Source organism: Cyanistes caeruleus, chromosome Z (genome assembly GCF_971803275.1).
Source record: "Cyanistes caeruleus chromosome Z, bCyaCae1.hap1.1, whole genome shotgun sequence".
Taxonomy (NCBI): Eukaryota; Metazoa; Chordata; class Aves; order Passeriformes; family Paridae; genus Cyanistes; species Cyanistes caeruleus.
This window is the reverse complement of record NC_141732.1, coordinates 3,724,938-3,983,476: the sequence shown is the minus strand read 5'-3', so window position 1 is coordinate 3,983,476 and position 258,539 is coordinate 3,724,938. Positions and strand designations below refer to the sequence as shown.

The window sequence follows — 258,539 nt, the reverse complement described above, 5'->3', positions numbered from 1 at the left end:
ATTTTTTATTTTTTATTATATAATTAATTATAATTATATATATAATATATATTTTTATATATTTTATATATAAAATAATATAATTATATTTTATTATATTATATATATTATATATATTATATATATAATTAAAATATATAATATATTATATTATATTTATTATTTTTTTTCCCTTTGCTTTACAGGAATTCCTGTAAATTAGCAGAGGGAAGTTTTGGGAAGCACAACTGTGAAACATCCTGCCACAAGGTGGAGGTCTTGTTTTGCTTGTCATTTTTTTTAACACTTGCTCCTTAACAACCCAGCACTTCCTGCAAGTTCCATAACTTGATTATCGTTGCTACTGGAATTAGGTACAAATTTCATCCTCCTGCAGGTGAAAACTCTTTAGCAATTTAGTGCTTGTAGCTGGATAAACACTTTACCAGAAACGTTTCTGCTCCAGTGCACTCATTCCTCTGAAAAACAGATTAGGAATTTAGGAAATAAGTGGTTTAACCTGTGCAGCAAACCTCTGAGCTGCATTCTTTGCTTGCAGTGCTCATTATAAAAACACCAGTGTAGTCAAAACTGGTGTAAATTAGTTTGTGGTGTTGTTGAGAGCAGTTTTGGGCTAAAGTTTGTTTTTTGCTTTGGATTTCCTTGTCCATGATTTACATCACATTTGTCCAAGCAGACAGCACAACATGGGCAGAGAAATTAATATGTAGATTCTGTTCAACAGATTCTAATTACTAATTTTCTCCTATAAATGATTCAATTTTAAAGGCTGATCTTAGTTTAAAGTTTTTTTCCATGAAAATTTGTCTTATCTGTATAATTTTGATACTAATTTGGGGGTTTCTGGATTGAAAAGGATGTTTTTTATCTGTGAAATACTGTGTTTCATATTCATAATGCACTGCAAGCAGTATCTGTACTTCAGGTTAAAAAAAAAAAAATGCTTTTACAGGAATGGCCATGTTATAACTATGAAGGATTTTTCTCCAGGCAAAGGAATTAAGTAGTTGATGGAGAATAAAAGCTTTTAAAGCCCCTGTCCCAAAGAGGACAACTGGTAATAATTGGTGATTTTTAGAAAGGGAGTGGAGACTGTATGGGATGGATTTAAACACTTATTTAGCCTTTCCTGGTCTGTGATGGTTGACATCAAGGAAATGCTCAGACACTTAATTATTTATAATACTCAACTAGCTCCAGCACAGGATTTATGGCAGAAGTTAGCTATTTTATCTCAGGTTTTTGCTTGGTGTGCATTTACTGCTCAGAGCCTTTGGCAGATCTGGTTTCTTTTTGGTGGGTTTCCATAAGTTCAGGATTTCTGTGTGATAAAAACACTGTGATTAACCCCGAAGAAAAGCTGCATTTGGGGCATCAATAAAGGAAGGCACATTTCAGCTTAAGCTGATTGGGTGATAGAATATTCCTGCAATTAAAAGCTAACCCTTGGATGTGAGTTTTCATAGCTGTTCTGCACTTTCAGAACAAAAAATATTATTATTGGCAAGCAAGTCTTATTACTTATTATTTATTTTTTATTTATTACTTATTATTACTTATTAATAAGTAGTATACTTATTACTTATTATTATCAATTTCTGCATAGTAATTTAAGCTGTGGAATGCAACTGTGACATTGGTTTCCCCTGCAACTGCAGCATCTTGTTTTTGAGGGTGGTGTGTTTTGTTGTTGTTCCTCAGGGCATGTTGCACATAGAATATCAACATTTTGACAACTTTTGCTGGGAAAGTGTTTAGTACACTTAGAATAAAGAACATTCCCGCTGGTTCTGTAACCTTTCAACACCAAAGGGAGGAGGAAGAGTGTTTTGCAGCCTTGGCTCAAGCAGGTGGGGAGAGGCTGCCAGCAAAAGATGCAGGACTTAAGGATTGCAAGATGTAACCCTTGGTTTTGTGAAATTGATTTTTGACAGAGCAGCCTCGCGTGGAAATGCATGTGAAACCAAGTTTGGAACGTGGGAATTGCAGGGTGGATTAGTGAGGGGTCATCACCATCATCAGTGCTGTGCTGGGATGAGCTCTGGTTATTATTTCTCTCCATTGGCCTGGAGTGTTCCCCCAGTAAATTTGGAGATTACACTGAATTTGAGTGAGGATCTTCTGGAGGGCTCTGCAGAGGGGTCTGGACAGGCTGGATCCAAGGGGTGAGGCACAACCAGGGCAGGTGCTGGCTCACAACAACCCCCTGCAGCTCCAGGCAAGGTTTAAACTGGTTATTAGGGGAAGTTTCTTCACTGGAGGGGTGGAATGGTCTGCCTAGCAAAGTGGTGGAAAGTTAACAATTAGTTAACTGATGTTTATGTTTTGCATCAGTTTTGTTAACACTTTGTCCAGAGAAGCACATATTAGTAATATGTATTAAATATTAAAATCCCCATAATATTTATGGTTTTTTTGAAGCACAGAATGGCAAGCAGGCTTCCTAGAAAACAAAATACTGCTGTTAGTATTCTTGAAATATTTTTACATGTGCACACCTGCCACCACATACTCCCTATATTATTTTTTTCCCTATTAATTACTTGAAAAGCATTAACAAATCATATACAAAGTCATCTTTATAGAATGACTGCTTCAAAACAAGAGTAGGTATTTTTAAAATTCAAAACAAGAGTAAGAATATTTTAAACTCTCCCACCAACACAACTTCTGATCACTCAGAAGCACCTTGGGAGTGGTCAAAAAAACCTGAGCATGTGGCACCTGGGGCTGTGGTTTGTGGTTGGACTTCATCATCTTTTCCAGCCTTAAAAATGGTGTGAGCCTGTGAGTGTGCATGGTATTTTTTAAAGATGCTTTTGGACACCCAGTAACTGGCAGTAAAGAGGCAGGGCTCAGTTCTGCTTGCAAGGAAAAGCTTCTTTAATTAACCAGTGTTAAATGAGGCGCCGTCTCACAAAAAGTAACAAGTAAAGATATTTAATTGTTAACAGGCTTGGTTTGGTGGGTTTTTTTTTTCCTTTTTATTTTTTTTCAGAGGGAGAGCTTCTTTAGCTCTCTTAGTGCATGAGTCTGTCCCAGTATCTGTTCCCACACCTCTTTCTGATGGTACCCATTGCATCAGTGGCCAGATATTGGCTCTGGGTCCCCTTTTTTGCAGAGTTTTCACTTTGCCCTGTGTGACTTTGTGTTGGTGCAAAGCTGGTTTAAATAAATGAAATGTAAATGACATTTTGAGGTCTCATGTCTGGCAGAGCTGTTCAGTTGAGTAACGAAAGAAAAAAATGCCCCAAACGTTGCCAAAAACTGAAGTATCTTTAATAATGGCTTTTGTTGTGGCTTCCAGCTGAACAGAAAGCTGGGGTATTTCTAAATCTTTATGTAATGTGATAGGCAAGTCCTGCAGGCAAAAGACTATGTAAAAAAAAAAGCAAAACTTCCTCATTTTGCATTATGCTCATCACACTGAATCAGAACAGGCTGCTCTTATCATTTGCAACTTGAAATTCTGGCTCAAATACTGTTGAATACTGTTCCTTCTATGTAACTTATCTGGAAAAGGAACATAAATTCCAAGGTCAGCTTCATGAGAAGAAAGCATGAAGTTTCTGAGAGAGAAATTGAGTGACATTCTTTAAAAAAATAAAAAGCTGGTCACTCATCCTTTCATTAATTATGTTCTTTAATTAATTTTGCTTTTTAAGGAGAGCATAGCAAAGGTGTCATTGTACTGCCAGGAGCTTTGCTGGCTCTGCCTTCTGCTGTGGTTAATTTTGACTTTTACTTCTATTCAGGCAGAAGTAGGTGTTGCTGCTGCATTGTAGAATGTTTGCTGTAATGATCCAGTTTTTTAATGGAAATTTGGGCTTGGTGTGGCATCTACAGCATCAACTCGTGGAAGAAAAATCAGCTCCCATCTGGCAGATCCTTCTGTCTGTGAATCTTTAGAGCAGAACTGGGATTAAGAAGTAATATCTCTCACCTCCCAGTTCTTGTGTTTTAGAAAAACAGGAATACAAGTATGTTTTTTGGTTGATTTTTTTTTGTTGTTGCTGTTGTTTTGTTTTGTGTTTTTGTTTTTTGTTTCCATGGGTTTAATGCAATGGTAAGTGTCTGGCTGGATCTTTCCTGCCACTTTTTTTTTTTCCTTAAGAAAATCCATGGGACACTACTGCTGGTGGCTTCACCAGGCAGTTCTGCATCAAGTGTTGCTGCACCAAGCACAGGAACTGGGTTAGTCATGTATGTGCCAAACTGGACCATACTTTTTCTCTCTGCTTCAATGTGCCTTCTTCAGGTAAATAAAAATGTCTCCACACACAAAAAAAACAAGACAAAAAAAGACCAAAAAACCAAAACTGAAATAACACAGATGAGCTGAGCCAAGCCACTGTGCTGATCTCCGTGCATGGACCTCGCAGCTTCACTTCAATAAATGTTTCCCTGAATGTTTTGCCACTTAATTCCGAATCACTCCAATTTTTGGTTTCATGAGGCAAAGTGGCAACAATACCAGTCACTAGGAATAAAAATTCTTTCAAGGAATTCAAGAGCAGTAATAAAGTTCTGAAGAAAGCTTACCTAATGTATGTGTGTGGGCATTAAAACACTGACAGCATCCTGACCCAGCTCGATTTGCTTTATTTCTTTGCTCCGGCCAACAGATATTTTTATTTATTTATTTTTGATCTGGAATTCTGCTTAAATGCACATTCAGTCTTCATTCCAAACAGTTCTTGACTTTTGGGAAGAGGTATTAAAAGAAAAATAAAGCACTACAGGTTTTTAGGCTCTCACAGAGATTGTGACATCCTTGTCTTCAGAGCCTTGTATCGTTTTCTCCGGAAGAGAAGCAGATATTCACAGCCAAACATGAGCAACCCCAGCCTTGTCAGACGAGTCTGCAGGTTCATGATTTAACTACACACCTTGGCTGGTTGTGTGAGTTCCTTTCTGTTGGAATGAGGCTGTTATTGCTGTATATCCCCATGGTTCTCCGATCCCCATGACTGACACGGAACATTGTTAAATAACATGCTCACAGCTAGACTGGTCCACAGACAGAATAAATAAATTTAACAGATTTGGCTTTGTCTACTAAGCTTTCTTCCCACCCCTGCCACAGAGCACGCACAAGACATCAAATAACTTCTTGTCTGATGGCAAATACCCATAATACCTTGAACATTATGAATAACAAATTATTATCCTTCCTGCTATGACTTCCTTTTGATTTTCAATTCCTGCAGTGTCTGGAAAACAGAGCACGTGGTGGTATTGCCATCCATACACAATTCTAAGAAATTCATCTGTTCAGAGAGGCTCTGTATCGATTTTTAATTCTAGCAGCATTTGGTAATGAGATCTTGTATAGTTATTTAAAATAAATCTGTCCACATAAGTGTGTCTCTTTTGGGAGTGAAGAATTGCTGAATGAAGTGGGCATAAAACCAAGGGGAAGCAGATAAAGCCACCCCGGAATAAGGTCTGATCTTTACACTCCAAATTCAATTTGGCCACCACAGAAGACTGTGTATTAAATGTTTTTAATTTTTTTTTTTGGTCTCAGTGCTACCATGAGAGGTCAGGGTTTGCACACACTCTGCTAAATCCTACCTGTCAAGCTGGAGTTTCTGCTGCTTTAAAGTAATGCTGTTCTTCATGCAAGATGAGTCCCTGCTTCCTAAAACTTATCTGATGATCTCATTCATTATGTATGCAGAGCTTTCCCTATACAAAAGTAAGCTGTTGAGTTAAATTCAGCCTGGTGTAAATGCAGGATAAATTGGCCAAGTTTGAATTCACACCAGCAGAATGTGCACCTCACTGAAGAATGTGGTGCTTCTTCATGGAAAAGTACATTTTTTTTCTTTTTTTGTCCTGAGTGCTGTGTACTATAATACTTTTGATAGGAAGATTGCTGCAATTTGTCTAATTTTTTAATTTTTCTTGTGCCTGCTAGATTCATAACTGAAGAATCTTCCTGTCAGGCCTTCTCTGCCAAATAGGAAATGGGTAATAGGATTTTCTAATCACTTTGTAGCATTTAAATAATGTGTCAATTTCTAGAGCTCATTACACACAAATTTTAATAATCAAAACATTTGTATCATGGATCTGCAGATAAAATCAAATGAGGAAATGCCATTGCTGTGCTTTAGGAAGCAGAAAGAAACATTGGTTACTGTCCAGCTGCCTAAAGAAACAGTACCGTAGGAGCAAGAAATCATAAAAACAAAGCACTTTTTAAACCTGTTTTGCATTGTTAATTACCATAGTTTAATACTTTAAACAATAAAAAAAGTTTGCATCACTCTATGACGCAAGAATTAACACATTTGCAGAATCCATAGGGTCCCTGCTAAACTAAACACATTTGGCAGCTTAGCAAATGCCACAAATGACTTCAGCATCCATGACTTGGATTCTGGCTGTGACTTTTCCCTCTGCAGTCGGTCCATAAATCCAAATTGCACATTCCTGGGTGCCGGACGCTGCCCCGACCCCGGCCAGTCTGAGAAAGAAACACCTCCAGTGCACAGCCCCACCCCAAATCACACGATTGTCTCCTTGGAGCTCCTTTTGAGGGGCTGCAGGCCCAGCAGGGACTGCTGGGTGGAGGGGACGTTGGCAGATTTTGGGATGAGGAGCATCACCCGCTGATTGTTCCGACGCCACTCGTGGTACAGCCGGCAGTGGTACCTGAAGGACACCTGGGGACAGAAGGGACACCTTCCTGAAGCTGCCTTCACCCTCTGCAAGGAGCCATCTGGGGCTCCAAACACCTCCCAGTGGGACAAAAATGGGTGAAAACTGCTGAAGAGAGAGACCCACCAAGCCCCAAGGTGCCACAGCAGAGGAGAAAAGCAGCCTGTGCCTATTTTATCTCTCATTCCCCTTTTCCACAGCCTGAAAAATCAGACATCCTGCCTCTGCCTTTCTCAAGAGCGGCTGGCACACATGGGAAAAAAAAAAATAAAAATTGGGATATCCTGCCTTGCTTCAGGTTGCTAAATTGACAGTGTAATTGTTTGCAGGCAGATGAACACAGGGTTGTGTGTTCTACATTGTAATATTTTACTGCTGAGTGCATCAAAGTTGGGCTTGCACAGAGGCAATGAGCTGGCAACATGGGTGTCTCAGTTTAGATTGTCTCTGAAAGTTTCATGTTGTTGTTGTTGTTGTTGTTGTTATCAGGTAATTTCAGCCTTATTGTGGAAGAGAAATGAGTGACTGCTGTGGAGATGCAAGATAGCTCTGCCTCCTGTTTTTCAAAAATAGTTTACACCAAGTTTTAGTGGCAGCCAAGCTTTTGTGGGAGTTGTAGCTGTGTAAGAGGATGCATATGTGCAGCTTAAAAAAACAACAACAACAACAAAAAATCTAAAACCAAAATGTAAATTTTGAGAGAAATGTGCCAAGTGATGATTGTTTTGTCCTTGGGCTGTGGGCAGGAGCTGACCCATGCACTGTATCCTTACTGCATAAAGGGTGTTTTAAGTAAAGAAACATAACTTTCAATGATCTCCTACAAGGAGAATGCTTTTTTTTTTCTTTTTTTCTTTTATTATTAGATCTTTTTACAGTTGTCTGAGGAAAACCTATATTTCTTTGATTTACTAAGCAGTTTAGAAGTAAAGTTTAAAAGCAAAGGCAGCTCCTCAGATTGATTCCCCCAACTTTCAACCTCCCCTCCACCCCATGGAGGAAAGCATCCTGCATCTTCTGTGGAGCAGTGTGTATGAAGGAATATGAGAAATCTTTCCTCAAAAGACACTGCAGGAGCAGCAGAAATTGCTTGGAGTACTGAGGAGGGTAAAAACACCCCAACACCTGCAAAGGTGGACACCCTGTGAAATGCAGTGACAGCTTCAGGAGAGTTCAGGTTGGGTTTTCAAGCAGCAGAACGTGAGGTTTTTGGAGTAAGAGCTGCATTTTTAAACCAGGTGTGCATGTTATACAAGAGAAAATGAAGTGTGGCCCTGAATTCTTTGAGTATCAACCTCCTTTTTCTGTCCAGGTCTTCCTTCTTGTGAGAACCTCTTTTGGTGTGTGTTAAAACAACAGAGTAAAAAGCAGCAGTGTTTTATGGATAACTTGTCTGCTTTAGAGGGAGGGATAAAACAGCTTCTGGGGTGCTAAAAAATAGCATCCCTCCTGTTCACTGCTCACTGGGATAACTGTGGTGTGTAAATAATCTGTATGCCAGCTTCTGCCTCCAGAGCTGGAAAGCCAATTTACTGGAAGTAAAACCAAGTTTTAGTTCTCCTAATTTCCCCAGGACCTAAAGGGATATTGTATCATCTTGTCTGTAATTTACCCCGCAGCACTGAACCTTTTCCCTGCACAGCCACAGCTGTGTGGCAGGGTTCTCCCACTTCCAAAAGTGACAAGGCATGTGCTGCTGAAGAATTGGATGAAATTAACATTTCTGTGTCTAGGACCATTCCTTCCTGCAAGGAGAGCTGGGGCTTTCCTCCATAACTGCAGGGAGGGTTATTTTGCCTCGAATTATTTGGTGATTCAGCCCCCTAAAGGCTTTCCTGCCTCCCCCTTCCCAGGTGAACACGGTGCTTCCTTAGCCCATCCATCTCCTACTGCCCTAAATAACAATTCAGACTGGAATTACAACTGTCCACAACCCAGGGAGAATCAAAGATACTGAATTTTGATTCAATCAACCAAGGCATGCATTTACATCAGGCTCACTATCACTGCCATGCTCTCCAAGAGCCAGCAGCACATTTCTCTGTGTGCTTTGGAAGGGGTAAATTTTATAAAGTGGACAGAAGGGATTTTTGCTTCTTACTCTGCAGATGAAATACCCAGAGACAGGCACCAAAGCTGAGATGCTGCAGTAGTCTTAATAGGCAAGGTTGGACAAGTCCATGTGTCACAGCTAATTAAGTCCACCTAAAAAAATTCCTTTTACCCCTCCCAACAATTTTGGTGACGGTGAGTTAAGTCTCTTAGGTAAATCGTTCAGCATTTTGGTTTCTAAGGCAGCTGTACCCAAAGGAAATTTGAACAATATTTGCCTGCAGACCTTCCAGGCACATCTACACCCAGCACTGCAGGAAAAACAAGTGTGGCCTCTCTGCTGGAGTACCTGGCCTGTCTCAGGAGAGTGCTGCTGCTTGACAGAAAAGCAGAAACAACAAAGAGGTGAACTGCACAGGGCTGGAAAGGCAAAACTCTGAGCTTTCCCTCCTCTGTGGGCGAGACAGGGCTCACAAATGTGTAAATGCAATGTTCCCTTTCATGGCTTTTTTGGAGACACCCATGAGGAAGTGTGGTGTTTCTGTGTCTCCCCTCACATCCATCCCCTTTTCCTCAGCACAGGGGGCTTCTTGCTCCACCAATGCAGTTTTTTAGAAATGCCACCTTCCTCAGCAGCTTACACTGGTCCAAATCTGCTGGAAGGGGAGGCAGGCTGGGCTTTTTCTGCCCCAGCAGAACCAGCCTGGCACCATCTGAGTGCACTGCTGCCCCTTTGCACCCACCCTGCCCTTGCCACTGCACAGGAAGAGGTGTGAGATGTCAAACACAGCATCAACCTGGCCTTTGGCAGCTGTCCCCTGTGTTCCTCAGGTCTCTGCTGGGCCCTGTCAGTGCCCTGGGGACAGTAAATTATCTCAGCTCAACAACCTGGCACAGAACAAGTGGCTCTCAGGATGGATTGGCGTGCAAGTGACTCGTGCCGGGGTGCAGGATGCGATTTAACCTGCACTGCAAAGGCAGCTCTGTTTCTACAGACCTGGGCTTCCCCCACATCCAGTACTCCTGAATTGCAAAACTGGCAAGATGTTGCATTAGAATAAAATGTGGCAGCCAAGTTGTTTGCCTAAATCTTTTTTTTTTGTGTGTGTGTGTGTGCTGTGCCTTCACCCTTTGCACATCACATTTGATGAAACTCCCTCCTGTAGCATCTGTCCCAGACTCCTCCCTGCGACTTCCCTGCCTCCCTCCCGCTGTCCCCAGTGGTGTTTGGGATCTGAGAATCCTCACCCTGAAGCAAACTGTCTTTCTGGTGTTCCAGGGAGCTTGAATGCTGTGGAAACAAGAGGTTTCCTGCAGGCTGCATCTACCAGCACAGGAGGCAAGCAGGAGCAATGCCATTCATTTTCCAGTTTTCTCTCCCCCACTTTTTTATTCTCCTGTGGGTTAAATAAAAGCCCTGATACTTACCAGGGTCCAAAAGAGGTAAATAGTGAAGAGTGCCACAGTGAGTGCAATGAGGCCAACAGCTTCCAGCCTACTGCTAAAGTGCAGGTGGTCCACGGCTCCTCGCAGGCACAGCCAGCCGGAGACGGTGGCCAGCGGGGTGATGAAGAGGAAGCACACCATGTCCCCAAAGAGCGTCCTCTTCTCGTGCTGGGGGCCAGGGTTCCTCAGCCACTGCAGGCAGAACACAGACAAGGCAAGGGAGGGTGTTTTGCCCTCAGCTCAAAGCACAAACCCACCCCTTTGAGGAGTGAACTCGCAGCACGCACAGGACGCGGCTTTCGGTGTCCCCAGGGATGCCTCGCGTGTACCTGGGGAATTTTATAACATGTAGCTGTATAGCTCCTAGCACTCTTCCTGGCCTCTCTCACATTTCAGAATCATAAGCCAACCCTTTCTAACACCTTCTTTAAATTCTGTTTAGTCTCATTCTCGAGAAGAGAACTTCTAACCAGGATACTTCGTTTTTCACATGAATTTTAGAGCTGTAGCAAAATATAAGACAAGAAACCCCCTGGACCAACTCCAGGGGACAGACCCAAAGGCAACTGGTCTCTTACTGGATCTACCTGCTAGATTTACTAATTAATTAACCCTATTAAATATTTACTAATTAATTAACCCTATTAAAATTGTATCCTGTGATTAAAATTGAAATCCTCTATCACTCACATGCATACCTAAACTTTGTGTACCTGCAAGCTTTCACTGAAGAACTCCTTTTTACCTTACCACTCTCAACACTGAAAAGTTTTCCTTTGTTTTTAGGCAACACTAGAGACCTGAATTTCTCCCCCTTCCTTCCTACTGGCATCCACCTCTATCTGTACCCACCATATATCATTTATTCAGCTGTGGTAAAGGCTGTCTTGAGAAGAGATTTATGTAGCACAGCCCCTAGCATTTGCCCACTGGCTTCTTTGAACATATCCCTTCTTAATGTGTAAACAAAGGTGCAGAAAATGTTTTAACGTTTTCCATGCTATTTTAGGATTTATTTCTATTTTTTGTTTTTATACATTCCGCTCATAACATTCACAAAGCCATTTTCAACTTGTTTTCAGATACCCACATTTAAGCAGAGTTCAATGCAGACAAGGTTATTTTTATTAAGAGGGTATTAATCTTGAGAAACAGAGTGCCTGAAAGTCAGCTGCTGAAGCAAAGGTTAGGATTGAACAGCTATCAAGCCCACACACCAACATTTCTATAAACAGGAATAGCAGAGGTTAAAGAAGTTCCTACAACAGCACTTTAAGACCTTTTAATTAAAAAAAAAAAACAAACAAAAACCCCCCAAAACCCCAAAACTTGTCACACTAGGTTTTGAACAGGAAAACTACACAGCCCTGTAATTTTTGCTAATGTGAGCTGTAGGGTTTGGTCAAACCTGCTCTGCAGCATCCTTTCATGGGTTTTTTGGGGCCAGCAGCGTCAGGTGAGGCTCATGCATCCCTAAACACTTTGGTCCTCTTACTTCTCCAAGTGTGTTACACATGGCAGCAGAAGTCCTGCCTCATGTACAGCTCAGGAATTTAGAACACAAAAAAATACCTTCATAACCCTTTTTTTTTTTTTTTTTCAGGATGTAAGCTTTTAACTTAGTTGAATACTCCTGAGACGCTAAGGAAGTACAAAGTGCTTTAAACCAGCCAGGTATTACTTGTGAGCAAGAAGGAAAGACACCAAGAGGGAAGTTCAGTACTGTTTTTTTTCCCTCTCCTTAACCAGGAAAGATAGTAACCAGCTGTGGTGAGCAGCTAAGCCCCCACACAGCCATTTCCTCACCCCTCCACCCCATCAGTATCAGGGGAAGAAGAGCAAGAGGCTGCAAGTAGAGTTTTCTTCAGCAGAGCTTGTGCAAAATAATGGGACGGAGGTTTACATTTGAAAATCTTTTAATTTTACTAAAGGTACTTTAGCTTTAAAGAGAATGCTAAAAAATGAAAGTCACACTACTTTCCTTGGAGCTTTCAATCCATTTACTTAAAAACAACCCCAAGGGTTTATGTGCAACAGCTCCAGGTTATATCTGTCTGCTTCTGAAGTGGACTGATTGCAACCTTCCCCTTGTTCCATTTCTGGGAGTCCCTGCAATGTGAAACCACCAAGAAAACAAGAGGAACTGAAAGCACCTGACAGTAGAGATTGTGCTTTCAAAGGTTCTAAAGACTGCAAAAAGGGTTTAGTGGAAAGCACTTGTTTGAAAGGTGACCTGGAAGAGAAATGCCAGGCGTTTGTTCGCTTCTTGTCCTCAACAGGAATTGCAGGTGTTCACCGCTTTCCCAGGACAGACTTCAAAATTTTGGCACTAAAGCAGCTCAGGTAGTGCAAGAACAGTTCCCAGTTCTGGGGGAAAGGAGGAAGAACATCAGGGATGCAGGGGAGGGAGCACACACGCCAGGGCATGTGCTGTTATCCCCACCCTGTGACTGTCACCAGGCACAGTGCAGTGCACCTGAATTAAGACAGGATTTTTTCACTGTGCCATCAAACCTGACTGAAAGTTTGAGCAGATTAAAATGGTGTGGAGCTGGTGGCCCCCTGCTCCTTGTGCCCTGTGGCACACAGAGTCAAACCCAAGCAATTCAAATATTTGATGAGGCTGTGGCAGGCAAGAGTAGTATTAAATAATAAATAAAGCCATCACAATTCTGCAGTCAAACCTCAAAAAGCCGGAAGGATTTCATTAGCTAGCTCTGAAGTATAAGTCAAAAGCAAAGATTAAGCCATTTCAGTGGTTGTACAGATTTCAGCCACAGCACTTATTTTTCTCCTGAAGTAGTGCACACCTGCTTCTAAATCTGCTTCTGTTTCTGGGTTTCAGTCATTTGTTTTGGGAATGGAATGGGCACTGTCAAGTTACTTTATAGCTAGAAAGCTAAGTCAGCAAATCCTTTTGTGCAGCTCATACCCACACAGGGACCCTAACAAAGCCCTGAGCTGATTAATTACTATGGCAGTGTGGTATGGACTGCCCTGCTGGCCCAGAACGAGATGTAAGGCCAGATGAAGCTGTCAGATCTGCACTGTGACACTGAAATCTGTCCTATTAAAATGTGTCAACGTGCCCAATTATTTCTGCAATAAGTCGAGACTCTCAGAGTGGTAATTTCCATTTAGGAGAGCGGGAGGGGGAAAAAAAGAAGGGAAATAAAAAGTTATAAAAAGGGTCATGTTTGAAGTAAAATGCTGGCCTGCCTGGCTTTTTGTGAAGTGCAATCTTAAAGTGATTAGTGTTCCCTGTTCCTGATCCACAGGTAACTGGAGCAGGAATAACAAGACGTGAAATGACTTCAGCAGTGGCAGCAAAAATTATTTCAAGAACTTTAAGCACAGCACCTGGTGCAAAACCCAACCTTGGCTCATGACTGAGACAAGCCAGGAGTTCCTCTGAGAATCCAGCACCTCAGAGAGATGGGGGCTAACATTTATCTCAGCAAAGGCACTCTCTAAATGCACCTTGAGGAAAGTCACAGGGGAGAACTGAAGGGGACCATGGGTGAAGGAAAAGTGCTACTTGAGGTAAGGGACAAGGCTGGCTTAAGAAGAGATGGATAATAGTTGTCCCCAAACAAATTTAGGATAAGAATCAGGAAAAAAAATCCCCATCCTTCAGAGGATCCAGCTCTGGGGCAGCCTCCCAAGAAGAGCAGCTCAGGCTAAAACCCTTAAAGGCTGACACAGTTTTGAGAAGGAGCTTTCTTACATCCTGAGAGAGATTTGTGATGTACTGCATTGGACTTGACAAAGCTCTGTGAACACACCTGGGGCTCCTCCACCCCACACACACAACACACACAGAAAGATTTGCTGCAGCCACTTCACAAAGCAGGGCTGAAACTGGAGAAGGAAATCATTGGACCAAGCAGCAGCCAAGGACCAGAACACCCTGGAGAGGCTCAGACTCTCTGGATTTATCTACCCTCACCAAAATGAGCTGCCAGCAGAGCGCTGCTGTAAAACACCTCCACTCAGACTCTGAGCTGCCTCACCACCGCCAAAGGCCAAATCCTGGAAGCACTCATCTCTGCAGGTCTAACTTCAATTAGATGACTCACAAATGTAAAAGCAAAGTGTGTGCACAGTGTTTTTCCTGATCAGATCCTAAGGCTACAATCTGTTTCTGCTGGAGAGCCCCTTCTGGTTCAGTACATTCCCCTTGGAGAGATTATTTTAAACACTACTGGAGTTGCACCACGAAGCTGGGGGGAGAGGACAGGAAGGAATTATCTCCCCTAAATGCATTGTCCTCTGAGCAAAAAATAGCTCATTGCACATCAAAACTTGTCAGTTCATTTTGCCATTTTCACGCTGATGGCTCAGCAGTGAGTCCTGGTGGAAGCAGGCTGTGCACAAGCTGAAGTGCTGGAAATTACTGTGGTTTCTGGTTTCCTGCCAGCAGCCACCAGTGGGAGCATTTTCCCTTGGGCTTTAAGCACAGGAGGGATGATATCCTCTCTTTTTTTTAAAGAATATTTCTCTGGAATGAAGAATATTTTTAAAGACCAGAATGACCACTTATTGCTCCTCCTCCTCCTCCCATTTATTGCCCATCGCCAAAAAATTTGCATCTGAGCAATTCCTTTTTGTTTTTTACTCTATTTTTACTTGAAACATTAACATTTTTCAGTGAAATGCTCTGAAAGCTGGCTTAACTAAATGTAACTCAAAAATAAAACCTCCCAGACTGGAATGGTGCATATGCTTGCTTTCAGTGTCATGAAATATTCTGGGTGACTTGAAACTTTTTTAGGTTAATGTTTTGCCAAGGAAAACAAACATTTGACTGTTAATTTTTGCCTTAAAAAATATTTATGCTTCAGTTTTTGGGTCCTTATATCAAATATTCTCTTACTGGCACAGTGGTATTTTCTTTAGTAGGTGCCTTTAGAAAGGCCATGGTGACAGCTCACAGAGATGTTTCTTTGGTCTCAGAGGCAGAGGCCTGTGTATTTGAGAGCTGGAATCACAATTATTTGACCTCTGTGATGTTATTGTGTCGATATCGTGGCCTCTTTGTAAATGAGTCTGCTCTTACTTAAATTTAACCCCTATTTTAACTCAAATTGCAGGGAATATTTTAAATGTGGGTGTCTCAATGACCCAAGGCTTCTTTTTGAAACAGAAAATAAATTTTGCTATGTCTGCATGTTCCTGAAAAGAACATGCAGAAATCACATTTCCCGTTGTAAGGATGGTGTATGGTAAAACTTTAAGTTTTGTTTTGCTTTCTGGAAAGGGTAAATCACAGCTACCACCTAGGGCTGGTTCCTTAGTGTGAGGAGATCACCACAGGCTGTTGCTGTCACACCACAACTCAGTTTTCAATTTTGGCCTTGGGTCATTTGCCAGCTGAAAAACAGGAGGAAGAAATTGGGCAGGGAAGGCAAGAGACCAGCGTGGGCCAGTAGGAACCTGCTGGCCAAAGGAAAGGGAAAAAAACCAAATGCACAGGCGGTGAAAGCAAGGACAGGTGACCTGGGATGAGTCTAGAGATTAAATTCTCTAAGAGGTTGTGGAGGGTTGAGGCCAGGAAGGCCAAGGGGAAGCTGGAAATGAACCTGGAAAGGGGGAAGGGGTAACAGGACACTCCACAGCTTCACTAAAGAGAAAAGAAAGGTCACAGAAGGTGTTTTCCCCCACCCTAAACGACTCTGGCAAGCTGGAGACAGGGGATGGGGAGCAGCCTGAGGCACCCAACAGCTCCTGTGCCCCGGTCTCCCATGGGAACCTCTCCTCCCAGCCCTCCCCAGGGGAGGGAGAGCAGGATGGGCACTGGGGAGCAAAGGCTCTGCCACTGGAAGGGGAGATCCTGCTCAGGGCCAGCCGAGGAACCTGGGTGTGCTCAGCTCCGTGGGACCCGGTGGGATGGAGCCCAGGGTCCCGAGGGAATTGGGGCTGGAGCTGCCAAGACACTGCCCATGACACTGGAGAAATCCTGGCAGTCAGGTGAGACCCCAGGTGACTGAGAGAAGGGAAACTTTGCACCTGTCTTCAAAAAGGGTGGAAAGGAAGACCCTGGGAACACCCTCAGTGCCTGGGGAGATGATGGGACAGACCCTCTGGAAGCTCTGCTGAGGCTCCTGGAGCACAGGGAGGAGATTTGGGGCAGCCAGCACGGCCTCAGCAGGAGCAAGCCCTGCCTGACCCTCTCTAGTGACCACACCAATGGAAAAGGGAAGAGCTATCGATGCCATTTCCCTGGAATTCTGCAAAATTCCTGCAAAGCCTTCAACAGGGTCTCCCAGGACAGCCTCCTGCCTAAACTGGGGAGAGGTGGATTTGATGGATGGACTGCTGGAAGTGTTCCAGGGCAGGCTGGAGAGGGCTTGGAGCAGCCTGGGACAGTGGGAGGTGTCTCTGTGAGCTTTAAGGTCCCTTCCAGCCCAAAGCATCCTCTGATTCTGACACACAAAGCTCCACCAAGCAACAACAACGTGGTGGCCCATGGATGTGGTGTCCAGTTCCTGGATTGCACATACTCAGCTTCTGAAAAGGATTAGTAATTCTCCAATAGAAATATAGAGTAATAGTAATTAGTAACAGTAATTAGTAATAGTAATTAGTAATTCCCTAATAAATAGCAGAGCTTGCTAAATCACACTATAGAAATCTATTAAATGCCTTGCAGGTCCAATTACATGATAGTATAATTTTTTAATATTAGTCTGGCTCACTGCTCTCCTGTTTTCCTACTAGCCACTTTTAATTTACATCTGGAGATGCTTGTATCAGTTAAAAGATTCCAGGATGTGTCAAGAAAGAAAAGATTTTGTGGCACTGCAGGAAAAGCTGCAGGTTTTTTTCTCTATCTGTGTATATTTGCAATGCTCCCATTCTGTTTTGGATGACTGTATTCCCAGTCAGGCAGACGAATACAGGCATTCGAGAAAATCAACAAAAATCACATTTTAAAAGAAAAGCAAAGCAGATTTGCTACTGGCAACACTTATTTCGAGACATTGCAAATGTCCTGATCTACAAGCTCTAAAGCATGGGAATCCAAAAGACAGGACAGATAATAAACGCTTGTCAGGTATGCAAAAAGACATGCAATAAATCTTAACAGCTCTATTTTCCTAGAAAATGTAAACTTTAACTGGCTCCTAGAAGTGGTAGGAAATGCTACCAGCAGGAAGGACCAGAGACAGATGACAGCTGGGCAGTGTAGAACTATTTTACAGGACCATGATGTCCAAAGAAGAGCCACCAAACCCATTTTCTAAAACAGGAGAAGCTGTGCCTTTGAAAACTCCAGCATCTCTCCCCCATCTTGCTCATTCTTGAAGCAGATTGATTGTTCACTTACTTTCTCCTGGGAGCTTTCCTCGAGGTTTTTTTTGTCCTTGATTGTTATAAATTTAGGAATGAGCAGTTACAGATGTGATGGTTTGAGCTAGTCTGTTCACTGACAAGTAATTTAAATTTTTCTTCTCTTTTTATGGGGAGTGGGTTGCTTTTGTTTGCACTCCTCCTGCCTGTACTATAAGAAAGATTTGTGCATCATAGCAAATCCTTGCTGCAAGGAACATAAAACAGCTACTTAATTTCTCTTTAAAGGAGAAACACTCTGGTTTGGCCTCTGGTTTTCACTCCATTAGGAATATATGGATCCAAAAAAATATGCATCCTGGAGAGTTCATGGTTTTAAATCCATGCTGGGGAGTTTATTTACTTATTTATTTATTTTAAAATCCTTTTTAAAACTCAGACATACGTCTACTGGAAATCTACATGGCTGCTTCAAATTCTCCCTGTGTGAGTTGGTCTTAGGGGGATTTTTTTTTTTACAGCCAAAGACAGCTAGGTACAAAAATGTCTCTATCACCTTGCCCTTTTAATCTGCCCTTTTTGGGTCAAGAAAGGAGGGAGGATGGACACACCTTAGTTATCTGCTCCCAGCCCTAATATGATGTATGGACAGCTGCAGTTCCTCCAAACTTTGATTTATGGAAGTTTTCCTGGTTGGTGACTATGCTGAGGAACCATTTATTTTCCTTCTGGCTTGAGGTGTGTCCCCTTTTGTAAACTACCTGCAGCAAATCTGGAGTCTGTTCATTGCAGTAATTTAATGCTAATGACTTGCTTCACTGAACAGCAGAGAGGAAAAATAAGTTAAAATAATCCCAACAGATAAAAACATCATGACTCAAAGCCCTGCACAGGAAATAAATTAATATTTCAGTGTAAGGCCTCGGGAGGTTTTAATTTATAATGTGAGCTCATCTTAAATACTTCATGCATAGGTGTACATTTTAGAGGATTTTTATATTTATTTTACTTTACTGATACAAGCTCTACAGCCAGCAACACTGTGGGGAAAAACTGAAGTTAATTTCTGCCCAATATTGCTGTGCTTATCCAGACTTTATTTTTTCTCCTAGTTATGTTGTTTTGCTTATGAGCTTTGTATTGTTAATTAAGTGCTTTCTGTTGTTTGGATAAAAAAGAAAGAATCAACAGATACCAAATCCTGGTTGGCTTAAAACTTGTAAGTAACTTAAAAGAAATACAAGCCTGACTTATATGGTCACATAATACCCTTATACCACTTTTATTCTGTGGCTGGCTGTTGCCTAACATTTTATTACTGCACATAAATATATTTGTACTGCCACATTTCGTGCCTGCTCCTGCACTGAGCCAAGTGGAAGCAGCACAGATGCAATGTGGAAATTGAAATGAAGATGATACATAATACTTACAAGAAGCTTGACTAATCTTTATGCTGAAACACAGCAAAAGCAGCTACGTGAATAATAACACACATTCCTAATGCAGATTTTTATTTATTTTTTTTTTCCAGTGGATGCACTGCATTGAAAAAGGCAGCTTATATAAAGCTGGAAGGTCCATAGAAGTCAGTAATGGAATTACTGCAGTTTGAAATCTCACTGTGCTGGTTTTGAGGTCCTTGTCACAAGGTACACCAGCTCTGTGCATATCAAACACCCTGCTGTAGATTCCCCTTCCCTCTGTCATGGGGTGGAAGGGCTGGGCTCAGACCCTGACTCCTCTAAGTGAATTTTGCACCACTGTGAAGGCTGAAGGAGGGTTTTAATCACCACCACAGTGCCTGATTCACATTCCCAGCGTGGAAACACAATTCTTTTGGGGAGAATAACATGAGTTCAAAAAAAAAATAAAAATAAATGAACCCAGAGGCACCACAAGTTTGTTGTTGGGAGGATGGATCTGCGCTGCCTGCCAGTCTGGTTGGGGTTTTGGGCATCAAACAGCCATCCCACGGTGCATTTCCAGGGAGAAAATCCTCCCTCAGCCAAAAAACACACGTCCACTGGCAGAGACAAAGGAGAGGCACAAGAGCTGTCTCTGGTCCTCTGCTGCTGCCAAAAGGATGGACACAGGGAGGCAGGAATAACGCTGGACCATCAGCCGTGCCCCTTATTCCAGTTCAACCTCACTGTTGCTGCAGCCTCTCCTGCTAACAGCAGGAATAAATTCACATATGACATTCCTAGATAAAACCAGGAAAGTGCCTCATTTGTTTTTTTTCCCACTGAAAGAGATTTCTTCCACGCCCATTTCTAAGCCACTAGGAAGCCATGATCAATCCAGTGAAGGGACAAGGAGAAAATACAATAGCATGTTGTTTCCTTTTTTTCCCTTTGAAAAACAGTATGATATGTCTTGGAATAGTCAGAAACACCTTTTTATTTTTATTTTTTTCCCAACCCTGGTGGGAAGATCTCTTGGAGAAAAGATCAATATGATGACTGATTGCTTTGAGAATTTCTTCACTACCTGTCACTGACCCCTGAATGGGATGTATTCACTCTGAGACAAGGAATGTTGAGGAGTTACTGGATAGGTTTTTAGAGTCTGTGCTCTATACATCACTTTATGAGTACAATAGCCTCTCTTGACCTACTAAAACACATTGGTAAAACTCATCATTCACCTCCAGTGAGAGGAGGACCATTTACTCTTTCCATTATCTAGGTCAGGGGAATCTTTGGAGAACTAATTACCTCCCTAAATGAAGAGAACTTTGACACCCCACCCCAAACCTACACACACTGAGGTGTTAAAAGCAGGTGGCCACTTTGGCTTGTCACTCATCCAGATGTTACCAGAGGGTTTTTGTGAGAAATGGTCCTATTACACCTGATAAACCTCCTTCCATGTCCTCACACTCCAGGTCACACAGAGAGACAGGCATGAAAGTGCTTTCAGGACACAGAAGATGAGGGAATCTGGAAACTTGCTTCTGCTTTGGTCCTGCTTTGGAAACTTTCAGATTTTTGCTGCAATTACTTGCATGAGGAGGTCTTTGCATTTAAAACCGCTGTGTATCAAATAATTAGAAACTTCCAGGACAAATTTAAATTACTCTGACAGAAATCAAGAGGTTTGATTGTCTTTCTGCTTAATTTGCCCCTTGCAAAATTAAGTATATAAAATATACAATATAATAAAATATACAAATACAGCTCATTTTGGTTACTCTTTCTCTCTGCTGCTCTCAGCTTTGAAAGTACATCTTTATTTTCCTTCAAAACATATTTCCTTTAAAAGATCACAAATGATTGGGGGTTTTTATGACCATTCCTGCAACTGCAACCAACTGTTGATTTCTGCACTTAAAATACTGTGGGTTTAAGTACCTGAGAAGTCAGAAAATAATGAGCAGTAAAGATAAAAACACTTGGCTAGGTTTCAGAAATGTTCTTGCTCAGGGTTTTCATTTGTCCTCAGCTGAGGAACAACTGGCAGGTTTGCCATTATTACTCTACATATCATTGTTGTTGTTTCTACTACTTACAACTGCTTTTGCCCAAAAAGCAATCTCATTTCACCAGGGAGAAATAAAGCAGGCCTGGGCAGGGTCAGCTTTGCTTTCATCTCCTTCCATCATCATCAGCTCTGCCCAGCACCACATCCAATTTGTGCAGCACAAGCCTCACCAGGAACCATCACAAGGGAACAATTTCGAGAGGCTGGGCTCTGAAATCAAACTGTGATGCCTCAGCATCTCTTATCTTTCTTCTCAGAGGGCAGACTCAGAGTGGCATCATTCTTGCACCAAGGATTGAGAGGAGAACCAGACAGCAACCAGAGGCAAGCAAGCACAGCTGGCCAAGCCTTGCTCTGGGTGCAGGACTTGTGCTAAATCCCACATCAAGTACCTTTTGTGGGGGTATCATGAGGAAGAAAGAAGAAATCCTTAGGCTTAGAAACAAAATGTGCATGCCTATCTTAATTAATTTTGGTGCTCCAGGACTGCTCATCCCCTGACCCCCTTCCCAGCACTCAGTTCTGTCCTGTGTCCTCTTTTCTGTGAACAGGAGAAAAAAAAAAAAATAAAAATGCTGCTTTCCCCTACCCATTTTTAGTAATGTACTTCTTTCCACCAGTTTTGACACAGTTTAAAGGAATAATTAAGATGCACTGGAAAGATATTTTGTCCTGAACCCAAGCTCTGCATGTGTCACCAGCAGGTATAAAAAATGCTGCTTCTCATTAGTTTTGTCAAATGTTATTTGTATTTCACTTTTGATTCCAAAAGAAGCGTTAACTTTGCTTTTCTAAATTTAATGTTTTTCCAAAATAAAATAAGGGAGGAAAAAGGTCATTAACAGTGTCAAGAGATTTAACCTGTTTGGGTTCCTCTTCCTGACGACCACAAATACCCTAAAACCTGGAAAACCTCATGGAGCTGCTATCTATGGTTGGCAAAAACTGCATTTTCATTGATAAGGGAGAAACAAGTGTCCAATTCACAGCTGAGTCTGGCACATAGGCAAGAAGAAGCCAAAAAGTCACTCACAAATGGCTAAACATGCCAGACACTGAACAAGAGCAATTCCTTCTTGTGGGCTTGACATGCAAACTGGGTTTCTAAGGCTCCTAAGTTTGTTGCCTCTCAAAAGCAAGAAGGAAAAAAAATGAATTAATAAATTTCTGACCTACATTCAGTACGCTGGGTCCAGACACTTCCACAGGAGCTGCTCCTTACCTCTCCCCCACCCTCTGCCAAGCTGGCTTGGCCATTCCAGGAATCTGCTGCACACTTGTTTCCCCAAACCTCCACTCAGGTTGGCAGGGGGGCAAACCCACCCACCCCATTCTGACCATTTTCTCCAATTTACTCCAAAATGAAGCATTTTATTCTTTCCCACCCTCTCCCCTGAGCTCCCACCCTGGTATTGCCAAACCCCAGTGGGGCTGCAGAGGCTTTGTGGTGCTGGCAGAAAAAGCAGGCATGGTTCTGCCAGGAAAAAAATAAGTTTTGAGGGCCGTGCCCCAGGTACTGACCTCCAGGAGTGGCCTGGGCTTACGCTCCACGGCGAACCTGAAGTGGCAGAGCTCGCAGTAGCTGGTGTTGGAGGACGACAGCCAGTGCTCCAGGCAGCTGCGGTGGATGGTCCCCAGCGTCCCCGTGCACTCGCAGGGGGACAGCAGCTCCTCGTGGCTGCTGCCCTCGTGGCAGATCCTGCAGATGGGGCGGTCATTGAAGGGGCTGCTGAGGGAGAGGGAGAGAAAACCGCTGGTCAGAGCGCCAGGCTGCGGTAATGGCCTTTGGCTCGGTCGTCAAATAGAAATATTTGTATTTAAGGGTGTTTTGCCCTGTGGTTGGTAATCCAAGCTGCTGGGCTAATGGTTTTGGTATTCCTGCTTAAAATATCTCCTCTTTTTGCGGGGGGGGGAAACGTGTAGAATGAAAAACATCAGAGTGGCGGATGAGAGGCAGAAGATACGTCCGTCTGTATTTTGTATTTCCCAGCTCTTCACAAAGCAGCGGTGCAGGCGCCTCAGGAAATCCCAAAGTGCATCAGGGAGGCTGTAATTCTGCCTCAGCTGGGCACTTCTTGATGTAGTGGTGATCCCCTGACCTAAACATTATTTCCACTGGCCAACAGTAAAGGGCTGCTGAGAGGGTACCCCGAAGGCAGGGCCACAGCTTCAGAAAAGCACGTGAAGGCAGGAACCTCCTCTCCCTGGAAAAGGTTTCCCTCCCTTTGGGACACCCCACAGACAGGTCAAGGAGTGATACCAAGAGAACTGTGCCAGGCACATCCCTGCTGTGTGGCTGCAGGTGGGTATTTCTTCTGCACTGCTTTAGGATCCATGAAGTCTTTCCAGCTCGCCACCAGCAAAGACAAATTTAATTTTGATCCAAGCATCAAGTTTGGATAAGGCCAAACACATCAGAATACTCTTTCTTGCTTCTAATGAGAACAAAGCCAGCCTGAGGCATGCTTCAAAGGCATAGATTAACAATATATTTCACCACTGATCTGCCTCTCTAAACCAGCAGCAGGAAGAGCTGGTCGATCACTTGGGCAACAGCAGAAGCTGCAAAGCTGGTGCTAGGAACAGCTTGTCTGGCTGCTCAGCACGCCAGCTGTGGGGTGTTTAGGAAGCCTGATGCATTCTGCAGGGTGACCATCACCATGCTGGCACCGGGGTTTAACCACACCAGGTGGGAAGGGGCCTGTCCCTCCTTCTGTCCCCCCACATACCTCTGCACGGCGAGGGTCCGCACGACGGACGAGAGCAGCTGCCCATCCTTGGAGGACACCTGCATGACATACTGGGGACAGCTGGTGGCCAGGCCCCCGCTGCTGCTGCTGCTGGGCAGGCTCTTGCCATCGGGGGCCGTGGGGCGCGGGCACTCCGGAGGGACTCCAGGCAGGTGGCTGCAGCGGTTCGTCCTCATGGCGCTGGGCAGGGGGTCCCCATCTAGGCAGGAACCAGGACAGGGAGGTGCTGTGGGGCACATCTCTCCCTGTCTGACCAACACCTGGCGTGAGAAGGAGCATCCCTCACTCCCCAACCCAAAATTCCCAAGCCCGCTCGGCAGGGAGAGGGGGTTTACGGCGTTAGGCGTCACAAAAATAAACACCGGCCTCAAGCAGCAAGCCAGCAACTCTGCTTTCTTCTCTCTGCAGACTCCTGAAGTCATGAGTGATAAATGGAGAGGCTGAACCCTTTGTCACTCCCCCCCACAAATGTTTCAAATGAATATACAGTCTTCACCCTTGTGCACTTTCAAATTTAAAGGCCGCCTGCCACTTGTCCGCCAACAGGGAAAGTGATGTACTAGAGGAGAAAGTGGCTGATCAGCTTCAAATCCCCTTTGAAAAAACTTCACTGCTGCTTAGTGTCTTCTATCACCAACCCACAGCAGAGCACAGACCTGGCAATTAATCCTGTACAGGGCTTTAGTCACACGAACCCACTTAATCACAGCCTGGGCGCAGCGGTAATTTATGCCACAAGGTGAGGCAGAAATCACAGCCTGCCCGAGCCTCTCTCCTCTGCTTTGCTCTTTCTCACATGGCTGTGAGTGTGTTCTGCAAGGTGCTTCCGACCACAGCAACGGGGAAGGAAGGGCTGTGCTGGGAGCAAGGGGTCTGGGCGTGTAAATTCCCTGATGCCTTGGTGGGATGGATGCTCCTGGTGGTGGAGGGCTCCAGCAGGCTGTGACCCTGCCGCCTTCCCCTTGGGGCCAGGCAGCAAAATCACACACACAGGGTGGGTGAACCCCGCTGAAAAAGCAGGGAAAGTTTCCCTAGCACGCCTTAGGACACCTGGCTGCAGTCCCATGTAAACCTTGCAGGTTGCAGTGGTGATATTCCCCTGTCAAAATCAGGAGCTTCCCCCTCAAAAACAAAATATTCTGCATCACCCACCACAGCTGCAGGGTGCCAGCGCTGCTGCTGAGAAGAATCTTTAAAAACCAACCAGGAATAAAACCCTGTAAACAGGGGTGTTTCTTCAGGGGTACAGGCACAAACCTTGTGACTTTGCTGGGTTTGAGCAATAGCAGCACAAACCTTTGGAAGCCCCCTGGAGGGATGTCCTTGGCAGCAAGATTTCGCAGAGCCCTGCTGAGGATGCTGGACCACTTGCACCACACAAGTTCTCCACACAGGGACTCGTGTTCTTAGAAAGGCATCTAAAATAGGAAAATGCTTTGGCAAAGCGTTTGCTTTGCAGGATTACTTCAGCTATTTCCAGACCACACACACCCCAGGGAGCGGGCTGGAGGCTGATGAGACAGCTTACAGGGGAGAGAGTGCTCAGGGAATGGGGAAGGGAATCGGACTCTGGGCCTCATTTACAATGAAAATGAAGCAAATGGCTGATTGTCAAAACCATTAACATATAAAAGATGCAGACATTTCAAGAGAATAACAGCCACAGACTCTCCAAGGAGACCGTGGCGTTCAGCAACGTTTTAGTTTTAAAATCCGTGCTGAGACTGTTTAACAAGAAGGTTCAGCTGCTGAGTAGCTGCTTCATTAAACTTAAAAAAGCCTAAGAAGTATCATGCTTACAGACCCACTCTACAGAATTATATATTTCTTCCCTGATTGCTTCACTGACCCCATTAAGAACAACAGTGGGTTTATCATTTCATGTGAAATGACCATCCAGGCCTTTACAAACACATCCATCACTCACTTGATGAGTTTGGAGCATTTGCTGGAGCATCAGAAGATGCAACTAAATGCAAAAAAAAAGCCCACGGGAAATAATCTGACTATATCTCAGCAATGTTAATTCAAATTTCTGCCTACAGCACTGCATTGATACCTCACTTTGGCAGAGCAGACACAGGTAATCCCTTTCTACTTCTTTAAAAGGAAGTTGAAAGTTACAACATATTTTTCTGAATTCAGAAGAACCCTTTCCACACAAAATCAGTGCATGTGCCTGAAAAGAGATACAATTACAGAATTAAGTGATATGTGCTTTAATACTGAACACCATGGTAAAGAATGGAGATTAGTTGTCCTGAGAAGCACAGAGATCCAAAGCAAATCCTAAATTAAAGCTGGCATTAAGGAATAGCAAATCCTAACAGCCACAAACTCCCAAAGTCAATATTTACCCATATGTATGTGTCATGTCATAAAGTTTTTCACCTGAAACAAGAGGAAATCAGTCAAAAAATGCCTCAATAAAAGAGAAAATAAAGATCAAAACCAGGAATTATATATATATATATATATAAAATAATATATAATATATAATGTATAATGTATAATGTATAATGTATAATAGATAATAGATAATAGATAATAGATAATAGATAATAGATATAAAATATATTATATTATATTATATTATATTATATTATATTATATTATATTATATTAATTATCTTTTATATCTTATATTATAGATAATGTTTATGAAGACAAGCAATATTAAATTGGGGAAGACAGAATATCAATATTTATTCCAGACACCAGAAAATTCTGAGAAAAGTGGCAAAATTTGGTATGATGAATGTGTGGTAGTATTTAGCTCTTTGTTTTTTCCTTCCTGTGTTGTCATTAGTCCTAGTTTTTCATATACCCTGATTATATATATATATACTTTTATATATCTATCTATCTATCTATATATATATATATATATGCTTTTACTATTATATATATATATATATACACTTTTACTCTGATGCCTATATATATATAGGCATCAGAGTAAAAGTAGAGGTGTTGGAGATATTTTCTTCATGGAGTAGTTGTAAAAGCTATGACAAACCAACCAATAAACTCCAGCAATATTATCTGAAGGCATGTTGAAGCCAGGCAGAAGGTTCAAGTGCAGAAAACACCCTTTGCCCCATAATAATTTATAGGATGCTATATTCCTATTTAAGAGATTGATATGTACCAAAAAAAAACCCCACAAGGCTCAACAAGAGCCAGTGAGCAAGGCACTGCCACTCCAGTTGAGTTGCACTCAAATAAAATGCTAAGAACCAGCATCAATGCCCTGAAATGGAATTTAAAGATGAAGCCATCTGCAGAGCTGGAATACAGCTGGAATCCCTGTTCCTCTCTCCCTGGCTGTGCATGAGTTCACCCCAGTTCTCAGACCCAGAAAGCATCATCAGGGTGACAAATTATCATAGCAGAGCCTTTTTAAAGCAGTGCTGTTCTCCTGCTGAAGCTGTGAGTGGCTGAGATTTGCACAGGACAAAATGATCTTTTCACTTCGAGCAGGGGGCTGCAAATGTTGAACGTGGAGCAACTTGGGGAGCTGCTCCCTTTTCCTTTCTTTTTCCAGCATCTCTGCTAAGAATAGCACTTATTCCACCTCTCTCAGTCATGGTTTCAAACTTGGAAACCCTTTCACCTTTCTGATTCCACGTTCCCACGAGTTCACCCCATTAGTTTCAAGAAATGGGACACGAGCTTGCACCAATCAGCTTAAAAATGCGTATGGAAAACCACTAGCATCCCATCTGGAGACATTTTCCCAACAAATGCTGCATTATTTTAAAAAGACAGCCAAAATAACTATTACTGGTATTAATAATAACAGCAACAAACCAAACCAAAACCAGAAAAAACTCCACACCAACAGAAAAATCCCAAACATGTAGTGACACAGAAAAAAAAAAAAATAAAAGACAAACAAGAAAAAAATCCCAAAGAAACAAAAACAACAACAGAAAAAACCCTAAATAAACAGAACACCCCCCCCCCCTAGTTTTCAGAAGCTTTCACAGATATTGTTTCCTATTTATGTATTTTCACATAATTTTGCACATTTTACTCCAGAATTTTGGACCTCAGCGATGTGTGGACAGTTTTTTCACTTGGGATTTCGGCAGATCTGGAGCACAGATAGAATAATCTGTCTTCCTGCAAGCTGGAAGAATGGTGCAAGTTATGGAGGGGCACCTCCCACCTTCTTTTCTGCTATCAATTCTGGCTGGATACTCAGAATGCAAATTGCTGCATTCTCAGTAATAAATTCTGAGTAATAAATTCAGGTTTTCAGAAGGTGCCAGCAAAGAGGTTGTGTGAAAAAGGTATTCTCCACTGGCACAAGTGTCACAAGCTCATGCATTGCCTTTGTTTCTAGAAATGGGGAACAGGAACTCACCTCTCACTCACCAAGGTTTAGACAATAATTTTATGCCACACTTTAGGATGCTCCAGAGACCAAAGCAGACATTGCACTCACTGGGTCACACAGTTTCCCCTTCCCACCAAAAAATGCAGGAGAAGAACCAAAATTCTCAACTCCAGAGCACTCTGAAACCTCCTAGATTTTTACCTACTAAGAAACAAAGCAGGGTACTCTGAAGGTGGAATAGCCAGAACACTTTATGCAAAGTAAGAACCCCTGGAGCACCTGAAAATCCTGTTTTAGTGGACAAACATCAAGTTTTATGTGCTTCCTTTCTCAGACACTCATATCTGGAATAGTTTGAAATGTTTCTTGACTCTCCCCTCCACAATCCACCACAAAGAGCTTCAGGGGATGCCCTCCTGGTTTCAAATACACAAATATTGAGTAAAGAGCTGGTGGAGTAACTGGCAGTTCCAGCTGAAACCATGGATGCTGCAGCTCCACAAGACCCCCCCCCATAGCAAAAAAAAAAAATCATTTATATAAAAACTAATTTCTTTAAAAATTAGTTTTCTCTAAAAATGGCTTTCTCTAAATTGAGAAGACAAATCCCTACACTTGATAATGGCATGTGACCCAGCATGAGGAGACAAAAAAATACTGCCTGACCTGCTCATTTTGGAGCTCTAAAGCCATCAGAGAGAGAGGCAGCTCCAGGACACGGCAGTTCTGGTGAGGAAGGAGAAGAAAGCTGGAGAAAATTGTTTTTGGCCAATAGCATCCAACTTGCTATATTACACCACCACCTTGTGAGGAGCTGTGAGGGACCACTGAAAGGTGCAAGAGGAAGATGTGGTAATTGTTCACCAGCTGAGGAGGACAGATTTCACATACAGAAGTGTTTCCACATACAGAAAGCAGCACAATATCAAACCCAGATGACATTGGGCAATTTTACTCTGTTCCAGCCCACATTTTATTAATTTTTCAGGTTGTAAATAGCATTTTCCATTCATCTGGCCTGACTGCAGAGAGCTCCAGGGGCTTTTAAAAACTGCCACGCAGTAGGCTGCATTCAAAGTGCAATTTTATAAACAAGTACATCAAAAAAAAACCTGAGTGCTGGTCTGAGGCAGCACCACGAAGCAGTCCAGCACAAATAGTCCTCAAGAGTCTGACCATGCATTTAAAACTTCGCTGCCCACATAAATCATTGTTATTTTGTTATGTACTGAACCTTGAACCACTTTCCATGAGAGCAATAGACTGCCTTTTTGGCACTGTGAACTCTAATAAATTGCTTTATATGCCTGCACAGCCACTAACTTGAGTAATTTGCTTAGATTTGTATCCTTTTGTTGGTTGTTGAAATGAAAGTTTTTCAGGTGATAATAAATACCTTAAGTATTTCTGGTGGTGGCATTTTAGCCTTGCATTAATAAGGAAAAAACCCAGAAGATACAAATTCAGTTTTCAACTGGACTGGAAATAGAATTTCTTTTTTGTTTTTCCCCATGGTATGAGGAAATATGTATATTTTCTTCCCTTGTATTAGTTTTTGTTCTAGCAGAAATGTCTTTCTTCATAGGCTACAAAGGCACCTATTCTGACATGTTCCTAAATTCCCTTTTTTTCATTGCCACATCAGCTTCAGACCCCCACTCCCCTATTTCCCCATTCCTGCCCACAAACTTCCTGCTTATTCTGGCCCCAGAACATGGCTTAAACCACAATTGTTTTCACACTTAGGCTCCAAAACACAGTGAGAGGATTAGGATCTGCTTATGGACTCAAAGCTGGCATGTTAAAAGGCCCAGAAGTCTGGGGTTTTTGCACTAGAAAGTTCTGGATTCTCTTTCCTCTTCTAAATTTGGTGACTTTATACAAATGAGCCAAGCACTTCTTGGCCTGAAATGTGCAAGATGAGAATTTAATTTGCTCTCAGCAGTTGTCAAAGGACCAAGAGCTCCATGTCAGCCCTTAAAGCCAGGGATCACCTCTAAAAAATCACCAAGTCCTGGAGAGTGACAGTGTTTTTGGTTTTTTTTGCACTCTGTGTTTCACTGATGAGGCACCTCCTTCATGATGGGAACTGAAAAACTTTCAGCAGCCCCATTCTCTGCTGAAATTACCCAATTACCTGGGATTTCATCAGAAAACCTCTGCCTTTGGCAATTTCCAGCAGCAGCAATTTTAACTGCACCAGCCAGCACCTCTGCTCCTTTGAGGTGCTTCATACCTGCTTGCTTTGTCAGGAAAAAATTAAAAAAAAAGCAAAATCTGTGAGTGCAGGGTGCTCATTTCACCCTCTGAGAGTGCTCCAAAGGAACGGAACAGGAGTTGCACCTAAACACCCCCTGGTGTTTTCAAATATTCTGTCAGCAGTTGGGGAGAATAGAGACAGTGTGAGGACCAATGCTGCTGTGAAATACAAAGTCTTTAGTGAAATACCTATAGGTCCTAGGAGGGAAAATTCAGTCAGATCTGATCCCAGTGCGCTGCACTTGATGGAGCTGTTGACCTGCCCCACATTTAGGCTGGGCTCAGAGCTACTGTCCCACAGCTGTAGGATGGAGCTCAGGGGAAAACACTCGGAGTTAAACATTTATGTACTCCCAAGGCCAGGTTTTCACATTCAAAAATAGCCCTCCCCATTCCCTCTGCCAGGCTGACAGGAGAGCTGCCAGCACCACAAAGATCATTGCCCTGCCCACTTAATAAACCCCTAATTTGACTTTTTTATTTTATTTTTTTCCTCACACAGGTAAACATCAGCTGAATCCAAACTGATTCCTCCCAGCCAGGTAAGGCCAAGCTGAAAATTACGTACTTAAACTGCAAATGGTGTAAATAGTTAATAACTGAGGCTTTGCTTCGAGCCTGAGGTTTGCTCATGAGCTCTTTTTCATGTAAATCTTGTGTAAATTAACTCTCTGACAAATGGGATCTGCTCTTAAATTGTGGTTTTACCAGGCTCAGGGTGGCCAAATCCACCCAGATTTTGAGGCTGTGAGCAAGCCATGTGTCTGCACAAGAGTTTGAGCAGCAGAGAGCACAGAGAGTGCTGGCAGGTGATGGAGGCAAGAGCACTGCAGGGCAAGAAGGGACAGCAAAAAGCAAAATGTCTTTAACTACTAATGGGGGATGCTTGGAGAAACGTGGTCAGGGTATTTCTACAGACAGCTTAACAAAAATGCTAATTCTTCTGCCCATCATTGCTAAGTTAATTATTTGCCTGTTTTTAGTACATTTGATTCTTCCAGCTCCTGCAGTCGATACTGCACACGAATATGATCCTGTTACAATTATTGCATTCATACTCCTCACTATTGACGGGAAAACAGCTCAATGCATGAAACTTAGAAAAGATACTAAGCCCACTTTCAAATTAAACTAAGTAGAAAATTGAAAACATTTCTCTTTTTAATAGCTTTATATTTTAATTCCAGAGTTTGGCAATATTGGCTGCATCAGTTCTTGCATCTGAGAAAAGCTTCATTAGAAGCTCAATGAGCACAAGCTGTCTTTAAGACTCCAGTTTGGAAACAAAGACTGCTATCATACCCTGCATACCTCTGTTTTGATGCATTGTAATTTAACCTGAAATCGTTCTGGTACCTCCATATTAATTTTTATTTTTTTTTTCTTCCTTAGTCTTTGTCTGCATAAAAATTTAATATTAGCATTTAGCTCCTGCACAGAGGACTTCTCTCCTTTCCATGTGATTCACCCCAAATATCTCACTGTCTGCAAGGTACCTGCATTACTAAAAATGTAGTCAGGTGCTCTGCATTGAAGCCTACGTGCACCAAGCACAATCAGAAGCCCTTTTTCCTTCTTCCCTGGGTATTGTGTTTATCAGTTCCCCAGCAAGGCTGAAAACCCCACGGGGTGGATTCAATTCTCATGTTTTATTCAGCAGTGAATCACCTGGGCCTGCAAGCACATGGAACTTGCCTTCTGTGTGTGATGCTTTGCAAAGCATGCCCCAAACTAATATATTTACATGGGGAATATGTGCTTTCACTTCTTCTAAGCCGGTGGGATCACCCCAGGTGTTTCTGGAGGTGCCATCTAACAAGCCACTTCCCTGAAGAGAATTTACTTTGCATGACTTTGTCTTGTTGTGTTTCACTTGGCAGCAGCTGAGTGATTGATGTTTGACGATGGGGGAATTAGTCTTCCAAATACCTCGTTTGAAAAAGAGGAGAACACTTCAGAAAGCACAATTCCTCCAAATGCAGGTCTGCTCCTCTCCATTTTCCCTTTTTACCCTTTTTCAGTCAGAAGCAGCTAAAAATATTCTTGCTGCATCTCCCTTCACATGAGAAGATAAACCCTTCCTGTTCCCATATCAGTCTAGTTCTCCCAGCAGGAGCAAAACGTGGGCTCCATGGGTTTCTGTAATATTTACATAAAGATTTCCCTCTGAACTTGAATTTGGGGGGAGGGAAGAGTTTTTCATCAAACTCCAAGACTTTCCACTCCAGTCCAGAATGAGACAAACACATGGGGATATTGTGAGTTAATTAAAATCAGCGATAATTCCCTACACTAACTAGGTTTACATGGGTATGTGATGTGTTATATAAAACTAAATGCTGTGGGGACTGCACAGCTCCATTTCTTTTCCAGTAATGAGGATACCAAGAATGCTTTTAGTCATTGTCACATGAAGTTGGCAATGGTCAAACAAATCAGATCTGACGTGCAGACCTGGAAAGGAAAAGTTATGGCTGCAAAATAAAGCACAAATAATTCAATTTCTCTTCAGTAATCCTCAAGCAAATTACTGAAATGCTGCACTAGTGAATCAAAACTACAAGACAGAATTAAATCAAAATGGCAGAGGTAAAATTTGACAGCATTATTGTCCTTATCAAATCCAAGAGAAATACCGACAAGAAAAATAACAAAAAGTTAGTTAATTCTAACGAAAGCTAGGAAAAAAAAAATAATATGAAGGTACCAGAACGATTTCAGGTTAAATTACAATGTATCAAAACAGAGGTGTGCAGGGTATGAGAGTAGTCTTTGTTTCCAAACTGGAGTTTTAAAGAGAGGTTGTGCTCATTGAGCTTCTAATGAAGCTTTTCTCAGATGTGAGAACTAGGTATCAGCTTTATTCCGATGAGAAATAAAGGCAGTGGAAGTCTGGAGTGGGTTTGAGCTGATCTCAGCTGGGATTCCACTCTGTGTGTTACTGTGACTTCTGCACTGAAATTAACCATGACATGCAGATTTTCTTGCATGCCCATGACCAGCGTGGTACAGGAGTATTAGAACTTTGCAGAACAGCAGTGAGACAGACTGATGCTAAAAAAAATGATACTGTTATGTAATTGGACCTGCAGGACATTTCATAGATTCCTATAGCATGATTTAGCAGGCTCTGCCATTTGTTTTCACTGCCAGAGAATTAGTAATCCTTTTTTAGAAGCTGAGTATGTGTAATCCAGAAACTGGACACCGCATCCATGAGCCACAGTATTATTGCAGCTTGGTGGAGCTTTGTGTGTCAGAATCAGAGGATGGAAGGGACCCCAAAGCCCCTCCATTCCCACCCCAGGCACAGCAGGGCCAGCTCGCAGTGTCCCAGGAGCTGCCAGCCCCAATGTCCAGCCTGGCCTTGGGCACTGCCAGGGATCCAGGGGCAGCCCCAGCTGCTCTGGGCACCCTGTGCCAGGGCCTGCCCACCCTGCCAGGGAACAATTTCCCCCAATACCTGATCCAAATTTACTCTCTGTTAGTTTGAAGCCATTAACCCTTGTCCTGTCACTCCAGACCCTTATAAACAGTCTCTCTCCATCCTCCCTCTAGCCTCTCTTCTGCATCAAAAAGGTGACAATTAGGTCACCCTGAAACCTTCACCTTCCCCAGGCTGACACCTGGAGCAGCCCCAAACACCAGGACCAAGTCCCACTAAGGGCATGATGATTGTGATATTCCTTCAACCACACCTTTAAAGCAGATTATTATTATTATTATTATTATTATTATTATTATTATTATTATTATTATTATTATTATTATTATTATTACTACTACTACTATTACTACTACTACTATTAAAGATTCATTTATGCCTCATCAAAACTTTTGCACATCTTTGTACCACTTTGCACATCGTCAGACATCACCGATGGCACAGAAATCATCCAGAAGCCTGGAAATGCTAAAACTTGGCTGAGCCCTTCTGGCTCTGCTGCAGAAGAATCTGTGTGAAGTTAGTTGTTGCCAAAGGGCAAAGGAACCAAAGAGCTCCAGGTTTTGTCCTGGGGGCTGCAAAATTCTGGGTTTTCTGGAGGTGCTGTGAACAGGCAGAAGTAAAAAGAAAGATAAAATACTTACTTGCTCTCAGCAATGTGTTTTACCAGTCTACTTCATCCTCCAAATATTTTTTTTTTTTTAACTAAACAAGCAATTAAAAGATTCTCCTCCAAGACTTGCCCTCCTGCCATTGCCAGCTGCTGAGGCAGGTAAAAAGGAAAACCCTGCTGGAAGTTTAGGATGTAGGTTTTCCACAAACTCTTGATTGATTCCCATCTTTCACAATGCAGGATTTTGTGGGTCTCTGTCCCCTCCACCACTCTAAACACCAGAGTTTAGCCTCAGGCAGCTGTAGGGCTGTGGAAATTTCTGGGATCTGCTCCCTCGCCATCCTGACACAATGCAATGGCTGCAGCAGCAATTGGGGTGAGTTCAGGTAGAAACAATTACCAATGAAACCTAAAAATGGAAACCTTAGCAGTCCTAAAAACCAGCCCTAGCTACGTACTCCAGCTCCATCTCTTAACCAAGAGCAATCTATATTTACACAGCCCATGAAATGTAAAGTTTGACAGCTTCAAAGGCACATTTTCCACGAGGAGCACTTTCCTTGGCTCAGGACCGAGCTCTCAAGGCACGCTTCACGCTGATCCAAAACCTGGTGAGCAAATACACAGCATCAAGTCCCCAGGTCCCCAATTCTGTCTGCCTGTCTAGCACCTGATGAGCAGGGGAACTCTGCTCTGTGGGACAGAGAAAAGATGACACTCCTCCTCCCTGGGGGCCTCCACGCAGAGGTGTCTCGCACACAGTGGTAAATTGAGATGGTATACAGATGATTCTGCTGGTTCTGGCAACCAGAAAGAAAGCTGTAAGACTATTTTTAGCGTGGCACTTCATTACCAGTTTAATGGCATCCCTAGGTTTAGCAGCCTGTCAGGTCAGAAAGAAATTACACCTTGTTAGGGAAGAGCACTGAAACAAATCTCCTCATTAAGTGCCGTGTCTCCTAGCTTTTGCCCATTGCTGGAAACATCATTTTTCACCCTGTAAATTGGATAAGTAAGATTCAATCATTTTTTGTTTCATGTTAGGCTATCTCCGTCACTTTTACCTTCCTTGACATTGACTAGCGAGATTTTTAGTGGGTGTTTCTGGGTCTTTAAATTAAGAAGAATTAAAATACTTCCACAAGTATTTTACGATAACAGTGACGCTGAAGTTGGAAAACTGACCCCTTTATGTACAAACATCTTAATAAACTGGTGAATCGTAGTGAATTTCTGCATTTAATTTCAAATGGATAGTCATTTTGATCCTGCTGCATTTGCCAAAGGTTAATTGCATTTCCCATGCCATCTGGGCATTGTTCTCAGCTAGTCATACTAGTCCTTAAATTTGTTCATTTTTCCCATCAAATGAATCCCCTGTGTTTTTATAAGGAAGCTGACATCCTCCAACAGCTGTTCTTCCTTTCTAACTCCTGGTTTATCTCCTACCACAGCTGTGGATGCAGAATGAATCCCTGATATCCCATCATTCTATAAAATGTATCTTAATACTCCTGGCATACTTGTCTGTGCAACATCCTCCAGGCATACAACGTATTTGTCGCCCTAATGAAGAACACTGAGTTTAAATAGTGACAAAAATTAGTTTAAGCTAAGCCAAAGCCTTGTTCAAGCCCCTCCTCAGTGCAGCTCATCTCCAAAGCTGAACAGTCCCACACAATAACTGCAATAATTAAACACATATTTGCTTCCAATATTTGTCAGATCTGTCCTTTCTGACAGTCAGTATCTGTTTCGAGCAAATTGCATCCCTGGCTGCTGATACAGACAGAGGATGAATTAATTATGGATAGGAATTTGTGACCAAGCCTTCCCAGAAACTCAGAATATCTGTCTCATTGCACAGAGCCATCAGCTCTCAGCTGCCAAGCAGGTCTGAAATAAGCAAAACAGAGACAGGAGATTCACTGTCTGAGCCCAAAATACTAAACAACCTCAGCCCAGGCCAGAGCACACTTGTCTTTTGTCACAGGCAAAACAACAGAAGCCTAATGATCAACAAAAGTTGTTAATTGCAATAGGCCAGCACTGGAGGAGGTGAGGGAGTCCAGGTGGTAGAAAACTTCCACTTGGATTTTGGGGGTGTTTTTTTGTGTGTGCAAATGGGAGGTGGCAACTGATTCATTGCCTTTTCAGTCTTCAGGGAGGAGACAAAAAAAAGGAAGCACTTGCACACCCCTGAGCAGGTTGTGCTCCTAGAGAAGTGTGAACAGGCACAGCCCAGGTGGGCTGGAAGTGCCCTTGTGTCACCTGCCTTTAACACAGATTCATGGGGAAAACTGAGCCACAGCCGCCCTCAGCTTTTCATTTTTCCACTTGATATTTCATTATTTAATTTGATTTGGTTGGCAGAAGCTTTTTAAAATCAAACTCTGTCCGGGATCTGTTCGAGTGGGCTGAGGGCCAGTAGGCACAAGCAACCTGTACATGTATGAAATATTTGAAAGAGCTGAGGGAGCTGTCTCTAATTTCTAAACCTTAGTGGCAGCAGAGCCTGATTACAGCAGCAATGTCCAGTGAAGTACTTCCAGTTCTTCTCTTCCACTGCAGTTTTTTCAGCCTTTATAAACCCCTGGCTGCTCAAACTGGCAGTCAAACAGCACACAGCCGAATAGCAGGCAGTCAAACAGCAACTAGAAATTAGCTCTGTGCTGTGTGCCATAGCTGAAAGCCCACTCCAGCCTCACAGCTGCCAATTACTCCCAGCCCAAGATGCAGGATAGTCACAGAACCCTGTAGTCACAAAAAGTGAGCCACCAACCCGTTCTGCACAATGAAATCAGCTTACAGGCAAGGAGCTGGCTTTAAAGGCTTTATTATGGATGAGTTCCCCTTGTGCTGTTGAAAATACTTTGATCTCCTGGGTTTCAGAACATGTCTAAATTTAAAATAAGTTGCTGCAAGGGAAATGATCCTTTTATGCTGCAATTGAGCTGCATGGCTTGGGAGGTCATGGGCACGAGTAGAAGGAGGGCAGGAATGGGGGGATTAACTCCCACATTCATCTTGGCACAGGTGCATGCACTAAGTCAGAGAAACCACAGCTTCAGCAGCTGTGAAAGACTGGATCTGCAATTTGCCAGGAGGAGAAAAGAGAGATGGGACTCAGTTTCCAGCTTCTGATTGTCCTTGGGGACTGGTCCTCGAAAACTAAGCTTATTCTTGCTGGAGTCTGGAATACAGAGTTTATGCCCTTGTTTCTGATACTTAGTTATAAGATCCAGAAAAACACTGAATTTCATACAACATGAAATTCATGAGCATGTTTTCATGGTGATACATGAAAACAAATGCTAAAGTTAGGTAGAAAAAGCTAAAAGTGTGTGTAGATTAGAAAGTTTTTGTAAATCACTGGGTGGAAAAGTTAGTTTAGAGAACAGGAGACAAGAGGGAGGATTTAGGGTGCTGTCTCTTGTCCCTTCCTCTTTCTTCTTCATCTTCTTCTCCTAGGGGTTTTTGGGTAATAGTCAGTGATTGGACAGAAAATGCCGCAGTGCAGCACAGAGGTGATGGGTCATTGGGTCATTAAGAAAAATAATATACATGTCTATTGTTAATTGGGTGAAAATAGGTATAAAGATAAAAGAACTGCATAGTTTGGGGCCATTGTGTGCATCAGACACGAAGTGTGCCACAAGGCCTTGTGTGTACCATCAGAAGAAAGAAATGTACCAGATTGCAAAGATTAACCTTGTATAGCCAGGAGAGACCTGCTAAGTTTTGTGATGACCTTTTAATAAACACGAGAAACAAGATTCTAACCAGCTGGAGAGTTTTCTTCTAATCACAAGAACTGAGGTAAGAAGGGCTCCCCACGAGGGAGGATCCTAAAAGTATTCAGCCCAAAGGAGGCTGAGAAATCCAAGAATAAAAAGAAAAATACAGAAGAGATGCAGCAGAAACAGAGAAACAGAAAAAGGATTTTTTAGAGAGAATTTACAATCCTGTGTGTTATTGGTACTTCCATCAACACTGAATTAATAACTCCTCCCTCTGCTGCACCTGCCCCCTCAGACATGATCTGGCACATTTCACCTCAGGAAGGAGCAGCCTGAGGATCTCTGTAACATAAAGTTCATAAGGCATCCACAGTAGGTATTTTATTGTGTTTCACAGAGACCTTAAAGACCAAATTGGGGGTTTAAACAGCCCAGCAGATGAAGGTGTAAACCTGTCCTCATGTGAGGATACCAAAGGTTTAAACAAGGCCTTTATATTCCAGCTACAGCCACAAAATGCTACACGGTTTTATTTCCAAGCATTTTCGAGATAAATGCATTTGATACTTCTCATAAACAGCCTAGAGCAGATAAGCAAAGAACCAACACTGACCTTGCGTCAGATTTACAATTTTTATTTTTTAAGCCCTCAGAAAACCAATTACCTAGACCATAAGCTAGTTTGGAGAAAACTAATCTCCCCAGTGCTCAGCCCAGCGAGGCTTGTAAAGCACCCAGCTCACACAGAGGTAGGAGCAACCACATGGATAAGAAAGGATTTCAGGCTATTGTAGCTCTGACCCTGCCTCATGCTTCTCATGCTCTCTCTCTTTGAGGTAAAGCACTGATTACAATGAGAACTGGGACAGCAGACACTTGATGACAAAGAATTGGGGAAAAAAAAAAAAAAAAAAAAAGAGGAGAAGTCTACTGAGCTTCACCTGCAATCTAAGCATCTTGGATTATTTCTTCTTCCATTGTGTCACTGATGGTGGCTGGATGTTAAGCACCAGTGAATTAAGAACACCAGGCTATGGGTCAGCACCTCACACTGAGCACCCCAAAGCAGCAGCCACCATCCTCAGCGTGCAGCTTTGACCCTCTCTGAATTACACACCAACCTGCAGGAGTCCCAGGTCTGCTGAAATGATGGAATGCACTCAGAGCTGAACACCTGGAGCTCTGCAGAGGCATCAGCCTCCTGAGCTCATCCCCAGAAGTGAACAGGGTGATCCTGAGCTCTTCACTCGACAGGTGAAGAGGTGAAACATGAGGCTAATCTGGAACAGGAGCTTGAGAGAAGAGCAAAAGGAATGATGGGGATGGTCCCAGTGGAGGCTGGCAGCCACTGCATGGTGCCATGACCTGATCATTGGATAAAAGTTAAAATGTTGGATGAAATCCCATTGCAGGAGTGAAATATGGCAAATTTCTTTCAGCACTGGCTTTTTATAAAAACACGAATTCCAAAAAGCTTCAGACTGCCTGGGTTGTGACAGCTTCACAACAGTGTTTATTCACTTGTGTTTACTGTCACATCCTAATAAATATCAGAGTCAATAAAAGCTTTATGCCAGTTGCCTGTATCCTTTGGTTAACCTTCAAAATTTGCCTATTCATCACGAGTATCACCATCAAGCCAGAGAGAAAATCAGTTTTCTTTTCTTAGTGGTTTTCCTTTTCTTCCCCTGTGTGTTTTAATGCAGAGACGCATTTGCAAATTTCATGTGTTAATATTTTAATACTTGCTGCAACAACACTTGCTGCAAAGTTTAGGCAGCCTAATACAAAGGTGACAGAATAAAAAATCCACCAAGCACTGGTCATCTCTCTCTAGCAGAGTTCTGCTCTAAAATTCCAGTGTCCACCTCCACTGCTGCCTCATACCAGGAGGAAAAGTGTGGCTTCTACCTTTTAAAATTACTCCTTTTAAAAAGACACCCAACACTGGAGCAGCAGTTTATCAAGGTCCTCTGGCAAGCTTCACAAACCACAGATTTATTTCATGGCTTTGACTATTTCCTCACATTCTAGCAGTCCCCAGCCTCCCAGAGACTGCCCTGAGGGCATGGTCTGTCCCCACATCCCCCACAGAACAGTCAGCATTGTAAAAAAAAAAAATAAAAAAATCAGTAAAACTGAATGGAAGCAAAGAGTTTGTCAGAGTCAGGGTGCTCTGTCCAAGCCAATCTGCTTCCCTACACAAAGCCGTAACAGCTAGAGGAGGGAATTCTGTCCCCAAAATTCAGCAGCTTCTTGTTACATGTAGGGAAAGGTAGGAAAAGGGAAGGAAAGGAAAAGGAAAGGGTAGGAAAAGGGAAGGAAAAGGGAAGGAAAGGAAAAGGGAAGGGAAGGGGAAAGGGAAAGGGAAAGGGAAAGGGAAAGGGAAAGGGAAAGGGAAAGGGAAAGGAAAAGGAAAAGGAAAAGGAAAAGGAAAAGGAAAAGGAAAAGGAAAAGGAAAAGGAAAAGGAAAAGGAAAAGGAAAAGGAAAAGGAAAAAAAATTAAATAAATCTGCTCAAAGTGGTGGAATCAGTTTTCCTGGAGGTGTTTAAGGAAAGGCTGGATGTGGCACTGGGTGCTCTGCTCTGGCTGAGAGGTTGGACTCAGAGCTCTTTTCCAACCTAATTGTTTCTGTGGTTCTGTGTGTTTCCACAAAATAAAACTCAGTAAAGATCCACAGGAATCAGAGAAAAAGCATTCAAGATCTGCCTGGAGCATTTAGAGGTTTTTGGGTTTTTTTTACAGAGTGTTAGACTAAATATTTTGTCTCTGCTTTAGCAGTGCCAGCAATGATTCATCCCTACAAAATACTGTTGAATAATTAAAAATAGATGATATCTCTGTTCTCTCTTAATAACATTTTTTTTCCTACTCCTAATTTTTTTGCCTTTGAAACAAATGTCTGCCAGTCAGTTAATTAACATTATTTTTTCTAGGATCTGCTCAGCACAGGAATACACTAACTCTTCAGGTGAAAGTAATTTATAGACTACATTATCCAAAGTTATTTTCCGTTCCTTTGTCCTTGGCAGAGCAGCCTTGCAATGACAACCAACATCTCAAAGCAGAACACATTAACAAGATTGTTAATTTCCTGATTCTGCTAACCAAAAAAAAAAAAAAAAAAGCCTCACCACTCCATGAAATAAAAATAAATGGCAACTATTACCAATTTTATTATTTTTCCACAAAGAACAGAGGATTAAATCCTCAGTTCACTGAGCTGTTAATTACTCCAAGGAATAAATCCCAGATCCATGGAACTTCTTATTCTCTGTATTGTGGGGCTTTTTTAGATAATGCTGCTGTAAAAAAACCTCTATTCTGAGTAAGACTGAGTGGGCACCTCAGCCATTCATCATTATTATCAAGGAGCTCCCTGGCCATGTAATCACAGAGAAACATTCACAGGGGAAAAAAAGGTTGGGTCCCTCCCATAAAATTTAACATTGGCTCATCAGCTGACACAATTTTTCACTCATTTCAGGAGTCTGGGGATCAGCACACATTGTCCAAGCTGTCCCTGCTGATTACCCCACTGTTTTTAAGGCTGCTGAGTGCAGTGACCTGCAGCTGGGACTTCACCACAGCCAAGGGGGATTTTCTCACTGACCCCCCTGGCCCTCCCTTTACAGCACAGCCACCTCCACTGCCTTGCATCTCACTTGGTTGAAAATTCACATTGTGCCTCAGCTGGAGGAGTGGCAGAGGCAGAAAGGCAGTTTTCTCAAGCCAGGCTGAGTCTCATGCTTCGCTTTCAGTGCTTCTTAAAAACACTTACAGTCTAAATTGTGAGGAGAAACGTGATGCAGAGCTGTAAGGTTTGGTCACCTTAAGGTGTTAGTGCAACTTTATTTCAGAAAGCTGGCTTTTCTGGAAAACTTGGGGTGATCTGGAGAGCTGGAGATGTGACTGGTGCACCAAGGTTCTAATAATTTCATTTTTAGAAGGCTTTCATGGAATCACTTCATGCTAAGGTCCGATGAAAACATAAAGCATTTTCATGCCTGTCTGCATGCTTAAAAAACAGACAGAGCAGTTAACCTGTTAACTGACCACATATTTTCCTTTTATATCTGATAAAGAGTAATAGGATTCATTCCAAGAATTGCATCTTAGTGGTTATCTTATTAAGAAGAATTGTATGTTTTCAAGGAGTTTACTTCCTCCTGTTTTGGGAGGCTTTCAATGTGCACAAGGAGTTTAGTGGATTTTAGGGTTTGCTGAGAGTAATATGTACATTGGCTGTGGGTAAAGCCTGGGTATTGTACACACAATCTTAATATTAGTACTCTAACACTAAATTTAATATTTTTACAGTGTCCACCAGCATTTTATTCTTAAACATGTATGTGGTGTAATCCAACGTTTCTTTCCTTTTGCCATGCACAAATTCATAATGTATTTTGCTTTATTTTATTCTCTTGAAAAAACAAAAATAAAAAATTAAAATCTATGCATTCTCTGGAACATCTGTCCCAATTGCATAGGCTAGTATTTACTAATTTTCTGCAAGGGCTGAAGTTAACAAAAATAACTCTACTTTTAATTTTGGGCTTTAAATTTTTAAGTAATTGCAACCCTAGGCACAGGTTATTATAGAGCCCTAGGTTCTATAATGGAACAGCATACAGAACAACAGAGTTGCTTCCTTCCAAAATTTATTTGGCACCTAATGGGGCCCAGCAGCTTGGTGGGACTGACCCAAGAGCAGCATCAGGCTCATGACACTGGAAAAACAAGGACAGCTGCTTTTTTAAAACTCCACACCAAGGGAAAAAAACCAGATTTTTGTGAAGTTTGTGGCAGGAACAAAGCCCAGCTGCAGACAGCGAGGCAAAGCTCATCATGAGCCAGATGTAAATCCAATAATGCAACATAAGCAGGGGGAAGAAGAAAAGGAGCCCCTCCTGCCCTGCTGACTTTCTCAGCACAGATTCCACCAGGAACCTTCCACCTAATTCCAGCAACTTTCCAGAGCTCTGATCCAGCACTTAAGATGACCTGAATCCACTGATTTTTAGGATAAGTTTTTCACTGAATTCAGTAGGGTCAAAATTTCCTTGCTGTTGCATTGGCCATCATCATCCTACTGCTTAAAAAAAGGTCCATCTCCGTAGGTTCTTGGCAAGATCAAATACTCTGCATGTTTGCAGAACAGGCCTGGGAATCCAGTTTGCAAAATTGTTAATTAGACATGCTAATCGTTCCAAGAAACAGAATTTACAGCAATTAAACTCAGCTCCTTTGTGCCAGCTGACAAAATTATTATTATTAAGTTATTTCTCTCTGACTCTTCGCTTGGTATTCAGCTATTTTCTGTCAAATATTGGGTGGCTAATTTTACTTTCAGCATCTCATAACCCAAGCCAGCCAGAAATGCCTCATACCTGCCCTGAGCAGCCTTTCCAATGGTTCAGCCGAGGTCACAGGGCGTGAAAATTAAATTTATGCCGTACCTACACCACAGGTCAATTGCCACAGCACTACAGCAGGACAGAGACTTTAAGCAAAGAACACTCAGCTCATCATTCAGTATAACCATCCCAATATGTGGCTGTTTGCTGCTCCAGAATTCACCCAGTCAATCAGGATGCCACAGGCACAAAGGACGATATTCCAAGGCACCGGGAATTAATGTTGTGTTATAGCTTAATGTATCATTAGACCAGCAGATGGAAAACAGATGCATTAACCCTGGCAGGCTCAAAGTGACTTAACCATAAGGCTGTGGGGGCAGATCTCTGGCTCAGCTGGCCACCCTTTTTCTATCAAAGCTTTAATGCAAGAAAAGCTGGCGTGCAGTTTCATTATTTGGTTGGGAATTACCATGCAGTCCCAGAATAGCATCAGCATCTATGGGCAGCTTGTTTATTTTGAACCACAGCCTAGGTAAAAGGCAGAGATGACCTCAAGCTCTCTCTGTGGATGTCTTGCTTTAGCAGAATTCGGTTCTGCAGGGGCAGGAGGGCATCCAGTTGTGTGATGCAAAAGAAAGCACCAGGTACTCACAGCAGGTTTGATTGTTCCTAGCCCTGATATGCAGCTTCTCTAAACTCATGGCAGCAAAATCAAAAGGTTATTTGTTCAGCACTCCTGACAAAACAGGAGGGAGATCTTGTTGGCTAAACACAGCCAAGCTGCTTGAGAAATCCCTGTGGACAATGGCTCTCTTCCAAGGGCTGCTTCTCCCACCAGCTGAATTCCAAGCACTCACACAGAGCTCTTAGTGCTTCAGTCCCACAACATGTGTTTAATTATTTAACAAAACCGAGCACAGTGCATTTGTGAGGCTTTTGTGACCATCCCAAACATACTCAGAAGCACTGAGTTTGTATCTTTAGCCATTCATTCACACTGACACTGCACAAACACTAACACTTTTGGTTTTCTTGGAACTTTGAAGACACCCCACACGCCCCCAGTCTTGTTTCCTTTAGATTACAGGGCCAAATAAAGATGTCTAGCTCTGTCATGAACACATATGTAACTTTTCATGGTATAACATTCAGACCCATCTTCTCCTACCTTTTCTCCCATTTCCTTCTGGGAGAGAAGCTTCAGGAACCTTTAATACACGATAATTAGATGACATACCCAAATGTACTTCAGATTATCCATCCCTATGATTTGATGAGTCTCTGGTCTTCAACTTTCAGTTTCAAAATTACATTTCAAATGCTGCACAGTTATCATTAGCTGTGGTTTCTGCCTTTGAAAACTACTATATTTACTTCCACGTTCTTTTGTCACATCTAGCAGGAAAACTTCACAAGAAGATTTCAAAGCTTAGCATGCCTAAGAAAGGAGCATTTTCCACTCCCAGAAACATATTCCTCTCCCACATATCTTAGTAGACTGTGTGAAAGTATTTTTCTTTTTAAAGAAAAATTATTGTGTTGTTCTTTTTAAAAGAACAAAAATACAAATCCTGTGTACAAATCCTTTCCTTTCCAAACCCCAGTCACAAACATCAACATCTGAAAACCATCACGTGCAAAGCAAATTGAAGAAGCAGGCATGGCCCTGGACATATTTTCCTTCCTTTCCTCTAAAACCAGAATGACAATTCCTATGCTCTAGCTCCCTGTGCACCTTTGGATGGCAGCTCAAAAGAAAACAGATATTTCCCTGATAACTTATTTTTTTTTTATATTATTAAATTTCTCCATGCTGCTTGGTAAATAAAGTACTTTAAGAAGTTGGGGGAATGTACCCATGAAACCCCTGCAATGTCTAGTTTTGCATGTGAACTGTGCATCATCCAGACTTATTCCCACAGGGGTATTCAGCTGGACTAAAACCAATCCACTGTGAAATGCATCACTTTTCTAAACAACTCAGGATTTTGCAAGACCTGACTGCTCTGTAACCTTTCTCTACCACTTCTAGCTCACAGATGTGTTAACAGCTCAGTGGTTAAAAGGTGATCATGGAAGGATAGAACTGATACAGCTGAGCACTTCCACCCTCTTTTTTCCATGCCTATTTTGTGCTTGCCTTTAAAAAAAAATTTAAAAAACATCAAATGAGAACCCACACATATGGCAAAAGGAGCACGAGTTAGCTGCAAACTTGTTGTATTTCATTAAAATTCTGTTTTCCTTTTCCATCCTCACAGACTTCTCATCCTTTCAGCAGAGCCACAACCACCTGGGCATTTACATCTGCCTCCCACAGAGTTCCTGATGTCCTCTCTTGCACACACAGAGCCCTGGCTCCTTCTTAGTCATTAATGCTGAAATGTTTCTTTGGGCTAAAAGGATCAGACACGTGGCTCCATTAGGAAAACTGAAAGAGAGCTATAAAAAGGCCAAAGGCAAATGCAGCATTCTCTGTCCTAGAGAGTAAGTGCACCTCTGGCAGCGCTGTCTGCAGAAGATGGGTTATTTTCCCTCCTATCAAGAAAGAGAATAATGAAGGGAAAAAAGAAATAAATAAAAAAAATAAAGCCCTTCTATCACCTTCTACCCCACAGCCAAAATATGACCCCAGAACTGTGCATGTCACACCACCCCACAGCAGAACAAGCCATGCTGGACAAACCAAGAGCAAATTAAAACTGGTCTTCCCTGCTTTCTCTCAGCCTCTTCACAGTGGTTTGGTGTGGTTTTTTTTTCACCTGTCCATAATTCACCCCCAAAGCCTCACAACCTGTGATACCCTCCTGTTCACCCAGCAGCCACCAAGGGGGTCTCTCATGCCATCTGCATGCCACACAAAGGGCTGCATGCCCCCTCCAAGATACAAAATCAAAAGATGTGTGAAGTTATTCAGCTATTTTTTAATTATTGTTGCTTTAACTGGGGCCACAGAAGATGCATCCCAGCAAAGAGAGAGAGTTCCTGGTGCGTGGAGCTCAGCTGTACCTGCATGACAGCATAACATCCAACAGCAGAGAATTATGTTTTCAAACACACAGGATATGGTGAATGGGGAGAGGAATTATGGCAATTTTACCAGAAAAACTCACTTTTCCAGGCCACTTAACAGAACAAACCCAAGCAAACCACACGAAACAGTGAGTGGTTACTGCTGTGGGACACAGGCTTTCTCCTAACAGTTTTTAATTTTCATGTTATTTTTAATTTGTAATTTAGACAGAAATTTTTACATGCCATGGTCTGTCTTGAGGACTACAGCAGGTATAGCACACTTATCCACTCCCTACACATTGCAGATGATAATCATCAGCAAGCAGCAATGACTTCCTCTGAGATGGCTATTTAATTTTAAAAAAACACTCAGAAGATAAATGAACTGGATGTTATACCTACCTATGAGAAGACTATACCATAAAACAAGCTGTAATCCTCATCTGTGTCACTCTGTTCTTTCCCCCTCTTTAAAAGAGAAAAAAAACCCAAACACCTAGCTATTAAAAAAAAAAAGTTTGTTGCTTTATTTGTGCTAAGCAGGCATAGCTTTACCTTCCCTGATTTTAACAGACCAGCATCTGGTAAGGGGAAAGGACTTAAAACCAACCAAAAGTGTTGTCAGAAATAAAACAGGACTAACCCTGGGGCTGGTGAAGGACCTGTGGACTCCTGACCCCTCTTCCAATGAGCCTGTAAAATCAGCTCAGAGGCAGCTGGAATAGTCCCTGCTTGCCATTCCCACCAGCACCTTCCCTGCTCCTCATCCCACAGCCAAAAATGTGAAAGGATTTCGGGTTTAAAGGCTTCTTTGGAAGGGTGAGGACCAGCACCGTGTAAACCACTTCTCCCTTGAAATCAGAACCAGATAAGTCATTTATACTGTGACCTTAGCATTTCTTACTCCTTCTGCTGGATTTCATTTTTCTGTTTGTTTGGGGCTTTTTTGTTTGTTTGTTTGTTTGTTTGTTTGTTGGTTGGTTTTTTGTTGGTTTTGTTGTTGGTTTTGTTTGGTTTTTTGATGATTTTTTTGGGTTTTGTGGTTTTCTTGTGGTTTTTTTTGTTGGTTTTTGTTTGTTTGTTTGTTTTTGGGGGTTTTTGTTGCTTTTGTGTTTTTTTGGTTTTTTTATTGGGGTTTTCTTTTTTTTTGCTTTTGTTTTGACTTTGCAGTGCCCCTTCCTCAGTGGATTTCAGTGTGTTTAATATTTTCCTTTCAGATATACACAGTTTTTGTACTCTCTTCTCCCTTCAACCCCTGCACCTCAGGCTTAAGCTTTGTTTCCCTGTGCTAAAACTCTCTTTTCCTGGGTAACTTCTCTTCCTCTCTTCACCCAGCTGCTCTCTCCTCCCATACAAGATGTACACAGAAGGCCTGCAATTAGTGTACTTAGCAATTAATATAAAAATTAGGGAGGCCAACAGACAAGACTAATGAGAAAACAGAGATTTGCAAATTTTTGTAAAGATAAATCTCTTTCCCACCCTCTGGCAAAAGAGCAAGACACTGGATTTTCACTGCATGCATGATCTTTAATTTATTTTTATTTTCTCCATTCTGTAGAAATCTCTTCCACACAAGCCTCCAGCTAGGAGGAAACATTTCCTAGGGAAAAAAAATAAATTAAACCCCTTCATTCATTCTTGGTGAATTAATGTCTTACAGGGGTTTTGGGGAGTTTGGAGCTGGGCTCAGAGGCTGCCTGGCCTCATCCAACAAGAAAAGCAGCCCCTGCAAACACAGAAAGCAAATATTCTGGCAAATCTGTGTATGCTGAAAAGCTAAATTGCACACACATACACACACACAAGCTCTGATTTCCTGCTTCAAAAGCTGCCTGGGAGACTTTTAACAGCACTGAAAGATTCTGTCCCTTTTCACAGCCATGAGAAATGGTAATTCTTACAAGGAAAACAGAGTTTAGGCAAGATTGAAATTACACAGGCTTAGGGCTGACACACAAGGCTGCCAATATGGATTTTTGCCCATTAGAAAGATCCACAAATGACAGGAAAATGTGTTGGTGCACTCAGTATCACTTTTCACATAAAGACACAGCTTTATCACCCTGAAAGTATTTCTCTCTGCTTTCAGCAATATGAGAGATTTGACTTCTCTGCTTCTGAGGCAGGAAACCTCATCAGACTAAAAAAAAAAAACACACCTCTATTTTGTCTCTAATATTTTAAAGTAAGAGATGAAACAAGTAAGAGATGAAATATTTAAAACAGTGGGTGTGGGTTTGTTAAATCTAACTAGCTTCTAATAAAAAATAAAGGGCACAGAGAGCTCTATGAAAGAGAATTCTTTGCTCCTGCAAGCAGAGCCTGGCCATACTCTTACTCCAATTTATTTCAATGAACCCTGAAGGGAGAAGGAAAAGCACAAGAGGAGATTGAAAGGAAATACCACATTTACACCCCAAAGGTTTAGTCAAAATATTTTCAGGCAGAGAACTTGAGGAGACACAAAATGCATGGGTTTATTTATCTTTTAAGCACTGTGTCTCCATGTAAAGAAAATCCTATTTTTGGTAGCATGCACTAAAAAGCTGCTGCTTCCCCCACCCTCCACCCCTACCCCCAGAGAAGGCTGAATAAGAACCATGTCATTGCTGGAAATCAAGATCATTCCCATGGGTTGGTTTTTGGTTTTTTTTCTTTTCAGTACTCTGAAGACATCCTGTAAATCAGCTTCAAGTGTTTTAATGTCTGGCTTAAATATAAATATAAATATCAGTGTGTGTGTGTGTCCATATGTGCACACACACAGTTTGTGGTGAGATCCTGGAGTACCAGGAGGAAATTTGGCTGCTGATTCTTCCTGAACACAAGAAACACAAGATCTTTTAAAAGGAGACTAGTAAATAAAAATCATTTTTTGAAAAAAAATCAAAGTTCTCTCTTCCCTTAGAAAAGCAGAAAAAAACCCAAATTCACATAGTAGATTCCAGCTCAGATCATATCTAGGTTACGTGTAGAACAAAGTTCCAAGACCTTGCTTTAGGCTTTTCATGACTTTTTGTGACTAATACTATTATTTCTGTTTAATAATCAGACACTGAGGAACTCAGCCCCTGCTGCAAATGTCAGGGAATGACTGCTTGCTAAATACTATAATTTGTGCCTGTAATAAAAATGAACAAATCAACAGCACAGTAGCTGTGGCTTGGCACAGCTTTGCTTTGGCTGCTTCCTCTGGATGGAGCCCAGAGTTTAAGGACCTGCCAAGAGCCCTTAAAAAGTGAACCAAGCTATAAAATGTAACACACTGGGGAAGAAAAAAATTACTCTGGCCAGGAAAATGTCGCTGGCAACAGCACAACACCCCCCTGCACACTTTTAAACACCCCCATATTGTTGCACAGCACTCTGAAATTCTTTAAGGCTGTGTAAAAATGTCTTTCAAAAAGAATAGGGCTAAACTTCCAGCCAGAGATCCACAGTCAGGTGTAATCAGCCACCATGCTGCTCCAGGTTGTCCTAAAGCCCAGGATTTTTGGATGCTATTCTTGTTCCTGCAATTAACTTGCAGCAGTTCAAGAGTATTCTTACCTCCCTTCTGGTAACCAGCAGAATACTTCAATAATTTGTGCTGAACGACCATAAATCAAGCTGCACCAGAGGAAAGCAGGAGCCAAAAGGCTTCTGGTCACACCTGCTTGGGCAGGAAACTGAGAGCAGAGGATTCTGTCCTTGTGCCCTCTGTACTGGAGCTGGCACCAGGGCAGTGACACAAGACAAGGGGCACAGAAAGGCTGAAATCCAGGGCTCTTTGGTTCATCACCTAAAAACTCTTCTTTTCCCTGATCTGTGTCCAAAATGCAGTGAGGAAGCACTGCCCCCCTGAAAAGGTGCTAAATAATAAAACAGTGCTTCCATTTTTCTGTTTGCAGTGGGGTTGTGAATCTGTTGTAGATATATTTTATATTGTTGGCTTTTCACAAATATTAAAATGAATGTGATGTGTATAAGAATGAGAAATTTTGTTGTATTAATATAGTTTTCTTTCCTTCTGTTATTGATGAAATTTAGAAATAGTGGTATAATATATATATTAAGCTATGGCATAGTATTAAAATAAAAACTGCTTTTGTTTGTATAACCCAAAGACTGAGAAAAACAAATAGCTAGAGAACTCCTGCATTTGTAAACTCTCTTACCCAGATGAAGACAGCAGTGACCAGAACGCTGGGGGGGAGGAATTTATTGCATTTCTGGCATCAGGGAATGTAAATCTCGATGGTGCCAAGAAGATTGATCCATTGGGAAGGGGGCAAGAGAAAACTAAACAGAAGAACACCAAAGATCCTGAGAAGAATGTATGAATATGTATGGGAATTTATGGATATGTAGTAGGGTTCTGTTTTTAAGGGACAATCCTTTGTTAGTAAGGTGTGCTCTCTTGGCTGAATGCAGAGACACCCAGCCCTATCTGTATACTTTATTTTTTTCTCCTAATTGTTTTTTTTTATTAAACTTTTAAATTCCATAGAAATTGTGTGAACCTCGTTTTTCACGAATCCGACAGGAGCAACCTGCAGCAGGTGGCTGGAGTTTCACATGCAGAGCAGTGAGCTCTCTGTGGAGGGCAGCCCAAAACCACGTCAAATGAAGCAGACATCGTGTTCCATCCCCACACTGCTCCATCTGGAGAGGTTCCACACCACCCACAAGTGGAGTTTATCACGGGGCAGGCATCTGCAGGGGACAGTAATTTTCCCCAGTGGTTAATGAGATAGGTCCTGCTGTGTCTGACACACTGTGAAAAAAAAAAGGGGTTTGGTCACCAGCTCTGAAATGTCCCAGTGGGTGAGTGATGTGTTCACCTGGAAAAGATCGTTGTCAGCATGAAAAATGCAGTGCAGAGGGCCTTTTGTCCCAGAACTGGTGCAGCCAACATGAATTACAGGAGTTAGAGGTTGCTGGTGGCTCCTGCTGCTGGGGAGCCCTTGAGGGGTGTGGGTGGGGAGACTACCAAGGGTAAGAGAGAGGAAGGAGATAAGGGGAAGCAGAAGAGAAAGGTAATAAATTAAAGCAGGGGGAAAAGGAAGACAGAGAAAAAAAACCAACAAAAAACCAAAACAAAACCACACAAAACAAACAAACAAAAAACACACACAACCGAAAAACAAAATTCAGAGATTTTTCTGGAATGGGGGATATATTTGCAAAACTACAAAAAAAATTAGGAGGGCTGGCAAGGTTTAAAAGCCAAGAAAATGCTACTCTGTCCTTTTTAAATTACCTCTTCCAACTCCTTTCTGAAGTGAAGCTTTGATCACGATGATTTTATGCAGAAGGCCGAGCCAACCTTGGAGCAGAATGAGCTGTGTAACTTCTTCAGCACAGGGAAGCCACATGCAAAGCCAAGGAAAGACAAATCACTCTTGCCTTTGGCTATCCTTCATTCCCTACCATTAAGGAAAGCCCAGTGACTGATGATCAGTGCTGAAAGGGGTGATAATCTACAAACAGGAGTAAGACAGCAAACCTGGTTCTGCTTTAGAAGATGTCCTGAAGGGCTTGACCATCACAGATAAAGAAATCCTGCTGTTGTCACTCCACTCAAGTGATGGGTAGCATGAAAAGCTACTACAACCTTTCTAGCAAAGAAGATCAGTACTAAAATATGAAACCATCACTTTCAGGCAGTCATATTCATTCTACAAATAAAAAAAAAAAGAAGTGGGAGGAAGTACTGCCTGGCTTTCTCCCTCTTGCAGTGTCAGGAATAGGCTGGCAAATTTCCCTTTTTAACTGCTAGGCTGAATTTGCTCTCTCCAGAGGCAATACTCAGTGCAAATGAAGTGTGAAAGTTGGTTAGTTTATAGAATAGCAGGGTTCTGTAGGACAATTTCCCATCACTTTTTCAGAGCACGATGTGCCCTGAGCAGCACGACCAAAAGTGAGCACATCAAGGCGAGTTGTGAAACAAATGTTACACAAATCCAAAGCACCTGCAGGGCCTTGTTTTCCACCTGAACTTGCGCTGGGCACAGCTCATCTTCACTGCTGCTAGGCCTCAAGCTCCACTTCCCATTCCAGTCTGCCCACACTTGCTGCCTCAGGTTCCTTTTTTGGGATGAAACTATTGGTTTCACCTGAAAACTGCCAAATTTTCATCCTGAGAAGGCCTGAGTGATCACACAGAGATTCACTCAGACATTAAAAACGTCAGGAAATACCAGAAACTACCCAAAGCTCTTGTCTACAGGGAAGCTGCAGTTTCAGAGCTAGAGAGGAATAGAAAATGTGTACCAGAAGGAGATCTGCAATATTCAGTCCTGCTAAATTCATTTGTCACCGAGAGAGGGAGAGAGGTTGAGAATATTTATATTTACCACAAGTTAGTGGAGGAACACCAGCCTTCTGCTGATTCCCACAAAAAAAAAATTATACAGCCAAAACAAATGGTGGGGACAACCAGAGTGAGCCAGAATTTAACTTCTCCTTAAAGAAGAGAGCAGTTTGTTGACAGCATCTCTTTCTGTACTAATTTACAGTTTCCTGAAAGACTGTTTCTGTTCAAGATTTTGTCTCCTGCTTTAAACCCCCAGAGTGGTAGACTCCCTGCTGGCTGCTCCAGCACGATGCAGAGAAACTAAAAGACATGGAAATAAAGGAGTTTCAGCTCTTGCCTAATAGACCAACTGGATCACACAACACACAAAACTGCTTTTTTTAATGAGGTGGGGCACGCAGGTCTGCCTGCATTGCAATTTGTGGCTGCTGTGTCTGTAAATCCAATTTATCTATAACTCTGGTCCTTCCACAGATGCAAGGGTGCTGCTGAAAGGGTTTGTTTTGCTGAAATTCTTACATATGTCTCCACTGCAAGCTGCCAAGGTGAGATGAAAGAGCACTCTCCTCTGCCCTATTCACAAATGCCCCAGAAAACCCTTGAACTCTCCTTGGCAACACTGATTGCACTCTGGTAAAAGGTGAAGCTCTAGAAGTTGTCTGGGATTCACTGCTCAAGCAAGAGCCAAAGAATAATTCAAGTTTTCTTTAGAATTATGCCTGCAACTAAGAAATGTGTTAAATCCTAGCACCACTACTTGCATTTTATTCATAAGGATTCCTTTAAAAATTTCACTCACAAGCAGCACCAAGACTGAATTGTCTTTTTATATTTTTTATATTTAATATTTTAACATTAAATTTAAATATTAATTTTTAATGTTAAATAATTAATATTTAATTATTTTAATTAAACATTTTAATTTTAATATTCCTTGTTAAGTTCAGAAAGTAAGGAAAATTGATTTTAAAAAAGAGTTGTGTTCGCATATTTAGAGTTGCTATTCTACAGAATATCTGTCTATATATATTATATATATAATAATATATTATATATATATTATATATATAATAATATAATAATTATATATATATATATATTATATATATATAATATCTACAGGATAGACAATGTTCACATTACATCTGATCACCTACAGACACCAGGAGTCTATAGAGTGAACAAACTTAAAGTATCCTCATCCTTTTGAAGTACAGTTACTGAAATCAGGCTGCTGGGAAGATCAACAGGACAACCTGTTCAAACCTGTATTTCTTAGCACTTTTTAAGAAAATTCTAAGAAACTTTGTAAGCACTGTTTAAGAAATAAGTTATTTAACAATTAATAATAAATTATTTAAATAAAAAAAATTTAAAAAATTTAAAGAAATTTTTAAGAAACTTTCTAAGCACTATATAAGAAATAAGTTATTTAACAATTAATAATAAATTATTTAAATAAAAAAAAATTTAAGAAATTTAAAGAAATTTTTAAGAAACTTTCTAAGCACTATTTAAGAAATAAGTTATTTCTCTCCAGAAGCTCTCAGCACATGAAAACACAGACACCACGTGCAAACCTGCAGCAGCACTCCCCTGGAAGGACACAGCTGCCAAGGGACAGTGCCTCTGCACCCAAAAATGATTTTCTGCTGATTTCTTAATGGTTGTGTTAATAGATGAAATATTTTCCTAATAGGAATAATAAGTAAACTCCTCAGCCTAGGGCATTTGTAATCCAAATACAATAAAGCAACAGGGTGTAAATTAGAGGGAAATGTGACAGCTTATTTAGGCAAATGGTGCTCACATCTAGATAATTCCCCTTTTACAGTGCTACAGGAATTAATGGCGAGATAGGACTGGTGCTTAACTAAAATGGACAGTCAGCTCTAATTACACACAGCTAATGCTGAAAACTACAGGAAGAGGGGTGGAGGATAGCTCTTCCAAGTGGAATCACAGGAAGGCTGAGGCTGGAAGGGATGTCCATCCTTGTCCATCCTCACTGCACCAGCAAGAACCTTGGGAGGAAAACGTCGTGAGCAGATTCCCACCTATGGCAGCACAAGCAGAAACACAGAGATGATTACAGGAGACCTGGTCAGAGGATGGAGTGAGACAGGCCAGAGTGGCCAGAGAGATGATAAAAGTGGATATTAGACTCTGCAGAAGAGAGGTGTTGAGCAGGCAAAGCCATGTGGGACTTGGAGGAAGATTTTAATTCAGTTTCATGAAGGCACAGAAGGAGAGAAGGTGACAAATCAGTGTCAAGAATTGCTGTGGCCAGTGGGAAAAACAAGGTTAGGGCAATCTACAGTTATTTGCCTGTAGGGCACCTTCAAATTCACTGCTGGTTATCCATTACCTCACTTAACAGAACAGAAACAGGTTTCAGCTTTAGTGGTGGCACTCACAGCAAAGAGAAACAAAGATTTGTTTTGCCACCACATTCCCAGGGTGAACCTCAGCTGTGTGGACAGGACTCAACAGTTTAATAGGTGAAACATGAGGCTAATCTGGAACAGGAGCTTGAGAGAAAAGCAAAAGGAATGATGGGGATGGTCCCAGTGGAGGCTGGCAGCGAATGCTTGGTGCCATGACCTGATTGCTGGATGAAAGGTAAAATGTTGGATGAAATCCCATTGCAGGGGTGAAATATGGTACAACTCTTTTTCTAGCTTTTTTACAAATTACCAATTCTAAAACTCTTCAGACTGCCTGGGCTGTCACAGCTTCGCAACAGTATTTATTTATTCATTTGAGTTTACTGATCCTAATAAATATCAGTTAATGAAAGCTTTATGCCAGCTGCAGAACAAGACCCCCAACCCACCTTCCCCTACCCAAGGTTTTATTGCTGGGCATGACAACATGTGCTATGGAAAACCCTTTGGCCAGCTCAGGTCATCCCCCAAAAACCTACAACCTCCTTGCTGTGGGGAGCAGGAGGCAGGGGAGGCACAGAGAGCAAAAACCCTGACAACACCGGTGCAGCCACAACCCAAAACCTCAGCAATTTATGGGCTTCCACTAAATTAATGAATTACTGAATTAATGAATTACTGAATTACTGAATCAATTACTGAATTACCTCCACCCCAGCCAGACCCAGCACAAACAGGGAAAGCTGGCCACAGATGTGCTTGCAGCAGCCTCTTTTAGGATGATTTTGAGCACTGCATGGCCAGAACTCAAATTCCTCCCAACAGTCAGAGCACAAATCTGTAGCTTGAAAAGGGAGGGAATTCCAGGTCATGCCTACAGACCTCATGGTCAGATCCACAGCGTGATGAAGATGATGGATTTGAAACTTTACTGAAACCCTCCATGGCACTGGAAGTCCCCCTGACCAGAAACCAGTCCCCCTGAACACTCCTTTCGAAAGGGTTTGAGAGACTGATTTAAAGCTTATTTCCTGAAGTTAAAAGTGCTCAATCCAGGGAATTACACGTGAAAATGTGAGCCCAGAAGTTTCCACAGGTCACTGCAGCAATCACCTGTGTGGTGTACCCTGTGTTTGGGTTATTTCTGCTCAGGACTTCCAGCAAGTGAATGATGAGTCTCTCTCATAACAAATTCAAACTCAGTCATCGCTGCATAACCCTACCTACTTTTATCTAAATAATCCCAGGCTTTTGGGCATCTATTCAACTGCCTAAATTAGCATGAGGAGATGGCTCCTATCAGTAACCAGAGGCAGTATCAGCCTGGCACTAGTAAATATATTGCTATAAGAAGCTGGGATGCAGAAAAGATTCCTGTTTTGCTCCAAAATTCTGCTTAAATAAACGCCAAGTTTATTTCCTCCCCCCCCCCCCCCCGCCTTTTTATTTAATAACTGCAATTTTCAGAGACAAACTGAGTCAGTTTCTTTTTCCACTTCCTATAAAGACTTGAAGGTTCTCCTAGAGAATGCTGAGGATCTCATGGATCTGAGGAAGCAGCTCTGCCTTTCCCCTTCTGGCTCACGGGTCAGTTTGTAATGCTTTACTGATACTAAATATACAAATACCTTTTAGAAAGGATTTCCATTTTAAATATTCATGCATCTTAGAGGAAAAAAATCTAGATAGCCACCGGGCTCTCTGACTAAACTGAGAGCCAACAAAACACTGGCAAATTACTTGAAGTAATCACGTTCAATTTAAACAGGAGCCAAATATCTGGACTGGGCAACAGGCACCTAACAGCTACAATTAACTGAGTAAAACATTGTAAGGGAACCTGGGAATTTAAGTGAAAGTGGCTACCTAAATTTTACCTGATGGCATGTAAGTATTTTTCCCCTTGACACTGTATTTTTCACTTTTCACTATGAGTAGATTAAATTAAAAACTGTTCCTAACAGGGGCACTGAATTATTTCAGATTATAATGCTATGCATTTCAGAAGTGTCTTGGCTCCCATGCCTCAGCTAATCCCTTCTAAATGTATTTTCAGAGAAGAATACCAAGACTCAGATACTCCACAAGGAAACAGAGGCGGAGATGAGAAGATTAAAAAATCAGAGGAGGTTCAGTGAGGATCCTGCTGCAAAGATTTGGTCAGCAGCAGAAAAACCTACAGCACCCCTAATTTTCCTCACTATGGAAATAACCTCTCTGCAGACAATGGGGAATGAGTAAAGAGAAAGTTCTTCCTAGGGTTGCTCCTAAGCAGAGAAATTCAGCCCATGCTGGATTTCAGATGAGCACCAAAGCAAAGGTCACAAAATGCACTGGTTTGGCTTCTAAAAGCTGTGACATTTCCTGTCCCATCTTGCAGCACTGAATCACCTCCTCATTCCATTTTTATTGTGGGGTTTTCAAAGCTTAAATATCAGATCTTAAATATGAAAACTGCATTTTTCATCTTTCTAGCTAGAAACTCACCATGACTAATATCAGCAGAATATAATAAATGAGATAGTGGAAGTGCTCCTGTAATTGGCTTTTGCATCACTGAAACTTTGGGGATATAAATTATGCTCAATAATCACATTGATTCTTATTTCTTTTTGTTTATAGTTTTCTTTTAAGACATATAATGAATGATTCTTTGGCATTAGCAGAAGTTTTATAGGATGGGAGAGGAAAATAACTCTTTTGTGATAAAACTTTTCAATGGCAGAAAAAAAACCAACCCTTTCAAGAAGACAATTTCCTCAACTTATTATTCAATTTTTTACAGTGGCTTACATAGAAACCAATTAGTTTTAATCTCCATTTAGTTTTATGGAATGCCTCCAGAAGAGCTCCTAACACAAAGCTAAGACTCCAGTAAGGACAGAGCAAAGATGATGAGAACTCTGCTAATATTATCCTCACAGAGATAGCAGAATTACAATTCTTATGTGCCTCTGATAAAAAGTATTATGGGAATAATGTTCAAAACTCTCTAGAAATTTCTCTTTGAGTTTACACTGGCAGTGTCTTCACAAGAACAAATTTCCTCACACAGACACTGAGGTGCAGACAGCAGAATTCAATCCAAAAAAAGGGGCAGAAGTACAAGTAAAGTCACTTACAATGCTGGAAAGAAAAAGGAAAATATAAAACCTCATTTCAAATAATCACTAGGACTAAAATACTGTGTTAAATGTTAATACTTTTAAATCACAGGTATTCAAATTTAGAAATAGCTCTTTACTTCTTTTAAATACCTGGTTGGGTGAAATTTACCTTTCTGAAGACTAGCTGGAGTTATACTGATTATTTACCTGTCAAAGCCCACTCAAAATCTCTGGTGTTTTTTTGTTAGCTTTGACCTGTAAGTGGCCTGAGAAAGGATTATTTCTCTGTGAATTAGTAACAACTCTTCACCTCTCCTGCCCCTGCTGCCCAAAACCCTGCTCTTCCAAACCCCCAAAATGAGGTGAAAGCTGCTTGCAATGCTCCTGCATCAGAAACTCTCAGGAAATTACATTTTAAAACTGTTTACGTAATACATTTAATAAGTGGAGATGGTTAAAAATTGATGGAGGTAATCTTTAAAATTTAATACAGATACCTTACAGTGGTAGTTTCAGTGCTGGGGACCAAATACTAATTTACAAAAATAAAACAGAAGAGCATTTCAAATGAGACAAAAGACTAACAGATATTCATGCATATTACCACAGGGTAATATCAAGGACAGATTTGTTCATAACTTCAATTTAATGCTGAATTTAAAGACAGGTAAACTGTAGGCTCTTTTTCTACCCCTTCTTTCCAGTCTGCCTTGTTTTCCTCATCACTTCATACTGGCTATAAGTTTTTTGTCCACAATCTGTTTTATAAATAGCCCCCTCATCCTTTCTGTGTATTTTGAGACTCCAGGGTGTCAAGCACTGGGTTTCACCAGCAGGAATAAGTCTGATATTGCTAATCTGTGCTATAAGCAAATCAAACTGAGTGACAGCTCCAAGAGGAAGCTGGTTGTTAGGAAAGAAGCGTGCTAGTAATCATCATTTCTGAGAACAGAGCACAACAAATGCACTGCTGTTAGATGGGAATTCATTACAACACCCATATACAAGAAGAAAAAAAGAAATAAAAGGATGGGAAGATGTAGCTTTCAGTTCAAGAGCCAGGGAGGGTCCAAAGGTCAGGATTTTATGAGGTGATGTTCAGCAAACCAAACAGCCCACAGCTGCCCCATATTATCCAAATTTCATTGGTGCCAGGACTACATTCCCTTTAACCCTGGTGCTGATCCTTGTTCCCTCCTTTCCACTGGTGGCTCACACTGGTCCAGATTTGGGTGCTGAATGACCCCCCAGACTGGTCCTGCTGGAAACCCAAGCAGAGGGGTGGCTGAAATCCTTGTCCTGAGCTGCCCAGGGCCTTCAGGCTGACCCTGGACAGAGGAGAGGGAAAACACAAAAGCAGAGTGATGATGCTGGCCTGGTTCTGCCAGCTGCCTTTTAGCTGAGGGAGGCTCTCAGGGAAAGAAAAACTGGGAGGTAATTACTGGAAAATTGGGAAAGAAAAACCTGGGAAGTGCAAGAGCTTAAGGCAGAAAAAGGGTGAAGACAAGGAAGTGTGGAAGGATGCTAAAGCGCCAAGGCATGGACACACTCCAGGTAATGAACAAATAGCCACTTCTGAGGCAGATCTAATGGTGGTTTTGTTATAATTAAGTGTTGTGGGAATGAGCAAGGCCTTCTAAACCTCTCTGGAATTAATAAGTATCACATAAAAGCCAGAGTTTCTTCAGGGTGAAAGCAAATACCGAGACACCAGGATTTTTAACATACAATAATCCCCATTTTGAAGGTTTACCCAGAAGAGCTTGGCCAAGTCGTGTTAGGCTTCAGGAATAAACAATTTCTTCCCTTCTGCCCTCCCTCCTCTTCCCTCCAAACCCTGAAAAAAACACAACTTTGGCTGCCATCAGGACAGAGAGAATTTTATATTAAACAATTGCCCTGGGCCACCCTGGGCCACTCAGCTGAATTAAGTCAAAGGGACTGCTGGCAGGCTTAAAATAGGCATGTGTTTAAGAGCTTTGCTGGCTTTGCTGCTGCAGTGATAAAAAAAAAAAAGGAAAAGGAAAAAGGAAAAAAAAAAAAGAAGCTGCACTTGCATAAATTAGAAATTGAAAATATCATCAATATTGCCAAGACACAAAATATAATTAGAATTAGTAATTAATTCTGGTCTGCATTGCCTTGCACGAAGCTTAAGTGAGAGCAAAGTGAGAGAGATACCAGATACTCTTTTCCCCTTCCTGTTGCTTTTTATTGCTGTGAAAACAAGTTCAATAATCACAAGAAGGAAAGATATGAGATTCCTTGGTGTGTGGAGGGGTGTCCCATGGCAGGGACACACAAAAAAAAATCTCTCTAGCACATCACCAAGGGGGCTGAAACAGCGGGGATGAGCAATGCAAGAATCCCTTGAAAAGCTTTCTCATTATGACTTTGTTGGTTTTCAGGACTCTGATTTTCTGACAAGCCTTCCTGCACTGTGCCACAAACAATTTCCCTCCCTTTCAGACCTGTGGGTCTAAGCAGCAGCAGCAGCATTTCCTCCTGCCAGCCTCCATAAGGAAAGCAGGAAATCCCCCTGGCAGCAGGAATCAGCCGTGACCACTTTTTTGATGCTCTCAGATGCTTTTCACTGGTCTATAATCTGTTTTATTTTGAGGGAAGGATGCCCACAATGGCTCTTCTGGGCCTGCTCCAACTAGCTGGAGTCATCTTTAGGGTAATATTGTCATCTGATCAATGGTGGTCTGAGGATGAATCCCTTCAGGACATCATTCAGAAACAATTTGAAACTCTTTGCAGTTTTAAATTGAAACTCTTTTAAAATAAAACTCTGCAAAGAACATGCTAGGTAGATGAGTTTGCAAACAGAGGTGAAGTTTCTGCTAGTACAGAAGCCACACACACCTCTTTGTGTCTGCTGCAGAGAAGAAGAGTCCGTAGAAATTCAGAGAGTGCCACAAAAGCCTTACCCTGGTGCGTTTTAATTGGCATTATTTGCAAAGCCCTATTTTGACAGATGACAACAGCTCTCAGCCTAATTGCAGTCGTTTTAAATGGGAGATATTACTCACCCTTTCAGAGCTCAAGCCTCTGAGCCACCAGGCAGTGGCTCAAGCACGCTCGGAGCCCTGCCATGGATGGAGCCTGTCCATAAGGGCAAGTGGAGACCTCACTGGAGTGGTGGGCTTGGTGCAGGGTTTGTTTGTGAAATCCTGTGGCCTGTGATAAGCAAGAGATCAGAAAAGGTGTTAGAAAAAGTCCCTTCTGACAGGGAAATCGGGCAGCCAGCCGATCTGTGAGCCCCCAGGCGAGTCTGATGCCTGCAGACTCCCAGACACCAGCACCCCACGACCGGGAAGTTTCAGAGCAGACCCTGCACACCCCAAGATGCCATCACAGCAATAATTACTGCAGAAAGACGGGCTGCAATTTGTCTCATCAGCCTCGCAAACAGCAGCAGAGTAAGGCATTAGCAATTAATTAAAGATCAATGGCATGTAAAACCCTAAGGAACGCACATGCAATTAGCAAATGTATTTACAGCAAGGCACAAACCCACAGGTTATTGTCTGGCACCACTCTCCACCTCATCCCACTCCCTTCACAAGCCAGGGGGGCTGTGGGAGGGTTACCTACAGAGTTCCACTGGGCAAAGCACTTTTCCAACGCCGTGCGCTGGTCCAAAGCCCACGGACGTGAGTCATCCTCAGTGAGAGTTTTTCCTGTTTATTCCAATGGACCTTGGACAGGCTGTAAACAGCCTTGCCAAAACAAGTAATCTCTAATGGGGAAATATGCTCTGCTTTCACCGTTTTGATGGCTTGGGAATGGCTGGGTTGCCCTGTAGAGTCAAGTTGAGACTCTGCCTGGCAAAGATCCTGCGTGCAGCATCAGCAGCCCCAAAGGCTGCAACACGGGGTTAAATTTAAGTTTAAACAATTGAAGTTAAACTCCTCTGGCATGTGCGGGTACATGACCGAGTAGTTTCATAACCCCTCATATCTGCAAAGAGCCCCATGATCCCCGGCAATTAAAAGGAAAAAGAATTAAAAAAAAAAAAAATAAAAATATTAAATAATAAAAAAATATACAAAGGCAAAAAGGACCTGGAATTCCTGGGCTGAATCCCAGAAATGGCTACAGTTTGTCACATCCTCTGGGATACAAAGCATCCGTATTTCCTGCCTCCCCGGCTCCAAAGTCCCGAAGGGGATTCTGCCCGAAAAGAGCTCCCAGCCCAGATCTCTTCCCGCTGGACATTTCTACTCCTCACACGCCTTTGCTTCTTTCTCTTTAATCAAAGAGTTAAGCCAAACCTCACTTCAACTACTGCAAATGACAACGACAATGATGATGATGATGATGGCAATAATAGCAGGAAGAAGAAGAAGAAGAAGAGGAGAGCAGCAGCAATTTACTCCCGCACAGAAAACGCAAACCCCCTTTGCCCACCCAGAATTGTCATTGCCCAGTCACACTCACTTATTCCTCCAGCCGGACCCTCAGCTGTCCTTCCAAAAACACGGACCAAGCAGCCAAAATGTGCCTCGGGCTCGGCTGTGGCCACTGGACCTCGCTGCCATCAACTCCTCCTCCTCCTCCTCCTCCTCCTCCTCCTCCTCCTCCTCCTCCTCCTCCCCCGGCGGTACCCGCGGAGCAGCAGCGACACAAAGGAGCGGCCGGGTAGCGACAGCTCCCTGCGAGCCCGGAGCAGTGCGGGGAACGAAGGAATCCATCGTTTCCCCGTGGCACGGGAGTTAAAGCCCTCCCAAGAGCCGCGTCCCCGCGGTCCGAGAGGGAAGGAGCCTGCCCGGAGCTCCGGGGATGCTCCGGATGATGCTGATGTCAGTGGGAGCGTCCGAGCCGCTGAGACACAGCTGAAGCTGCATCGAAAACGACAGCTCCGAGTTCCAAAGACAGCGGTGGATAACCCCCAAGGCTAATGTTTTTCCTTGCCTAACCACAGTCCAGCATTTCGCTGCCGTGCTCGCTTTGTTCCGAGATAAAGGACTATTGCAGGGCTGAGATGGTATTTTGTAAAATTGCCGTGTGCCCTGAATGCATCTGCCCATTAAAGCAGCAAGAGGTGATAAAATTTTACTAGAAGGCACATCACAAGGACAGGAAGGAGTTGCCCTTGGTTTGCTCTCCTGCCAGTGAAGCCAAAAAAAAAATTCCCACCTCTGCTTGCACCTGCTGCACTTCCAGGTGGGAGTGGGGACAGCACACAGGTGCTGCCTGTGCATCAGAATAAAAAGGGAGAGCCCGGCATGGGCTGGCCAAGTCACCCAGCAGACCTTAGCAGGAGGCAGGTAAGGTCAATTAAGCAGAAATGCAGGTGCTCGATGCAGCAGGGACATCAGGGAAGTCACTGGGATCTCAGCCTTGCAAACAGATCTGCAGCTTCAGCTCCTGGCACCTTGGGGATCTCGTTGAAATGTCTCACCTCCTGGAGAAGGAGTCTGAATTAGTGCCCAGTGTCGAAATCAAACCTGTGTGTATCAATGTGGCTTGATTCACCATGCCTTTCTCCCTTGGATGGAGAGATTTGTGCCACCCTTCTGGGAGCAGATCTCCAGGGAATGTCGTACTAAGGAAAAAAAAACCAGCCCAAATCAAAGCAAAACCAAACCCAAAAAAACCCCACAAAAACCATCCAAAACACAACAAAAACCAAACAAATAAAAAATATACCCAAACCAAAACAAAAAAAAACCCAAAAACCCACAAAAACCTTCAAGGAAAAAAACCCCTCAGCTGTATCACCTTGTTGAACTGGTCCCTAGGTTAAATATTCCTGGGAGGGACTCAGGAAGGGGAGAAAGGAAGGGAAAGGATTGGACTGAACAAGATTACGTGGCCCAAGTCTCATTTCTTTAGGTGGCAGGCTGAAACTACCTGGTCTGTGGCAAGACCCTGAATTTTGCCCACCCTGACCTGGTGTCTAGGTACATTGCAGCAATCCACTTTCTTTCTCACTTTTCTCATTTCTCACCATTGTTCTTTTGCCTTCTCCCCAGGAGAAGCAGGTGGATGCAGTTGTGCCTCGTTTCAGTGAGATTTGCATACAACTGGGAGGTATTTAGTTTTTATCCTTCCAATCAACCATATGTGCCCCAGAAGGCAGCACTGAAGGAAAATGAAGGAGGTCTGGAGTGCCCTCAGTCCCTGCAGTCCATCCCATGGACAGGACAGAGAGATGAGAGTACTTGTCTCCTGCAGGAACTCTTTTTGGATGGCCTGGTCATATGTCATCTCCCTCTGGAAGATCCAGACCAAGAACCAGGATTTGATCTGAAGTGCTACAAGAGGTGAGGATAGAGGACAGAGAATGGTTTTGTGGTTCTTACCATGATTTTTTTGCCAAAAAGCAGCTCAAGCCTTTATTCAGCTGGAGTTCCCTAACCAGAAACTGTTCATGACTCTCAAAAACTCAGGGTCTGCAAGGTAGAGCAGCTTCACAAGAATGGGATGGAGGCTTCTTGCCAGCAGGGCATGATGGAAAAGGAGAGAGATGTTACTGGTAGATCACAAAGCAAAACTGCCCAGAGAGTGATGCTGACACTGAAATTTAAAAAGTGAAAAAACCAAAAATTATATTAGAAAAAAGAAAGAGATATGATCTTGTAAACACTTGCACATGGGGCTTTGTTTATTTCCACGTGTGGTTAATCCAGATGGCCATGTGATTACAGCTGAATCTGAGATTATGTATCACAGTTGGACAGGAAGACAGGGAGCCTGGAGTGCTGTGCCTAGAAGAAATGAGACATTTTCTTCCACGTCTTGTGTACATTTTAAAGACACAAAGGAAGAGTCAGAGAAGCAGAACATAAAAGAAAGTGAGCCCAGTGGGTATTTATTTTTTTTTATAGTTACTGGAAGAAGATGGGACATTGTCTATGTGCTTTTTAATTGGCCAGAAATGGGAAATAAATCCATCTTGTGTTCAAGCTTCCTTTTACTACAGAGATAGTGCATGACAAGGTTTTGTACTCCTGCCAATACTCACAGTCAAAAGAGTAAATTGCCAGTTTTCACAGAGTTGCATATTGCTCCATAAATATATATTCAGCAGGGGCATATACCTTCTCATTTTAATATCTGTATTATACTTAAACACATTTGATTAGAGAGATGCACGTGCTGGGAGACTGCTGCACTTCCTACATTCAAAAATAATTTTAAAAAAACCCCTCAAATTTATATATGATGCATCCTTCCTTGCTTTTGGAAAATGAAGGTGAGGCTGTGCCACCAACACTCCCTATTGACACATTCCCACCTCCCTGTCCCTGTGTCCAAACTGATGAAAAGAGGGTTTCCATTCTCTTAAAAGGGTAGAACAGTAAAACCACTGGAAGGTTTCTGGCAGCACAGCCCTAATGGAAAAGCTCCATCTCACTCATAAGAGCTATGCAATGGACAAAAGCTATTATGGAAATCCTGTTATCATTCACTTTACAAAATAAATGGGGAAAAAGTATCTGGCACTGGCTACAGAAGAAAATCTCCAGTCTGACAGAAAAAGGAGCAAGGGATTCATCAACTCTAAAATGATTAAGTTTGGTTTTAACTTTTTTTTTTCTTTTTTTTTTTTCCCCCAAAACAGACCTTACTAAAATAAAACAAAGGCAAAATTCTCTCTGAGAGCTCTGCCAGTCTGTTATATATTTTGGGAAATGGGGTGAATCCACATGACCTCTGTTGTCCCTATCTTTGAGATAATGCTGTTATATTTTAGAAGAGCACTTGAGCTATGGTTGACAAGTGCTCTATGCAGCTCTCTTATCACAAAACTTCAGTAAGGGAAAAACCTGGGCCCTCTGAAACCATAGAAATCATAGAAGAAAAGCAAGTGGAACTTGCTGATACAGAGGTAATTCAGATCTTTTATTTTAAAGTAACCCCGTGGAACAGTTAGAAGTTTGACTGTAGCATTATGAACTGCAGAAAGTATGGAAGTTTTTGTCTCCAGAGCCCTGTTCTTCTGCTAATGGTGATGAAAAATACTGTGGATCCATGATCTGGCTGAACTTACCTCAAGTTCTCTGCTATAAAAATGGCACAAGTCTCCCTCCTGGGAAATCTTGGACAGTTTCAGACCCCAACCTGAGTGGACTGAAGCTGCCAAGCTGGAAGAAAGTTTTAATTTCTTACTCCCCAGTCCCCACAACTTTCTCATCTTGGGGAATACACCAAATTGCAAATTATCTGTCAAATGCTAAAGACACTGAAGGGTGAGGCTATGAAGGAACATCCCATTTTCCCCACAGCAGATCAGCTGACTTCTTATTAAACCAAATAAGAAAGTCTCCAAAACTTCAGAGTCTGCCATGAATCCTGCTGTATATCAGTCTGCTGTTCCAGCCAGGCACTGCATCTGGATTCTTCCCTCAGTGAAGACACATCTGTCAAGTGAACCTGCTTAAATTCCTAGTGAGAAGAAAAGACTGAATATCATCACAATAAGAAGAACAGAAATGCAGCAGGTAGGGATTAGCTTCTTCTATTAAGTACATGAAAAATACCAGCAACTTTCTCCAGTCTATTCCAGACTATTTAACCTAAAATGGTTGACTTTTCCTGAATATGGCATTCCTTTCTTCCTGCAAATATGTTTAACTTGGGCTTTCTGTCTCCTTCCCAGACCTGCATTGCCTATGGGGCCCTGAAGTAACTGCAGCAATCCTTGATAAAATGGCATTCTTGCCACATGAAAAATGGATTTGCAGCTGTGCAGCAGACAGAAATGTGACAAATAAACTATTCAGTGTGAGGTTTTAGCAGTTGTATCCACTTGTGATGATCATTCTGTAGATACAATTCCAGTGAGAGTGTGTGGTCTTTAATCAAGTGTCCTTTTAACTTTACAGCAAATTCCCCCTTTTGCATTTCAAATTATCATTTAGGATAGGCTCACAGACTTCTTTAAAAAAGTCTCCTACACATCTACAGTCTACACCTGCTAATCATCTTTTAAACACTGATCCTGGCAGGGTGCCACACACCCACAAAAGTCACCCTACCAGTCCCTTCACCAGCTGGGCAGGGGAGAGAAAATACAATAAAAGGCTCGTGGGTTGAGAGGAGAACACAGAGAGAGATCAGTCACTGATCACTGTCACAGGCAAAACAGACCTGACTTAGGGAAATTAGTTTATTACCAATCAAATCACAGTAGGATAAAGACAAGGAAAAACAAAATCTTAAAAACTCCTTTGTCCCACCCTTCCCTTCTTCCCAGGCTCATCTTTACTCAATCTTCTCCTCCCGTTTGGAGATGGAGAATGAGATTTGTGATCATTTTATTAAAGATTGTCTCTTTCTCCCTGATCAGGGGGTCCACCCTGGAGCTGGCTGGTGTTGGCTCAGCTGGACACAGGGGAAGCTTCCAGCAGCTTCTGGGAGAAACCACCCCTCTACCACCCCCCACTACCCAGAGGTGGCCATGCCAGCCCCAAACAAACAGAGTTTACTTCATCTGCTGTTACAGAGCAGCTTTTATTCTGTCAGTGAAAAAACAGCCCAAAACAGAGCAGCAAATGAAATGGCACAGAAGAGGTGGTGCAGCTGGGCTGGGTGATTGATACAAAATAGAACACAAGTCACTCAAGTCTTTCCTGCTCATATGTCCTAAGACATTTAAGGCCAGGTAATGAAGATGTTTTTTGGGTTTTTTTCTCACAGATCTTTTCACCTTTGAGATCTGCATCAGAGCAGCAGCATTTTCTTCACTGGCTTCCCTCACTTTGCAACTCCAGCTTCCTCAGTCGGTCCTCAAACTTCTGGATGTCGACCCGATGCTTCATTAGGAACTTCCCATTGAAGTGAAAAACAGGTATGTCATATTTGTATTTATCATACCACCCTGAGTTCTCTGGAAGGGTAATATCCACCTCCTGCAGAATAAACTGTGGCAGAAAAGAAGTATGTCAGTTCCTCCTGGACACTGAAAAACAGTATCTGCTTGTCTTCTGATCAGTGTTTTCCCCAGAAATGCAAGGCTGTTTTCTTGAAGACTGTGAATTTATTCTCTGTGTTGTAGAGAAGGGCCTGGTTTTTGGAGTACAAAATATATGTAGCCACAACCCTTGGCTGCCTCTCTATTATTCCCTACCCCAGAATATTCTTGTTCCACTTGTTCTACTGCAGAACCCCTCTCCTGTGGGCAGCAACCTCAACAAACACACAGCTGGGAACAAAACAGGCAGCAGAGTGCAACAGCTCTTAATGCTTCCATTAAAGGTTTCATCCTTCAACACAGAGATCAAAACCTGGCTGAAGAGCAGCAAAAACTGCAGTCACACATAGTTCAAATGTTCAAAGCCCCACTTAGTCACATCCTTCCTAAATTATAGCATTACCTGCCTCGTGAAAGTTGCAAACTCCTCCTTCAGAAAAGGCAACAGTATTTACAAAAGGGGTGTTTTCAGGAACTACTGCAGCACGGTGTATATTGGTTTAGTTTGCCAATAGTTGTAGCATTGTCACAAAATGCTTTTGGATAATGAGTTTTATGTAAATCAGTGCTGAAATAGCCTTGAAGAGGTCATCCATGAAAGAGTAACAGATGCAAATAAACCCCAGCAATTTTCTTTTTACAAAGAAAGAATCCTGATTAACTGTTCTTTCCATATAGAAAACATACACAATATTTCCATACATTACCCTTTTCTTGTATGGCTCAAGAACTTCTTTTGCTTCATCACACAGAGGGCATGGTTTCTAAATGAAAACATTCAGAGTAGCTTAAAGCATGCAGTAAAACACAAAAGTTGTTTGTGCTGTAAAATAACACACCCAGACAGGAGCATTCATTACTGTGAATGCACATTCCCTTCCCTGCACCCTGCCCCTGTCGTAGGGCTTTCTAAAACTTTATTTATCAGTGCAGTATGGATGAAAAAAAGCCCAACAAACTATCCAGACACTGAATTTAATTATTTTACATTTGCTATTCCATTTCTCATGGAGGAAATTAACAGTCCTCTAAAAGCTGATCCAAGGGAATGGTCTGAAAGGTCCTGCAGAGATCCCTCATTTTGGTCAGCAATGAATACTCAAAGCACTGTCACCACCAAATGAAGACAGCTGCAGGTCCCCATTCCTGATAAAAGAGGAATGAGGAGGCCACAGAAGTAACTTCCAACCTGTCTTAGATCGAGACACATGGCTCAGCTCAAATGGGAAAAGAAGGCAATTTAAGATAACCTGCTTGGCTTTGCCTGGGAGAAATTGAGCAGAGCTGGAGGGACAGCACCTCCAGCAGGGAGAACTGGCAAACAACTGCAGTGTTTTGACCTGTGGTGGGGTCAAAAGAATCCTCCCATTTTTGAAAACTCCCTCATCTTCCACTAGGGTTGAGTATCTGAAGAAGTAACTCAAATCAAGGCATGCTGCTCCAATGTTTGCAACAGCAGGATTTGGCCTGTAATTCACATGATAAAGTATTTGGAGGTGAACGTGATCATTCTGTCCTTCTGCCCCAAAACAACTTCCACAGCTGGAAAAGACCTTCTTCTCCTTCTTCCACTGAAAAGTCTTCCTAGGGTTTGTTCAAATATGAAGTTAATCTGAAACAGCTACTTTTTATTTCCTGAATGTGAATTACTTCGGATTAAACACTCTACTTTTATTTAGATCTCATTTGAATTGCCTTTCCCACATGGATGAGCCCAGGACACTAAAGTGCTGTGTTCTTCATAGTCCTGAAAAGTTACTTTTGGAGGGCCTGGTTTAGCAGATACTGGTGACTGAAAGGAATGACCCTGGATCCTGCACATCAGTTTTGTGATACACCAGGCTCCTTCCAGTTAAAACAGGACACACCTGGCTCCTCTGAGCCAATGGAGAGCTTCCTGAAGTACCAGGTACATCAATGAATTTGGCAAAGGAAGCTAACTTTTAGGAGAAAAATATGGTGTCACCCACATGGCAAGCTTAGGCAGTGGGTGGTACTGGTTTAAAATAAAAATGGAATTATTTTAACAGTGAAATCTTGTTTAAAAGTAGATTTATGTAAGCAATTGTTGCACAAATCCTGGGGTGGTCAGAAAAGGGGACTGAAATGTGAAACCCATTTGGTTGTTTCCATCAGCTTGATCCAGAAGTCATAGCTCCCTTCTGCTTTCTTCTCCTCTTTTCTCCTCAGTAAAAATAAGGAGGAGGCAAACAAGGGGTCAATCAGCATAAGCTAACAGCATAGATTAATTTTGTTTATAGTCTGCAGTTTTCTTTGTGGCTGCCAGTGAACATTCAAAGTTAACAGTCAACGTTTAGAGTTAAAAACACCTTCTACAAAAGGCCATTTCAGAGAACTGCTGGAAATCTGCTACTAGAAAATATAATTTCACACAGTGCCTTAGTAGTTAGGAATTTTGAGACACAAAGAGCTTTTTTTCCCAATTATTAACCCAAAGGTAAGAGCATTATTCCCTACCTTACTCCATTTGAATGATGAAAGAGTTCTGAATTGGGCAGGGGGAGAGAAAGCTGCGAGTTTATAGTTCTTATTATTAAATGGATGCTGACCTATTATTTTTAACCTATTCATTTGTCACACAGTTTAAACACTTCTGTGTAGTTACTGATGGAATGAACAAACACTGAGCAGGAGGAGGAAATTATTTTAATACTATTTAAAACCACCACACTGATATCAGCACTCTCAGTGCTTTGCATTTGTAGTTATTCTCCTCTTGAAAGCTGCAACAACCACATAAATCCAGCATAACTCACCCTGTGCCATCCTTTATTAAAGCTCCAGAACTATGCAGGTAATAAAAACAATTCATGGAATGTGACAGTCCACAAATGACTCTTCCTTCTGATCTCATCTGTTTTCTAAATATGCTTAGGAACCCTACACGCCTTTTATTTGTTGCCAATAAAGCAAAAAGAGGGCAAAACCAAATCTACTTTTCCCTCACGTGCTCCCAGCACTATTTGGATACATTCTACAGTCTCACAGGTGGTGCTGAAATTAAACATGAGAACTTTGAAGAGCCTGCTTTGGCTGCCGATGCTCGTGGCTGGCAGATTGTGTGTGTAACAATTCATCTCTGCTCTCCATTTCCAGGGTGAAACACTGGCAGCTGGGCCAAATCTTCAACCAGTAAATGAACCATAGAGTCACTGAGGCAAAACTGGCCTGAAATATTTGTTGATTGCCAATTCTTGCTTGCTACAGTGAGAGCAGGACTGTGCTGCGAAGCCTGGTGTGCAGAAACCCACTAAGTAAATACTGCTTTGAAGGGGGGTAAAAAAAAAAAAGGCAAGCACAAGCCATTTAATCTGTGATTCCTTTGTATCAGAGCTGATAAACACACAGTCTTGCCCAGCTTTATTGTGTAAATAGCTCTTACCTTGGTGAATAAAGTCAACACCGGCTTATTCCTGCTGGCTGAGCAGAGTTGTCTCCCCAGGGGGCTGGGTGATTGCCTCACTCGTGGCAGGGCTCTGCTCAGAAAACAGAGCACCATCATCCTGTTTCAGGCAGAAATAAAACCCTGAGTTGCTGTGTGCCAAGTTATAGCTCATGAAATTTAATGTCAGGATAAACGCGACGCTTCTGTGGCGGCTCTAAATCACACACAATCAAAACATCCATCCCAGGGCTTTTATGCTCACAGTATCAACACCTTCATCAGGGAGGTGGTTTACTACGTGGCAGGCCAGAAACACTGTGCAGCTCAAAAGCAGCAGTTCCATTAAGAAAATAACAACAAAACACCTACGTTTTCCTTGTTGAAATGCCTCTTTAAAGTCCCTGACGCGAATGCTGGCATATAGGCATTACACCGCTCCACCTCCACAGATGCCAGCTGGAATTACACACTTAAAAATGCAAAGTGCTGTGCTTTGAACCTCTGTAATCTTGCTGCAGTGTTTGACATAGTCTACTTACCCGAATTATTCCATCAAAAAAACTAATCTGCGCCTAATCAGAATATTAATATAATGCGTTCCGCAGTGAGCATAAAGCTGCAGCCAGGATGATTTAACTTGCTAATATTAAAAGCATTCACATTGCCCCAAGTCCTTCCTGAAACAGCAAATTGATTGATGGGTTTGTGATTCTTTTGAGTAAGTTAAGTGCTATTGAGGGGTGCCATGCTGGAGTCTCGAGGTCACCTGTTCGTGGTGTCATTAATAACGACACGGCTTCCTCCAAACTTTCGTCGTAATGTGACTTTTAAAAGGCATTTTAGGATCCAGGAGCAAAACAAAAAAAATCTCATAATCCAAAGGGAGTGTGCATGGTGATTATCAGCAGACATGACACCTGATATCAGAATTTACACTGGGAAAATTTACCCCAAATTTACCCAAAGCCGAACTGTTTCTGCTCAGTTTCAGGCCTGACTTACCTGTAGCTCTATTATCTAAAGCTAAATATCAATAAATTGTCATAAATTGTGATGTCACAATTTCAAACAGATTAAGAGTGAGCAGGATTTCATTGCAACTGCTAAGCACAGTCTAGGATGGTCAGTAAAAAAGAGCCCAGCACTCTTTTGCTTCACTGGATCTCTCAGCAGCAGTATCATAAAGCTTTTCTTTTTAAAAGGACAGTTTATCCAGAAAAACCACTAAGAAAGAACACTGCAGTGGGCTCTAAAGTTTAATGCTGTATTTCTAAGCCACAGTCACAAGAAAAATCAAATGGGTGACAGGGCACTGCTCCACCAATCCTCCTGGCCAGCCAAAGGACAGCAGTTATTAGTAAGAGTCAGCTGCAGGGGCAGAGCAGTGAAATTCCTGTCACTGAGCAGTGACTGGCACAGCTCACACTGCCAAAGGTCACAGTCCTTGGCAGATACTGCACTTGTTTCACTTTGCCAGGTGGAAAGAGAACTGCCTGGGATTTTGCATGTTAAATGTAAGAACCAGCTTGGAACCTTTCGGGGAAAAAAGCAGATCTGGGTGACAGGAAGAGCCTCAGTCAGAGGTGGAAAATTTTTAAACCCACAATAAATAGAGATCCAGAACGGATGCAGTTTTGGCTTGGAGAATTTGCAGCAGGTTGGCCTGTTCATGTGCAAGATAAAAAATGGGGGGAAGAAGAAAGGTCTGCTTTCTGACAAGTTTTTTAAGAATGCTTTCGTTGCTAGCTTTTGCAGCAAGCCTTCCAAATGAGGAAGATGCTCTCAAATTGTTTCGTGGCTAGCACAAAGAATGAAGCCCAGATTTCCACAGATCACATTCTTCCTTCCACACACATATGTGCATAAAATAACTCCAGCTCAGTCCTATATAGCCCCTTTTTGATCTCTCCATGCTCTGTTGTCCTGAGGATAACTCCTACCAAAACATCAGCTGAAGGGGAATGAATAAATCAATATCAGTTACCTGAGCTTTGAGACCCCACAAAAGGAAATCAGCCAGCAGTGCCTTAACTTCTTACCAATTTTATGTAATTACAAGCAATTCTACCTGCAGAATCCAGCAGCAAACCTTCACTGACCAGTACTGCTACTGAAGAAAGAATCTGCTTTTTCCAGGGCTAGCATGAGTCTGGCTGGATGTTTTTATAAGAAACCAAAAGAAAACAGAGTCCTGTCTGTCTATTTATTCACTGAAGTAAAATGATACCAAAGTCACTAAAATGCACGAAACTTCCCATATAATTATTCTGGCTCTCTCTCTAGACTACCACCAATTATGAAGATTTGCTTGAGGGAAAAAAATGAATACATAAATGCAAAGAAGGATGATTGCAAACTTGAGAATTTAACTTCCCCTACACCACACAATGCTAAGGATTTAACAAATTACTCTTTTGAGTCTCAACTTGGCCCATGCTCTGTTTTGCAAAGCCAAGTTGGACTCAATTCCTGTTAATAGAATTTCCATCACCCAATAAATCCTCATCTGTAGGAAAAGTAAGTTGTGACACTAAAACCATCCATTATTTAGATAACTATCTGTATAAACCTGGTCTCACCATCAGTCAAGGGTAGACAAGCACAGATGGCTTTTTTCTGGAAGTATTTACCTTTTCAGCAACAGCTGAAAGAGAATGGGGGGAGCAAGTAGGTGCAAATATCAAAATGCATGTTGATGGCATTTAAAACACCTATTTCCTGTTATCCCTCATTCTAAAGGAGCTATGCCAAGGAAACTAAAGTTTCTGGCAGTCTGCATTTGATTACCTACCAAGGAAATGCTGGACAGGAAAACAGGTGCCACAAGCACAGACCAAGGAGCCCACGTGAGTGGGGACAGCAAATCCTGCAGCTGTGGAGATCCCCACACAGCTTTTACCCCACCAGATGGTCAGAGAAGGCCTGCAAAATACACAAAAATCTGGTGGTTATTTTTTTTGCACATGCACATAACTCTAGTATTCTTTCAGGGAGAATCAGGTTCTTGCAACAACTCAAAATTCAAAGATGTCATCAGCAGTACCAGCTGTATCTGTGGGGTGATGTTCTGCATCAATCAATGCTTCCATGCATTTTCTCCTCCAAAGCAGGGTAACCTGGGGAAAATGCCACTAACACGCTGCATTCCATCTCAGAAAGGAGGGAAATATCCCTTCATCCCAATGGAAAACACATTTTGTTCAGTAATCCCCCCGAGAGTGTGAATCCTAGAACCTGGTCCAGGGCCACACTCCAAATTTCAGGTAATTTAAGTAACATCCAACAGCCTGCTGCAATGGCCTGTTCTGAATACTATACAGAACTTACACAAAACTACAGACTGCTACCATAATGTAAAGTTTGTAATGGAGCTTAAAAGATAATACTAATAGCAGCATAATAGACTACAATATATATATATATGTCATATATACTATAGAGCACAGCATAATTTATCTATAACCATGTATCTCATGAAGTTATATTAATATCTTAGATGCTACACATCCTCAATTATCATATTAACATGTTATGTATATAACATATAATATGTATTATGTATATAACATTACATATCCTAAAATTATCATATTAAGAAATATACCAATAATGTTAAAATACTAAGATATTGCTGACATTAATACATATTAATATTTCTATAGACCCAATAGAAGGTGGTATTAATATATCATTAGTATGTAGTATTGCTTTGGTGTGTTGTATTGATAATTATATTAATTACACTGTTTCTGTGTAATATATATATATAATGTATCTAATGATACTGCATATTACTTATGCATATAATGATCTTGCAAATTATGTAATATGTATATATTGCATATACATATGTGTATATGTACAGCTTGTACCTTTTAAGTGTATACATATATATTAAACATTATATATACACACATATATGCATATACACATACACAAATATGCATGTAAATATATAAAATAGATAATAATATAGATTACATATATGCATAAATATATTTATTATATATGATATATATGATATATATGATACATATTTGTGTATACATACATATAATAATATATGCATAAGATATATATTTGTGTAAAATATATACATATATATGAACATATGTGATAGATATTTATGAAAAGAAAATATTAAAAAAATATATGTGCATACATAGATACCTACATACATATATACACATATATACATATATGCACATATATGTATATATGTGTGTATACATATATATACATATATATATACACATCTACACACACATATATGTATATACATATATATACACATATATACATATATATAAATATATATACACATATACACATATATACACATAAATACACATATATACACATATACATATATCTACACACTTATACACATATATATACATATATACATATTTACATATATACACATCTATACATCTATACTTACATCTATACATATATACATCTATACATATATATACATCTATACATTTATACACATATATACATACATACATATATATATACACACATATATACATACACACATATACATATATACACACACACACACACACACATATATATATATATACACACACACACATATATATATATATGTACACACACACATTTATTTATATAAATAACATAAGAAACGTTTTTTAGACACTTCTACCAGGAAACTTTTGAGATAAACCACCCAGGCCCCACCGGCGAGCCCAGCAGGGTACAGTGTATCCCAGGGGCATCCTCCTCCTCCCCCGCAAGGAGCCAGCCCGGCTGCTGGTGCCGGTACTCGCAAACCTGTAACCGGACCCTCCGCAGGGACAAAGAGCCGGGACAGCGCATCCCGAGGGAGCCGCATCCCGGGGGGAGCCGCATCCCGAGGGAGCCGCATCCCGGGGGGAGCCGCATCCCGGGGGGAGCCGCATCCCGGGGGGAGCCGCATCCCGAGGAAGCAAAGCCCGAGGAAGCAAAGCCCGAGGAGCGGAAGGGCGAGGAGCCGCAGCCGCCCCGTGTCCGGTCCCGCACGCACCTTTGGGAGCGGCGGCGGAGCGAGCCCGGCAGCGCCGGCTGTGACGTGAGCCCGGCACGGGAAGGAAGCGACACCGGCCCGGGAAGCGCTCCCGGCAGCCAAAGGGGGCGGGCGAGGACCGAAAGGGAAAGTAAAATGGTAATGGTAATAGTAAACATGTAAATAATGGCAATGTAACAGCGATGAGAGCAATAGAAGCGTCACGAAGGTTTGTTAGAGGGAGGGAAGGAGGGAGGGAGGGAGGGAGGGAGGGAGGGAGGGAGGGAGGGAGGGAGGGAGGGAGGGAGGGAGGGAGGGAGGGAGGGAGGGAGGAAGGAAGGAAGGAAGGAAGGAAGGAAGGAAGGAAGGAAGGAAGGAAGGAAGGAAGGAAGGAAGGAAGGAAGGAAGGAAGGAAGGAAGGAAGGAAGGAAGGAAGGAAGGAAGGAAGGAAGGAAGGAAGGAAGGAAGGAAGGAAGGAAGGAAGGAAGGAAGGAAGGAAGGAAGGAAGGAAGGAAGTGGCGGAAGGAAGGAAGGAAGGAAGGAAGGAAGGAAGGAAGGAAGTGGCGGAAGGAAGGAAGGAAGGAAGTGGCGGAAGGAAGGAAGGAAGTGGCGGAAGGAAGGAAGGAAGTGGCGGAAGGAAGGAAGGAAGTGGCGGAAGGAAGTGGCGGAAGGAAGTGGCGGAAGGAAGTGGCGGAAGGAAGGAAGGAAGGAAGGAAGGAAGGAAGGAAGGAAGGAAGGAAGGAAGGAAGGAAGGAAGGAAGGAAGGAAGGAAGGAAGGAAGGAAGGAAGGAAGGAAGGAAGGAAGGAAGGAAGGAAGGAAGGAAGGAAGGAAGTGGCGGAAGGAAGGAAGGAAGGAAGTGGCGGAAGGAAGGAAGGAAGGAAGTGGCGGAAGGAAGGAAGGAAGTGGCGGAAGGAAGTGGCGGAAGGAAGGAAGGAAGTGGCGGAAGGAAGGAAGTGGCGGAAGGAAGGAAGGAAGGAAGGAAGGAAGGAAGGAAGGAAGGAAGGAAGGAAGGAAGGAAGGAAGGAAGGAAGGAAGGAAGGAAGGAAGGAAGGAAGGAAGGAAGGAAGGAAGGAAGGAAGGAAGGAAGGAAGGAAGGAAGGAAGGAAGGAAGGAAGGAAGGAAGGAAGGAAGGAAGGAAGGAAGGAAGTGGCGGAAGGAAGGAAGGAAGGAAGTGGCGGAAGGAAGGAAGGAAGTGGCGGAAGGAAGGAAGGAAGTGGCGGAAGGAAGTGGCGGAAGGAAGTGGCGGAAGGAAGGAAGGAAGTGGCGGAAGGAAGGAAGGAAGGAAGTGGCGGAAGGAAGGAAGTGGCGGAAGGAAGGAAGTGGCGGAAGGAAGGAAGGAAGGAAGGAAGGAAGGAAGGAAGGAAGGAAGGAAGGAAGGAAGGAAGGAAGGAAGGAAGGAAGGAAGGAAGGAAGGAAGGAAGGAAGGAAGGAAGGAAGGAAGGAAGGAAGGAAGGAAGGAAGGAAGGAAGGAAGGAAGGAAGGAAGGAAGTGGCGGAAGGAAGGAAGGAAGTGGCGGAAGGAAGGAAGGAAGTGGCGGAAGGAAGGAAGGAAGTGGCGGAAGGAAGTGGCGGAAGGAAGTGGCGGAAGGAAGGAAGGAAGTGGCGGAAGGAAGGAAGGAAGGAAGTGGCGGAAGGAAGGAAGGAAGTGGCGGAAGGAAGGAAGGAAGGAAGGAAGGAAGGAAGGAAGGAAGGAAGGAAGGAAGGAAGGAAGGAAGGAAGGAAGGAAGGAAGGAAGGAAGGAAGGAAGGAAGGAAGGAAGGAAGGAAGGAAGGAAGGAAGGAAGGAAGGAAGGAAGGAAGGAAGGAAGGAAGGAAGTGGCGGAAGGAAGGAAGGAAGTGGCGGAAGGAAGGAAGGAAGTGGCGGAAGGAAGTGGCGGAAGGAAGTGGCGGAAGGAAGGAAGGAAGTGGCGGAAGGAAGGAAGGAAGGAAGTGGCGGAAGGAAGGAAGTGGCGGAAGGAAGGAAGTGGCGGAAGGAAGGAAGTGGCGGAAGGAAGGAAGTGGCGGAAGGAAGGAAGTGGCGGAAGGAAGGAAGGAAGGAAGGAAGGAAGGAAGGAAGGAAGGAAGGAAGGAAGGAAGGAAGGAAGGAAGGAAGGAAGGAAGGAAGGAAGGAAGGAAGGAAGGAAGGAAGGAAGGAAGGAAGGAAGGAAGGAAGGAAGGAAGGAAGGAAGGAAGGAAGGAAGGAAGGAAGGAAGGAAGTGGCGGAAGGAAGGAAGGAAGTGGCGGAAGGAAGGAAGGAAGTGGCGGAAGGAAGTGGCGGAAGGAAGGAAGGAAGTGGCGGAAGGAAGGAAGGAAGGAAGTGGCGGAAGGAAGGAAGGAAGTGGCGGAAGGAAGGAAGGAAGTGGCGGAAGGAAGGAAGGAAGTGGCGGAAGGAAGGAAGGAAGTGGCGGAAGGAAGGAAGGAAGTGGCGGAAGGAAGGAAGGAAGTGGCGGAAGGAAGGAAGGAAGTGGCGGAAGGAAGGAAGGAAGTGGCGGAAGGAAGGAAGGAAGGAAGGAAGGAAGGAAGGAAGGAAGGAAGGAAGGAAGGAAGGAAGGAAGGAAGGAAGGAAGGAAGGAAGGAAGGAAGGAAGGAAGGAAGGAAGGAAGGAAGGAAGGAAGGAAGGAAGGAAGGAAGGAAGGAAGGAAGGAAGGAAGGAAGGAAGGAAGGAAGGAAGGAAGGAAGGAAGGAAGGAAGGAAGGAAGGGAGGAATCTTTTGCCATCACCTCATACCCACTTCTGTGCTGATGCTGCATTTTATTTGTGGAAATTTTATTCATTTATTTATTTATCCTGGAACAAGGATGTCTGTCCCAGAAAAGTGCTGCCTTGCCTCTGCACGGCCCCAGTTCCACGATGTTCCAGTCACATTTTGCTTTTCCAGCTCTGCCACCAGAGCACAGTCCTGGCTGGCAGCTCCCCCACCTCCCTCACTCCATGCCCTCTGCTATGTACCAGAAAGTGGCAATCAGGCCTCAAAATCTTCTCCTCCATCCTCCTGCAACATGGATTTTGGGATATGGGATCTTATCTGTGCATATAAATATCTCCAAGGCAGGTGCTAAGAGGATGCTCTTGATGCTCCATTTGACTACTCTGATGTGTTTCAGTTGTCAGGTGTCTTCATTTTCCTTTGTCCAGGAAAGATTTAAGTAAAAAATAGCAAGTGTCCACTGCTGGGCAACTAAAGCTGTGGGCTGATGTTTAGTTTCAGTGGCTGTATTTCTGTCAGGATTTTGGTTTTGTCATAATAGGCGGAGAGTGGGAGGGAAATCTTTTGGGTAGAGGCTCAGGTCAGCTTCCCCTCTTCATCAGTGCTCTGAGAAGCACAACAGCACACAGGGGAAAGGCTCTCCAGGGGTGCAATCCCACCCTGCTGATGTGACACGTGTAATTAACCAGCAGTGAAATTAACACGAGGGAGAGTCAGCTCGGGATCCTAGTGACTCATTTACAGCCACTGTCTTCAGCCCTGCTGTTGAACAGAGATGTAATGATGCTGGCAGCTGACACTGGCTTCTCTTTTTTCTTTTTCTTTTTTTTTTTTTTTTTCCCCACCATCATTAAATCCAGGCTTTGGCACTGCTACAGGATAGACCCGACAAGCCTCCCACAAGGGAATTGCTGAGCTGGCTCTCACCTGGCTTGCACTTTCTCAGAAAGGGTGGGAGGACACGCAGAGAGAGGGCAGAGGCAGGTTGGAAATCAGGTTTAAGTGAAGAGATCAGCAGGCTCTTGACATCTCAGATTAATTTTATCCCTCTCACACATCAAGCCTAGCCTTCTCTGGGACATGTGTCTGCAATTCCCTGAGGAACCTGGAGGAGACAGCTCCCAAAAACAGTTTATTTAAACAAAATTGCTGCTGAAGGCCAGAAGTTACCTGGCTGTGTTCCTTTCCTGCTTTCTTTTTCCTAACACAGTTCAATTAAATAAAACATTGCCTGGTCCTGCCAAATCAGAATTTCCTTACACTGCCACATGTGTTTATTGTTGTGCACCCTGGTGTGGACTCGTTCCAGCCTCAGATCAGGTTGTCTATAATACAGTGTAAGTACGTAAAATTTAAAAAAAAAAAAAAAAAGGTTGAAAGAAGATGGGAAAAAAGAAAAAATAGAAATAATAAAAAAAAGAGGTTTCCTTACGCTACAAACATCTGCTTCGCAATTAACCAGTTTTGTTTTGTCAGGGTTTTGATACACCACTGTAGATATCTCAGCACAAAATTATCTTTGGTTTTAATCCAGTATTTATGAGATGAATCTTCTTAATCTTCATAGTGACAGATGCAGAAAGAATTATTACTTACAGCATGTCTCACTATCGCTGTGCTTAGGAATGAGATGGATTGCTGTGAAGTTTGGTATTTAAAAATGTGTTCTGAGATCTGAAAGAAGTGCAACTCCATGCTATTTTTCATTATGGCACACAGGACATCTTTAAATTTCAAGGGCAGTTATGACTCAATGGTTGAATTTGCTGTATAGGTACCATGCTATGATGCACAAGATTTCCTCTTTTTTTTTTTTTTTTCTCCTTTACAAATATATCTCTTAAATAAAGTGTGGACACGGTCTCACAATCCAAAACAAAAAGAATTCATGTTCTGATGGATTGCATTCAATTTGGTTCTCCTCCAGATTTCTATTTTATTTCTCTATGTTATTTTGACTTACAATGACAGAAACCCAGGATGGTTTGGGTTGGAAGGGACCCCAGAGCCCACCCATTCCCACCCCAGGCACGGCAGGGCCAGCTCCCAGTGTCCCAGGAGCTGCCAGCCCCAATGTCCAGCCTGGCCTTGGGCACTGCCAGGGATCCAGGGGCAGCCCCAGCTGCTCTGGGCACCCTGTGCCAGGGCCTGCCCACCCTGCCAGGGAACAATTTGTTCCTAATAACCAGGTTAAATCTACCCTTTTTCAGCTTAAAGCCATTCCACACATGAAATCCTGGGGTCAGTTTTGAGCACCTCACTCCAAGAAGGACATTGAGGGGCTGCAGCGTGCCCAGAGAAGGGAACGGAGCTGGGAAGGGGCTGGAGCCCCAGCAGGAGCTGAGGGAGCTGGGAAAGGGACTCAGCCTGGAGAAAAGGAGGCTCAGGGGGCCCTTCTGGCTCTGCACAAGTCCCTGCCAGGAGGGGACAGCCGGGGGGGATTTGGGATGTTATCCCAGGGAACAGGGGCAGGAGGAGAGGGAACGGCCTCAGGCTGGGCCAGGGGAGGTTTAGGATACCACATTTAAAAAACTCTTCACTGGAAGGATTATTAAGCATTGGAACAGGCTGCCTGGGGGGAGGAGTCATTTTGTACCAGTGAAAAGTGAAATTCTTAATGCTCAAGTTATTTGAGTACGGAAAAGGTGACAAATAGAAAAAATAATCACAGCATCACATAATTCAGTAGCTTCAAAAAGGAGCGGAGGAACGCCAGAAAATCGCGTTAGAGAATTTGATTCTAAGGTGAGAGAAAATGTTTGCTGTAAGAAGAACAGCTTTCAGAGATCCTAGCCTGAGGAAAAACACCTTGAGGAACACGCTTTACACAAACCCCGTAATGTGTTCCTTAAATGATGAGTGCCAGTGGAGAAGCATTTTCATTTGCATAAATGACCTGCAGAAGGGAAGGGAGCGCCTGCCCGTGAACTCTGCACTGTCTGCTGGCCCAGGGATCATCCGAGCCTTAAAAACATGGGGGCACACAATTGACACTTTGTGTAACAGCGATTCAGGCAGCACTTTGGATTTATTTACTTTTGTATCTCACATTTTCTGCTGTGCCATTGCCATGGCGAGACATGGTATCCAAATATTAATTTACTGAGCACCAAGAGGGCACTCGGTTCCAGGCTAAGCCAGAGCCTGCTGGAAATCAATGCTGTTCTTCCCCTTCCCTTTCAAAAAGCTTTGGGTCAGGCCATTCTTCTGCATGCAGCACAGAAAATAATTTGTGGTATGTTTGATCTGGGTGCTAAGACGAAGTTTGTGCCTAGCAGCTTTGCTCACAGCAAAATTTACTTCACTTAAATTCCAGATCAGTGGAGAGTACTTGAGGGAGAGAGAAGTTTTCATGGGATCTAGGATATCTAGGATAAAGAGTTATTTTCAAACAAATTAAGGCTGCTGTGCTGTCAGCAAATGCCCTACTCCCCTCATCTCTGAGATTATGTCGTTGAAGAATAACGGGACAGTGAAATAATGTGGATAATTTTGTGCCATGTAAAGTATCTGAGGGCTGCAGCAGCCACTTTGCCCACCAAAATTTCCCCATCACGTGCCCACTATGCCTTTGACTGCTCATAAGTGACACGTGAACAAACAGCATCTGTTTGGGATTACGAAGGGAACAGCAGAAATTCTGTTTTACTCCTATACCTTCCTATCTTTTTCCTAGAAATATCTCCTCATGCTTTGTCTCTCGAGGCAAAAAGAGCCTTTCCTTGTAGCATCCTGCAAGCCTTGTCACTTGAAAAAGCATTTACAGTTTGAAAGAAAAGGAGAGGAAAGACTGAGTGTGAAGTTCTACTATGATCTTCAAATTATTTTTCAGGCTAACAATGTACTTTGCAATGATGTGTTAAGTAATGAAGTACTAATTAATAGAAAATGTGTTTCTTTTATTTTCTCCCACAAACCATACAGGTTTGTAAAGGAAATGGATCTTCTAACACCTCACACTCTCAATGCTCCTTTCAATTTAATGCAAAATATAGTTACTATCATGCAAAAGTTGTTAGTCCTAATTTATTACCCCACAGTGAAACACAAGTCATATTCTGGCCCTTTGATACAAAGCTAACAAGAAATGTTAGAGTGTTAAAACTCTGTATTTTGAAGTCCATCTGAATAAAAAAGCTGTGCCTTTACATTTGAAATGACAATTGTTTCAAACCTTATTGAAGTCAGCACGTGGCACAAAAAATCTATTCACGTGATTTCTTTCTTTCAGGGATATTTTTTTTTTCTTTCTGCTGCTTCCACATTCACTACCCAGTAAATAATTGACTGACTACCAGCATAATCTATGTTATAACCCATTCCCTTTAATGCCATGGGCGTTTTTAGGTGTTATTTTGCTTTGCTAAGTTTGTAACAGCAGCAGTGCTGTGTTTTGTGTTGATTTAAAATCAATTATAAAATTATTTTGAAGTTAAAAAAAGGTGCATTTGACCCTGATGCAGCAAAATGCTCGCAGTGGTTCAGCTGCAGAAGAGTTTCCAGGTCTAGGGACATGATGAGTGATTTTTATGATAAATTTTTTCTTTTATCAGTGGGATGGAAGATGAACAAAGGCAAATGGGTGCAGCTTCAAAATTCACACAGAGCAAGTCTCCTGAAGACAGCTTTTCCAAAGCATGGGAATGATTTCCTTGTGGATTTACTGTTTACCCTAAACAATAACCTAAAGACATGGAAAAATATCTTGATTTGCTGCTGGCCCTTTACCTGGGTTGTTTTTCTGCCCAGAATGTGATCTAGCACAATGTGATGTTACTATAATTTTTTTTTTCCTGCAGATGAGAGCTCTGACTTTCTGTTGTCCTTGCCTAAACATCTCAAGAACTTTGTTTGACAGCAGCAAGAATCAATTGTGGTGTGTTGCGTGGATCTCGGAGTGGGGCTGATCCCAAACCCTGCTCAGAGCTAAAAATGTGGGGTTTTTTTCTCAGTTTGCAAGGCAGTACTGCCCCTGATACTGCAGAGAGTATCATGATACACGATGGGCTAATTCCTGCCTGGGGTGTTGCTGTCACCATGATCCCACAGCAGAAAAGTTGTAAGGGGACAACAATATAAAGTGCCTCATCACACTTTTATCAACTGCTCTGAGATCTGCATAAAATAAAAGGCCAGAGAGGATGGCAACTTTATTGCAGCAGCATTTCCAATTAAAGCAGTCCTCTGGTAACTCGTGGACAGGTGCTATAAAATAGGAACTCCCCATTTTATTCCTAATCAATGCAGCTATGCTACTCACCCCCTCTGTTCTTTCTGTTTGATTTAATTTCAGGGTATTTCATTCAGTACTTCACTGGAGATTCAACACTTCCTTGGAGAGGTTACACTGGAATTCCCACAATTTTTTTAAAAAAAGCATGCAGGCATTTTGTTCTTTCTACCCAAAAGTCAATTTTTAATCCAGAAGTAACATTTAACAAGACTGTATCTTTCAGTAGGCACAAAGGAGAAAGAAGTTATTGTCTTCTAATGACTCCTTTATCTCCTGATCAGCTCTGTGTGCAGGTGTGTGGATTACTGGGTTGAAAATAGCTAAAGGAGGGAGGATTCCACAATATTCACCTCTTTTTTCCTCAGTGCTTTCTCTGTCAGTGAATGGATCCTCAAACACAGGTTCAGCTACTGGTGTAAGCTGAAAATTCCTTATTCTGCCCATCCCTACAGTCCAAACGAAAATGTAGCCAGTTAAGTACCCTTTCTTCTTCTTCTTCATTTTTTTTCTTCTTTTCTTCTTCTTCTTCCTCCTGTTTGTTTAGTTTTCAGTTCTTGAGGAGTAAGACATCATTTGCCTCCCTCTGGACTCTCCACCGCAATCCTGTTTTATCCTGTCACCATGGAATATCACCCCAGTGTGTCTTGTCAGGCTGGTAACTGGGCAAACCCTTAAACTCATCCCTCTCCTCCACTGCTTTCTTCTCCAGTCTGCCTAGATCTTGTCATACAACGCCTCTAAACCATTTTTATAACGTTATTTGTTATTTATTTGTTTGTAAATAAATTTGTTTATTGACTATTAAGCATTTAAGATCCTCGTCCACAATGCTTCAGCTCATCAGACTTTCTGCTCCTTTCCACTCGTGCTGGAGACAGCTTTCTCCAGTATTTCAGAAACGAATGGGACACAAAACACACAGTCAGTTGCTGCCTTTATGGTTTACTGTATGTATTGACCTGATTTTCTGTGGTTTCCTTCCACTTCCACTCTTGTTTCATACCCAGGAAAAGAAGGGCCCTGCTGCCAGGCAGCCTGCAGCTCCAAGGAGAGTTCTTGTTCATGAAGCTTATCTGGAATGTGCATGCTGCCCAGGCATCTAAATAACACAGCAGATATTCAACAAAACTGATTTTTGAGAACAACTGCAGAGGTTTTTCTTGCAGTTACATTCCATTCTTACATTACATTTTGTGTCAGTATTGTGTGATGCATGTATTTTTTATTTTTTTTTTAATTTTTTTATTATTTTTTTTTTGGAGAGAAAGATATTGAGACAATTGTTCTGAACAAGGTAAAAACCAAGTAGGCAAGAATAATTAGTGAATTCTGGGTTAGCACTGCTGTGCAAAGGATGAGCAGAACTTTTATCTGAGCAGTACAAGCAGAAAGCTTTATAAGACAATGCAGAACTCGTATTTTGGCTTCAGTGGGGCTGTGTAGACAGGAATTTGGTGAGTCAGCCTACATGGAAAAGGAACTCCATCACAGCTTCCTTGTAAAAAATTACTTTATTTTCCTGATTTATCTGATTTATTAATATCTCAGACATGCTGCAAAACTTATTCCTTAGGGTGCAATCTAAGGCAGAAGGTAAAAAACTACAATCCTATTTTTTATTGCTTTCCTGTTAACTAGTAGATACTGGTATTTTGAGATAACAGTATTTAGAGCTCATGCTGCTTTACAGCTTTTTTAATTCAGAGTTGGGTGCTAAGAAAAGGGCATAAGCACTTGATCAATAATTTGATATAACTGATCAAATAAATGAAGTAACAGATGAGGTAACAAATCTGGATTGTGTTGTTGTTGTTGATGATGATGATGATGATGATGAAGTGCAGTGTTAGTAAATTTGCTGCAGTAGTTTATTTCTTTTAACTTAAGAACAAAACTAAACTGACATGGCTGAGATACAGTATTTGGGGTCTCTTTTTAAAAGTTTTTCTCATATTTGAAGGAAGTCCAGTTTTGATGCTGTGATGTACCTTTGGTGGAGTCCTCTCAGGAGGCAAAACTGAGGCTCAAAATCTGTGTGTAATTATCTGTTCAAGGACTTCCACTTTGTCAGGACACAACAATAACCGTGATTCAAACTTTGCATCCAGTACAGGTCTAATTATTTTAAAATGTGCCAAGGATTCTTCAGCCAGACAGTATAAATCCATCAAGGAATCACGTTTTGTAAGTGCAATATGTAATTTTAATTAGCAGATCTTCAGTCTAATGAGCTTCCAAATGTTCCCTGCATTTTTTGAGTTTTCATATTACCATGAAAAATTTCAAGTACCTTTAATCTTAGGTTTAATCAAAACCATGGTGTGCTAGCATGGGTACAGAATCTGGCATTTTCTTCGGCTGTAAATTAACACAGCCTCAAAAACTGGTCCATTAAATAGTTGGCACAACATTTTCCCCACTGTCTTTGCATCTCTGATTACTTTCAGTGGCTGAAATGGTGTGCCCATAGAACCTCATTATTTTAAATTATATTTAAATTATTGTATTAAATGAATTTATTTATTATTAAATAAATAATACTATATTAAATTATATTTAAAATAATTTCATTATTTTTAGTAGTACTGCTCTAACATTTGCCTGACAGTTTTGGAGGAGTGGGGAATTTTGCATAATTTTATGGAATACTAGAAATAGTGTATATTACTGAATACAAACAAATAAAATCTCTATTAATTATGTTTATGCTTAGTTTGCAGACAGGTGAGAAGTTTATAAAGAAGATAATCATATATTTAAATAGGAGTAAGTGCAAGATAAAAATAATTTTATTTGTTTATGCTTCAATTCTTACTTTAGTGTTTGCCACCCTGTAAGTTTTAAATCCCAAATACTACATAGGTGGTTATACATAAATAATATAAATATATATAAATATACCCCTATATACTATATAGGGGTATATTTTAGTCCAGCTAATCCCACTCTTTTGCACTCCATGACTTCTTCCTAGCAGTTGTTTTAGAAGTAAATATGGAAGTGCTCTACCCATAATAAAGTTACTTGAAATGAACTTTTTTTATTTTTTTTTTTAATTTAGCCTGATTGCCATGAGGAGGTGGCGAGGCCTGGTTTCCATTCCTATTTTAGAACCTCAGTAAAAGGCATGGGAGGTAGGAGAAGTGTAAACAATAAAAACTAATAAATCCAAAACTTTTAGGTACTGCAGTGAGCTGAGGTAGGACAATCTTCTATTTGTTATGTTTTTATAGCAGTTTAAGGAAAAGTAATTCCATTCTCCTCAGCAAGGTAGCTATTAAAAAGCAGGAGAATGTGCCATTCTTGGAAATTATCACTGTGAGGTAATCAAAATCAGTATAAAGATGAGGAAGCACTTCCTCACTTCGGGATTTCTACAAGAAGCAACTGCAAGGCACTACAGTTTTTTTTCCCTAACAAGGTTATTTTGCAGCTTTGGTTGTAAAGCATTTGAATAATTGAATAAATGATTTCTATTGACCAAGAGAGCTGATCTCTGCCAAGGCCATTTCAACACAGATTTACTCCATCAGTGCAGAGCAATTTTTTTCTGAAGAATGGCTGGGATTTATTTACTACTTAACCTCATCTTCCTCCCAGGTACGAGAAGGACAAGGCTGCCAGGAGGCATCTGCAGCTCGGCAACGAGGCAGATTTCAAATTAGGAACTCTGTGCGTAACACCAGAACAGGTGGAGCATCAAGATCAACCCCAAAATGTCAGGAGCCTGTCTAAATACGGCACGCACTAATTAAACCATTGACTAAGGCATCTGATCAGAATTTTGTGTGGAAAGGAAAAGTTGTTGGGAGCTTGTCTGGCTCTGCCTCTGCGTTTTTTACTCCCTTCTGTCGCTCTGTTGGTGCCGAATTTCACTCCCCATTTTAATCATTTCCCTGGCTGCAGTCGAGGGAATTGACACACCCCGAAATTCCTCACCGGGATGCGAAAATCAATTCCTCAGCGCTTCCAAACTTTCCCTGCTGACCCAAACTCAGCGGGCGAGCAGAAATGCAGGGAAAGTTGGGTTTTTTGGCAGAATAGCGGCACCCTGTGGCTTGACTTCTCTTCCAAACATCTGAAATCCCTCCGACCTCCTCTGCTGCAGGCTGGTTACTGCCACAACACAAGTGAGAAGTTATTTCAGTCCATGAAAGGTAGCAGAGTTCTTTTTAGGGACCTCGATGCTCTGCATGTAAGAGTGCAAAAAATACGTCTTCCAAATGCTATTAAAACGAATTTCTGTGTGCATTTATTTTCGTTATTCACAGAATGCCACGAAGCCAACTCTGAGGTATTTAGGGGCAATTATACGCCCGACAATATGGAACAAAATTAATCAAGCTGACCTGGACCTCAAGCAGTGCCTCAGGCAAGGCTTTGTGGACCTAATCCCCTGATGCTTAGAAACCTAGCACGTATTTCAATTATTAATAAATTGTATTGTTATAACCATTATTATTAATAAATTATTAATAAATTAAAATAAATTAAATAATTATTAATAAATTTCAATTATTTTCTCAATTAAGAAGCCTGCTGCTGGTTTCTGCAAGGCCCTGTGTTCTGCTGGTTCAGGCAGTGCTCTGCCCACCTTCCAGTGCCACCCCTCCTGACACTTTTGGGTGTCACTGTCACTCACAGCATCTTCAAAAACATCCTGCCACGCCCGCCAAGAAAGGGTGAGGCAGTGACACAAAATTAGGCACTGCTTGCACTCTTGTTCCTCCCTATTGTTTAATTTATCCTTTGTTAACCAACCCCAGCATCACTGGGGTTGCTCCACAGCCTTTGTGATTAAATTTCTTTATTAATGGATCTCTGCAGGGGTTAGTGCTCTCCTTGGAAAGAACTGAAAATGTTGATGTGTTTCTGGTTTTCTGCTGGCCACCAAATTTTCAGCACTCAGCACAAGTCCCAGGTTTTGTTCCACCAGCACAGACATGTGCCTTGGCCATAATCAAAAATCAAAGCTATAATCAGCATTCCTACAAGAATAAATCGTAACTAAAACACACAGAGCAGTATGAAGGATTTCTACTGCGTTTTGGGCCGAATTTTGGTTGTGTGGGTCAAAAGAGTGCTCTGCTAAGGCCATGCTGCCCAGAACCAGCCCAGCCTGTGAATCTCTTCTATCTGCAGGTTTTTAAGTTCATGTAAGTTCTGTATCCTTTTTGGGGCACATGCCCCAACCTGATTTTCCACCCATATTTCAGGGTTTTGTCTCGTTTTCTCATTGAAGCAGCTCCTGAACAGCCCCTGCTAGCTGACATTTTGTCTCAAATATATTATAATCTAATAGTATATCATAATATAATATAATCATATAATCACAATATAATAATGTACTATTTAGGAATTAGAATTACAGTTCCAGAGCAGCAATTGCCCCTCCAGTTGGGGCTGGGGTGGAGGCAACACTACCCAGGCAAGAAATCCCAGAGCAAGCTGCCAACAAGTGTAAGAAAACAAGGAGGATAACAATAAAATAAAAAGAGGAAGGGAGCAGAGAGTGTGGTTGGTGGGTGTACAACTGCTTAAGTGAGAAGAAAGAATACATTTCTACTTTGTTTTTCTTTTTTGACAGCTATCAGATTATCCCCTCTATGCAGTGTATGTACCTGACTTGCTTTAAAATTATTTTACTTCACTCTGTATCAGGTGAGATACAGCACTGCAGATCTTAGTGAGTAATTTGCCCTAATGACAAGTTAATTGGCATGTTTAAATACTAACAGCTGCTAAGTTGTTAGCAGTACTCATGGGTTTGTGTTTTCAATGTTCAGTGATGCCAGGAACACCTTTCAGGTTTGAGCTGCTGGATATTCCATCAGGAAGCAACTCCATGGCAGGAAATTTACTGAAGAGATCCCAAAAAATAGATTTCATTCTTCAGGTTTTTTCCCAGGAATTTTCAGGTGGGGTTGTGAAAGAAGGGCACAATTTTAAAATAAACATCAGGTTCCTTAAGTACTTTTGCAAATCGTTTATCCACTCAGGTTCTGGTGCAGCACAGAAATGATAATTTTGACACATTAGAAGAAAGCACAACTGAAATCTGACAGTATGACATTTCAGTAACTGTGCTCCATCCTGCCTGTAGATAGCATTGGATGGATCATTAGCAGTTCAAAACTCTCTATATTTAGGTCGTCTGAACAGACACCAAAAGTCTGAAAAGGGTGTAGAAGAAGATTTTTAGGTCAAATCTGCTAGCATTTAATGTAAAATGCACAAAGATAATAATGAAATAACCATTTAAAAAAATCCCAATATTCAAAACACATTAATGCAATACAAAACGTAGTGTATATATTTTTTGGGTTTTTTTCAAAATTAAACGTTGTATTTCATTTTAAAAAGCATTTTACCATTAGCAGGCATGTAGAGTTTCCTGTGCTGGACAACATGTGAGGGGTAGATGGCAGACAGTCTGGGTAGGTTTTTGCAAAAATTGCTGGAAATATAATTGAAGATTCTTACATTAATATATGCTTTATAAAAATTTAATGATAAGCTGATTTATATATGTATAGATATTTAAATTCATCTCATAGACCTAATAACTGCTTTGTAATCAAGTATTAAATAATGAAAAAATTAGTTTTAAATTTACTCTGATTTATATTTTCTCTCTGAAAATTTCCCGATCAGTAAGACTGAAGAAATGTTGCTTTTTTTTCCTTTATAATCTATTTTTTTTTTTTTAACATGTTATTCCATGGAAAAAATATTTATGTAAAGTGCCACCACCAGTTTGGTTGTAAAAATATATACTATTCTTAGGAGTTCTATGCATTATAGTTGGAAGAAGCCTAATTATAATCTGTAGCTCACATTCAAGCCTGGACATTCAGTTTTAGGAAAGCTAATAATGAATAAAATAATAAATAAGAATAAAAAGAATAAATAAGAATAAAAAGAATAAAAGAGATGGATCTTTCATGAGAAACTCAGGTCAGGTAAAGTACAGAAACATTTTAGGCAACTGCTTTTTTTATTTTTAGACACATAAAAAGCCCATTTTTTCCCCCTCTCCTTTTCTGAAGGAGGAGAATAAAACTCCTTTAATTCTGGTAGCTTGGAAAATTCTTGTCCTAATTTGCAAAATGACTCCTCGAGAATTTTATTCAGTAGAAGACTACACCTCATAAATAAATAAATGTAAATAGCTGCCTAATATAATATAATTTTATCTACAGATATCTCTGCTACACTGTGATTATTATGTGTAACGGTGATTATTTATATAATAAAAATATCTATTAATATATAATAGTATGTAATGTTTTTAACAGTAGTAATATTCTGTTCATAGACTTTTGCAGAGAACGAAGACTAAAAACTGTAAAATAATCCTTTTGCTGTAGATGTAAAAACACTAAGAAATGCCTTTCAAAGTAAGAACTCTTCCTCTTAAATATAATTTTTTTTTTCACCTAGACTTCTCCATGAGACAGGAATGTCTGCTTTAGAGTGTATTTTGGAAGCCATACTCCTGCTCCCATCCAGAGCCCTCTGAACTGTGCACTGTAAAAAACACAGAGGAGGGCAGTTTCAGCCTAAAATCTCACTGCCAGTGCAGCACCTGGAGCTAAAAATCAACACAGAGGCGTTCACACTGATGTTAATTCCTCTGTTAATTTGTTTATTGCAGCGCTGGGGATGAACTGGTATTTTCTACGTAACAGCCTTGACTCCTTTCATCTGGAGAAACTGCCCAAGGAGCCTCCCTTGCCCCTAAATGGTTTCCTTGAATTTTGGATATTGCGTGTACTTCGATGCATTACAGCATTCAATGGAGTGGCTGCAGCCATTCCTGAGACTGCATGGTGAATACCCAAAAAAAGGACTGTGCAAGCATTCCCATTCTGTTTTACTTTACCTTTTCTGGTTGTGGATCTGCAAGGCAACACAGCAGCTTCTGCATCTTTCAGATGCTGAAGTGTAGAAATAACTTGTCATTTCTGCGATATTATGTGGGAGAAAGCAAAGGTGATAGCCTAATTTCCAGAGTGATGTGAGGGTAGTAATTAAATAATTAATAATTTAAAAAAAAAAATATATAAATATATATATAAAATGAAATAAACAAACCCCATGGTAATAAATGAAGTTATAATTATTATTAATTATAATTAAATAATATAATTCTTTATATTATTATACAACTAATTTATAAATTAATTTATATTATAAAATAATAGATAATAAGTTTATAAATGTCTATTATATTATAATTAATTATTAAATATTAATAATATGCAACTAATATCGACCTGTTGAGTCCAGACACACACTGAAGACTCTGTGCCTGATCTATTGCCCCCAAGAGCAGGGTGATTTTGTTATCGAGAATGCTGTAAATACATGATTGCCTCATTGATTTCCTCCCCCTTAGGTACCAAATATGAACAGCAGCAGAGATGTGCTAAGCACAGGCACATCTGGCAGTGCCTCAGAGTTCCAGGCAGCATCTCCACATTTTCTTTGCAATCCTATTTCCACAGGATTCGAAGCTCTGAGATGATGGCCAATAACCAGTGGCACCTAATTGAACTTCAGGCTACTGTATTACATTGGGGGGAACGTGACAGTATCTCCTACTTTTGCTTTTCTAGCCTGGCAGGCACTTCTAGTCTTTCAGACTTCCAGCTCTGCCAGAAAATGTGGCCACTAATACACACCAGTTGCGTTAAATTGGAAGAACAATCGCCTCAAGTGTTTCAAGCTGAATTTGAAATGCAAAAGAATTAACCCCAAACCACAACTATCTTTTGGAAAAGTAAATAAGAAAACACTATATCTACCACGAGGAAGTATGGTAAATCTTCCATCCTCTCAGTATGGTCATTTTTCTGCTCTGAGGATGAATTTGTCTGAGGGTGTAATTAATTATTTTGCTTTTAATTTGTTTTTTTGTGGGTTTGTTGTTTTTTTTTTTTACTTCTTGTGGGATCTAAGTACAACTTCTGCAACACTTAATATTCCTATTGAAAACTTCATTAGATTAAGGAATTTTTTGTAAGTAATGGGGTTAGTTATCACCTCAGATACACTAATATGTACCATTCACATACAGAGGGTCTGGTATTTGAACAGGAGAAATCACAGTTTTACACTAGACATGGAGTAAGTGAAATTGTATGATTTGTGCTGACCATAAGCACTTCTCCAAAGCATGTGAGCAATTATTCAAGGGGTGTTTCTGCAGTGTAGAGGTTGTCCCATCTGCCTCTCAAGCAAACATACACTTGTTGGTAATGGGGCAGAAAAAAGTTATTTCCAAATTTATCAAGTTGGACTCAGTGATTTTAAGGGTCTTGTCCACCTTAAATGATTCTAAAGTAGAGAAAGCTCAGGTTCATCCATTGTCACCACACAAGTGAAAATTACTCTATTGGATCTGAGTTCTGCTTTGGTATGGTTGATGTTTACCTATGTTCTTTCTCCTTTTTGTGTAATCTCTCACCCTAAAAACCCACAATTATTGCTGCAGAAGAGCAAACATCTTCCCAGAAATAAAATTCTATTAGCAAGCTTCAAGAATTTGAAGTGGCAGGTTGTCAGAGCCTAGTGCAATCAGATATTTTGGGCTGTTTTCCAAAGCACTTGAAGTTCACTCATAATGGGATGAAAAATTATTTGTAAGAGGTGATATCACAGAACAGTGAAAGGAAAAAAAGGTCATCTGCAATGGTGATAATCTTTATTTCTAAACCAGTCTGTTAATTTATATTACACTCTCTTAAAAATAAAAGGAAGTATTTTAACTAAAGAAATACCCTTAGAGACATAGTTTCAACTGAGATGTTAAAAACAGGAGATTATAAAGAAAAAAAAAAAAGAGAAAATTAAGATTTTGAAATTTTGTCAGTTTTTCCCCTACATGTTTGAGTAGCTATTTCATTTAAACTGCTACTGGGTTTGTTTTCCTTACCTGTGCCAGGAATCATAATTCAAAAATGTATTTGAAATCCATGGGCGCTGCATTGATGGGGAGGCAAATTATTTGGAGCAATATTGTGCATGTAATAATATAAAATACAAGAAATAATGCTGATATATAATTATATATAATATAATCATATTTATATTTATAGTTACATACATTTTTTTCATATTGTATAGAACATCTAGGGTAACTGTGACTTAAAACCAATAAAAGTTTGGACCTTATGTACAGTGGTTCCTGTTATTGCAAGCCTAATACCAACTATTAAATAAATAATATTTATTTAATAATAAATAACAATAAAATAAAGGCCATATGATAGCTTGATGTTCAACAGTACAAGCATGTGGTAAAGCACATCTGATTGATTATGTCAGTGATTGTGAGCTATTTATGGCCCAATGGCTCCAAGGGACACAAGTGGTTGCGTAAGCTAGAAATTGTTTATGCCCTCCCTGGGAATTACAATTACTGCACACTGCAATGTTAACATACAAAATTTGGTTTTGGAGAAGAATATGCGCTGCCATCAGGGTGCTTTTTCCAACACAAGTGTGTGTGTGTGTTGTTAAGAGTGAAGATGCTGAATGTTAAGTAGTTGTCCCAAGACCCCAGCAAGTATTTTTTTCCACCTGACAGTTCCTGAATGCTGCTGTAAAGTGAAGAAAGATTGTTTCCACATAAAAGTATTTTAACTCTTACACAGCAGAAAACGTACTAATTCCAATACCGCATGTCCTTCTTTATTACCTATGTTTTCAAATCGTATATAATTCCATTTCATATCTAAAGTTTTCATCTTATTCTTTTTTCACTTACAAATTTGAATACCAGTTGTGTACCCGAAGCCACATAAAAAAATTTCAGTCAGCACTTTCTTAATTGTCCTGTTTCTCTCTCATGTCACATGGTTATTACATATCACACCAAGAGTGTCATCAGGGATCATGCCCAGGATTTTGGCCAACACTGCTTTTCCTCTAAGATACTAAAAAATTGTTAGAAAATATTGTCTTTCTCGAAATGAAGGATGGACATGCTTGAAAAACTTCACAAATCAAATGCTATTCTTGCATCATCTCTTTCATACAATTTTACTGAATCCTTTCTCATTCCTCATTTAGTTTATTATTTCTGCTTTGACTCCTTAGTATATTTGCATTTATTTCACACCTTGCCTCCTTTCCCTTTTTTGCACTTTTGCTCTGCAATCTGCTGTCCCCAATCCCCCAAACCTTCCCCTTTAAAGTCCAAGATGCAGCTGTGATCACCCCTTCATTTTAACTAGGCCTTCTAAAGATCCTTCTGGGTCCACTGATCCCCTTTTGCCCTCTTTTCCTCCTCCCTGCAGCCTGAAAGAGAGCAGCAATGCACTCATCACTGAAAAACACTGCAAGCTTGAGGTCCTGCAGCACCAACCTCTTGGAGGCAGAAGAATGATGACACCACTCGTAGCTCGGAGTCGTATCACTTCTCTCCTTCATCTTCTGAGCAGGAATATTGCAGAGGGAGATAATGCCATGGCAACACAGAGAGGTTTGTCTCCACCTGACTTTGTGGGCAAGAAATGCCATGGGGCGGACATCCAACAGGAAAGAGCTTGCTGGACAAGTCACCAGCAGGTGATCACCCCCAAAAAAAGGACATCTAAGTATGGTGTGACATGGCAATGTGTGATAGCCCACTTAGAGAAGCAATACTACATAAGGACATACTGTACAAAACCAGTTTGCTTTTTACAATGAACATTTCAGTATCTTCACCACCCTGAAAATCAGCTGACACTTTACAGGAGCCAAAATGAAGCCCGTGGTGCCCCAATCGACCTCTCCGCAGCACTGAAGGCAAGCAGCCGAGAACAACGGGGAGTAAGGTATCACAGGAAGAAAAGGATGTTGCAAAAAGGACTTTGAAACTTATTCTGAAAAAATGCAGCAGGAAAATTGAACCTACAGTTTGGAGGGACTTGTTACGGGCTAAAGACTGTGGTTCAACTTTGACTAATGCAATGTTTCTCACCCTCAGACATGGGACGCTTTAGGGGCTGCTTTGTGGGACCAAGGTGATCAAGAAATACCTGAAAACCTGAGAAAGAACTCTTGTGCCACCTTGACAACCCTTCTGCACCCTCAGTGAGTGAAATATAAGGTTCTGATCGTAAGCTTGGCAAGGCTGTGGGAGGAGAACCAGAGCCCCTGGTCCCCTGATCCATTTGATCCAGAGGGGGAGCCTGATCTTTTCCTCCTCCCTATCTGCATGAGCTGTGGACAGCAGTGAGAAAACAATCTGCCACAGAGGGGAATTCTTATTTACTGCACACTTTTCTGGCCATTCACCAGCCCAATCAACCACCTAGGATGGGAAGGCTTGCCATAAAAGAGCTGTGTTGCTCTGCCTTAGACAATGGCATCACTGCCCCTCTCATTATTGGAAACCGAGGTGAGCTCATATGATCTGGCACCTCAAGACCTTAAGCAAACCGTGCCACTTATGCTGACAGGTACACAATTCACTGTCTGGATGTCAGAATGGAGAGAGCTTTGCGCTATTCAAGCTGCTGACAATTTACAGCAACCCCAAGGGCACATCCTGTGACCTATAGGTGTTGAAGCACTTATGGGAGAGGGAAAACACGTGCCTATTCCTAGACAGGCTCAGCTGCCTGCTGAAGCCCTTTGACAGAAGAAGGAGCTCACTTGTGGGCTTTTCGTAAAGTGACAGATGCTGGTCTCACTGTGTTTGTTTATGTAAGATTGGTACAAGGAACAACACCTCTCTCATCCCATTGGTGGCACGAGATAAAAAAAACTCTCAGGACATCTGTGTCATTGTTTTGAGAGCTAAAATCTTATTTATACAACAGTCATTGAGGGAGAAAAGTTTCCCTGAAGACTTTCCCTTGGGAAACAGACCAGCCAATGAGAGCCCCAAACTCACTCAGGCTCAGAAAATCATGTCCACACTCTCCCATTTTTGTTATTGAGAAAATGAGTGGAAAACGGCAACTCCTGCATGATGATCTTAGGAAAATCACTTCTCCATCTTCTCAGAAGGAATATCTCATCCTCTAACCATGAAAATTGTGGACACAGTCTGGACTGTAAGTGCAAATTTTGCATTAAGTGCAGATTCACTGCATCAGAAAAAGACTTTTCTACGCAACAGCTGGCTAAGTCGTGTTATGTATTTTCACACCTAATCATTTCTGCATCAAATAATTTGGCATTACTGGAAAAGTAAAAGATACTGAAAAGCCACAGAAGTAGATGACACTCTGACTGTTAACATACATGTGTATTTTGTGCTTAAATAACTCCTTTTCTCAGTAGAGAGTGTTCAGTACTCCTTTTCAGGACTTGTGCTCTTCCTTCTGAAGCTTTATTACTTCCCAGTGTCACATATGTATGCTCAGAATCTTTTGTGGAGGTACATAAGTGCCTTGAGCTGCTGACATGGGACAACAAAATCCCCTTTGGAGTTCTGCTCAGTGTCTAGAATTCAGATACTCCATGACATACTTTGCAAGTTTTTCTTACACAAAGACAATCCAGATCAAAGAGATCATTATTTATTTTTTTAGAGAATCATTCTAGTTCAATTTCTGAGGGCTTTTTGAATCTATGAAGCTTCACATCAAAACAAAGCTGCCATTAGTTCAATTACAGTGAGATGACAGAAATACCTTGGTTCTGCTTTTTTTTTTTTTTTATTTTCCCATGGCATTTTGAATATATTGCCTCCAAAAATGATTACAAGTATTAGTATTGCAGCTATTACAGCTGTGCTGCTTCCTCACACCCCAGCGTGACAGCAGATTAAAATCCAGCCACACTCCCACAAATAAAAAGATGCAGAAAAAGGCAAAGAGTAAAATCAGGGGTGCCTGACGGGAGCTGGGGCTATCCATGGCTGGTGCTGAGGTGCAGGATGGCCGCTCCTTCCTGGTGCCAGGTTGTGCATCAGTAGGATGAAGCTGCGGCAGTTCGCAGGAGCTTGTCCGAGGCACAGTATGAACTGATGTGGTGCCGAGGGAGATCGTGGCAGTAACACCATAGACATGTGGGGACACCAAGTGGCCAGAGGGACTGCGTGGGTTTGGGACGGCTGTGGGCTGTTGGCACCGAAGTCCTGCCGTGTGGGGGGATTGCAGGGGCACAGCAATGTCGAGAAAGTTGTTTTGAAGCGGGTTGTGGGTCTCCTGCTGATGGAAAGGGGCTGGGGGTCCCCCTGATACCTTGCAAGGTTGGGGAGCTTTTCTCAGGAGTCACTGGGGCCTGTGAGTCCCTGAGCAGCCTGGTGAGCCCAATGGTCCTGAGATGGAGACCTGGCCACCGAGTCCCCATTTGGAGAGCAAGTGGCCACTGCTGCATCGCCAAGAGCTGGTACCAGCTGGTCCCAGAGCTCGTCTGTCACCTTCAGGAAGGGGAAATGTCCTTGCTGAGGCCCTGGATGGGCAGAGTTGCAATTTCAAGGCATTCAAACATTCAAAAACTTCAAAGTAGAGCCTGCAAAATGCACAAATTGTATTTCTTTTTACCAGGACTCCAAAAACTCTGTGACAAAACATGAATGGGATTGTCTAGTCACACAGTTTCAGTTCGGTGGGAAATTTCTGAGTAGGTGGTATAGTCCAATGCCATCTCCTCTGCCATGGGGCTCTTTTTTTGTGGATGATCTTTTTGCTTCTCCTGCTCTTCCAGGCCTCCTCAGTGTTATTTGTCTTTTCTTCTGCTTCCTCTGGCCATTGTCCTGATGTTGGCTTTATAAGTTTGATAAATGGTTTTATATTATTTGCTGGGATCCACCTTGGGCCTGCCCCTGTGGAAACACAAGCATACCTTGTCCCACCAGGTCATTAGGGGGTAGGAGCCCATAACTTCTTTGGTTTTGGGGTCTTTGTTCAACACAGGCAGTTTGTCTTTTAATTGTGCTTGGGTCGAACTGGAAAAGTGCCTGATGATCAGGGGAGATCCCTGAATGAATTGTTCAGAAAGCTGAACATGAACACCTTCACCAGTCTCTCAATGGGAGATATTACCTGGACTGCCCCTCTCTGTTGATCAAGGACTCATTTGATGGAATGGTGTCAGAATGGACTGTCCTGTTGGGGAATGGGGTATGCCTGTGTTATGCCACACACCCCACTGATTTAAAAATCGGTGGAAGCGATGTGAGGTGTAGGCAGGGTCATTGTCTGTTTTAATTTATTGGGGGAAGTTGGAAAAAGCTAAGAGATAATGCTTGATGACACCTTTGCTTTTTTCTTCCGTGTGGGTGGAAGCAAAGCATCCAGAGGATGTGTCAATGGACACATAAATTTATTTTACATGGCTGAAGGGGGCAAAATGGGTCACATCTGTCTGCCAGAGCTGGAGACTTTGCAGTCCCCTTGGGTTGACTGCAGCTCTGAGAGACAGGAGAGTATAAGCCTGACAGGGCATGTAGCCACTATGGATCTTGCCTGCTCTCTACTACTTTTAAACATCCTCACTAGTGTGGGTACACTTTGTTGGAAGAACTGGTGGCTTATTTTTGCTTTTTCAAACATGTTTGCCACCATGGCTAGGGTGCCTGCTTGCCTGTTGCCTTCTGCAACAAAGCTGGGAAGGCTGGAATGGGACCTTTTCTGCATAACATAGTGGGGTTTTTTTTTATGTGGGATGGAAGATAAACAGGTAAGTAAACTATGTAATTTCGGATTTGAAATGTGTTTTAGGATGAAATTTTCTGCCCTCTGAACTACCCTGACAACATAGGCCAAATCAGTGACCAGATTAAATGGTTAATCAAATATAGAGAAGACTCTGACCATTGCTGCTAATTTGGTGATCTGAGGAGACCCACGGACGATTTCAATGTTTGACTCCCTTCTGCTGTGTAGCCAGGTCCTGGTCCTTCCAGGTGATGGCAGAGTTATGGAACTCCCAGATCCATCGGTGAAGGCAGTCAGAGCCTTTAATGGAATTGAACTTCTTAGGTTTTGGCACCAAATTGAAAGCCAAATTGAACAGTTTAAGAAAATTAATTGAAATGAAAGTTGTCTGGGCTAGCTATCTAATGCATATTGCAGGGGCTCAGAAGTTTGGAGTAACCAATTTAGATGGTCAGTGGTCAAGGGCAAATAAATGTTAGCAAGGTCCATCCCTGCTAGGGCATACAGGTGGGTCCCAGCCTTTATTTTTAGCTGAACTGTAATGTCTTGTGCTGCTGTGATGGTTCTGCCAGGCTGGTGGGTTCTAAAAGCCCACTCAATTCTTATCACGGGATCTGATATCTCGGGATCCCACTGAAATGTGAGTATGTAATATTTGGGGCTGGTGCTGAGCATAGCTAAGGAGAAAGGTATCTATGGATGGTACCCATGTGCTTGCCTGGTGTTTATGCCATCAGCTACCTTTTCTACCAGCGCCCTGGCCTCTGGTGTTAGGGATCATGGAGCATCGACATCCTCATCACCCTTCAAGAGGTGGAAGAGCGGTGTGAGGTCCTTGGTACCGATCCCCAGCAGTGGACGAACCCAGTTGGTGCTCCTGAAGAGACAGTGCAGATCTCAGAGGGTCCTGGGGTCATCCTTGATCTGCAGAGGCTGGGGCATGATGATCCTCTCTGCAACTGTGAGGCCAAGGCACTTCCACACGGTGGTGTGCTGGATCTTCTCAGCAATCTCAAACCCCCTGCTCTGTACAGTTTCGGTGACATCTTGAAGAGCACAGTCTAACAGGAAACGAGTCCCTGCACTGCTGAGAATGTCATCCATGTAGTGGAGGATGATTGCACTGGGGTATTTCCTCCTAACAGAGGACAAGATTCGGGCCACAAACCACTGGCAGATTGTTGGTGGGTTCTTCATGCCTTGTGGCAAGACTGTTACGGTATTATTGCAGAGGTGCCTGTCTATTTAGGGATGGGACTGAGAACACAAATTGGGGGCATCATCTGTCTGGAGCAGGAGATTAAAAAAACAGTCCTTCAGGTTGATGACCACCATCTGCCAGTCTTGGGGAATCACAGAGGCTGTGGGCAGGCCAGGCTGGAAGGGACCTTTACCCTCAGTAACCTCATTGCTCTTTCTTAAGTCTTGCAGGAACCTGTCCTTGCCTAGTTTTTGAATAATGAAGACAGGCATGTTCCAAGGGATAACAGATAGAACTATACAACCCTTGGACACCTGCTCCTGTATGAGGGACTGCAGCACCTTTAATTTTTTTCTCTGGAAGAAGAAATCCACCCATATGGGGTTGTCAGTCTTCCAAGTTAACTGGAGGTACACTGCTCAGTGGCCCTGACTTAGAAATCCAGTGGTAGGGTGAGGATTTCTAGTCATGTCCCCCAGTGCGATAACAGGTCCCTCCCACGGAGTGTTATAGGGGCCCAGACCACAAAAGGTCTCACTGTGGCTACTCTGCCCTCAGAGCCCTCAAAGCAGATGCTGTCCCAGCTCCTGAAACTGGTGGCTGCTCCCCCAATGCAAAATGACCCCAGCGGCTGGTACAAGGGGCTATTTCTCTGGCCACTTGGAGCGGGAAATGGTAAGTGACATCCACTCCAGTGTCCAACAGTCCTATGAGTATGAGGTTTTCCCTTGTGAGATAGAGCACGCTCTGCAACACATCTATTGTGACCCAGGATCGGAGCCCACATCGCCTGTGGATCTGCAGGCATGGTGACAGTAAAGCCAAAGATAAGTTTGGGTGACAACAGTGCCCTTGCCGTGTCAACCCTTCAACGGGGATTCCAGGAATATTTCTAGGTCTCAAAGAGACATGAGCAGTTGATGGTTGCTAAAAGGTATTTATTGTGTAAAAGCATCAGTCTCAAAGGTGAAGAATTCAGAGAGCTGAAGTCTTTGCTGAAAGCTTTTGGCATAAAGTCCTGAGTTCTGAGCAGCAGCTCTCTGGTATAAGGTTCCCATGGTCGGGGCAGCAGCTTCTCAGCATGGAGTTCTGTTGTCCTGGGACACAGAAGCATTTGGTGATGATGATGGAGCTGCTGTTCTTCTTCCTTCGGTCGTTCTTTCTTCTCTGATCCCCAATACAGGGGATTAAATTCATAAATCATCCAATCAGCTGAAAACACACTTCTAAAACAATACTTTGTACACCAATCTGAACTTAATTCTAATGTGCGAAAGTAATGTTCTTTTTACTTAAATTTTACGTATAGGACATACAGGGTATGATCTGTTTACATGAATAATCCTATCTGTTCTTACCCAAGAATGCAAACTATATTTTCATTATGTCTAGAGCTAAGTTGAATCTGTAAAGGGCATTATAATTGAACTTTAAACTAGGTAATAAAGCTTTTCACTAGCTAACACAGACTCCTAGGGCACTTAAGCTGTATTTTTACCTACTTAAAACTAAAACCTATACTTCTACTCTACATATATGGTTTAATATATTTTAATTATTTTCTCTCTCTGAGGGAGCTCAGAGAGGCTTTTATTTTGGATTCCAACATTGCAGATGAAGAGAGAGGGGTTCAAGAATAAAACCAGAACTGTATTTTCCTGTGTTGATGACCCCAGCACCAGGCCTGCCAGCCCTTCCCTGCCCAGCTCCAAAGGCTGATTGACACATACTCTGCAGCTGCAGGACAGCTGGAAACTGCCACCCAACCTGCTCATCCCACAGGTGATGCCAGCCCCACTCTTGCAGCAAACAAAGCAGCTCTGCAGACACCACAGCAGCCCCTCAGCAGCACCATTGCCATGGCCATCCCACGCCTCCAGAGCCAGCGAGGGACGTGGCACTGCCACAGCACAGCCCCAAAGACGCCTGCTGCCCCAAGGCTTGCCTGGCCCACAGCCTCTGGGCACGGCCCCTGCTGCCAGCAGCCCTTTGGCCCACACCTCCTGCCAGCCCTGACCTTTCTCCCCTGGCCTCCACAACCAGCTCCCACCAGCCTGTCTCACTGCAAAGCTCCTGCTCTTGCCACATCCTGCCCAGCCTTCCTGGCTGTCGCCAGCTTTGTGTGGCTGCTGTCCCACACCTAAAAGCTGTTCAAGCTCTCATCCACCACAATCACACTGGCCAACAACTGCAGCAAAGGCCTGCAGCTCTGGCACGGTTCAAGAGCACTCGCCAGACACAGCAGCATGGCACAGCTCAGCAGCACACTCGGCTCTGCAGCTTGATGGGGCCTTGCCATGGCTCGCTGTGACATCTCAGCAGCTTCACTCAGCTGTGGCTCAATCCGTGTGCTCTGATGGCCATGTGTCCTGCCCAGTGACTCGGCTCTGTGTGGCTGCAGATGTTCCTCCAGCAAGGTGTCCCAGCACAGAGCAGCAGTGCAGCTGTCTCATCTGTCCTCCTCTCCCCTACGCCTAACGCACTGCCCGTGTCTCCCTGCTGCCGCGCCCAGTGCGCTGTCCTTGTTGGTCACCTCGTCCGGCAGCATTCGCGGCGTCTCCTCCACCATCCTCGTGTCACACTCGGTCTTTAACTGCCTTGACGAGTCCACAATGAACCTCCAGAGCTTTATTACATTAATGGCTGGCTCATCACCTATGGAAGCTGCTTCAGTTATAAATCTGCCAGCCCCCTTCCCATGTTCTTACCGTCAAGGACAGCTCCTTCAGTCACGTCTGATCTGTGATTCTCGGACCACATCACCAAAGCTAACAAAGCCAGCTCGTCATATTTCATCCCTCATTTATTTAAATTAAAGAGTCCATACCTTGGCAACACGGTCTTCCTGTAATGAAGCCTATGCTCCAATAGCCCCTGGCAGCATCTTCTATTCTCAAAAGATCAAGACCAACGTGGCTTTCTCCGTTGTCTTATGCAGCTATCTATACCTGCTGCTCCACCAGGATTACCAAAGCTCTTCCCACTGCTCTCCACATTGCAGGCAGCAATCCCCGCTGCGCTCTGTCTCCCTGCAATTCCCACGGCAGCCTGTTGTGTCACATCAGTGGTCACCACTTGTCGCTGATGTTGGAGACAAATGTGTGACAGAACAAACCCAGATTCATGTGAAAACAGTCAACTTTTATTGAGTGCTGTTCTTCTTACGTAGTTTTGGAAGTCTGCACCGTTAGTCCTGATTGGCTGCATCAGCTGTCACCCGGTCAGCAGCTGCCTGTGTCCCCAGTGGCCCAGACCAGCTCCCCAGCAGTCCAGACTGGTCGAGTTACTGAATTCAGGTGTTTGCTCTGCTGAGGATGGCCGCAATGACCCCTAAAACTTCAGGGTCCCTTGACACCAGGGCAACCTGGAGTCCCCAGAACCAACTGGCATAGGAAAATCAAGTAGGGATGAGGCCCATAAAGCCTGTGCAGCACAGGAACAAAGTGCAAAGACCAGGACTAGGGGCAGACACAACAATATTTAGGGGAGGTGTGAGGGCACAGTCTGAGGGCATGGGCCCAGACACAGACTGGGGTAAGAAAGACACAAAATACTGCAACAAATTGCAACCAATTGGGGGAGAGATCCGGGAAGATTCTAGAAACATAACTTTCAATGCGATAACTTGATGAACCTATGAAGTGCCATCAGGCACATTTCAGAAACATAACCTTGTATGGGGTTGAAGTCTTTCTGGCCCTGCATCCCAGGAGGGATGACTTGCACAGTACTCATATAATCAGTTATACAGTTAGATGTATTTCAGTTATAACATTAGGATATTGATAACTGTAAGGGCTTCAGGCAAGCTGTTATCCACCACCCCTTACATCAATGAGCAATGCCCAACACCTAGCACAATGCTGCATCCAGCCCCAAGAGAACCCATAAGGCAGGAGGTGTGAACACAGAGCATGTTCCTCATGGCTGTGTACCCACAAATACCCAGACACACCTCTCATGCCTGACACATCACACACACTGGGGACACAGAGAAAATAACAGAGCCAAATCCCCAGGCATGAGCCCCTCTGCATGGCTGGGCAAGTGTCCACGCAGGATCACCCCACGGCCCTGCTCTGTCGCTGCCACGCTGGCTCAAGGGCACAGCAAGGCAGTCACAGATGCCAGCATGAAGCCTCTGGCCGGTCTCAGCCTGGATGTTGAGACTGGTGGCTTCATGAGATTTAGCAACTGGGTGCAGAAAGACAACCTGTCCTGGTTACCTGAAACAAAATGGCTTAATAATGTGAAAATAACAAACGTTAAGCCGGAAGAATGGTATGGGTCAAACTGGGAAGGGAGCCACAAGGAGGCTTTAGCATGCACAAGTGCAGTGGCAGAAAAACAGGGGTCAGGGTGCAACAGGGATATATAAAAACTTGGATAAGGGGAGGCGCAAGGGAGGGGTTTAAGGAAAGAGTCCAGTGAGGGAAGGCAGTTAGGAATATTCAAATTTTTGCAGCAAAACACAACCAATCATAATGGAAGGAACACAGAACATTAGAGCAAAATTAAGATACTTGAAACAGGGGAATTATGGGGGCAAAACTTGGTCTCCCTTACTATGAAGGGTTTTCCCATGGCCTTAGGCTGTCACCCTTGATTATTTTATTAGAATCAACCCCAACACCAGCACGTGCCCGAAGCCCAACCTGATGCTGTCTATCACCTGCACGTGGAAGGATATGTGTCCCTGGGTGAGGTCACTGAGTAGGCCTGAGTAGGCCCTCATTATATGTAATTGTACATTATTACAATCATTAATTATTAATGAGACTCATTAGGTCTCATTGTACATGAGATGCAGCCAAAGCAGAAATAGAGATGCAGCTGGAGACAGAGACTGGATGTCCAAAATAGAAACTCAAGAGGACAAAACGGTGCAACAATAGTGTGAATGTAGCTCTAGAAGGAAATGGAGGGCATTTTTGCAGGGGAAGCCTGGAATACATTTGTATGTCTTCTGGCTGCTCTCAGTTTTGGGGTCTTGGGGTCACCAGGCAGCCCTGTGTCCAACAGCCCACAGGGACCATGTGAACATGTTCTCAGTGTCCTGAGATCAACTGCCAACCCTGCAAGAAATCTCAGGGACCCCCAGCCCTTTTAAGCAACCAGAGCACGCACAACCTGCCAGGCACAGAACAGCTGGAAACTGCCACCCAACCTGCTCATCCCACAGGTGATGCCAGCCCCACTCTTGCAGCAAACAAAGCAGCTCTGCAGACACCACAGCAGCCCCTCAGCAGCACCATTGCCATGGCCATCCCACGCCTCCGGAGCCAGCGAGGGACGTGGCACTGCCACAGCACAGCCCCAAAGACGCCTGCTGCCCCAAGGCTTGCCTGGCCCACAGCCTCTGGGCACGGCACCTGCTGCCAGCAGCCCTTTGGCCCACACCTCCTGCCAGCCCTGACCTTTCTCCCCTGGCCTCCACAACCAGCAGACACGTTGGGCAGAGAGAGAGAGAGACAGTGCCCCACGCATGAGCCCATCTGCAGCAACAGACAGGATTCCGTGCAGGATCATCCCAAGGCCCTGCTCTGTCCACCACAATCACACAGGACAGCACCTGCAGCTCCTCAGCTCAACAACCAACAGCCCAAGCTCAACACAAAGCTGCACAGAGCCCAAACAGAACTCATCAGGCAGGAGGTGTGGACACCGAGCTCTGCTTCCTTAAAGCTCTGTACCCACAAATATCCACCTCCATCTCTCCTCTCTGATACGTCACATGAACTGGGAAAAGAAACCAACAGAGCCAAGTGCCCCAGGCATGAGCCCCTCTGCAGGCTTGGACAAGTGTCCATGCAGGACCACCCCATGGCCCTGCTCAGCCCCTGCTGCCCTGGCAAACAGGGGCTGATCCACTTACATCAACCAAACTAAACCCAGCAAACTCCATCAGTGTCAGGAAAAATAACCTATGGAATTAACCAATCAACATAATCAAGGTAAAAGGACTTTCTCTGTTTGCTTGCTTTATTTGACCCTTGGAATAAATGTCTTTTGCTTCCTTAACTACAACTTGTTTCCTTGCAATAATTCTCTCATCAGGTCAATCTAAAGCACAGTCATCACTAGCTCAAAAGTAAAAAAGAAATAGCACTATACAAAACGATCATGCTAGACTCTACAAACTGGTGTCATTTTTATTGTCACTACTAATACTCTAATTTGTGCTCCCTTTTAAACCTACGTTCACATTTTATTCACGCCAATCCATCCCATGCTACAACCAAAGCTTTGGTCCCATTGAGTCTCTCTTAGCTACATCCTGTCAGCATCTGCAGCTGCATCTCCATCTCTGCCATGTCTGCATCTCAACTACAACTCTGCCCCCATTTAGGGCCATAGCAAGGACACATCCCCTTCCACCTACACGGGACACGGCACCAATCTACTCCACAGTCACGAACTGGAAACTAAAGTACATCGCTATTGGCCCGGCTGGAGGGAGCATGCAGGGGGTTAGCACCACACCTCCATGTGTGACGTATCTCTTGGCCACACCAGAGCTCCGGGCTAGCTCTATTGTGCCACTGCGGCACGCGCAGTCGCCACGAGTGGGGAACTGCCGGGGAAAGGCGATCCCACTGCTGAACCTTCACAGCACCGAATCCTGCCGGGCTCTGCCAAATCACACGTCATGGGTGGTGGCAAAAGGAAGGAGGAGACTCACTTGGCTGTACTTCCCAGAAACAGGTTTATTAGGGAGAGGGAGTCTACACAAGGTTCTGTGATGTGACAAGTCAGGACCAAAGAGAGCCCAAAGCACCTCTGTGCACGAGGTTTTATCTCTGGGCGGGCAGTCCAGGGGCCAATCAGAGCTCACAGAGGGAGGGGTAAGGGGAAGAGGTTACAATGTCAGGGACCAACGGGGATACAAAGAAGGCGGGAACATAACAACCAGTAACAGGTCAAGAAAGGGATGATGTACATGGAAGGAGCTGGAAGGAGAGGTGGGGTTTACAGTGATGGATATGGAGATGGGGCAGGGTAAAGGTGATTGACGGGGAACAGTCAGGAAAACTGAGAGGGGTTTACATAACAGACAACTGGAACCAACCAAAGCAGTAAATGGGGGAGAACCAGGAACGTAAGAAACAGATGAAATACTAACAATTATAACAGAACTGAATAAACATACTACAGTATATGTGCAACTCCACCACACTGATCTTGCAGAGATTATTTACACGTTCAGCATCCCCATTGCTTGGTTATCGAAATACTACAGTCCTAAGGGGTTGGGGTCATATACAACTTGTGCTTTTATTGTCCTACAGCTACAAACACAGCTCACTATTCTCATCTAACACATTCATCGTAACTACTTTGCTAATGCTTCCTCTTTTTTATTACTACAGATTATCTTCTATATTTCTGATGCTTCCTCTACAATTCAGAACCAATTGCATTCCTGTACTTCTACTACATATTTCCACCTTTGATGACAGACCTATTTGTCATTGAAGCTAACCACTTTGCCCACAAGTCTCTGTCAGGCACCCCTGCACCCTGGGAGCTCCCGCCATGGGCACTGAGCTCCCACTGCCGGGCTCCCCCTTCTGCAGGCCCGCCTGGGCCTCAAGGGCCAACTCCGATTTCCCCTGCGCCTCCTCAGGCGGCAGCGCCGCTGCCTCTGCCCCCAGCCCGCGCCAATCCAGGCAGCGCCCAGCCAGCCGTGGCCAGACGGACACACAGGCTGTCCAGGAGCCACAGCCCCTCTGAAGGCTCTGCTCTGGATGGGCCAGGCTGCTGCTGGAGGCTCCTTCTGCTTTCTCACTTGGCTGGACACTGCTGACAGCACGGGCATAGATAACTACACAGAGCCCCCAGCACCAGCCCTGCCAGCTGCCAGCTTCCCTGCCCAGCTCCAAAGGCTCATCGACACATACTCTGCAGCTGCAGGACAGCTGGAAGCTCACACCCAACCTACTCGTACCCCAGGTGATGCCAGCCCCACAGCCTCTGGGCACGGCACCTGCTGCCAGCAGCCCTTTGGCCCACACCTCCTGCCAGCCCTGACCTTTCTCCCCTGGCCTCCACAACCAGCAGACACGTTGGGCAGAGAGACAGTGCCCCACGCATGAGCTCATCTGCAGCAACAGACAGGATTCCGTGCAGGATCATCCCAAGGCCCTGCTCTGTCCACCACAATCACACAGGACAGCACCTGCAACTCCTCAGGTCAATGAGCAACAGCCAAGCTCAACACAAAGCTGCACAGAGCCCAAACAGAACTCATCGGAGGCCTGGACAGCGAGCTCTGCTTCCTTATACCTGTGCACCCACAAATATCCACATCCATCTTTCCTCTCTGATACATCACACCCACTGGGAAAAGAAACCAACAGAGCCAAGTGCCCCAGGCATGAGCCCCTCTGCAGGCTTGGACAAGTGTCCATGCAGAATCACCCCATGGCCCTGCTCAGCCCCTGCTGCCCTGGCAAACAGGAGCTGATCCACTTGCATCAACCAAACTAAACTAAACCCAGCAAACTCCATGAGCTTAAAGAAGAAAGTTTGGAATGAACCAATCAACGCAATCAAGATGTAAGGACTTTCTCTGTCCCATTGAGTCTCTCTTAGCTACATCCTGTCAGCATCTGCAGCTGCATCTCCATCTCTGCCATGTCTGCATCTCAACTACAACTCTGCCCCCATTTAGGGCCATAGCAAGGACACATCCCCTTCCACCTACACGGGACACGGCACCAATCTACTCCACAGTCATGAACTGGAAACTAAAGTACATCGCTATTGGCCCGGCTGGAGGGAGCATGCAGGGGGTTAGCACCACACCTCCATGTGCATCTCCACCACGCTCATCTTACAGAAATTATTTACACGTTCGGCATCTGCCTTGTTTGGTTTTTGAAATACTACAGTCTTAAGGGGTTGGGATTGTATGTAACTTGTGCTTTTCTTTTCCTATAGCTACAAACACAGCTCACTCTTCTCATCTAACACATTCATCATAACTACTTTGCTAATGCTTTTTTATTATTACTGATTATTTGCAATATTTGTGATGCTTCATCTACAACTGAACACTAATTGAATTCCTATACTTTTACTACACATTTCCACCCTTGCTAACAGTTCTATTTGTCATTGAAGCTAACCACTTTGCCCACAAGTCTCCGTCAGGCACCCCTGCACCCTGGAGCTCCCGCCATGGGCACTGAGCTCCCACTGCCGGGCTCCCCCTTCTGCAGGCCCGCCTGGGCCTCAAGGGCCAACTCCGATTCCCCCTGCGCCTCCTCAGGCGGCAGCGCCGCTGCCTCTGCCCCCAGCCCGCGCCGCTCCAGGCAGCGCCCAGCCAGCCGTGGCCAGAAGGACACACAGGCTGTCCAGGAGCCACAGCCCCTCTGAAGGCTCTGCTCTGGATGGGCCAGGCTGCTGCTGGAGGCTCCTGCTTTCTCACTTGGCTGGACACTGCTGACAGCACGGGCATAGATAACTACACAGAGCCCCCAGCACCAGCCCTGCCAGCTGCCAGCTTCCCTGCCCAGCTCCAAAGGCTCATCGACACATACTCTGCAGCTGCAGGACAGCTGGAAGCTCACACCCAACCTACTCGTACCCCAGGTGATGCCAGCCCCACAGCCTCTGGGCACGGCACCTGCTGCCAGCAGCCCTTTGGCCCACACCTCCTGCCAGCCCTGACCTTTCTCCCCTGGCCTCCACAACCAGCAGACACGTTGGGCAGAGAGAGAGAGACAGTGCCCCACGCATGAGCTCATCTGCAGCAACAGACAGGATTCCGTGCAGGATCATCCCAAGGCCCTGCTCTGTCCACCACAATCACACAGGACAGCACCTGCAACTCCTCAGCTCAACAACCAACAGCCCAAGCTCAACACAAAGCTGCACAGAGCCCAAACAGAACTCATCAGGCAGGAGGTGTGGACACCGAGCTCTGCTTCCTTAAAGCTCCGCACCCACAAATATCCACCTCCATCTCTCCTCTCTGATACGTCACATGAACTGGGAAAAGAAACCATCAGAGACAAGTGCCCCAGGCATGAGCCCCTCTGCAGGCTTGGATAAGTGTCCATGAAGGATCACCCCATGGCCCTGCTCAGCCCCTGCTGCCCTGGCAAACAGGGGCTGATCCACCTACATCAACCAAACTAAACCCAGCAAACTCCATCAGTGTCAGGAAAAATAACCTATGGAATTAACCAATCAACATAATCAAGGTAAAAGGACTTTCTCTGTTTGTTTGCTTGCTTTATTTGACCCTTGGAATAAATGTCTTTTGCTTCCTTAACTACAACTTGTTTCCTTGAAATACTTCTCTCATCAGGTCAATCTAAAGCACGGTCATCACTAGCTCAAAAGTAAAAAGAAATAGCACTATACAAACCGATCATGCTAGACTCTACAAACTGGTGTCATTTTTATTGTCACTGCTAATCCTCAAATCTGTGCTCCCTTTTAAACCTACGTTCACATTATATTCACGCCAATCCATCCCATGCTACAACCAAAGCTTTGGTCCCATTGAGTCTCTCTTAGCTACATCCTGTCAGCATCTGCAGCTGCATCTCCATCTCTGCCATGTCTGCATCTCAACTACAACTCTGCCCCCATTTAGGGCCATAGCAAGGACACATCCCCTTCCACCTACACGGGACACGGCACCAATCTACTCCACAGTCACGTACTGGAAACTAAAGCACATCGCTATTGGCCCGGCTGGAGGGAGCATGCAGGGGGTTAGCACCACACCTCCATGTGTGACGTGTCTCTTGGCCACACCAGAGCTCCGGGCTAGCTCTATTGTGCCACTGCGGCACTGCGCAGTCGCCATGAGTGGGGAACTGCCGGGGAAAGGCGATCCCACTGCTGAACCTTCACAGCACCGAATCCTGCCGGGCTCTGCCAAATCACACGTCAATGGGAGGTGGTTACAATGTCAGGGACCAACGGGGATACAAAGAAGGCGGGAACATAACAACCAGCAACAGGTCAAGAAAGGGATGATGTACATGGAAGGAGCTGGAAGGAGAGGTGGGGTTTACAGTGATGGATATGGAGATGGGGCAGGGTAAAGGTGATTGACGGGGAACAGTCAGGAAAACTGAGAGGGGTTTACATAACAGACAACTGGAACCAACCAAAGCAGTAAATGGGGGAGGACCAGGAACGTAAGAAACAGATGAAATACTAACAATTATAACAGAACTGAATAAACGTACTACAATATATGTACAACTCCACCACACTGATCTTGCAGAGATTATTTACACGTTCAGCATCCCCATTGCTTGGTTATCGAAATACTACAGTCCTAAGGGGTTGGGGTCATATACAACTTGTGCTTTTATTGTCCTACAGCTACAAACATACCACGCTATTCTCATCTAACACATTCATCGTAACTACTTTGCTAATGCTTCCTCTTTTTTATTACTACAGATTATCTTCTATATTTCTGATGCTTCCTCTACAATTCAGCACCAATTGCACTCCTGTACTTCTACTACATATTTCCACCTTTGCTGACAGACCTATTTGTCATTGAAGCTAACCACTTTGCCCACAAGTTCCCGTCAGGCACCCCTGCACCCTGGGAGCTCCCGCCATGGGCACTGAGCTCCCACTGCCGGGCTCCCCCTTCTGCAGGCCCGCCTGGGCCTCAAGGGCCAACTCCGATTCCCCCTGCGCCTCCTCAGGCGGCAGCGCCGCTGCCTCTGCCCCCAGCCCGCGCCAATCCAGGCAGCGCCCAGCCAGACATGGCCAGAAGGACACACAGGCTGTCCAGGAGCCACAGCCCCTCTGAAGGCTCTGCTCTGGATGGGCCAGGCTGCTGCTGGAGGCTCCTTCTGCTTTCTCACTTGGCTGGACACTGCTGACAGCACGGGCATAGATAACTACACAGAGCCCCCAGCACCAGCCCAGCCAGCTGCCAGCTTCCCTGCCCAGCTCCAAAGGCTCATCGACACATACTCTGCAGCTGCAGGACAGCTGGAAGCTCACACCCAACCTGCTCATCCCACAGGTGATGCACTCTGTCTGGCCTCTGGCCATTTGGAAGAGAAGTAGCCAAGCTCGTCCACACTTGGATCCCCATGGGGAGCACTGCCCAAACCAATGGCTTATTCTGCTACTGACACTGCAAGGAGGAAATGCCAGAATGCAGCACCTGTCCCTGGCTGCAGATCCGACGGAACCAGGAATCGTAATGTCCTGGGCACGCTATGGTTTGGAAAGCGTTTTCATTGCCCAATCTCTCTAGGTAGATGACGCTGCTCCTCCCCTGCTCTGGGTAGGCCTGCAGTGGCTGCTGAGGCTGCTGCGTCCAGAACAGGAACCTGACTGCACACAGAATGGAAGCGTAAGTGCCAAGGCCTCAGGCACCCACACCTTTCCATGGCCAGGACACACAGGCTGTCCAGGAGCCACAGCCCCTCTGAAGGCTCTGCTCTGGATGGGCCAGGCTGCTGCTGGAGGCTCCTTCTGCTTTCTCACTTGGCTGGACACTGCTGACAGCACGGGCATAGATAACTACACAGAGCCCCCAGCACCAGCCCTGCCAGCTGCCAGCTTCCCTGCCCAGCTCCAAAGGCTCATCGACACATACTCTGCAGCTGCAGGACAGCTGGAAGCTCACACCCAACCTACTCGTACCCCAGGTGATGCCAGCCCCACAGCCTCTGGGCACGGCACCTGCTGCCAGCAGCCCTTTGGCCCACACCTCCTGCCAGCCCTGACCTTTCTCCCCTGGCCTCCACAACCAGCAGACACGTTGGGCAGAGAGACAGTGCCCCACGCATGAGCTCATCTGCAGCAACAGACAGGATTCCGTGCAGGATCATCCCAAGGCCCTGCTCTGTCCACCACAATCACACAGGACAGCACCTGCAACTCCTCAGGTCAATGAGCAACAGCCAAGCTCAACACAAAGCTGCACAGAGCCCAAACAGAACTCATCGGAGGCCTGGACAGCGAGCTCTGCTTCCTTATACCTGTGCACCCACAAATATCCACATCCATCTTTCCTCTCTGATACATCACACCCACTGGGAAAAGAAACCAACAGAGCCAAGTGCCCCAGGCATGAGCCCCTCTGCAGGCTTGGACAAGTGTCCATGCAGAATCACCCCATGGCCCTGCTCAGCCCCTGCTGCCCTGGCAAACAGGAGCTGATCCACTTGCATCAACCAAACTAAACTAAACCCAGCAAACTCCATGAGCTTAAAGAAGAATGTTTGGAATGAACCAATCAACGCAATCAAGATGTAAGGACTTTCTCTGTCCCATTGAGTCTCTCTTAGCTACATCCTGTCAGCATCTGCAGCTGCATCTCCATCTCTGCCATGTCTGCATCTCAACTACAACTCTGCCCCCACTTAGGGCCATAGCAAGGACACATCCCCTTCCACCTACACGGGACACGGCACCAATCTACTCCACAGTCACGAACTGCAAACTAAAGCACATCGCTATTGGCCCGGCTGGCGGGAGCATGCAGGGGGTTAACACCACACCTCCATGTGCATCTCCACCACGCTCATCTTACAGAGATTATTTACACGTTCGGCATCTGCCTTGTTTGGTTTTTGAAATACTACAGTCTTAAGGGGTTGGGATTGTATGTAACTTGTGCTTTTCTTTTCCTATAGCTACAAACACAGCTCACTCTTCTCATCTAACACATTCATCATAACTACTTTGCTAATGCTTTTTTATTATTACTGATTATTTGCAATATTTGTGATGCTTCATCTACAACTGAACACTAATTGAATTCCTATACTTTTACTACACATTTCCACCCTTGCTAACAGTTCTATTTGTCATTGAAGCTAACCACTTTGCCCACAAGTCTCCATCAGGCACCCCTGCACCCTGGAGCTCCCGCCATGGGCACTGAGCTCCCACTGCCGGGCTCCCCCTTCTGCAGGCCCGCCTGGGCCTCAAGGGCCAACTCCGATTCCCCCTGCGCCTCCTCAGGCGGCAGCGCCGCTGCCTCTGCCCCCAGCCCGCGCCGCTCCAGGCAGCGCCCAGCCAGCCGTGGCCAGAAGGACACACAGGCTGTCCAGGAGCCACAGCCCCTCTGAAGGCTCTGCTCTGGATGGGCCAGGCTGCTGCTGGAGGCTCCTGCTTTCTCACTTGGCTGGACACTGCTGACAGCACGGGCATAGATAACTACACAGAGCCCCCAGCACCAGCCCTGCCAGCTGCCAGCTTCCCTGCCCAGCTCCAAAGGCTCATCGACACATACTCTGCAGCTGCAGGACAGCTGGAAGCTCACACCCAACCTACTCGTACCCCAGGTGATGCCAGCCCCACAGCCTCTGGGCACGGCACCTGCTGCCAGCAGCCCTTTGGCCCACACCTCCTGCCAGCCCTGACCTTTCTCCCCTGGCCTCCACAACCAGCAGACACGTTGGGCAGAGAGAGAGAGACAGTGCCCCACGCATGAGCTCATCTGCAGCAACAGACAGGATTCCGTGCAGGATCATCCCAAGGCCCTGCTCTGTCCACCACAATCACACAGGACAGCACCTGCAACTCCTCAGCTCAACAACCAACAGCCCAAGCTCAACACAAAGCTGCACAGAGCCCAAACAGAACTCATCAGGCAGGAGGTGTGGACACCGAGCTCTGCTTCCTTAAAGCTCCGCACCCACAAATATCCACCTCCATCTCTCCTCTCTGATACGTCACATGAACTGGGAAAAGAAACCATCAGAGACAAGTGCCCCAGGCATGAGCCCCTCTGCAGGCTTGGATAAGTGTCCATGAAGGATCACCCCATGGCCCTGCTCAGCCCCTGCTGCCCTGGCAAACAGGGGCTGATCCACCTACATCAACCAAACTAAACCCAGCAAACTCCATCAGTGTCAGGAAAAATAACCTATGGAATTAACCAATCAACATAATCAAGGTAAAAGGACTTTCTCTGTTTGTTTGCTTGCTTTATTTGACCCTTGGAATAAATGTCTTTTGCTTCCTTAACTACAACTTGTTTCCTTGAAATACTTCTCTCATCAGGTCAATCTAAAGCACGGTCATCACTAGCTCAAAAGTAAAAAGAAATAGCACTATACAAACCGATCATGCTAGACTCTACAAACTGGTGTCATTTTTATTGTCACTGCTAATCCTCAAATTTGTGCTCCCTTTTAAACCTACGTTCACATTATATTCACGCCAATCCATCCCATGCTACAACCAAAGCTTTGGTCCCATTGAGTCTCTCTTAGCTACATCCTGTCAGCATCTGCAGCTGCATCTCCATCTCTGCCATGTCTGCATCTCAACTACAACTCTGCCCCCATTTAGGGCCATAGCAAGGACACATCCCCTTCCACCTACACGGGACACGGCACCAATCTACTCCACAGTCACGTACTGGAAACTAAAGCACATCGCTATTGGCCCGGCTGGAGGGAGCATGCAGGGGGTTAGCACCACACCTCCATGTGTGACGTGTCTCTTGGCCACACCAGAGCTCCGGGCTAGCTCTATTGTGCCACTGCGGCACTGCGCAGTCGCCTCGAGTGGGGAACTGCCGGGGATCCCACTGCTGAACCTTCATAGCACCGAATCCTGCCGGGCTCTGCCAAATCACACGTCAATGGGAGGTGGTTACAATGTCAGGGACCAACGGGGATACAAAGAAGGCGGGAACATAACAACCAGCAACAGGTCAAGAAAGGGATGATGTACATGGAAGGAGCTGGAAGGAGAGGTGGGGTTTACAGTGATGGATATGGAGATGGGGCAGGGTAAAGGTGATTGACGGGGAACAGTCAGGAAAACTGAGAGGGGTTTACATAACAGACAACTGGAACCAACCAAAGCAGTAAATGCGGGAGAACCAGGAACGTAAGAAACAGATGAAATACTAACAATTATAACAGAACTGAATAAACATACTACAATATATGTGCAACTCCACCACACTGATCTTGCAGAGATTATTTACACGTTCAGCATCCCCATTGCTTGGTTATCGAAATACTACAGTCCTAAGGGGTTGGGGTCATATACAACTTGTGCTTTTATTGTCCTACAGCTACAAACATAGCACACTATTCTCATCTAACACATTCATCGTAACTACTTTGCTAATGCTTCCTCTTTTTTATTACTACAGATTATCTTCTATATTTCTGATGCTTCCTCTACAATTCAGCACCAATTGCATTCCTGTACTTCTACTACATATTTCCACCTTTGCTGACAGACCTATTTGTCATTGAAGCTAACCACTTTGCCCACAAGTTCCCATCAGGCACCCCTGCACCCTGGGAGCTCCCGCCATGGGCACTGAGCTCCCACTGCCGGGCTCCCCCTTCTGCAGGCCCGCCTGGGCCTCAAGGGCCAACTCCGATTCCCCCTGCGCCTCTTCAGGCGGCAGCGCCGCTGCCTCTGCCCTCAGCCCGCGCCAATCCAGGCAGCGCCCAGCCAGCCGTGGCCAGAAGGACACACAGGCTGTCCAGGAGCCACAGCCCCTCTGAAGGCTCTGCTCTGGATGGGCCAGGCTGCTGCTGGAGGCTCCTTCTGCTTTCTCACTTGGCTGGACACTGCTGACAGCATGGGCATAGATAACTACACAGAGCCCCCAGCACCAGCCCAGCCAGCTGCCAGCTTCCCTGCCCAGCTCCAAAGGCTCATCGACACATACTCTGCAGCTGCAAGACAGCTGGAAGCTGACACCCAACCTGCTCATCCCACAGGTGATGCCAGCCCCACAGCCTCTGGGCACGGCACCTGCTGCCAGCAGCCCTTTGGCCCACACCTCCTGCCAGCCCTGACCTTTCTCCCCTGGCCTCCACAACCAGCAGACACGTTGGGCAGAGAGAGAGAGACAGTGCCCCACGCATGAGCTCATCTGCAGCAACAGACAGGATTCCGTGCAGGATCATCCCAAGGCCCTGCTCTGTCCACCACAATCACACAGGACAGCACCTGCAGCTCCTCAGGTCAACAACCAACAGCCCAAGCTCAACACAAAGCTGCACAGAGCCCAAACAGAACTCATCGGAGGTCTGGACAGCGAGCTCTGCTTCCTTATACCTGTGCACCCACAAATATCCACATCCATCTTTCCTCTCTGATACATCACACCCACTGGGAAAAGAAACCAACAGAGCCAAGTGCCCCAGGCATGAGCCCCTCTGCAGGCTTGGACAAGTGTCCATGCAGGATCACCCCATGGCCCTGCTCAGCCCCTGCTGCCCTGGCAAACAGGAGCTGATCCACTTGCATCAACCAAACTAAACTAAACCCAGCAAACTCCATGAGCTTAAAGAAGAATGTTTGGAATGAACAATCAACGCAATCAAGATGTAAGGACTTTCTCTGTCCCATTGAGTCTCTCTTAGCTACATCCTGTCAGCATCTGCAGCTGCATCTCCATCTCTGCCATGTCTGCATCTCAACTACAACTCTGCCCCCATTTAGGGCCATAGCAAGGACACATCCCCTTCCACCTACACGGGACACGGCACCAATCTACTCCACAGTCACGAACTGCAAACTAAAGTACATCGCTATTGGCCCGGCTGGAGGGAGCATGCAGGGGGTTAACACCACACCTCCATGTGCATCGCCACCACGCTCATCTTACAGAGATTATTTACACGTTCGGCATCTGCCTTGTTTGGTTTTTGAAATATTACAGTCTTAAGGGGTTGGGGTTGTATATAACTTGTGCTTTTCTTTTCCTATAGCTACAAACACAGCTCACTATTCTCATCTAACACATTCATCATAACTACTTTGCTTTTTTATTATTACTGATTATTTGCAATATTTGTGATGCTTCATCTACAACTGAACACTAATTGAATTCCTATACTTTTACTACACATTTCCACCCTTGCTAACAGTTCTATTTGTCATTGAAGCTAACCACTTTGCCCACAAGTTCCCGTCAGGCACCCCTGCACCCTGGGAGCTCCCGCCATGGGCACTGAGCTCCCACTGCCGGGCTCCCCCTTCTGCAGGCTCGCCTGGGCCTCAAGGGCCAACTCCGATTCCCCCTGCGCCTCCTCAGGCGGCAGCGCCGCTGCCTCTGCCCCCAGCCCGCGCCGCTCCAGGCAGCGCCCAGCCAGACATGGCCAGAAGGACACACAGGCTGTCCAGGAGCCACAGCCCCTCTGAAGGCTCTGCTCTGGATGGGCCAGGCTGCTGCTGGAGGCTCCTTCTGCTTTCTCACTTGGCTGGACACTGCTGACAGCACGGGCATAGATAACTACACAGAGCCCCCAGCACCAGCCCTGCCAGCTGCCAGCTTCCCTGCCCAGCTCCAAAGGCTCATCGACACATACTCTGCAGCTGCAGGACAGCTGGAAGCTCACACCCAACCTACCCCAGGTGATGCCAGCCCCACAGCCTCTGGGCACGGCACCTGCTGCCAGCAGCCCTTTGGCCCACACCTCCTGCCAGCCCTGACCTTTCTCCCCTGGCCTCCACAACCAGCAGACACGTTGGGCAGAGAGAGAGAGACAGTGCCCCACGCATGAGCTCATCTGCAGCAACAGACAGGATTCTGTGCAGGATCATCCCAAGGCCCTGCTCTGTCCACCACAATCACACAGGACAGCACCTGCAGCTCCTCAGGTCAATGAGCAACAGCCCAAGCTCAACACAAAGCTGCACAGAGCCCAAACAGAACGCATCAGGCAGGAGGTGTGGACACAGAGCTCTGCTTCCTTAAAGCTCTGTACCCACAAATATCCACCTCCATCTCTCCTCTCTGATACGTCACATGAACTGGGAAAAGAAACCATCAGAGACAAGTGCCCCAGGCATGAGCCCCTCTGCAGGCTTGGATAAGTGTCCATGCAGGATCACCCCATGGCCCTGCTCAGACCCTGCTGCCCTGGCAAACAGGGGCTGATCCACTTACATCAACCGAACTAAACCCAGCAAACTCCATCAGTGTCAGGAAAAATAACCTATGGAATTAACCAATCAACATAATCAAGGTAAAAGGACTTTCTCTGTTTGTTTGCTTGCTTTATTTGACCCTTGGAATAAATGTCTTTTGCTTCCTTAACTACAACTTGTTTCCTTGCAATAATTCTCTCATCAGGTCAATCTAAAGCACGGTCATCACTAGCTCAAAAGTAAAAAAGAAATAGCACTATACAAACCGATCATGCTACACTCTACAAACTGGTGTCATTTTTATTGTCACTGCTAATAATCAAATTTGTGCTCCCTTTTAAACCTACGTTCACATTATATTCACGCCAATCCATCCCATGCTACAACCAAAGCTTTGGTCCCATTGAGTCTCTCTTAGCTACATCCTGTCAGCATCTGCAGCTGCATCTCCATCTCTGCCATGTCTGCATCTCAACTACAACTCTGCCCCCATTTAGGGCCATAGCAAGGACACATCCCCTTCCACCTACACGGGACACGGCACCAATCTACTCCACAGTCACGAACTGGAAACTAAAGTACATCGCTATTGGCCCGGCTGGAGGGAGCATGCAGGGGGTTAGCACCACACCTCCATGTGTGACGTGTCTCTTGGCCACACCAGAGCTCCGGGCTAGCTCTATTGTGCCACTGCGGCACTGCGCAGTCGCCTCGAGTGGGGAACTGCCGGGGAAAGGCGATCCCACTGCTGAACCTTCATAGCACCGAATCCTGCCGGGCTCTGCCAAATCACACGTCATGGGTGCTGGCAAAAGGAAGGAGGAGACTCACTCAGCTGTACTTCCCAGAAACAGGTTTATTTGGGAGAGGGAGTCTGCACAAGGGTCTGGACTGGGACAAGTCAGGACCAAAGAGAGCCCAAAGCACCTCTGTGCACGGGGTTTTATCTCGGGGCGGGCAGTCCAGGGGCCAATCAGAGCTCACAGAGGGAGGGGTAAGGGGAAGAGGTTACAATGTCAGGGACCAACGGGGATACAAAGAAGGCGGGAACATAACAACCAGTAACAGGTCAAGAAAGGGATGATGTACATGGAAGGAGCTGGAAGGAGAGGTGGGGTTTACAGTGATGGATATGGAGATGGGGCAGGGTAAAGGTGATTGACGGGGAACAGTCAGGAAAACTGAGAGGGGTTTACATAACAGACAACTGGAACCAACCAAAGCAGTAAATGGGGGAGGATCAGGAACATAAGAAACAGATGAAATACTAACAATTATAACAGAACTGAATAAACATACTACTATATATGTGCAACTCCACCACACTGATCTTGCAGAGATTATTTACACGTTCAGCATCCCCATTGCTTGGTTATCGAAATACTACAGTCCTAAGGGGTTGGGGTCGTATATAACTTGTGCTTTTATTGTCCTACAGCTACAAACATAGCACACTATTCTCATCTAACACATTCATCATAACTACTTTGCTAATGCTTCCTCTTTTTTATTACTACAGATTATCTTCTATATTTCTGATGCTTCCTCTACAATTCAGCACCAATTGCATTCCTGTACTTCTACTACATATTTCCACCTTTGCTGACAGACCTATTTGTCATTGAAGCTAACCACTTTGCCCACAAGTCTCCGTCAGGCACCCCTGCACCCTGGGAGCTCCCGCCATGGGCACTGAGCTCCCACTGCCGGGCTCCCCCTTCTGCAGGCCCGCCTGGGCCTCAAGGGCCAACTCCGATTCCCCCTGCGCCTCCTCAGGCGGCAGCGCCGCTGCCTCTGCCCCCAGCCCGCGCCGCTCCAGGCAGCGCCCAGCCAGCCGTGGCCAGACGGACACACAGGCTGTCCAGGAGCCACAGCCCCTCTGAAGGCTCTGCTCTGGATGGGCCAGGCTGCTGCTGGAGGCTCCTTCTGCTTTCTCACTTGGCTGGACACTGCTGACAGCACGGGCATAGATAACTACACAGAGCCCCCAGCACCAGCCCAGCCAGCTGCCAGCTTCCCTGCCCAGCTCCAAAGGCTCATCGACACATACTCTGCAGCTGCAGGACCGCTGGAAGCTCACACCCAACCTGCTCATCCCACAGGTGATGCACTCTGTCTGGCCTCTGGCCATTTGGAAGAGAAGTAGCCAAGCTTGTCCACACTTGGATCCCTATGGGGAGCACTGCCCAAACCAATGGCATATTCTGCTACTGACACTGCAAGGAGGAAATGCCAGAATGCAGCGCCTGTCCCTGGCTGCAGATCCGACGGAACCAGGAATCGTAATGTCCTGGGCACGCTATGGTTTGGAAAGCGTTTTCATTGCCCAATCTCTCTAGGCAGATGACGCTGCTCCTCCCCTGCTCAGGGTAGGCCTGCAGTGGCTGCTGAGGCTGCTGCGTCCAGAACAGGAACCTGACTGCACACAGAATGGAAGCCTAAGTGCCAAGGCCTCAGGCACACACACCTTTCCATGGCCAGGAAACACAAGCTGTCCAGGAGCCACAGCCCCTCTGAAGGCTCTGCTCTGGATGGGCCAGGCTGCTGCTGGAGGCTCCTTCTGCTTTCTCACTTGGCTGGACACTGCTGACAGCACGGGCATAGATAACTACACAGAGCCCCCAGCACCAGCCCTGCCAGCTGCCAGCTTCCCTGCCCAGCTCCAAAGGCTCATCGACACATACTCTGCAGCTGCAGGACAGCTGGAAGCTCACACCCAACCTACTCGTACCCCAGGTGATGCCAGCCCCACAGCCTCTGGGCACGGCACCTGCTGCCAGCAGCCCTTTGGCCCACACCTCCTGCCAGCCCTGACCTTTCTCCCCTGGCCTCCACAACCAGCAGACACGCTGGGCAGAGAGACAGTGCCCCACGCATGAGCTCATCTGCAGCAACAGACAGGATTCCGTGCAGGATCATCCCAAGGCCCTGCTCTGTCCACCACAATCACACAGGACAGCACCTGCAACTCCTCAGGTCAATGAGCAACAGCCAAGCTCAACACAAAGCTGCACAGAGCCCAAACAGAACTCATCGGAGGCCTGGACAGCGAGCTCTGCTTCCTTATACCTGTGCACCCACAAATATCCACATCCATCTTTCCTCTCTGATACATCACACCCACTGGGAAAAGAAACCAACAGAGCCAAGTGCCCCAGGCATGAGCCCCTCTGCAGGCTTGGACAAGTGTCCATGCAGAATCACCCCATGGCCCTGCTCAGCCCCTGCTGCCCTGGCAAACAGGAGCTGATCCACTTGCATCAACCAAACTAAACTAAACCCAGCAAACTCCATGAGCTTAAAGAAGAATGTTTGGAATGAACCAATCAACGCAATCAAGATGTAAGGACTTTCTCTGTCCCATTGAGTCTCTCTTAGCTACATCCTGTCAGCATCTGCAGCTGCATCTCCATCTCTGCCATGTCTGCATCTCAACTACAACTCTGCCCCCACTTAGGGCCATAGCAAGGACACATCCCCTTCCACCTACACGGGACACGGCACCAATCTACTCCACAGTCACGAACTGCAAACTAAAGCACATCGCTATTGGCCCGGCTGGCGGGAGCATGCAGGGGGTTAACACCACACCTCCATGTGCATCTCCACCACGCTCATCTTACAGAGATTATTTACACGTTCGGCATCTGCCTTGTTTGGTTTTTGAAATACTACAGTCTTAAGGGGTTGGGGTTGTATATAACTTGTGCTTTTCTTTTCCTATAGCTACAAACACAGCTCACTCTTCTCATCTAACACATTCATCATAACTACTTTGCTAATGCTTTTTTATTATTACTGATTATTTGCAATATTTGTGATGCTTCATCTACAACTGAACACTAATTGAATTCCTATACTTTTACTACACATTTCCACCCTTGCTAACAGTTCTATTTGTCATTGAAGCTAACCACTTTGCCCACAAGTCTCCGTCAGGCACCCCTGCACCCTGGGAGCTCCCGCCATGGGCACTGAGCTCCCACTGCCGGGCTCCCCCTTCTGCAGGCCCGCCTGGGCCTCAAGGGCCAACTCCGATTCCCCCTGCGCCTCCTCAGGCGGCAGCGCCGCTGCCTCTGCCCCCAGCCCGCGCCGCTCCAGGCAGCGCCCAGCCAGCCGTGGCCAGAAGGACACACAGGCTGTCCAGGAGCCACAGCCCCTCTGAAGGCTCTGCTCTGGATGGGCCAGGCTGCTGCTGGAGGCTCCTTCTGCTTTCTCACTTGGCTGGACACTGCTGACAGCACGGGCATAGATAACTACACAGAGCCCCCAGCACCAGCCCAGCCAGCTGCCAGCTTCCCTGCCCAGCTCCAAAGGCTCATCGACACATACTCTGCAGCTGCAGGACAGCTGGAAGCTCACACCCAACCTACTCGTACCCCAGGTGATGCCAGCCCCACAGCCTCTGGGCACGGCACCTGCTGCCAGCAGCCCTTTGGCCCACACCTCCTGCCAGCCCTGACCTTTCTCCCCTGGCCTCCACAACCAGCAGACACGTTGGGCAGAGAGAGAGAGACAGTGCCCCACGCATGAGCTCATCTGCAGCAACAGACAGGATTCCGTGCAGGATCATCCCAAGGCCCTGCTCTGTCCACCACAATCACACAGGACAGCACCTGCAGCTCCTCAGGTCAATGAGCAACAGCCCAAGCTCAACACAAAGCTGCACAGAGCCCAAACAGAACTCATCAGGCAGGAGGTGTGGACACCGAGCTCTGCTTCCTTAAAGCTCCGCACCCACAAATATCCACCTCCATCTCTCCTCTCTGATACGTCACATGAACTGGGAAAAGAAACCATCAGAGACAAGTGCCCCAGGCATGAGCCCCTCTGCAGGCTTGGATAAGTGTCCATGAAGGATCACCCCATGGCCCTGCTCAGCCCCTGCTGCCCTGGCAAACAGGGGCTGATCCACCTACATCAACCAAACTAAACCCAGCAAACTCCATCAGTGTCAGGAAAAATAACCTATGGAATTAACCAATCAACATAATCAAGGTAAAAGGACTTTCTCTGTTTGTTTGCTTGCTTTATCTGACCCTTGGAATAAATGTCTTTTGCTTCCTTAACTACAACTTGTTTCCTTGCAGTAATTCTCTCATCAGGTCAATCTAAAGCACGGTCATCACTAGCTCAAAAGTAAAAAGAAATAGCACTATAAAAACCGATCATGCTAGACTCTACAAACTGGTGTCATTTTTATTGTCACTGCTAATCCTCAAATTTGTGCTCCCTTTTAAACCTACGTTCACATTATATTCACGCCAATCCATCCCATGCTACAACCAAAGCTTTGGTCCCATTGAGTCTCTCTTAGCTACATCCTGTCAGCATCTGCAGCTGCATCTCCATCTCTGCCATGTCTGCATCTCAACTACAACTCTGCCCCCATTTAGGGCCATAGCAAGGACACATCCCCTTCCACCTACACGGGACACGGCACCAATCTACTCCACAGTCACGTACTGGAAACTAAAGTACATCGCTATTGGCCCGGCTGGAGGGAGCATGCAGGGGGTTAGCACCACACCTCCATGTGTGACGTGTCTCTTGGCCACACCAGAGCTCCGGGCTAGCTCTATTGTGCCACTGCGGCACTGCGCAGTCGCCTCGAGTGGGGAACTGCCGGGGATCCCACTGCTGAACCTTCATAGCACCGAATCCTGCCGGGCTCTGCCAAATCACACGTCAATGGGAGGTGGTTACAATGTCAGGGACCAACGGGGATACAAAGAAGGCGGGAACATAACAACCAGCAACAGGTCAAGAAAGGGATGATGTACATGGAAGGAGCTGGAAGGAGAGGTGGGGTTTACAGTGATGGATATGGAGATGGGGCAGGGTAAAGGTGATTGACGGGGAACAGTCAGGAAAACTGAGAGGGGTTTACATAACAGACAACTGGAACCAACCAAAGCAGTAAATGGGGGAGGACCAGGAACGTAAGAAACAGATGAAATACTAACAATTATAACAGAACTGAATAAACGTACTACAATATATGTACAACTCCACCACACTGATCTTGCAGAGATTATTTACACGTTCAGCATCCCCATTGCTTGGTTATCGAAATACTACAGTCCTAAGGGGTTGGGGTCATATACAACTTGTGCTTTTATTGTCCTACAGCTACAAACATACCACGCTATTCTCATCTAACACATTCATCGTAACTACTTTGCTAATGCTTCCTCTTTTTTATTACTACAGATTATCTTCTATATTTCTGATGCTTCCTCTACAATTCAGCACCAATTGCACTCCTGTACTTCTACTACATATTTCCACCTTTGCTGACAGACCTATTTGTCATTGAAGCTAACCACTTTGCCCACAAGTCTCCGTCAGGCACCCCTGCACCCTGGGAGCTCCCGCCATGGGCACTGAGCTCCCACTGCCGGGCTCCCCCTTCTGCAGGCCCGCCTGGGCCTCAAGGGCCAACTCCGATTCCCCCTGCGCCTCCTCAGGCGGCAGCGCCGCTGCCTCTGCCCCCAGCCCGCGCCAATCCAGGCAGCGCCCAGCCAGACATGGCCAGAAGGACACACAGGCTGTCCAGGAGCCACAGCCCCTCTGAAGGCTCTGCTCTGGATGGGCCAGGCTGCTGCTGGAGGCTCCTTCTGCTTTCTCACTTGGCTGGACACTGCTGACAGCACGGGCATAGATAACTACACAGAGCCCCCAGCACCAGCCCAGCCAGCTGCCAGCTTCCCTGCCCAGCTCCAAAGGCTCATCGACACATACTCTGCAGCTGCAGGACAGCTGGAAGCTCACACCCAACCTGCTCATCCCACAGGTGATGCACTCTGTCTGGCCTCTGGCCATTTGGAAGAGAAGTAGCCAAGCTCGTCCACACTTGGATCCCCATGGGGAGCACTGCCCAAACCAATGGCTTATTCTGCTACTGACACTGCAAGGAGGAAATGCCAGAATGCAGCACCTGTCCCTGGCTGCAGATCCGACGGAACCAGGAATCGTAATGTCCTGGGCACGCTATGGTTTGGAAAGCATTTTCATTGCCCAATCTCTCTAGGCAGATGACGCTGCTCCTCCCCTGCTCAGGGTAGGCCTGCAGTGGCTGCTGAGGCTGCTGCGTCCAGAACAGGAACCTGACTGCACACAGAATGGAAGCGTAAGTGCCAAGGCCTCAGGCACCCACACCTTTCCATGGCCAGGACACACAGGCTGTCCAGGAGCCACAGCCCCTCTGAAGGCTCTGCTCTGGATGGGCCAGGCTGCTGCTGGAGGCTCCTTCTGCTTTCTCACTTGGCTGGACACTGCTGACAGCACGGGCATAGATAACTACACAGAGCCCCCAGCACCAGCCCTGCCAGCTGCCAGCTTCCCTGCCCAGCTCCAAAGGCTCATCGACACATACTCTGCAGCTGCAGGACAGCTGGAAGCTCACACCCAACCTACTCGTACCCCAGGTGATGCCAGCCCCACAGCCTCTGGGCACGGCACCTGCTGCCAGCAGCCCTTTGGCCCACACCTCCTGCCAGCCCTGACCTTTCTCCCCTGGCCTCCACAACCAGCAGACACGTTGGGCAGAGAGACAGTGCCCCACGCATGAGCTCATCTGCAGCAACAGACAGGATTCCGTGCAGGATCATCCCAAGGCCCTGCTCTGTCCACCACAATCACACAGGACAGCACCTGCAACTCCTCAGGTCAATGAGCAACAGCCAAGCTCAACACAAAGCTGCACAGAGCCCAAACAGAACTCATCGGAGGCCTGGACAGCGAGCTCTGCTTCCTTATACCTGTGCACCCACAAATATCCACATCCATCTTTCCTCTCTGATACATCACACCCACTGGGAAAAGAAACCAACAGAGCCAAGTGCCCCAGGCATGAGCCCCTCTGCAGGCTTGGACAAGTGTCCATGCAGAATCACCCCATGGCCCTGCTCAGCCCCTGCTGCCCTGGCAAACAGGAGCTGATCCACTTGCATCAACCAAACTAAACTAAACCCAGCAAACTCCATGAGCTTAAAAAAGAATGTTTGGAATGAACAATCAACGCAATCAAGATGTAAGGACTTTCTCTGTCCCATTGAGTCTCTCTTAACTACATCCTGTCAGCATCTGCAGCTGCATCTCCATCTCTGCCATGTCTGCATCTCAACTACAACTCTGCCCCCACTTAGGGCCATAGCAAGGACACATCCCCTTCCACCTACACGGGACACGGCACCAATCTACTCCACAGTCACGAACTGCAAACTAAAGCACATCGCTATTGGCCCGGCTGGAGGGAGCATGCAGGGGGTTAACACCACACCTCCATGTGCATCTCCACCACGCTCATCTTACAGAGATTATTTATATGTTCACCATCCGCCTTGTTTCATTTTCGAAATATTATAGTCTTAAGGTTTTGGGGTCTTATATAACTTGTGCTTTTATTTTCTTACAGCTACAAACACAGCACACTCTTTTAATCTAACACATTCATCATAACTAGTTCGCTAATGCTTACATTCATCGTTTTTTTATCTTTTGTATTGTCATTCCTAATACTCGAGGTTGTGTAAGAAAATAGTATTTCGTTCCCTCCTAGACCTACATTCACGTTATGGTTGCAGCCAAGTCTTTGGCTCCCTTTTAGGCTCTCTTATGTAGACCCTGTCTCCATCTCCAGCTGCATCACCATTTCTGCCACGTTTGCATTTCAACGGCTCTGCCCATCCAGGGCCTCAGGAAGGACATTTCCCCTTCCACCTGCAGGTGACAGACGAGCTCTGGGACCAGCTGGTACCAGCTCTTGGCGATGCAGCAGTGGCCACTTGCTCTCCAAATGGGGACTCGGTGGCCAGGTCTCCATCTCAGGACCATTGGGCTCACCAGGCTGCTCAGGGACTCACAGGCCCCAGTGACTCCTGAGAAAAGCTCCCCAACCTTGCAAGGTATGAGGGGGACCCCCAGCCCCTTTCCATCAGCAGGAGACCCACAACCCGCTTCAAAACAACTTTCTCGACATTGCTGTGCCCCTGCAATCCCCCCACACGGCAGGACTTCGGTGCCAACAGCCCACAGCCGTCCCAAACCCACGCAGTCCCTCTGGCCACTTGGTGTCCCCACATGTCTATGGTGTTACTGCCACGATCTCCCTCGGCACCACATCAGTTCATACTGTGCCTCGGACAAGCTCCTGCGAACTGCCGCAGCTTCATCCTACTGATGCACAACCTGGCACCAGGAAGGAGCGGCCATCCAGCACCTCAGCACCAGCCATGGATAGCCCCAGCTCCCGTCAGGCACCCCTGCATGAGCTCCCGCCATGGGCACTGAGCTCCCACTGCCGGGCTCCCCCTTCTGCAGGCCCGCCTGGGCCTCAAGGGCCAACTCCGATTCCCCCTGCGCCTCCTCAGGCGGCAGCGCCGCTGCTTCTGCCCCCAGCCCGCGCCGCTCCAGGCAGTGCCCACCCAGCCCGGCTGTGCCGGGGATGGCGAGCGGCACCAGCACCCTGTCACACACTGGACACTCCCCGATCCATGTGGGATCACCCACAGGTGCGGCCATTCGGCATCCCCACAGCCTGGGCTGCACTAAGCCGCGCACCCAGGAACCCAAGAGCGCCTGGGGACAGCACCCTCAGCACCCCCAGACCTCACGGCCATGGGAGAAAAGCTGTATGGGGTGGCCCGGTCGGGTTTTAGTTGCGTGCGGGACTACGGATGGGGCTTCTCGGAGAAGGTGCTGGAACGTTCCTCCCCGTCCCGCAGAGCCGATGGCGCCGGCTCCAGGACGCGCCCGCCGCTGGCAAAAACCGAGCCAAGCAGCGACCGAATTAACGCTTCCGAGACAGCATGTTCAGATAGGGAAAAAAAAAAATTTAGAAGTTCAGTATTTCTTGCGAATTATCTTAAATATGCGAGAATACGTTTAAGTCGTCCTGCTCTTCCTTCCCGAAGCCGCTCTGGCGAAGAGCACATGACGTTTCTTTTTCTGTATATTTGAATCTCCTGACGGGCCTGAGTTATTAGTCCCTCATGAGGGGAACTTAAGCATTTAGTTGTTTGAAAACACGACTTCACTCCTCCACAACCTGCTGCGTAGGTACCTATCTTTCACTAGGCCGAATAAAATTCCCCATGGGGTCCCTACGCAGCTCGCACTTTGCCTGCATGTCAGCTGAGGGTAGCGGTCCCGGGACTGAGGGGAGGCAGCGCCCGCTGAGGGCAGCGCTCCCGGGACTGAGGGAAGGCAGCGCCCGCTCGGCACGGCGGCCCGAGCGAGAGTGGCGGGCGGAGCGCGGGGAAGCGGTTAAAAGTGTCTGTGGGTCTGGCCGGGGGCGGTCCGGGGCCGGCGGAGGAGGGGCTGGGCCCCGCCGCTCTCACCGCCCCTCGCTCAAGTCCCGGCGGCGGCGGCTCCCGGCGGTGGCTCCCGGCGGCCCGTCGGACGGGGAGGGCGCCCGCGGGACAGGTAGGCACTGACCGGACTTGTCCCGTCCTGTCCCGTCCCGGCCCGGCCCGGCCGCAGATGCAGGGTGCGGCAGCTTCGGGGAGGAAGCCTGGGTGAGGCGGCATCGCTCCCGGAGCGGGGTTTTCCCTCGGCAGAAGCATCCTTCGGGCAGTGGGTGGGATGCGGAGCCGACCTCGGTGCCTCCGCCTTTGCAGAGCATCCAGGCGTGTTTGTCCCCGCGTTCGTGCGGGGTGACAGGATGGTGGGGCGGGATGCGGTCCCGAGAGTGGACGAGTCGGTTCAGCTTCTCTTCAGAGCACTTTTTTTTATTATTATTTTTTTTCCCGTTAAGTGTCTGTTTTTAAAGGTTATGCTTCGTTTTCACGGAAGGCTTTTGGCAGGCGTGAGCAGAGATTGGAGCGAGTGTATGCACTGGAATAGAGGGATGCTTGTGTATAGATGTAAATTAGCGTGACCTGCACGTGAAAATGCACATCTGTTTAATACCTTGATTCCATTCCAGCATATGTCTCTCAGCAGAAGCTGCCTAGAGAAATTCTCAGTTGTGTGGTATCCTGCACAGATTTTCTTTTGGCGACAGTAATAGTAGCATAAACATTTCCTATTTTGTCTTTCAGCCAAGGAGTAGGTTCAATCTGGAAATGTAGGCACAAATCAATTAGGAAAAATACTCAGCTGCTTTTCCTCGAATGAACTGGGAATGGAGAGCTTTTGATAATCTTATTAATTACTTAAATGTTGCTGCCAATCATTGAGTACTGAAAAGTAGTCGAAGCGAGCATGCATTTCCTAGAATCACATACAGCTCTGAAGTTTTTCCAAAGTACCAACTTCTCACTATGGAGTGAGTTTAAAACCTCACTTGGAACATGTCATCAGTATAGAAGATGCTTCATAGCTTATTTTATCAAGTTGGTAACTGAGCTTTGGCAGCAATGTGTTCGAAAGCTGATTAACATAATGACTGTCTATAGGAAAAATGTTTTTATCCAGCATCTTGGAAGAAGAAAGAACAAAAAACCGAAAAGACAAGTCTGGAGAGTAGCATTTGTTTCTCAGCAGATAAGCTGCAGATCTTTTCTGAAAAGTCTTGCGTTCTTTGATTGAGTAGCATGTCTGATGTGAGACTGAAACTGAAAGCTGGCTTCAGTTGCCTTGTCAACATCCCTAAATGGTATTTGTGCCCAATAGCACAATACTTGGAGGAAAGCATATGTAATTAGGTATGTGTGTTCTTCTTGAAGTGGAGGGAGTGGGGATGCAACTATCTGAGCTGGAGACAGAATCTAGGAAAATACCAGGCTGGGTGGCCAAATAACTGTATTGCTTTCTACTTACTGGCCCTGCAAATGAAATCATATTAACACGTCTAGTTTGATTTCCCATCTCAAATCAGAGAGACCAGCTGGGCAGGTGTGCTTCAGATCTTTAATAAGCTGGACAAACTGTAATTTAGGACCAAGTTTCTACTTATTTGCCTGTGTAACTCATGCACCTGCACAGCATCAATATATGGCACATTATGTAATAAACTTCATTTAGTTTTTTCTTACACAGCCAACCATGTGGCCTTGTCACACAATCAAATTTAAATGTGTGCTGCTCCCACAGGGGGTGAATCAGTGGCATATTAGTTTTGGCCGCTGTGGAGGTGCCATGGCTTTGTGCTTTGCTCCTTAGTGTGTGGTTGTAAGTCTGGAGTGTTACAAGTCTCTGACAGAAAAGAGCAGTTCACAGGACTGGCTATGAAATTTGTATCCTATGGACATTGGAGATATATCCACATTTGGCAGATGTGGACTATGATTATAGTACATATCTGGCAAAAAAAAATCTAAACTGCGGGCAGCCCAGTGACCTTGTGAAGTCAGCTGGCTATGTCTACTTAATTTCCCTGGAAATAGAGTTGCCCTTTTCTGGTGTATCAGGTGGTAAAACGGTCCAGATGTGGCACAGTTCTGCAGGGGCAGGGCTGGCTGTGTTTTGAAGTCCCCAAAGACAGAAACTGTACTACCCTTGTGTTAGGGGTGGGGGGGAGATGCCTTAGCCCTTTCTATATAAATTTTACCATTTAAATGTCTACTTAGATAGCTAAGGCCGTCATTTTAAGTGTGACTGGTGGGGTGGGAGTGGGAGGACCTGTCCAGGGGCGGTTACAGTGTTAAATGAGTTGTTCTGAGGTGAGCAGAAGGGTTTAGCCAAGTGAACAGTCCTTTGGTGACTTGCATAACCATGTTTTCCACAATCAGCTGTTCAGCTGTATGGGTACATGCACCCCCTAAGGAAGCAAGTGCAGTTAACAAAAGCAATTAAGTCATCTATGCAAAGAACACAGGAACTGTGCATTAACATACTTAAGTTTGATTAACATCTAGCAGAGTTTGGAGTGGGCTTTTGACTGCAGCTGGTAAGGATCCCTTGAATTTATATTCCGATTACTTGGCAGGAGTTTTGTGTGGTTTTTCTACATCACTTTTTCTAGTCTAAGCATTTTCACTTATTATTAGGGGAAGCAGGTGGCTTTTGAGGAAGGTAAAAAACAAATTCTTTGTGTGTGTGACACAGTTTTAGTCTAACCAAAGATATACTGCTTTAAAAATACTTTAAAGCCCAAATATTTTGGGCTTTAAAAAACCCAAAGTTATGTAGACAGTGCTGTAAGATGGATGTGATCCCATTTAGTTTTTTAATTTATTTTAATGGAACACAGTGTTGATGAGTAGTGTTTCTTCAGGTATGGACAGGAATGGTGTAGTGAAATGACAAAGTTCTTACATCCTTACTCCTGTTAAGTGGTGTCTTCCTTGATGAATGATGCCAGTGGAATCAAATTTCAGTATGTAGCAGTTATGGTACTGACTCACTGCCAGGAATTTGATCCTGATTTTTAATATTAACAGATTAGTTTGTCAGTAATTAGTACTGACTTCATATGCTCCAGTCAGCATAGCATAAATGTAGATATAACTGCAGTATTTTTTCATCTGTGTGAAGGATCTGTGTCTTGCTATTCCAAATGAGGGTTGTTGTTTTTTTTTTACTTATGAAAAGAGTATGTATCATCCAAAGCCATCTGTCAGAAAACTAGGAGAAATATTCTGGGGCGGGATTTGCTTTGCTGGAATAGCTTTATTGATTGTGTCAGCATTCATGTTAATTAACCCATTCAAACTGTCTGGTCTTTAATTGATGTTTTGCCTGTGTAAGGATTTGTGGTTCATGCCTTTGGATGTTCGTGTTAGGTTTATATTAAAATGTGGACAGCCATCTCTTCCAGTTTTATCAGTGTTTTGTATCTAATTAGTTACTCATAGTCAGCAGTGAGATACTAATTCTGAGGTCTTTTGATGTGCAAGACAATGAGAAGATACAGCAAAAAACATGATTTTAACTTTGAGATTGACTTGCTGTGTGGCCTCAGGAAAGAAATTTAATTTTCTGTTTTTCTGTTGCTGTAAAAGAACACCCTTATCAGCCTACCAAATCATTTTTGTTGAACACACAGGGGTGCAAGTGTGTGCAAAATTATTTTTTCAAAGAAATTGAAAGACTTCATATTAGTATGTCATTTTAGAATTAGGATCACTGGCACAAAGAGCTGCAGCTTGTATGGTTCTAGTGTCCACCCCTGCAGCCGCAGGAGATACACAACAGAAGAACAGTAGCAAAAAATGATCTTGTCTTTTGTGATCTAAACTCCAAGACAAAAGGCAAGAGGAAATAAGGAGACAATGAAATAACAAAGACAGGTGTCCGGTTAAAGTCACATTCTTATTTGTGAAAAGTCAATGGAAGTTCATACATTTAAAGGGATTAATATTAGCTCTTTTTCAGATGGGGCTCTTCAGATAGGAAATGGTGAAGGACTATTTCTCTGTGGTACCAGTATCTTGCCAATGATGGCTGGAACCAAGGCCTCACCAAACAAAGGGTCAGCATCTTGAAAAGTACTGGAAATGCTGGGTATGGGAAGAGACCATGAAAGGCAAAGGGCATCTCAGAGAAGTCATGACCTTAGGATGATGCAGAAGGTGAATTTGTCAGGCTGGACAAGAGGAGACCATCAAGGGTTTGTGGTCTGGGTGGAATTGTCCAGGCAAGAGTCAGGGTGGCCCTGACCCACTGTGGTGATATTTCGCCCGGGCAGTGCTCATCTGGAAGGGTCTGCAGTGGAGGGTGTAGAGAGGGAGGAAGGCTGGCTCAGACTGCTTAATAAAGAAAATTGATCCAGAGGAAGGCTAATGTGTGCTTAGGGTACCTGGCCCACATATGAGCAGTACCAGGGTGGAACACCAAACCAGGGCTCAGAAGAAGTTATGTTACTTTGATGGACTGCAAAGGAAAGAAAAACGAGCTGGACAGAAGATGGTACGCGAGCTGGTAGCTTGTTGTTCCATGCACAGCCCATTTCTTCTGGGAAGAAGCCATTGCTTCCCAAAGTTTTCTGCACATCACAGGCACTATGTCATGAATTCTTCCCACACAGTGCCTGTTTCCTTCAGGGTTAGGTCCTGTCAGTCCTCTTCAGAGTGCTGTATTTCAAGAGTAGCTGTACAAGACAAAAATTTCCAGTATGAATTTTTTCAAGAGACAGTACGGGCAGGAGGATGTTGTTCTTAACATGGTTTGGTCTCAGCCCTGTGAGAATACTTTCCATGAATGAAAGCAGAGACATCCGTGCAGGGTTTCAATGAGTTCAGCATGTTTAAAGCAACTTTTGAAGTTCCTCCTGTACGGAAGTCTTGTCTATGTATTTTTCAGAATTTTTTTTGGCAGGGGAGAGGTCGGGTGTTCTTGGGGAATTTAAAGGATTTATAGAGCAAGTAGTAAAATAACATTGTCACCTGGTAAGTTACTTGTCTTTGTCCTGTGGAAATGTTTTGATTTTATCTTGCAGGCATTTTTCTGAAGTGCAGGAGAAAAATATTCAAGGTGGAGATAACTTTGACTTGGGTTTTTGGGTTTTTTCCCATCCCCCACATTGTGTTATTTGGAGCACAATTGTCTGCTGTCATAGGGTCTAGGAAAAGCGATTTAAAGTGCTTTAAATAAATGATGGTTATGTTACGTTACTTGCCCTGCTCTTCATGTGGCCCATAGAGAAGCTTCATAATCGGTTGATTTGGATGAGAGCTTTTGAATCCTGACTTTTAAAGTTTCAGCGTTGCTGGGCTGATTAACTAAAGTGCAGCAAAAGAGTTTTCGATCTCAGGGCTCTGCCAAAAGGAGCCCCCAAAGTGAGTGTTTTGTGTGAAAGCATGCCTTGCAGTTTGAGCCCAGAGTGACAATGATTGTAACACAATGCTGCTCATGTGACAGTGAGACAAAGAGCCCATTATGCACGGCTGACTGGCATCAGATCCTCCAAAAGCCAATAGTCAGACCAAGCTTGATCACCCTGAGAATGTGAACACACTGGAAGCACTTGCAAGTTTTCAAAAAAAAAATAAAAAATAAAAAGACATGTGTGTTTGTGTGTATGCACATGTCACGGTCTGGTTAAGTTTTAAGTACAAAATGACATAATTGATTTGTTTATGTTTTTTTAGAAGCTGCTGTCAGGAATCAGCAAAACACATGTAACACAGCATTCAGAGCAGACTTAGTGGGAATAAGACGAAGTATGCCAACAGGCCAAGTGGATCTTCCACTTCCTTTGCTGCTTTGCTCCCTTGCTTCCTTCTGTGTGCTTTTGTGCATGTGTAGCTGAGTTTTAGTCTCCTAAAGTGTTTAACAAATTTTGGACCACATTGGTCTGTCAATACACACATCTTATGATCTCTGGAACTTCAGCACAAATAATGGCTGTGTGTTTGTGGGAAACATCTGTTTGGTGATTTATAAACCCTCTTCAAAGGGTTTGAGAGCACTTGATACGTGAAGAAACATCCCTGACAGGTTGTGAGCTGTTGCAGTCTTGGTCCCAAAGGCAGCAGGGCTGGAAATCTAGCGAGTAAATAGGACACAGCAGTTGGAGTGGAGAGCTCTTCAATTAGAAATGTATTTGTTTAAAAACAGCTGGTTTGCCTTTGCAGCCTTGAGGGCTGCAGTGACTTCTCCAGCACATGGGAGGTGGCACCTGATGATGGCCAGAGTTACTGATCACACCCTGCAAAGAGGTTTGGCTTTATTCCCTAACTGTGCTGTGGGTCACTTTTCCTTTTTGCTGTTTTCCACCATAAGAAAAATCTCACAATCTGCACAGGCTGCCTGAGTCCATCACTGTCACCACTGAAAATCAGAGGCTGCCTCTTTCATATCCTCTTTTTGCCTATGAAAACCACTCTTAACTCTCTGGTCTCCTTTGTCAGGAAAATTAATCTACAAACGCTAGAGATTTATGTCCAAAAAAGGAGACAGAGCAGTCCTTTTACTTTATGCGAATAAAGGGAGAGAGGCTATGGGGCATTCCCCTGGGGTCTCTCAAATTTTTGGAGGGCGCAGCCTCCTTTTTATCCTAATTCCCGGCCGCTTGTCCCTTCTCTTTCCCCACAGGCTCAGGGACTTGAGAGGTACAGACTGCCTGGAATGCCTGATACCTGCGATACCTTCCCCCCTGCCCCAATGCATAATCCCTTCTTAATTCTTAACTCTTGTGGAATTGATGGTGCTCTTTCAGTGCCTCTTTCATCTTTCAGTGGAATTCATCTCATTGTTTCTGTCGTCTCTCACTGATAGCTGCATCTTACCAGCAGACCCACAGCTTGTTTGTAAAGACAAACCCGTCATTCCTCTCACCTTCCCTCCCAACTTCTTCCTGCTTAGACAGTGAAAGTAGGGAAGCAGAATGATGATTTGGGCCTCTCTTTTTTTCCAGAGCTGTGTGTGGGCTCCTCCGGATCTGGGGGAGCCCCCTCGGGATGGAGCACAGGACAGGATATTTACCAGCAGCACCACCGGCTCCCCCGTTTAACTCGTGGCTCTGCTCGCTCCGTAATGGAGCTTTCCTGCCTTTTTAATCCACGCCACATGCGGGTGACCCGAGCAAACCCTGTGGGAAGACAGAAGCCCTGTTGTGTGTTTGTAGAGCAGTTGCTCGGAAGCTGATGTACAGCTGTGGCCGGGCTTGTTTGGAAGTGAAGAGTAACTTGATCTTTTAATCTTTTTTTTTTTTTTTTTTTTTTTTTCTCCTTCGTCTTCATTTTTTTTTTTCCCCCCTTCCCCAGACTGATACTGCAGATAACAAGTGTTTCTGAAGGGTACCTGCCAGTGAGATTGAAATGTGCATTTTAAATTGAGGGGTAGAGTTCATGAAGATTTTATCCAACTGCAAAGAATGTAATTTCTGTTTGTTTGTTGTTTTTTTTAAATTTAGCTAGTTTTATTTCTTTTAAAATAAAAGGAGTGACTGTACAGAGAATCCAGTTTTCTTACTCTTACTTGCATTTAGTAAACCAGGAGTGACTCAAGTGAGATCACTGAACTTCCAGAGTAACTGAGGTGAAAGTTCATGATGCCAGACCCATTGTTGATGCATTTTAGGATTTGTGAAGACACACACATCTGTGTCATCCAAATGTACCAAGGCTGCCTCCACCAAAGCCAGAACAACTGGCTTCTTTTTAATAGATAATTAAATTTTCTTTTAGACAAAAGCAGAATTGCCAGCACTGTGATGGACTCTGCTGAGAGTACATACGGTGCTCTTTGTGCTTTAGGGTTGGTCTGGATTAAAGGGTCTACACACTGCAGATTCTACTCTGCAGGTATGCCACAGGCCACCATCACTTCAAAAGAGAAGATGGTGCTGAAGAAAAAATATCACTACTTCCAGGGAACTTGTTTAACTCTGGACCCAGAAAAGATAGCATTTTTAATTATTGAGTAAGGAGATTGGGTGAGTAGTTGTTGAAATAGTAAAACAAAAACATAGTAAGAGAGAAGCTTCCTTGTTTTAAGTATCCCCTCTTCTTGTCAGTGGACTTTTCCATCTCCATAACCCATTTCAGAGAGCTGTGAGACTTAATCTCATCTCTGGAACAATATTGTTCCTCTGCAACATTAATGCTTGTTTTAGATATGCTTCATTCTTTCTTGCTGAACACTAGTTCATGCCAATTTGCATTATGTATGAATAATCACAGCCAGGATATGCATTCATGGTAAGTGAACCTCAAAGGATGCAGTGGTTTGGGGTTCTGGTCTGCACCACTAATATGCAGGAGAAGATTTTTTTGTGCTTTTGCAGATTGCCAACCTTTCTGTGCGTATTTTGACAGTGGATCAACTTCAGAAAAGAGATTTTTGTTTGGCTGGCTTGCTGAAGTAGTGTCAGGATGCAGGGAGGAAATGCCCTTTCTCATCTAGCAATGAGACAAGTTGTGAAGAAAGCTTGGGGTTACTGATGCTGCCTCTTGGTCTGCGCAAGGGGGTTTTTTGGAATTAAGTAGAAATCCATTGCAATCAGTCCAAAAATGTCTAATGCCACTGAGTAATGTTTCTCGAGCCTCCCTTCTAGATACTCACTTTATCTCCTTCTCTTGTGGGAGTCTCTCAATAGACTTCCGAAAATTACCCTGCTTTTTGTAGCATGGCCTATCTCCAGCGAAATAGCAAAGCTTTATTACACTGATGTTTTCTCTCAGGCATATGTGTGTGTTTTCCTTCATTGCTGATTCCAGCAAGAACACCAATGAGAAAAACAAAGAAGTGAAACAGCAGACTGACAAGAAGGCATTATTGGCCTCTTCAGAGGTGACTCAAATCTGTAAAAAAAAATTCTCTCAGTCGTGACATTGGGTGTAGTCATTCCTTTGTAAATGTTTAGGACCCAGAAGTTTGTATTTCCTGATTTGCTACACCCAGTTAGTACCACCATGCTCATGTCATTGCCATCGTGGCAGAGTATCAAACTGGAGGCATGGGTCCTGAGGGTGGGTTGAAAATGGAGAGTAGCAGACCTAAATTCTGTTTTCAGCTCTGCTATTGACTGGTTTTGTGAAACAAGATGAAACACTTAGACAGACTGGAGTCGAATACTTTCCATGTACAGTGTGGTTATTAAGAGTAGCCTCTTGACAGAACAAAAAGAAACAAAAGGCCTTGCAGTGTTAGAAGTGTTGTAGATCACTTAGTTATGTCAATTAAAATGCCGTATGTGAGATTATTACATAATGTGTATCTAAAATAAATGTGCTTAAGTGAGTGGTATCTTTTGCTGTATTCACTAGGATGAGGGAAAACAGGTATTTGCAAAAGAAGAGACCTTAAAGTAGAGAGCCATGTGTAAACTTTCTGGACCCCCTTGTAGCATGGAGCAGCCTTGAACTCCTGAGGGCCCAACAAAAACCTTCAGCCAGTGACAAAGAGCATCTGCCCTGGCTTGTCTCACCCATTGGGGCAGGCTCCTTCCAAAAAACAGTCACTTGCTCTCCTGGAGGAGGAGAATTAGAGTGTCCCAATCTGCCCTCCAGAGAGAAGAAAGATTTATACATGGATTAGTTCAGTGGGCAGCTGACAGGTTGGGTCAGGCCAAGTGCCCATCGCTCACCCAGCCCATGGTGGACAGCTTTGCTTCAGCTTCCAGCACAGCAGCATCCTTCTGCCTTTCAGAAGCAGATGCAGTGGATATTGGTGCAGTTTTTTGTTGCTCTTCCACACATACTTTTACCTTTCTTTGCACTCTCTGGGGCAGCAGAGAAAATTGGTAAGGAAGGTCAAATAATCCCGTGCTCCTTACTGGATGAAGTGGATGAAAAGCAGTTTTCAGCAATACTGCAGCTGGCCTGTCTGTCTTCATGCTTACAATAGCAACATACATTTCTGTGCTCTTGGTAGAAAGCCTGTGTGAAATTGGAAAAAAAAAAAGTTAGTTGAGGGAGAAAGTGTCATTTTGCTACGTCAGGACAGTAGATGCTAAGAGTTTGGGTTCTAGAGCCAAAATAAAATCAGCTGGTCATACAGCCAGTTATTGGCTAGCTCAAAATAGCTGGGGTTTTCACCAGGTGTCATGATATGTGGATTTCAGAGAAAGACAATTCCTGAGTTCAGGTTTTATCCAAGTTTCCATGCAGATCAGAGGAGACTGTCCATTCCATTTTTGCTCTTTCTAGGAGCTCCTTCACTGTGATTGTCCAGTCACTCTGCAAAAGCTGTGCTGTTTGTCACTGTCCCCTCAGCCCCTTGCTCACCTGCTGGCAAAATAAGGCAGCAGATGCACGCTGAACGTGAAATTTCATGTGGTGCAACTTCGAGATTTTTGGTTGTTTATGTCTCTGTCATCCATTAATGAGAGATGACACATTCAGACATTAAGTTAACCACTGTTATTCCTTCTGAAAGCAGGGGCTGCTTTTAATTTACCTTTAAGAAAGAAAGAAAAGAAAGAAAAAAAAAAGAGGTATAATTTGAAATACTTAGTTCAATTTATAATGAATGACTGAACCAAGGCCAAGGTTCTTTTAGTTTTAACTGAGAGGCAGCAGAAGCTGTAACAGAGATGCTGCTAGTGCCAGTTGGGCTATAAGTTATAAGTCTACTTTACAAAGTTTGCCTGTTTTCTGGCACAGTCTCTGACACATACACTCCAGTCAATCAAAGTAAAGTGCCTAATAACAGATGTGGCAATTAAGCTGAAGAATTCTGTCTCTCTCTCGTTTAATTTTTATTACAGAGAATAACAGAGTACCTCATTAAACCCACCATCATAGAGATTTCTTTTTTTTTTTTTTTTTTAATTTGGCATACAAATGTCTGCAAAAATTAAATCTCTGAATAGGGTGCTTTGTTACTAAAGGTGCTTTGTCAGACAATGATATGAACAGACCATTTTTGTATGACAAATATGTGGTTGTGCTACTGCTGTCCTTTTGCACACTGCAAAGAGGTACTGGCTAAAAGAAGTCAACATGTGTCCTGAAGGATAATATTTTGTGGGATTTAGGGCCTTGTGTTCAAGTTGTTAAAAATGTGGTTTTGATTCTTCTGGGTTCAAATTATGTTGCCCTCAGCTTCAGCAGCAGGCATTTAAAAAGGTTTCAGATAATCTGAAACCCAGGTCAATTAACATATTAGAGAAACTTTCTTGATAACCTAAAAAAGTTGTCTTCTGATTGTTGAAGCTTCTAAGGCATTTTCTGTCATTAGTTTCTTCCACTGATGTATTGGGCACTCTTTTTAAAAAGGCCTCTGATTCATCCTTAGACTTAATTAATTCAATAATTTAATGATCTGAGGTGCCCTAAAATTTATGGTAAGAGAAAACTGATACTGATATAAATCCGAACAGGAAGCTTTTATATGAAATTACTCTGTTAGTGTAAAAGGCATAAAATACAAAGTTGTTTATTTAGTCATTCTTAGAAAGAATTTGCTTTTTTACTGCCGGCCACAAGCATTGGTAGCAGTTTTATTTCTTGGAGGTTCTATTTATTCACAGAAGCATAGCATCATACTGTACAACTTCAAGTGATACTGTAGGGAGTGTATTGAACCACTTTGTGCCTGTGTACATTCACCTGCACATTTTGTATCCTCAGCGTGCAGAAAACTTGCAGACATCACTGGCACCTGGCAAAGTTGGATTTCTCCCCAGGAATTTTTTATTTTTTTCTCTGCTGGCAGACAGGGAGACTAAGTACTAGAATTCCACAACTGCAAACATGGTTTTAAGTTTGTATTAATGTTTGTGGAGAATGTAATGTGTTTAAGCCAGTTTACTGTGAAAACTACATTTTTTGCATGTTCCTCACTCTATAGGCCTCTTGAGGTTGTGTTGTAATCCCTGTGAAAGTTCTTCAAGGCAGAAGTTCTTCAAGACTTAAATAAAGATAGGATTTATCCCTTTAATTGTGGGTTTGTTAAAAAACTAGAATTAACCAGTCACTTTTTGGTTCTGAATCCTGTTCTTCCATTTTCTCCTTTGAGTGCTAGTAGCATTCCAACCTCTGAAAATAACCAAAATAAAAGATAGAAGTGAGCGAATGAGCTGTCAAAGGAAACACTTTTGCGTTCCCCATTCTTCTGCTAAAATGTTTTGAATTTTCTTTGCAGGGTGGTGGGGGCATGTGAGGATTTGTGCAGTGAATCACAGATGCTTTGATTGTTGGAGGCGGAAAAACTGATCTGTAATGCATTGAAATGTTTCAGAAGCTGGTAAGGGGGAAATGGCATCAGAATTAATTAATTTTGGTTTTTTAAGGAGATCATTTGAAAAGTGAAGTTTGTGAGCTGTGATAAAGATTTACAGGAGTGTAATGCTTTGTGTAAATCATGAAAACGGGAGCTAGCTGGAAGGGCAACTTTATTTTCTGCTGGGTGTTACATGCAGAATGGCATTTCACTAAATGATTTACAAGGACAAAGGTACTGAAGCAGAGTTGCCAGCAAATTTTTTTCACGAGTTATAGCATCCTGTTAGCAGCTAGAAGTTATAAACAAATGTAGGAGTTCATATGTCTGATTTTCATAATGAAAGGGTCCAGTGAAAGGCTGTGACAAGTGCAGGGAGCTGCAGACTGAAGAATTTTGCCAGTGATAACAGAGGCTGTGTCTAGGAAAAGGAAGAATCTAATGTATGATGAAAATGTATGTGGAAAAAGAGAACATGCATGTGGTGGGGGAGGGAAGGAAACAGAGGCTGTCTTTGAAGAGGGCTGAAAAGCAGAAGACTTTTAAATGAAGGTGGGCACATTTGAAATTGATCCTAAATTGCATAGAAAGCTGAAGTAACTGAGTCCTTTGATTGTACTCCTTTATATCCTGGCAATAAACTGGAAGTGACACGGAGTCTGTAACGCTGGTAATAGGAAAAGAGGGGTCACAGAAACTTTGTTCAGGAGAGGGTAAAACCATGAATGGTAATTTCCACAGCGGTGGAACCAGGGCATTGGTGTATTTAGGCAACCACAGGATTGTCCCAGGCAGCTTGTCAGTAACCACAGAGTTTTCACAGTTACATCCCTGTGCAGTGTGCCTTTTTTATGACTCGCATTAGGGGGAAAAAAAAAATTAAATATAATAAATCTAGATGGTATATGGCTGAGGGACTATGACAAAAATTTGATACAGATACCTTTATCCTGTAACTCTTTAATGAAGCTTTCATACATGCTAGTAATACCTAATTTCAGAAATAATTCTCCTTAAACACATGCAGTCAGACATTTTTACTTAGTCTTCACCTGCACCACTAAAATAGACCTGAGGTTAATAGAAAGAGGTGTTTCAGTAAGGAATACATTATTTGAAAAAATATTTTAAAATATATTAATTAAAAAAAAAAAAAGAAAGGGAGAGGAGGGGGTAAGAAGAAGAGGGGTATATGATTTTTGTCTCAACCCTATACTGTATAGACTCTATTAAATTACATGACATTTGCAATTTCTGCTGAGAACTAACTGTTAGCTCTCAACATCCACCCTGGGAAAGATGCCTAGGGCTGAGAGGTGCCATCTATGTATGGACATAGTTTTTTATGTTTCACCTGAAATGTCTTGTGTCAAACAAGCAAATCAGGATTTATGTTCAAGGTGCTATTTCATCTTCTAAAAGTGTGCTTTTCAGAAAATTTCGATTGGAGTCTACACAGCTTTAACTGTATTTGGTAAATTTTCACTTGGGTGGAAAAAAAAAGGAAAAAGGGAACCGTATTTAGCCAAAAGGCTTTTGTTAACAGCTTAATCCTGCTGGCTCCCCATGGAAATAATCTTTAAACATACAATACCAAGGGCTATAGGTAACCTGAGTGGTTCAACACCTATACTTCCTGTCTGCCTGAAAAAAAAGGAAATACTTTCAAGTGAAAGGGCCCTAATTTAGCAGATAATGAAAGCTACAGTGAAGTGACCCCATGTTTGTGATGTTTGGCAGCCTTCCTCTGAGGAATAATAATGAGTCCATCTGCAGAGTATCTGGCATGCTGGCATTTGTCTTTACCATGCCTCCTTGCCTTGTGCAGACTTGACTTCCACTGAACTGGCTTTTCCTGCCCTTTTAATGCTAATTCGAGGGAGAAGAGGACTGATAAGTGGATATATGGTCCCTGCCAGTTTACCAGCTTACAGAACTCCCACTGAATGGCAGTAGGTGAAGTCATGGGCCAAAGAGAATCTTGTTTTTGAAGAGGACAGTTCCTAGAGGAAACTCTCAAGTGATCTTTTGCAGTGAGAACAGGTCTTTTAAAAGATGCTGCTGAGTGTTCTGCAGGGAAAGACAGAGTCCTTGAGGACCTTGTTGCAATATTCCCGTGCTTTTGGTCTGTGCTGCAGCATGATCCATGCTATCCAGCCACCCATTCCACCTGGAACCACGTGGCATTACTAGTGCAAATCCACATAATTGCTGGGTGGTAAAGATTTCTGTTTCCTCCCATGTTTGCAGTTACCTTATTTCATTCTGTGCTTGTAATTACAATCCAAGAGGTTGTTTGATGCTTACAAAACAATGTGCGGAGTGACAGCTCCCAACCTCTCCAGGTTTCCACCGGAAAATGTTTATGTTTAAGGGGAAAAAAACCTAAAAAATACAGTTTAACTCCAAAATTTACTCCTGTTTAGAGTTTTAATATAGTTTGAAAGGTGCTTTCTATTTATTTTATTTCTAGTTATTTGAGATCAGGTCAAGTATTATTGCATTTATATTCAGTAGGAATGGTAGAGAGATGCATTCTGTGAAATTAGAGCATTACTTGATGCTATAGCTTTCAAAACTGGTAGTTCCATCACTTAGAGCAAATAAATCCTGGTTTCCTCCAGACTTTTGCATTATCCCTGGATTCTCTGGAACTCCACAATTCAAGACTTCTTCCCCTCTCTTGCTTCCAGTTTAAGTGACCGATAAAATTACAACTTACTGGGCATGAGGCCACAACACACAGACAAACACTTCGATTACATAAACCTCATTTTCTTAGAAGCCTCTGATAATTAAAGAGAGACTGAAAAATAAAGATTATCTAATAACCAAAGAAAAATGGTTATTGATTACTGATTTCTTAGCAGCATAACGTGAGAAAAGTAGCATCATAGCTGTCTCCATCAAGGAGACTTGCTCCAGCCCACTCAGCCTCTGACTTGGTTATTCTTCAGACACCAGTCTAAATGAGTTGTTTTTCCCACATCTCTTGCTTAGCCCATCTCCAGCACCTTTGGACTCTCCAGATGTACCAGTCTCTTTCACAGTGAGGTTTGAAAAGCAGCACAAGTGAAGAGGGTCAGATCTGATTAAGCTGCATCAAGAATGCCTCTTAAAATTTCTGATCATGGAGGGTGTGGAAGTTTAGGGCACTTCAGTTCAGGGCTGTTGGATTATTAAGGATATTGGATTATCCTCTAGCAAACTCTCATGCTGGCTGTGCAGATCCCACACATTTTCTGTCAGGCAGAGTCTCAGCCCCGCCAGCTTGGTCTGTCCTGAGCTCCCCGTGACAGTGACAGTCAATGCTGCCTTTGGAGTGACATGTTTTGAGGATTTGGGAAAAGACCAGTCAGTTTCCATTTGCTGTGACTGTACATCTTCAGCCAGCCTAGGGTCTGTGTGATAATGCTCCTAATTCAGGTTATTTCGTATTTCCTTTATGAGTGAGATTTCATGTGACAAAGTGTCAAACTGATTTACTGATTTCCAAAGGGAAAACGCCTTCTGCTCTTCATCCATTAATTCTCTAATGTAATCGATAAAAGCAATCAGTTGTGGTTTTTTTTTTTTTCCACAGAAGCTAACATGGGATTAATCATCATTGACAAGATTAGGTCAGATTCAGATTTTGCTCTGCCTGACATCAGTTGTGAGAGAGACATTTTTATAAGCAAATTGTGTCCCTGGTAGGGGAGCTGAGCCTCTGGAGTGAAGAGTGTTACGGAAAAGGCTCTGTAGGAAGTGAAAGACCAAACAATTCTTGACCAAAACATATTTAGAAAAACTCTTTTTTCTCATGTGGAGCTGTAATTTCTGGTTGCAGTCACCAAGTCTGTGTGGGGTGCTCTGGAGAGAGGGAAGGCAAGGACACCTGCAAGGGGCCCTGCACAGAAGACTGTGTGGTTTACAATTCAGTCCAAAATTTAAGAAAACTATGATGGACCAAGAGAAGATTTTTTTTGAAGTAGCACTTGCTGTACATGCAGTTTTATGCCATGTCTGTGCAGTTAAGAATAGCCCATGGGTTTGCAGCTCAGAAAACATTTTGATGTCCCTGTGCCTTAACACTGCAGAAAGGCAGGACCGAGTCCTGTAAAACCTTTGAGATGCCATGACAGAGAAAGAAAGGCTCTCATTTCCCTGCAGTTTGTCTTCTAGCTAAATGGCCCATTCCTGCTGCATTTTTCATGTATCATTGATAAAAATGCTTTTGCCACGGTAATGGGAAAGCTGCATCAGCATTTCCCTTGGTCTTGGGTCCATTATGTCATGTTAGCAACTGTGTCGTACTATTCTCTGTTCCTCATGCAGTTCTAATCCTGGTTAATTCTCTGGCAGCATTTGATTTTGCTGACCAAAAAATATCTGTTTGCAGCCTTGAGCAACCTTCAGTTATTTTACAGTGTACATCATACCTTCCCCTGCCCTCCCTGCCCTGTTCCACCTGTATTTATTTACCTTGATTACAATAAATCTGAGGGAGAACTGTGTGCCCTGTGTGCCATCAGTTTTGCCTGTGGGTGTGCTCTGGGTGGGTGGAGAGATTAATTTGTGAGCATGTCTTATTTTTCACCTCATAAAAAAGCATTTTTTTATTTTTTTTATTTAAGTTTTTTGTTCTTTCTCTGGTTTTCATCCTGAACTCTACATGAGGAAAAAAAAAAAAACAACAAACCCCAAACCAAATGAAAACAACACAGTTGGTAGTGGCAGAGAAAGTGCCTAAAAATCTCATATATTTTGCATTAATGGTTATCTAACTGTGTTTATGTAGTGCACATAAAGGATTTTTCATCAGCTTACTAGTGAGACGAATGCAATTCATGTAGCTGCTCAAGTTTAAATGTGTTTTAGGGGAGTACCTGTAATTTACAGGAGTATATTTTGTACACCTGTGACAGCATTTTAAAATGAGCTTATTATTAATTATAATAAACTTTGGGGTGATCAGGTTAATTTTTTAATATGATTGTTATTGATTACTTGATTTTTTTATAATAAGTAGAATAATAAAAAATAAAAAAAAAGTTTAATTTCCTAAATTATTTTACAGAGATTTAGGGAAGTACTCTTCAGTTGTTTTGTGAAGCTGCACTGCTTTCCTGTTAAAATTTTTAGATAATGGGCCTGGGTTGAAGTTGAGGGAGACAGAGAAGTCTGACCTGAACAGACACTGCACCTGCCTTAAAGTTCCTGCCTGAAATAGGAATAAAGATACAGCTTTGTCAACAAAAGATTTTGCCTCAAATACTGCAGAAAAAGCTAACAGGCAGTAAGATTTTAGTGTCCTGTTGTGGAAGGAAGTCCTGGTGGTGAAACACCAGGGATTAACTTAAGTTTGTTGGTTTTTTTCTGTGTCATGTGTGCACTAATTTACACAGGCATTCCTCAAAATGAGCGTTTTCAGTACTTTAACTATGGGTTCCATGTACATGTAGATAATGAAAATACTCTTGTGTTATTGGGTGAGATAATTTGAGCAATATATGGTATGAAAAGTGAATCTCTGAACAGTTTTCCTTGGAGAAAACTGTAGGCAGCAAGAGTTAAATGAGTCATCTACATCTTTTATTGCTAATATCAACACTTTAGCAATGCTAATCAGCTGTACTGATTTTCTGTTTGGATTTTCCTTAATAATTAAGCAAAAGATCTGGAATGCAATCAAGTTTTACTCTAGGGGGTTCATGCAAATTTATTTTTTTTTTAATTTTAAATTTTGTTAAATGTATCCTACAATGGAAAGTTGCTGAAGTTGAGAATAAAAGAAAAAAAAAAAAGGAAATACCATTTACAGTCCGCTTAATCAGAGTGAATATTTTCAATGAAATCACTACTTCACTGCATTTATTAGCTGAAAATACAGCTGCTCTTTAAATAGCTGCATATAGACTACTTTGCTGCATGTAGAGAAATAGTTACAGACTATGAAATATCTTTCAGCAGCTTGATTTTTCAAGATTAATTTGGGAAAATGGGATCATCTCTGTATCCTCAGATACCTTAGATGTCACAGTTTCTTGTTGTGAGCTTTTTTTATGCTGACTTACGAAGTAAGGGTTAAGTAAGACTATTTTGTCTCTTTTTTTTCCCCATGGCCCTATGTTCTTTTTTTCTCATAAAATAAAGTGATTCCTGACATTTGCTTTATTCTGTTCCATAATATTTAAAGTAAGAAATTGCTATTTCTGGATTAATTTACTTGGTTAAAAATGTTTATATTAAATCAAACATATTTACTAGAAATTATTTTCTCATTATATTACAGATTAGATTAAAGGATCTTATTTATATGAGATATATCTCATATAAACATTAGAATATATGTTAGAATTAATGTGTATATAATATTAGAATTATAATGTAATTATATGATATTGGGTATAATGTTAGAATTGGTGTGTAAGTGAGGAAATAAGGTCAGATGTTCACTGAGACAGAAATGTAGCTTAAGTCATTACAAATAAATTACATGTTAATAGCACCCATTCTGGCATTTGTGGATTAATGACCAGTTGGATTAAGAGTGTTTCAGCACGAAAGTTAAAACAATTTGTTTAGTGAAAGTGTTAGGATAATCTTTTTTAGACCTTCATGTCACTACCACAGCTCTTTTTAATGAGCGTTTATTCTGTTTGGAAACTGTACAGCCAGCTGAGGAGGGGGAATTAAAATAAATTAAATTAAATTAAATTTTGGGGATCCAAGTTTAAAGAGCAGTGACAGTGCAGGGTGACATGTGAGGCTGTGCTGGCCATGGGGAGCACGTGGGGAGGCACAAACCTTTCCTGTAAACGAGGGACATGCAGGGCCCCTGGTGCTGTGCCTCTCCACTCTTGCGGTCTTGAGCAAGCGCCAGCCTTTATCCCAAACCCCAGCTCTGGCTCTCAGAGTGGGCAGAGCCTGGCTGAGCACACCCAGCCTGGGTGGCTGCAGCTGGACGGGACAGCAGCACCTCTGAGATGCAGTTTTTCCACCAGCTGACCCCGTGTGAAACTGCTCTGTTTGGGTTCTTCTTCTTCTTCCCAAATGGGCATGGTATTGCTGCTGCTGGGCAAGCAGGTGTGTGTTCCTTGAAGTACCCTTTGCTTTAGGTTGATTATAGATGGTCAACATTATTGGCTAGTTTATATTCTGTATGTTATTAATGTATTTTTTTTTTTTTTCTTCACAGTCACCTCTTTGGAAAGATGGTTCTTCATTTCAACTCCCTTTTTGGCTTCTCTGTCATTCTCCTGTACCACTGGATGGGTTCAGCTGTGTCTTTGAATCTGGAGGATCCCAATGTGTGTAGCCACTGGGAAAGGTAATACTTTCCTTTTGGAAAAATAAGTGATATAAATTGTGATGTAATCATTTTGCATTGCTTTAGTTGGCATGCTTCAAATTACTGAAAGCTTTTAGCTGAGATTAAAAATGGAGAAAAAAAAATTACCTTTATTGCATGGGCAGGTGAGTTCATGATAAGTAGAAGACTATGGGCTGAAATGCATCTTTGCATTGGGGGTTAGGATGCAAAAAACCACTACAGTGGTACTAGCAATGTTACACAACCATCTGGGTACAAGAAGTGAGTAAAAATAGCTCTTTCCAATTTAGGTGAAAATAAGTTTTACATATGCAAAACATAATTAACCATACTGGAATTTGGCCAAATTTGATTATGCTGATTTTCTCCTATTCAGCACTCACAGCATCTGAATCAAGATTTGTTGTTTAATTATTTTGATGAGGTTCAAAAATTTATAACATGCAAAATTAAATTCATCATCAATGTAGTTGGTCTGTTTGTTCATCCAATTTCATGTGAATTGCAAAATGCCACAATGGGCAGGAGAGGTTGAGCCTCAAGCATCTGCTGAAGTTCTTTCCTTGTGCAAAGGTTATGACAGTGAAAACAAGACTTCTGTTCTCATTATAACTGTTGTGCCTGTAATTGATCAGCTGGTCCATGAGAAAGTCTTAATTTTCACAGTTCAACTTGAGGATGTCAGTATTTTCTGCACTTAATGTAAACTGTGTTTTATGCTAAATCATGGAGAGTGCTGCTAAGCCACTGTACATTTATTTGTGATTGTTATGGCTGAATCTTTACAGAGAAAATCGAAACTTTTAGTTACTTTTTTATAAAGTCTCTCTATTAAAAAAAAAAAAAACCAACACTTGAGGACTTTGCTTGGGAATTTTCCTGAATTTTATGTGAAGCATTTGGCACCTCTGCCTCAGCTGCTGTGTTTAGTTCATACAACAATGTTTATATGAAGTAGTCACCATAATAAGTACCTGTTCAGAGTAGTCAGGCATTTGTCTATAATGTTACTGGATTCTGTCCTATAATGTGTGCTTTGTTTGCATTTTTTGTAGATAAAAATGGTTTTGGGGGAAGCTACAGGATAGTAAAGGCAGAATGGGAAAGAAACCCTGAAGACAGCTATTCACACTGTGTAATATAATTTAAAACAAGCTAATCAAAGTCTTCAGAAGGAAAAAATATACCGAAAAATGCATCTAGCAAGCATGCCCACTTTGTTCCATGGACATTTTTTCCTTCATGTGCTGTGTCTCAGAAACGGGGCGGAGCTCCAAATAAACTTGGTGGAACATTCACGCTGCTGCCCAAAGCAGGTGACAAAGGGACAGAAGTATGAAAGGGCAAAGCCCCAGACAGAAGCTTTTGACTGCCACTGGCACTGTTGTGTGCTTTAAATAAAAAATAAACCTCAGTCAGTACTAAAATGGTCTTTACAAATGAACTGTGAGAAGAGCACGGAGCCAGCATCCCACTGGTATTTTGTTGGGCTGGGACAGCTGGGTGGATTAGGGCTGCTTGCCTTCATTCAGGAAAGCAGGGAGCAGGGTGTGTGCCTTTAGGGGTGAGTGGCTCTGGATGTGCTTCCCCTTGGTGTAGATGGTGACAGCAGGATGAGGAGACTGTGGCTGTCACCCTGCAGTGGGTGCTCAGGGGTCAGGCTGTGACGAGTGAAAGTGAGGGAGAGCTGGGCAGGCTGTTCAGTGTTTTGGCTGGTCCTGGGAATCAGAATCCTCCTGCTGCAGAAGCTTGCCACGCATTCCTGTATTTTCAAGCTGCCTTGCGCAATCCAGGACTGGCTGCCAGCACAAACAGCCTCTCGAAGAGTTTTCTAGGATGATTCAATATTTTCCCCTTTTGCGACAGGGCTCTGCTCCTGTTGCCCTACTGACAGCTTTGGAGGCTCTCAACATGGATTTGTTTCTAGGACACTGTGTAATTTGGCAAAAAATAAGAGTAGGATTTTGTATAGTGTTTCTGGGGGTGTGGCGTGAATGGTTCTGTGCTGAAAATTATCCAGTAAGCAAAAGAAAGCAGGGTCTTCAGTATTCATTAATTTTGATTGCTGATTGGACTGTTTGGTGGTATGCCTGTAATATAATTTTTCAGTAATTACTACTCAGTTGTATCTCCGTGTTAATATTCACTTAGTGTCTAAATGTTTTCCTGTAGGCCCAGATACAGTTTTTACAAGAAATTTTTCAGAAAGTCCTATTTTTCTATTTTGAGTGATGACAGGAAAAACCTAATTTTCTGTTTCCTTAACTAGCTGTCCAGTTATCCAGTTGCATTAATAAAAGTTTCCACAGGGGAACACCTAATACATGCTGCTGCCATTTGCTGCCTGTTTGAGATACAGGTGTTCTGGTTTTAAGAAAATTTAGGCTAACATTACTTTTCTTTAAATGTCAAGTAGTGGAATTTCATCAAATGTGCTACACAGTAGAAACATGATGACTCTCTGTACGCTTTTCTTCACAAGATTTCTGTTTCGTTTTTTTAGACATGAGTGTTTTGTTACATTTATTCCATTCTGTAAAAGACCTAATGAAATGAGACTGTACTAAAAGCACTTGCTGGATGATCTCCCTTTTTTCTCTCTGTCTCTCCCCAGTTACTCAGTTACAGTGCAAGAGTCATATCCACATCCTTTTGATCAGATTTACTACACCAGTTGTACTGACATCCTGAACTGGTTCAAGTGCACGCGACACAGGTGATGTATAAATCCTAGATTGATGTGTAAATCCTAAATTGACAATAAAAATTGTCAATTTGCTGATATTGTTCAGATTCTTGATTCAAAATCAAGCATGATATGTAGGATTTTTTAGCTGTAGTACCCAGCCTGTCTAACTGCTGTGATCTGTGTCAACTGGGAAATGCCTGTCCAAGCAGTATTACATGCATTTTATCAGCAGGTTGGGGTGTACCATCCCATGGAGTGCTAACAGAAAATGAACAGCTTGTGAAAAACTAAATTCTCCAGACCCTGCAAGGTGTATTTGTTCAGAAATATCATGGATATTTATGCATTACCCCTTGCTGCCTGCAGTGTTGTGTTCTGAGGGTAGTAAGTGTATGCTTCTTGAAAGAAAAGTAAAAAGACTTGTTGAAGGAAACTTCTTGTGCAAGAGGAAAGCAAGGAAGGGATCAGTGATTAAAAACTGGTGACATCTATGAAGGGCATTTTCCTCAGAGGAGTATTCCCATAAGAATGAACCCTTACAAGTGGGAAAAGTGCTGTTTTTTGACCAGCCATGAGCATAAGGCATTTCAGGGAACCCCTTTGACTCTTGAACAACAGATAAATCAAGACCACTTGAAGCATTTCTTTCCTCTTTTCTTACGACACCTGAATGTTTTTTTTAAAATGTACAAGAATATATCCTGTCTTGTTTCTGACCCAAGCTACGTGACAAACACTCACTCCTCTCCTCAGGATCAGCTACCGCACTGCCTACAGACATGGTGAGAAAACGATGTACAGGCGCAAATCCCAGTGCTGCCCTGGATTCTATGAGAGCAGGGAAATGTGTGTCCGTAAGTTCAGCTTTCCTTACTTCCTTTTCTCTTTCTTTGGCTTTGAAATTGCATGCATCCACCCCTGTGCTGGTGTGACTCCCCTCTGGTGGGTAACTTTTGGAGGCCGAGTTGCAGGGTTACTCATCTGTGATGCATGTGCAGCTCTCACTGAGGCCAGCTGGGATTGTGCAAATGGCAGGATGGTTGGATTTCAGATGTCCCAGTGGCCAGCCAGCCTTGATGTGGTTCTAAATAATGGTCCTGTGGAAAATGCACAGGGCAAGCATCAGTGTTTTCCAACACAGCAAATAAACACCAGGTTTTAAAACCACGAGGGAAATGGAAGTCTTTTCTCCTTGGATCCAGTAGATCCTCATGTTGAACCTCTCTTGGAGACACAGAGGTCTTTTTTGGAGGTCTCACATCCCTTTTTGGAGGTCTCAGAACCTTTTTTGGGTGGGACATGCCCCTGTCTCCTCATCTAACCCACAGCTGCGAAAATTTGTGTCTGGGGGGTCTGGCAGCGACCTTGGCTCAGTTTTTCTCTCTCTTGTGTGGCCTTGTACAGACTTAGGGAGGTCTTAAAATGTTTTTTGCTAAGAACATATTTTACATCCTGGAATTTGGGAAAAAAAAAAAAAAAAAAAGCTTTGATTCAAAACATTTTCTGCATGTGAAAAAGCAAGGTCAAAAATATTTGTAAAAAAAAATATATCCGATATCAGGTTGGGAATGATTTTAGCCTTTTTGTTTGTAATATGTATATATATCAGATTTAAAAGAACCACTTTCTGACTACATGTGATTGTTACACAGCATATATGAATAATAGTTAATTTTTATTATATTGGTAGTACATTAATATTTATTATATTGGTAGTATACTTTTTGAAGTGTGTTACAGTTTGACTTGTGTGACAAATATGATGGTGATTCTCTTATGTGACTGCAGGTTTTACACAGCCATAGCATATGTAGTAAATTCATTGTGTTAACATAATGATACTCAGAACCTGAAAAATTCAAATTCCATTGGACATACTAATTTTTCCTGTTATTACATAAAAGCATGCCTGATAATGGTACAGGACATATCTGCTCTGACTTCTGAAGTGGTTGCGGAATGCCTCAGACTTTAAATTATGTGAAAATACAGACCCTTCAGTGTAGCTGAGTTTGCATTTATTTGACCTTGGAGGAGAGAGAGAGACCTTCAGCCTTCATAATCTCCAGCTGGAGCATTTCTGTTACTGCAGTTTTATTTTCCATGAAGTGTGGATTATTTTGTTTAGAGGCATGCAAGATGCCTCTAGAAGGCTAAAATCCTTGTGATGCTGTTGATATTTTGTTTGTTTCTCCCTTTATTTGACTTCTCAATTTAGAATGGTAAATTAGAAAAGTCTACTGCTAGATGATTTTGGTATGACTTGACGTTGCGTGAATTAGAATTTCATTGCTTCTTCTCAAAAATAATAGGAATCTGTGTTTTATTAGTTGTGGCATTTCACTTAATCTTAATTTAAATTTAATGGTATTAACATTTTAAATCCAACATTATATGGGGTCAGTATTTGGACTGTTTTATAAAAGTGTAGATACCTTGTTTGTAAGTACTAATTACCTTTCACTAAAAAAGAGTGCTTTGTGCTGTCCTCATGAAACTCATGTTTATAGAGGATATAAATAATGTATAAATTTCTCTCTTCTGCCTTCACTATTGCCAGTACCTCTGTGGAACAGTAGGTTGACTGGACCTTGGGTTGTTATTTTTGCTCCTAAAAATTTTGGTGCACATAGCAATGTTTACACCTGATGCACTGAGATGATCTGAATGCAGTTTATGTGCAGATACAAAGGCAGAACAATAATCCTGTGAAGTTCTATAAAGGAGCTTACTCCTGGCCTTAGCAACTCCACCCCAGGCTGAGTGACAGACTAAATTTCTTATTAATTTTAAAGAATTTCCTGCCACTTGTCTGCTGCTATCAGTGGCAATCCCTAGGAGATTTGGCATGATAGGCTTAGCTACAGACTAGAAACTTTTTCAGAAGGAGCTTTTTTATTTATTTTTTTTTTAGCATGTTTCTGGAAAGAAAGATTTCAAAGGCTTTAAGATATTTTCTTGTGGCTTTATTGAAGATGGACACACAAGCAAAGGTTGATTGTTCCTGGCAGCTTGAACATTAACCTCACTTAGTTTCTAACACTGTAATACATTTCTAAGAAACTTAATGGAGACCTTTGTTGAATTTTCTCAAAACATGAAATAGAAAATGAACCATCTATCTTAAGATATAACTGAATATCACTCACTTTACCAGCAAATAGCCATCAAGCACAAGATCAAACAAGGGGTATGTTCTAGCATACAGTGTAGAAGGATTTATTTGAAAAAAAAACTGTTTATAATGTAGATTAATAGATAATTGATTTTTTTTTCCCCATGACAAATACTTGTTTCAATGAGTTTGGAAGAAGTTGGAGTTAAACCTTGCGATCATTTACTTTATGTGCATAGTTACAGCCAAAGTGTTCCAATTTTATGTTAACTGGTTTATGGCTGGCTTTTCCAAGTGAAAAAGCAACTGATCCTAAAATGCATGCATAAACTTACATCAAAGATAAAAATACATTTCTTCAAGTTTTCTTTTAACATCAGATAATGAAGGCAAGACTGTAGAAAAGATCTTGACAAAAACAGTAAGGCACAAATGAGAAGGGCAAATAAGATGTAAAAACAAATGTTATAGAGTAAACCCAGACTGCTTTTCATACTATAATTGAGCTTTCTCTTGGAAAAAAAGAAGACATGCCAGTTGCTGCCAGGATTTTTTGGTGCTTCTTCATACTGGTCAGTAATAAAAACCCAAAACCTTAAAATTAAGTTTTTCACCTGCAGCTATATACTTTTTTTAATACCATGCCCAACAATTCCACAGAAATAAAGATAAAGTAGTTCACCTGTTCCTGGTATCATTCATGTCTTTTCAGCTTTTTTTTGGTGCTTTTTATGTTGTCCTCATCTCTTCGTAGCTCTGGGTAGTAAATTTTGCTTCTGTCATCCCTGTGTCCACTGTGACATGTTTGGGGTTTTTTTAACATGTCCTGTCTTATACAGATGTAGGAATCAGCTGCCAAGAATCAGTAAGCCCAAAAGGTGTCTGAAGAGTGATTTCTTTTGCTAGAGAACAGATTTTTATGTATATCCAGAATGTGGATCTGTGTGCTCAGCGTGGCACGAGGGGCAGTGCAAGGAGATGGGTCTGGTTTCTTGCAGCTCCTTTCCTTTCCTGTTCTGTTCCAGCTGCCTCACAGAGGAGGTGGTGGAGCGTTGCCTCACTGTATTTAAAGCTCAGTGCTCAGAAATTTGGGCTGAGCATGTTTTCATTCCCTGGGTTATTCACACTACTGCTCACACTGCATGTTCAGAGTGACCTCCTGCTGCCTCAGGCTTTGCTGGCGAGGTTTTTCACACTTTTGGTTTGTGGAGAGCCTCAGTGCCCAAGGCAGCACTAACTAGGAAAGAATCTTCAAAGATACAAGTGATTCACGTCAAGTTACGAGACTAATGGAAAATTGTGGTGTATTATTTAAACTCAGTCTTTCCATAATACATAAATAGGCAGCAACACCTTTAGTTAATGCCTTGCTTCATCAAACGTTTAAAAATTATTATTGTCTCTTGATTTCTAATGAAGGTCATTTTAATGCATGTCTGAAAAGCAGCTTGTTAGAAATAGTTGGGAATGAAAACTAAAGGCTGTAAAAATAAGCAGTTAACAGCCAAGATCCCATATAATCAAAAATTTATATTTTATATATGATTATGTGGTTTTCCTTTTTCTTGGACGCACTAAATGTAAAGATGACCAATGTGCTTCATCATCTTTAACTAGAGAAAAACCCAGAACATTTGAAAATACTTTACCTAAATATCTAATTACTCTAGAACTTTTTCAATCAATTTAGAACCAGAGTGTAGCCCCTTTAAACTTCTTTTAATGTTTGTCTCTTTCCCCTTGCTAACTTGGTATTCATTGGTATAGCAGTCAGATTTCTACTTCAGTTTCACTGGGAATGTTGGTACAAAGGAAAATCTCATCCTGTGCACATTTTCTAAGTTTTAGTGTTGTTCAGAGTAGAAGGAAATTATTACAGTGCATGTATTTTGGAAAGGTAGGGGTGTTTTGTGATTAATATGATGCCAGCAAATTGTTGCTGGTCAGAGATTCTTCCTCTTTGGGTGTATTACATTCTGTCATTGATAATGCTGAATATCAAAGCCATTTCAGTTTTTTTTTAGATGTTTCAAATAAAAGATCTGTTTCAAAGTAAGACTTAACTTAGAGATTTGCTTGCAAAAAACCAAAAAAGAATAGATTTCAGGCAGCCTGTTTAGCACTTAGAATAAAGGTTGCAGTGATTCATAAGGTTTATATGTTGTGCTTTACTTTAATCACTGTAACTGTTTATCCTTCAATTGAACTGTGCAACCATTTGGAAAAGTCAGTATTAAAATACTGTCTGTTGCAAATCATATTTTATCCATGCTGTTGCAAAAGAGAATTTCTTTGGAATGCCTACTGAAGTTTCCCTCTTTTTCTTGGCATGTGGGTTTGCTTCAGAGAGTCACAGGATGGTTGAGGTTGGAAGGGCCCCGTGGAAGTCATCCCATCCAAATTTCAGGCAGGGCCAGCCTTGTCCAGGACCATGGTCAAATGTGTTCCCAGCCTGGATCATTTGGCTCTTTTTTCATTAAATTTGGACAATTTCCTCAGAAGTATTTGAGTAATACTAACACATTTATTAGCTGGAGTTTTCAAACTTAAGAAAAATAGAAGAGACTGAAGTGAAATATATTTTTAAGAGATGCTACCAAACATGAATACACTGGTATTTATTTTGCTTCTAAGAGGTACAATTTTTTGAGACACAAAAGAACTGGGTTAGGACTATTTAAGAGTATTTTAAAGAAGATTTTTCCCAGTGGTAGTATTTCTCTAATTGTTTTATTTTATTCCCTCCTCTGGCAGCTCACTGTGCTGATAAGTGTGTCCATGGCCGTTGTATTGCTCCCAACACCTGTCAGTGTGAGCCTGGCTGGGGAGGACCCAACTGCTCCAGTGGTGAGTTTTCACCTGCTTCTGCCTGTCTTGTACTCTTTCCATGGTGTTATCCTCTCTTCTGGACAGACAATCATCAGTTCTGTGCTTGGGCTTCTGCTGTCTGATCAGGGCTTTTTTCTGAGTTATCAGGTTACTCTGTGTAACCTGATTTTTCTTCATTTACTTGCAAACGGTGTTCCCTCGTAGCAGCACTAATGAGCTTTTTTTTCTTTCTTTCTTTTTTTGTGCTCAGAAACAAGCAGATAGGAAGGTATCTGGAGTACAGACATAATTTTACTTTACATGTAAGAAAAGCTCACAGTTTTTATTTTACTAATGTGCGAAGTTTGATGGTGCCAGGTCACATTTAAAAGTTAGGAGGAAAGCCTTCCTAACAACTCTGTCCTCCTTTTTCATTCTGCCACTGACTCAACCATTTTTCCCTTCACTCTTCACTCCCTGAACTCTCAGTGTCTTTCCATTGTACTCTGGTCAAATTTCTCCCACTTTCTTCTCCTTTCCCTTTGCCATAAGAGCATGTGCAGGAGGTGAGGGGAGCAGAATTGTGCAGAACAGAAACCACTACCTTTTCTTCCCTTTGGTTGAAACACAATTTCTCAAAGTAATTGTTCAATTCATTGTAATTCTTTATTTATTCCAGCCTTGTAACTCCCTTTTTTAAGGTCTTTAAAAATTTATTTTTTGAGGTTGACATAAAATCACATCTTTTGTAACAATCAAGTTCAAGGTGGGTCTCTGCTAGTGACTGTCCAGCTGAAAGAAATGTATTTTAGCCAACAATAAAAACAATTGTATGTACAAGTTAAATTCCATAGACCTTACAAATTTCTAGCAAATGGCAAAGATATTGCACTGCTAGTTAACTTAATACATTATTCCTATAAAATTAACAACTCTAATTTATTTTTCTTTTTTTAAAAAAAGGAAGTTTTCTTCAATTTTCAAACATGTTGCTATCATAACTCAGTTCATCTGGAGCTGCTCTGTTGTTCCAGCAGCATGTTTGTTGGCATGAAGAAGAATTTAAGCATTTTAAAATTAATTACACCATTTTTTGTGTAATTTTCATGTATGCTTACTTGGGATTCATGTATAACTCCAAATAAACACCGAAGTTTTGCATAAGGCATAAAAGTGAGAGAGCCATTGTTCTTTGTAACAGAGTGTTGCTGTAAGACTGGTCTTAATCTAATGTACTGAATTTTCAACATAAATCATCAAAACCTGCTATCTTTCTTTCTGAAAACTTATGTATTGAGCTCTTCTGTAGCTGATCAAACATGCAGAAGAAATGTGAATCATTAGACAGCACAGATTGCAAAAATACTGTTATATTTATTGTAACATATTACGTTACATGTATTTATTAAGATTTTCGAGTCTGAAACTGTGCTTCAGATGAGACAGGAACCTCTAAATCTGCCTTTGGAAATAACCCTTCGTCTCACAGGGTTTCTGGTGTCCATATCTCTTACCTGTCTGGTGTAATTCACTCTGAATACATCTGCAGCTCTTTTCCTCTGCTTCTTCCTCAGCTGCTTGCCTTTTGTGTACCTTTGAACAGTGATCTCTGGAGAGGCTGGTGATCCTCTAAAGGCTCCTGTATAACATTAGGGCTACCTGGAACTGCCAAAATTTGTTTGGGATCACTGGTAGGAGAAGGAGGGAAGGCTGAGGAAGTGGGTATTCCTGTACATGTGCTACAGCAACATTTGTTCTGAGATTTATCCCCTTCTGTGTCGACAAACCCAAGAAAGTTACTGATTTCACTCGATTGTCCTTCTGAGCTTGAGAGCTGACATTTGCTGCTCTCTGTCCATGGTTTCCTTATCTGAAGAGCTACAACACAGGTCAAACTGAATTGAAAAACAGTGGATAATGTTGGAAATAACAGTAAGTGAGAGGTGCTTGTCTTACTGAGCTTCCTTGTTGCTTGTCCAATGTAAAAGGTTTTGATCCTCTGCCTTTAGTTGGATTTTCTGCATGATCCTGAACTTCTCATTTTAGTCACAGAAAGGTACAACGATACAAAATAAACATCTATGCTTTTTTAATAATATTTTTTTTTATATAGCAAGTTACTAATTCAGTAGGAATAGGTGCGTATTTCCCTACTGTAATGATGTCCATCAAATAAACATTTTCATTACTTAACTGAATGGTGGAACCATATTAGAAAGACAGGCCAATGTTTTTGTAGGGGAAAGGTTCAGGGATTTTATGGCTGCTGATGACCAGATAAAGTGCCCTGACTGAACAGAAGATAATATCCTCAAAGGGTGAGGTATTAGGCCAACTTCCAGATGTAGTCATCTGTTCATTTTCATGGACTCACACATATTGGAAGGAACTGTTCTACCTAGGGACAAAACATTTTGCAAAACTGCAGAACTAAACACTTTCTTCCAAATTGCTGTCCTATCTCTATTGGAATTGTTTATTCTCCTTACAAAGGAATTTTATCTGCAAGTATCTGAGAACAAATTCAGTCCTGTTGCAGCATCTGTCCATCTGCCAACCCCCCAGACTGATTTTTATCTGTTGTTTCTCAGGAGGGAATAATTTTTTTGGGTGACTCCCATTTCCTTTTGTAGCAAATATCACCTCCTTATTGCCATGACTCTTTGCCAATTCCTGAATTGTTTAGGTCAGTGGCTGCTCTTAGTTTAGGGAGAGAAGGCCTAATGTTTGACCAAGAGTGCTGAGCCTGTCTTTTTTCAGTGCTCAATTCTAGCCCAGACCATGACTCTGCTCCCCACCACATCCTCTGCCTTTCTGAAAAAATTACATCCCAGCTGCACAGAAAACAGGATTGGATCTATTCTTCAGCAAGCAAAACCTGAGTGGTGGTCTAGGGGTTTTGTTAATTAAATAACGTTTCCTTGGGGCTTATTTCCTGCACAAGGTGTAATTTTTCTTCAGGTATTTTCTTTTATTTAAAGGAAATAGAGTGTATTAGGCAGTGTTTACTTGCAGTTAAAGTCAGTGTGAGGTGGATCAAGAAGGTGATGAAAATGTAGATAGACCTGAGAGGAAACACCACTTGGATCAAGAGATCACCTCTTTGCAAAGCACTTGCATTCTGGTGGGAGAGATGGCAGTCACGAAAAACAATTTATTCTAATAAAGATTTATTGATTGAACACAACAGGCAGGACAAGGGAGTGCACAGAACATGTGTTGAGTGAGTGAATCAGCAGAATCCATATGCTGTCAGCTCCCCTTTGAAGAAATACTTGTGAATTCCAGAAATATAAGTCGGAGAGTTGTGAGCTGGGGAAGTGCAATATTAACAAAAGCACATGGACTGCTAAATTATAGGTTAAACAGATAGATTTTATTGACTCTAAAAAACTAACACAAAATTTATTGATTTCAGTCAATCAATCAAACAAACTAACACAACTTTTCCCTCCTGAACTAAATTACTGTTTTGTCAAATTTTTTAACTGCCATGTGTCAGACTGGGTTGTTTTGAAAAGTGCTTTTGACTACAGGCTGAGAATAGAATAGTCTTTTGTAGAAGTTGCTACATGTGCTAATAGTTGTACATTTAGACCTTGTTGTACATTTATAATTTATGTTTTCTGCCCATTTTCTGCTCACACTCCTGCAATAGTACTTTATATTTATTTATAAATTTTATTTATTTATATTATATTTTATTTCTATTTATATTATTATCTATTTTATAAGAGACGATATATGAGCCTGATTGTGAGTTTTGAGTGGGCATGCAGTTCAGATCCACAGCCAGGACATCCACTTTGTTTTTCTTCTCATGTCTAGCAGTTCACAGATAATTCCTTCAGAAATCAATAGGACACTTTCTGGATAAGCTGGAGCAGAGGCAAAAATCAATATTACACTGACTTGCCTGAGATGGTTATAGCCTTGTGATCCCCGCAGCTGGCATGAGCGGTAAAGCAAAAAAGGGAATGACGTGTCTTTGGTTTATGACTAAAGCATGGTCAGGATTGTTCATGAAAATGGGAGTAGAATTCTTCCATTTTTACTGTGCTGCAGTAATCTTGAGATCTTTTTGAATGACTGAGTTTTAATTTGTAATTTGATTCAGTTGTTGATTAGTAGAGCTTTATTGGGAGTATGGTCTGAAGGCATCGGAGGAGAAAAAGTGGTATAATAAGACATAATTTGTCTCCAGGGTTTTGTAAAACATGAGAAGAAAATAGGATTTTTCCTTAATACTTTAAGCTTCAGGTTTAAGGCTTGGCCCCTCGGAGAAACCTTTACCTTTAAATGGGCTTATTAAGGTAACTTTTAAACTACAGTAGCTCTGCTACTATCAGATTTCCTTCACAGCCGTGGGTGTTTTGTAAAGTTCGCAAATTCCGTGAAAATCGCTCTGTTTTCTTCATGGGACTTGGCAGATGCAGGCCATGGCAGAAACTGGATCCCTTGGCATTAATGTGTGTGAGACACTCACGTGAGCCACAGGCAGTGCCAGTTTCCCAGTGCAGCCCTTGGTTTCCTTTAACCCTGCAGGGGTGGATGTGTGACTTTTCCACTGCACCCCAAGTGACACAGCCCCTGTGTGGTACCTGCCTGCAACCACCTTGCACACTTTGATGGCACAGAGTCCTCCTAAACTGAGCTTTTTTTATTATTATTTTAATTTTTATTTTATTTTATTTTGCCAGGGCATTGCTTTCCTTTTTCCTTTGTCAAGAGCGTTTTTAACTAATGCAGCTTGCAAGACACGCTTAGGGAGTTAGCTCATCCCTGAGTTTTCCAGGCCATCCAGCAGGCTGCAGAAATGAGTTCTGGTTTTAACCACATCCTTGCATTAGGAAGGCTTGGTTCCCAGAACTGGGGAGCTGGTAAGCACACAGGCAAAACTGCAGAGTATCCTGGCAGAGAGCTGTTTTCTCGTATGGAAAACGGAGAGAAATAGGTTATTTAAGTAGTGCAGAACTGTCCCCAGCCCAGCTCCCAAAAAAAAGTGCCAGCGGGTCATGAACAATCTTAAATTGAACCTGTTCATATTTAATGTATCTTCCCTATGTTCACTACCCGCAATTCTTCTATAATTATTGCTGCTGTAACTCCCCCAACTGACTTCTCAGTTTTTCCAGCTGAACACTTCATTTTCCTCTCTAACAAGGCTGGATATCTTTGGGCTGAAAAACTAACCCACCAGCAAGTCAGATGAGGTGCAAATAGGAAAAACAGATATTTCATGGAAGTTGCCATCGCATTCATTTTTCACAGTCACTACAGTGTCACTGTGGTAGGTGGCATCAAAATTTCCAGGGATGCATAGCACCTCTCCTTGTGTAGAGGTTCAGGACAACTATGCATTTGAAATAATAATATTCTTATGTTTAGCATATTTTTGGTACTTGTGACCATTTTGGTTTGGAAGTCCTAGGGAAATTAATAGATTTTATGGCCACGCTTCAGAATTTTGCTTAAGGACTGGATCAGTCTTTAGGCAAAAGTAGAAACAAAAAAAATTGCCTTCTGTGAAACAGAGTTATTAAATTTGTTTATGTTGAGATTTACTTAAAGGAAGGCATTCCAGTAAATGGTAGTAGTTTTAATGCTTTGTAAATATTTTCTGGACCAGAGAAACTTTTCATTTCTGCTTTTCACCGTTTTGGAAACCTAGTAATTTGTACTGTTTGCCTAAGCTGATTTTTTGACTAAAGTCTGTGGGTTTGGGATTTTTTTTCCTAGTAACAGTGCATAAGTATTTTTAGTGCTGTTTTCATTTCAATTTGCCTTATATATTGGCGGGCTTATATATTTTCAGTGGCTCACTTCGTAGGTTTTCAAGGATGTGAAGGATACCATTTGTGGCTAATTAAAAAAACACAACTAAGATGACCTTCAAGTCATTGCAAAGAAACCAAACTAAAATAAAACAAAAAAACCCAAAACCAAACAACAAACAAACAAAACCAACAAACAGCTAACTTATGGTTCCTACAAGGACATCTCTGCAAAGTTAGGGTCATGGACAGAATGTAGTACAAGAAAGTTCTTAAATTTTTTTCTATAATAATAATTATTTTTAACAGGTTTTATCTCAGTAATGTGATAAAACAAATACCAACAACCATCTGTGTGTGTTTTCCTTATCAGTTATCCATCCTTGTGTTCTGCTGTCCAAAGCACTTTAAAGAGTCTTGGAAATTTATGGCATGTGAAAGGCATATATTTCCAGTCTTTCATAAGATCTGAAAAACACATTTCCATTGTTCTTCCACTTCACGGATCAAAAGGCTTTTATAAAGTAAACAAGAAAACCCCCTGAATTAAGTTTAAGCTTAGCATTTTGAATAAAAATCCTTTCTTATACACAAAACAAAAAGTAACAATGAAAAATACGCCACAGGGTAAAAGGCCTACAGTATAATAAATGCAATGAGATAGAAACAAAAGACTGAAAGAAAATTCCAGATCCAATAGAAATGGCATTCTGGAAAAAAAAAAAAAAGAAATTCCATGCATTTTTGTGACTGGGATGTAGGTAAAGTAGGTCTTTTAGTAAAAGAAAATGGTATTTTATAATTATTATGTGTGGTTCTCTGAAGGAAAAAAAAAGAGATTATTTGTTTTTTAATATGCATGTGTCATTTTCGTAGCATTTTGATATGATTAGAACAGAACAAAATAAAAAAGAACAAAACATGGAGAATAACCCATGGTTTTATGAAATAATACTTTGAAGATTTTCTGCAGGATGTTTTTATTCTAGTTTTCAGAGTAGCTGGCTTTGTTTCCTGGCTTTCTTGACTCATCTCTGAAGCTGCTGTTTGCCATGTTCCACATTTGCTGTCCAGGCTGACAGACAGGCTGATGTCACCAGGGGCTTAATGCATCTTGTCAAATTTGAAACACACTTTGAGTATTTATAGCTTTCAAAATCGGCATGAATTTATTTTTACTTGGCTTAAATTCCAATTGGGAGAATTTTTATCTGTTTCCTATCCTGCAGGAATATCCTAAGGGAAACAAATGCAATCCATTTAGATCTGCAGATGGAAATAGCAGAGAGTAGTTTCAAGAGCACTCTCTAAACTTTACAGTAGGTGTGATGTGAGTATCGATTAGTGATAATATCCATATTTTTGTAATTTTTTTGCTTAGAAAAATCAATGGATTTCCCTTCTGTTGACTCTTGGAGGTCACACCCTGGGGCATGTCCAGGGATTAGCAGTCTTGTTTGTAGTAATGAGACTCTCAGTGGGATACTTGTGGATAAATCAGAGTTTTCTCAATATTGTCTTTTTTTTATCTCACACTATCTATGGTTAGCTGGAGGAGAGGAGAGGAGAGGAGAGGAGAGGAGAGGAGAGGAGAGGAGAGGAGAGGAGAGGAGAGGAGAGGAGAGGAGAGGAGAGGAGAGGAGAGGAGAGGAGAGGAGAGGAGAGGAGAGGAGAGGAGAGGAGAGGAGAGGAGAGGAGAGGAGAGGAGAGGAGAGGAGAGGAGAGGAGAGGAGAGGAGAGGAGAGGAGAGGAGAGGAGAGGAGAGGAGAGGAGAGGAGAGGATGATGAAGCTATGGACAGCTTGTTTGTTTTACATGCTGAAGCAAGGAAAATCACCTTTCACTGTGTTGGGAGTTTTGAGGGTAGATAGGTAGGAGTATGTATACTTGCCAGTGTTAGGTTATTCTAAATTTATACTTCACAATATTACATTCCAAGGGAGGGAGTATTCACTCCCTGCTGTCTGTGGTAGGGAATTTTGTTTTCAGTTTTTCTAGAAGACCATAAAAATACATAAGCCTAATTGAGTGATAAGGATCTCCTCTGTTTTCAAACAGCAGTGTGTATTTCCAGGAACACACTGCAATGTGTCTTGCAGAAAGATGGGTAAGATAGACTAAAATCTCATTTAGTTGTCTTGGTGCTACACATGAGACACCTGCAAGAAACTGACAGCGAGGACCGTAAATCTTCGTTTTGCTGTAGTTCTTCTCCCTCCCCAATGGCACAAAAAGCAGTGATCTTTAAAAATAGCATTTCAATAAACATTGTCTGGCTTCAGTGTGAAGTTATAAGGGAAACTGTGGCATAGTTAAAAGGTAGTTGCATGTTAAAGCTTCTAAGGAGGTTTTTCTTCTGTTCTTTGGCTTGATCTGATAGCCTTATATGTTTCTTATTATAGGCCAACCTTTAGCGAAGTGTAGAATTTTAGGTGGTCAAGGTGGGTTTATCAGGAATAAACTGGGACTTGCTTGCACACCTATTTTTTGTTGCCCTTTAATAAAATCAACATTTCTAAGAAGCGGGAAAAAAACACACAAGCGCGTGGCCATATTTAGTTAAAAGTGTTTTTTGTATATAAAGAGCAACGAAGTACTTGCCAAATTCTACACACGTTCCAGATTCTTAGGAAAAAAAAAAGAAAAATTAAAATATCCAGGCTCCCACCACCCCAGTTTGTAAATCACAAAAACCATTTGCATAAAACCATGTTTAGCCCAGCGCAATAACAACATGCTTTACAGTAATTTTACAAGAAAATCATATGCTATACAGGAGAACCTTACATCTTCAAAGATGCTACAAAAGGCCCCACATTGGTAGCAGTTTCCATCACAGGTTTCAGCTGCTTCTAGAAGGTGGGGTTTTTTTGCCATTTAATCCTTAAGCTTCTCCCTGTTTCTCAAATCACTTGATCAGCAAGAGTTTTTGTCGTGGTAGACCTGCATAGCCTTAGAGAGTCTTACCACAGTGCTCATGTTAAACAGAATTCATGTAGTGCAGTGCTCTTATTCCAAAGGTGAATTCCTACTTCTGCTCAACAAACCAAAGCAGAGAGCAAAGTTTTCCTCTCTGTGGCATTGTGTGATGTGCACAGTGCATGCTGTGGTGACAAAGAAGATGTTCCCAGATGAATAATAAAAGGAAAATATTTTAAGAAGATGTGACATTAATATCACAGTGTTAAAAGTGGTGTTTATGTTCATTTTGGTTTTTTCCCTACTGCATAAGGGGAAGACAGAAAGGACCCTGTGAATCTGATACAAAAGCTGACAGGGAGAGTAAGTCTTCTGTTTAAAACATAAAAAAAAGTGTGAAAGGCAAAGAGGGCTTTTTGTAGAGAAGGTGTTCCATGTAAGAACAGTTCTGTAAGGATCAACACAAAAAATTAGTGCTGGTTTACTGGCTGGGTTTTGCACCACCTCTGAGTGGTTCAGACTTCGCAGGAGTGATTGGGGCTGAGATGCACAATCCTTGTGCTGAAACCATTCTGAACATTCTCTCACCTTTCTGTGTTGCTCCCCTTTCCCCTTGTGCTGAGAGCCATGGTATCACAGCCCTGGATCTGTCCAGAAAATCAGTGTATGAGGATTTTGCAGCTGCCTGCTTGTGGTGTGTGCCCTGTGCATGTGTGCCTGTGACCTGGCTGCAGCCAGCACAGCTCTGCTCCTTAAACTCCAGCTGACACTCTGTAGCCTGGCAGTAGCCATGAACTCCAAGACTGTCCCATTCCACCAAATTAGCAGATGAGTGTGACTTCCAGCCCAGCTTTCTCAGTGTCTGAATCCTAGAAATAGTCTGAGGTAGTAATCGGTAAATTTAAGCTTCAAAACTAATTCTAAGTAATCCAAAATTGCCACAGGAAACATTTCTACCCTTTGCCTTCTTCTTTTCTAGTACTAAACTGAGCATCAGTTTCTGAAAAATCACTCTGATTTCCTATGGAGAATATTACTGATGATCAGTCAGGGGACACAGAGGTAAAATGTGTAATTTGTCCATCTTGTTCAGTATTATTATTTATTCCCCTTAATTCTGCACATTTCTCCACAGTTCTTCCCATAAGTCACATGTTGGTGACAGACCTTTTGGGAGGGGTTGTGGCAAAACTGTGCTGGGGAATATAATGAAAGATTGTGAAGTATTTGTCATTCACCTGGTCATTGCCAGGGGAATGGTCCTGAGGCTGAGAATCCTCTTGCCAGCCTTTGGATGTGCTTTTATTGTAAAGATTTCCTGTGAACATAATGAGAAGGCCATGCCAGGAGGCTAATTAATGGTTATTAATTAATAACCGCACAGGGCGGTGTATCCTCCTCAAGTGAGGCTGGGTGCTGGATGCAGTGGCAGGTGCTTGGTAGAAGTTTCTGGTCCCTGTGGCTCACAGATTTGTTACACTGGGCCTTCAGGAAGCTGCAGGAATGTTGGTGGCCACACCAAACACCCCATTCCCAGCAGCTGGTAAAAGAGCACAGCCTCTCACTTACCAACCAAGAACAAATCTTCTCTTGCCAGTCCCATCAGGGCATGGTCTTGCCTGAGCTCTGCACTGGAACAGTTGTGGTGTGGCAATCAGTCTGAATTCTTCCGTCTATCAGACATGCCTGGACAGGGCTTTTTGGGTTTTGGAGTTTTAAAAAATTATTATTATTAATTGCTTGATTTATTAATTAATATTTCCCTGAGGAATGGCAGAAATTGAAATTTTGTCTGAAAGGAAGAAGACTTTCATCTGCAGACTAATGTGTTAATTTTTAAAAAACATTAAAAAAATTAGGGGTTTCTGCTCTATCATGACAAAAGACATGAGTTTCTCGGGCATCTTGAAAGCCATACATGTCTTTTTTTTTATTCCAAAATAGCTAGTTGAGGAAGAGGAGGAGGACTACACATTCTACTCTGTGCAGACATGTTGAAAATGTTGGAAGTTATCATGGCAAGAGGCAATTTGAGAGATGCAGCGTGCTGTAGGCAGCAGCACATTACAAAACTGTTGTAGACCTGTTGTTTGTCCACAACAAAACCCACACATCTTTAAAGAGAAAGGCCAATAATAATAAGATGGGCAGTTGTTCTTACAGCCCAGCAGCATTGCTGGGTGTTTATAACACATGACACTACTTTCTGTTGCTCTCTGTTTTATTGTGTGTAAGTGCTCACAATATCTCCATTTATGGATGCATGTTCTAGTGACCTATCCTGGAGAAAAGAAAAAAACTAAAAAACCAACCTTAAGGACTAGATTCTTGAAAAGACCCTAATTCCTTTTTATTTGTGTAGCCTGGGTGAACAGCTCTTACAGCTGAATAATTCCTACCCTGAGGAGCATTCTTGAATTACTTTGCATTAGTCTAGGAAAGTGTGCCTGTTCTCTGCCTGGCTTTTTTGCCCCAGGAGAAGACTGGGAGAACAATGGTTGTCAGTCTCCAAGAGGAGAGCCTGGGCTTACAGTCACTGCAATTGAGGCTTTCCCATTGTGCTGCTGTTATCAACAGAACATAAAAATAAAATCAGACCATTTGACCATATGATTAACACATTCCTGTTGAACTCCAGGTGACCCTAATCTTCTGGCTCTTTACAGAACTCCTGTGTTTCTTAGGATAAAATTTCTTCCTTAACATTAAGTTCTTTTGATGCTGAAATACCCTCTGAATGGTTTGCTTATGGGGCTTCAGTGGGATGCATTGGGGCAGACAAGAAAAGATGGATTTGAATGATTGTAAAGACACACTGGATAACCAAATTCCTAACATCCAGATGAAGTTTAACCATGTAATTGTTAATTTCCTCTTGGCTTGCTGAAGTGCTTCTTGTGTTTCCTTTTGCCCTATTAGTATATTGCAAGATTGCAAAGGAATTATTTGCAATTAGCTGAACAAGTAGGAATTCTTTGATTTGCCCAAAATCATAAATCTACCCTAAGCAGGTTTTGCAACCTCCTTATGGGATTCAGAGAGTTGTTGTTGGATTTAGACTACATTTTTTGAACTTAGACTTCCCTCTGTAAAGGGAAGTTCATGGTTTGATGGTGGAGAGTCACAGTATGAAGAGTTTTGAGAATTAAGAGATTCGAGCTTGCATTTAGTTCTCAGTGTTCTATAATCTTGCCTTTTCTCGGGGAGAATCACTTGCATGAATCTCACAAACCAAGCCTGCCCTGCCTGCCACGATCCATAAGGACCAAGGAGGAATAACAATCTCCATTCCATAACTTGCTGCGTGGCCAGCTCGCAGCACCACCAGTGCTGTAACCACAAAAAAAAAAAACCCGCTCTAAAACCGCCGCGCTTTTCCTCCCTCTGCCCATCCAGCGTGCGACAGCGACCACTGGGGACCCCACTGCAGCAGCCGCTGCCAGTGCAAGAACGGGGCCCTGTGCAACCCCATCACCGGGGCCTGCCACTGCTCCGCCGGCTTCAAGGGCTGGCGCTGCGAGGAGCGCTGCGACCCCGGCTCCTACGGCAACGAGTGCCACCAGAAGTGCCAGTGCCAGAACAGAGCCACCTGCGACCACGTCACCGGAGAGTGCAGGTGTCCCCCCGGATACACCGGCGCCTTGTGAGTGTCTTTAAGGGGCTGTGTCGCTTTTTGGGGCGGTGGGGTATGAGTTTGGAGGAGTTTGGGGTGAGTTTCCATGCTGAGCAAGCAGTTTTGGGCAAACCAGCGTTGCAGGGTGCGTTTCTTGAGGCCAAAAGGCCTCAACCTCGACCCAGACGGGTAAAAACGCACAAAAAGGAGCAGCAGAGGGTTCTTGGTGGCCATCACGGGTTTGGGAAATGGCATTGAAACATGGAGTTGTTTGGCCTTGGTCATTCCAGAGCTGTGTCAGCAGCACTGCATGAGTGCCAGACTGTGTATAAAGAGATGTTTTGGGAGCAGTGATTCCTAGAATGCCAGGTCTGCTTCCTTAGATCCGTTGTGTGGATGCCGCACGACGCTCGGTGCTCATCCCTCTGTGTCACACTGCTCTCTGGGCTCCACAATTTTGGCTGGAGGAGCTGATGATGATAGCACTGAAAACAAAGCTGGGGCCTGTGGTAACGGGTGTCTGTGCTGTCCCCACCCTGTGCACAGCTGTGAGGACCTGTGTCCCCCCGGGAAGCATGGCCCACAGTGCGAGGAGAGGTGCCCGTGCCAGAATGGAGGCGTCTGTCACCACATCACCGGGGAGTGCTCCTGCCCGCCGGGATGGATGGTAAAAAATGAGCTCTGAAACCCCCCAAAAAACCCCCCAAAACTTCCATATTTGTACATCTCAAAAGGGGGTAGGGGAAAAAAAAAGGGTAGCAAATGAGGATAGCAAATGCGGTCTGCTTGTAGCCAGGAGTAATGAGAAACATATTTTAGCATAAGGGACTGAAATAAAATGCTTGCGAAACCATCTGTTACTGAAAATGCTCCAGCTCTGCACTGCCTTTTTAACTATATCAGATTCTGGGAAGCAAAAGGAATAGTTGTGCTGTGACAAGGCAATATCCTTTAGATCTTGCCTGCAAGTCATTGGTTTCTCCATGTAGGTTGATATTAGAGGGAGATGACACCACTGTGTTTGTTAATAATGGGGTTTGTGCCCATTTTTGAATGTCAGGTATGTATGGAAAAAAGCCCAAACCTTTGCATATGTGTTCACTGCTGGAGAGGAGATGGAACATCAGAACTTTGACATTATCTTTAGGCTTCCTTCCCTTTTATCAGAGGGTAGGGAATTAAGACCTGACCTTGGAGCTGCAAATTGCCTTCCCTTGCCATCAGGCTGCCTGCTCTGAGTTGGCAAATAATGCAGCTAGAAGGTGATCAAGGCCCAGATAAATTCTTTAAATACATTTGCTGATAATACTGATCGTGAGCATTTGATAATATTTTCCATTTAAATGTTTATTTTGGATGAAAATTCCCATTTACTGATGGTTTAATTACCTTGTGATTGTATTATACTGAGAAGAACCTCTGGCAGAGGCCAGTTTTTCACCAACTAGAGAGCATGCTGTAAAATACAATCTCTGGTTATCAATTTGAGCAGAGCACCTGACTACCTAGCTTGGAATATGGCCATTTTTACTTTTTATTGCATTTCATGCTAGGAGAGCAAAATTACTGGTCTTGGAATACAATGTTTGCAAAAATTCTTGACTCGCTTTATCTCCCTATACACAGCTACTAAAAAAGAGATATAGCACATGAAGTAGTGTGGAAAATTTTATACTAGTGTGTGTTAACTAATGCATGATTATTTAGACCTTTGACTAATTTAACAAGTAATTATTTAAGTATAAATTTTAATTCTAGGACTTTCAATTCTGTGAAACACTCTTTTGTCAGTTAAACCTTTTTTTTTTTTTTTTTTTTTTTTGCTTTTCCTGTATGGGAGTTTTAAAGTAGCCAGGTGCAAATTCTGCAGGGTCTTGTGTTAGATGAAATACCTGGATGTCTTTTGTCTGATTAAATGCCTGTAAATACCTGTTTCTTGAAATGGCTTCCTAAAAGTCTTAGGTTCTGATGTTTCCCTCACCACCCAGGTGTGATTAATTCCAGGGATGTAAAAGGCAGTGCAGAAACTCGAAACCCACTGAAAGGAGCAATCATGCTACTTAAGCTTTTAGGATATCCCTCTCTAAGTGAAATTGCAAACAGCTTTTTCATTCATCAGAAAAAAAATACCCAAGTTACTATAAAGTAGAATAATTGGGGTATTAGAGCTTCTATTCACTTGAGGGCATTTCTGGGTGTATTGATATATAGTAATCCTGGTAAATAAACTGGGAAGAGCTTGACATCAGTTAGTCTTACAAGTGTGTTTTTACAGGTGCTTAGAGAGGGTATTTTTCATGAGCTTTTACTTCCAACATGGAAATCCTAGAAGATTATTCCTCCAGTGCTGGAATATGCCCCAAATTTAAAGCTGGAGAAGGGTCTGGCATTTCCAAGATCAGCACTGGGAGAGTAAATACAGGATCTCCCTGACCTTCCCTCGTTTTCTCCTTGTCCATTCAAGCTGCAGTCCCAACTCTGAGATTTCTCTCCTGCACTCACAGGGCATGGTGTGTGGTCAGCCTTGTCCTGAGGGTCGTTTTGGGAAGAACTGCTCGCAGGAGTGCCAGTGCCACAACGGAGGGAGCTGCGACTCGGTGACGGGTCACTGCCACTGCAGCCCGGGCTACACAGGGGAACGGTAAGGAAAACCCACTCCTGCCAGGCTGCTGAGCCTGGAGGGCTCTGCTGCAGCAGGGGAACCTCAGAAGCTGGTATAAAGAACAATGGAAGTATCTGAGACATGATCAAAAGCGCTAATTTTGGTGACAAAATGCTTGCCGTGTCACTCGGCTGATGCCGGATTGCAAGTTGGAAGCCCATGTGAAAGAACACTTCCTGTGAAGGAACTGCTAGGTTTTCCTGCTTTCCTGCTGTGCTCTGGCACTTCTTGTGGATCTTCCTCCCTTGGAGAGCCTTGCAGAATGGTGCAGCCTGTGCTGTGGTGGAGGGGTGAGGAGGGAGGCTGGTGGGTTTGTGCAGATGTCTGGCACTCACAGCAGCGAGGGAGGCTCGGTCAGTCCCTCTTCAAAGGCTGCAGCCTGGACAGTTGTCTCCTAAAAATGCTCCTCTCAAACGAAATGAAAAATTTAATCTTCTGATGGCTGTATGAGTTGACTTTGGCAGATTGGAAAGATAGCAGTGTGAGACATCGCTCTTGAAGGCAGTGGAAAGCGATGAAAGAACGTTTTCCTGCGTGTATTTTAAGCAGCACACAACTCATTTGCAGGAGTCAGCAGCAGCCTGATCACTGGGGTCAGTCCAGGGGATCTCTGCCAGCAGCTGTGGGTATTGTAACCATATGCACACATGAACCTTCACAGGACGTGGGAAGTGCTCTGCCAGATATAATGTGGAAAAAGAGCTCAAGAAGAAGAGGAATAATTAGTCCAGAGCCATTTGCATGCCAAAGTTATTTTTGTGTCTGTGAAGAAACAGTGGAGAAGGTGGTAGATGCATTTAGGCAGACATAGACAGGGGCTCCAGGGGAGAATCAAAGGGGTAACGACACAAGTGTCTACACAGTGCCTCTACACTGGTGTTTCTAAAAGTAATTAAATTTTTATTTATTGTAATAATTTAATATTGTAATTGAAAATTAGTATTTTCGTATTGTAGTAATTTCAGACTTTCATCTGAAATGCCTTGCAGTTTGCAGCAGTTTTGATCACATTTGCAAATCTGAGCCCCCCTCTTTTCCTGCAAAAGAGGCTGTATTTTCAATTCTTTCATTTCTCAAGATGGTTCCAAGGGCAGGAAGAAGTCAATGGCAAGGCTGTAGACCAGGTCCTTATAAATGTCAGAACTGTGTGGGCAGTGTCTGAGGTAACCCATACACACCATCTCCAAAGGGGTGGTTTTTGCAAGTTAAATTTAAAAAGAATGAAAGAAATAAAAATAAAAATTCAAGGTTAAATTTTGTCTAGTTTGGCTGGGATTGCCTGGTTGGCATTTGAAGAGAATTCTTTCACAGCTTTATTTGTATAGTTTAAATCAGGAAATATTGATACAGGGTAATTAGCTCTATTCTTAGGCTACACCTTAGGAGAAAATAAGATTTTACTGGTGATTTCAGTTAGGACAGAGTTACAAATAACTTGAAATTTCTGGATATCAGCAACAGATTGAGAAAAATACTGCAGAATATGTCTACCCATTTTGCTTCAGTTAGAGGGCTCTGCTAATTTCTGTTACATTTTGCAGTGACTTGTATCATGTGTCTTTTAAATTCTCGTGTAATGAACCACTTGTCATACCTGAAAGCAAACCAAAACAATAAAACAAATTTATAAGAAAAACAGTGTAAAAAACCCACCCCAAAACAAAAAACCACCCCATTAATAGTGTGTTATATTATCAACTAGTATTTTTAACAGTCTGTAACTTGACTGGCAATCAGAATTTAACAATTCCTTTCTAGAACACAGGAAAGACAAAGCTGAAAACTTCAAAATCTTAAGACACAGCCAAATGAAATTACTATCCAGAAAATCATTAGTTAATGATTTGCAAATTTGAAAAGCAGGGTATGGAAATTTTGTATTCTAGTACAGAATATTCAGGCTAAAGATACAGACTGATTTTTAGGTTAAACAACATGTTCCATCTATAAAAACTTAAAGAAATAAATCTGTTGGCAAAAGTGTATATCATCTTAAAACTCTGTGAATGGTAGAGGAGAAGTTTGGTGAAGAAGTCTCTTTCTTAAGATATATTTTCCTTAAGCAGCAACAAAAATCATTCCCCATGTGGGTTGAACTCCAATCTTTACTGATTTTCATTTTCATCTGTCAGAAAAATCAGATGAAAAGAAGGGGTTTGATCTCCTGAAGGTTTTTCCAATTTACACAGATTTTTGCTCTTACTTAAGTGACGTCTCTGACCAGCAGAAGAAATTCCTCATAAACCCTATTTCCTTTAAACCTCCATAAGCTGTCATTTATGAGAAATACAACAATTTTTTTTTTTGTTGACTGGGGTTGTTTGTTTTGGGTTTTTTTCCCTCACAGGTGCCAGGATGAGTGCCCAGTGGGGAGCTACGGGCTGCGTTGTGCAGAGACCTGCAAGTGTGCGAACGGTGGGAAGTGCTACCACATCAATGGTGCCTGCCTCTGTGAGCCAGGCTACACCGGGCAGCACTGTGAAACCAGGCTCTGCCCCGAGGGAATTTATGGCCTCAAGTGTGATAAAAAGTGTCCCTGCCACATGCCCAACACCTGGAGGTAGGCATTGCACCCTCTGCCCTGCTTTGTTTTTCATAAGTGGAACACAGAAATACAAATGTAACCTGAAAAGGGGTTATTTCCTGGTTTTTCTAATACTTTCATGCAAACTGGAGCAGCTGCAGACTTGTATTTGACATTCCATGGCCACAGTGAGAAAGAAAACACCAACCCAAAAGATGCTTTTAGTTTTTACTTGCAAGCATATTTGATCATAATGTTCACTGCTGCGTTTGGTCTCTGACCCATGAAATAAATACTAAGACAAAGCATATGCACATGACCTTTATCTATGTTTGCCACCTGAATAAATCATTATGTTGTTCACTGCATATAGTCACGGGCTGTCTCTCACATACTCTGGTTTACTGCAGATGAGAAATAACCAAATTGAAATCAATGGATGTGTAAAGTCCTCTGAGTTGGGCATAAGAAGCTTGGACATTCCTCTCCCTCAGTCTCTCTCTGTATATAATAATTGCTCTGGGTGACTGTTTCAGTACAAAATTTCAAAACCCTCAACTATTGTAAATCTGGGTTTGAAAAGTACATTTTTTTGTCATTTAACTGCTTTTTCAAAGGAGCAGGTAAAATCCAATCCCTGGAAATCAAATGAGAAATAGTTTTCCCAATAGCTTAGCTTTTACACATCTCTCTTTACTCAGGAAGCAATGAGCCCTATTTTTTTGAGTTTTTCTGGATTTTGACAGCATTTGGGCATATTGTTATGAAAATATAAAAACTTATTTGGAGACAGAGTTTCAGCTGTGAGGGAGGGATGTCAGGTGTCAGTTGAGGCGAGAATGTATATTTATAGAACAATTGTGGACAGCTTTCTCTTGTTACAAAACAGTTCTTCGGATTAGATACTGTGGTTATTGTGCATTGACTTACACTTAATTGCATTACTATTAACAGTACCTTGGACAAGGTTTGTGGGCACAGTCTAAAGTTTTGCTGCTGAAAGTAGCTGTGGGGGGAAATTTACAGGAATTATTGAGTGTCACATAGAATGCTGCTGTATATTAATATAACATGCACTTTTTCTCATAGACAAAATAAAATTCTTCAGTCAGAATTAAGCAGTGATGTTAAATCTGTGAATGGAAATAGCTACACTCTTAATTCTCTGTGAAAACTTACTTTGTGGTTTATTGGAGTTGTCCAACACACCTTTTGTTGACAAACTGTGTGATAACAAACTGAATTCTTTCCCCCTTCCTGTCATATAGTTTTACAGTTGTGTACTTGTGCTTCTGCTCATCCCATTTGCCTGAAATACCTTGAAAAAAATGCAGAGTTTTTCTGATGTAAAATCAACCCATTTATTATTTGGGCAGTGTGTTCAGGAATAAATGGCACCATAATGCAAGGCCCTCCAGCTCTCAAACTAGGCAAGCACACCAAATACTATTGTGTTATGAATTATTGTTAGCTACTTTCCTGAAAATCTGTCTGCAGACTGTTGCAGCAGCCTGGTTTGACAGGAATGCATTGCACTGTATACCATTTCTAATATTACAGGGATTACTTCTGATTCATGTTGCACACAGCTGCTCCTTCATTTATACCACTGGAAGAGACAGCTCGTGGTCAAATCAGATCACAAATGTTCACAATGGTAAACAACAGCATTTGACTGGTCTTTATTTTTTGGGACATTTCCTCCCCTGAATGACAAATCCAAAGGCACTTAACAACCTTGAAGGTGCTGGAACACATTTGCCAGAGCATCGTGATGTGTGAGAAAAACAAATATCTTCATTGCTTCACAAGTGAATTTTACATACATGTAAGTTCCTTACCCTTGGGTCAGCAAGTGACCAAGACCATAAATAGCAGGAATCAGGGTAATGATGAAGAAGATAAAACTTCCTGTGGACACTTGAGGCTTTTGGGAATCTTTTTGGAAGCCAGTTGTGTCTGGCTGTCCTCACCTCTTGATGTCAGTCAGCCAGGAGGCAACTCTTAAATCATGTCAGGGGACACCCTCAGCCCTCTCTTGCCTGCCACAAGCACTGCTTGGCCTGGCTGTAGCCTGAGGAACTTCACAGCACTAATCCATTTAGCAGCAAAGTAATACCAGGGCACGAAAAAGAAGGGGGTGGAATTCCTTCTGCAAGTAAACTTCGTGTGTCTGTAGGTCTGGGGTTCTGTTTTGGGGGCCCTTGATGCCATAAAAGCTTTTTTTTCATCTGGGTGTGATCACTGGTTTAGATATCCTCAGAAAGGAGCTATTGCTAGGCTTAGAGCTCTGGGTTATTTGTATTAATCAATACAGAAATGAACTAAAGGTTAATTTTAAAATTATGCTTAGCTCTAAAAAATCCTGCTCTAAAGAAGGTGTATGGAAGTTCCAGAATACAACTATGTTTTTAGTAGTTTTCTTCACATACTCCTACACTTACATTGTTGAAAAATGCTCCTTCTTTGGTTTTTATTCCTGTTTTATGATTGACAGAAAGATGGCATTATAACAGCTCTGACAATAATTCATTATTTGCATTTTGGGTAGGATAAGCTGTAGGGATTTTGCTGCTGCTGTTGGTCGATGGCAGCTCCTGGAGATGAAAGGCAAGCCCTTCCTTGCTTTTGGTTATACCAGCAGCCTTTATTAAATGCTTTGTAGAGCATAAAAATAGCTACACTTGAGAGATTTTAATCTGTTTGAGGGGCCCAGAGGACAGCAACAGGTAAAAACCTTGTTACCAGCACCCTTGGTACAGTTCAGACTGCAGTTAAGATTTATTCATGATGTGAGCACTAGTGGGGATTTATTTTTATTTTTTGTCTCATGCCCTTTCTGAGATACCTGTGTAGGATTGCTTGCAGTTTTATTGGTGGAATTGATGTATTGGTCCATGTAGTTTGGCTCTGTTTTTAAAGTAAAGATTAGGGCCTTTTAATTTTCCATTTTTCTAATGGGCCTTCATGTACAGATACAAGAGATTTTCATGGAGATTTTATTCTTATTCATGTTTTTTTTATTTTTTAGAGTGTTGCACAATTTGGTTGGATATTTTAAAAGCAAAACACATCAATGAAGCATATAAAAATCATTCTTTTCATCTAGGTCATTCAAATACATAATATGCACTACCCACAAGTAATTTTTTTTGCCTCTGTACAGAGTAGGGTTGCATTTCCAGGAGGTGTGAATAGACAGCCGGGAATAAAAGAGGATATAATGCCAGTATCTCTCAGCATCTCTTTATTTCCCTACCTTAATATTTAAACATTATTGCCAATTAAGATAACTGCGTGAGAACCCATCAAAAACCTCCAGAAGTGCTTTGGCTTCCTACATTTAATTACAAATCACGGAATACTAATTTGGGCGTCAATCAATACGTGTGCAAGGACGCCTCAGTGACACTCACTGGGGGGCACAGAATATCAATGCCTCTGCCTCATATCCAGTGCTTCCTCATGCATGTGGGCTCCCCCTCCCCTGGAAGGGGGAAAAAACCCCACAAACCCCAACAACAAACCACACTTCCAATCAGGAGTTTTTAGGAATTTGTCCCATGAATGCTGGGATTAATGTCTTAAACGTGCCAGTGCTACTGAATTTATGTTATTAGTATATTCTGGTTCTTACCCTGACTATCTAGTTGTGGATTGACTTTTTCTTTTTTTTTTTTTAAATTTCCCTGCTCTGCATTCTTCCACTGATGAGAACTTGGGGTCCTACAGGAATTTAGGGCAGGGTACAAACCTGATTGTCTTGCTGCATCATGTGTCTTCATAATTTTGCCATTGTTTTATATGAGAATAGTTCCCTTTCATCTTGTTTCATGGCAGGTGTGCACATAAGTAACAAATAACCAGGGCTGTTCATGAGTTTTGAACCATTTCTGCATGAAAAGGCCTTTCACTTTGTGTCAACACTGTCAAAGGTATTTTAATATTCTGAAGACCCATGAATTTTTATGGTGCCATAGAGTGTGCATTAAATATGCAGAAAGCAGAATACATGGTGATGTTCCAACTTTAACTGTCCATGCCTTCCCTCATTAGCAATGGTTGTTTTCAGCAATTTTAAACTCTTACTTGGACAAGAGCAGCCCTCAAGTCCAAGAGCTTTTGTAATGTTACAGCTCCTAAAAGTGCAGCAGGTATTTTTTTAGACTCTCAAATGGTCAGAAAAACACTCAGTTTCCAGTACACCCCCACACACAAAGTCAGCAAGTCTTGCAAAACCAGGCTCTTGTCATGGGTCATTTAATTTGTCTGGAGGAAGACTTTTTTTTTTTTTTCTTTGTCCTTCCAGCACTCTTAAAGGAGCTTCACTTCAGTCAGTGGGAGGCAAATATCTCTGAACAGTCTTCCCATTGTAAATACATTGGATTTGGATAGCAAGGCTTTCCTTTGGTGAGAATTAAGCAAATGCTTTGTCTGCCAGAGGGCTACAGAGCACCCCATTGTGTCTCCTCTCCCAGCCTATATATCTTTGCACAGCTGATGATGTCCATTTGTTAGGAGGCAGCAGCTGCCTGCGTGGCCCTTCAATGAAACTGCTGTTCCAGGTACAGAGGCAGCTGCTCTGCCACCAGGTATGGCCAGCAGAGAGGGGAGATACTCCCCAAAAGGTCACTGCTCTCATGCTATAGCTGGCTTCTGCCCAGCGCTGATGGTTTTGTACCATTCCCTGAAAGATTCCAGTTGTCCTCTTCCGAGCTAATTTAATGAGAGGAATGTTCTCCTGCTCTGCTGATGGGGTGCTGTGTTGTTATGTCGTGTTGGATGGTGCCATGCTGCTTTTCTTGATCAAGTTTCGCTGCTGAGCTTCTGCAGTGTTAAGAAAATGATCCTCTTAGAGTGGGAACGTAACAACAAATGCTGGGGAATTTAATGGTTTCATCCTCTTAATATTTGTATCCGTAGGTATCTGTCTTATGGTAAAAAAGGTGTTCCAGCAAGGTTTCTGTTCAAATACAGACAGAAGAATGATAGCCCTCCATTTCTTTCCATGTCTTTCCAAAATGTCTGTATGCTGTGTCACGTTCCATTTCCTATCTTAATTGGCACATATTTTTATATAAACACACCAAATCATGTTCTGGGAAGTAAAATCATCTCACACAAGGCCCTTCACGCAACCCATCTGCAACACCTTTTTTTGTTTTGTTTTGTTTTGGTTTTTTTGTCCTGTGGAGAGAAAATAATATTTATGGCATGTTTAGTCCTGAATTACTGAGTTAACCTTTCATCCCCCACCCGTGGCAGCTGTCACCCCATGTCTGGAGAATGCTCCTGCAAGCCAGGCTGGTCTGGGCTGTACTGCAACGAGACGTGTTCCCCGGGCTTCTACGGAGAGTCGTGTCAGCAGATCTGCAGCTGCCAGAACGGGGCTGACTGCGACAGCGTCACTGGGAGGTGCACCTGTGCCCCTGGATTTAAGGTAAAAGAGGTCTCACTTTCACAGTTTCACACTTTTTCAGCCCCAGTTGTGCGACAAATTCTTCAGGGTGCCACCCCGTCCTTCCTCCGCCGGGGTTAAAGGGAAAGTGAGGGTGTTTGGGTAGCGCTGCTTGTGCTGTTGGACCCTGAAAAGTCAACATTTCTGCTGGGTTCTCAGTGCTGAAATGAAGGTATTTTTAGAAGGAGAAGTTGTTTGCTTTATAAGATGTTGGTAAGAATGAAGCCATGCTGTTGAGGTGTAAGTAAAGGGAAGAATGACAGGTTTCAGTCATCAGCTCCTCAAGCTCCATCCCCAGAAACTCCAGCCAAAAGCAATTCTTTTTATACTTCAGGACAGATTATTCTGCAACTTTTGCACACATTTGCTGTTACATGTGCTTTGGATGCTAACCTACCATTTTACAGTATGACTGTTCTTGTAAAAGTAATAACTGAAAACGTCAGCCAAATTAGCTCTTAAAAATGCTTTACATACCCACATAATTTACCATTAAACTGCTTTCTTATTGTCTTGGTTTCATAAAGATCTCCTTTATTACTGCCCATTGATCTAATCAGGTGCTTTGTGACCTGCACCCTCACAACAAATTGTAGAAAAATAGTACTTAAAAAGACTTAAAAATACTTCAAAAGCATGAAGGTGTCCCTCTCCCCTAAATTAAACATAATTTAATGACAGCCTAGGACATGCCTGAGCTGTATTTCTTCTGGCTTTTGTATCACTTCAGTCAGTTGTATTGTCTGAGGCTTCTCAGAATAGTTTTTATACTTTATTTTTATTTTTATTTTTATTTTTATTTTTATTTTTATTTTTATTTTTATTTTTATTTTTATTTTTATTTTTATAAAGGGTGCATCATGTGGTATCCCTTGTCTGCCTGGAACATATGGGGTGAACTGCTCCTCCGTGTGCAGCTGCAAAAACGGGGCCACCTGTTCACCTGTGGATGGCTCTTGTGCCTGCAAAGCAGGTAAGTGTCTCCTCAGATTGATTTTAATTCTCTGTGACCCTGAAATTAAATTGGGTTTCTGAAGTAGAGGAGAGGAAACTTAATGAGAAACAGACACTTGATGTTTCTGCTGCTCTGGGAGGTGAAAACAAGGAAAACATGTTCTCAGGGAGGAAAGCATGTTCTCTTCTCTGTCAGGAGTTCTGTGGGCTGTACCCTTTATTCTATGTCAGCATTCCTAATCAAAATCATACAGAATCCCAGAACGATTGGAAATTATGTAACTTTCTGTTTTGTTTTTTTTTTTAATTAATGATTTTCATTCACTCTTAATAATTTGGTTTTAATTAATCATAACCAGTATGTTCAATATAAGCAGTGTGTTAGTTTTGAATCACTTTTAGCCACAATTTAGCAAAGTTTGTTGTAAGCAGCTATTGTGGGAATACAGCTTGGGAAAAGTTACTGAAACTTCAAGTTCTCCTTAGCTAACTTTGATATGCCTCAGTGAACAAAGCCTGGGGGAGGGAGAGAGAGAGAGAGAGAGAGAGAGAGAGGGGGATGTGTTGTTCAAAATGAACACAAGAAGTGCAGAATTTATGGGCTACAAAGACATTTTGCAGAAACCAGAAGATGAGGAAGACAACAAGATAGCAAAGACTCCATATATGTGTGTTGGAAACTCCCTACATGGAGAAAAGATAAGAAAAAGTGTAAAAAATACAGACTAATAAGCCTGAGAAGCGAGGAATCAATTACCAATTGAGGATAGAATGCAACATAATGAAAGAGAATTACATCATTTAGAACCAATGAATAATAATGTATTTGTTTGCTAAAAATGTACAAATAGGTGAGAAAGTTTTTTGTCTGCATCTGTGTGGAGGCCAGAATTTTGTCAGCCACACACACAGACCCTGACCAGGAATAAACTAATGCCTGACTTGCTGACACAGAAAAGTGTTAGAGGGGTTTATTTATACCAAGGACTTTGGAGGATTTGGTAACACTTTGGGTTGGAAGGGACCTTAAAGATCATTTTTGTTCCTCTCCCTGCTATGGACAGGGACACCTTCCACTATCCCAGATTGCTCCAAGCCCCATCCAGCTTGGCTTTGGACACTTCCAGGGATCCAGCCACAGCTTCCCTGTGCCAGGGCCTCCCAACCCTGACAGGGAAAAATTTCTTCACAATATCCCATCTAAACTGAGATTGCTAGACAAATAGCCACTAAATTTTTCAGGGACTGACACTGTTAAATCAGTTGTGGAGTAAATGTGGAACTTCTCCTCTTTCCAGAGAAAAGTGAGGGTCATTTAACCCTGTTCAGGTAGATACTGCAAAGCAGCTAGTTCTTGAGGAGAAAAATATTCCTTGGGCAATGCAGAATCCTATCTTCCTGTATCTCATGCAGTTTTAATCATACTACAATGAAAAAGGGCAGCAAAAAGTAAAATGAAATTGAACAGAGGTACTTGCCATGTAAACAAAGGAAGATTATAAATCCTGGGAAGACAGTTGAGGGAAAGTGTCTCAATTTCCTAGCCAAATTATAAAGAATACATTTCTTCCTGAAATGACCCCTAAATTTGAAGTTATCAATGAAGCACGAGGCAGCCTGATTTCTGTGCATGTGTTTTGCATAGCCTATTGATCAGTCTCAGTGCAGAATTATTTTTACCCTCCACTTACTGTAAACAAGGTACAAAATTAGAAACTTGGCCTGTGTCACTGGTGGTGGTAATATGTGACTGACTGCCTCACACTGTTCCTCTTGAATCCAATGGATGATCACATTTTAAAAAATCTATTCACATCCCAGTCTATCTAGTCTGCAAACCATTGCTATCAGGCATGATCAGTGGTGAATGCTGCATTTTAGAACTATTTTCCATTACATTTCTTTTTGTATTTGGAGAGAAGTACAGAAATCATCTGAAAGCTCTTCTGTATTTCCTTGAAGAATCCAATTTATGCAATACTTTCATGGGATTTTGTTGGTTTGTTTTTTTGTTAGATACCTATTAAAACCATATTAGAGGACTGCCTGAGTTGAATGCTGGTGGAACAATTATGAAAGCAGCTGCTTGAGCCTAGGGAAAATATTCCTATTTATTTCCAGGCTACACCTTAACACTCTCAGTGTAATTTAGAGCTTCTCAGTGAAGGTGTCTCGATTTCCATTTCAGATCTTCAATCAGTCTCTTTTGCTTGTTGGCACCCACCTGCAGATGTGTGCTGTGCACAGATGTTACAAGGTGCCCTTCAACACCTTTGTTCCAACCTGGACAAGCCCTCAGCTTAAGCTGCTGATAAATCCTGCAGTGAATTTTACCCCAGTATTGCCCATCTCAGAGACATGCCCCATGGCAGGCAGAGGCAAGCATCCTCTGAAGAGGAATGGGGGAAAAAACTGATGAATTTCTGTCTGTAATCCCTTTTTTTTCTTGGCAGGTTGGCATGGTGTGGATTGCTCCATAAATTGCCCCAGTGGCACGTGGGGACTGGGCTGTAACCTGACCTGCCAGTGTCTTAATGGAGGGGCTTGCAACGCTCTGGATGGAACCTGTACCTGTGCCCCAGGATGGAGGGGAGAGAAATGTGAACTCCCTTGCCAGGTAGTTTAATAGTCCCACTGAATTCTGAGGTTTTGTAGAAGAATACTGGATGAGTCCCTTCAGAGTGCACAGAACAGGGTGCAGGGACAGGCACCAGCAATTCTCCTAACACTTCTTCACCAAATCCTATCAAACTGCTGCTGTTCAGCTACTTTTAAGTATAAATACTGAGAGAAAAATACCAAAAATACACCCCAAACCAAATAATGTCATTTAAATTACTTTTTTTCTTATGTCTGTGTTAGAGTATGAATAAAGAATTTTCATTCCTTCTCAGTCAAATGTGAGAATGTACTCTCAGCTCCCAGTTCCATGACAGGGCTTTGCTTTTCTGCTGGGGCTTTGACTTCTACTCTCTCCCAGACTTTGGAAAATCAGAAATCATTGTGACAACAATAGCATGCTCCTTACCAGCTTTGTTCCATCTTGTAATCTGCATTTTTGGGGAAATAAAATACATAAATTCAAATATGTAATTTCAGAAGTTTTTAAATAGTAAAATTCCAAGTGGATTTGTTTTATTGTGTAACTGTTCAGTTTCAATTGTATTTCAAACACTAGAAAAAGAAAAGACAAATATTTTATATTTTATAAAATAATGTGGTTTTCCAGAGTCCACTGTTTTCAGTGATGGACTTCAATTTTCTGGGAAATTTTTAACGAAACTAATTATTAAAATAAACTGCTCTCTGCTCTTCTCCTTTCCCCTGTCAGTTGTTAACTTTTGCAGCGTATGAGTGCAGAGCAGGTTGTTGGCTTGATGTAACTGCAAAGGAGTCACCTGAAGTGAACACAAACCTTTTAAATTCCCCTCCCACATCTGATTTAAGCTTCTTTCAGTTTGGACAAGCTCTACTGAGCAATGACACGATGGGAGTAGCTGAACTGTAGCAGAAAACTGGAAATCACCTCGTTTTGAATGAGAATTTGTTCTGCTGAGCTGCACTAGGAACACTCAGGAGTGACTTTTTGGGTGTTTACATTTGGTTTTAAGACGAAGCACTCCTGTAATGAGTAAAGTGCCAAAGGAAATGGAATATATTCTGGAAGGCTGATATCAGTACCACCTGTGCAATGTTTCCAACAATGCATCTCCATCAGAAGACTGATTCTTCTGTTTTCTCAAACAGCTTTGTTTACCACTTAGTGCCTGATTCTGGAGGGCGATGAGACCTCCCAGGCTGCCTTAGCTCTTCCAAAACTGACATTTAAAAAAGACATGTATCGTTTCAGAGCAGCTGCATTACTATCCCAAACTTAGTAAAATAAAGCTTAAAAGCATTTTTGTATCAGATAATTCAGCATGCCCAAGCTCACTGTCTTCCTCTCCCTCTCTCCATCAGCATCAAACCATGTCCATAAGCATTTATCTATTTCAAATGCAAATTCTGCTTCGAAATTCCAGAGTGAGGGAACAAGCAGAAATCGTTTATTCAAATAATAATAAATATAACAATTTATAAAAAAAATAATTCAAATACTTCCAGTTATCTGAAATGTTTTTCATGTCTGAGCAGACACTTTATTTAAATCAATATATTTCAATTTGTACTTCAGAACATTATTATCACTGCTCAGATTGTTGTTCAAGATTTGAACTACAGTTTGGACTTCAGTCCAAGTACATAGCAGGCTAAAAATACTGCTTTTCAACAGCATATTTGAGGATTTCCTTTCATTCCAAATCTGATTGTATGCAGAGGAAATGCTTAATCTTTTCTTTTTCTTTATATAAGAATGTATTGTTGAGATGAGCAAAAGGCTCCTTACTCCAAAGTAATGTAAGATTTTCTTATGATTTAGACTTGGAAGACTGGCAGTTGAATAGCTAAATCCTGTGGCACTTGGTTGGAATGTATGCATGAACATCAAAGAACAGCAGATTAATTTTCATACAGGTTTTATTAAGATTTATGATTATTGATACATGGTTATGATTTATTACGACTATGATAGCTTTTTAATGCAACTGACACCACTTTTTAGCCTTGAATGTAAATGGTGGGGGGTTAAACTGGACATGTTTCTTTCCCTTCTTTGCCTTTGCTGTGGGTAACCCTGGAGTATTACAGTAAATTATAGTGGCCTTTTTTCCATGTTCTTTTTTAAATTTGGTTCTGACACTTTTAATTCAAGATCAGTGTACTGTTATACTTTGCCTTGTTTGGAAGTTGTAAAGAATCTTCCCAGTTTCTTGGGTTGATTTTGTGTGAAAAGCAAATTCAGATGTTTAGATGTTTTTCATAAAAAAAGAAATACACCAATCAGGAAGATTCAACTTTAATCTCTTGTTGGTTCAAAAAATGTTGCATAGGTAAAAATAAAAGTTCTGTTTTGAGCACTGTCCCAACAGCCAAAGATTATCTCTCTTTGATGGAGTATATGTTGTAGGGCAGAGAGAAATGTTTTTAATCAAAAGAAAAATGTTTCCCATCAAAAGAAAGTGATTGTTTGCATTATTTATGCAGTGAACCTCACACTGAAGGTATCTTGTAATTTAATGGTTTTCACTCGTTTTCTTAAAAATTATGCCTCTGTGTGGTACCCATTTTGACCCATAAGCAGAGATCTCAGGGTTTGATGCAGAAAGGAGACTTAATTGCTTTAGTCTGGGATTTTTCAAGAGAGCATAATTCATTCTTTATCTTCCCCTCTTTAATGAAAGAACGAAAGTGTAGGATGCTGACATGTTCCAAACGCCGCGAGTGTTTTACATTAACATCAGCCTGGAGATTCGGGAGAGATCTGTGGTTGCTTTTTCAGGCTGGGCTGACCACAACTTATCTCTCCCCTAACTCCCAGCTGCCATCATCTCTGGGTTGTTGTGTTTTTTTTCGTTGCCACAGGACGGTACCTACGGCCTGGACTGTGCTGAGCGCTGTGACTGCAGCCACGCGGACGGGTGCCACCCCACCACGGGCTACTGCCGCTGCCTCCCGGGATGGTCAGGTATAGGAGACACCCTTGGGAAGCACAAACACAGTTTCCCCCTCAGTGGGACTCGGTTTTGTGGGCAAAGGAAGAGTTTGTGAGGTTGGAAGGGGAAAGGGCCCCGTTCTCTGGCTGCTGAGTCCCTCCTGTGACTCACGGGTGGGAAAGCTTTGTCCAGTGTGGGATCTGCAGAAAACTGGGAATGGAGAGGGAAACATTAAGGCTTGGGCACTTCCACTACACAATTCCTTACAGAAGTGGTGATCAACTGGAGATATCCAAGGTTGTTCTGGCAGCTTTGGGGTAAAGCATCCATGTCCAGGAGCTCAGGAAGATTCATTCAGGCAGCCAAGAAGAGGATAAACCATTGTCCTAACTTGTCATCCTCCTGACTGGTCTCAAACCAAGACAGCCATGCAGACTGTGACAAACTGTGCTGCCATTTCAGTGTCTCAACCTTCTTTAAGTTTCTCTGCACATCTTTTGTCCTATGTGAAAATCATTTTTTTTCTTTCCCCTTACATTTTAATTTTAAGAACTTACATCAGTCAAACCATTCACCAGAATTTGTGTTTGGCACTGTTGTTGCCCCTTCTTGCTGGTGGAGAGCAAGATTTATTGAAAACCTGGTGGAACTGTGCAGAAGGGCAGCTGTCATGAAATGTTCCCTTTATCTCCAGGAGGGAGTTTTAAGTCTCACAAGAATTTCTTAGGAAGAGCTCTTTGATCTTCAGTAAGGTTTAATTAACACTGTAAGTTTTCCCTTCTTGGAGTGTTCCAGACTTGCTGCCTCACTGTGATGCTGCAGTGTTGAAAGGGTCAGATCTCACATCACCTGTCTGTGTGGGCTCCTTCCACTTAATAATGAGGAGTCAGCATGAAAAACAAACCTCAAATGAGCAAAGCATGTTTGTGCTCTGAAAATCAGTGATTTGCGTTTCCTTTGTGATTTCAGACATCTTCCACTCTTGTATAAACTGATGTTTAGCCTAAGTGACTTGAAGGTTGATGGTAGAATTATTTTCCTTTTTTTGTGGTGCTTTTTGACAAAGTAGGTGGAGGTGAGCTTATAATTTCCTCAGATAGATACAGTCTTACTGTTGATTTTTTTCCCAAAACCTTTATTATGCTCTTCTTAGCTCTGTGGATGGATTGCCAGCATCTTGTTTGAAGTACATAATACTCAGTGTCTACAATTCAGGTTGATTAACTGTAGCTGATTACAGCTTACCTGCTGTTTTTCTACTTTCTGTTCAGATGAACATGACTTTTGTGATTATTGGGGGTAGGAGGTGGAAATCTCTAGGGATTACAGATACACAGGCAGGAACAGCTCCTGATTTGCCCTGGGAGATCAAACCTATTATTTACTCATTTTTTCTGTTCATTAGCTCTTTGAGAAGGCCTGTCTCACCATTCCCTCTCAGTGTGAGTGAAAGGAGCTTCAGGAGACAGCACTCACCTAATTGGGGCAGGACTTTCTTGGTTCAATTCTCTTCCCACAACCTGAAGTGGGACTTGCCCTCAGCCACTCAGGAGTGCAAAAAATAGAAGCAGCTGCCTGAGTGAATTACAAAAAAATACTATTAGCCTTATACCAGCTATTGTTATTTTTCCTGACATTACTTTGTGTTTATTCTGTTAAGATGTTAATGTCCTTAACTTTCAGGTAGTTTTAAGGTAATTGTGTGTGTTTGGACACATTTCCACGAACTTACATTTGAATCTGCTGAAAATGTGATCTCATAAATTATCAAATATATTAATCAAAGAATCCCCACCATAAAAACCTGTGAACAGTTGCTGATCTGAACAGTGCAGGTAGGTAGAGCTGGTCACAAATCCTAAAGGCACAGCTTGAAGCTCACATCTTGTGAGTCTTCTAAAATTGAGATAGACAGTCAGGATCAGAAGTTGTGTTAATGAGTAGATCCAGGTTAAAGCAGGCAGCTTTGAAAGGCCAGATTAAAAATCTAGCAGCCGTTTTTATAGCAGGTTATAAAAACTACCTGGTCACTATGATATTACTATCCCAGGGTGTTACAGAGGCTTCAAATGCAGCACAAAACTTGACTGTGCTTGGACTCAGGTATGGGAGAGGATAATATATCAGTAATATACATTATATAATAAAACAAAGACATAATGTAGTAATTTTGTGTAGCGAAATCTTACTTTGCCTTCTTTCTCAGAAAGGAAAAAGACTTCACTAGAAAAGAGACTTCAGGCCTAATTACTGATCAAATGGAGCCCCCCATCCCTGGGTGATGTCATCAGAGCAGCATGTGTGTTGACAGACTAGTTTTGACATGTTGGTGATGTCTAGACATACTTTACAACATCCACAGCATAGCTGACTTTACACTCTGTGTCTGGAAAAATCCTCCTCCCACACTTTGCATGTCAGAGCAATACCCAGTGAGGAATCCAGGCTTTGTGCAGATGCTTATATTTGGAATGATTAAAAAAAAAAAAAGGAGGGAATACTTCAGGAAAGGGCTCTCAAATAGCTGTGCTGTAACAGTGCATCGCAGGAATAGCAGTAGATTGTAGGATTAAGGAGGAAGGCTTTGCATAGAGCTGTGTGGAGAAGCAGGTGGAGGAAATGTGGAAAATACAGGAGCTTCAAAAATGAAGGAAACTGTGTTAGAGTGGCTTTTTTTAATCTTGGTGTTGGATTTGTGAAAGTAACCATATTTCATACTAGTTTTTCATAATAATTTTGGGTGGGTAGTATTACCTACCTAGTTGAAAAACAAGATTTTGGACCAATTTAATTCTTATTCAACCCAAATGAAGGATTTAGTTTAAAACTGCTGGGAATGTAGTGTTAAAAATAAATACATTTTGAGGAAGCTTAAAAATCTGAACTTGTCAGTGGTTTTTGGTTTTAAGCACAAATAAATCCATGATGCTAAGGTGAACTTCCCAAAATGTTTTGATGCCATCAAAACAACACAGATTTTCCAAGAAGGTACTTGAAAAGCAGCATTTTCCTCAGCCCTCTGAACAGAACAGCTATCTGCACTTCCCCCAGGGAATTTCATCAGAGGGAACAGTTTATGTAACTTTTCAGAAGCAAATGAAGGAGTGACACAGTTGTCCCACAAGGCTGGGGAGGGTGGATCAGTGACCTCGGGGTGTGAGGGAGCTCTGAGCTGCTGACGTGGGCATGAGGGCCTGGCCTCAGCCTCCAGACAGAGCTGCAGCTCCCCACTGGCTCAACAAGGAGATGCTCTAAGGTTTAGTTTAGTTAAGTAGCTTTTAAGTTCGTTTTTGAGCATTCCCGGGATGATCTCTTTCCCTTCTTAGGTTCTGCTTAGGAGTAAAAGTTCAGTTTTTGACTGTTGTGTTCCAAGACTCAAGAAATAGTTAAAATAACTTTTAATTAGGTTTTTATTTGGGGTTGCTGGTTTTCATTTTGGGTTACATCCAAATGTAACCCAAATTAAATGAAAAGAATGTTTCATTCTGTTACATCCTAAACAAAAGTGACTTAGGTTTACAGGACCCCTGTTAGAAATCCTGTGCTTTTCTGTGGTTTGCATCATGTTTTCCCTGTGCAGCAGCTTGATTCCATGTAGGGAAGGAAGAGTTAAGGGTGATGTTTTTTTCCTGGCAGTCTCACCATCCCGTCACGTTCCAGGAGCCACATGACAGGATGGCACAAATGAGAAACATCCGCCCACACGGAGGATGATGTCTGCCCCAAACTCCCTCATCCCTTGACATTTTCACTGTATCTTATAAATAACTTCTTTTTCATTTGGAGGGAAAATTCTTTTTCATTTCTCTGTAGCCAGAGAGTGGAAAAGAGTGAGAACTTTTCAAATAGAAAACAGCAGGGACACACAGAAAATAAACTCTCCTGATAGGTAATGATAATTCTTCTATTAAATTTTACCAAAACTTGGGGTTAACTTTCATTAAAGAGGTACATCCTAACACTTCTCTCAACAAGCAAACCAGCCAGCAACATTTTAGTTTCTTACCTGTTGTGCAAGCAGCTGTCAAAATAAATTTCTCCCAAATTTCCTGAAAGATTAGGGAGCTCATATTCTTGCAAACTGAGGTTTCGCATTAAAGCATTAATCAATTAAATTAAAATTAAAAGCAATTAAATTAAAAGCAATATGATTAATTAATTAATGAAGATGGCAAAAGCTTTTTTTCCCCCTCCAGACAGTGTAATTGCAGCGATGTGGGTGTCCCTGATCAAAAACATCAGTGCTCTGCTTCCACTGGCGCAGCTCCGCCCTACCTTTGCATTTGCGAGGAGATGTCACGTCAGGGTGACATTTGTTACTCTCAAAATCGATTTGAAGGCTATGTGATGCCAGGGATTATGAAATGCCACTAGTCTGCTATCTGTACCAAAACAATGGCAGTGGTTTGTGGAGAAGACAGATGCAGTAATACCAGCCCACATTTCACCAGCAGGCACGGCGTTTACCCACAGGCTGCAGCAGGAGGGGTGTCGGTGACTTTTTCTGTGCTGGACACCTGCTGGCATTACTCAGCTCACCCATCACCAGATGTGTTGTTTCTGTGTCCTTCCATGTGCCCCTGACAGTATTTCTGAGAGGCACATTTGTTGCTGGATTTATAAAGGGGAGGTCTGCCATCTGACACCCAGGTCGGCTGGGAAGCTGCAGCTCTGCCTTGACCCTCAGCTTTCCATGAGTATGCATTTTCCCCCCTCCTACAAAGCAAAAAAAAACAGAATTGGAAGAGTTCTGTCATTGGTCTTGTTCATCTTTAGGGCAAAAATGAGCTGCTGCTGTAGAAACAGTGCACCCAACCCAAGATTCTCTTGTAAAAACGTGGTTTTCCCTCCACTGCCACCAGTTTCCCCTGGCCTCCTGAAGGATGAGGCCCCACTGGGAGGTATACTCAGTGAGCTGCAGAATGAAATGGTACCTGAGCACTCTCTCATGATAAATGATAAATTTGCTTTTCAAACTTGGGAAGAGGAATCCTCCAATAAGAGGTTTGGCTTCATTTTGCATCTGGATTTGGCTGTATGTCTACACTTGCACTGTGGCAGATCTTTTTGTGGAAAAAAATGCCACCCTTTTTAAAAAAAAAAAAATAGCTTTAAATCAGTGATTAAGTGCATCTGTTTTCTGCCTACAAAGAAGTTAAAAAAGGGAGAAGTGTTATTTCCTGCTGCCTAGAGATTGACAGATAAAAAGAAGAGCACCTCTGGAGTGGATACTACAGTGTGTAGTGAGATCATGGCCTTCAGAAAGATACTAGAAATACCTCAAAAGGCATTCTGCTACTAAAATTTACAGATAAGGATGTTTGCCTTCAAACTCAGATGTCCTTGTTGACAGTCTTTTCTAGCTAACTTCCTACCAAAACTTGCAGCCTCTCCTACTGCTACAGTGAAGTAGCTAAAATCTGACCTTCTACAGAAAAATCTCTGATCCTCTCGTTAGCTCCTCAGTTTGGGACACTGAATTAATTCCTCTAGCTACCTTCAGCAGTGGAGCAAGGTACCTCCCTCTCTCAAAGACATTGAAGGTACTTAAAAATAATGCCTGTGATATCTTTCACCACCTCCTTTCCTTTGGGCTGCCCATCCATTATTTGACAGAGAAATTAGGAAAGTGATTCTCACCATCAGAAGTTGCAGCTGCCTTGAATAGAAGTGTTAGTTTTTCTCAAATATGAAGGGTGAGTTCTTGGACCATAGTGGGAAAGTGTCATTAGCTTTAATGACACCAAAATTCCTCCAGCTTTTGAAGGTCTTATTCTGTCTTTAGTCTGGGCTGCTATGTATCCAATTCTGCACTGACACGTGGGAAGTACACCGGTATATAAATAGGTTTTAATGCTGAGGGGTTCTACTGGAAGGTTCCATGTGTGTTAACATAAATTGCACAGCAAATACCTGTTCTTTACCAAAAAAATATTCTTAAAGTTTGGATAACCTTTTATCAGAACTAGTGTAAACATAATAAGCTGGAAAACAGCTCATTCCAATAGTAAATTTGCCTGGGAAGATAGTAATAAATAATTGGTAATATTTTTTTTCCACCCCCCCCCTTCAAATGCTAAAACAAATTAGCTCTTTGTTGATCTGACTTGGGTGGATCACTGTGTCTCAACTTAAAAATACAGCACAGGGAGTGTGCAAATACTCTGCTAGCATGGGCAGAAGGAGTGGTATCCCTAAAGAATTCTTCACTTCATTCATGCAATTACGAATGCTGGGGGAATGCTGATTGGGATGTGAGGCCCCCAGCATAAAGCACTGGGCATTAAATGCACGAGCATTTCTTCAGAGCAGCTTAGCTGAAGTTTATCATGAGCATTCAGCTATTGCCTAGCAACTTGTGAAGGCCATCAAAGAGCTCTTTGTCCATAGCTCTGGCAAAAACATTTTCTTGCAGATATCCTTATCAGCATCAGAACCAGCGTGAAAACTTAATAAAAACAATTTTATTTTGTGTAAGAGATCAATGCTTGCATGAAACTGTGGCAGTCATAAACCGGTTGGTAACACTGTTGTAAAAGGTGAGTCCAATCTTGCTTTGCAAGATTCTATAAAAATGCTTCTTTTTGTTGAATAATTTCTGGCTTTTCTATTAAAGCATAGCTTTCTTTGATGAAATTTCATAAAAAAATATCACTCTGTACGTCAGTTTTTTAACTTTTTTGTAATCCCTTAAGTATTTTCTAACCTGTTCTTTCTCAAAAATACACATTTGGTTTTTACACCTGTAAGACACAAAACTCAACTTGTTAAGTGCCTTCTGGACTTAACAAAATGAATAGTGAGACTGAAAATTGTTTTAATAAGTAGAGATGCAGTAAATAACTAAATTATTTCTACCTTGCTACATTGGTTCTTTACACTCAGAGGAGTGATATTGATTTTCCTTATGATCAAGAGTGAATATAATGAAATTACAGTGAAACAGAATCGTGTTCAGCAGTCTTGCAGTGTGTCATGTTGTCATCATTGTTACTCACTGGCACTGAGTGTACACTGTTCATTTGCTAAGTAGAGTGATGCCATTCTTCACCTCCTCATAAGGGGTGAAAGTGAGAAGTAAAAGGCAGGTTTTTTCCAGTTTCCCTAAGGGATGATGTTCCCTCATGTGTATTGAAGGAGCCTTTTTTCCCCTCTTTTTTCATTTTTAGTGGTATTTGCTGGCTGTTCTAAGCCCCATGGCTCTGTGCAGCGTGGGACCCATTGTCTTCCCCATCCCGCATCACCCTCGGACACTCTGCTGTCATAAAGCATCCTCTGTGCACAGATCAAGGCAGTATAATTGAGCCTGGTGTTATTGTATGCCACTGGTCTACATAATCTCAGATAATGCACTTTGGTAGCTCTTGGCAACCAGTGGCTTGTTAATAGTGACCATTATACACTGAGCACCGCTGACACCCATTGAGGCTGTGAAAAATGTCTTTTCTGCAGCAGGGTGCAGCTATGTGTGATACGGCACATAACCCTCACGTGGACACAGGGCTCAGCCCTGAGATGCTCTCAGGGTTCTCACAGTCTCACACACCCAAATTCTCAAGACTGGGAACGCAGGGCAAAGCAGCAGCTGGAAGAAGCGGCCCTGTTTCTGGGGGAAAAAATGAATTAAAATGCAGTGGTGTCATGCTGCTCATGTGCACCAGCATCTCTCAAAGTCAAACCCCTCTCTTTAATTTGCTTATCCATAAATGAGTTAATGAAAAGGCTGAACTAGACTGCTGAGAAACAAGTCAGCACTGCCTCTCAAACGTAGATGGAGACAGGAGAGTGACATTGTCTAGGCAGGCAGAAAGTGAAAAAGGAGTGATGTAAGCAGCCTTTCATTTTCTGACAATAGGTTTGTTTTAGGTCAGTACTAATGATCATTGTGCAGTCAGGGCTTTGAGGTGGCCTGTGTACTGTCTGTCAGTATCTGGATTTTTAAAGTCAAGTGTTCTTCTGTCTTGCTGGCACAGGTTGGTGCAATCTGTTGCAACACATATTTGATTCTTCCGTCTGTTGATTGTCCTGCAGAGAAAAACAGTTCAGGAGTCTGGAGTTCCACCTTTCCTCTAATTAGAGAGTTGGTCTTTAGATATATATCCTGCAGCTTTGCAGGGCACATGCTGGGGGGTGTTGAGGAATCACCTCTTAGTCTGATCTATCAGCAAACCATGTAATTATTTTTCAGGATTCTTATAAGCAGTAGATTTTGGCATTCAAAGTTGATTTATTTTTTTTTTCTTCCCCTTGTCACATGTAAAACTGTTTTGCTTTTTTTAGGACTCTGGCAGCCATTGAACCTGTGGCATATTTTGCTGGAAATACTTACAAAGCAAGACATGCTTGTGGTTGGATCCAGTCCACTTTTGGTTCATTCAGTAGAGGCATTACAATAAAACTTGGTTGTTAATGCAAAGTGCTGCAGACACAATACAGTCTGAGTTCCACGGGGGTGCCTGCTGGCATTTAACATGCACAGTGCTTCTTAAAAAGCAGAAAAATTATATTTAATGTTGCTGCAACGTGAAGGAAAATGACAGGCAGACAAACAAACAAACCCAGCAAACAAACAGTGATTGCATGATTGTAATGGGTGGTTTGTATTATGATCTGTGTGTAGAGATTCAGGTTGTGGCCATTTTACAATCAATTTTATACCAAAGCAGGTTAAGCAAAGCAGTGACTGAGCAGCATCCTTAACACTGTGGCAGCGAAGCATTTTGGAATGCTCACATGGTGTGTTTGGAAACCCTTTTGTGTGCACTGCATTTTTCCATTAGGTGCAAGGCTGAGCAGTAATCAGCTCACCACTAATTAGAAATCATTCCATGTCCTGCACCCCATTATTATACTCAAATTATGTCAGACACGAAGAATTCTGAGAGAGGAAAGCTCCTGCAATACCTTCTGTCGTGCCTTTCCCAGACATAAAATCCAAAACCAAAAATCTTCCTCTGTTTTGAAACATCCATTGTGGAGGAAGAAAAAGCCACTTGTGTACCTCTCATCAAAACTGGAATAAGAGGGAATTTCACTGTTCTGGGGAAGGCAGGAACAGAGATGCAAGATTATCTTCTTTTACTTCCCTGATGGTGGTGGTGTTTTGATAAATAGGGTGTGTTTATCTGAGGATAAAGATTCAGCCCTCTGAAAAGCAAAGGTTTAACTTAACTGTGCACAAGAGCTCTTCACAGATGTTTTGTTTGTTTGTGGTTGCAGGTATTCACTGTGACAGTGTGTGTGCTGAGGGACAGTGGGGTCCAAACTGCTCCTTGCCTTGTTACTGCAAAAATGGAGCATCCTGCTCTCCAGATGATGGGATCTGTGAGTGTGCACCAGGATACAGAGGCACCACTTGCCAGAGAAGTAAGGACAACATAAATTCTTTTCAAATCTCCGTTTCTCCCTCAGTTGCTTGGAAAACGTGTTATAAATGATCATTATGCTTTGCTAATTGCAGTGTGAAAGACCAGGAAACACTCCTTGATTCGACATTTTGACAAAACACATAAATATTCAGGGAAAAAAGGGGTTACCTGCAATGAACAAATGTTTCCATCTAGTAATGCTCTTCTGGTTATGGTACAGAATTCCTTTTATTCACTGTCTGTCCTGTGGCACTGTTATGAACATGACTTTCCAGGAAGTGTTGTAGGGGATTCCATTCTAAAGCATTTCCAAACCTGACTGATGAGCGTTGAGTTTGTAATACAGGTAAATAAAACATACTTAAGTTTCAGAAACTAAAAGCCTTCCATAGAGTCTGCTTGGGATCATTAGCTTAGTCAACATTTGGGGTTTCAACACTTGTTTTGTAAGACCAGTCAGTGGGATCAGGCCCCACAGAGGATGTCAAATGTACCCCTGCTTCCTTTTGAAAAACTTGTCTGGGTAAAATACAAATTGCTCAAAGAGAGATAGGGATGAACTGAGGAAAATCATGCCAGAATCAGGGAGGTAAACAGTAAGTGTGCCCTCCCAAGACCTGTCACAGTTTGCCAGCAGTCCAGCTGTCTTCAGTTTGAGTCACTGAAGCTGTGAGGGAAAGGTGTTGAGGGAAGAGAAATGTGAGTTGTCTGGAACTGAAGGGGAGCCCAGTTTCCAGAGCAGGTCTCCCAGAAACAGGATCCAGGAGCAGGTGGGTTAAGGAAAAGCCAAGAAGGTTCTGGCTCTTCCAAGAGTTGCTTAAAAGGCAGGAGAGATGACCTGGAATGGTGACTGTGAGGGAGAAGGAGAACCAGAGGAAGGGGAAGTTCTATCAGTCCAGGAATGGCAAAATTTCAAGCTGAAGGCTGTGACATGGCACTGCTAAATCCCACATCAGTGTGGCATTAGTATTCCTTGAGCATTCCTGACTGTGAGCAGTAATTATTCTCACTATCTAATCTCTGAGGGCCCTGCAGTCAATCAGTGCATCCAAAGTGTAACCCAGCCATGTAAAAATGTTCCCCTGTGTTTTGGAAATGTGCCTGTAACCTGGACAAGAGGTTCCTAATCCAGTGCCCCTCTGAGGCACGGTCTGCAGGCTGGGAAGACAAAGGTCATATGTAAAATTTGGATCCTGGTCAGAAACTGCCTTTTCAGTAAACAGGAAGACCTTTTGGCACTGTTTCACTCAGAGAAGTTAATCTCTCTAGAGAGATCCTGGCCATATAACTTGTATCAAGTGTGTAATTAAAATTCTGAATCTTGAATGAAATTGAAATATTGGAAAGATTCCAAGGTAGTTTTGTCAGTGCTAATTGCAGCTGTTCAGGTATTTCTCTTGATCTGTTACCTAATATTCTAGTTTATCAGGAAATAAATGCCAAAAGGGATTAGATCAACAAAAAAGGAGAAGCAGCCTTTGTTTCCTCCCCTTTTTTTTCTTTTTCTTTTAGAGAACTTGTGCTTTTAGCATCACAATTAACTGGACAGCTCTGTATTTCTGGTCTCAGGTTCTCTCAAAGTTAGGTTGACTCTGTACCATGTAAAAGAAAGGTTGATTGGAAAACATCTGTGCTTTTTATCCAGTGAAGTTATGGCTGTTTGAATTCCAAGTTAGGAAACGCATCAGGAATCAAGGTCTAAGATGACCTTGCTTCTCTAGAGATAGAACTATTCTCTCTGTTACTTCAGATGTGCTTCAAAAGATGTCCTTGTTTAGCCAAATAAAGAACATATGCATTCCAAACATTATCCAAGTTCAGGGTGGCTTGACATGTAATGGAATGTCAACAGAGTCGTGATGAACCAGAATACACCAAATCCTTGAGGAGAAGGAGCAGCTCTTGTTTTGGGAGTGTAAATCACTGAGCTGCACAAATAACAAGGACCACCACTGGGCTTGGAGAGCAGAGCCAGCTCCAAGCCAGGATGATGGCAGGGCAGCAGCAGTGACAGTCTGTCCCCTCTGGTTCCAGTCTGCTCGCCGGGCTTCTACGGACACCGCTGCAGCCAGACCTGCCCCCAGTGCGTGCACAGCAGTGGCCCCTGCCACCACATCACTGGCCTGTGTGACTGCCTGCCTGGATTCACAGGAGCCCTCTGCAATGAAGGTACAGCTGGCCAGAAGGACTCCATGGGATGCGCTCGCCAAGTGCTGGAATGATTTCCATCACTTGGGAGCTGTGAGGCCAAAGATATTTTCTGTTCTGGAATGTTCAGTTTGTAAACTGAACTGTGTCATCCTTCAGTATGAAACCCTCTGTACTCTCAATTGCTTTATTTGTGTAGTGAATGTGGATATGGTACTCACCATAATTTATAATACCTCCCTTTATCCTTGTACTAAGCAATGCCTCCTCTCGATCAAAATATTGGTTGTTTTCTCCTGAAATGAAGAAAATTAAATCTTGTTCTGATGACTAAGGAGTTCTAATTCTGACAATGCCTTCTCAGTATGTCCCAGTGGCAGGTTTGGGAAGAACTGCGCTGGAATATGCACCTGCACCAATAATGGGACTTGTAATCCAATTGATAGATCCTGCCAGTGCTACCCTGGATGGATTGGTAGTGACTGCTCTCAGCGTAAGTACCAGCTCTTTTTTTTCCCTTTAATTTTAGAACAAAGAATCGGGGTCCAGCTATTTAAAATACCTTTTTTTTTTTTTTTTTTTTTTGTAAAGAAACACTGTCTTAAGTCAGAAATTAGGACTTCATGGTAAATCATGGAGAGATCCTAAACTTCCCTGGCCAAGCCAAGAACAAAGAAATTTTATCAGACAGGGTTAGTGCTCTGGCTGCACAACCATCCTTGTTCTCACTAAGTATTCAAACATTTTGTTAAGAAATCTTCCACTATTCCCTTTTTTTAAAGTGCTTGTAACTCTGTGATGGATTTTCCTCTTTCTTCCTTTTTTTAGTGTTTTCACAGATAGACAGTTTTAGTGTGATTCTGCCTCACTCAATGAGTATTGTCTTGGTGTGCTGAACTCATTGGACTCTTGGTTACTGACTCAAAAAGGAGAAGGGAAGGCCCTAATTTTACTACTTTTTGTAAAGTAATTTCATTAAATAGTCACTCCCCATATGCCTGGATGGGTATATGCAACTTACTAATTAGAGGAAAGAATTGTTTTAAGGAAAACTCTCACGAGAAGCATATCCAATCCCATAAGGTGCTAAAATCCACACAGTCTGAAACACACATGTGCCAAAATTTCAGTCAGCCCACTTGTGTGAATGAGAGAAGCTGCACCATACCCTGAAATGTCAGGCATTGTGCTGGGGTTTCCAGGGAAGTGCATTTTTTAATAACATGGCTCATTGGTTTATATCATTTATGGTTTGACTGGCCCAGGTTAACAGGCAGAAGTGCAGGGTAACATCTGGTCAGTTCGGGAAAAGAACCCGAAAAAAACCCCAACTTTCCTGGCTAAATTCTGTGAAGTGATTAGCATGCACAGCCCAGTATGATACCAAAATAAATCTTGGGGCCATTCCTGTGGAAGCCAGTGGCTACAAAGGTCCCTGTTTTTACGGTAAAATAAGTAGGTAGTTGGGAGAGTTGCAGAATAGGGGTATTTAGGAGGAGGACGGACTTACTCACTGAATCAATATCAAGAAAATGGTGCCAGCAATATGAATGGAAGTGTTTATTGAGGCTGTGCTCACGGACCATAACAGAGGAAGTTTATTTGCTTTGTATAAAGGCCTTTCGTTCACATGGAAAATAATGATTCCATTAATTTCTTTCAGAACCAGCGACCTTTTTTAAACTTCTAACCTTTTGCCTGTATGTGATTTACATCCCTTCTTAGCTGACCACTAATTTCAAACAAAAAACAATAATAAAAAATAATTACAAGGCACAACTGAAGTGAAAGCAACAAAAAACCCCAAACTTAATGCCTTTTTTTTTCAATTCATCATAATATAATTTTTAATGAGCTCAAATTTGGGGAAAAAGGGTGCTGCTTTGGAAAATTGCATCCCACTTATATGTGAATCATTATGTAAGTTTTTAAAGGATTTAAAGGATTAAAGAGTTTTATTGGTCTCAGGCAACCAGATCAGTACAAAACAATTAAGAGGTACCACCCTTTTAAATTTACACAGGAATAAAACCAAAAAGGCTTCAATGTCTGACCTGTCTCTTCTTTCCTATGAGATACTGACCCTGTACTTCCATAGAACTATTTTTAAAGTACTAAAGAATTATTTATTTTACTATTTAATTTAAAAATACTTAGTTCTACTTAAAGTACTGCCTTCTTTGCTAAAGGAAAAAACCTCTCAACATGAGAATCCTACTCAAAGAAAGGGTCTATTCTTAGAGTACCCTCTTCACTTAGTGATATTCTACCATGAAGAAAATTATCTTTTGCTGTCTCTGAATAGTAATTAGTATCTTGGAACCACTTCACAGTTCTAGTGGCAGCACGTAGCATCAGATTCATCCATCATGACATTTCTAAAGCAGCCAGTAAATTCTGTCTCATAATGAGTCGACATGATTGTGAGCAAAATAATCTCCATTCTGTGAATAATTGCTTGGTATTTAGAAATACTGTATTGATTATGGGACCCACGGAAGCAACTGAAATAACCAGATTAAGGTATAGATCTGATTATCTTCACCACGGTTAGGCAAATACATGAAATTCCACAGTGGAAGCACAAGAAACAGGCTCAGTATTGAACTAAAGCTCTAAGCTATGTAGGAGTTTGAACTTCTCTGTTACTGTCCATTTTTCGAGATTCAAAACCTGTATCACCTTAACTGCTTGCAGAGTGAAAAATAAGGAAGGAAACCTAATGGCTTTCTCTGCTATGAGTGTCCAATTTACTGAATATCAAGTGTGCATTTTTCACACATTTAATATCTTCCAGCACTTTTTACCTGGAGCACAATGATGCCTTAGCTGAAACAAATGAATAAATCTGTGGCTGTTTGTTCAGAGCAGAGCAGCCCAAAACATGCACTTGGGACAGAAACAGCAATCACCAAACAAAGCAGTGCTCATGTGTGAATGGAAGCAGCTCTATTCATGTGCATCAAGGAACCTTTGTCATTTGAGGTTAATTAATTGCTCTGGGTTGTTGCAGCTTGCCCACCTTCTCACTGGGGACCAAACTGCATCCACACGTGCAACTGCCACAATGGAGCTTTCTGCAGCGCCTACGATGGGGAGTGCAAGTGCACCCCGGGCTGGACTGGCCTTTACTGCACACAGAGTGAGTGAATTTTGTGTTTAGTCTGAACATCAGTGACAGAATTATCCTTCAGAACAGCTTGAACCTGGAATTCAAGTGCTGATACAGGGGCTGTTTTCATTTAGAACTCTGAATGATGATTTCGCTAGACTGTAACATCATAATTTCTGTTTGAATTTTCTTCATTTAATAATGCATTGATACTGTTTTTTGTTCCCCAAGAGTTTTTTGTTAAATAGCTGTGCAGTGACTGGGTGTAGGTATGTGGCATTCATTACATGCTGGCTAAGAGTTCATAAGAAATTTGAGAAATAAATATTTGTTAGAAATAAATAGGGGTAAAGTTGACTTTTTATCTTTTTCATATTACACTTTCAGTTTGCTTTACCTTCAATTCAGGTGGCTGTCAGCCTGGCCACAACCCCTATATTTGACCTCAAGAAAAACAGGGCTGCTGACTGTGTTTTTGCATTCAGTGTTCAAATACGTTTTCCATAAAATCAGAACTTAGCTGTTTCAAATGAGTAATTCAAATGAGTAATGTCACAGTGGCAAGAAGTAACAGATACACTACGGGACCATATGGATGCAGTTCTGGGAGACATCCACTATGCTGGTTCAGCTGTCAGCTGTCAGGGGTTTCTTGCTTCCTGCTGGTGAATAATGATCTCTTTGCAGTGGTGTGTCTTCTTCATCCTGAAATGGTTTCTCTGTGACTAGCTCAGGTACAATGTGTTGCTGTTTTGGCTTTTTAATGCTTCAGTATAAACTATAAAGGAAATATGTCCAGAGGTTCACTTGACTGATGGCCAGACTCCCAAAGTGCCCTTGTCCTCCTCCCTCAAATCTCTTTAGGAGCCCATTTCTTCAAGGAGCTGTCTTTTCAGAACCTCTGCTGCCAGCACCATTTCCCCACCTCGTTGTTTTTTTGCCTGCTGTGTGTTTTAAACCTCTCCAGACAAGGCAGGTCTGGGTCCCTTGTGCTGACACAGCTCTCCGTTTCTGGAGCTGCAGGAGCGAGCCCTCAGCAGCACACTGAACTACAATGTTCCACTACCAGAGCAGCTGTTTCACCCCTCTCCCCCCTTTCCTCTGCTTGTGTTGCAGGGTGTCCCCTGGGGTTTTTTGGGAAGGACTGTGCCTTGATCTGCCAGTGCCAGAACGGAGCTGACTGCGACCACATCAGCGGGCAGTGCACGTGCCGGACGGGCTTCATGGGGCGGCACTGCGAGCACAGTGAGCACACCCCTCTCTCTGCCTTGGGACACAGCCTCTGGCCTCCAGGGACTGTCCTGCTGGCCACAAAGCTGGCCACAGGCTTTTCCAAATAGTTTAAAACCCGACAGAATGAAGTCTTTACCGCTGTGGTGTCTGTTACTCTGCATTGCGTTTTAGTCACTTGGGGCGTTAACGCTGAAAGAACACCCCACTGCTCCATCATGTAAAAGCTACAAAATGAGTCCAAGGAATTCTCATTAGCACCCTGTGAAAGCAATGAAATACATCCCTTAGAATAAACCACAGTGACAGATAATAGCTGGAAAACTGGAGATAAGAACTAAGCTGGTGGATGGAATTAATCTTCGCAGTGTGGTTTTGCAGCGCAGCTGGTTCTGAAGGCGTCGTAGGTGGCGTTTTGTTTTCACATGTGTGTGGTTCCTCTCCTCAGGAAGACCAGGGATAGCACCACTGACACCACTGGTGGCAAAATGCTGTACACAGCACTAAAAGAATAATCAGGCTCATGAGCACAGGACTGTTTGTCCAACCTCTGCCGACCTTACGGAGCTGTGCTCCCAAATTTGTGCATTCTGATGACATCTGTGTTTCTCCCCAGAACATCACTAATGTTCAGGAAAAGATAACTTTCTAAGATAGTCTCTTGATGTCAAAACATCACTTTGAATAATTTGGCAAATCTAACTCTGTTATGGAGTTTGTACTTTATCCTACAAGTTGATAATAATGACTTAACAACGTTAAGCTGAATGTTTTGGTATTCATTCTACTTTGGGTCTTGAAGTGCCAAAACATATTATGACATGATGGGTTTTGCCCACCCAATTACCTCAGTATTTATAATCTTGTTTTCTTCAGTGTAATCAAGAGAAGGAGGAGGAGGTACATAAACACAAAGTTTTTCACTTGAGCTGGGATTTGTCAAGACTGTTCTCCGGCAGCCATTGTGTTATTTTATTTTCCAAATTATTCCAAATTGGGAATGCATGAAAGATGAGTTAGATTCTTTTAAAAACAGAAGTAAATATGGTTGCAGAACTCTTGAGAAATTTCAGAAAAAGTGAAGCAATACTACTACACTTGCTGAAACCATCAGAGCTACTCTAATGTGACAGGTCACACAGTACCAAGAGGTGGCAGTATAAAATAAATATTTTTTATTAGTGTATCAGGGTAAACATCTACCAGGGTACCTAACATGAGGTAGAAGACACTTTGGTCAGTAATTGAGTATTGTACTAAAGTGATTTGAATAATTAAGTACAACTTCCCCAGTTACTTTATTCTCCATAATTTGTTATTTTTCTCCTTGTCAGTAGTTTCTCAGTGTATACATTACAGTATCAGAGCATGATATGGGCAGCAGTTTTATCTCTCTGTAAGTGTGTGGTGCATTTTAGACTCGGGGCCCTTTCCTTTTGCTGTTTTACATCAGCACATCTGTCACACCACAGGACAGCATCCAGGTGCCTGGCTCCACCTGTGTGAGAACGAGATTTTTCAGGCACTGGGATCTGAATCTTCTGGCTCTTTATTCACACCTTTCCCATTTCTACACTGCCTTCTACCCTTTTTATCTCTTTTGCTTTTTTTTGCTTTCTTCTGTCCCCTTGACTGCTTGCTGCACTGCCTTAGTGGCATTACAGGGGAAGGATGAGCACACATCTAAACACAATTCCTCTCTCTCCTGCACACCGATGGCTCCCTCCTAGGAGCATTTCCAGGGCAGGTCTGATGCTGATGACACATTGCCACCTGCTGCCCACAAAGCCTTCAGTGAGTTTTTGCTTTGCAGAGTGTCCCCAGGGCACATACGGGTATGGATGCCGCCAGATCTGTGACTGCCTGAACAACTCCACCTGTGACCACATCACAGGGACCTGCTACTGCAGCCCAGGCTGGAAAGGGGCCAGGTGTGATCAAGGTAAAGCCCAGAGACACAATAAATAAATTGTCATCTTCTCACACAGGAAATGGATTCACCTGTTAAACACCACCTCTGTGTCATTAAATAAATCTGACAGGTTATTTAAGTAGCACATTCTGTTAATTCATCCCAGTTTTGGAGGCTTTCAGTTAGATGCCTCAGTGATAATTAACTGGAGCAAAGTAACTGGAGTGTAGACTTGCATGAAATGACAGGGCTAGGCTGCTCAAAAGTGCTGATGGGGCATGGACTTCACCTGCTCCATACTTTCACCCAAAGAATGTTCTTACTACTTCAAATTAATGAAAGCATCTCTTTTCTGTGAAGATTCTTAGTGTTCTTCCTTAAATTTAGGATTTGTTTCTGACAGAGGTCTATTCTGGCATTATTAAATACAGCTGGATTTAGAAGTGAAATTTGTCTGCTCATCTGGCCCTTGAGGATTCATGCCACTTACTTTCAATTCTTCTTCTGTTCCAGCTGGTGTGATTATAGTGGGGAACCTGAACAGCCTGAGCCGTACCAGCACTGCCCTCCCTGCTGACTCCTACCAGATAGGAGCCATAGCTGGCATCATCATTCTTGTCCTGGTTGTGCTTTTCCTGCTGGTGCTGTTCATCATTTACAGGCAGAAGCAGAAAGGGAAGGAGACACACATGCCCACCGTGACCTACACCCCTGCTATGAGGGTCATCAATGCAGATTACACCATTTCAGGTAGGTGATGTTTAGAACATTTTTTTTCCCCTCCTCCTCCACCTCTTGCCTTTGTGCTCATATCTGCGCCTCACAGATTTCTGTGAAAAAATTCACTTGTTCCTGCTTTTTGTGAAGGTGGCACACTGGGGAAAAATGTGTTAACTGTAAAGAAAAGTGACCACCTACCCCACTTTACTGTACAACATTTTGCACCCTCCAACTTTCTTTCTGCATTAAATAGGGACATTTCTATCATCTGTGCCTACTTTTATATACAGCTTGAGTGTGGCAAAATCTGGTTTCTGCAAGGGACTTTAAATTCAATGCCAACAGCTTGAATAGAGAAAGAGCATAGAGAATCAGGATTTCATGCTATCTGTGGCAAGATTCTGCAGAGGAACAGCAAAAGGTTTGAAACTAATTAAGGGAGGAGCAGTGAAATGGGAGTTTCTGACCTATTAAAGTGCCTGTGAGTTGGGATTCAGTGGGTACATGAAAGTTTAGGTAATTGTGGCACTGCTGAGGAAAGCGGCAGCTGAAGAAGGCAGCAGGAGGACTTGTCAGAGCTGAGAAAAAGCAGATCAGCAAAGATCCAGGTGTTCCTGAAACACCAGAGAATGGTGGTGCAGACTTGGTGATGGCAAGTGACTGCAGTGATGGAAAGGAAAAAAGAGAGAAGGACCACAGCAGAGAGGGGAGTTAAGTTAGCAGGTTACACTTGTGAATGCTCCTTGCTAAAAAAGTGAGGACACGACTTGTCACTTCCTGCCCTGTGTCTGTAATTTATTGGAATGAGTAAAATTTAAGTTCTGTGTTTGTTGGGGTTTGTTTTTTTTTTTTTTAAGAAGCTCTAGGTCAGATTCAGAAATCAGTGCAGCACTCTCAAAAATTTAATAAAGAAATTCCATGTTATTTTCAGTTGTTCATTTTCCTTCATTTTTCTTTTCAGAAACCATCCCTCATACCAACGGTGGAAATGTCAACAGCCACTATTTCTCCAACCCCAGTTACCACACTCTGACTCAGTGCTCCAGCCCACCTCATGTCACCAACATGGAGAGACTGGCCTTGGCCAAGGTAAAGCAGAAAAACACAGAGGAAACTTCTCTGACAGCCTTCAGTTTATTTTACATTGTTCCCTGATCCCTCCTATTCGGCTCATTTTTGCTCTTCCCAATCATCACCTGGAAATTCAGCATCTTCTTCACAATTTCAGTTTTATTGCCTCTCTTTCTTTGAAACAGGCAAAAAACAGCCAGCTGTTTGTGAACCTGAAGAATATGGAGCCTGGAAAGCGAAGTGGTGTCATGGACTACACAGGAACACTGCCAGCAGACTGGAAACACGGTGGCTACCTCAATGAGCTTGGTAAAGAAAGGGCAGAAACAAAAGGAGGAGAATGTGAATGTTACTCATTGCATGTGGGATGCATCCCTTAAGGCAGAAGAGATAAGAAAGTGACCCCTTGTGAGGAATGGTGGAACAGTTTTTGATGATCAGTGAAGACACAATGTGTAAAATATCCCATTTTTATTAAAAGAGTTGCTTATTGATTAGTTTCCTAAAATAATGGGGTTTTTAAAGTAAGGGTCTGCTTGGACTAAATTACAAATTCTTAATAATTGAAAGATTGCATATATTCTTTTTTTAAATCACCACAAAATGCAATCAGTGGTTTAAAAAGTATTTTTTCATTACCTGAGCCACTTTATTACTATTAAACAGTAGATCTTCCCAGCTCAGCCTCCTGGCATTGTCTTTAAGAGAAATTCCTGAGAAATGTTGAGAGTTGCTGTATCCTGCTTTATGCTGTCCTTTCACCCTTTTCCACTCTCATGCATTCCAAAAAGGCTGACCAGTGAAAGCCTTAAAAAGGACTTTCAGTGTCAGTATAATTCAGAAAATGTAATCACCTTAATTTCTGGTATTTACATGTATCAGACTCTGGGATTCAGAACAACAGGAAGCAGCACTGGGGGTTTTTTTGCCCTGCTCTTCCCCAGCCTTCATCAAACTACAATTCAGGCTCAGCTCTGTTGTGTTTGAGGTTTGTTTGGGTTGTTCTGTTTGGTTTTTTTTCAGGAAAGTATTTCATTCATAATGCTCAATATTCAGCTTTATGTTTTCACAGAGCATTTGAACTTGCTCTGAATGCTCCTCAGAGACACTTGCTGTGGTTAGCCCAAGGCAGGAGCTCTTGAGCAACAGGAAGGCTGCAGAGGACTGGATGAATGCTGATGTTGTAAATGTTTCCTAGAAAATCAAATAGGCTAACTTGAGGCTGGTGACCTGAGCATTAAACTAGTGAAAACAGGACAGCTGACATGAGATCTAATAAAGATGGGGAAGGAATGAAACTAATTATGTTTAAGTCTCCTTAATTAATATAACTTCCCTCTTTAAAACTACTAATTTTGTTTAGATAGTGCACAGATAAAATCATTTTAGGCTTTTATAGTATTTCTAGAATAGTTCCCACAATACAGCATAATTTAAAAATTAGCTTTCCACAATATCAATCAAAGCTATTTGAATAGATCAGTAACCAGTAAAGTGCCAGGTCTCTCAAGACAGCTGTCATGCCCTGCAGTTTACATTTACTGACAGAAATCTGTCAGTAACAGCTAATTGCAGATTCAGGTGTGAGGTGTTCAGCCCCTGGGGCTGGAGCAGAGTAACCCTGACTTGGAAGTGATTCAATTTGGAAGCAGAGCATTGAGAATTGGGAGTGAGCCCTGCACACCCTGAGATTTTCAGGTCAAGGTGGGATGCCTTTCAGGTAGGTAGGGTTTATGCAGACAGAAAAAAAAATAAAAAATAGCAAGCTTTAGTCCAACAGCACTTACTAGGATTATTCAAGAGTGAGTAACTGGCATTTTGTCAGGTCAAACTTGGTATTTTATTGGTCCCTTACAACCCACCTTCCCTGTTCCTGTTGGAAAACGTGCAAGGAAATAGTACAAGTGCTTTTGTACCCCCATCCTGGGCAGTTTCACAGTCCTTTCAAGAGAATCACTTCACCAGGGCAGAAATGGGTCCCAAGGCAATTTTTAAACATTCAGAACCTTTTGTCTAATCACAGTTGTTTTCTTTAGTTTTAAAACTACTCTGTTTTTCTGTATCATTTTCTCCTCAGGTGCTTTTGGACTTGATAGGGGATATGTGGGGAAGTCCCTGAAAGGTGAGGTTGTTTTCTGATGTATTTAGATGAAGCTACATAGGCATCCCTTTTAATCCTCTGAATTACCTTTGGTTTCTAGGTGAAGAGAATATAAAAATAATTCTGGACTAAGTTTTTCCTAGACACTGAATCTATGCATGATTGGTTTGTTTGCTGGTATGAGTTTATCTTTATTGAAGGCTGTTGGGTTTTGATTTTTTTTTAACCAAAAACAACCACAAACCAAGCCATTTTAAGTCCCTTGTGTGTCACATAGATTAAATGTTTCCTGTTGTGCTTGAGTGACAGCACAGCTCAGTTCTAGAGTGCAGAACACATGCTGCCTCTGCTGGAAGGCTCTAAAAGAGAGACAATTCCAACTGCAGCTGGTCTGCATGACCACAAACCTTCACCACATCCACTGCAGGCCCTTGGGAGGGATATCAAAATACAGAGGCACAGACAGGAATGAAACAATTCCGAAATTCAGGGTAGTGGTGTGATATTTTTATCTTCTGAATTATCCAGTTACCTGCAGCACTTTACATTGTGTGCCACTGTTTGTGGCACCCCAATTAGGGCAGGCCAGGGATATCCAAACAGTGGAAAAGGTGTAGCAAAGTCCATGTGAATGATGAGTTAAACACATGGACAGAAAGCAGCTGTCCCCTTGTGTGCAGTAGGGCACAGTTGACAGATTTATTGCACCAGGTTTTTCCTGCCCTTGGCTCACAACATCCCCCTGCAGCTCCAGGCTGGGGCAGAGGGGCTGGCAAGCTGGGAAAGGCTCTGGGGGTGCTGGTGACAGCAGCTGGACACCAGCCCAGGGGTGGCCAGGTGGCCAAGAGGCCGATGGCCCCTGGGCTGTGGCAGCCGTGGGGCGGCAGCAGGAGCAGGGCAGTGCCCGTCCCTGTGCTGCCACTGCTGAGGCCACAGCTCGAGTGCCGTGCCCAGCTCTGGGGCCCTCAGCACAAGACAGAAATTGAGATGTTGGATATCAGGAAAAATTCCTTGCTTCCAGAAGGGGCTGTCAAGCATTGGCCCAGGCTGCCCAGGGAAGTGGTGGAGTCACCATCCCCAGGGGGATTTAAAAGATGTGAAGAATTGGCACTTTGGAACATGGTTAGGTGGTAGATTTGGCAGTGTTACATAAATGGTTTGACTGAATGATCTGAAAGGTCTTTTATAATCTAAACAATTCTACAATTCTGTGATTACAGAAAGCCCAGTTGAAATGAGTCACAAAATCATGAGCACCCATCCATTGACAGGTCCACCAAAGTCAGTCTCATGTTAAATAACACAGTATATCATAAAGCAACACAGAGAACAAATTAACAAACACCACAAAATCACTTCCCAGCACAAGCAAATACCAGTTTTTCACCCTTCAGTTAAATCCTGGTATCAAAAGCCACCTGAGGTTTCCTTTCCTGTTCTCCTGTGTGTGCCTCACAGAAATTTAGAAGAAGCTGGTTATTCTTTTAGTGTACTCAAATACTCAAATTTTGTACCACCCAAACCATCCCTAGAAATCATGCTGCCATTTACCCAGACATTGCCCTTTGCAAGAGTCTCAGATCAGTTATTTTAAGTGTCCTGACTTCAGCACCTGGAGGAGCAGAAAGGGTTCTGAAGTGCTTGTTAAAAACTGGTTGTACAGCTTATGTCAATATCATGCTAAGTACTATTTTAACCAGGATTGAAGACACTTGGATTTTGCAACAGTAATTTGATAGTGGCAAGATCAAGTCCATTAAAGAGCATAGCAGTTGAGATGCTTTCATTGATTGTTGAATTTTGAAGTGTTATGACTGCTTTTCATTTAAATATTCACTTCTGAGTGACCTTTCAGAACTCAGCAATAAAGAAAAACCTTTTTTATTTTGGTAGCAACATCCATAGCACGCAGCATGCTCGAGACAGTGACACAATTTTCTTTTGGTAGATCTGGTGAAGAACTCGGAATACAATTTAAGTAATTGCTCACTGAGCAGCTCTGAGAACCCCTATGCTACTATCAAAGACCCACCAGCTCTGGTGCCAAAGAGTTCAGAATGTGGCTATGTGGAAATGAAGTCCCCGGCACGCCGCGACTCCCCCTACGCCGAGATCACCGGCTCTGCCACTGCCAGCAAGAACGTGTATGAAGTTGGTAGGTGCAGAATCCACCTCTGTGTGCTGGGGGTTAGGAACCAAGAGCACAGGGCTTTTTATTCTTCGATTCAGTTTCATCAAAGACGTGAAAATCACCGGAAAAACAAAATTACGCGTTCGGATTCTGTTCTGCTCAAAAGCTGTAGCAACAGCAGCGTTGTTACTCTTTTGGTGTAATTCACACAAACAGGCTTTGAAGTACCTTCAGCTTTGTTCTGTAACCTTCAGGTACCTCTGAATTTCCCTGATGTGAAAGCCCTCCTTTAAACAACACCGTAAGTTAAGCTTAGCATTGATTGCAGTGGAGTTCAGCTCTAGGTTAGACTGTAAGGGAGGGTTGAAGTTCCGTTTCCTTCTCTTGATCAGAATAAAATCTTCACCCACAGATGTAGCATTCCACTGAAATGGGCCCTACCTAGTTCCTGTAATTCTTCAGTTAGAGGAAACTTTGGGGTCCTGTGGAGTGGTAGCTACTATCCCTATCATCTCTGGGCTGTGATAAATTGTGTGCAGTGTCACAGGATGTATTTTCCTTTTCTGCATGCAACTGGAGATCACTGAAACCCATCCACATTCTGTTTTTAAGGACTGTCATAAAGTCTTGATTAAAACTCTCAAATTCAGGTTGTTCTTTTGTTGGGTTTTTTTAATTTCCTGAAATTAAAGACACATCAAGAACAGATGCTGTCTTGTTTCTGTCAGTGAAGACCCTCACGGCAGGGCCCTGCTTTAAGTGTGAAGCCAAAACACCAACCTGTGTTTCTACAGCTACATTTCAGGACTCAGCAGGATGAGGAATCTTCCCACTGAAGCAGAAACTGAGATGAAGTATCAGTGTTCTCCCTAAAGCTGAGTGTGCTTTCTCTCTCTCCTGACAGAGCCCACGGTGAGCGTTGTCCAGGGCGCGTTCGGCAGCGGCGGCGGGCGCTTCGGCCAGGATCCCTACGACCTCCCAAAAAACAGCCACATTCCGTGCCACTACGACCTCCTTCCCGTCCGGGAGAGCCCCACGCCCTCCACAAAGGAGGTCAGCAGCGAATGACCCCGCAAGAAGCTGATGCCTACAGCCCTGGGACTCTGAAGGGGCAGAGGGGCACGGTCGTGCTCCTTCCTCTCTAGTTTACCATCTCTCTTGGCTCTGTCCGGCAGATAATTGCTGTACCTTGAGCAGAATCTCAGCACGAGGTCTGTATTGCGTATACAAGTGACAGATGGACAAATGCCACACTCTGGGGATCCTGATTATTCTTTTTTCTTTTTATTCACGGCAGTAAATTTTATAGAAACAGGTATGCAACACATTTATACTGTAATATACTGGCTTAAAAAATAGTAGTTTGCAGATTAGTCTTGGTAACATCACATTTTAGGGACTTCAAATATAGGCTTCATGTCTGTCATGTTCCAGAGTAGTAATGCTCCCAGGACAGTGCAATTTACCAAATACCACTTTGTACAGGTGATCTGATTCACCAGTTACTCACTAGTTGAAGGAAAACTGCCTTGCCAAATTTTACCTTCCATTCTTATCTTTAGTCAAGACATATTACAAGAAAAAACAAGATCTGATGGGGATAAGGAAGCACAACGTTGCAGTTGTTTGAGAAATCCATCATCAGGCTTTGCCGTCCATTGCAGGTGGTGGATGTACTTGGCTTGAATAGTTCTGGAGATTAAATAATTGCATACATCAGTATTTACATGATGCTTCAAGATCTCTTAGTACTGCAGACCCAGCACCAGTCTTCAACAAGTATTTTGCTACAGTTCAGCTTCATACGTTGCAGTTGTGACCACTATTTCTGCCACACACAAGCTAATGATCCACAACATATCAGTTTATTGCTTAAAAAAAATATGTAAATTGAATCAGTTTATTTTTGTCACCATGGACTGATTACGTAAGGAGTGGACAAAGGTGATGACTTCTGTAAATCTTAACTGCAAGGAAGGGTTTACATTTTATAAAAAGGTAGTAATAATTACTGTAATATAGGATAAAAATAGTAAAGTGTTCTGACTTCTTTTTTCTTCTAAATAACTAAGCAAACTCTGTGCATACTTGCTAAAAAGGCACCTTTTCTTTTTTATAGTCGATGTAGGGAAAACACATGCTTAAGCTGGTCTTTTGCATTGCTAATAATGTGACACATGTACCCCCCCCACCTCCATTAACTTCTATCTCCATTTTTATGCTGCGTGTCTGTGTTTTTAGTGAACTAGCTTGTAACTGCAAAAATATTCTAGTGTGTGTGTCCATTTCTTTTGCATTTTTGCCAACTGGCCTTTATTTTGTCCGGTTCAAAGGACCTCTGGGCAGAGCAAGAGGATCAAAAGTAAGAATTCACAGTGATGTCTATCAGAGGTGATTAAAGAATACCTAACAGTTCAGATTAATTCATTAATTCAGGGGAAGAAAATTATTGTGGTTTTTTGTTGAGAATGCCAACAAGAACCCAGAAGAAAAGTAAAGAAGCAGCTCCTCCCTTGTCCTTGTCCCAAGGGTTGGTGTGTTGCTGATGGATGGGGAAAAGGATCCTGGCTGCTTTGCAGTTCCCTGGGCTTTTCTGTTGCATCCTTGGAATAAAGAATTCCATTATGGTTTAGATTTGGAATGTACAGGTATTAGCTATGAGATTTCTAAGGCTGGTTGCCATTTAATCCCTGTCTAAGATGAAGTATTGATTTGGTTTGTATGCATCTAGATAAAGTGTAGAGCTACTGGCATATATATTTTTTTTTGTATTGTGTGAAACAGACTTTAAAATAAAACCTTTCTTCTCTGAAGCCATGAATAGAAAACGCTGCACTTAAAAATTGGAAGCTCACAAAAAAGTCTTGCTGTTTTTGAAGACCACTAGGTAAATTGTCTTCATCACATGAAAAATTAACATAGGAAAGTGAAGAGCTGAATAAATGTTGGGAGTTTTTTTTTTAATTTCCAGTATGCCACATATCCTCGAGTGATACATTCACTCAAAGAGTCATGAAAATAGATGAGTTTACTGTAATTTTGCTTATGGTGTGTGTTCTAAATGTACACATCACTGAGGTCTGCCTTTCTGCATGCAAGTGAAACTCCTGCTGTGTAGTCAGCAGCAGCAGTGTCTGCATGAATCTGAGCTGGATCTGCAGTACATACAGGGCAAGCAAATGGCTTGTGAATTTACTTCAGAGAATGATGGCTGGTGAGGTGCTCAGAACACTGATTTCCTGGAGTGCACTCTGCTCTCAGCTTCAGAGATCCCCAGTCAATCCTCATGACTGCCAGACAGCTCTTCTTGTAGATCCCACTGTGGTCTTCACACAATTTAAATACTTCTGAAGGTGCATTCTCTAGGGTGCAGGGGCAGACTGAATGCATCAGTTGATGGAGCAATTTTAGCAAGCACTCAGAGAACTGGCTTCACCACAGACAGGAATGGAAAGGGATGCCTTGCCTCAATATATTCACACTGCAATAGTGACAAAATACAGCACTGAAAATGGAGGTAGCTCTCCCCTAGAGGCGTGCGGCACCAAGTTAGTAGCTGACTTTAAAGTAGTGAATATAAACTTTAGGCTTTAAATACTGTAGGCATTATTAATTCAGGCCACTTAGAAGCATAACGAACCTCACGGCTTTCTACTATATCCAAGATTTTAATCACAACACACTGTTACATATAAAATCTGTCCTTATCTTGATCTACCCAGAGAACTTCCATTAACTTTAATTGGAGATGTACAAGCAGATTATGGGAAGGAAGATTTCATTGTACTCACACTTTCTGCTGAGACAATCCACAAGTTCATATTGAAGTGAAGCTAGGATAAAATCAAAAGCAAGGAATGTGTTACTCTAAATACATTGGATTTTCAAATACACTAACAACAATTTTTTATTCAGTATGTATCCAAATAGTAATTCTTACACCGAAGCTCTTAAGTCCAGACTGAAGAACACAGAGCTAGTTTTGACAAAAAATGCTTTATATTAAAGATTGTACATACAGTATCTGAAATTACTGAAAACAAATGAGTGTATGTTTATCAGTTACTGTAGAGAAAACCTTGTCATTTGATACACTCATAGTAGTGCTAGAGCACTGAACATAACTTTTCTTTAGCCCCCAAGACTTCACTTTGATATGATTGAACTGTATTGTATTTTTAAAGAAAACCTATCAAGTATGCCTGGCTTTTTTCTTAGTTGTAACAAAAAAAGTGTTTTGTTGTGAAAACATATATATATTTTCCAAAGATGACTGATGTTCATCATTCTCCCTCTCACTACCATGTATTTCACGTCACTTCACATACCTGTAGGTTAATACAATAAAGTTTCTAATGAAAGATGGGAAGTGCTTTGATTTTTTTTATTTTTTTTAACTTCGATTTTCATTTGCTTACCGGGGAATCTTGAAATAGCATGACAAATGTATGAAATGTTGTTTTTGCTCTCATGGTTTAACCCCAGCTGGCAACTGAGTACCATGCAGATAGTTACTCATTCCTCCAGGAAGGAGTAGAGGAAAGGAAACTCTGTGGGTTGAAATAAGAACAGTTTAATAATCGGAAGAAACTAAATAAAGTACTACTACTAATTGTAATACAAAAACTGAAAAATACATCCTAGAGGTCTAATGTTTCAGATTTTGAAAGCTACAATCCAGAACTGCAAAAGTGTAGTCCCACTTTCCAGGCTTTTCTGTGCAAAGCTGAGAACCTCAGCATCCCTTCAGTGCTGTTTGTAGCGGTTCGGCCCGACCCGGACAGCGGGTCCGGCTGCTGCTGCCATCGGGATCACCCATTACTGGTGACTGGGATACGAGAGAGATGAGTCTGATCCAGTTACACAAAACTGAACTTATTAATAATAAGACAAAAATAACAAACAGGATGCCGCTCCTACAACTAAAAAGTCTCCAGGCCATGGTTCTGGGCCTGACCTGTAGGAATGGTGTACATTCCATGTGGTGTACAGTCCGTTATCGTTACTGACCAGACAGTCGACAACTCCAGTCTGGTACCTGCTGGCATTGAGGTGGGAAGGTCGTTAATGACAGGTTTTAATTGCTGACCCGAGGCCCTTGATGTTCTCCAAGGTGGGTGGCAGGGAATCTCGTGTCGTTGCGCACCGCTGTAACGCGCTCCGATGGAGGTTCCCCGATAAACAACAGCAATGTCCCTGCACAAGCTGAGATGGATTAGTGCTTTATTTTTACTGCAGTCACATTGTTCTTGGAAGACCTCCCTTTTAGGTTTGTTACAATTCTTTGCCCCATGTCCCTTTTGTCCACAAGCTGTAACAATACCCAGTTTTCTGGTTTTGTTGCTTTTGGGAAGCCTTTTGAAAAGTACTTAAAGCACTAGTCAGTACTTCTGCTTGAACAGCAGCAGCATGCACAGGAGTAGCTGATTTGCTACAAGCTTCCACCACCTGAGGAATACAGGTCTCAGGCTCTGAGCTCAGTGCACACAGAACCTTTTTGCATTCTGGATTAGCATTAACTACAGCCACCTCCTCTTTCAGCAATCTCTCCTGCACTCCATCTTCCTTGTTTATTGATTGCTAATTTAAGGCGATGCAAAAATGCCATATAGGCCTCAGTAGGGCCCTGTCTGATACCAGCATAGTCCAATTTGGGCTTATTGGCATCTGGTATTTGTAGCAAGGCTTTTTCTGGCTGCGTCCTTAACATTATTAACAGCAGACCTCGGTAGATTTATAGCTTGCTGATCTGGGTCCATAATGGGCCTGCTCTCCGGCTAATTGTTCCATGGTCAGTCCTGTTCTGGCAGGGTCTCTGGCATAATCTTTGTTGCAGCTTATTTAGTAAATGTTTCCACCCAACTCTCACGATCAATATTCAGTGGAGTTTAGCAACGATGTCATGAGGTAACGTCCACCATGTGGAGTTGTAGTGTGAGCGGAAAAAGTTGCTGAAATTAAGCTGGAAAACTATGGAGAACCCCTTCCATATTCTCCAGCTGCTTTGCTTAGATTTTGATTTCGCTAGAGGCTGGAGCCTCCCAATACAGATTGACTCTGCTGTTACATCAGATAACTTCCAACCTTGTCACCTTCTTTTTACCACTGTGCTCATTTTTTCCCAAGTCATTTTCCAGAATTCTGGCTGGGAAAGATCCTCTTCGGATGAGGAGGATGAATCAGAGGGGGAGATGCCACCTTCAGCTATGAGCACCCTTTTGCATTTGCGACCTTGCCTTAAGCCAGGCCCTGCAGAAGGCCATGGTGACCCAGGCACCGCCATCTTGGAGGTGGGCCCTTCTGGAATTGCAGCAAACGTAATTCCGGTCTCCTCAGAGAAGGTGTGGCACTTACGTTTAGGAAGGTGAGGTTCCTCTGGGTTAGTGGGTGTACTGCACAGAGGCATGGGCGAGATCATAGGTGGGACTGGAGGTGGAGACTCCCAACAGACCAGGGCATCGATCAGAAATGTTAGTGCGACCTTCAAAATGGCCAACATTCTTAAAATGGCGGTCGGGGGTGCTGTAACCACTGGTGATTATCGTGGAACTGGACTGCTTGGTGTTAGTTTGGTTGGTGGGACGGAATGGGAGAGGTCCAAAATGACCTGCGCACTTCCATTGTGGATGTCAGGTGGAGGGTCCGATGACGATGGACACAGGGCAGTGGAGTCACCGGCTAAGCCACGATTCTCCCCAGGCCAGCCACCAGCACAGGCATTTGCCATCTCAGCCCCATGTCTGTCCTCTGGGTGATGTGGTTAGATAGGGAAAGCCGATCGGAAGATCTCGCGATGTACGGGAAGATAGGGCCCCTCTTTCTCCAAAGTTCTATAACCCATAATATCATGGTGATGACATAATCATAACTCCGTCATATAAAACCTTGCACATCGGAAATAAACACTCTTCACCGTCCACCACATTGGTGTTCGCGTGTGATTAGCCCGACAGGCCTGTACGTTAGCTGTCATGTCACTCACGAACCGGGTCACCACACCTCATCTGAGGCAACGTCTGGGATGGTCAGAGGAGAGATTTTGAAGGAAAAAGTGGGGTTGTTATTCCTGTAGTTTCCTGAGTCATTGTTTTTTTTGCTCCTTTACGAACAACCTTGATTTCATTTCCTTCTTTTCTTCTTATTTTGCCATGCTCAATACTATTTGGAATATTTGGATTAATTTTTGTGCAAAGCTATTCCGCTCCCCTGCCAAATTTATGAGGTTTTTTTCCCTACCGGGTCCCAAAATTCAGTCAAATATATCTTGGGCTCAGTGGCTTCTGGAATATTTCTAAGAACCCATTGAATTATATTTTAGAGCTCTTTCTTTTGGAATTTCTTTCCCCAGTTCGCCAATTTTAACTTAAAAGCTTCAGAGATGTCTCTCTCCACTACCAACATCCCTGCTCCCATCCTGAAACTAGTTTGAAATGCCAACCAAAGAAAGAATGGCGTCGAGTAGATGGGGTCACCCTTCTCCTACCTTCCCCTGAAGGTCGTTGCTGAGGCAGCTTCCTTCCAGCTCCTTAGCAGCCCAAGTGTCTTCCCACTCCAACCCGCTGCCAGCCGTTCTCACTCCGGTGAGAATGGCAATGGCCTACGTTCAGCTCTGAAAGGTAAATCTGAATCCTGACAGTTCACCTGGATACCAGGGGACCTGTTGTAAATAAGGCTTGGACTTTTTGGGTGAAAATAAAAGTCAGCTCATTTAATAAACAAAAGAAAACACCAACAGAGGCAGGAGCCCAGGATAAGCCCGAGCCCCACTCGGCAAATCAGACAAACTGCAGCAATACCCTGGGTGCTCCTTTGGACTATTTTGTTCCGCAGGAGGACCCGGGGTGAAGTCCTGCTACTGCCTTTATAACCCCCTTCTGTCATGAATGATAGGTTCATTCTTGATTCTCTCTCAGATTGGCTCATTTCTAAGGCTCTCATTAGTCCTTAACAGGGTGCACTCCAGAACAATCATTCCTCCAGGGCATCGAGTGGTTGGTCGGCCCTTCCACCAATTGTTGTCCGAGATACAGATATCACTTCTATGAGGTCGTGTTCTGGAATGTTCTTTCAGTTCACGAGCCTTTCACGTTGTTCGAACAGCACCTCATTAGCTTTAAATTAATCTTGATTCCGTTCAATCCCACGCAGATTACTGGACTTCACCCCCTTCCCTTATAGAAGCAGGAAATCCAAACTCCCTATCGACAAATACAAACCATTAATTAGGAACATATATTAAATAACAATTATTGACATCTTATAATCAAATGCTAACAATTAATCAATTTGTTGCAACCACCAATTTACTTGTAACAGGTCCCTGTTCAGGCACCATCTGTAGCAGTCTGGCCCTGACCCACAGAGTGGGTCCAGCTGCTACTGTCATTGGGATTACCGGTTAATGGCAACTTGGATTCAAAACAGACAAGTCTGATCCAGTTACACAAAACCAAATTTTTAATAAGGCAAAAATAACAAACAGGATGTCATACACGTAACAGGAGATGAACTGGAAAAGACCAGGGTCCAGGGTCAGGCACAAGTAATATATACATCTACACAGTACACAATATATACAAGTACTATGCATTTATACATTATGGAACAGGGAAGATTTAAGGCAAGGTCTGACAGAATGACCCATATAAGGACAGAGGATTAGGAATATTAATAATAACTGCAGGAAAAAGTAACCAATAGGAACATGAGGATCAAGGAACATTCTGGTAATGATTAACACAGAACCAATGGCGGACCTTTGGGGGTGGGCTTAAAGCTCCCTCATAGAAGAGGAAGTTTCCCATGGCTTTGGGTTGAACTCTTCCTCTTCTATCTTTGTCGAATCAACCCCAACAGCTATTGAAACAGGGGGTTTAATCGTTAAGTAATTGACTTGTTTTACAAACAGCCACCTTGTTAATAAAAAGGTAACAGTGATCCTGATTACGTACGGTAAGCAGTCACTGGTTATAAATTAATATTCTCCGTAAAGGGTCATGTTTCCATGTAGGAATAAAAAGGGCTTGGATGCTTCATGGAGCCACAGAATCAATCAGGATGGGAAATGTTGTGGTGTAATGTATTTCGTTATGTAAGTGGTTTATTCCCCGTTCCCCCCTGAATTTTGTATTCCCCTTGGATGTCTAGCTTCCCTGGAAAGTTCTCCATCCCTCCCCCCCTTACTTGTCACTTCCCCCTTGTTTCAGGAAGTCCCTTGTCAACCCCTCTTGGTGTACATGTCCCTATCCTGCAATTCCCCTAATACTCGAAGCCGTACATGACTGATCCCTCAACTATTAATCTTCTCCCTTCACTCCTCCCTCCCAGATTCCCTATTGGTTGGAGTTTTCTACCTTCCCCTTGAACATCCCCCATATAAAAACCCTAGTAGACCCCTGTTCAGGGCTCTTTGGTCCCTGACCCCTTCAGGAAACAAACCTCTCCCTGGAACCCATACCAAGAGCCTCCTCCTCATTCCTTTATCTCCTCCATGCACTGACATCCAAAGTGCTGTAGGAGCAGCAGCTCTAAGGTTCAGCTCGTGTCCTTTAGGTCAGGAGCAGTTCCCCACTCCCAGTGTGGTGCCGCAGGACAGAGTTAGCCGGACTGCGGCACCACGTCAGAAGTGTTACTGCTGGAGATGAACTGATCACACAAACACCGCTTGACGTGTGGTGAAAGGAAGAGAGAGTTTTTTTCTTCTCCCAGGATTTATTAATTATCCTTATCCTAAACTGGGGGCCCAGAACTGGACACTCAAGGTATGGCCTCACCAGTGCCGAGCACAGGCGAAGAATCCTTGCCCAGGTCCTGCTGGCCACACCATTACTAATCCAGGCCAGGTGCCGCTGGCCTTCTTGGCCACCTGGGCACAATTCTGGCTCATGTGCAGCTTGCTGTCCACCAGAGCCCCCAGGTCACTTTCTGCCTGGCTGCTGTCCAGCCACTCCGTCCCTAGCCTGTAGCATCACAGGGGTTGTTGTGGCCAAAGTGGAGCACCAGGCATTTGGACTTGTAAAACATCTTACTGGACTCAGCCCATCTATCCAGCCTGTCCAGGTCCCTCTGCAGAGCCCTCCTACCCTCCAACAGATCCACATGCACTGCCAGCTTGGTGCCAGCTGCAAGTTCACTGATGGAGGACTCAATCCCATCATCCAGATAGTAAGTAAAGATACTAAACAGGACTGGGCTCTGCACAGATCCCTGGGGACACCACTGGTGACTGACTCCCTGATGGATGTGGCACCACTCCCACCACTCCCTGAGCCCAGCCTCCATCCAGTTCTTGACTCAGTGTAGAGTGCACCTTTCTAAGCCATGGGCTGCAGCTTTTCCAGGAAATGCTGTGGCCCACAGTGTCAAAGGCCTCGCTGAAGGCCAAGGCACACAACATCCACAGCCTTTCCTCCGTCCATAGGCAGTTCACATGGACAGAAAACAAGACCAGTTTGGTCAGGCAGGACCTGCCCCTCCTAAAGCCACGCTGGCTGGGTCTGACCCCTGGGCCATCCTGGAGGTGCTGTGTGATGGCATTCAAGGGCATCTGTTCCACCTCACCAGGCACCGAGCTCAGGCCTGGAGCTCCCCAGAGCCTCCTCCCAGCCCTTCTTGGGGATGGGCTCACACTGGCACCTCCAGTCCTCTGGGACCCAGGGTTCCCTGTTCCACTCAGAAGGAAGTCAACAACTACCACTACCCTTCTTTTCTCTTTAATGCTACAGGTGGTGCTCGTCCAACAGATGAAGCGTTAACTGGTAAACTCTCCAGACAGATTCTTTGCTGTCATCTGCCTGACCCCCTGGACCCAGGGCCTCATACCCATCCTGAAGCAACACCTGGGAAGGTGATGGGGCTGGGTGGGGGCAGAATTCTGTATTTTATTTTTTGTATTTCCACCCTCACCCCATTCAATAGGTCTTCTGCGTGATCATAGGCATGGGGCTCCTCTGACTCCTGATGCGCTTCTCTCAAGGATGAAAGGGTAGAACTCCACCACTTGTGTTTCCCCTTCACTCGCTTTCCCTGATATTCCTTTGTCTTTACACTTCTCCCTTAAGCTCTGCTACCTGACAACCTGACAGAAATAATTCACCTGCTTGCACTGTTCTGTCTGGAAAAAGAAAAAAAAAAAAAAAAAAAAAGAGAAAGGAAAGGAGAATGGCAGTGAGAAAGGCAAGGCAGGCAGGCAGACATGTCCCACCACTGGGGAGGCGCAACTGCAGCTCTGCCTGCTTGCCCTGCCTGTGTGATCTGCACACAGCACTGCCCCAGGGCTGGGGGGACACAGGCTCAGGTCACTCAGTGTGGCAGGCATCCATAGAGGCTCTGGGGACATTTGCAGGTGTCCCAGGCCCCTACACCCTCCCAGCCAGAGGTGCTGAGCCCCCCTTCTCCCACCAGGCAATGTCTCCAACACTTGTGCTCATCCCGGCTCTGTTAGCCACCCCCACTGTGCTGAAAGGGAATTTACAATTTGAGAATGATGAAGTAAAACAGATGCTGGAGCATGAGGAATATGTGCATCAGGAGATGACAGCTCCTGGAGGAGACTGAGGGGAGCGAGCAGTGGCCCCATGGAAATGCTGCTGTCTTCTGCCTGGCAACATCAGTGTCTGCTCTGGGCCAGTGCAGCAGTGCTGCTTCTGGTTCTTTCTGGCTGTGGGCTGCTGGCTGGTGAGAAGAAGTGTGGCTGTGGCAGCTGCAGGGAGCTGAAGGGTTTGAAGAGGCACGTGATGGTTGTGAGCAAGAAGTGCAGCAGAGAGGAGAAGGTCAGTGGTCATGAGGATGATGTCAAGGGTGCAGAGTGGTGGCAGCCCTTTGGCTGTGCCCACCCCATCAGTGATGGGCACATCCAGGATAAGGCTGGAGCCGCTGTCAGCGCCCTGATCTAGTTGAGAACGTCCCCACAGCTCATGGCTGTGGGGTCACACTGGACGGCCTTGCAAGGTGACTGCCAAGCCCAACCCTTCTGGGATTCTGTGCTTCTCCAGCAGGACCTGTCCAGCACGAAGGGGCTGAAGGAGCTGCTGGACGAGCTCCTCGGTGTCTGCCGAGTGCTGTCCCGAAGGAATTTCATGCCGGAGCTGCACCTGGTCGCCGGGACGTACAGCAGCTGTGAAGTCTGCAGCGTCCAGGAGAACAGCAGCACCTACCGCCCGCTGGTCCTGCTGCGGCCACCCCCCGGCCACTCCTTCATCCCGGAGAGCACGGAGCATCCGCCAGCCGGGCGCGTCCATGTGGCGCTGGAGTGCCTGTGCTGCGGGGAGCGGCTGCTGGGGCCGAGGTGCTTTCTCCACGCCTGTGGTGGCCAGCTGCCCAAGGATCAGGAGTGGTACCTGCTGGACACCCTCTGCACGGGCTCGTACCTGGACACCGAGAAAGTCACCCACTGGGTCCAGATGTTGGTGACATCGGCCTGGCAGCTTTTGCCCCAGTCGTGCCACTGCCTGTGGGCCAGAGAGCTGCCGTATCCATTTCCTCACCACCACCCGAGCTGTTCAACATATGGGATGAAATTTTAGTCCTTCCTTAAGGAACTTCCTTTTTTTCTTTTAATAAACTAGAGAATTTGTGGTAAATTTTGAAAACCGGTAGAAAAATCTTAATTTTTTTTTAAGATTAGATTCCATCATTGTCTTTTAACTCTTGATACTAGTTTGGATGTAGTTTTTGGAAAATTTTGGAAGTGATTCTGAAAGATCACTTTTGAGGTGATTACAACAAAAGTGGTAAAATTACTAGAATTTGAATTTGTTGTGCTAGGATGCCTGTGCCATTTCTGATGACAAAAACCAAGGACAACTATCATTCCTTTTGAAACAGTTATCTCAAAGCCCTTTGAAATATTTTTCATAATTACTGAGACAGTTACAAAAGAAAAATTATCATAATTAGTTAAATGCCAGTGTTTCCCACCAATTATCTCACAAATAAAAGCACATTAGCTAATTGAAACATCCTAAATTGTCATCATCAGGCACTATTGGTAGTAATTCTCATTTCTATAATTCAAATTATCATTAAAAATTCATTTTACAATACTGCAAGTTTACTGTATAGATGATGAATTTGAAGCCTTCATTCTCCCAAAAAGAGAATGTCAAGGCTTTTCCCTGTAAACAAGGCTGTGATGTTTCCTTGGGTGTCCCTGTTGACCTAATTTAAGTGTATCGAGCAGATTCTTTTTGGGAGTATAAAGCAGGAATGAAGAACACAACATAAAGCTGCAAGTGCTCCTCTGCTGCCCCATTCAGGCTCTTTGCTGGGCCCAGGTATGACTTTCTTTTTAGCAAAACCTTTAACTTTTCATGAATTCCCTGGAGTTTCAGTCATAATGGTTTTGTCTCCAGTATGTAACTCTGCCTCACACCTTTCCTTCAGCAGCTGGCATGCATTGCTTGCGGACCCCAGGAACGTTCTGTTTCTGTGCCCAAGGATGACACAGTCTCTCTTCCCAATGTAGGACCCTGTTTTGCAAGGCAGTGAAGTGATGACCCATGAAAACTTCTGTACCAGACAGTGACCATCACCAAGTCCTGAAGTTCTTCATGTCAGAAAGGACCTTTGGAGGTAGCTGGTAAAACTGCTATGTCACAGCCAGGCCAACAGGAGCAGGCATTTGCCCAGGATGAGGGCACTTGTCTTTCCAAGCAACTTTCCCAGCTCTGGGGCAGCAGATGTGGCCTCTCTTGCCCAGCTGCCACATTCCTCCTGCCATCAGGTGTCCCTAGGATGCGCTGAGAAGAAGTCCAGTTCCTTCATCCTTCTCCTCACCCTGGTAACAGCCACTGCCTTCCCCATGTGCCCACCTCTGATGCCCACCAGACCCTGTCCCTGCAGGGCACTGGCCAAAGTCCAGGCTGGATCCTGGCACTCAAAACCCCCAGCACTGAGGGAGCCCCAAGCCAGACCTGGGACTGTCAGAACTGTGGGACACATGCTGGGAGCGGCCAGGGACCCCTCCAGGAGGGGGTGACTCCAGGAGTGCGTGTCTCAGGCTGTAGTCCTGGTCCCACAGCCCAGCTGACAGGCTTGCTACAAGGCCACAGCCACCCTTTGGCCTCATCCTGGTCCAGAGCCTCTCCAGCACATCTGCCTTCCCGGCCTGGCTGACCACACCACACTGCCCACGCTGGGCTTCTGCCCATCTCCACCTCCAGCCTCTCAAAGCCCCTGAGGGGATGATGGGCCCTGTGGGAACCACACACCTGCTGCTGGGGTGCCTCTGCTCCACCAGCACTGGGATCCAGTGATGCTGCTCCAGCACAGACCAGTGACAGATTCCCAGACTTTATGCCCATGTCGCATTCACAGCATGGACACAGTCAGCACACTTCTGGTGACTGCCACCCCCATGACTGTCACCACCCCACAGGAACTTCTAGCTCCTGAGTGACTTGTAGTATTTTCTAACCCAGATTGGCCACCAATGGTGAGTAAACAAGTTCCTCACAAACCGAACTTTCTGGGTTTATGGTGTCTGGGACTCTTGCAAAGCCTGTGACACTGGAAACAGCACACCAAATTTTGCTCTTGCCATTCCCAGATATCCTCAGTGTAACTCTACCCCCTGACATACTCAAGGAGATCATCCCAAGTTCTTTCTTCAACCTGCCCTGTGAGGTTACCACAAAGGAGAGCAATCCCACTTGGTAGAAATGCTAAGTCCATTCTTTCAGAACATAGGAACAACAAAAAGTACACGTCAAAAGAACTATAAACCTTAACAGAACTTCTTCCCACCATACTTAATAGTTTCTCTTCATCCGCATGAACCAGCACCTTATTTCTAAGAATCCTGCAGGAGAGATTGAGGGAATAAGTGGCACAGTGATTTCTTTAATTTTGTGCACAAACTCAGTTGTTTAGCAACACAGCCAGTAGTCATAGTCAATGCACTTGTCAAGCCTTAACTGAGATACCCTCCAAATTCCTGTATTAGCTATAATGGGTGCCTGATAGGGTGTCAAGGCTGGAAGATTTCACCAGATTTTTTTTCCTCCCCTGTAGGCAGGGAAATGCATCAGAGAAGCTGCTCATGTTGATGGTGCCGATGGCCCCTGGGCTGTGGCAGCCGTGGAGCGGCAGCAGGAGCAGGGCAGTGCCCGTCCCTGTGCTGCCACTGCTGAGGCCACACCTCGAGTGCCGTGCCCAGCTCAGGGAATTGAGGGCTTGCAGCGTGCCCAGAGAAGGGAACGGAGCTGGGAAAGGGCTGGAGCCCCAAGAGAGGCTGAGGGAGCGGATCATAGGCTGGACTCCCTGATTTCAGAGGCCTTTTCCAATCTAATTTTTTCTGTGAGCACAAATCACTTCAGCCGAGACGTACTTCGTGTCTCTACCAATAAAAATTTACAGAGTGCCCGACGGTTTCGAACGGCTGCGAGCTTTAAAGGTACGACGTCATTCCGCCGCCCTTCCCGCTCGCCACCTCTCACGCAGGCCGCCAACGTGGCAGTGCCGAGATCCCGCCCGCACCGCCACCTTTATATGCGTGCGGAGTGAACCAAACTGAGGGCGCAGGACGGGGGTGCAAACCCCCCCCGCGAGGGGCCGCTGGACCCGGCCGTGAGCGACGTGGCATGGCGTGGCGGCTGCGGCGCGGAGGCTGCTGGGAGTTGTAGTCCAAGGCGGCGCCGGCCGTGGCCTCCTTTCTTGTATCCCTACGACGGGAAAGGCCGGGAAGAGACAGCACAGGACTGGGGGGATCGGGCTCGGTGAGGGCACTTTTGGCGGCGGAAGGACGCTGTGACCTGTCGTGCCCGGCGGCGGGGAGGAGCGGCCGGAGGGCTGGGCCGGGCGTTGCCGGGGCCCGGAGAGGCTGCGGGACGTGTGGGGCTCGCTCCTCGTGTTCTGACCCGGCGCGTCCTTGCAGGGCTGCAGCGGCTCCTGCGCTTCCAGTGCTGCCAGCGACGTGCTCCGAGGCTCGCTGTGAGGTGAGGGCCAGGGAGCTGCACTGCGCAGAATTCCCGGTGCGATTTATCCCGGCGCTTCGCTGGGTGGCCGGTGCCGTCCTGCTCCTGCATCCGGCCGGCTTTCCATCTGAGGGGAGAGTCTGGGTGCTGGAGCCCCCGGTTGACTCCGGGGCACCGAATTCCAGCCCTGCAGCGAGGAATGGGAGTGCTGGTCCTGGTAAAATGCCTGCGGTTTCATCCTCACCCTCGGGAATCTCTTAATGCCGGGTGCAAATGGTGCTTCTGGAGCCTTATTGCTTTCTTGTCGTGTCTCTGAAGGCATAATTTGCTCTTTATGTGATTTATTTGGTTTTGTTACCACATGAAAAAAGCCGCGTTACTTCTTTTGGGAGAGCACCTCTGAAAGTGCTGGAGCTGTTGGCATCGCATCCTGAGATTTCCGTGCCCTGGAAAACTGATGGGTGCAGATTGTTGGAATGTCTGTTCCTTTGGTGGTGTTACTTCATGGCATTGCTGGATGATGTTAGGTAGTTCCATCACTCTTGTCTGGGGTTTCCATGAGGGTTTTGTAACACTGAAATATTTGATAGCAAAGGAGTGGTGGGGGGGGGTGTGGTCTGCTGCAAATCTGAGGGTTGGCAATGGCATGAAAATGTATGAAATGAAATAATTGGAATTCTAATGATTCTGATAAGACCAGGCAGCCCTTGGAAAAAGGGAACTTTCTGGGTTTATGGTGTCTGTGGATTCTGTCTGCACTAGTGACAAGGGAAGGCCACCAGCCCTTGCTGTCATGCCTGGTGTTTCCAGCTGTCCTGGTCTGTTTTAGCTGCTATGCCTGCTGGTGAAAAGGCTTGTTTGGTGTTGCTTTTTGGGTTTATTTTAAGGTGAAAAGGTTATGCAGGTGTTGTGGTTAATGTAATTTATGCAAGAAATACATAATCATAGAATGGTCTGGGTCAGAAAATATTTTTGTTCCACCCTGTGCCATGGGAAGTGACACTTCCACTATGCTCCAAGCCCCATCCAGCCTGGCTTTGGACACTTCCAGGGATCCAGGGACAGCCACAGCTTCCCTGGGCACCCTGTGCCAGGGCCTCACCACCCTCACAGTCAAGGATTTCTTCCTAATATCTGACCTAAACCTACTCTCTTTTAGTTTGAATATTTTTTCACAATCTACTGATAATTCAATACATCAGGCTCTGCATTAAGTTATACCACAAAACGCGTAACCTAGCGCACTGCACTAGGTTTAGTAGCGTTGTTATTTCATTTGTGGATTTTCCAGCTCATGTCACATCTTTGAAGTGCCCGTGTTAACTCTGAGGAAGTTAACAATTTAAACAGAGTCCCAGAATAGTGCACAGTACTGTTTACCTGGTGCAATCAGCTTCATTATGAATGGGAGGAAAGTTGACTTAGCTTCAGTTTCCTACTCTGAAACCTTAATAATGAAAAGTTATCTGCCACCACCTTTCAAATCAAGGAGTGACCTCACAGGTGCATTTTTCGAGGTATGACATCAGTAAAGAGCCCAAAGTCTCGGAAAATGGGTACAGGAGAGTTCTGGGGGTTGTTTTGTTGGGGTTTTTTGTGTTGTTTTTTCGCTCTCATGATTACCTCTCTTTAAGACTTTGGACTTTGGAACAAGTCATTCAGCAAGAGGTGATTAAACTGAGGATCCCTCTGTGCACTTTCTTTGGTTTCATTCAGGACTTTGTGTGTCCTTTGGGATCTGGCTGTATTTTCTAAACCAGAGGCTGAAGGCCCATAGTGCTCTCCCTTTCTAAAATGGAAAAAAAAAAACCAAACCATGAGGGAATTTCAGATGAAAGTTTAAAATATACTCAGCTTCCAGTTCTGGTTTGGTTTCATTTTTTGCAGAGTGTTGTCCTTTATTTGATGTTAGCTGCACCTTATTCTGGAACTGTTGTTAGCGTGTGCTTAGCCACGAGCAGTGAAAACTTAATTAAATGTTATGCCTACTGTGATTAAAGTCAGAAAGTTCAGTGGCATTTCAATTTAGTGTTCCAGCTGAGTGGTTATGTTTCACTTTAAGATCTATTTAGAGAGCAGTTTCCCCTCTTAGTGTGCTTAAATACATTGTGGCTTCTTTTTGTGGGTTTCTGGGGTTCTTTTTTGTTTGTTTGTTTGTTGTTTTTTTTTTGTTTGGGGTTTTTGCTTTTTTTTATTAGCAGGAGCGCCTACTGAAAGAGAAGAAGGGATCAATTAAAGATGACTGAAAATACATGTTATAAACTCTAAAGTATATCTGATTCTGGATAATGTGTTTTTATCCACATGAAATTTGCTAATCTCCATTTGTAGGTAATCTTATCATTAGCTGTGAATTTCTGTGTTTCAGAGTAATAACCTGAGGAATGCTTTTGAAGTGTGGTTCAGTCATTAAGATTATTGCAAAATATTAGCACAAATGTAATTACTTTCTATTAAACTAAAGTGAAAATATGAATAATTTGCCAGATAAGCCTTCTAGTCTCTAAATCAAATTATTTACTTCCTGCTTTTAGCACAAGCCCTGTTAAAAATTTCAGTCAGGTTTTCCATTCAGTATACACAACCTAATTCCCTAGTTTGGGAATTAGGGTAATGGCTGAGATTTGGTGTTAGATTAATAGATGAGGTTCAGCTGGTGAGAATCAGTAGAAATAGTTCTAGAGACAGACTTTGTGGGTGTACTGTATTTTCTTTGTGCAATATGAGAGTTTAGCATCATCCCAATAATGTCTTCATTGTCCTGCAAAGGGGTCTTTTTTTAACCAAGCAATTGATCAAACAAAACTGATGCTTCCGTTTCCTAAAGGTTTTGTTTTAAGGATAACTGATCGCTGGAAATACGTTTGTTCTGTATTTCTCTTTTCCATGTCCCTTCCTTTTTATTTCCATGTATTTTCTACCAGGATTTTCTACTAGCAAAACACGTGGCATTATCAAACTTGCAGTTTTTGGTCAGAAGTCACTAGATGGCAGTGCTAATATTACTACTAAATCTACATGCTTCACTTTCCCTCTTTCTGGGTTTCTCCTTTGCCGCTTCAGTTTAGTAAACCAAAATGCTCTAATTTGCAAAAAGGCACAAAAGTCACTCCCTTAAGAAGTTAGGCTGAGTTTTCAGGTGTTCCCTGTTGCAAATTGTGTGTTTGTGGCTTGGATTACAAAGAGTTATTGCTACAACTTTCGAGGTTTTTCTCAAATCACTGAACAGACAGCCCAGTTCTGCACCCAGCAGTCATTAAGGAATTGTAGTCTGATCCTACTTGGAAACTTTTTCCCCTGGATCTCCCCTGAGGGACGTTGGGAATCCCCACTGGACTCTTTGTTGAAGATGGAACACTGCTAATGGGTTTCTTGAGTCCTTTTTTCCACGATTTTCTCCTTCTACCCATTCTTCACATTCCTCAGCTGGTTTTGGGTAGGCCACTCATGCTCATAAGTATCCTGTAGCATCATTTTAATAATCTGTGATGCTGGATTATTTCAACACTGTGATCTATTAGTTTCAAATTACCCACTGTACTATCCTCTTTCCTTTTGCTTATTCCCATGCCTGCTATTTACCCTTTATTATTTTTTTTCTTTAAATCATTCACTTTTTTCATAATGCAAACCACAACTGGATCATGTTGAAAAATCTGTGTACAGAAAGCTGTTTTTTGTGCAGGCTCCATATTATTCCAGACATCTTTTCAGTCAGTTCCATATAGGATTTTTATTGTATTTCAGCAGCTGACATGTTTTTTTTTGCACATTTGGGATTACTGTTTCTGTTCTGCTTTCTTATAGCAAAGTTAACAGTGAAAAACAGCCACAGAGTTATTTATTTGTAATTCCACTAATTCCTGACTTTCCAGATGTCAGGTGGCTCTTTTTGGGGTTGCCCCTGCTCCCTCCCCACCGTAACAGGTTTCTGAAGCTTTGAAAAATCCTTGCACAGGAAAGTTTGCTCTGTGGAACTTTACCAGTCATCCTGCATGGCCACAGAATTTATTTTAAGTAGTAAGTACCTCTCATCAGGTTTTAATCATGGCATTAGGTGAAATCAAGCAGCAGATTGGAAGAGCCTCGAAAAAAATGTTTATAGGTTTTGGTCAGTGATTACTTTAATTGCACAATGGAAAATTCTTTCATGCTTTGCAGTGTATAGCTGGAAGAATAACTTAAGAATCTTAATACTTCTGTGCAGAGGAATGTAAACTCATTTGATTAAAAGACAGAAATATTAAATTGCACATTCTTGCCCTGAGTAAAGTTTAACGGAAGACTCTGCATTTCTTTTTTACGGGATGATGAGATGTACTTTGCAAGAACAGTCTGTTCCCCACCAGGCAGTTACTGACCCTTTCTTCCCTTCTGAGGGGAGGCCTTTAAGTGAAATAAAGATGCTCAGAACCCAAAATCCAGCCATCATGAGAATTTCTTGAAGATTCTTCAAGAAATCTTCTTGAACATAAGCCCCATTTACTCGCTTTCCATGGCTGGGCTGAAGCATTTAATCCTGAATCACTTCATGCAAATCATAGTAATTTGTCAGAGGGTCTGTGGCTTCTCCTGTGTGATTTTGATGCTTTCATTTGGTTTTGATACCCTTAGTGCACTTGTCAAGACTGACATTCGTGTCCTGCTGTCTAGATTTTTCAGTTTGATGATAATAATAGTAATTTTTCCTTCGCATTAAACTAAGAGTTGTATATATTTATATCTCTGAAACAAAAATGAGAGAATGAGGGTTTTTTTCTTTTGTTTTTTAAACAGAGGAAAGCCCCTGCATTTTTGTAAGTGGAACTCTTTTCTATATGCATGTGAATATTTTTATTTATTATCTAAGTCTTTTCCTTTGTGAATTCTTAAAGGGAATAAGCTGGCAGTTCTCAGTAGCCACTGATGTCATGGATGTGGTAGAAAATGTTTTGGGTCTGTCTATTTGTTATATACATACATATATTTTCAAGAATTTATTTATATTTATATACATTTATACATATATTTATACAAGAATTTATTACAGTAAAAGTTTCGTAAGGACTACTGCCTCAGGGGGTGTTACAGGTCGTGTACTAGACTTGTGAGAAAGCAGGACTTTTTGAAAGCTTCTGCTGTACTGAAGCATGAAAATATTCTGGTGTTCATGAAAATCTTAATTTTTCCACTTTTCTAAGACCTTTTACATTAATTTAGTGTTGTTAAATAAGCATATAGGTTAACTTATTTAGAAGTAGTATATTTTAAAGGTTCATTCAATTATGTCCAAAAGATTATTCTGGCCTTCAAAATAAATCCAAAGCCTTCAATTCAATTACTTCCACTTTTGCTAACATCACCAGAGAGGTGTGGTGTGTGGATTTTACAGGAATTTGCTCTACTGGGAAACTTGGTGTAAATTAATTTCAGTGTAATTTTAATCATGCTGGAAGTAACAGGTCCTGGTTTGCATTATTGCATCTCAACAATGCAGCAGAATTGTACCCTGTTGTTAAGTTTTTCTTGCAGTGGGATGTGGGCTTTGTGATGTGTAATTACTTCTCTCTTATTATTTTTCTAAGTACCACCAGTATATTTTGGAAGCAGTAGCTGGGCAGGCACAGTAAGGTTTTTAGAAAGAGTCTTGGAGTTTGAGGTATTATGACAGTGCTAAAAATAAAGGGAAGACACAGGAGAAGGGGGACACACTAGATAATTTTGTACTTGAGATAAGTCAGTGGTTTTCTTTTTTTATTCCTAGACCTGGCATTTTAATTACCAGTTCTGTTCAGGAATGGCAATAACTGTCTTGTGGCCTTTTCCCTTTGTTTCTCAAGATGCATTTTTGATAGATATAGATATATAAATATATATATTATTTTTTTTAATTTATTTTCTTTCCCCTTACAGCTTTTTGTAGCTGAAGGAAGATGATGGAAGAGAGTGGGATAGAGACGACTCCACCTGGCACACCCCCTCCAAGCACAGCAGGGGAGGCTGAAGCTGCTGCTACACCTGTCACATTAGGTACAGAAACATTTATTCGTGTCTTCTGAAGCACTACAAAACCAGTTACAATCAGCATAATTGCAGTTCTTTTCTCCAGGCTAATTGGAAGGATTTAAATTGTTTCTTAATCATGGAAGTGGGCTCCTTATCTGTAACCCATCTGATATCACACAGAATATTTTAAACACTTTTTTTATTCTTGAAAGTATTTTAGGAAGTGAGGTGGCTGCACTTGTATTTTTTAAGGATGCAGGGCCAGGGACATAATACCTTCCACTACAGTCCACAGTTAGATGAGCAGCACAGAAGGGAGTCAAAACAGATTTACAGTCCTCTAGGGGATAGTGGTAAACCTGAATAATTGCCTATGCTTCAATGCTGATAGAATCCCAGAATGGTTTGGGTGGGAAAGGACCTTAAAGATCATTTTGTTGACCCTTTCTGCTATCCCAGGTTGCTCCAAGCCCTGTCCAGCCTGGCCTGGGACACTTCCAGGGATCCAGGGGCAGCCACAGCTTCTCTGGGCACCCTGTGCCAGGGCCTGACCACCCTGCCAGGGAACAATTCTTCCTAATAACCTAAATCTGCCCTCATCAAGTTTAAAGTCATTCCCCCTGTCCTGTTACTCCATCTCTTTGTAAAAGGGGTCTCCAGCTCTCTTGTAGCCCCTTTAGGTAGTCAAAGGTGCTCCAAGGTCTCACTTGTGGGGGTATAATCAGAGCACTTTTTCTGATTTGAATGTATTTGAATACCAGATACTGATTTTTTTAGCACGTGTGTTATTATTGAGTCAGACTTGTGCAGTTTCTCTTGTCAAATGCTAAAGGAGGAATATTCTGAGAAGATCTGCCCTCAGCATTAAATGGGTTCTATAATAATAAAAGCAATTTTTTAAAATTAAAACTGTGGAAATGTAACCTATGATGGTGTGGTTGCTTTAACTAGGATAAAAATAGATTCTGGAGTAGGCTTGCAGAGATGTTAGCACACAAGAAATGCTCACTGCCTCATTCACACACAAGCAAAGAAACCAGAGCCATGAGTGCATGAAGTGCTACAGGATGTCATCAATAAAGTTAATTTTATAAAAATGGTCTTTAAATAGTACATTTTTGGCAGTATTTTCTACTTAGGAAGTGACCATGAATGATTTTATACTTTTTTTATATGGCAGAGGTTTGCTGGCCACCAGTAGCAAGGTCTGTTAATAGTGTTGAAGTTCATGTGGACATGAACTTCCTTTTTCCCCAACAAAAAGTCTCAGATTTGCTGATGTTTTTTGGGGTGACAAGAGGCTGTCAGCCTAGATTTTCAATTTTCAGATTTTCAACCTAGACAATTTCAAATGTGTACTACCTAGGTGATGCTTTCAAAAAAAGATGCAGTCATAATTTGTTCCATACAAGTAAAGGTGACATTTCAGCTAGGAGTAATGCAGGAAGTACTTTTGTGAGAAAATTACGTTTTGAGAAACCATTTCCAACAGTGATATTTGGAAATAACTTCGATCATTATTCACTCCTGCAGCCAATACCAATGCAAGTGTTGCATAAAAACTATCAGATCTGTAGACATCAACTTGCAAGGAGAATTTCCTGACATCTGTAAACATCTTGCAAACAGTTCCTGTGGGATTTGAGCACATTCGTTAAAAATACAAAAATGCAGCACATTCATCTCACAAGGGCAATTGATGGACATCAGGAAAGATGAAAATTTGCCAGCTGAATTTCAGGGAAAACTTTTGCATGGTTTATGAGTGAGAGTGGAAAATGAATAGCATGCTACAGCGAGCACGCCAACGAGGCAGTTCCCCCTCTGTGAGGTGTTTTTTTCAGTCCTTAAACCCAAGCAGCAGAACAGTCTGGATGCAGAACCAGACCTTTAAACTCCTGCATGATCAGGTTTTAAACCAAGATGTAAAAATTACTGAGGTTTCATCAGATGCAGTGCTCACCCTAAAAAGTTATTATCAATGACTGTATTATATAATTTGTTAACTATTATTAATGAACTATGTTATTATATTGGTAGTATATTATCAAAACAATTTCCAGTGGAAGCAAAAATGTTTTGTACTCTTAAGAAATCTTTTTTTTTTTTTTTGGCCTTTATCTCATAATTTTTAAATTTCTGTTGTGTTTGTTTTGTAATATACATAACTTTGTGGTACAGTGGTGCATGTAAACAATATGTAAATAAATTTTACATGGGCTCAATTTTTTTTTACTGCTGGGTGTGTGTGACCAAGTTTGGAGACCATGGTATTAGTGTGATTTGCTTATCATTTGACTGTGGTGTTTAGGCTGAGGCCAGTGAGATGCTTAAGCTGGTTCAGCATGTTGCTGTCATCAAAAATGGCAATTTCTGTTTCTCTTACCTAATTTCCTGGCTAAACTTGGTTACAGACAGGAAAATTGGCTTATCCAAGGATCAGCTGAAACAGGGAAAGCAGAGGGATCAGGAAGATGAGTGCCAGAGAAGAGAGGGCTGCCTTAGGTTCAGTCCATTTTACAGTGCCACACCTCTGAAACAGAAATTCCCTCCCAGAAATTAGGAGTGTGTGTATCATTCCTGAAGATGAGCACTTCCTGCATCATCAGTTGATACAGCAGTCACTCAGGAATAACAGAGAATAACTAGAATAACTAGAGATTTCTAGACAGAAATTTCTGAGGCAGGTTTCAGCTGCTGTAAACGCAGTCGTCAAATGCTGACTTGTCTTTTTATGCTAATGCCAAGTAGGGCTCTGCAGGAAGAGGTCTCACAAGACACTGTCACCAAGGATTAAGTGCCATTGGTGCTGTATGAAAACTCGAGCAGAAGTTTCAAATTCACTTTCAATGAGAAAAAAACCCTGGCCAGTTCAAAAATTGTTTGTGAAATGTCTGAACAATTATATAACCGAAATCTCTGAGGCTTCTAAAATAATTTTCTCTCTCTCTTTTTTTTTTTTTCCCCTTTATTTTTGTAGCTTTGTCCAGCCCCCTTGCCATGCCAAGCATGCCATCTTCTCCTGCCTACTCACCACCCTTGCCAGCTGGAGTGTCCCCAGTTCCTCCTCCCATGATGACCTCGGCCTCTCTTCCACTTGTGCCTTCTGCAACCGTTTCTACAATTGCACCACCCCAAAGCCCTGTCCCACCTCCTGCTGCCCCTGCAGCTTTCAGCACCCCGGTGTCCCAGTTCTCTGCCCCTCCTCCACTCAGCTCTGCTGCTGGTCCTACCCTTCCTGCCCCTCCCACTGGTCCCCCCATTTCAGGGTTTTCCATGTCTTCCACCTATGACATCACCCGAGGCCACGCTGGCCGAGCACCTCAGAGCCCACTGATGCCTTCATTTTCTGCACCTCCAGTCACAGGTAACTCTTTGGTGATTTGCTTTCCTGTTGGTAGGGCAGCATGGGGGGATCTCCTGGGGAGCTGCTTTGTTCTTCTAGGTATACTTAATTAGTTCTACTCAGAAGAAGGGATAATAACTTTCAAAACTTGGTCCAGGACCAAGAGAGTCCACTTTAAGTTCTGGCAGCATTCAGGTTGGCAGGAAAAATCTTTTGTTTCAGAATTTTTATTTTTGTTACCTTGCACAGCACAGCCCAGCTGAACAGCTTTCCTTCAGCTCAAAGAACCACCTTCAACCATTATGTTCCCCCAGAATGACAATCACAGCCTGTAAACTCATAATTTTCAGGGTTTTGTTCTGAAAATCTGTCTCTTAACAAGCTGCTAGTCGCATGACACCAGCTTCTATTTTCTTGTTTCCAGCCACAAAATTACATTGGGATAGCTAAAAATACATACCTTCCATGCAGGCAGTTGCTGTGGTTGATGAACTGATGTCATTTTCAGCTTGGAATGGAAACTTGTCTCTTCAGCTGCAGTTAGGCCAAGCTTTTGTTACTATTGGTGATATCTCTTTAAGTAGTCTGCATTAGGAAAATGTCTAAAAAGAGCTATCAGTTGTGCAGCATAAAATTAAAATAACTCTCAATTAAAATAAATGTTGAAAAATCTGTTAAAATAAGCTTGAGTAATGGGGCAAGGGGTTCAACTTTATTTTTCTACTGTTTTAGTTTCTTTAGTTTTCCTTTAAAATATGTAAAGCTTCCTCCTTTTATTACTACTTTTGATTTTCAGCACTTGGTGTTAGACAATTTACTTTTCCTCTTGTATGAGAACATTCCTGTATCTTTGTTCAGAGACTTACACTTATCCCTCTCTTTACAGAGAGTGTATTATGAGAATTGAATACAATTAAAAGAACAGCTTTTAAATAAGTGTGATAAGAGAAAGAGTAATTATTTAACTTTGTACGTAATGCACAGGCAGTCTCAATTCTGTTAGCAGATAGCATTCAGTGGTTGCATTCATTAGATCTGCTAGCTTTTAACAGGCAGAATTGTTCTTGGGCCTTGAAATGAGGTGAATTAGCCTGGAATTGTTCTATTTTTCCTGCTGATTTCATGTTAAACAATTGCATGTTGCTTCAACATAACAAATTAAACACTCTGAGTTTTATCTTTCCCTCTAACAGGTGTTTTGGCAGATCCCATTACTCAACAGGCAACTTTCTCATCATCTTTGTCTCCTGGGGCTGGTTCTGCAATCACTTTTCCTGAGGAGCATGAAGATCCCAGAGTGTCCACTGCCCAGAGTGGAGCACCTGCTGGAGGACTCTGGGGGTTTATAAAGGTATGGGGTTTGTCTGTTACCTTCAGGAGGAATTACCAGTTGGTACTGACTATAGGAAGACATGTTGCACTCTTTAAGTGCATGCTACTATAAATCATTTCTTTTTTCCAGTCTCATGTGTAAAGTGGCTGGTTTTGATAGTAATGTTTGCTGAAACTATGCTTTTACTTTTTCTCTCTATAGAAGAGAGGAGACTGTAAAATGCGGGTGTTCTAGATTAATTTTTAATCCTATGATAGGAACTTGTGATAGAACCTGTTGCATATGGATATGTTCTTAAACCAGAGGAAGTTCTAGGACCCTTTAAGACCTGAAAGGTATCTTTTACATCACAAAGACTATATGCAGAGAAATAGAAGTCTGTTTTACCTTGCTTGAATGCTTTGCATATCCCATTTTTAACTTCCTAATTACCCAAGTTTGATTCCTGTGGGATGCAAGTCATGCTTGTTCTATAACAATCAAGTTATATTTTGTCTTTTTTCAAGGACAGACAAAATACATATTTTTTCAATCCCAAAGTGTCTAAGGTATTTTGTAAGATTAGTCTGCTAGAAGGCATGAAATGTACAGTGCAGAACAGATGCTCCTTGTGATGTCATCTCATCAGACTGAGGAAATAAGCAGCAGCATCAACTAGTAGAATTTCATTAGCCTGTAACCTTTCTGGAGCTGTAAGAGATGCTACATTTAAGTAGCATCATGGAGGTTGTGGCAAAAAGATCTGAGACCATCAACATTGAGCTGTCTTCAAGAGCAGCACTAAATTCTGTCACATCTCACACTGAATGTGAAGGAAGAATAAAGATTATTGTCCCATTGAAGAATTTTGGTTTTCAATCCCTTATAGGCATGAAAACCTGGCAGAAAAAGACAGTGCAGACTGAACCCTCCATTACTGCAGTGGTCCAGTTTTAAAGAGGAAGATTAATTCTCCACCAGTACAGTGACAGCAGAGTGGTCATGCTGCCATTTTCATGATAATAAAAACACATTTTCCTTCTTCCTTTAAATAACAATGTTTTCCTTTCAGTATTATATTCCTCCTAATATTTGCAGTAGGTGGCAGTGTTCTAGAAGAAAACTTTTTACTTGTAACATGATTCATGTTCTCTGTAGCCTGTTTTAGAGTACTAGAGCTTTCAATTGCAAATTAATTGAAAAGCCAACCTCATCCACTTTTTAGTGCTGCCACTAGGGTCCAGAAGGTGTCCTGTTTCTTTTTATGGAGCAGATCTGTGTTACTGACTCCAGTAATAAAGATTTTGGTTGAAGTATCAAGCATTCCATGTACTCTGTGTATTCAGTAACCACTTCTTGAGAATTTCTTAGGTGAAAGAGTGAGGAATCGTTGATTATACTGAAACTGTCAAGTTCATGATGTATGTATGCCCACATCAGAGTCTGTGCTTTTTAAAGATGAGCCAGAATCTGGGCCATGTGGTGGTGGTTTTTTACAGAAATGCATCCTGAATTTCCTGTTGAAGAGCTCACACCGTAGTTGCCACAGTTATCTTTATTTCTGTTGTTAGAGTAATGTGATACACCCTTTTTCCTCTGGTGTTGTTAAGAAATCTTACACCTTCTTTCCAGATTTCCTTCAAGCTCACTAATACTGGAGGCTATGACAATCTAAAATTGACAAATTAATAGTCTGAAATCAGATGGGACTGTTTCAGTTTCTTCAGTCATTCAAAGATGCCTGAGCAATCCCATTGCAGTTCCAAGACTGATTTCCACATAATTGTTGCAATAAGTTCATGTTTTGGATTGGTATGCAAATACGGATTATTTAATCCTATTTGTGCTAGGCACAGGGACACATAAAGGCGTCTTCCACAGGTAGAAGCAGTCTCAGTGTTCAAGAACCTTCTGTATAATTAACTTTATGTTAGTTAGGCAGCCAGGATGCTAACTGGAGAAGCACTGCCTGGCTTTGCAAGATGATAGGGCTGTTTCTGCATTAATGAAAAAGGCAGTAGTCAAACTTGAGGTTGTAGCAGAAAAGCCATGCACTGATAGTCATATCCTGCAGTGTTTGTGCTGAGTAATGCACAGCAGATGTTACAGAGCAGCTTGATTTTGTTTGTTTGTTTTTTTAACTGTAACATTTTGGATTTCTTGAGGAGGGGGAAAAAAAAAACCAACCCAGAAGATAATATGGATATGTGTTTGCTTAAATTTAGGGTGTAGCTGAGAATCCCATGGTGAAGTCTGTTCTTGATAAAACCAAGCATTCAGTGGAGAGCATGATAACAACGCTGGATCCTGGCATGGTTCCCTATATCAGTAAGTGTTTATGATAAACCATCAAGTCTTGCTTGTAAATGCTAGAGAGGCTATTACAATAGCACACTACTTCTACACTTGAAGTGTTAAAACATTTCAGTTACAGTTTTAAAATTAACAGGAAGGAAAAGCTTTTTGTTACTCACCATTTTTTATTTTACTGGGAAACACTTCATGTCACATGTAGCTGACCTGAGAGTAAAATAAGGAAGAAAAAGGCACCATTTGTCCAGCATGGTGGCTTGGTTTTTGGTTTTTTGGCTTTTTTTTTTTTTTCCCTAGCAGCCTGATAAGCAGCTCTTCCTCCTATGTGTGTCAGTATTGACCTTGTTCTGCCTATGAAAAAAGCTGATCAGGAAACAGCTAACATTGAGAAGAAACTATTAAAACGATTTTTTTAATTATTATTATTTTTTCCTGAGATTTTTTTTTCTCCAGCTGAACCTATTAGGTGACCCAGCTAAAGTGCCTGCACTTTGTACTAGAGGACAGGGGAAGATGACCTAATTATTGAGCAGTAGTTAATTGTCTTACATTTAAGGGAGAATTTCCCAACAGCTGTCTGGTGAGGAGATAGTACCAGTGAGGCCAGCCAGCAATGCCTTCTGAAGGTATTTGAAAAGAGTAGCAGAATGCAATGCAAAGCTACAGTAAATGTTAATTTATGCAGAGTTTGGCAAAGTGTATTTAAGGTTTGTGTGGCAGTCATGACTGTCCCTTTTTAGAAACAGGATCTGTTGGTATCCTGGATAGTTTGACCCAGTGTTTATTGACAGAACAACTTTATCTGGAGGAGGAAGTAGTTCTAATAAAATGCTTTGTTTGTAGGATTTAGGTTGAGTAAACTAAGTCAACGGCTACCTCAAAGCTCTCTGAAGTCCGGTTGGAAGGGGAAGCATCTGTGTACATCTTGGCCATTTAAATACTACATTGGTTTTGTAGTTGCAGGTTGTCAAAATGGGGCAGAGGTTTGTAAACTTGGCCTGTACTTCCTTGTAGAATTGTATTCTACAGAAATTATGTCCTCAACAATAGCCCCACTTCTCTGTGCTCTCCATTACTGCAATGCCAGAGGAATTTCATGTTCCTCATGCCAAAACCTGAAATTACCAAAGCTTCTTGATGAGGTGGTTTGATTTTTTTTTCCCTCATCTGTACAAATAGTATTTCTGTAATCTCTTGAAAAGAGCTGAACTGTTTTCAGTGGCACATCGTGAGAATGTCATCTGAACTGCATTCCTGGAACAGACAATTTCTAGCTAGACAGGAAATGGTCATCTCATAAGCATAAACAACAGTGTTTTTACAACAAAAGACAACACAGAATCTTAAATTAAATATGGAACTGTCATTTCAGTTTATAATGCACAAGGTACAATGAAATTTCACATTCAAGTGCCAGAGCTTAACTTGATGTAAAAGTTCTGCCCCCAAATTTACCAGGGTGTGTCTAATTGTTATATTTTAGGTTTCCATTTTACTAGATTTTGTCACAAACGGTCTCTTTTAACCCATGTAATATCTTTGTTTCAGTTCTGTAGTATGTCTGATGAAAAAAGATACACTTTTCATACTTGATGATCTGTAATACAAAAGAATATATTCTGTATTCTGCACTCAAACATGAGGCACATTTGCCATTCTTAAAATTGTTAGGCAGTGATTTACAAGATCTGTTATGGATTAGTTTTTAGCTTCATTAAAAGCTTTTTAACAGTATTTCTGTTCCTGAGCAGTCAGGCAGGGCTAACTTCAGTAAAAGCCTGCAGTCAATTTTAAACACTTGTTTAAATGTCTTAAATTGATTTATATAATGAAGGGATCAATTAAAAAAGATACTCTGAATTATTTTTAGTCCAGTCGTTGCACAGCATTTAAAAAAATTGCTCCAAGTTCAGTGATCTGTACACCTAATTTTATTCAGCAAAGCAATTGAAAAATAAAATGGTAAAAAATTATCCTAAACTCCCAAAAGAGTAAGATTTACTACTGTTCTAGTCCATCTGGTGATTATTCATTAAAATTATTCCTGTAATTGAGGTCTACTGAGTAATACGAGCCAAAAACTTAATTGTTTTTTTAATTAAAATTTAAGCTTTGGTTTTACCCTTATCAGTGGGGGAACTTTTCTTGAGTCAGGATAAATACTGCAAACTCTTGTAAGTTCGTGTGGTTGATGCAGTTTATTTAGGCAGCTTTCTCCAATGTCATATTCCACATTTGAGAAAAGATTTAGCTGTTCCTGAGAAAGCTTCTCACAGCAAGGGTCACTTTCTACGATGTGTTTCTGCACAATAAAATTGATCCAGCTGTGATAAACAGATGTGAGTTGTGATTGAGTCTTCTGTAGTAATTTTAGATTTCTTTTAAATCATGAATTGATTAGTTTCATTCTGAAAAAGTCTGGTGAAAGCCCCTGCTTGGAAAATATTTAGAATTGTGTACAAGCTTTTTGGTTCCACAGGTATTTAATATATAAAAAAAGCAATAAAATTACACCGAAGTTCACATTCCAAGGACAGCTAAAAAAGTAATGGGAGCCTTTCTTTTCAATCTCATGTAATTTGGCAGCTGTTCACTGGATTTCATGACCTGCATCAGTGTTCTTCATCCCATTCATAAGAGTTTGCAATATTCCTTGCTGCTTCACAGAACACCAGAGCATCCTTGGAAATGGATGCCTTGAGTTATTTTGCTAAAACTATGAATTGTCATCTTGAATGAGTGGTATGACCTGAAAATAGGTCAGTTCCTGCTGCCTGTCTTTCATCCTTGTATCCTTTAGTTATTCATCTGAATTTCTTTAACTTAAATGACTTCTTCATGGAAGAACTATTGTCCAGTGCATGAGAAAGAAAAAAGCAGCTGGAGAAGGTGTACAGCTGTACTTGAACTACCCAGCAATGGGAAGGAGGAATATTCCATGCATGGATGTATTTCTTACAAATACATTGCTTTACAAAATTATTTTGCAGGAACTGGGGGAGAGCTGGACATAGTGGTTACTTCTAATAAAGAGGTGAAAGTTGCAGCAATTCGGGATGCCTTTCAAGAAGTCTTTGGAATGGCTGTTGTGACTGGAGAGGCTGCACAGTCCAACATTGCACCCCAGCCTGTGGGCTATGCTGCAGGCTTAAAGGTAAGTTAATATATAGTGGTTGATATAAAGTTGATATATATTTAAAGGTATAGTCTAGATATATATATATACACACACACATATATATATATATGTTCTAGTAGTAAATATATAGTTAATGCAATAGTAGTATATAGAAGGATCTCGTTTTCTGTAAAGTGAAGGTCAGTTTCTAGGATAGACATTCTCTTTAAGGGATTTGGGTTTTTTTGGTGTTTTGGGTTCTTTCGTTGGTTTTGTTGTTGTTTTATGTTGGGGTTTTTTTTTAGTTTTTGTTTTGCTTTTGGTTTGTGGGGTTTGTTTTATTTGTTTCATTTGTTTTGTTGTTGGTTGATTGGTTTTGTTTTCTTGTGGGCTAATGGGCTTGGGTTTTTTTGACTTTTTTCCCTCAGTTTGGATCATTAGATCAGTTTAAAGCTCCCTGAAATGTTTTTGAGGTTTTCTGCAAACACATTTGCAGTGAGTGAAGGGCATTTATGTCAATTTCCTTATACTGACTGTATGGATTGCCATCCCATCTTGCATACATTGTGCTATTACTGTGGTTTCAAAGTATTTTAGGCATTTTTTGAATTGTCTGTTACCAGCACATCATGTTGGAAATTAAAAGAGATGCTCCACGACTGATTTTTTTTCTCCCCACCGATTCTGTAGATCAAAGACAGTTTGATCAACACTTTTGATCTTCCTGAACACATCTGTGTTCTCTTTGAAAAATAAGAATTCACTGTGCAGCCTTGCAAACTGCTGTGCCACCCCAGAAGAAGGGTTAGCAAAGGTTGTTTCACCAGTTCTGGCCAATAACTGAAAATCCTGAAAACAGCTGTTTCATACTCTGTTTTTACTAAATGTAAGCAAAACTTCATGAAAAAGGAAGCCCTTCCCCTAACTGCTGTGGCAGTGCTTGCAGAGGAGTAAAGCCTGTCTTCATATCAGTATTATCTGATGCAATTTTATATTGAGATAGAGCAAAACAGTGTGCATGTTCCTTTACTTGTTTAGCTCCTGCAGTGTGTTGCATATTTCTGTTACAACTTCAGAGTGATAATAGTTTCCAGGGTATAACCATTTCAGGGATAACAATTCCTGTGTTTTATTTTAGTTGGATGTGTACCACAAGAAGTGGATTCTTTCCCTTGCTCTTAAAAGTTGGTCCAAAGCTCTTAAAGACTCTAAACCCAAGAAGTCTTAAGTTGTAAAAATGTCAAAGTAACACAGTTTTACCCTGATGCTTTCACTAATAGTTAAAGCTGTCACAGGTTAAGAATTCTTGTCACAGGTTAGGAATTCTTTGCATGCTACCCTGAGTGTTTTTCTTGGAATATAAAAAACCCTAAAAATACTTAATTAGCTTTATCATAGGTTTTGTTTCTGTTTAGGATTCTTGGCCTTTCACTAGTTGGGTTGTAGGGTTTTATTCCCTATTGAGTCATTTTGCAAAGCGTATTCTAGGGTTCTTTTGGGATTGATCTGCAAGCATTGCACTGAGCTGTGGTTCAGAGTTTTGTCTAAAAGCTTGTGTCGCCACTCAGGGAGCCCAGGAGAGGATAGACAGCCTGCGCCGGACAGGAGTCATCCATGAGAAGCAGCCTGCTGTGTCGGTGGAAAACTTCATTGAGGAGCTGCTTCCTGACAAGTGAGAGCTTTGAATTTATTCCAGGAGGGTGGGGACACGTTGGGAATATTCCTTGTTGACTCAAAGCCTGTAAGGAGCTGGTGGAAGTTCAAGCAGAGAGGAGAGGAAGGGGTTTGTCTGCAGTATTTCCAGCCAGCTTGGTTTTGGTGATGATGTTCAGCTTTTTGTCCAGGCATCTTGAGACTTCAGTATAAAAAAAATAATTGTCAGGTTTTTTTGTAGATTTACAATGTAAAAACACAGTGAAGTTGAAGCCAAATGAAGTGAAGTTGAAGTGAAGTTAAATGAGAAAATTAAGGAGCGGTAAAATTTGGAATTTGGCTAATAGTTTGTGCATTGTTGTGTCCATCCTCCCTTCTCTCTCTGAAATTGTATCAGAAGAGATATTGGGAGATATTCTGGCATTTAGAATAATATGATTTTTATCAAATAAGGTTTTTTCTTTTTTCTTTCACTGAGAACGTACTTACTGCATCTAACTTGCACTGCACAGACATAAAAATGTTTTTTCAAAAATGCATTGCAACTTGATTTTGTAATGTTGTTTTGACAGGCAGTTCTTGAAGCAGCTTTATAGTTAAATTTCAAAACATTAAGGACAATGCTATGTTTTTCTTAATGGAAACTTCTGTAGTTTTCTTCTATTGCTTACCATGCTTGTGCATATCCAAATGAGAGGAGTTTCAAGTAATCACTCACCTCTAATAATAATGTATGTCGTAGTTACTCCTCTGTAAAAAGACAGTAAAACACCAAAATGAGACTAGATAGAAATAAATACTAAAAAAAATTAAAATTCTTCCTACTTCTATTTCTTTAGAAAATTCCTCATTCATATTGTACTAAAAATACGAAATGTAAAAATATTTTATATTTTTAGCAAATAAAATATATTTTTAGCAAAAGGAGAGTATCTGTCAAAAAAATAAATAAGAACCCATCATCACACACATAAAAATGCAACCATTAGAAGACAAGAAAATACCAATAACTTCATTATTAATTGTAAGCAAGTTATATTTAACCATGAGGCTTTCTCAGCAGTCTTTAATAGTTGCCAGTCAAAGCATTCCATTCTATTCCCTGCTACAAAGATGATGGAAGTGCTTCTTCCTGTCTGGCTCCACTAAACTCTTACCATGAAGCTTATGTGGCCCAGACAGGCAGAAATGTTTCTCTGAATAAATCATTTAAATGATGGCTACAGCATTAAACTTGCCAAAAAGTCTTCTGAATGTAGAACAGGAATTATAAATAGACAATTTTCTTCAGAAATTGTTAGGGAAGGTTATTTTAATGAGAAATGTTCTTTGAATGAAAACTGTAGCAGAGTAAGTGTGGCTAAGGGATTATGTCTTCCCACACACCCACCCCTCCAAATTTCTTTTTTCCTTTGATTTGTAAGTTTCATGTAATTTGTATTTCTGTGTATTTTATGTATTTTACATGCATACACATGCACTATTATGTGAGAAGACAGATAGACAGATAGACAGATAGACAGATAGATAGATAGATAGATAGATAGATAGATAGATAGATAGATAGATAAAAAGTGACACATGCAAATGTCACTTGCAAAATACCACAACACTTTGATGAGTTTCATTATTACATTATTACTACAGCTGTAATAGAGCTTGTAAAAATGTACATAATTCAACTTTTAGCATGTTGGTTTTTAACAGAGTGATACTCTGAAAATAAAACAATTTGCACATCACTGCAGGTGGTTTGACATTGGATGTCTGATTATTGAGGATCCAATTCATGGAATTCACCTGGAAGCATTCACCCAAGCAACACCAGTGCCTTTACAATATGTTCAGCAGGTGAGTTTTCAGTTTTCTTAGCAATTAACAGCTGAGACATAAGACTGAGGTTTTAATTTTAGTTATGCTGGCAGTTCTTACTGTAAGTTATTACACTTAAATATTTTAATTTATGAAATGAGGATACAAAATATTTTTGCATCATGTTTATGAATTAATCTTCAGAGATTTATAGTAAATCTTTTCTTAGTCAAGAGTCTCATTCTGCAATGTCTGTCACTTTAGAGCACAAGTTTTACTCTCCTGAGGTTCCAGAGGAAGAAATACTAACCAAGCAGGCAGCATGTGGTACTCTCTGAAAACTCATTCCTAAAAACAAGATTCCCATTTTCCAGATCAGTGCTTGGACTTAAGGTCCCCTATGAACACACAGAGTCCCACCTAAAAGACAAGGCTGATTTCAAATGTGCTATCTGACAAGAATGTAAAATTCTGAAATCAAAAGATTTAAACATTGGAAATACTGTGGTTCATTCAATTGGAAATAATGAAGTGCAGAAGTGTGCAGTTCTGAAATACCACCAAAAGAAGTTTTTCAAGAGATGGTTTATTTTTCTTTGGGCACAGACTGGGAGCAACTCCAGTCACTGCATGTTGCCTGACAGCAGATGTAAGTCATGCTTTAGTTAAATCTGGCCTGAAAATTCTTTTAAAATTAATGTTTCCGTGAAGAATTTATTACCAAAACTGCTTGGGGTTTGATCCTCAGATGTTGTTTTGGCAGAGCAAATAGTAACTTTGGGGCTTTTTTCACTAGCACCAATTTAAGTAAAGTGAACATTTGTGGGATTTGTTTTAGTTCTTATTTTCCTGAGTTCTTCCAGCTTTGAAAAGTTGATGACTGGCAAAAGGAGAAATATGGCTCTATCTCTCTAGTAGATTTAGTATCTTCATTAATGACACAGACAGAGGGATCAAGGCACCCTTAGCAGGTTTGCAGGTGGCATGAAGCTGATGGTGCAGTGACACCCTCGAGGGATGGGGCCATCTAGAGGGACATGGACAAGATTGAGAAATGGGAATCTCATGAGAATTAACAAGGCCAAGTGCTAGTGCTGCACCTGGATGAGAGCAGCCTCAGGATCAATCCAGGCTGGGGAAAATGGATATTGTATAAATATATGTTTTTATTGATTCCATCTGTTGGCAGTTTTAGAAAACAAAACTGCTTCCTGGTAATGGCAGTATGTCTTCACTCTCTCAAGTATCCTATTTATGAGTATAAATACAAATCCAAATGTTGCTTGGATCATGATACATCAAAATCCAAAAAATTGGCCAGGCAAATTATGGGGCAGGCTGAAACTTGATTCTCACACCCTTTAATTTACCACATAGGTCTGCTGACACAAGAATGATTCCTTGGAAGAGTTGGTTAAAGCTGAAGACAGAGGCAAATCTGCTAATTCTAAACTGTTTCAGTAATCACTTCTCAAACTTTCACCTGCAGGCCAAGAGTCTGACCCCTCAGGACTACAGCCTGAGGTGGTCAGGGCTGCTGGTGACGGTGGGCGAGGTGCTGGAGAAGAGCGTGCTGAACGTGAACAGGACGGACTGGCACGCGGTGTTCACGGGCATGTCCCGCCGGCAGATGATCTACAGCGCGGCCAAGGCCCTGGCAGGGATGTACAAACAGCAGCTGCCACCCAGGACCGTGTGACAGCGGTGGCACCCTCACACAGGAGCGCTGGGTTCGGTTCTAGGATGGAAGTGAAAGCCGTGTGTTCCCACTGTCAGCCACACAGATTTGTAATTTAACTCTTAAGCCGTTTCTGCTTCTTGAGAAGTGAAGGTGATTTCCAGGAGTGGAATTGCAGTTCTTAGCTAATGTGTGATTTCCAGTATGATTCATCAAACAAACATGTATTTATGACTGGTACAGGCAGCATTACAGTTTTTTAACTGGAATGTGCTGTGGTGTGACACCTTACCAGGCATTTATTGAGATAGTTAGTTAGTATTCTTTCTAAAGGGGATATTTGTTTAGCTATTTCTATTATATTAGTAATATAAACATGTTGACAGCATAACATGTATGTTATATATGCATTTCAATCCAGAGAGACTACCTTCTGTATTACATGTGTTTTTTGGGGCATGTGTTTAGGGGATACTTAACACCTCCTTGGGTTGGTGTATGTATATAGTTCTCAGGAGCAATGCCTAGTAGTCTACAGCACATAACAGTGAGCTGCTGAAGAAGAGCACAAATCCATGCCCTGTTAGTTGAAGTTGTTGCTAAATAATTCTGAATTCCCATTTTCTGTGCTGCATCTTTCTGCTTTTTATGTAACGGTAATTAAATTCGTGGCCAGCTGAAGAACCACAGACAAAATTTCAAGTTGTTTCAGTGGGTTTTAGATCAGGTACTGCATTCCCCACATGAAATCATCTCAGCAGTTTGAATAATATGATTTATTCCAGTGCTTCCAGACTTCATCTGTTACATGTAATTATGTAACTTTTTCTATGTAGCTACAGTTGCCAGTAATTTGATTATGGAAAATGGTGATGTGTTTATCACTTGCTTTGCTATTCTGGGTTTTCTAAACACTTCGAAGTCTAAAAGTTTTCATGATGTCATGAGCTCAGTTTCTCAAGTTTTCAGTGGTGTCTGGTTTTATTTGTGGCTATAAATATTCTCCATACATGCTCACATAATCTTAAGTCTTTACTTAGAAATATGGAAGTAATTGTGAAGAAAATATTTTGGTAATAATACTTTTTTAAGAAATAAAGAATAAACAGATACTTTTTGTTTGCCTTAAAGAAGCAGTTTTTTAGCTTATATTGCTCAGCTTTTACCTTTCTTAGATGCTTTCAAAGAACATTTTGTATACAATATACTCTTAAGCCAGCTCATATTTGTACCCAATGAAAGCCTGTCTATTTCCAAGTAATATATTTGGCCTTAATTGGCTTACTCTGTTAAGCAGTTGAATAAATGTTTTCCCTAGAGAATTCCATCTGTTTTAAAGGCTTGGTTTTTATTACAGGTAATGAACATCTTTATTGAAGTTGCATTTGCATGGTCAGTTTGCAGATTCGTCTCATACTGAACGAGGAAATAGAATCCAGCTCTCAGTCTTGAGGTCCCTCACTGAGACTGCTCTCTTTCTATGTTAAACCAAAAGAGTGATAAAACCAATGTTAAACCAAAAAGTGATACGCAGAGAGTTTTCTTTCTCATTATGCAGTAAAGACATCTTTGCATTTGCTACAATTTCAGTTTTCAGTGTATAACAAGTTGAGTGCTGCTGTTTTACCCCCTGTTTGCATCACCCCTGATGCAAAGGAGGAGGACATGAAGTCACCAGAAAATTTAGGTGCCCTCGCATGACTTAAAATTAAAGCTGAAGAGGAACGACCCTTTTCTTTCTCCCTTTCTTGGCTCTGGCCTTCACTTTAAGAGGTGAGAGCAGTAGAGGAAGATGATGCAGTCAAGTGAAGCCAGTTTCTCTGGCTCAATGAAGGTCTCATGATCTATTTTTGACAGCTCCCAGAAGAACCAAAATAGTGTAGCTTTGCAGCTAGCAGTTCTTTCCCTTTGGGGGGAGCATTATTTGCTTGTGTGTTGAAAAATAACATCCTCACATAAGCACCACGAGCTCAGATTCTTACCTAAGAGGCCAGGAGAAGGAAAAATGTCTGGATTATGATCTGTGAAGCTAAGAAGTCAGAAATTGCTTCCTGAATGGAGGCCTCGCTCAGGGTCCAAGTTACACGGATGAATTCATTATGGTGACAGTTCAGCTTTGTACCACCCCCAGGGTTGTGTTGTGGGCGACAATAAGAGAGGAAGGTCAACAGGGGTGTTAAATTTATGCACAGATCGATTTAGAAAAGCAGAAACACTTTGGACCTGCAACTTTTGTTAAAATCCTCAACTGCCACATCAAGGCAGGAGGTGACTTGTAGGTGCAGCTGCAGAAGCCTTTTCTGCTAAGTTTGCTCCAATGTGAGCATCAGAAGTATCTAGAAAAGCAACTACGTGCATTACCATCATACTGCCATTTTTAAACTGTGTTTCACATAAAAGACAGCCAAGCTCTTTGAGTTTGCCATTACATTAGGAAGATCCGTGAGATCCTTACACTGAGATTTTTCTTTAAATGCTGGAAGAAGCTCTGCACTTGTTGCTGCTTTTTTTGAGAAGCTATAGCTCTGTTCTTGGCTTCAGTTTTTTTATCACAGTGCTGCTCAGAGCAGCATGGCTGGTTTTTAGGAAAAAGCATGGATATAAAATTCCCCACACATTTCTGCTGAAGTTAGTCTGAAAGCCTTCACCCAGCTGCCTCTCTCAAGATTGGCCCTAAATGTGTGTGAAGGGATGAGCATGTAGGATCTGATGGAACAGGAATTACAGCTTGGTGGAACATCTTGGTCTAAAATCAGGAACAAAATAGCCTCAGTTACTGCTCATACACTTTCCAGAGTGTTCTCCTCTAACAAAAGGCTTTTAGAAATAATACCAGTCACCTTTTTTAGACCCCTGTTCATTTTGAGCAAGATAGTGAGGAGTGGCAGAAGAGGGCAAATGAAAGAATAGAGTGTGGAAAGATGTGAAAGTCATCAGGCCAGAAAAATAGGAATGTCAGGTGAATCCTGAGTGCAGGAGGTGGTAGGGGGTAGCTGAGAAGTCAGGAATATGGAACAATTCGTGTCTGATACTCCTGTCAATTCTGGCCAGCTTTAGAAGAGCACAAACACAAACATGCAAATCTTGCAGCAGAGAGCTTCAGCACAGATTTGATTCTGCATCTCTAATGAAGTTTTATAAGTTGCTTTTGATGTTTACCCCTCTGCAGCAAGAGGAGGTTTGTCAAGTGGGAGATTTCTGAAGGACTTCTGTAAGTAGAAACTTGTGAAAATGAGAATTTTTGTAACAATTCCTATGGTTATTTTTTAAATATACCTTTGCATAGCTGTAAAATTTTCATAATAGTAAAAAAATACCGGTTTTTTTCACAATAGTAAACTTTGTAGATTAAAGTAAGGCATTATCACTGAATAATGTTCACTCTGCCACATACAGCTCTGTGCATTTAGTTCGCAATTACATTTAATAAGCTTGACCAAGAAGATTTTACAAAAGGCAAAAAGAAAGCTTTTCTTTATTTCCTACTGTTAGCAGACACAGGGACAAGCAGTAAATTAGAACATTTTGTATCCCATGAAAAGTTGTTAACAGACTTAAAAACAAGAGTAAAATAGCTTCAAACTTGATTAATTTTCTGATGTGGATTTTAACTTCAACACTTCTGTCTGTAAGCTATCAGGAACTCATATTTTGACATCCTGAATCTTGGAGCCATTTGGCTTTGACTTTATGGCTTTGTTCCATCCATAGTTACATAATTCAGGAAAAACTATTGCTATAAAACTAATAGTGAGTGGATCTAGAGTTCCTAAAAGAAAAAGGGGCCAATTGGTTTGATTTATCATCTCATTGTGCAGAATTCTGTCAAAGCTTTGGATACTCCAGCCAGCTGATTCTGCAAAGTGGTCAGACTGTGGCCTATTAATTGACTTATGAATACACAGAATAACAGGTCCAAAAACACTCAACAGATACTTCAGAGCTAACACAAGGGTTTTTCATGTACTGGAATAAAAGGAGATGTAGCTTTCAGGTTACAGGAAAAAAATAAAGTATTTAATGTTGAGAAAATTATTTCCAGCTGTCTTTGCATTCTACATCTGTGAGCAAACATGGCTGTGGCCTCCTCTGTAAAACAAGGAAACTCATAGAAGTAAAGGAGAAAGCAGGTAAGTTGGTTTCCCAAGATTATGTCGGCTGTTTTAATACAAAGTTACATGGAATTCAGTGTTCTGCCTGGGGTTTTTTGGTGTTGACCGCAAAAACATGCTTCCTGTTAAAGGATGCTCCATGACCCAACTGAATGTGATATTTTATATTTTTCTTTTTTTAATTAAAAAAACTGGTATTGGAAATTACGCATCAAAACTTTCAAACTTGTTTTAATCTTTGTTGTCAGGTCAGTGCAAACAGCCTGTATTTTATAAAGATCAAACAATTAGCTACTTCTGTGGTTTTGTTGTGAATAATGCAATGAACCACTTGGTTGAGTACCTCTCTCAGCTTAGTTTTGTATCCCATCAAGAGTTCTCTGAGTTTTGAAAGTTTTCACTTGCCTTAGCTTGAATATTTGTGTATTCATGCCTTGCAGTTGAGCTCACCGCTGTGAGAAGGACCCTAATTTATTTTTTCCTCAAGTATCATCTGTTTTCTCTGCTTTTACAATAACACATTGAGTGCACAGTACCCAGGGGATTATGTAATCCTTACATTTGCAGGAGCAAGTGTTGCAAAGTAAGTGCTGAATGTTCTGCAGGTTCGTGGAAAAGTGCAGTTTTGTGTGTTTTCACCAATAGTGGGATTCTGAATAGCTGTGCCATCCAACAAGAGGTGAAAAACAGTATCTGGCACAGCAGCAGGCTTAGAGAGAATTCCCAGGCAGACCAGTTATATAATAAGTTATATAATAACAACAATAATACAATATATTATAATTAATATATATTGTTGCTACTAATCTTATTACTAATATTAATTATACTATTAATAGTGGTGGACTGGAGGTGTTGCTCTTGGATAACAGAGTTACACACATGCAGATACTGAAAATAGTTATTTAAAATGCATTAAAACTAAAAGTCAACAAACCTGTGTCTGAAAAGGAAAGGGCAGGAGAATATTTTTAACATAATGGGAGTTGCTGTAATCAATAATTGCAGTGTTACATTGTTCTTTTTGTCTGTGGTTCTCAGAGTATTCACAGGAGTGAACACCCCAATACTTAGAAGGTTGTAATTGTGATAAAATAAGCATTGTAAGATTTGTCCCATTATCTGATGCACATGAATCAGTAAGTGGCAAAGTCCACACAATAATTGCATAAAGTCATGGGTTTAAATACACACTTTTAGACAAGGGAAGCAGAGGGAGTGATGCCTTTTCTTAGATTAATTTCTAGTAGTGAAGTTTGTCCTGCTATGGAAGAGAGTTTTATCATTTTGCCCACAAAAGACCTCTGTTGCATTTTTTAATTACCTGTTTAATTTATTCTGCTAATCTTATTTTCCTCTCACTGCAGGCTGTTTATATTCTATATCCACAAATTTCACTCTGTTTTCTTCATAAGGAAGCCCACCTCTCACGTTTTTGTTGAATGAAACATGATTGGTTTTAGTCAAAGTCTCAGTCCTTTGCTAGTTTAAATCAGTGTTGTTTTATTAAAGGAAATGGAAACGGCAATTCATGTGGGATGATAAAGTAGCTCCATGTTTTCATGATTTTATTTCATTTCACAGCAGGTCATGAGATTTTTTTTTTCCAAGATCAGTGGATCTAACACCCAAGCATTGCTCCCATACACTTAATTCAATAGGAAAAAAAAGTGTTTTCTTTACAGTTTTTTTTGACTTTTGAGTCACGGCAAAACAAACAAACTGGGTTTGAATCCACATCTAAAATAAGTTTAATAAAGCTCACAGAAACCTAAGATTGCAGATTTCTCTTAGTTTTGTGAACTGAGAGTTCAGATGCTGTCCAGAATTTTCTCAGAAATTAATCTGTCTGCTCACTGGCTGTGATCAAACCCACTCTTTTTCTTGGTGCTGGATGAACTCATCTGGATGTGAAAGAAGAGCTGAATGAGCAGTATTCTGTGACAGCAGATCCTTCCAGTCAATGTCAACACATGTTTTCAGAATTTCAGAATTCATTTGAGCAGAATGTCCCATCTCTGCCACATCCTTCCAGCTGTGGAGCTGCCTAACTACCTTTAAATTTAGTTTTTTAATGAAAGGTGTGTTGTTGCTGAGGGCTTTTTTGAAACCATTTAAAGTACCTACTCAGAAAATTCCTGCTTGTAGACACAAATTCTAGCAAATTTTAATAATCTGGTGAGAGTAAAACAGATAAAATAGTGACATTTCAATGCATATCATTTTCTGAAGTTTGTATACTAAGAGGGAAGTGTTTCTTGGTAAAGGATGTAACTGTGTCCTCTACACATCTTCTGTGCTTGCACTTGGCATTATTCATAATCAGCTTTAGTGCTGTAATTCTGTATTAATTTTATGGGTTGCATATGCCACGTTCTGGGCAGAAAGCATTTTGGCATTTTACATCCTGGATGTGTAATCCTTGAGTGTGTATTTTCTTCTGTATACTTCTCTGAAAGGGAGATGACCTACTCTGAAAGCCATCCTGTAATTACCCACTTGGGGGACAGCAAGGCCAGAAAACAAGAGGGAAATCACAAGAGGAGCCAGACTCCTGTGTGAGGGGTTGCAGATAGAACAGCTGGGTGTATCTGGTGTCTCTCTCTCTGAGCACAAACACCTGCATACATCTGCTGTGTTCTGCTTCAGCCAAAGCCACAGGCAGTTCTTTTGCCATTGCACAAGAAGAACTGTTGAAAATTTTCAAAAAACCCAACAAAAAACACAAGGTGTGTGATATGTGTAGATTCTGGGCGAATGCAGTCTTGGTGACTTAAAACTTCCTTGCACTGGGGTGATGGATCCAAGACTTTCCCAGGCAGCCTGTTCCTTCCAGTGCCTGACAACCCTTTGGGTGAAGAAATTTTTCCTCATACCCAATCTAAACCTCCCCTGGCCCAGCCTGAGGCTGTTCCCTCTCCTCCTGTCCCTGTTCCTGGCAGCAGAGCCCGACCCCCCCCGGCTGTCCCCTCCTGGCAGGGACTTGTGCAGAGCCAGAAGGGCCCCCTGAGCCTCCTTTTCTCCAGGCTGAGCCCCTTTCCCAGCTCCCTCAGCCCCTGCTGGGGCTCCAGCCCCTTCCCAGCTCCGTTCCCTTCTCTGGGCACGCTGCAGCCCCTCAATTCCCTGTGCTGAGGGGCCCAGAGCTGGACACGGCACTCGAGCTGTGGCCTCAGCAGTGGCAGCACAGGGACGGGCACTGCCCTGCTCCTGCTGCCGCCCCACGGCTGCCACAGCCCAGGGGCCATCGGCCTCTTGGCCACCTGGCCACCCCTGGGCTCGTGTCCAGCTGCTGTCACCAGCACCCCCAGGGCCTTTCCCAGCTTGCCAGCCCCTCTGCCCCAGCCTGGAGCTGCAGGGTGTTGTTGTGAGCCAAGGGCAGGACCAGGCCCTGCTTGCGCCTCACCCCAATGGCGTGTGCTTCCTCAGATCCTCCTTTGGGGCCTCATGGAGGTGGGTGTCACATTTGCCAGCTTCCTCTCACCTGGGGCCTTCCTGGGTTGCCAGGACTGCAAAGGGATGAAGGTGACTCACTGAGGCCTTCCACCAGCTCCTTCAGTGTCCTGGGGTGGATGCCATCCAGCCCCACAGGTCTGTGGTTGTCACAAGTTAACCACAAGTCACATATCATGGTAATGACCCCTTCTCCTTGGATTATGGGGGTTTCACCCTTTATATGAGGGTGGGTACCCCACCACCTCAGCCTTTTCCTACTCCCGTGTCACTGTGTTTCCCCCTACATCTAATCGAGATTCTCCTTAGCCCTCCTTTGCATGCTGAGGTATTTGTAAAAATATTTTTGCTGTTACAGCAGTAGCCAGATTAATTTCTGGTTCTGGCCTTGGCCCCTCTGAATCATGTGGCAGAGCTCAGGATGGCATAAACCATGTCTGAGTATGCTGTGCTTGAGCCTCTTCCTCAGTTCTGCTTGTTTAGTGATTTAAGTGCTGCCCAGAGACTAGCTTAGTGATGCTTCTTTAACAAAGAATCCTCCTGGTTTATTCACCATGGACACAATCCTGAGGACCTGGTGATTACTGGCCTGGTTTAAACAAGCCCTGTTTAAACTGGCCCACCAAATGGAGAGGCAATAGTTGCCCTACCTATAGAATCTTAGGCAAAACAGGGCAGAAACTGTACTCTCATCATGAATCCTGGCTGTTTCTCTTGCTTTGATCGCTGACATAAACATATATGACCTTATGTATACATGATTACTCATTTTTTTAATGTATTTTCTATAGTGTATTTAAAAATGCATGTATAAAGATGGCAAATCAGCCTCCTCATGTGAATGCTTTGCCTTTATTTTCCCTCCTTTGCTATATGGGGTAATAAACTATTTGCTTTAGACATGAGAGACACTGTCAATGCTTCCATGTCTGAGGCAGAGTAAGATAAATGCAGAATTCCTGCTTCTCTGCTTGTTTCTGTGCACATTTTGCACCGTGGTTGTATGCATTCGGGGGAGCATTTCAGAATTTCATTTCAGATTTCATTTCTCCCAACACACAGACCTGATCCTAATTCATTGGCTGCTTAATTAAAAAAGCTTCTGCCAAAGTCACATGGCAAATTGTGGTTATTCCCTGGGATCTTAACACTGGGTGAAACATGACCACTTGTTTTCTTTGGTTTATATCTCCACATTGGATGTTTGGGCTGTAGCAGTGAGACAGAACACAGGGTATCATTTTGAACAAAGTTAATGTGCTGTTGCTGTCCTTGCTAATGGATTCTGATAAGCATCGTGGACCTGCTTTAGAGAAACTCTGATACCCTGCTGGTTTGAAGGTCATTTTGACCTCCCTAGAAAACTTGCTGTGCCAAAGCTAAATGTGTTTGTTCTCTGGCAGGAAACGCATGAGGCAAAAGGAGTCAGTGCATTGCAGCACCTGACAGGACACTCACCTGTCACATATATTTTCTGTCCAGATGTACAGCTTTTGACAATTTGGAAGTGAGCACAAACTGTTTTACTCTTTTATTCCTGCTTCTCCACATGGATTTGCCTTCAGGCCACCATTCAGTCTGAAACCTACCAGGGTGGAGCTCCCTTCTTAGGGGGGCCAAAATGCCTGGTGACCACAAGGGGACAATCATCTCCCCCATAATCTATCTCAGGGTTAAATATTTTTGTGGGTTTTTGTGTATGTGTGCATATGAATATATATGTGTGTTTGTGTTTGTGTGTGTGTGCATATATTTGCATATGAATGAAAAATATAACTGATTTTTTTTTTCTTCTCAAGGGGGGAATCTGTCACTTTGTCCTCGAGGAAAGACAGTAAAAATTTTAGTACCAAATAAACTCCAGTGGATGATGCTTTCACACCATTTTAGAAGATTAGAGCAAAAGAGATTCTGTCTGTGTTTTAGAAAAGATTCTTTTATTTTAACAGAGGGAGAAGTCATGGCAGCTAGCAGTACAGATCTG

The 258,539-nt window shown here is 42.7% G+C and overlaps 5 protein-coding genes and 3 long non-coding RNA genes across 18 annotated transcripts in view; 4 read left to right on the top strand and 4 right to left on the bottom strand.

The window, feature by feature from the left end:
• Positions 1-6,033: 6,033 nt before the first annotated feature.
• Positions 6,034-63,040, bottom strand: MARCHF3 (membrane associated ring-CH-type finger 3). Of its 3 annotated transcripts, none has more exons than XM_086867324.1 (6): positions 62,716-63,040; positions 61,305-61,452; positions 23,676-26,087; positions 22,468-22,675; positions 10,150-10,359; positions 6,034-6,674 (listed from the first exon to the last, which is right to left on the bottom strand). In XM_086867324.1, exons 3-6 carry the CDS (start codon positions 24,116-24,118, stop codon positions 6,516-6,518), a joined length of 1,020 nt encoding a protein of 339 aa, XP_086723450.1. In that variant the 5' UTR covers positions 24,119-26,087; positions 61,305-61,452; positions 62,716-63,040; the 3' UTR covers positions 6,034-6,515. The 3 variants fall into 3 exon arrangements, with proteins under 3 accessions (XP_086723450.1, XP_023800829.1, XP_086723451.1); XM_023945061.2 differs by having other exon boundaries at positions 23,676-23,895; XM_086867325.1 differs by having other exon boundaries at positions 22,468-22,672; positions 23,676-23,895.
• A 4,678-nt stretch (positions 63,041-67,718) lies between these two features.
• On the bottom strand, positions 67,719-76,872 carry CZH5orf63 (chromosome Z C5orf63 homolog). Of its 3 annotated transcripts, XM_023945067.2 has the most exons (6): positions 76,407-76,468; positions 74,647-74,719; positions 74,395-74,525; positions 71,601-71,721; positions 68,905-68,961; positions 67,719-68,147 (listed from the first exon to the last, which is right to left on the bottom strand). In XM_023945067.2, the coding sequence occupies exons 4-6, from the start codon at positions 71,718-71,720 to the stop codon at positions 67,968-67,970; spliced, it is 357 nt and encodes a 118-aa protein (XP_023800835.1). In that variant the 5' UTR covers position 71,721; positions 74,395-74,525; positions 74,647-74,719; positions 76,407-76,468; the 3' UTR covers positions 67,719-67,967. The 3 variants fall into 3 exon arrangements, with proteins under 3 accessions (XP_023800835.1, XP_023800836.1, XP_023800837.1); XM_023945068.2 differs by lacking the exons at positions 74,647-74,719; positions 76,407-76,468 and adding an exon at positions 76,639-76,872; XM_023945069.2 differs by lacking the exon at positions 74,647-74,719 and having other exon boundaries at positions 76,407-76,475.
• A 22,339-nt stretch (positions 76,873-99,211) lies between these two features.
• On the bottom strand, positions 99,212-100,475 carry LOC111941873 (uncharacterized). The gene is made up of 2 exons (XR_015281145.1): positions 100,300-100,475; positions 99,212-99,308 (listed from the first exon to the last, which is right to left on the bottom strand). It is a non-coding gene; the product is annotated as an uncharacterized LOC111941873 (long non-coding RNA).
• A 25,952-nt stretch (positions 100,476-126,427) lies between these two features.
• LOC147647994 (uncharacterized) lies at positions 126,428-130,507 on the bottom strand. The gene is made up of 2 exons (XR_015281144.1): positions 127,624-130,507; positions 126,428-126,989 (listed from the first exon to the last, which is right to left on the bottom strand). It is a non-coding gene; the product is annotated as an uncharacterized LOC147647994 (long non-coding RNA).
• A 32-nt stretch (positions 130,508-130,539) lies between these two features.
• MEGF10 (multiple EGF like domains 10) lies at positions 130,540-216,223 on the top strand. 4 transcript variants are annotated; one of them, XM_086869696.1, is made up of 26 exons: positions 130,593-130,728; positions 142,628-142,729; positions 149,886-150,017; positions 152,635-152,736; positions 153,463-153,563; positions 158,579-158,671; positions 170,721-170,967; positions 171,484-171,604; positions 173,442-173,578; positions 175,947-176,159; positions 181,389-181,563; positions 182,434-182,554; positions 184,989-185,152; positions 187,999-188,101; positions 197,289-197,435; positions 199,472-199,606; positions 199,950-200,078; positions 202,599-202,727; positions 203,814-203,942; positions 205,741-205,869; positions 206,353-206,589; positions 207,521-207,648; positions 207,816-207,939; positions 209,708-209,752; positions 211,680-211,886; positions 212,767-216,223. In XM_086869696.1, the coding sequence occupies exons 3-26, from the start codon at positions 149,902-149,904 to the stop codon at positions 212,928-212,930; spliced, it is 3,396 nt and encodes a 1,131-aa protein (XP_086725822.1). In that variant the 5' UTR covers positions 130,593-130,728; positions 142,628-142,729; positions 149,886-149,901; the 3' UTR covers positions 212,931-216,223. The 4 variants fall into 4 exon arrangements, with proteins under 4 accessions (XP_086725821.1, XP_086725822.1, XP_086725820.1 ...); XM_086869695.1 differs by lacking the exon at positions 142,628-142,729 and having other exon boundaries at positions 130,540-130,636; XM_086869694.1 differs by lacking the exon at positions 142,628-142,729 and having other exon boundaries at positions 130,596-130,728.
• A 2,775-nt stretch (positions 216,224-218,998) lies between these two features.
• LOC147647993 (inositol 1,4,5-trisphosphate receptor-interacting protein-like 1) lies at positions 218,999-227,320 on the top strand. The gene has a single exon (XM_086869699.1). The coding sequence runs from the start codon at positions 223,778-223,780 to the stop codon at positions 224,384-224,386; it is 609 nt and encodes a 202-aa protein (XP_086725825.1). The 5' UTR covers positions 218,999-223,777; the 3' UTR covers positions 224,387-227,320.
• PRRC1 (proline rich coiled-coil 1) lies at positions 227,300-250,318 on the top strand. 4 transcript variants are annotated; one of them, XM_023945055.2, is made up of 10 exons: positions 227,300-227,578; positions 227,737-227,797; positions 233,669-233,785; positions 236,742-237,128; positions 238,301-238,458; positions 240,645-240,747; positions 243,723-243,886; positions 245,419-245,522; positions 247,252-247,354; positions 248,805-250,318. In XM_023945055.2, exons 3-10 carry the CDS (start codon positions 233,689-233,691, stop codon positions 249,012-249,014), a joined length of 1,326 nt encoding a protein of 441 aa, XP_023800823.1. In that variant the 5' UTR covers positions 227,300-227,578; positions 227,737-227,797; positions 233,669-233,688; the 3' UTR covers positions 249,015-250,318. The 4 variants fall into 4 exon arrangements, with proteins under 4 accessions (XP_023800823.1, XP_023800821.1, XP_023800825.1 ...); XM_023945053.2 differs by having other exon boundaries at positions 227,300-227,797; XM_023945057.2 differs by lacking the exon at positions 227,737-227,797 and having other exon boundaries at positions 227,377-227,578.
• Positions 250,319-256,156: 5,838 nt separating this feature from the next.
• The window catches only part of LOC111941871 (uncharacterized), a 14,953-nt gene continuing 12,570 nt past the window's right edge, over positions 256,157-258,539 (top strand). Inside the window, exon 1 of the long non-coding RNA XR_002870317.2 lies at positions 256,157-256,555. This is a non-coding gene — a long non-coding RNA (uncharacterized LOC111941871). The remainder of the gene's footprint in view (positions 256,556-258,539) is intronic.

Bases quoted from the DNA above. Each gene is read 5' to 3' on its own strand.
- MARCHF3 (XM_086867324.1), bottom strand. From the start codon at position 24,118: ATGACTTCAGGAGTCTGCAGAGAGAAGAAAGCAGAGTTGCTGGCTTGC. The intron at 22,676-23,675 runs GTATGTGGGGGG...CCTCTCCCTCAG, and splicing joins CGGACCCTCGCCGTGCAGAG to CAGCCCCTTCAATGACCGCC. The intron at 6,675-10,149 runs GTAAGTATCAGG...TTCTGTCCCCAG, and splicing joins TTTACCTCTTTTGGACCCTG to GTGTCCTTCAGGTACCACTG.
- CZH5orf63 (XM_023945068.2), bottom strand. From the start codon at position 71,720: ATGATGGTGCTCTGTTTTCTGAGCAGAGCCCTGCCACGAGTGAGGCAA. The intron at 68,962-71,600 runs GTAAGAGCTATT...GTTTTCATTTAG, and splicing joins TGTTGACTTTATTCACCAAG to AAACCATGCCCTCTGTGTGA. The intron at 68,148-68,904 runs GTAATGTATGGA...TTTCTGCCACAG, and splicing joins TTGAGCCATACAAGAAAAGG to TTTATTCTGCAGGAGGTGGA.
- MEGF10 (XM_086869694.1), top strand. From the start codon at position 130,694: ATGCAGGGTGCGGCAGCTTCGGGGAGGAAGCCTGG. The intron at 207,940-209,707 runs GTAAAGAAAGGG...TTTTCTCCTCAG, and splicing joins TGGCTACCTCAATGAGCTTG to GTGCTTTTGGACTTGATAGG. The intron at 211,887-212,766 runs GTAGGTGCAGAA...CTCTCCTGACAG, and splicing joins CAAGAACGTGTATGAAGTTG to AGCCCACGGTGAGCGTTGTC.
- LOC147647993 (XM_086869699.1), top strand. From the start codon at position 223,778: ATGGCTGTGGGGTCACACTGGACGGCCTTGCAAGGTGACTGCCAAGCC.
- PRRC1 (XM_023945055.2), top strand. From the start codon at position 233,689: ATGATGGAAGAGAGTGGGATAGAGACGACTCCACCTGGCACACCCCCT. The intron at 238,459-240,644 runs GTATGGGGTTTG...GCTTAAATTTAG, and splicing joins GACTCTGGGGGTTTATAAAG to GGTGTAGCTGAGAATCCCAT. The intron at 240,748-243,722 runs GTAAGTGTTTAT...ATTATTTTGCAG, and splicing joins TGGCATGGTTCCCTATATCA to GAACTGGGGGAGAGCTGGAC.